General features: G+C 47.1%; 2 protein-coding genes and 1 long non-coding RNA gene across 9 annotated transcripts; all 3 read left to right on the top strand.

Annotated features, from left to right (window-relative positions):
* Positions 1-19,043: 19,043 nt before the first annotated feature.
* Positions 19,044-31,891, top strand: ENO1 (enolase 1). The gene is made up of 12 exons (XM_083876678.1): positions 19,044-19,162; positions 22,438-22,531; positions 23,778-23,873; positions 26,319-26,377; positions 26,917-26,986; positions 27,150-27,283; positions 27,401-27,623; positions 29,105-29,302; positions 29,503-29,704; positions 30,088-30,196; positions 30,579-30,637; positions 31,421-31,891. Exons 2-12 carry the CDS (start codon positions 22,447-22,449, stop codon positions 31,488-31,490), a joined length of 1,305 nt encoding a protein of 434 aa, XP_083732804.1. The 5' UTR covers positions 19,044-19,162; positions 22,438-22,446; the 3' UTR covers positions 31,491-31,891.
* An 11,440-nt stretch (positions 31,892-43,331) lies between these two features.
* Positions 43,332-212,292, top strand: RERE (arginine-glutamic acid dipeptide repeats). Of its 7 annotated transcripts, XM_083876820.1 has the most exons (23): positions 85,922-86,160; positions 86,584-87,964; positions 100,440-100,905; positions 112,165-112,235; positions 123,781-123,886; positions 127,241-127,337; positions 130,381-130,485; positions 139,318-139,366; positions 142,118-142,242; positions 143,569-143,668; positions 148,219-148,317; positions 169,776-169,856; positions 196,239-196,401; positions 198,915-199,007; positions 199,720-199,919; positions 201,657-201,818; positions 202,891-203,004; positions 203,638-205,037; positions 205,311-205,533; positions 206,111-206,834; positions 208,236-208,382; positions 208,556-208,736; positions 209,344-212,292. In XM_083876820.1, the coding sequence occupies exons 3-23, from the start codon at positions 100,587-100,589 to the stop codon at positions 209,375-209,377; spliced, it is 4,593 nt and encodes a 1,530-aa protein (XP_083732946.1). In that variant the 5' UTR covers positions 85,922-86,160; positions 86,584-87,964; positions 100,440-100,586; the 3' UTR covers positions 209,378-212,292. The 7 variants fall into 7 exon arrangements, with proteins under 7 accessions (XP_083732947.1, XP_083732945.1, XP_083732946.1 ...); XM_083876821.1 differs by lacking the exons at positions 85,922-86,160; positions 86,584-87,964 and adding an exon at positions 43,332-43,506; XM_083876819.1 differs by lacking the exons at positions 85,922-86,160; positions 86,584-87,964 and adding an exon at positions 85,788-85,889.
* Positions 212,293-214,122: 1,830 nt separating this feature from the next.
* On the top strand, positions 214,123-248,851 carry LOC310918044. Its single transcript, XR_014591585.1, has 4 exons — positions 214,123-214,186; positions 215,351-215,407; positions 241,325-241,392; positions 248,603-248,851. It is a non-coding gene; the product is annotated as an uncharacterized lncRNA (long non-coding RNA).
* The last annotated feature ends 2,845 nt before the right edge of the window (positions 248,852-251,696 follow it).

Below are 251,696 nucleotides of genomic sequence, written 5' to 3'. Positions count from 1 at the left end.
CACATATATATATATGTGGGATATATATATATATATGGGAGATATATATATGAGATTTACATATATATATGTGGGAGATTTATATATATGTATGGATAGACATTTATATATATATGTGGGAAATATATATATATGGGAGATATATATATATATGGGATATACATATATATATGGGAGATTTATATATATATATGGATATATATTTATATATGTATGTGGGAAATATATATATATGGGAGATAGATATAGATATAGATATAGATATAGATATAGATATATAAATACCACTTATGGGACATCTGGGAGATATATATATATGGATATACATTTTTATATATATGTGGGAGATATATATATATGGGAGATATAGATATATATATATGGAAGATACATATATATATAAATATATAGAGAAATAGATATATAAATGCCACTTATGGGGCAGTTTTCTGGGGCTGCCAAGTGCTATTTGCTGGTGTTGTGTGAAGCCCAAGGGAAGCAGCACAACCTCCCAAAGAGGTGCCAGACCCCATCTCCTGGCACAGCTGTACAAACCTGGCCCGGGCTGTGTCTGGGGGAGGTTTTAGCTCAGGCAGTGCCCCCTGTCCCCAGCCTGGGTGACACTTACCGTGTACAGGAAGGCCAGCACTGCCAGCCCCTGGGGCTTGTCTTTGGCTTCCTCAAAGCTGGAGTAGTTGGCAGAGTTGTAGTGGACAATGTGCAGCTGCAGAGAGAGGTGGGCTGGTTTAGCAGAAGTGATGAATGGCTGAAGGGACAGTCACCACCCCAATTCCTGCTCTTTGTGCCTCGTGCCAGGCCAAAGGGATTTTTGGTTTAACACCTTTCTGTGACTGTGGAGGAACAGCTCCACATCTGAAGGACAGAGTGTTCTTGTCATGGCTTTTCTTGGAGCCTTCTGTGCTCAGCTCAGCCCTCCCACTGCACCAACCAAAGCCCTGGTTCCCCCCCTGGCCCTGCAGGTTCTGTGGGATGCAGCTCCAATTCTGGAGGGTCCAGAGCCCCTCCCTGGAGCTCTGGTTCTGTGCCTGAAGGGTTTTGGTTTTCTGAAATTCCTTTCCCGGAGAATTTTTTGCAAACAGGAGAAATGTTTTTGTAAACTGTACTATATTATTAATTTCTTTTCCTAGGAGGGACTTCTCCTTGCTGTCCCTCTGCTTTGACCAATGTGAGTGAAGAGGTTTTGCCTTTGTGTCACCAATCAGATTGGTCTGTGTGAAATGGGATAAAAGGGAGACACAGCCCAAAAATAAAGAAGTCAAACACTGGTACAGTTACAAAAACATTTTGTCCCAAGAGGACACGAAAGAGCTACACACTCACCATCAGGTTGAAGTGAGGAAAAGAAGGGACAGTTTATTATGATTTGGTGTTTAAATAGGATTTGGAATTTGATCAAGAAGTGGGAGATGAGACCAGTGGTCAAACCAGCAGTCCATCACAGAGAGTGATGAGAAAACAACCTACTTATTTATATTATACGCCTGAGAATCTCCAGTAGAAAAACGCAAACAACAACATTCAACAGAAGGCTAAAAAATCGAGGACAACAAACACTCCTCCCGTTTGCAGGAGCAATCCCCTGGAAATTCAGAATTTCAGGAAAACCAAAACACCAAGGCAAGGCAGGGAAGCAGAACCCCAGCTCCCTGCAGCCCCTGGCTCACCGACCTCGGCGAAGTAGCGCATCCCGTCCATGGTGTGCTCTGAGCCACTGCTCTCCAGCTCCAGCCCTCCCCAGTGCAGGTGCATCTGCACGGCCGTGTAGAGACCTGGCAGCCCTCTGGAGATCTTCATGCTGGGGGGCAGGTCGATCTGAACTGGAAAAGGACAGGATTGGAGGTGGCAGTGGGATTGCAGCCTGGCCCGTCCCTGCGGTGCCCAAGTGTTGGCAAAGGTGGGACAGGAAGGATTTATGGATATGGTTGTATGGTAAGAAATGCTGGAGATGTAAAAGCTGTGAGTGAAATAGAAATGAAAGCTGAGCTTTGAGATGTGATCATGGCGGGCAGGAAAACGGCAATGAGCTGGAGATGGGTTGAAGGACAGGAAAACAAAAAGAGTCAGGAATGTTGCCCTTCCACCCTGCCAAAGGCATCAGGGAGAAAACAGATAAGAAAAGTGTCTTCAGAGTTTAGAATACAGGATGATGTGGTGATAGAGCAGTTCTCATGGGCTGCAGGCAAAGTCTGTAGGGTTTGTATCTGGCGCTGGTTGGTCACTGTAAATTAGAATATTCAACACAAAAGGAGATGGAATGGATTGGAACAAGGCGCTCACTCTCTTGCTCTTCCCCTTTTTCCCGCTCTTGCTCTTGCCTCTCTTCTCCATTCTTCCCTTTGCCCTCTTGCCCTCTCTTGCTTCTCCCCTCTCTTCCCCTCTCTCTCTTGCTCCTGCTTTTTCCACCCTCTTTCCCCCTACTCTTACCTCATTTCTACCCCTTAAATCTACCCTCTCTCTCTCTCCCTCTCTCTTTGGGGTTCCCTCCAGCCCAGGCTGGTGGCTGAAGGCAAAGCCCTTTTTACCCATCAGCCTTGCAATAAACCCCATGTTTTTAGAATATCTCAGCTCTGCAGAGTTCCTTGTCCCCACTGTCCACAGATGTTTCTACACCCAGACACGGTCACGACCCCAAAGTGGAAGGGAAAACTGTGAAAATTAAAATTTAAAACCTTTCACTGGGCTCAGGCTGGTGCAGCACAGCAGGCACAGACAGGACTGGGCACTGCCCAGCTGTGCTTGCCCTTCTCCCCCCCTGAGCAGCTCAGTTTGGCACTAATTAGGCACTAATGAAAGTTTTAATGCTCAGCACAGCACAACCTCTTCCTTCCCAAGGCACAAAAGGGGAATAGGAACCAACACAGTGCCTGGCCCTGTGTGTTAACACAGCTCCCAGTGAGGCCCAGCCATCCTGGGAATGCCCTGCAGGTTCAAAAAGGTTGTCATTGCTGAAGGATTTGTGGCCACAAACCTCTTTTCTTCTCCTTGCCAAGAAAAAGTCACAAACTCTTTGTCTTCCTGCTAATTCCCTGCCAGAAATCCTAGGTTATGTTAATAAATCCAGGAGTGAAAGTGGAGAATTGCCTCATCTAAATGAAAGCCCCCAGCATGTTATAAAAACTAGCAACTCTCCTTGCAAAACGCTGTACAACATAGTATTAATTAGTCATAGTTTGGGTTTCTGAGGAGTTTCTTTTGTTTGTGAGCTGTTTATAGACAGACCAAGATGAAAGCATGTTGCCTTTTAATATCCCAAAGGCTCTAGAGTGGGAGGGATGAAATAATCTACCTTTTTCACAAGTTCCCTGCTGACTGCCTTCCATAATGAGGGTTATTTACTTCAAGTGCTTCACCAGGGTTTCCACTTTGGACAAAACACAGCCGGGGAATTGTGCTGTGAGCCTGTAACAGGCCTAAGGCCCCTCTAAGATATTTTAGGCAAATATTTGCTGCGAGCACGAGGAAGGGAGTAGCCTGGTTTGGCTTCCACTCTTCAGCCATGTGCAGTGAGAGTGGGGAGAGTGGCTGCTCTGAGCTGGCACTGCCTCACCCCTGTTTGCCCTGGCTCTGCCAGGAGGTGGAGAATCAGCTGGGGAAGTGCAGAGTGAGGATACTGAGCCTTCCCAGCACTTCTGATCTGCAGATTGCCTGTCCTGGCTCTGCCAGGAGGTGGAGAATCAGCTGGGGCAGTGCAGGGTGAGTGAATCTGAGCCTTCCCAGCATTTCTGATCTGCAGATTTTTTGCCCTGGCTCTGCCAGGAGGTGGAGAATCAGCTGGGGAAGTGCAGGGTGAGTGTAGTTGAGCCTTCCCAACACTCCTGATCTGCAGATTGTTTGCCCTGGCTCTGCCAGGAGGTGGAGAATCAGCCAGGGCTGACCAGGGTTAGTGCATCTGACCCTTCCCAGCACTTCTGATCTGCACATTGCTTGCCCTGGCTCTGCCAGGGAGAATCAGTCAGGGCAGTGCAGGGTGAGTGTAGCTGAGCCTTCCCAAAACTCCTGATCTGCACATTGTCTTCCTCACTCTTCCAAGAGGTGGAGAATCAGCTGGGGAAGTGCAGGGTGAGTGTAGCTGAGCCTTCCCAGCACTCCTGATCTGCAGATTGCTTGCCCTGGCTCTGCCAGACAGTGGAGAATCAGCTGGGGAAGTGCAGGGTGAGTGTAGTTGAGCCTTCCCAGCACTCCTGCTCTGCAGATTGGCCCCTGTCCATCCCTGCCCTGCAGGGCCAGCCCAGCACAGCCAGCCCAGCTCAGCCCCTGAGGAGATCACTTAATGAGGGGCACACTCAAGGTCCCACTTAAATCTACTCCTGGGGAAGATGCACATGTAGGTGACATTTTAATTTTTCAGAGCTGTGCTGCCAGCTGCAGGAACAGCCCTCTTTAAAACAAAAAGAAAGATGTAAATACAAAAGGCTTTGTTAACCCAAAACTCTCTGTTAACCACAGCAAAAAAAAAAAAAAAAAAAAAAAGAAAAAAGAAAAAAAAAAAAAAAAAAAAAAAAAAAAGAAGGAAAAAAAAAAAAAAGGCATTTTCAGGTGGGATTTAGCCTGGTGCTAACACAGCTACAGAAAAAAAAAAAAAGAACCTGGTTTCCTGGGTGAGACATTTGGCTCTGAGAGACTGTAAGGAGAATCCTGCTGATAAATCCCGCTCCTGTCCCTTTCAGATGTGCTGAGTGTTTTCCCCGAGAGATTCTGCTGCCCTGTCCCATCTCACTGAAGCCAGTAGAAAAACCCAGCCTGACTCACAGGAGCTGTGAATAGGGGGCCACTCGTTTGTCTTTGTGCTTTAGGAAACTGCCCCACACCAGAAAATCATTGTTGGGAATTTAACAAAAGAACGGACAAACACACACACGCGGCCAGAAAAGCTAAACCTGCAAGAATTAATCTCTAGGCAGGCAGGGCAGTAGTGCTGACAGAGAGCTGAACGCTGAGTTTGTGTGGGCCCACACAAAAGGAGACACAATTTTCAGGAGCACAAAAAATCACAACAATCTTCCTCTGCTGGCACTTTGTCTCATCATTCCCTGCCCTCACACTGTATTTCTCTGTGTTGTAGGCAGGAAGAAAAAGCAGCTGGGCAGGACTCAAGAGCTTTTATGTTCCCAACACCTTCCCCAAACCACTCATCCTCTCTCCTCTACAACAGCCAGCAGAAAATTCTCTCCTTGCTCATCTGTAGTCCAAAGGCATTATCCCAACAGTGGCAGCTGATGAATTATTTAGGCCATGAATTACAGATTGCAGCTGGGGAATCTGGGATCTCCTCAATTACAAGCGTTGCCCTGAAACTGTGCAGCCAAAAACTGGGCTTTCAATGTGTGCTGTGGTTCAGTTTCCTTTCCTTGAGCCCCAAATTCCCAATCCTCTGGCTGGGAGGGAGGGAGGGATCCTCCAGTGCTGGACTGGGTGACCTACATCCAACCAAACCTGGCACGCAAAGGTTTCCATTCCTGTCACTTCTGATTAATGCACAGGCCAAAAGATGCATTTTTTCTGAATTCAGAGGAGTCAGTGAGCCCCAAACACCTCTCACTGCTGCAGCACATTAAAGGAAAGGGTCGATCTGGAATTCTCCAGCTGCATTTTACCCCCTTTTTCACGTCCAACAGAGAAAATACCTTGCAGAAACCCATCTGCCTTTTATTTGGTTAAATTTTTTGTATTTCTGGAGAGCTTTCCTGGGTGATGGAGGAAAAACAGCAAAACTAAGAGGGGCAGGATGAAGCCAGATGGCAAAACTGAGTTTAAAACCAGGGCATTTTCTGTGAATGCTTTTCCACAGCTGGAACAAAGGATGTTTTCCTGGCCTGAGCCTTACCAGAGTGGCCGTTGTTGGTCATCCTGAGCTGCCCCTGCAGGGGCCCGTCGTACCCGCTGAGCTCCAGCTGCAGCCTGGGGTTGTACCTCACTTTTCTCCTCTGGATGTCGATGGGGGATTGCTGCTGGCCTGCACAGTCCGGGAAATGCTGTCCCCAGTGCTCCTCATCCAGCTCTCCATCTCCTGGAGGGGGGACAGGGATGTGCTGTTATCCAGGTGGGAAATGCCAATCTAATCACTGAAACGCCAGGAGCTGAAGCCATAAAATGTTGTTTTGCCTTTTCCCAAAGTGAAAATACGCATTTATTGTGTCTGCAGGACAACTGTGCTGCAAAGGGAGAAACCTGCATTGCAGGGGATGGCTGGAGGCTGGACCTGCACAGAAACGGGGTTTTGCATGGAAATGGGGATTTAAATGGGGCCAGAGGTGGGGAATTGGCTTCTTAACCAGTGCCAGTGAATGGGATCAAGGCAAGAGGCAGGAAGGCTCAGCCTGGGATCAGGAACTGACAGCAATTAGCTGGTTTTAACTAGGGAGAGAGCAATGGCAATATTGCAGCTCTTCAAGCATATCCTTTGTTTTTAACTTAGCCCACTGAAGATCGTAAAAGGATTAATGTTTACTTTGGTGAGCTTTGCAAACAACCCCCTGACACAAATGCAATTTAAATTAAATTTAACAAAAAAAAAACAAAACAAAACAAAAAAAAAACAAAAACAAAAACAAAAAAAACCACCAAAAAAACCCCACAAAAAACCCACAAAAAACCACACAAAAAAACCAAAAAACACAAACAAACAAACAAACAAAAAACCCCCAAAAAACCAAAAAACCCAAAAAAACCCCACCCCAAAACAAAACAACCCCACCAAACAAAAAAATAAAAATAAAAAAATAAATAAATTTTAAAAACAAACAAACAAACAAACAAACAACCAAAACTAAATAAATACTCCTTAGAGCTCTGTACTGCCTGGGATATGACAATAAAACCAGAAGCAGGCAGTATTTAAAGCTTTTCCTTGCAGGATCACCCAAAGGGCAGCTTTTCTCCCAACACATTCTAAAGATTTCCCCCATTGTCTGAACCTCCTTGTGCTGCCAATTGTGTCCTGACCCTACAAAGGAGTAAAAAAGAGGTGACATTGAGGAGAATCACTGTCCAGACACGGAGGCATCAATAAAGTGGAATAAATGAGCTGCTCTGTGATGTCTCACTGAGGGAGGGAAAGGAGCCTCTCCAGCAGCAGCAGCCCCAAAACAGCCCAAGGATTTTACCTTGGTATGTCCAGGACAGCTGGTGGCAGTGGCTGAGGGGAGCCAGGAGCAGGGACAGCAGGAGGAGGAGAGATGCCATCGGCCTGTGGGACCTGCAGCCAAGGGGAGAGAGTGCCTTAAAACCCTCTGCAGACCCAGATGGGGAGAGGGTGCTTTAAAAACCCCCAGCAAATCCAAATGAGGAGAGAGTGCCTTAAAACCCTCTGCAGACCCAGATGGGGAGAGAGTGCCTTAAAACCCTCTGCAGACCCAGATGGGGAGAGGGTGCTTTAAAACCCCTCTGCAAACCCAAATGAGGAGAGAGTGTTTTAAAACCCCTCAGCAAACCCAAGTGATTTCCAAGAGGAGAGAGTGGTTTAAAACCCCTCTGCAGACCCAAATGAGGAGACAATGCTTAAAAACCCCTCTGCAAACCCAAATGCTGATTTCCAAGGAGGGAGAATGCTTTAAAAACCCTCAGCACACTCAAATGCTGATTTCCAATGGGGAACAATGCTTTAAAACCCCTCAGCAAACCCAAATGCTGATTTCCAAAGGGGGAGAATGCTTAAAAACCCCTCAGCAAACCCAAGTGCTGATTTCCAGGGAGAGAGGACTTTAAAAACCCCTCAGCAAACCCAAATGCTGATTTCCAAGAGGAACCCAAATACTGATTTCCAAGGGGGGAAAGTGCTTTAAAAACCCCTCTGCAAACCCAAATGCTGATTTCCAAAGGGGGAGAGTCCTTTAAAACCCCTCTGCAAACCCAAATAAGGAGAGAATGCTTTAAAACCCCTCAGCAAACCCAAATGCTGATTTCCAAGGGGAGAAAAAGTGCTTTAAAACCCCATAGCAAACCCAAATGCTGATTTCCTCCATCTCTGGCCATTCCAACCCCCCTCCTGCCCTCCCCACCCTCCCCAAGCCGTGACAGCAGCACAGATAATCTCTTTGGCCAGTCAGCTCCATTGTCCCCCTTTGGGGACAGGTTTCCCCCGATGGCCAGAGCTGATGCCCTCGGGTCTCTGTCTGACCCCTGCACAGCTCTGCCCCCTTTTCCTGTCCATTCATTCCTGATGAATGGGCTGAACTGAGCTTTGTAAGAAAAAAAAAAAAAAAAAAAAAAAAAACCACCAACAAAAAAAACCCCAAATCACTCAGACCTGCTTCCCTTCACACAGAGCAAGGAGTCAAAGGCAGGAGGCATTTACAGGGCTGGATTTCAGAAGTGCAGAGCATTCACAATCTTGCCAGAAATCAAAACTGCAGGCACTTAGCTCCTCTGAAAATCAGACTCCTGAAACTGGGTTTAAAAGCATTCCACACCCCTGAGCCTCAGCAGTCAAAGCATTTTGCTTTCAGCACTTTCCCTCATCACTGAAAAAAAAAAAAAAAAATCTAGTTTTGAATGGGAGAGATTTGCAACCTTTGAAAAAATCAGAGCTCTCAAAAACTATTTAGACTTGAAATATACAGGTACCATATAAGAGACTGAAACCCTGGATGGTTTTTCAAAAAACAGACAGGAATTTAAATAAAAACTAACAAGTGACAGGTGTCTAAATGCTCCTGTGGACTTCTGCATCTCTTCAGACACCTGATTGCCTTAAAAATGTGTCCCAGGCAAATTCTTGTCTATGGTCCAGTAAAAGTCATTTGGCAGAAGAGGGAACAGACTGTGGATTCTCTCTCTGCCTTTTTGTGTCCTGTCACCAGGCAAATGCCATTTCCCTTTGAAAAAACCTCCTCCTCCCCCAGGAATGACACAGCTGGCAGCCCTTTCTTCCCAGCCCTGGCCCCCAGCTCCTAAATTCATGGATTCAAAACAAAAAGAGAGCAGAAGTCTCCCCAGGAATGGAATTTTTTTACCTTGTCTGGAAAAGAAACAGAGATTCCAACCAAAGCAGCATAGCTGGGTTCAGGTGACAGGCAGCAATATCAGACACGAGGCGAGGAAGCTCAGATCAGTGAAATCATCTCAGCACTTCTGTCCCTGCCCCTGGTGATAAAATTGGTGATTATTTTCAGGAACGAGGTGGTTTTCAGCCACTCAGCCAGGTGGGAGCAGCTGAGTGAGGCTGGGGTGAGGGTCAGGCTGGGCTGCACAGGAGGCAAGACCCGGGGTGGCACTTTGGGGCACTTGGGGTGACAGTTTGAGTGGCAGTTTGGGTGACAGTTTGGGTGGCATTTTGGGTGACAGTTAGGAGCACTTTGGGTGGCAGTTTGGGGCACTTTGGATGGCACTTTGGATGGCAGTTTGGGCGGCACTTTGAGTGGCAGTTTGGGGGGCACTTTGGATGGCACTTTGGGGCACTTTGGATGGCAGTTTGGGTGGCACTTTGGGTGGCACTTTGGATGGCACTTTGAGTGGCACTTTGGGTGGCACTTTGAATGGCAGTTTGGATGGCACTTTGGATGGCAGTTTGGGTGGCACTTTGAGTGGCACTTTGAGTGGCAGTTTGGGTGGCACTTCGGGTGGCACTTTGGGTGGCACTTTGGATGGCACTTTGGGACACTTTGGGTGGCACTTTGGATGGCACTTTGGGCAGGACAGGCCCCAAGATGCTGCAGCACAGGCAGTCTGCTCATTCTGTGATTTTATGAATAATGACAGCAATTGAACAGTGAGAGGCACAGGTGAGCTACAGGTGCCTCAGGAGCTCAGCTTTCTGTGTGTGTGAAGAACACAAGCAGGAATTTTACCCAAAATCTTAATCTTTGCAGGTGAATTGTTAACACAAAAAGGCCTTTCTTGGGTTGCTGCTTTGTGCAGTGCACATTTAGTCTTTGGGAACTGCTGATTAATACTGAGCTGATTAACCAAACGTGTTTTTTCCCCCTCTCTCCTCTGAAGAAATCATTTATTCTGACGGTTGCACTGAACTGTGCAAGGACCAAACTAAGCAAACCTGCCCTGCGATGCACTCCTTAATCCTTGTGTATCCACTTGTGTAAATAAGGCTTTGAAATTAGCTGAGGGTGAGATTTTGGGGGTTTTATACCTCTTTGCACTGCAGGATTGCACACAGGAGGTCACCTCTCCTGTCACCTGTCCCTGAGTGCAGCAGGGGAGGAGACATGGCTGTCACACAGTCCCTTGCCTGGCTTTTAGTGATCAGCCAGCCCAGTCTGCACAAAGGATTTGAAATAAAGCCCATTCCAGAATGTACCAGTGCCAGGGAACTGGAGATGACAAGTGAATTAATTCTTAATGGAGCTTTTGCGACATTTGTGACATTTCACTCGACATCAGCAGGAGCTGTGGGTGCTCAGCACATCCCAAACCCACATCTCTATTAGCTGCAATTATTGTCTTTAAGGTCCCTCCTAACCCAAAGCATTCTGTGATTCTATGAAGACACAGCAATCCATAGAATGGATTTACTAAGGGCAGAAAACACAAATTTGTTTTGGGGTCAGGACAGAACAATAATTTTAATTAAGTCCTTTAAATGAATTTGGTTATTGAGCTTTCAACTTTGAGCTGAGTGTTATGGAAGTCTTCCTGTACAAAGTATTGCTCACTTCAGCCACTGGTCACTGGTTCTTGGAGCTTTTTCAATGTCTGTGGTATCAAACCTGGCTGGCCTGAGGCTTGCCTTGCTCAGCTCTTTTGGTACCTGGACGTAATTGCTGGAGAGAAGAATGGCATGAATTTGTTTTGGGGTCAGGACAGAACAATAATTTTAATTAAGTTCTTTAAATGCATTTGGTTATTGAGCTTTCAACTTTGAGCTGAGTGTTATGGAAGTCCTTCTGTACAAAGTATTGCCCATTTCAGCCACTGGTTAGTGGTTCTTGGAAGCTTTTTTAATGTCTGTGGTATCAAACCTGGCTGGCCTGAGGCTTGCCTTGCTCAGCTCTTTTGGCAGCTGGACATAACTGCTGGAGAATAGAATGGCCACAGTGCCTGGGAACTCCAGGTGACACAGCAGCACCTGTGCCTGAGGTGAGCTGGGGGCTCACAGGTGAAGAAACAGGACTCGTCTCTGCATTGAGATTTACAGTGAGAAAATCTGTGTCAGCTGTGAATATCCTTGCCATGATTTCTTCCCAGAGGCAGGGAACTTTCACACAGACCTCAGCCTTCCCCCTCCCTGCCCGGACTGCAGTAGGAAATAAGCCTTTTATCCCACATCGTTGGCTTCCATGCACTTCACTTTTATCTCTGCAGCTCCCCCTGACTCTTTGCCATCTTTTTTAAACCCTGCTTCTCCCGGGCTATTCTCTGTGTCCTCGCTGGCCCCAAAGCTCAGCTCCAGTCTGACATTCTGAGCATTGGTGGCCACATTAAAACCTTGATGTGGCATTGAAGTGGCTGGCTCAAACCCCAGCGCTCCTTTGACCCAGAATTTGAAAGGGTTAACTCGTCTGCCTCTGAACCAGCAGGAATTCCATCAGGGCTGGCAGGGAGAGCTGCACCACTGGCCAGCCCAGCAAACATTTGACCAGGAACAGGATGTTTGAAGTGAGATGGACACAGTGCCTTCAATCAGGCCCATCCAGGCTGTTCTGAGTCAGTGTAAAAACCTCTTCAAACAGAGCTCTCTCTCTCTCTGCTGAGGCTGTGCTGGGTGAGTGAAGGCATCCAGAGCCTACAGGAGTTTTATAAAAGGCAAAGATCAGCCAGTGCTGGCAGGCCCAGACCCATGAGGAAAGCTGACAATAGCTGTGCGGACTGAAACACGAGATTCTTTTATTCAACAATCCCTGTAATGTTTCTACATCTTATTTCCAAAACTGGCCCTCTTTTCTTTGATATTTTGCCCGTGCTCCTTTTTTATTTTTTTTTTCTTCCCTTTTTGCCCCCGGTTTTCAAGTACATACAGAGATCACAGAGGTAGGAAAGCACTGGAATTCATTTCTCCAGTTCACACAATCCCTTTAGACCTCCTTCATCTGATACAATATTTTGATGTATTTGACTAAATTTAATCACAGAATCACAGAATGGTTTGGAAGGGACCTTAAAGAATATCTCATCCAACCCTCTGCCACGGGCAGGGACACCTTCTTACCTTCTTCTGATATAAATTCAGACACCTTTATGATTCTGCCGAAGCTTTGTGGAAGAAAATGGGCTTTGAGGCAGTCAGAGACAGACACCAGAGATCTACACCAGTGCTCCTAAAGGCAGGATTTTCCCATTTGAAAGCAGAGAGGTTTCCTCTGTGAATTCCATTTCACGGTCTAACAGATCTCAGCATTAGCTACCTGCAGTTCATTGTCAACCTAAATTGTCTTTTGCTCAGTTTCAGCCAATTACTCTTAGTTATCGCTGTAACCCTTGGATTAGCTTAAAATAGTTTTCCCTTTTTAATGTTTCACATCACTTCTGGGGTGGTTATCACCTCGCTGCACCACGGGCAGGAGCAGCCTTTCACTGCCATTTCCCCAAGGTGGAGAAAAGGACAATGTGGTGCTATAAAAAGGAGAGAACACGGTCAAATAATCCCTCTTCATTTTCATTTCCAGGAAATGTCATTACAGCCCTTGTAATGTCTCTTTAGGGCTGCTCTGCAGACTTTGCTGAAAGGGGATTTCACGTTCTGGATCTCTGCTTGAGACTTTTGGGAGAGAGCAAAGCGTGAGGGCAGGATTAGGAAGGGACAGGATTAGGAAGGGGGAGGCCAAACTTGCCCTTGCATTGAGAGTGAGGAGCACTGGAACATGGTTTGAGTGTGGGGATTGAAAGAACTGTGTCCAGAGAGAGCCCTGGAAAGCTGTTTCCATCACCTCAGGGCTCTGTGCTGAGCACTGGATGGGACAGAGAAGGAATAACTCAGTGATGAGGCAGCCTGTTCCAATACCTGTTCAGGGTGTAATCAGTGCTTGGTACATACCTGCACTGCTCCCCTTAAAAATATTCAGTTTGCTCCTCATCTCCCAGTGTTAGGGCAGGCAGGGGAATATTAAGCTGCTCCCCTTAAAAATATTCAGTTTGCTCCTCATCTCCCAGTGTTAGGGCAGGCAGGGAAAGCACAACTGCTGCTCTGAAAAATCAACATTAGCAATACAGAAATAGAGGAGAAGACCCCCAAGCCCCTTAAAAAAAAATAAAAAACAAACAAACACAGTGCAGAGAACAAGTAAAGGCTCTGGAAAGTGCTGCTGCCCAGTGCTGGCTAAGCACTTTTCCTTTCTGCTTTCAGCTGCAATTGTGTGTTGAGCAGCTGTGACATCCAGTGGCCAAACACAATACGGTTGGGTCTGGTGCAGACCTCTTCATATGTTCTAACAATAACAGAGCCTTTCCACGGCACTTTTCATCTTCAAAAAAGCTGCATAAGCAGGAATCCATTAACCCCTGCAGAGCTCGGCAGGGGCAGGGCAATGCAGGGATCCCAAAAGCACCCAGAGGAAGGACAGCACTCTCCAAAGTCGTGGCCATCAACACTCCAGGCACGTGGAGAAGCTGCTGCAGGACCAGAGTGCAGGACCTTCAGCCCCAAGGCAAGGAGCAGTCCCTGGAGTGATAAGGGGGTCACAAAGGTGCAGCTCCTGATGGAGAGGACACACCTGAGGGATGGGAAGTGCTTGTTTTCCCAAGAGAAAAAAAAAAAAAAAAAAAAAAAAGTCCATGGTAAAAGAGGGGGGAAAGATGAGAGATCCCAGCAGGATCCTGCAGAGCTGCTTTGGAAGAGATCCTTTGTCACAGGATTCCTGGCCTGAGGAAAAAGCTTCTGCAGAGATTTTCTGAGAACATCAGAGGACTTTGCTGATAGAAGGTGGGAAGGCAGCACAGATGTGGATTTGGATTAATAAATGACGTGATGGAATTGAAGAAATGTGACTACAAGGAGATGCCACCTTAACCTTCCTTTCTAACCCACACAGCAGACCACGACAGAGATGCTGTTTTACATGGGTGTCTCTGGTGCCAACCCAGACATGCCCCTTCCTTTTGTGGATAAAAGCAAACTTCATTGAGATGATGCACTGAGATCCAAACTGGGGACAGATACACCCAGTTTCAGTGACCAAGGAACCAGTCCCTGCTTTCCCCAGGCCATCACTGTCCCAGGGTTTGCTTGCTCAGCTCTGCTGTGGTTTATTTTCTCTGCAGGCAAGGTCACTGCAGGGATTTCAGAAGGAGCAAAGTGCCCACAGTCCCTCCTGTGCAGCAGCTCATCATCACTGCCCTCTGAGGAGGTAAATGTGATGATGGGAGTTGAAAGCGTTTCCCATGAGAACGAGGTTGATCTTTAGGGCAGGAAGACAACATGAAGGAAATTTAAATCCTGCTGTCTGTGCTGTACCTGTTCTGTGACAGGAGAATCCTGCTTGATAACTCCTGTGCTTTACATAAGTATTTTGAACTTTTTAAGGAAACAAATGAGTTCTTATTGGACTACTCTATTTTTTTTCTTTCAGGTTATCATTCCAAAAAATAAAAAAAACCCCTAACCCTAAACATCAAATACAATTTCTAAATGGCTAATCAATTCCTAGCTTGCTTTCCCCTTTATATTTCAAAGAGAGGGGAAAAGCCCTGCTCATCAAGGAGCCTCAGACACCCTGTGAGAGGCAGTGCAGGACTTGCACTCTGGCCCCTGCAGAGAGGATTATTTCATGGTTTCAGCACGGTTGCAACCAGCAGCTACGGCCTTTGGAGCCACAATGCCTGGCAATTAATATCCAGCTGGTCCAGAAGCTTTCAGTCTCTGTACAAATCACAATATCAGTTCATCAGCTCCTGGGAAATGTACCCTGGTATCAGCACCCTGATTCGTGCTTTGGTTCCCTTCCAAATAACCTGGAAATGGATGTGGTAGTTGTAAAGGTAAATTAGCACTTAGAGTAGTAAAGAATATCCTGTGAGAACAAGATATTCTCACAGAGCCCCCAGGGAGGATCAGGGAGGCTGGTGATGGACCCACACCGCACACAGACTGTGCCCACACCAGCCAGAATGGAATAACCAGCCCTTCCCTGAAGCCCCAAGAGAAGACAGGATAGTGAAGACCTGGTGGAAGTTTAAGAGCATTAAGAAAGTCACCACGTCTGTCACCTCCAGCCATTTCATTATTCATGTGCCCAAAGGTGCAGGGCAAAGCTGTGAGACAAAGGCAGAAAACGGGATGAAAAGTGAGGGGGAAGGATGTAAAGTCAGAGGAGGTTCTGAATGCCTGGAAGAAAACACCTTAAACAATCATCCCACAATTTAACAGATTCCCAGAGAGAAAGAACATCAGTCAGACTCTGCCAGTACCTTTACAACAGATGTTACTTCAAACCACGAGGATCTGCAGGGTCAAGGAAGAGCAGAAATCTGAGTGATGGAGAGGATGTGATAGAGGCTTCCCTCTGGAGATCCCACCCGGGCTGGAGTGAGGTGCTGGGCTGGCTCCCTGAGGTGCACAGCTCCCAAAGGAACCTGCTCACAACAACAACAGGCTGGCACTTGCTGAGGTGTTGGACAGAGCAGGTGAGGGAGGTGCTCGAGGAGCCACCCAGACACATCTTCAGGTGTTCTGGGAGGCACTGGGGGGGAGAGGAGAAGTCCCTGAGCATGCAGGAAATGCTTTCAAGGTGCTCACGCCCTGGAATGTGCCCTGCACTGCTCTGGATGGTTATTAGCACTTGAATGCATCGAGAACAAGTCCTGATCTGTGGTGGTTCTGCTCCTGAGCTGCCTGAACCAGCGATTTCACACTCTGCAGAGCTCAGGAGCTCCTGCCCAGCTGTTCCAAACAGGGCAGGGAAAGGCTGGCCTGCTTGGCTTCTGTGCTCACCAGCGTGTCAAAAAAAATTGTATTTATCACACTTCCAATTTTACCTGGAAAGCACGAGGAATGTGAGGCCCTGCAGTAGAAGGATTTTGCTCCTGAGAGTCGTTCCCCATTTCTGGCTGGTGGATGCCTGTGAGCCAAGTCTGTGCCGGTGGTTTTTCCCCATCTGCTCCATCAGCAGTTCCTCTGCTGTGTGAGTGGTCCTGTGTGGGCTGTCGAATGGGAGCACTGGCTTTATGTGTCCCCAAAGTCTCTGTCCCCACTGTCCACTCCACTGGCCATACAGGCCCCTTCCAAACCCTGAAATATTTTACGAGTGTACTGAGTATTTGATAAATTGGTAACGAGCTCAGATTCCCAAAGGAACTCTCGCTTCCTAGAGCTCTCATAGCCTTGGGGATGCTCTTTGAAGGAAGACAAAAAGGAAAATCAGGCAGGATACACGACTGAGCACCAGCGCTTTTAACATCAGCCCCGAGTTTAATTTTAACACGTGTGGCACAGTGCAATTTTAAATCTGCTGATCCAGGAGAAAAAAAATTATCCCAACACCTGAGCAGTGCCAGGCTTGTGCTCAGGGATGCCTGACTGCTGCTGCCTGCAGTGTCCCCAGTGTCCCCAGCTGTGTCTCCTTGGGGACAAAGGGCCACCAGAGCAGAGATGGCTCCTCTTATGGTGTCCATGGCCAGGGGTGGGATGGGAAATCCAGGTCTCCCAGTCCTCGGCTCACTGCTCACTCTCCAACCCAAAAAATCTGCTCTGTGCTTCCTCTGTGCCCAAAAGGGAAGGACACTGAGGCAGGGGACAAGTCCTAAACTCCTCCTCACAAGTTCCGAGCTCTTTCTCACAAAGGAGGGGTTTAGGCTGGTCTCCCACAGCCAGTTCTGCTCCACTGCTTTGGTTTGGTTGAATGGGAATAGAGCTCAGTGCTCCAGGCAGGGGGTTTGCTTTAAACCCCACTTCTGCCCCCCACCAGGCTAATTATGACCTTTCAGAGCAGGTTTTGTCCCCAAAGAGCACCCTGCTGTACTTCAGCATCAGCCTTTCCTCGGCTACTACAATGTTTAATTTCCCTCAGCCTCAGGCTTTCTTGTGCTCCATTTTCTTTAGCTCATTATAAGAGTTGACACCTCTGTGTGATTTTCCTGCAAGGCAATAAAGGCACTTTTACGAAGTGCAAAGATAGGGAAGCATCTCTCAGCCAGCAGTTAACCAGCATTAAAAATCCAGCTTTACGGTTTCCAGCATCTGGAACGTGTTTTTACAGGGAATGTTCTCCTCTGGAATGTGTTTTTACAGGGAATGTTCCCCTCTCACACCAGGAAGGGTAAAGCTGCAAGGGACAGCCATAAGGGGGACAATGTGCAGTTTTGGGGAGGGCTGGCACTTCAAAGAATTATCTACCTGTGACAGTTTAATTCCAAGGGTTTTTCCTGCCCAGTGGTGCCTTATCCCAGTTGGGTACAACCCAGCAGGATTCTGATCTGTGGCTCTGCAGGCACAGGGATGTGCAGGGAAAGCACAAACCCCACACACAGTGGGGACATGGGGACACAGGGCACTGTCCCCAAGCAGCCTGGCTGGCACAGGGTTTCTCCCTGCTGGGGAGGCTGCTGTCCCAGCCTGGGGGGGCACAGGGCACTGTGGAATGCCTCAGTCCAGCAGACTTCCTTTGCTCTTTATTAGAGTTTAAGCTCGCCCCGAGGGGATGTTCTCAGGAAGGAGAGAAAAATGTGCCCAGAAGGTACATCAGGCACAGGCTGGCAGGGCAAGGCAGGAGCACAAACTTCAGTGATCTGTGAGCAATAAAACGGCTTTGTTGGTGCAGTCAGGGTGAGCTGGGCACTGCCACATCCTCACAGACTGAGCACAAAATGGTTTGGGTTGGTGGGACCTTAAAGCTCAGCCTGACCCCTGACATGGGCAGGGACACCTTCCACTATCCCAGGTGCACATCCACCTGGAAAAAATTGTGTTCCTCATTGGTATGAGGTGTCACAGCCCATAACGTCAGTGTTAGTGCTCCTTCTGCCCCAGGAAGTGATGGTTATTCTCTTCAAAATCAGAGTGAATATTTATTGTGTTTGTAATTAGCCTTTCCCTGGAACTATTACAAATGCACACACCTATTGCTGTCAGGGACATGAAAGAACCACACACTCACCATCAGGTTGAAGTGGGGAAAAGAAGGGGCAGTTTATTATGATTTAGGGTTTAAATAGGATTAGGAATTTGGTCAAGGATTGGTAAATGAGAGGAACACCTCTCTGACCCCAATGGTTGAATCAGAAGTCCATCACAGAGAAATATGAAAAACTACATTGTTTTGAGAGACTCCAGAAGAAATATGTAAAGAATCATCAGAAGGCTAAAGATCAGGGTGACACACACCCATTCCAGCCTTTCTCTTTCCAGGTTTATTTATTATTCCCATATCCCCTCAGTCTCCCAGCCCAGCTCCTGCTGTCTCTGCTCATCAGGGAGATGCTCCAGACCTCCCCGGACTCCTCTTGGGTCTTTCTTGTACTGAAGAGCCCAGAATTGGACACGGTGTCCTGATGGACACAATTGTGAGGGAAGGCTGAGGGAACTGGGATTGTTCTGCACAGAGAGAAGCTTTGGGAGAGCCTCACTGTGACCTTCCAGTGCCTGAAGGGAACTTAGAGATGGGGAGAGACTGGAGAGACTGTTTACAAGGGCAAAGGGGAATGGGCTCAGACTGAAGGAGGGCAGGTTTAGATCGCAAATCAGGAAGAAATTCCCTGTGAGGGTGGTGACGCTCTGTCACAGGATGCCCAGAGAACTTTGGATGGAGGATAACCCTGCAAGCGTCTAAGGACACAACAGAGGGGACTTTGAGCAAGCTGGGAAGGTTTGGGAGGTGTGTCTGCCCAGGGCCGGCTTTTGTAAGCGGCTGTTGTCCCTCCGGAGCCGGGCCGTTCCCTCACACCACGCCGGTCCCTCAGGCCTCCCTCAGGGCTCCCTCATGTCTCCCTCACGGCGCCCCCCGCGCTCCGCTCCCAATGGTCCCGCCCGCTCCCCCCCCCAGCCCTCCTTGGACCGCGCCGGCCCCGCCCCCTTCGCCGGGGATTTTCCACGAGGCCCCGGCCCGGCCGCACGTAGCGCACGCACGCGGGCCCGCCGCTGGCGCGAGGCGACGGCGGCCAATCGGAGCGCGGCGGGTGCCGGCACAGACCAATGGGCGCGGCCGGGGGGCGGGCCCTGAGCGCGAGGGCGGCTATAGGCGGGCGGGCGCCGGGCCGTTGGGTCTCAGTTAGAGCCGGGGCGGCGGAGAGAGCGGTGCGCTTGCGGAGCGAGGCAACAGCGGTGAGTGAGGCGGCCGTGCTGCCTCTGGCTCGGCCCTCCGTCCTCGGGGGCCGAGAGGCAGCGATTCCCTTCTCCGGATAGCCGAGAGGCCGCGGATTCCCTTCTCCGGGTAGCCGTCCCTGTGGGAAAGGGCCGCGCCGAGGCTCGGTGGTCCCCTCAGGGGGTGAAGGCCCGGCACCGGAGGGGAAGGGGGAACCTGCGGCGGTTTGAGCCCCGGCAATGTGCAAGGATAGGATTGAAAACCCGGGGGGGAATGGTTGGTCAAGGCAGGGCCAGAATCAGGGGGATATGGTGGGTCAAAGCGGGGGCAAAATCAGGGGGGATATGATGGGTCAAGGCATCCTCAAAGGCAGAGTTTAACCTCTTTCTTTCAATCATTAACAGTCTCTCTCGGATTGCGTGCGGCGATTTGGACCTTCCCCTCTTTAGCGGATGTCCTTCAGCTCCCCATCTCAAATATTTAACACTTACTGGCACCCCCGGCTGTACCCGAGCTCTCTTAGCGGGTAATTAAGCGCCGGTTGAGCCGAGGCAGGAGAAACACCTGGATGTGCGGGTGTGGATAAAGATTTATCCGCCCCTGAACCATCTTTACCTCGTGCTGGAGAGGCTCCTGGTCTCTCTCCTGCTCCGTTACTCGCCTTGCTGAGTCACAGGGTAGGGCCGTGGCAGGAAGTCGTGAATTTTGTCATCCAAACCCACGGGCTGAGCCATCTCACTAAACGCTAAAGGGAGAAAGCGGTCAGACGTGTCTGTGATCTGCTCTCCCTGCCAGGCATCCTTTAGAACCCGTCGGGTCATGTTGTGGAGGTGAATTAATACCCCCGTGGAGCGCAAAGGAGAGGGGTTGGAATGTGCACGTTTGTTCCAATTTCTAGGAGTGCTCTGGCAGGGGAATTAATACTCTGGGATCTGATAGAGTGCACTGAAAGGTCTCATCTTTTTTCGGAGCGCTGGTGGTATGAGAGTTGGGGTCATAAGGACCTTTTAAGTGTCAAGAGAGGCTTCCACTGATAAATGTGGCAGGCCTGTAATAGGACACTCATTAGGGCAGTTGTTTCTATGGCTAAACTTTAGCGTTGCTTTTTTAAATCTCCATTCAGGTGCTTGCAGTGCTCAGCCTTAACCCTGTATTGATTTTAAGAGAAGTGTGGCTGCAAAATAACTCACAGGGATGGGTTTTGGTGGTAGGGTTGGCTATAAAAAAAGAATCTTTGGGAATAATTTTCAGTTGGAGCAATCTCCAGTTGAGATTATTGCATTCCCTGTGCAAGGCACGGGGTCAGATGAGGAATAAATGGTGAATTTTTAGATTTGAGCTGGTAGTGAAGATCCTCAGAGCTGGCAGGGGGTTGTAACTTACTCCTGGAGTAAAGTACTCCTGTGCAGGCCAGGAGAGTGCAGTGTGTGGCTTCCCCTGAGGGGAGACAGTGACCTTGTCAGCAGATTATGCTGCAGGAAAAGCTTTAAGGCAGCGTGGTGCTCGTTAAAGAGCCCCGTGGTGTTTGCGTGTTTGGCAGGGGACAAAGGTCTGGGCAGGCAGTGCTGCTGTGACCTCTCCTCCCCTCAGTCAGCATTGCCATGGTTAAACCTGCCCACGGGCTGACCCTTGTCTTCTGGATGGGTTAACTGAGGCAGAATACATCGTGCTGAGCTAAACAGCTTCAGTTTTACCCTACAGCTCCAAGGGAAAAGTGTTTCTGCAACACAGGAGTGCCAAAGGAGCATCGAGAATTCCTGGGGTGAGGCAGTGCTGTGAAATGCCTCTTCCTGCAGAAAAGGGAGGGACTGGTGGTCCCTTTGTCAGGGATGCTGGAGCGGTGTCTGAGCTGGCAGACATTCCCAGTGGAGAATGCAGTTTGTATTCCTGAAGTGCCTGTTTGTGAAGGTCAGCAAACAGCTCTAGCATTGGGAGAGTTCCTGGGAGCTGCCCGTGCTTTCAAAGAATGGGACTGCTCAGGTTTTGTGGCAAAGCCAAGATTCTGAAAATGAAAGTAAGGTTTAGCAGGTGCCAGCCCGATAAACCCTGGAAGCCCTTTTTGGATAAGTGGCCATTCTTCCTCTTAGTGCATCTGCAGGGTGTGGGTGTGATTGATAAGCAGAGACTTGCAGGGATTTATTTCTAGCTGGTGTGTTCACTGATTGAAGCTAAGCAGTGGCAGCATGAAGGTCAGCTCGAAGAAGTTGTCTTGTTTGATATTTTAGTGGTGTCGTGTGTCAGTGTGGGGGTCTGGCTGAAATCTTAGACAACCTGCAGGGGCAGGACAGCTGGAAAGGGACATCTGAAAGCCAAGGGGGAAAAAGCAAAGGTTGCCTGTGCCTTTGACCTGTGGAGGGCAGAGTTTGCTGTGGGGGAGGAAGGAGTGAGTGCAGCTGCCCCCTCACAGGCTGTGAACCAGCAGCAGCATTTCTAAGGTCATGTTTTTTTAACTTTGCAGTAACTGTGGAAGGATTCGTGACCATTTCTGTAAACAGGGTTGCCACCCACTTTGGCTTGCCAAAAAAGCAGCTTCCAGATAGTTCTGTCTGTGAGGCTGAGCTGCCTTCAGTGCAGATGGGCTGGCTTTGGTGCCAGTCAGTGCCTTACAGGCATGTCTAGGACTTGGTTTTTAAAATGTAGCTGAGCTTACATAAGGATTCCCCTCCTGCACTTTTCTGAAGTGGATAAACGTGAGAAGGGAAAAAGGAAGTATTCAAAAGATTGGGGGAGATCTTTATTTTAAGAGGAAAAGCTATTCCTGTAAATGCTCAACAGGGTGTAACTATTAATGCAAGCTTTTAATGAGAGCTGTGACTGCTCCTCTTTCCTCACTGGTTCCGTTTGGCTCTGAGCAGCTGCTGTGCATACTAAGAGCTCTCTGTGCACACTGAGGGCTGCTGCACTCTGCTCTCTTATCAAAGACAACTCTTAACTGATAGCAGAGGGGTTGCTGGTTTGGGATCTCTTGGCTGCTCTCCTGTGGTGAGGTGACATTCCTTAAGATTTGTCATCTGTTCCTGCTGTTCTGTCTGGGGTCTCATGACACTGCAGTCATTTGGAGACATCAAAAGATTGTCCCTTGCACATAAGGAAGTGATTTTTTTTTTATATATATATAACAAAAGTCATGGCACTGGAGGAGCTGTGGCTGCCCCATCCCTGAGAATATTCCAAGCCAAGCTGGATGAGGCTTGTCCAGCAACCTGCTCTCCTGGCAGGGTGTGGGATGGCTTGAGTTTATGGTCCCTTCCAACCCCAAACCATTCAGTGAGTAATTCTAAACTCCTCTTTTCAGGTACTAAAGATGTCTATCACCAAGATCCACGCCCGTGAAATCTTTGACTCCCGTGGGAATCCCACTGTTGAGGTCGACCTCTACACCAACAAAGGTGAGTCCTCAGCTGCAGGTGTTCGTCCCTGGCAGTCAGAATTCTGCAGCCTGTCCTCTTCCAGCAGTGGAACTGTGCTGGCTTTTATCCTCCACACATAAAACTTGTTGGAACTTGCTGTGAGACCTGCAGGAAAAGCCTCTGCCTCATTCTGAGCTCCAGTTCCTGGCCTGGGCAGTGCAGGATTTTTGCTGCTTCTTACAGCCTAAACTGTGAGAGCTGTTCCAGACCTGCCCTCCTCCCCTTGGCCCAGCACAAACTGGGATAACACCTGGAAATTCTGAGTTAAGGCCTTTGTTCCTGTTCTCCAGCAGCTGCTCATGGCCCTGGTTGTCAGTGCTCCCCACACTCTGTATGATGAGTACATTTGAAATTTAATTCTTAATTTATTTCTGTAATGACTCATCTTCTGCTGCCCTGATGGATTTTGGGTAATGGTTTCTTCTCTGCCTGAGTACTCGGGCATGACTAAAGAACTTGTCTAATTGGGCTTTCACATGTAACATCTTATATTTTTTAATTATTGCAGGACTTTCCCTTGGTTTGTTAGTCCTTCATCCCACATCTGATAGGATCTGACAAAAGCATTGTGCAGACTCATACCAGCGTGGTTTGGTGCAGTGAGCAAACACAATGGCTGTAATACACTGACTAAAGAGCTGATCTTTCTGCCTCAAAAGATTAATGCAGCCATTTAATGAGGCTGCCCCCACTAAGCTCTTTGATTTAGTGGGATAAGGGAGGGACTGGAGTTGGCATCTTGAACCCCAGGCAGAGCAGGCTCCAGGTTTGCTCCAAATTCAGCATCTTTGGCTGAAGGAATGGCCTGTCTGGGTGGCTCTGCTGTTGTCAGGAGAGCTCAGAACTCCTGGTGATAAAACAGAGCTCCCAATTGTTCCTTTTATGCCCTATCCTAGGAGAATTTAAGGGCTTGCCTTGCCTGAGCTCAAAAGCAGATCCAGTGAACAAAGCTGGTTTTTTGGAAGGGGAATGGATGCCTTCCTTAACTCTTGAAATGCACAGGGGAAGAGGAGGAGTCAGTTGATACTGATGAATTGGTGGTGCTGTAAATGAGCAGAAAACCTTTGTAGGATCACTGTGTGTGTGTGAGCAGAGGTGTGGTTTAGAGTTTCCCTCTCCCAGCTCCAGGGCTGGGGGGTTGTTTTGTGTGTCTGAGTGTGCCAAGGTGTTGTTTTTGTGTATCTGAGTGTGCCAATGTGGTTTTTTTTCTCCCTGTTGTGCCCAGGTCTGTTCAGAGCTGCCGTTCCCAGCGGTGCCTCCACTGGAATCTACGAGGCTCTGGAGCTCCGTGACAATGACAAGACACGCTACATGGGCAAAGGTAAACCTGGGGCTGTCCCTGCACCTGCTGGGCTCCTGTCACACCCTCTGTGTCCTGCACAGGGCCTGGAGCTGAGCAGGGACACAGGGGAGCACAGGGGACAGGTGGGGTGACAACAGCTCCTGTCAGGTGTGAGCAGGGACAGGTGAGGTGACAGCAGCTCCTGTCAGGTGTGAGCAGGGACAGAGGGGACAGGTGAGGTGACAGCAGCCCCTGTCAGGTGTGAGCAGGGACAGAGGGGACAGGTGGGGTGACAGCAGCTCCTGTCAGGTGTGGGCTGGGAGCAGGGGGCAGGTGAGGTGACAGCAGTGCCTGTCAGGTGTGGGCTGTGAGCAGGGACACAGGGGACTGGTGAGGTGACAGCAGCTCCTGTCAGGTGTGATGCCTGTGCTGCAGGCCAGGGTTACCTGCCCAGGTGAGTGTGGGCACACCCAGCCAGGTGACAATGTCTCTGGTACAGTGTGTCCAGGTGTACTCTGTTACCCTGCTCCTCTGGCACTGTGTTGGTGCTTTCCCAGTGTTGTAAGGACATCTTTAGTGCCATCTCCAAAATCCCTGGTCATCCTGCATTTAGTCATAAGGTCTTTTCATAAACCAAATTTTCCCAGAACCCTTAAATCTGTCAGCTCTGACACTGCAGACTCCTTATATCCCAGCATGTTAAAACCTGAACCTTGTATGGTTTTATGGCAGCTGCTCTCCCCAGTGCAGCTCTGTCCTGGGAGGTGCCTCTATTTCAAACCCCACAACAGCCCCAGCCACTCTTTGTCTGCCATTACAGGTAGCCAGGATACTTCAGTCAGTGTTAGTGGTGTAATATTTGACTTGTCTGGGCACTGGTTGTGTGCTCTGAAAAGGAGCTGAACCCAGCAGTGACCAGGCTGGCTTGGGGACAAGTATGGGGGAGAATGAATAGCTGCAAACAAGATGTCATTGCCTAATAAACATCCCAGTGGTGCTTCTTGTGATTATTCTGAGGGATTGGACAGTCAAAGCTCCTTTTTAACTTGCTGCTCCAAAAGCATTGGTGAGGCCTTTGAAGTGTGAGCAATCATCTTGACTTTTGGCTGGAAGGGAGAATTATTTTCAAACTTTCCTGCCAGTCAGGTGAAAAGAAGCTGAAATATATATATATATTTTTTTTTTTTTTTTTGCCTATTGAGAGAGCAATTAAAGTGGAGAGCTACTGAATTGAACTTGGAGAGCCTTGTCTAGAAGATTCATGGCTGTTAATACCTTAACAGGGAATAAATGCCTGGATGACTGAATGTCCCAAAAACCTGGGGCTCTTTGGCTGTTTACCCAGGGCACTTTTTCTTGCAAAGAATAAATGTGTATTTACCTCACTGTGCTGAATGTGTGTGTGCTCAGACCTGTTAAATCTGATCCAGTGGGCAGTTCTTAATGGCATTTAATTAGACTGCAGTTAACAGGCTGTAGCTGAAGGGCTTTGTCAGCTGGGAAATAACAGGAGTTATGAAAAAATAATCATCAGTTGGGATGAGCTGCAGATAGCTGGTAGGCCTTTTGTAATGGAGGTCTGCATACTTGGACCATTTGAAAAAGCAATTAATATTGTTTGGGATGCAGTCAATTAGGATTCATCATTCTGAAGCTTGGATTTTTGGAAGTCTTTAAACACTGCACAGTAAATAAGGTGATGCTGTGGCAGTGTTACAGAATAATGCCAGGTACTGAAGTGCCTGAGCTGCTGTTGTGTAACTTCTGGGGAAACCTTTTCCCTGCCCTTACTCCTGGACTCTGTGAGTTGATGGGAGAGCCCATCCTAAAACCTTCTGTAAATGCTGGGGCCCCCAGTGGTGATGGCAGAGTTAGAGAGACCTGCTGGAAAGCCCAAACAGAGCCTTGCACAGCTTCCTCTGCTCTTTGAGCCTCTTGTCTGCAGTCCAGTGCTCAGTGCCAGACTGAGCTGCCTCTTTGTGTCCTCTCTGGACTCTTGTGGGGCTGCCTGTGAGTCCTGCTCCTGTTTGTGTCCTCTCTGGACTCTTGTGGGGCTGCCTGTGAGTCCTGCTCCTGTTTGTGTTCTCTCTGGACTCCTCTGGGGCTGTGCCTTGACTCTGGTGTCCCATTTCGCTTCTGTCAGGTGTCTCCAGAGCTGTAAAATATGTAAATGAGTTCCTGGCCACAGCACTGTGCACACAGGTAATGGATGTGCTCCCAGTGCAGCCCTGGCACTCGGATGGGTCTCCTGGCATGGCCTGGCAGACTAACCTGGCACTCCTGGACAGTTCCCAGCCACTGCATCCTTCATTCATGCACCTCCCAGTCCAGCCAGGGGCCTCTCAGTGTTCACACCTGGCCTCAAGCTCAGTTTGGACTGGGGTAGCATGAGGTGGTTTTCCTGGATGTCCCTGAGATTCCCCTACTAATCCCTGCATTATAACCCGTGTGTTGACCAGTGTCTGATCTGCTTGTTCCTTCCAGGTGTCTCAAAAGCTGTTGAGCACGTCAATAAAACGATTGCCCCTGCACTGATTAGCAAGGTAGGAGCAATCTGTGTTCTCTTAACATCTCCTGCAGCCAAGGCAGTGTCCAAACCCTCCTCTGGTGGTGTGAGGTGTCAGCCTGTGTGTTGGGAGTGCATGTGAGCAAACTGACTACAGCAAATGGTTTTACTTAATTTACTTAATGAGTGCATATCTAACACGTAATGAAACGTTCTCCGGGTGTTGTGGTGTGCACAAACAGCCCCTGGGAGCTGCAGTGGGGGATACAAGCTGATTTCTGCTTCAGAGAGGGGCTGGGTTTTATCCAAGCAGGGGAATTTGGGAGGGAATCTGAGGGGATCTAGCGAAATCTGCTTGAATGAGATTCCTTTGTGGGCACTAAGCCCTGCCTCTGGTCGGAGCTGGGTGATAATTGGTAGAGTGATGGTACATCCAGCTCTGTTGCAGAGCAGGAATTGATGTGCTCAGCTCTTGGTGGGTGTCCCTGAGCAGTGCTGGTGCCTGCCAGGGCTGTGGTGAGGGTTTGTGGACCTGTGTTTGGTGTGTCACACAATGTTTGTGTTGCTTCTCTGCAGAATGTGAACGTTGTGGAGCAAGAAAAGATTGACAAGCTGATGCTGGAAATGGATGGCACAGAGAACAAATGTGAGTGGGCTTTGTCTTGCTCTGGGGTGGAAAGATGAAGATGGGTCAATAGGATTCTATTTACCAGAACCCACAGCCAGTGTATGGCAATAATTCAAACCATGGGCTGGCATTGCTCTCTTTTTATAAGGACACTTCTTTAATCAATTTCTTCCTGTTTCAGCCAAATTTGGTGCTAATGCCATCCTGGGCGTGTCCCTGGCTGTGTGCAAAGCTGGTGCTGCTGAGAAGGGAGTCCCCCTGTACAGGCACATCGCTGACCTGGCTGGAAACCCAGAAGTCATTCTCCCTGTTCCTGTAAGTGCCTGGGTGGGGCAGGACAAGGCCTTGGTGCTCTTGGATCAAACTCTAAAGGATGTGAATGTAAAAGCTGTTACACGTTCCAAACCTGGTTTTTTTCCTGCTTCCTCCAAGGCTTTCAACGTGATCAACGGTGGCTCCCACGCCGGTAACAAACTGGCCATGCAGGAGTTCATGATCCTGCCCGTGGGGGCTGACAGCTTCAAGGATGCCATGCGTGTGGGGGCTGAGGTCTACCACAACCTCAAGAATGTCATCAAGGAGAAGTATGGCAAGGATGCCACCAACGTGGGGGATGAGGGTGGCTTTGCCCCCAACATCCTGGAAAACAAAGAAGGTGAGGATGGAGCTGATAGCTGGGGGATGAACTGATAGCCTGGCCAATATCAATGACAAGCAGGATCAAAGCTGTAGAACTTCCTGCTGTGTCTTTGCTCTGTTTGTTACTCTGACAGGCATCCTAAGATGCTCTGCTGATGTGCTCAGGTGTTGGACATCAGCTTCTGCTTTGTTTTTACTTCAGTGCCTCATCACTCTCATTCCTGCAGCAGCTTAAGGGAATCTTGTGCCCTTCCAGCTGAAAAGTGATGTGGGAACATCTGTGCACTGCAGGTGTTGCAGAAGTCAACAGGCAGAGATCAGGGGAGTTGTTTTCCTGCAGACAAAGAGGGAAAACAGTTTGTGCTCTGCCTGATCCTGTGTGGGAGGGCACAAAGGCTTGCCTGGGAAGCTGAGGCAGTTGCTGCTTCCATGGCCAAACAGTTCTGCTCAGAGCCTGTGGGAGAGGCAGTTTGTCTGTGGGAAGCAAAATATCTGTAGCTACAAAAACTGTACCAGAGGAGCTTTCTCTGCCTCTCCAGGAATGGAGCTGCTAATGAGGCAGTGGAACACCAGCTCAGCTCAGTTGCTTTTTACTTTACAGCTGTTTGTTTTATTACTGGGGAGGGGAGGAGTGAACTGCACTGCCTTTTTTGAAGATTCTGAGGTAGCACCAGCAAATGTGTCAAGTATTTGAGTGCCAGTGTCACATGCAGCTTTGCTGGGTCTCTGCCCTTGCAGACATCGCTGAGGATGACCTTGAATGACAATTACATTCCAAGGAGTTTTTGTGGCTGGCAGCAGCTGCTTTTGCAGTTTGTGCTACATTAGCATCTTACAAAACACAACCAAACCCACACACAAAAAAAGAACCCAAATAAAAAACTGACCCAACACCAAAGGAAAACACTTGATCTGAGCTTCCTGCTGCAAACAGCCTGGCTGATCCCAGCTGCTCTTCTGCAACTCAGGGCTGGTGGGGACTCTGCCAAACAGCAGCACAGTGGGCAGTGTCCAGAGATTTGAGTGGTTCTGTCCCCTCTGGTGCAGGTAAATGCCAGGAGGGGTCTCCTGTGCAGGGACAGGCTCTGTCTCCTTGCTGCCAGGGTTTGGCTTCCATGGCCAGCACCTGCTCTGGCGCTAAAAGGGATTAGAGTGCAGGCACTGCTTCCTGCCCACATGCATAAAGTTGAAAGAGGATGTGAAATCTGGTATTAAGCTTTCTGGGCTGACATGTAGCCCTGCCTGAAGAGATTAGGAATCCCATAATGGTGTCTCAAGGGTATTACAAGCTAAAAGCAGTATTAAAGTAATATCTTGTTCCAGTCAGTTCAGAAGTGGGAGAATTTAAGAACCTTTTCCTTTGGGTTTTCCAAAGGGGTAAGGGAGATTGTGTGTGCCAAGTCAGCGTGGTGCTGTGGGGGAATGAAGAGCTTTGGGGTTGGGATGGCTGGCAGAGCCCTGTCTGTTTGTTTAGAGCCCTGTCTGTCTGTGTTTCAGCCCTGGAGCTGCTGAAGACAGCCATAGCCAAGGCTGGCTACACTGACAAGGTGGTCATTGGCATGGATGTGGCGGCCTCCGAGTTCTTCCGCGACGGCAAATACGACCTGGACTTCAAATCCCCCGACGACCCCAGCAGATACATCTCCCCTGACCAGCTGGCTGACCTCTACAAGGGCTTTGTCAAGAACTACCCTGGTAAGCTGCTCTTCAGTGAGGAGCACAGCAGCAGTGGTGGGTGGGGGGTTGATTGCTGGAGGAGGGAGAGACTGAGAGCTGCCTTACTCAGTCTCTGGGGGTCTGACACTGCTCTGGGCAGTGGGTAGCACTTGTCTGCACTCCACTCATCCAAACAAGACCTTTGTGTGTCCTAAAGCCTCTGTGTGTCCCCTCTGCAGTGGTGTCCATTGAAGACCCCTTTGACCAGGATGACTGGCAAGCCTGGAAGAAGTTCACTGGCAGCGTCAACATCCAGGTGGTTGGTGATGATCTGACTGTGACCAACCCCAAGAGAATTGCCAAGGCTGTGGAAGAGAAGGCCTGCAACTGCCTCCTCCTCAAGGTCAACCAGATTGGCTCTGTGACAGAGTCCCTGCAGGCGTAAGTTCTGCCCTCTGGGCCAGGCCGGGGTGAGGCTGGGTTTAACTGGGGGAGATGAAGGTACTGAGCAGATTTAGGGGAAATCTGATGGGGTATCTGTGAAGGGGGAAAACAATTATGTTAATTTATTATTAATTGATTATAATTAACATGTTGTTAACTGATAGAAGACATTGACAGATAAACCTGTACCTTCATGGTCCTGCTGTCACATAAGTGCCCTGAACAGCTTTCCAGAGAGTGAGAATCTGTGACAGCAGCTCCTGATCACCTTGTGCTGTGGTCCTGCCCTGTACCAGTTCTGTGCTGGCCCCTGGCAGTGTCACAGGAGCACAGGCTGGGCACAGGGCACAGTGTGAGCTGCTTCTCTTCCTCTCTTGCAGCTGCAAGCTGGCCCAGTCCAATGGCTGGGGTGTGATGGTGAGCCACCGCTCTGGAGAGACAGAAGACACCTTCATTGCTGACCTGGTAGTGGGTCTCTGCACTGGCCAGGTTGGTACCTGCAGCTGCTGCATGAAGGGATGATTTATTTGGTGGTGAGGCCAAAGCCATGGTTTGTGCTCTGCACTGCCTCCAGGGGTGCAGATTTGCTCTGCCTGTTTACAGGGAGCTGATTTGTTAATTGAGTGTGACAAGGGAACACCTTATCTTGTGCAAACTCACCTTTAACCAGCAATGTCAAAGGTCTCAGCTCCAGTGGATGTACTGGGACTTCCTGGCCCTGCAGCTGATAGCAAATGGACAACCTCTATTGCTCCCAAGACCTGCAGTGTTTGCATGTGTAGTTGCTGAGCTTGCGATGATGCTCATTGCTCTGAACAAGTTTTGTGTTGGCACTTGGAGTTCTCCACTAACTCTGTGATTTCCCCCTCAGATCAAAACTGGTGCCCCGTGTCGATCCGAGCGTCTGGCCAAGTACAACCAGCTGCTGAGGTGAGCCTGGGGCTGGGAAAGGGCTTTAATTCTGCTGCTGTGGGGGCACAGCTTGGCCTTGGCCCCTCAGAAACACCTGCAGGACAGAGGTGTTTGTGGGGTGCAGGTGGCTGCAGGCTGAGGAGGAGCTGGGTGGGTGGGGTCCAGCACAGATCACACCAAGCATCCTGTGCTTGTCCATGAGGTGGTTCCCTCTGCAAACATCTCAAACATTTGGGCTGGGCTGTGTCAGGCTTGTGGCACTGTGCAGGGATTTGGTGGGAGTTGCCCTGTCCCTGTAGGACCTCCAGGAACAGGTGGGCCAGGTGTTTCAGAACCAGGTGGGCCAATTGTTCAATGCCACATGGACCAGATGTTTCAGAACACGAGGAAGAAATAATAACTATGAGGAAGAAAACAATCACAAGGCCCAGATGACTTCCTTGTGCCACACTTGAAGCGAGTGTGTGGTGAAATCTCAGGTTGAAGCACGAGGCACAGGCCAGGTATTCAGTACCACGTGGACCAGGTGTTTCAGAACCAGGTGGACCAAGTGTTTCAGGACCAGGTGGATCAGGTATTTCAGTGCCACATGGAGCAGGTTTTTCAGAACTAGGTGGGCCAATTGTTCAGTGCTACATGGACCAGGTGGACCAGGTATTTCAGGACCAGGTGGCTCAGGTGTTCAATGCCACACAGAGCAGGTGTCTCAGGAGCAGGTGTGCAGTGTGAGGCCCATGGCTGTGCTGGTGCAGGGGTTTCTCTGCTGGCTGCTGACACCCCCTGCTCTCTGTCCTTCATCAGAATTGAGGAGGAGCTGGGCAGCAAGGCTCGCTTTGCCGGGAGGAACTTCAGGAACCCTCGTGTCAACTAAGTGTGGAAGAGTCCCCCCTGTTGTGGTTCAGCCTTAGTCGTTGACTTTAGATCACAATTTACCTGTACTAGAAAGATAAGGGCAGCTGAAGGAAAAGACCAGTCTGCAGGTCCTCTTTTCTCCCCTCTAGCCCATCCCTTCACCCAGTGTTCTCACCAACTCTGGTCTGTTATTGTAATGCTCTGCTGCTTCTGTAGAACAGTCCCTGGGGGTGTTCTGTGTATTTAACACCCTCAGGGGTCATTGACATTGTGATTCTGGGCATAAACACTTTAGTTCCTTCTCTGCCTGTCTGATCTTCAACGTTTGGAGCTGTGTGATTTGCAGTGCAGCAAGAGGTACCTGCAGACAGAGACAGTAGTGTTTTTACATGTGATAAATAAAAGCATCAAACAACCCAACGACGTCTGTGCCTTGGAGTTCTTTGGAGGAGTCTGTGGAGCAGGGATTCCCACCTTTGCAGCATGGAGTCGTGGAATGGCACCTTAAGGCTGAACTTTCCCTTTTTCCTGGGGTTTTACAAGAGTTTTTGGGGTGTCTCTGTCCCCACTGTGGTTCTGTTACTGTGTGGGCACTGTCACAGGGAGCTGTGACCTCAGTCCCTTCCCAGACAGGAAAAAAACAATTACACATTATTAGCTGAGCGAGAGGATGTCTAAGGCACTTCTTGGTGCTAATGGCTGTTTTTTTCCTGCACCGGCAGATCTGTAAGAAGAGCATTAATTCCGCAGATCTCTGGATTAATTTACGTTAATTTCCCGTCCCGTTAATGAGGCGGCGCTGCCCTGGGGCCGGGCTCAGCACCGCCCCCCTGTGGCCGCGCCGGGCCTTGCACGGCGCTCCCGCAAATCCATTTTTTTGTCTCTTTTAAACGTTTTAAATCGTCACTGTGGAGATGTGACAGCCGGCCGCGCTCCGGGGCACCTGTCAGCGGCTTCCCTAAAGAATATCCTCAGTTCTAGTGTGGGAATAACAAGCAAACAACCTTCCCCGGGCACCTGTTTCCTTAGGAGATTTATCTCCTTTGTCAGGCTGCTCTTAAGAAGAGCCTTGCTATAAATACCAAATTTCCCAGCCCCAGCTCAGCGCTGTGCCGGGGTCTCCTCTCTCCCACATTTGTCCTTTTTCTGAGCTGGTTGCACTCTGTTGCAGATTTGGAGCCCACTGCACTTTTCACACTTAGCTGATCTCTGAATTGGACCTGTTAAATGAATAAACCAGCTAATTACACACAAATCCTATCAAGGGATTTTTTTTTTTTCCTCTCAAAGAGGCAGCTTCTAATATTGCAGGATGGTTTAGGAAGCTTTTTTTTTTTGTATTCAGGAGCAGGAGTAGGGCTGTTCCTCACCTGGCACTCAATAAGTGAAGTCCAAATGCTCAACCCCCTTACCTGGGCCTCTATTTCCACCTGGTGATTTTTCTTTTAATGAGGAGCTGGAAAATCAGGTCACTGGTTGCCATAAATCGACCAAACCCCGAAGGGCAAGTGGGGCTGTGATGAAATGAGTGACACGAGCAGGGCCTGGCACCTGGACTGCTGAGTTTGTGGGGGAAAAAGGGGCTGGAAAATCCTGCTCTGTTCACAGGAACAGCTCTGACAAAAGCCCCTTCCCCTCGTGCTGGTTAACAGTGCAAACCAGGAATTCATTACGCTTCACACCTTGTCAGAGCGAGGTGCAGAGAACAGTTACAGGTCAATTATTACCAGGTGTGTCAGTGCCTTAAAATAACCGGGGCATGGCAGGGCTGGAACATTGCACAGCCCAGAGCTGGACTCGGCTGCTCTTTAACCGTGTGTTCCTCTCTCACCGTGACTCAATCCCGCCCTGTCAGACGCTGCTCTCACCTGTCCCATCAAACCTTTTACAGAAAAAGCTTTTCAAGTGAAATCTCCCGGAGTATTTGGGCCAGATCAGCGAGGGGCTTCCAGCTGCAGCGGATTCAGGCTCTCCCTAATGAGGCCGCGGCGTTGAAAGGAGTCACTTGCAAAGGAAGAAAAGAGCCCCGAGTGGGGAAGTGCCGGAACGTGGGGCTGGGGTTTGGAGATAAGGATTTTAAGCGCGTTAGAGGAAAAGTGAATGATTGGTAACGCTGTGTGTGTTTGGAGCGAGGGGAATAAGTGAATAGGGAACAAGATTTGATTGCTGAAAATCAAGAGCTGAACCCGCAGCGCTGGGGAAGGGGGGAGCTGTGTCTGCTCCTTAATCAGGGCTCGGCTCCTGCTGCACAGCTCCTCACCTTTCTGTGCCGTCCCCACGGAGTTGGACTCGCCAGGCTGTGCTTTATAACAGAGAGCAAATGTGGCACAGCCAGTGGCTTTATTACTGCAATAATTTGCAGGGATGGCACTCCTCGGAGCAGAGGAGGCATCAGCTTAGCAAACACGAGCTGGGAGGCTGCTCTGAGAATTCCAGCCAGGCTTAAGAGCAGAGCTGTGCTGAGTGATGGGCTGAGGGGAGAGGCAGGTGGTGCTTCTGGGAGCTGTTCAGGTAACAGGATTTATAATGGGCTCACACAGAGGAGTGCGCTGGGAAAACTCTCCTAATGCTGTTTCTGGGTGTGTAGAGTTGGCTTTTCTGCCCAGCACTGATTTCCTCATGTTGGTTTTGAGGTCTTGTCCAGGTCTCCCTGTCCCGGTGAGTTTGCTCTGGACAGGAAGGGAATGTTGCCATCCCCCAGTGATCTTGAGAAACCAGATGATTCAAAGTTTGTCTTTCCTGCCAGACACAAGCCCCTGGTGGGAGTGAGGACATCACTCGTGACCTTCCCTCCGAGCAGCTGAGGCTGGGGCTGAGCTCTGCCAGGACACCGAGGGGACAGAGGGGACATGGGGGACATAGGGCTGAGCTCTGCCAGGACACCGAGGGGACAGGGGGGACACTGGGGCTGAGCTCTGCCAGGACACTGAAGGGACAGGGGGGACATGGGGGCTGAGCTTTGCCAGGACACTCAGGGGACAGGGGGACATGGGGCTGAGCTCTGCCAGGACACCGAGGGGACAGGGGGGACAAGGGGCTCAGAGCCAGCCCTGCCTGCCCCCAGCAGCTCTGGGGCTGTGGCCTCACCCTCCCTTGCACTGGGGGAGCTGTGCCAGGCACCAGCTCAGGCCCAGCACTTCCCTGGGGAGGCTTTTAGTGCCGTTCATTGGTGTTGCAGGGTGAGATGATTTCCCTGCAGATAGGAGCTGTGGGTGGGTGTGAGAATGCAGGAACTGGATTCTCTGAGCAAGAGGGAACGTGGCCTCTCCCTGCAGCTGCCTCCTGTCCCATTCCCTGTCCTTGTCCTTTTCTCTGTCCCTGTCCCATCCTGGGGAGCCCAGGTCTGCTCCTCTCTGCAGGGACACAGACCCAGAGGGAACCAGGTGCACTTTGCATGAACTTTGTGTCCAAGGATAGACACTCTGAGGCTGGAAGTGTGGAGAAGGAGAACAAGGAGAGGAAATAAAGCCAAACCAGCTGCAGAGCTCAGTTCTGTGAGGAAAACCTGGAGGTAAAAAAAGAAGAAGGAAAAAAAAAACCCACAAAAAAACAAGGAAGAGAACTGAGGAATGGAGGAAGAAAAGGGACTGAATAAAGAACTCAGATGATAAAAATGACAGATACAAAACAAACTATGAGGAAGAAAACAATCCCAAGGCCCAGATGACTTCCTTGTGCCACCCTTGAAGCGAGTGTGTGGTGAAATCTCAGGCTGAAGCACCAGGCACAGGGGCGGCTCTGTCTGGAAACACACAGGTTTAATCACCCGGGTGCCGGTTACAGGCTCCAGTTACAGGAGGAAGGAGGAATAAGGGCTAATCCTGCAAAAGGAGCCCTTGGCCACAGGCCAGGCAAGCTGAGAGCTGCAGGAGCATCCAGGGCCAGCCCCGGGTCAGTGTCCCCTGCTGATGGGACAATGTCACCAGGGGGACAGGGGCTGCTGTGATGGGCACGGGGTGTAGAGTTCCCTTGGAAAACCAGCCGGGAAAACTCCCAAGGAAGGGCAGATGTTTCCAGTCTGAGCCTGTCCCCAAACAGGAGAGGTGGTGTTTCCAGCAGGGCAGGCGGGTTCCTCTGGTGCTGAACAACCATGGGATGCTCCTGCCCACCTGGTAAAGGTGAGGGGTGTTAAGAAGGAGGCTGTGCAGAGGACAGAGCCGCAGGTTTGAGCCCTGCTCCTGCCCACCTGGTAAAGGTGAGGGGTGTTAAGAAGGAGGCTCTGCAAAGGACAGAGCCCCAGGTTTGAGCCCTGCTCAGCCCCAGAGCTCGGCTCTGTTGTGTCATTTCCCTGCTGCTCTCTTGTCTCTCACCTGTCCCCAGGGATGGGTGACACTTTCCAGGGCGGTGGGGAGGATTCCTCAGCCGATTTTGTTCGGCGCTTTGAAGATAACAAGTGCTGAGGGGGGGAAAAAAGAGATGGTGCTTGAAATGGAAATGTTCCCGTTGCTGTGGCTCTGTTCTCTCTCCCTTCAGAAAAGTCCATTCAGAGGTGCCATCAAAGGCAGCAGTGTTGCAACAGCAGAGGAAAAAAGAGCAGCTACAAGGGGGAGGTGGGAGCCAGGCACCTCCTCCTGGAGGAGCAATTTGCAGTGGGAAGGACAAAAACGCAAATCCGAAATCAATCCATCTCTCCCCTGAGTGCTCTGGTCATTTATAACGGCTCAAAGCAGCCAAGTCGGTCACTTAGGACGAGGAGGGGAAGCTTGTAAATCCATTTAGGGCTTCCTGCGGTGCAGGAGGAGTGGTGCATTTACTGTGGGGGTGCACACAGTGCCCGGCTGGGCTGTCCCAGGGGAGCAGGAGAGGCTCAGCAAAGCTTTGAACAAGGGGAAAGCACCAGGCCAGAGCTGGAACAGCCCCTCCTTGGGGCTCCTCTACATCAGATTCAACTGGTTCTACATCTGCTGCTATTGTGAGCACTCAGTCGATAATTGATCATGAGCAATCAATGGATATTAACTGTGAGGAAGGTAGAAACGAGCCAGACTTGTGCTTGTGCTTGTGGCTGGCAGAGAATTCCCTTCAGCAAAGTCCAGGAGTTTAGGAGACATTGAAATTGCCCCTCTTTGAGCTGAGATCCCTCTGGATCTGCACAAGGCACCTTGTCCATGTGGATCTGATGGGGAAAGGCTTTTCTGCTGGGAAGGAGATGGAAAAGCCTCGAGGTTTTGTGTGTGTGGCCACAGAGCTGGATGTGAAGGTGTTTGTGTGAGTGAATGTGCATGAACTCCGTGGCCAGTGGCTGCTCAGACACGAGGGTGGGAGGCTTGAGAGTGAAAAGGTACCAAAAAAAAAACCACAACAAAAAAAATCACCCCAAATCCTCTGGAGCTTGGATCCCTTTCCCATCTCCCTGCTTCAAAGGGCCGCTCTCGGTTTGTGATGTTGGCACAATCCAGCAGCTGTTTGGGCTTGAAAGCGAGTTATTCTATTTAATTTGTTTAGCAGGTTTTATCTGGTATGTAAATCCCAGGATGGGCTCCTGTGCCTGTCCCTGTAGGTGTAAGCAGAGCCGGGCATCAAGGGGTGATGCAATTAATCCCACTCATGAGGAAAGACTCATTAGTCATTTGCAGCTTCAGCACTGGTGCCTTTCAAGGTGCACAAATCTCTCGTTAGACACGTTTCATGTTCTGCAGATGCCATTTTGTCCCCTCTCCACATGCACTGGAACATGCCCAAGTTTACAGAAATGAGAGGAGTGATTGTTAGGGCTGAATTTTTTCTTTTTTTTTTTTTTTTTTTTTTTTTGTTCCCTTTCAATGGGATTTTTTTTCGCTTTGCACGGCGCACATCCTGGGCTTTGATAAATGAGTCTCACCAGACACTGTGGTAAGCCAACCTCTGCTAATATTCATTATGCAGAACCCACTAGGAAATGGTCTGAGTCAGGGAAATTGAAAACCTTTAAAAGATAAAAAGGTTTTAAATTTTTTTTTTTTAATTTAATGAGGAAACTAATTTATAACATTTTTACATTTCTGGGATGTTTTAAAATATTCAAAATATTAAACCCAGAAATTCCGTGGTTGTCTGTGCTGTGTGTTAGAAAGCTGAGAATGATCACACAGGAAATAGAGCTTTTCCCCAAAAAAATCCTGGGGTATTTGGGAGGTGTGTTTGGTTTGGTGGTGCACTGGGCAGGGTTAATGGTTGGACTGGGAGATGTCACAGGGCTTTTCCACCTTCACGATTCTGGATTCTGTGACCCTGGCATTCAAAACTCCCTAAAGACTGAGACAATTCAGAGATAAGACACTTTGTGATGGCAGGAAATGTGAGTGAGGATGTGCAGGGAGCCCCCGAGGTGGGGCTGGGTGTGAACGAGCCCCGGGACTCCCTGATCTCAATTTCCATCCCAGGGCAACCCCAGGAGCCTCTCCCTGTCCCTGATCTCCTTTTCTATCCCACAACAACCCCAGGAGCCTCTCCCTGATCTCTTTTTTCATCTCACAACAACCCCAGGAGCTTCTCCCTGATCTCAATTTCCATCCCACAACAACCCCAGGAGCTTCTCCCTCTCCCTGATCTCCTTTTCCATCCCAGGGCAACTTCCAGGAGCTTCTCCCTGTCCCTGATCTCCTTTTCTATCCCACAACAACCCCAGGAGCTTCTCCCTGATCTCCTTTTCCATCCCCTGGCAACCCCAGGAGCTTCTCCCTCTCCCTGATCTCCTTTTCTATCCCAGGGCAACCCCAGGAGTTTCTCCCTGTCCCAGAGGCCCCTGAGGACAGCAGGAGTGGCTGTGCCATGGTCACCTTCCAGCCCTGCCTGTCCTGCTGGGAACTTGTTCCTCCAGCCTGGGAGAAGTTGCATCACATCAGGGAAGAGCACAGGGCTCTGCTGAGCCCCTGGCGTTTGCTGCTCCCTCCAGTGTGTGTGTGAATATGCCCAGACTGATTTCAATCTCATTTCCATGACTCCTGCTTTCATTGCAACCCATAGGGCCACTCCTGGGCAGAGATCTCTGTGTCCAGGAGGAGTTCACACATATCCAGAGCTTTGGCCTCCAAGTGGGATGAGCCTTCCAAAAAAATTCTCTGGTAATACCTGTGGAAATGAGATTTTAAATTCCTGAGATTTCTACAGTAAACAAAACAAAGCAGAACCCCCCCCCCCCCCAAAGCAAACAGTTTTCAGCTAAAGGGCTGGCATTCAGATATGACAAAGGGAAAGAAAGAATATAATCCCTTTTTGTGAGTGGAGTTAGGTCATCTGTAAAAGCCTCTCAGAATATTATCTCCCCAGCTAATCGCTGTATTGACATTTGCCTGTTTCATTAGAGCTGAGTTTTTACTGCATTGCTGAGGTTACAACCTGACTCATCTGTCATGGTCAAGGACTGGTTTGGAATTTCATGACTGGAGAATTTAAAAAAAAACAAACAAACAAACAACAAAAAAACCCCCCCTCTCAATTATTTTAACTAGTTGGGCTGAAATGGTGTCCACAAAATTCTCAGTATTGGTGTGTTTTGACGTCATAGTTCCTAGTTAGAATTTTTTTCTCATAGATTTTTGTTTCAGTGTCCACAAAATTCTCAGTATTGGGTGAGTTTTGACTTCATAGTTCCTAGTCAGAGTTTTTTTTCTTGTAGATTTTTGTTGCAATCAGTTGGCAAAGTGTCAGTTATTAAAAAACAAAGCCAGGTTGAAGCAGATTTGTAAAGAGATAATTTTAAAAAGTTAAACACACCACATCCACTGCCATATGGACGACAGATAAAATAGGTGCAAGGGTTGGCAGAGGGAGGAAGAACCACCCAGTGGAATTTTGCCGCACTTTGGTTTTGTTCCCCTGAAATGAAGATGGAATGGTGACAGGTGAACCGTGGTGTGATTTTTCCATGACAACAACAACACAAAAACAGTAATAATTTGAAGTTCCTGATGTTTCCTTGCCTCGGTGGGTCTGGGGGGTTCAGAAGAGCTGAACTCTGTGAGTGAGAGCCCCAAAAGGACAGAGCAGCAGCAGGGGCAGGATGGGGAGCCAGGAGCATTCCTGGCCTGCAGCAGAGCCAGAACACTCAGCAGAAACTGCTGCTCAGACCTTCACAAACATCCAGGGGTGAGGAATGTGAGGATTAACATTCTGTGTGGATGCCCCGTGTGGAATTCGGGTGTCTCTGTGGATTTGGCCAATTAGGCTTTCCCTGTGTCAGCAGTTCCAGGGAGTGCTGGGAGACAGAGGCACAGAACAGCCAGAGATTCAGACTCTGCCTGCCCAGAGACCTGCCAGGGCCCCACGGGGACAATCTGCATGAACATCAAATATTTTACACACACAACACAGAACCTGCCCACCAGTGACCTCCCTCCACTCGGATGTGAACCACAAAAATCTGCAGTGACCACACAGAGGAACAAAAGTCTCTCTCAGCAGCATTTGGGTGTTCCTTGCTCTTCCTTGTGTTAACTTTAGCTGGGAGAAGATTATGGGACAAGCTCTGTGGCTTTGTTTATTATTGTCCACAGGGACAGCTGTGTCTTTGCCAAAAAAAAACCCCAACCAAACAAAAAAAAAGACAACCCCAAAAAAGCAGCAGCTTCAAGTGCTATTCCTGCAGCAATCCCCTGGCTGTGGACCAAACTGATAATTGGATCACTTGTTGGTGGTGTGAGGATGTGGCTTTGCCTGCAAGGACTGCCTGGGAATAATTTTGGGGGGGACACAGATGTTTATAATACAACAGAATCCCAGACTGGCTTGGATTGGAAGGATCTCAGAGCCCACCCAGTGCCACCTCTGCCATAGTAGGGACACCTTTCTCTGTCCCCAATGTCCAGCCTGGCCTTGGGCACTGCCAGGGATCCAGGAGAAGCCACAGCTGCTCTGAGCACCCTGTGCCAGGGGACAATTCCTGCCCAAAATCCCATCCAGCCCTGCCCTCTGGCACTGGGAGCCATTCCCTGTGTCCTGTCCCTCCAGCTCTTGTAAATCCTCTCTCTCTGTGTTTTTCCTGCAGCTCCTTCAGGTCCTGGAAGGCCACAATGAGGTCACCCCTGAGCTTTTCTTCTCCAGGGTGAACAACCCCAATTCTCTCAGCCTTTCCTTGTGCCCCATCCCTCTAATCAAGGTGGTGGCCTCCTGTGCACTGGGATACACACATTATACATGTATTTATGAGGCTATTCCCCCTCAAGAGTGCTTGGGTTTGTTTAACAGCAAAATCTGCCGTCAGAATGTTGTGAGTAAACGTTTCTAATCCTTGTGTGGTGAGGAAGGAGGAAGAGAAAGGGACAGAGGCTGCTGTGGAGAATTTCCCTGTCACAGAGAGAGTGACTGGGGAAAGCTGAAAGCAAACCTGCCTTCGTGGCAGTTCATGGAGATTTTAATGCAGACATCCAGAGGCCAAGGAACATGAAATTGTAATTAGTGCAGAAAATAGGAGAGATGGAATCAGGCTCTATCAAGGACAGGCTGAGTGTGGCTCTGAGATGGCTGTGTCAGACACTGAACTGATGTGCATTTCCAGACCCTTATCTAAATTAGTTATTAGAACACAATCAGCTCTGTGTCTCACCCTCTGGTGGTAACGTCCCCGAAGTTATGCTGGGGATAAATTTGTCCTGCATGTTCAGGGCAGAGAGCTGAAATCCTCTGATGTGCAGAGCTCAGATCTCCTTGTGTGTTCCCTTCTCTGCAGCGAGAACCAGTTCCCACTTCCCCCTGCTGAAGGCAATAACAGCCTCAAACTTATCTCTGCAGCACCACTGGAACCGACCACAGAGACAGTTTACAGAGACAGCAAACAGTTGGGGTTACACGAGTGTAATTGAGGGCAAAATCTGCCCTGACATACCCGAGTGCCTTTTCAGAAGGAAGATATAATTCCACATGAAAATGCTCAGATCCCCGGGAAGGATGTGTGACTTTCTTCCCAGCCATGTGATTTATTTTGCCGGCCTGTGGAGGAGAGGTGAGGTTAATGTTAAATAACAAGTTTTGCTCTATTTTCAGCTCTGATACCTTCACGTTATCTTGTCTAAATATGTGATAGCTCGGAGATGAAGAAGCTTAAAAAAAAAAAAAAATCTCCTAAGTGACCAAGTGTTTTATTAATTGCTACCCAGTAATTTGGAATTCTGCTGTTGTGTCAACTTCCTCGGTGCACAGAGCAGCAAGAAGCAGCATCAGCTGTTTATCCAGCAAAGCACTTAAGCATAATCTGAACATCCAGTGCAGGGCCAGTAACATCAGCTTAATGTGACTGATACAGAGTGTGAACCTTAAAGGGCTGATGGAGCTTCTGACAGAGCCATAAAACCCTGCACCTCGCCTGCCATTGAAGGGCCCTCAAATGTATTTACTGCGAGGCTGGTGACTGTTCACTAATCCGTGAGAGCGAGATGGCTCTGGGCAAACCCGGTATGTTGGGCATGGACAGGACACGGGGATGGGACACACCGGGGCTGCTGTGCCCTGGTACCGGCCCTGGGCACTGAGATCACCTTCACCGGGCACCGGGATCGCCTCACCGGGCACAGGGAACACCTTCACCGGGGCTGCTCCGGCCTCGGGCACGGGGATCGCCCTCACCGGGCCCCGGGATCGCCCTCACCGGGCCCTGGGATCGCCCTCACGGGGCTGCTCCAGCCTCGGGCACCGGGATCGCCCTCACCAGGCACCGGGATCGCCCTCACCGGGCCCTGGGATCGCCCTCACGGGGCTGCTCCAGCCTCGGGCACCGGGATCGCCCTCACCGGGCCCCGGGATCGCCCTCACCGGGCCCCGGGATTGCCCTCACCGGGCCCCGGGATCGCCCTCACCGGGCCCTGGGATCGCCCTCACCGGGCCCCGGGATCGCCCTCACGGGGCTGCTTTGCCCCGGCCTCGATCACCGGGATGGCCCTCACGGGGGATGCTTTGCCCCGGCACCGGCCCTGGGCACCGGGATGGCCCTCACTGGGTACCGGGATGGCCCTCGCCGGGGCTGCTCTGCCCTGGCACCGGCCTCAGGCAGAAGGAAGCGCTGCCGGGGCCGATTCCGACCTGCAGAACCAAAAGAAATGGAGGAAGGATGGCAAAGAAGGGGAGAAAGGGATGGGGGAGCAGAGCGAAGAGCTACTGAGGCCGATCCCGACCCACAGAACCAGAGGAAGCAATGGAGGAAGGGAAGAAAAGATGGGGGCAGAGGGAAGCGCTGCCGGGGCCGATCCCGACCTGCAAAAAACAGAAGAAATGGAGGAAGGAAGGGAAAGAAGGGAAGAAAGGGATGTGGGGCAGAGGGAAGCGCTGCCAGGGCCGATCCCGACCTGAAGAAGCAGATGAAATGGAGGAAGGAAGGGAAGAAAAGGCTGGGAGCAGAGGGAAGCGCTGCCGGGGCCGATCCCGACCAGCAGAAGCAGAAGCAATGGAGGAAGGAAGGGAAGAAAGGAAAGAAAGGGACAGGGGGGCAGAGGGAAGCGCTGCCGGGGCCGATCCCGACCCGCAGAAGGAGATTAAATGGAGGAAAGAAGGGAAGGAAGGCCAGGGACAGAACCCGACCAGCAGAAGCAATGGAGGAAGGAAGGAAAGGAAGGAAAGAAAGGCCGGGGGCAGAGGGAACGAAGCGCTGCCGGGGCCCGGCCCGCCCCTCTCCCTCACGGCCGTCCTTTGTGCCGGGCACCGCCCCCCCTCCTCCCTCCACGTTTAAATCCCCCCTCCATCCCGCGCGGCCATTGGCTGTCCCGCCGCGCCCGCGCCAGGCGCTGACCAATGGCGGGCGGCGATACTGGCGGGGCGCGCGGCCGGCGGCGTTGCTGGGCGCCCGCGGTGCGTGCGTGCGGCAGGGCAGGGGCGGGCGGGGGCTCCTCCTGCTCCGGCCGCTCCTCCTCCTCCTCCTCCTCCTCAGTCTCCGTCCCCTCCTTGTTCCCCGAGAAGAAGATGCCCCTGGGCTGCCGCTGCTGAGGCACCGCGCGGGGTCCTCACCGCCGCCGTTTCTCTGTCTCTCTGTCTCTTTTTCTCTCCTCCCTCCCCTCTCCGCCGCCGTTGCCGCCGCCGCTTTGTCCCGGCAGCGCCCCGGAGCCGCCGCGGATGGTGTAGAGCCCGCCGAGGTGGGTGAGCGGGGAGAGGCCTGGGCTGAACCCCCGGGGAGGGAAAACGCTGGGAGGGAGGAGGAGGAGGAGGGAAACCCTCCAGGGATTGATCCCAGTGCAGGCACAGCAAAAGCCTCACCAGAGTTCTCTGTTTGTATATAATGTGTGTTTTTGTGGCTTATTTGTTTGGTTTATCCGCCTTTTTTAAAATTATTTTTATTATAATTATTATTTATTTTCGTTGTTTGCTCGTCTGCTGCAGGGATAATGTGCTCGGGGAAAAGGAAAAAAAAAAAAAAGAAAAAAAAAGGCTTAAGTTGTTAAGCACCCAAATAAAAGGGGGGTTGTTGTGTGAGTTATATGTGATTTAAATGCGCGCACCCGGGAGAACGGCTTGGCTGGTTTAAAAGGCACGCTTTGGCTTTCATGTGTGTAAGGGGATGGAATCCTGAAATGAAGGTTTTATGCAAATTGATTTAATCATAACATTTTCGGTTGCACAGAAAAGGGGTGGGGTTTTCTCTTTCTTTTCTTCTTCTTCTTTTTTTTTTTTTTTTTCCCTTCTTTCGTTTGTTTTGTTTTGTTCCCATTTCTCTTTCTAAAAGCGTGAAAAGAAGACACCCAGAATCAGAATCAGGAAAGTAGTGGGAGGCAGACAACATTGGAGGCTTCATTGCTGAAACTGACTGCTCGAGAAAATTGCCGGGGAGAAAACAATATGATTCATTGTTGAGGTGTCTCTGCCCTTAGATTTATTTTTACAGGCTGCTCGCAGTTATTTTGGTTTGCTGAGTTCTTATGCCGAGTTTTTTTTGTTTTTTTTTTTCCTCGAAGCAGCAGCTTTCTTGGAGCTGGGGAGCTCTCAGAAGGATTTTATGCAGTTTTTTATGCAGTCAGCAGGCTGCTGTCTGATGGCTGTTTACTCCTGCCTTACATCGGCCAATTATTGAAATCAAAGGTGTTATTTTGTTTGTGCACCGGCGCGGCTGAATGGAGGAGCCTCATGCACTAGTTCACCCTGTTAGGATTCACTCAAAATGCCTTCTCAGAGCACATCCCAAGTGACAATCCAGGCGGTGTGCCTGTTGTGAGATGTGGGCTTTAACCAGATGAAAATGAACACCGTGTCAATACAAGGAGTTCTTGGTCTTGAAAGCCATATGTCAAAATTTTTAATAATGTGCAACGTACAGCATTTTTATTTTTATTGTTCTGGTATTGCCAGGCAAACATTTTGGGGTTTTCTTTTTTTTTTTTTTCTTTTTTTTTTTAATACCCATCTGCCTCAGAACTGAGAAATCCATGGTGGTTAAAGAGGCGTGGAAACCTTTCTATGATAATAAAAGCACTTCTGCTAAAGACATCTCCCGGTTTTGCTGCTCCGGTTTAGCCCAGGGATGGAGCAGGGGGGTGTTTTCCATCAGGGATGGAGCAGGGGGGTGTTTTCCACGCCCCAGGAGCGGGTTTGGGTGTTTGTGGCCGTGTCTGGAGCGAGGAGCAGGAGGTGGCTGCACACACAATGCCCGGCCTGGGAGCTCATTGTTCTTCCTGCGCTCGCCGCCTCCGGGACTCCTCTCCTCTCACAGCGCCTTTTTCCTCGGAGCAGGGACAGCACTGAGCCTCGCCAGCTTCTTTTTACCCCTTCCCCGCCTCCCCCAGCACGGCCTTTTGGTGCCTGGGAGGGGGAAAACACTGAATTTAGCGGCTGAAGGGCGCGCAAACATTGAGTGAATGGAGCCGGGAGCACTCGAGGTGAGGCTGGGAAGTGCACTCCATTGAACCCCAGAGCAACTTTCCTTCCTTCCTCCCTCCCTCCCCTCCTGCACGGACACCCCACCCGGCTGGGAATAATCCCTAAAGCCCCTGGGGTTTGTCCCAGAGCTGTGTGTGTGCCAGGGGAGATGCTGTCAGGGCAGAGGACACGTCACAGAAAAGCTTCAGGATGACAAAAGCAAGAGGAAGTGCAGGGCTTGACTTTGGTGTATACACGGTTTCCCTTCCTGGGGATTGTTTCAGGCTTTTGTTTTGATTTTTTTTCGAGCAGAATCTGTAAAAAAAACCCAGAGCAGCTGGAGAATTGGAGGATATCTGGAGCTGGAGGGGACCCTCAGGGTGACTGAGTGCAGCCCCTTCCTCCTCACAGGGTTCTGCTGGTGCTGAGGATGGAAAAGAGCAGCAAAAAGCTGAGATTTGGGGGTTTTTAGGCTGCTGAGGTATGGCAGAAATCTCAGCTGGCTCACTGGTGACATCAGCGAGCTGCTGGTGCTGAGGTGTGCAGAAGGGAGTGAAAAATAACGTGGTTGTTGAGCAGAAGTTGCCCAGTGTGCTGGAGCCTTTGGAAAACAGGAAACAAGTGGCTGTCACAGTTTAATCATGAGCTCTCTGAGTTTGGGTTTTGACTCTTTAGCTGACTTCAGTGTGTAATTGAGGTGGATGACTTCATTTTCCTTACCTGAACAGAATGTGGTGGTTGCCTCTGGCTTGAGGACACTTTTTGTGGGGTGTTTTTTGTCCCACTCCCAGCTTTGGTGTGGCCAGAGCCTGTGGTTATTGTGAGTCCAAAGAGGTGCAGGGAAAACACTTGTGCTGCCTCTCTGTGCCTTTGGGATTCCTGTGTCCTGTGAATTTGTCCTGCCTAGAGATTGAGAAGGGTGACTCTGATTATTCCTGTGTGAAACAGGGAGCATTTCCTGGGCAGAAAATGTGAGTTTGGACAGCCCTGCCCTCAGCAGTCATTCCTGGTGTCTCACCAAGCAGTGATTTCTCTGAATCCAGTGGTTTGTTTTACCTTGAAGGGTTTTTTTTCCATGCAGAGTCCTTCCTGTGGAGCTGTGGGTGAGGATTCAGGGCTGCCACAGCAAAAGGCCAGGAAGTGACAACATTTATGGGTTTAAAGAGATGTGGTGTGTGTGATTTTTGAAGCTGTGAACTGACAAAACTGTGCCAGGGCAGGGTCAGGTTGGATTTTGGGAAAGGTTCTTCACCCAGAGGGTGGAATTGTCACAACCCCGAGGCTGCCAGAGCTCCAGGGGGGTTTGGACACCACTCTGAGATGCAGGGATGGGATTTTAGCTCCAGGAGGGTTTGGACACCACTCCCAGGGATGCAGGGATGGGATTTTAGCTCCAGGAGAGTTTGGACACCACTCCCAGGGATGCAGGGATGGGATTTTAGCTCCAGGAGAGTTTGGACACCACTCCCAGGGATGCAGGGACGGGATTTTAGCTCCAGGAGGGTTTGGACACCACTCTCAGGGATGGGATTTTAGCTCCAGGAGGGTTTGGACACCACTCCCAGGGGTGCAGGGAGGGGATTTTAGCTGCAGGAATGTTTGGACACCACTCCCAGGGATGGGATTTTAGCTGCAGGAGGATTTTGGGTTGTCTGGACTCTGATCCTTGTGGGTCCCTTCCAGCTCAGGGAATTCTGTGATCCCGTAAACTGGTTACAGCTTAGGTGACAAAAAGGGCATTTTGATGTCGTGGTTTAATAACTGGCTTTTAAAAATAACACCCATCTGTAAATTTATTCTCACAGCCCCAAAACACATCTTCCTATGGAAGCCACGCCGGGCGGTTGTTTCACCCATAAAGAATTTATTTCACTTTCAGGACAGGGAGGGCACCCAGGTGTGCTGGGAGCACAGAGAATTCAGTAAATGTGTGTTATTGGAGGGGTCAGGGCCCTGCAGAAGGTGCCTGTCCCTCCCTGCAGGGCTTTTCACAGCCCCAGGGCAGCTCTGGAGCCTCAGTGCCAGGTTATCCACCCTGCTCTGGCTGTGTGAGCACAGTGCCCGGATTGTGCTTCACTTCTAGCTGGGAAAATAACGACAATTGGAAAACAATTAGTTATTATGTGATGCTGAAATGAGATGAGAGAGCAAAGACAGAAATTAGAAAGGGGGGGGTGGTTGGGGTTGGAGTTAACCATTAAAAATCCCAGACGAGGTCAAAACAAGCAATTGTTGAGTTTCTAATGAACTGGTGTTTGGGGTTTTTTAGGTGGTGTCCTGGCTAGACTGGCTGTTTTTAATGCTGGGATATTTTTCACTCTGGTTTTGCTATATTTTGCCCTTGTCTCAGTTGCACAAAGTCTAAACAAATCGTCCTGCTTGACTTAAAAGGATGCATCCTCTCTGATTTTAACTCAGAGCTTAAATTTAAATCAATAAGCCTAAAATACGATGTATTTTTAAGTGAAACCTATCTTTGAACCACAACAGAACAAACCCCCTATTGACTGGAGACCTGTTTATTTAATGTGATGTTTTTAAAATTATTTTTGAAGCTGCCTGTGATGAAGTTTAGTGCAGTGTGTTGTTGGAACAGGGAGGTGTGTGAGGCTGGCACTGAGGAAAGTGGCTCAGGGAGGTGAGTGTGATCAGAGAATGGTGTTTTTTTGGTTGTTTTTTTTTGGTTTTTTTTTTTTTTTTTGTTTTTTTTTTTTTTTTTTTTTGTTTTTTTTTTTTTTTTTTTTTTTTTTTTTTTTTTTTTTTGTTGTTTTTTTTTGGTTTTTTTTTTTTTTTTTTTTTTTTTTTGAGAATGGCTTTTCCAGCAAAAAGCTGCTGGGGAGGAAAAACCCGTGCCCACCTCCAGAGGTGTTGGGGAGAGAGCAGGATCCACAAGGCAGCTTTGTGCTCTGCTCTGCCTTTGCCAGCAGCGTTTTATACACAGGCTTTGCTCATGTTGGTGGCTGTGCCCAACTGCTCCTTTCAGAGAGGCTGATGGGGGAACAAAGGAGCAAAAACAAGATGTGAATGCTGCCCTGGCTCCTTTCTTGCCTTGGCAGCCCACGGGGGCGAGGGTTGGCTGCAGGGGACTGAAAAGCCCCGACAGATCGAAATATCAGCCCTCAATCCGTGTTGTGTGGTTTGTTTTTTAATGCAAATGTTTGTTAGTTCAGCCAGCACCCAGAATTGTACACTGACCTAGAGAGAAGTGAAACTAGAGAGAGGATGAAAACATCACTTTTCCCTCTGTGCCCAGCGGGGGGAATGATCACCTTGGGTTTGTTGTTGTTGTTTTCTTTTTTTTTTTCTGTGGAATTCTTAGAAATGTGCTGTGTTGAGGGGTTTCTCTGGATTCGAGACAGAAAAAAATAGTTCTTATTTGCATTTGGCATCTTAATTGTGTCAGAAGTGCAGTTCTGAAAATGTGGATCACCTTAGGTGTTGCATAAATTTGATGGATTAAAAAGTGAGTTTTGATGATTGAGTTACTAAAAAAATGGGCAATTCTCTGACTGTGTAAGTTTGTCTTTTGTTCTTCCTACAGATCACAAATGAGAGGCCAGTTCACATTATAAGATTCAGGATAAGTGGAAGAAAATGAGTGCTCGTTAATTTTGAGGTCTTAGTTAATCTACGTATTTAATCTACTTGTCTGTAATAATAAAAAAAAAGTTACCGTGGAGTTATTAATCCCTGATACTGAGAGTCAATTTTGGCCTGTTTCAAATCTGTAACAGGAATTTCTCTTTTATGATGATGGCTCTTCCGTGATCTTTCCTCCTACAGGCACTGAGGGCTGGAGTGTAAATTTATTTTCCTGATCAGCAGAACTAATGAAGGTTCTGTTTTAGTCCTGAAGTTTGCTCCCTCCATCCTTGTTGCCAGTGAAATCCTATTTTTTTTTTTTTTTCTTTTTTTTTCTCTCCACTGTCCTTCCTAACAGCTGAGTGGGCAATAACATGGCTGTGCCTACGGGCTCCTGGCTGCCAAGCAAAACCCCAAATGCTGCTTTCTGTCTGGCCGTGCCTTACTGGGGATGTAATTAATTAGAGAGTTTTTTCCTATCCATCTGCTGGGCTCGCACAAAACTTTCAGGAATGTTGGTTATTGCTGAGATGACTGTCGTGGCAGGCTGGTTGGAAATTCATTATGCACTCCCAGTTACTGGCATGAAATAAGAGAAGGGAGGGAATTGGGGAAAGGGGGGAAGTGAGGTGAATTAGGGGAGTTGGTTTTCTCTGAGGAAAGGGGAAAAAGGAAGTTGTGTCATCCAGTGGTAATAAATATTTCTGTCGGGGTGATGAGCAGCGTCTCATTTCTGTTGGTCCTTTTCATGTGGCCGAGTGGTTTGGGGTGGGAGCAGACGAGTCCTTGGGCGCTGGGCCCATCTTCCTGCACATTCTCCTGGTTTTCTGGAGCTCTGGGCTGGGAGCAGCCATCTCCTCCAACTGTTAGTAAAATACATCAGGGAAACATTCCTGTCCTGTATTAAAAACAAATAAAACCAGTAAAAGAGCAGAATTTCTTACCAGCGAGAAGTCACCGTTAAAACTTTCAGGAAAATCAGCTTTTCTTTGGTTTGATGTGACTCTGTGTGTGTGTTGATAATTTTTTTTCCCCCACAAATGTCAGTGTCAGACACGCAGCAGGTGTTCAGTGCCATGGGAGGTGCCAGTTTTCCTTCCCTCAAGGACAAGGGACATCCAGCAGCCCTTTGGAAATTGCTCTGGAGCCTTCAGTGACTCCTGGGATCTCTCCCTGCACTCAGAGCTTGGCTCAGCACATTTATTAGCACTGCCTGTTCCATAACCACCCATGTATTGCATCAACTGACACACATGGTCTCATTTCAGTTAATATCTTTAAAATTCTGACAAAAATTCAGCCAGAGAGGGCTTTTCTCTCTTGCTGCTGAGGTCACAGTGGTCTGGAGGGAGCTGGTAGGGCTGTACTGTGTTCTAAACCTGCAGTAATTATGTGATTGCATTGCAGGATGATCTAGACTGGAGTGTTTTGGTGTGGTGAAATAGAGAATCAAACCAAAATATGATGGTTTTCACCAAATCTTACTGTTTTGGCAACCGGTTTATTCCCTGGTTAAAAAAAAAAAAAAAAGGCAAATTCAGTTAGTAATTAAGTGTGCATTATAGGGTGTTAGGGGATCAGCAGCTTTGTGCTAAATATCAAATCTATTAAATATATGTGTTTAAGGATTATGAATCTTCTTAAACAAGTGCATGTATGGCAGCAGTGTGCTGGTGCCAGCACCCACAAGGGACAGGAATGTGTTTACATGAAAAGTGTCATGAATATGAAAGGAGAAAGTGCTGCAGATCATGGAATTCTAGTTTCCCTGAGAAATACCCAGTAAAAAAAGGTCTTTTCAGACAATTGGGACCTTCAGATGGGCTTTGATTGAAGGAAGAGCAGAGGTCCATCAGAATTTCCTGCTTTAGGTGAGTGAAGCACAATTCAGCAGTGGTTGTGTGTCTTGTGGTGGTGCCTGGCTAAGGAGGAATGCAGTGTCTCCCTTAAAGGTCTCCTAATGAGGTCGGTGCAGGAGATTTAAACACTTAATCCTCATTTCTACAAACTGGGAGTGAGATGCAGGAAATCTAATTTATGTCTCTAAGGTCATTCATTTTCATGAAACTTAATAGACCTGGCTCTGACTGCTCCTTAAAGCACTGAATTATGTTACTTGCCTTCCAACATGAACCCTTCAGATGAGAACCTTTACTCAATGATTCAACAAACCTATTTACCTGTACATTAAAGAGATTTCTGTGAGTTCAGTGCCCAGCTAGAAACTCCCCACTGGCTTTTACCCCCTTGATTTGCCTCTCCTGGCTGTGCTTGATCAGGAAAATTTTGCTTTTGGAGCAAAACTGAGGCAGAATCCAGGTTTTCTTCTGCTCTGCTGTAAGTCCTGGCTGCTGTTTGATGCTTCATCAGAGTTCTGAGCTGTTGGAGCTATAAAGGTGCACAGAGTCTGGTGGTCTGAAGGTTGTTTTTAATTGTATTAATTCATAGGGAGGTTCTGGGTTTATCAGTGACATGTTCCTGTATCTTTAGCAGGTCACTAGAAATGTGTGTGACTTTTAACATGTTTATTTCATTCCTCTGCTGGGTTTTTTTGGTCATTCTGCCCATTTCCCCACTGTAGACTTTGAGATTCTCCCTGTTCTGCTTTTTGGTGATTAATGTGAGTGTTTGAGGATGTTTCTTTTTCCCTCCCTGAGTCTCAGTCCCTGTCACAGCTCACCTTCCATGGCTGACTGTGTTAAACAGCCTGGAACCAGCAGATCTTCTTCTTCTTCTGCCTGGGAAAAAAAAAAAACAACAAACTCATTTGATTCTTATTTCCTGCTTGTCTTCCTGCTGAATAGCCTCAGCCCTTCATTGTTGGGTTTGATTGTGTAACTGCTCCTCTTTGGAGTGTGAGCAGTGGAAATGCTGCTGGTGTTCTCTGGGTCCGTCACTGCTCTCTGCAGCCCTGCCTCAATTAACACACTAATTAGTCATCAAATAACTCCTTCCACAGCTTTTGTCCCAAAGTACGAGATGTGGAGTGTAATTACTTTTGTGTGTGTTTAGTCAAGTCTTGGGAGTCCCCAGAAGTTCCACTCGCGCTTCTCCTCGTCTTGGATGTGCTTTGTAGCCCTGGTTTTGTCCCTGAGGGGTTTTGGTTTCCTGAAATTCTGAATTTTCTGTAAACAGGAGAGATGTTTTTGTAAACTGTACCTGTGTTTACATCCTTTTCCCTAGGAGCGTCTTCTCCTTGCTGTCCCTCTGCTCTGCCCAATGTGAGTGAAGAGGTTTTTTCTTTGTGTCCCCAATCAGATTGGTCTGTGTGAAATGGGATAAAAGGGATTAAATAGTATAAAATAGTATAAAAGTATAAACCAGTGTAGCCCTGGCTCCGTGTCCTGAGGTGTTTTGGTTTCCTGAAATTCTTTTCCCAGGGAATTTTCTGTAAACAAAAAACACATTTTTGTAAACTGTACCTGTGTTTTCATTCCTTTCCCTAGGAGGGATTTCTTCTCTATGTCCCTTTTCTCTGCCCAATGGGAGTGAAGAGGTTTTGCCTTTGTGTCCCCAATCAGATTGGTCTGTGTGAAATGGGATAAAAGGGAGACACAGCCCAAAGACAAAAAAATCACTTTCAGCCTCCTGAATATTGGAGTCTTTGTGTCATTGTGATGTAAAACAGAGTCAGTTCTTGGAGACATTGCAGGCTGGGAGGGATCCCTGATGTATTTCTTGTTCATGATGTTCTATTTGAACCTGTTTCCTGTATTGGATCCCACAGATATTGTAATTAGGTAAAATGTTTAACTTCTGGAGATGATAAAGGGTCAAGGTACAAGCAGACAATGAGAGACTGAGGAGATTCCAGATTATTAATTCCCAACAAGAATTTCGATGTCGATATCACAATATTTAGATCATGCTCCAGACACTTAAAAAACTCTGAAAACTCATTGCACGACCTTGAGCCAAGGAACTCATTGCAGTTTTGTTCTGCTTCCAGAGGAGGTGTGAGGGTACCTCCTTATCAGGGGCTTTTATAACTGTTGGGCAATAAGAAAGTGCCAATTTGCTGTGTCTGTTTACTCTGCTAATCTAAAAATGTGTTTGACTTAGTTAAACAGGACGTTTCCTTTTTGCAGTGATCCTGAAACAGGTAGTTAATGCATTAAAAAACACACACATATATATAATCTATTATATATATATTATGTGTATATATATAATATATTATATATTATGTATATAACATGTATAATATATATTATATATATATAATGGTTTATTTACATCAAAACATCACTGAGCTCTGTTCCATGTCACTACAGATCACCACGTTCTCACTGCACCTTTGACATTTGCTCTTCTTTTGCTTAAAAACCCAATTCTGATGGCAACTGTACGTTGTATTTATTATTTTGTGTCCCCGTGTATCTATTTGGTATTATTTGTCCACAGAAAAGCAGTTCAGGATCTTGCCATACCAGCAGCTTTAGAGAATATCTAATTCCTTAGTGTTGAATGGAAATTATTCTTATTGTTTTTCTTTAAATGCCTCTTCTGTTAGATGCCAAATTTGAGCTTATATTAATTTATTTTTTTCCTTTAAAAGTTTCAGAATAAATTTTCTGGTTTGTTCTTTCCTGTGGTTTTCAGAACTCTTTAATGGTGTAATTCTTTTCCTGGATCAGGTTTGCCTTTACAGTAAACTTTGCAGGGATAATCTTGCCCTTGGTTTAGGTATTTGTGCTTTCAGTGGAGCAGGAGGACGAGGCAGAGCAGCTCTGAGCATTCCTGGGGCTGAGTCCTGCTCCTGATGGGCTCCTGCAGGGAGAATTTCCCCATCAATACTGAAAATATTCCCTGAGGAACCTTCTCTCGACCTTCCTGCAGCTCCATGGAGCTGGGATTTCACTTCCAGGTGCACACAGGTGGAGTTCTGAACGCTCAATGAGGATGGGAAGAGGTGGAGTCACTCACTGGAGGCTGAGCAAAGCCAGGGGGACATTTCCTATGTTCATGTTTGGCTTTAATAAAAATACATTCTGTAGGATCCAGTTCAGTAGGAACATAATTTGCACCTCGTTTAAATGAGGTTCTTTAAATCAGCCTGTGGTGCAGGGGGTGTATGAGGAATCAGATCTGTGTTCTCCCTTCCCTGGGGAGAGAGAGGAAGGGAGGGCTCCAGGGAGGAGAATTAGGCAGAGGAGATGAATTCTTGCAGTGCAGGAAACACTGATCCCTCTGTGAGCTGGAGTTTCTGTTTGAAGTCCCAACCAGGCCTGGGTGTGTTTTGGAGCTGCTGTGGCCTTTCAGTCTGGGCTGTGATCAGACAAGAGGTGGTGGCTGCAGTGAGCTGGTGTCACAAATAAAACCAAAATATCCCTTAAAGTCTAAAATAAAACTTAAACAAACAATTATCAGGGAGCATGGCTGGGCCAGGAGAGTTTCCTTCTGTGCTGAGTGTATGAGTTTGCCTCATTTCTTGAATGTGGCTTATTTTTTTCCCCTTATTTTTGACTTGAATGTGACTTATTTTTAGTTTTTGGGGGGTTTTTTTGAGGTCCACTGCATTCAGTTCCCACATTATGTCAATACAGAAAGACACCAGCCTTAAAAAATACCTTAAAAGTACCTCTTGGCAGCAGCAAAACCCTTGTTTTCAATGCTCACGCCTCAAAAAACACTTGAAATTTTGAAAGGAGCAGATTTTCGAGCAGCATCACTTCAACATCCCTGGGAGTTTGCTGCCTGCTTAGTTCCCTGATGTTCACAGTGCTCAGGTCATCAGTTCCTGCTGCAGAAATAGGACTTTGGGGGCCACTCATCCATGGCAGGGTCTGACTGGTGCAGCTGGGGGGGAAAGGCTGCTGTTTGCAGGAGGCTGCAGATGTGAAATGTTTGTCAGGAGGAGCTGCTTGGTTGTTTGTTTTGTTTTTTGGGTATTTTTGGGGTTTTTTTTAGGGTTTTGTTGTGGGTTTTTTTGGTTATTTTGGTGTTTTTTGTTTTTTTTTTTTTTGTGGTTGTTTTTTGGGGGGATTTTTTTGGGGGTTTTTGTGGGGGGGTTTCGGGGGTTTTTTGCGTGTTATTTTGGTTTTTTGGGGGGGCTTCTTTGGGATTTATTTTTTGGGGTTTTTTTTTGATTTTTTTTTTTTTTTTTTTTTGGGGGAGGGGTTTGGGGGGATTGAGGGGTTGTTGTTGTTTTTTGGGATTTTATTTATTCATTTATTTTTTTTTTTAAGCCACTGGTATCAAAACAAACCCCGAGTTCTCTGGGGGCCAAACACTGCCTTAAATTGGAAACTTTCACATCAGTGAGAGAAACTGCTTGGACACGAAGGATGCACAGGGACTCTGACACTTGGGGCAGCCCTGGGTACTGAAATACATCAAATCATTTGGGAGGAGGGAGCTGCCAAATGCAGCATCTAAAGGGCTTTGCCTGGCACTTGTAAAAATCCTTCCTGTGAGCCCCAGCACCCTCCAGATCCTGCAGGAGCTGGAAATCCACGGGAATTACATTTGTCTGCTCCCATCAGTGGAGTGTGTTCCTGAAAGGACAAAGCCTTTGTTGCAGTCTGGCTTTTTTTTTATTTTTGATGATCCCCAGCTTGAGGAAACCCACATTTCTCTGTAGTGGTAACTCGTTCAGCTGTCTGAGATTTGATTCTCTCTTGTAGGAGGCAAAAAAAGATATATTTGCTGTGCCTTTAGTTCTCCAGTGAAGTGTCAGGGCTGAAACGCATTTAAAGGAATCTGTGTGAGATCACAAGGTTTAATTTTGCTTGCTTGTGCACTTTTTTTTTTCCCTCCAGCATGGGATTTCTTGCCATTTTCTGGGTGTGAAAAAGAGCCCTTTCACCATGGCACAGTCTCATCCAGAGGGGAAAATGGAACAACAAAAAAAGTGGAAAATTTAGAGGTTTGGGGAATGTGGTTCTCAAAGAGGATGTGACAGCTCACCTACACATCACTTCGTTCTCAGTAACAGGGAGAGTTCAGCAGAGATGAATTTGCTCATTCTGTGACTCTGTGGATCTGTAAAGCTCCAGTCCCTCAGCTGGTGCTTGGGGTGACAAAGTGATTCAGGTTCACAGGTCGGTGCCACTTCTGTGCCTGTGACAGTTCCGCTGTTGTCACCACATGGCAAAAGGAAATTTTGGTGTTTTATTCTTCCCAGGGCAGCGAGGAGCTGGACACACCCTGAGTGACCACTGAGTGACCATCAGTGGCCAGTGCTGGCCTGCCCAGGCTGGTTCTTGCTTTTCCACACGTGTTGAAGCAGTGACTGTGATCAGAACGAGCAGAAAAAGCTTTCTGGAGGCTCTGAGGCAGCTGAAAATATTCGTTCTCTGTGTGTTGGGAGAGTTCACAAAGTGAAATTTTGGTGTTTTATTATTCCCAGGGCAGTGAGGAGCTGGACACGCCCTGAGTGACCACTGAGTGACCACTGAGTGACCATCAGTGGCCTGCCCAGGCTGGTTCTTGCTTTTCCACACGTGTTGAGGCAGTGACTGTGATCAGAATGAGCAGAAAAAGCTTTCTGGAGGCTCTGAGGCAGCTGAAAATATTCCTGACTGGCTTTAGGAGAAGGGGAAAGAGCTGTAGATGATTATTAGGGGAGCTTGGGAGTGCAAAGTGTATTTATTGGAGAGAAGCCAGCTCTTAAACAGAACTGTAAAGACCCGTGCTCTGATCAGCTTTTGAAATGTGGAAAGAGCTCCCCGGCCTGAATTACAGGGCTCTGGTTAAATGATTACACGAGGTATGTTTAAAAATAGCAAATGTCTTTTATGTCCAGTCAAATAAGGTTCTTGGCAGTCAAATGAAATCTGTGTTGACTTCCATCTGACAGCCAAGTGACTCAAATTCTATGTTTCCTAAAGGAAAATGGCTTTTTTTTTTTTTTTATTTTTAGTTCCTGATTAATTCCATTGTAGCCCGTAACAAGACATAATCTTGTACTGGATTTTCTTTATGAAAAGTAGGATCCCTAACTCTGCGAGCGAGCTTTACTTCAGCTGTTTAACACGGGGAGGGGTTTAAATGCTGTGCTAAGGCAAGTCAGAATTTGTGAGGACTCTTTTTTTTTTTTATTTATTCATGGGAAATAGTCTGTTGAATGCTTCTCTAGCCTGTTCCTGTGCACTTCAGTTTGCCAGATTAACAGAGCTATTAATAATAACCACTCCTGCTCCTTCAGCCCTGAAAGAGTGTGGTAAGCATGGAGCTATATGTAGTTTGTATTTTTAATTAAACTTGTACCGGGATTATCTTGTATTACCAGCTACCTTCTAGAAGATTATGTTCATAAAAGGTTCATGAGTTGTTAAGTGGAAGAGATTAAAGTGATTGTTGGCGTGTTAGTGGAATTATTTGTTGCCTACGCAGCGTTTGTTCATAGCTTTAATTTGCCAGTAATGGCAGACGAGTAAAATGCGAGGATCTGACTTTTAAAATCTACACTGGCTGACAAAACCAGGCCGTATTTCAGAGTGATTGTCTTTTTTATTGTTATTCTTTGAACGTGATGTTTGCTCGTTTAGAAATATCGAGTGGAGGAATATTGTTTTCTGTGTTTTTTCAGCTCTCTGTTCTGGTGATGCTCTTTAATGGTGTGACCAAAAAATGTATTTTATTAAAAAAAAAATGGAAAACCGCTTAAAGCGTGGAGGGGATAAAGGAGCACAAAGAACTGATGAGCAGATGCTGGAGGAGATGGTTTCTATTATAGTGGACTTGTAAATCCTCGCTGTGTCGGTCATTTAATCAATATATAGGAGAGGTGTTGGAGGGATCCTGCGCTTAGGGCGATAATGCCTTTAAAACGCAGCCTTTAGGATGATTTTATACATCCAAATCTGTTCAGAATGAACTGTGAAATAGGTCGGGGCAGGGATGGGGAATACAGAGGGTGTCTCTGGCGTTATCAAAACCCTTTAGCCACTTGTGCTGTGCCTGAATGAGCCTCTTTGTGGTGCCGGATCCATCCCGGAGCAGGGAGCGCCTGGCCTCGCTGGGGGCAGGATGAACGGTCCTGTGTGCTGCCCCACAATGCTGCTACAGTGGGAATAAACATCTGCCACCCCTTCATAATGCATGGCAGGCAGCCTGGGCTGTGCTTTACACCCGGGGAGTTAAAACTAACAGGGCAAAGTGAGGTGGCGAGATTCCGCTGTGGAAATCTGAGTTATCGCTTTGAAAGGTGATCTGTGGGGTGATTTTTTGTGTTGTGTGCAGTGTGTTAATGAGTAAACTCAGTTTTAGTGCCTTCAGTGGTACTGCAGGAATGTGTTGCACCATTCTCTCTGGATGTGATGTAAAAAAAAAAAAAAAAAAATATATAAATATATATATATATATATATTTTCCCCTTTCCTTTTCAGCAAGGAGTTGTCCTGTACTTTTTGGGGTGAGTGTGGTGGGGACAGGAGCAGCAGCTCCAATCCCAGCTCCACACCAGCCCCAGCCCTGCCACAGGCTGGTGCCCAGCTCTCTCCAGAGTGGGATGCTCAAGATGAATAAGGATTCTGATGTTAATTGTCCTTCTGTTGCCAAAAATGTATTGTGTTACCAATATGTCCAATTGCTGTTGGTGCTGGGGTGAGGCACTGCCAGCCTGTGCCCCTGCCTGGTGTTGGGGACTGCTGAAAACTGAAAAGCTCTGAGCATTTCCAGGCTGCTCCTTGGAACTGGGAAAAACACAACTCCTGTCTGGAGCAACCTGCAAACCCAGATTTTCACGGCCAGGCTTGTGAGAAGTGCATCCCTGTGTTTGGAAATGTAACTCCTGGGTTTCTTAGTGCTCCTCCAGGCAGGCAGAATATTCAGAACTTGGTTCTTAGTGCTCCTCCAGGCAGGCAGAATATTCAGAACTTGGTTTTTTAGTGCTCCTCCAGCCAGGCAGAATATCCAGGGTAGTATCCAGTGTACAGCCCAGTCACCACATGGTGGCAATTTTTCTCAGGAAAGGAATCTGTGTGCACAGAAAGCCTGAACTTCCTTTGCTCAAACGTGAAGAATGCAAGTGTGCTTTAAGTTAGGATGTGCTCTCCATTGATGGCTCTGTTTTGCAGATGTGGTGAGTTTGAGAAGGTCTGTAGATCACAGGAGACTATTGAGAAATTAACATTAGCTCTGTCCTTGAATTTAGCATTTCGTGCATGTCTAGCTGGTAAAACGCTAAATGCCATTTTTTCAATTATAAAGGCTTAGCAAAGGGCTTAGAGATGATTTTCTGAGATTCTAAAATATGTACTATTTAATACATAATGCAAAAGGAAAAGCTGGTTTCTTAATGTAAGAACACGAAAATGGAACCAGCTGCAATGTTATGCCACCCTGATGCAGCTTTGATGCTGCACTTTTAGCAGTGGATTAAATATTGATGCCCCTTTTCTGCCCCCTTCACCTCCCAGTACACTTAAAGCTTTTGCAGTTGTTTTTTTAAGTGTTTATAGGAAGAGCTGGTCGAGTTTCTGTCGTTTTTTCCCACTAGATTTTTGTGAAGTATTAAGATTTTGTTTGTAGTTTAGGGGGAAAGGATGTATGAGCAATTCTCTTCTATAAATATATGAAAGTGTTGATGAGCAGGACTTTGTGAGCCCCACATTTATATGAGTAAGGAGGAGCACAATGTCCCTTGGCTGCAGCAAGATCAGACCCCAGATGAAGCAAACAGCACATGAAATTAAAGTATAAAATGGAAAAGAAACGTGTGATTATATCACAAATGAAAGACAGATGTGAGGAGCCCAGGGATTCCAGGGGCTGCTATGAAAACCACGCAGCAATCTGATGCTTGTTTGAGCTCTCAAGTGGGAGTTACATCCCCTGAAACTGCTCAGGATGCTGGGGAAAGTTCCTGCACTGCTGGGGATTAGGAAAATGAGGAGGTGAAGAGGAGATTTATTTATGAGGCTGTTGGAATATTCTACCAGCAGTGGGAACACTGAGTTCAGTGGGACAAGGAGCTGCCTGGCAGGGTGACAGCTCAGGGACAGTTCTCTCTGTGTCACTGGTGGCCTCTGAGGCTGAGCAGCTCCCTTGGACTGGGCTCGGTCCATCCCCAAACATCTCAACATCCATGAGCTAATTGTGGTTCTGACACAGATTCACTGGGGGATCTTTCCCTGCTGCCAGAGAAGGGAAATTTCCCCACAGTTAATAGAGTCATTTTAGTCAGCTAAAGGTGGCTGCAGCCTTGAAACTGGAGTTGGATCAGGATCCCTGAAAATGTTTCTTGGTCCTGCTGTAAGCTCTGTAAAACACTTGGTGTGCTGAATTCTTCTGTCTTTATTTAGTCCTTATTGTGGAGGAAATGAAGTCAGATGTTGCAGGACTGGTCTGTGCTGACCCAAATATCAACAAGATAAACCCTTTCATCCTTTTTTTCAGTTTCTTTACATTGCAGTGCCTTGCTTTATTTTTTTTTTTTTCCCTACCCAGGAAATGGAAATTGTGATTGCAGGATCACATCATTGACATTCCAGGGACGGGAGGCAAGTCGATATTCCCCTGCTCCTAATAAAACGTGGCAGCTTTGCAGTGACAGCCCAGGATCAGCCTGGAGACAACAGCGCTGCCAGAAATGATCCCTCTTGTCCTTGTTTTTCCTAAAGAACCGCGATAATTCCTGCAAGGCAGGTGGTTCCTCTCCACCTTCTCCTGGATATTCCTGCTGGAAGAGTTTGGAGCAGAGAGTTTGGGTGTTCCCAACAGCTCCTGCCTGCTGGGCTGTGTGAAGTGCATTTATCCCTGCTAAAAGCTCTGCTGGGATGGAGAAAGGTGGTGCTGTGAGGAGCCAGAGCTCCAGAGCTGCTGTGGGAGACAAGGCAAAGGCAATAAAAAGTGCAGCTCCACCGGCAGAATGTTCTGAAAAGCAGCGTGAGGAGAGAACAGTCATATTCTGTGACAGCACAATCAATAGGGCTCTGTGGAAACAAATGAGAGTTTTATCTCTCCAGGCTATTGTTGAGGGCAGACTGAGGCAAATGTCTAATGGGTTCATGCTTTTGAAATCATTCTGTAACTGTAAGGGAGAGGAACGTGCTTTTTAAAAAATGGAGTGAGCAATTATGAAAAGGAGGTTACTCTGCACTCCTGGAAATGGTGTTTTGTCGGGGTTGGGTGTTTGAGGCAGCAGCCAGAGCTCCCCCAGAATGGATTTGTGTGCTTAGAATGGATTTGTGTGTTTACACTCCTGTGTGGGTGGATTTGTGTGCCTGGAAAACCTGGAGGTCTGTCCTGGGGGGAGCTGAGCCCGTGTGGAGAGGGAGAATTCCTGCTTTCCCAGGGAAAACCTCTGCAATTACAACCTCAGAGAAACAGGATTATCTGCCAGCATCGCTGTCATCCCTGGATGTTGGCATTTATCTCCTCCCTGGGGGTGGCTCTGAGCAGGCTGTGATCCTCAGGGTGCTGCTCAGGCCCTGAACATGCTGTTCTGCAATCCAGAGCCCATTTCTGACTGCAGAGGTGTCCCTGAGTGTCTGTTTGGGAACAGGGACGGGAACAGGGATTACTCACACTGCCAGCACTGAGGGATGGGCTGTTCTCAGCCTTTCCTGCTCACAGCACATGAGAGGAACAAATCATTTGAGAATTCAACATTCACAAAGTGTTACCACAAGCTGCACTTGGATTTTGGGAAATCCTGATGGCTCCTGCCAGCTCAGGAAGTTCTTGGGTTGTGGGGTTTATGATACAAAACCTGGGGATGTGGGGATGCTCTGAGTTTGTTTTTGATAAAGTAACTGGATGATTTGGTGTTTTGGCACTTGAACTTGGGAAGGAGGAAATTCCAGTTGGAATTTCTTGTTTATACATCACATGTGCTGCAGCTCTTGCCTCTTCCTTACATATATATATAAAAAATATATATATTTGTACATAGCTGTGGTGCTGGTTATGCAAACAAGGAGAGATGAGCACTCTCACTGGATTTCCAGGGTTGTTTGAGCTTCAGCAATTTAGTCAAATTTAGTAATTTCATGTAAGATGGGCGATGCTCACTGTGGCCACTTGCCAGGTTTGAAACTTGTTTTGTTTTTAAAACACTTTTGGAGGGCCAAAAAAAGCCTTTGTTACATCCTCACTTCTGTTACTGGAGTGGGGACCAGGAAAGAAAAATGTTTTTCTTTTTTTTCCTTTTAAATGAAAGAATAGCCTGACTTTCAGAAATACTAAGCTGAAGTGATTTTTTTTTTTTTCTCCCCCTTTTACCTTGTCAAATTAACATGATTGCATGTTTCACTTTTTATGCTAAGGAGTTTCTGATCTTCAAAGACAATTTTCAAAAAGACATGCTGGTTCAGCCAAGGAGACTAATATTTTAGAAGGAATATTACCAGTAATAAAAAGACAGAGTTATGATAGTTTGCATTAATTTTAATAACTTTTTGTGCAGCTCTCGAGTCGAGATGTGAGAAATGAAAGGGAGGCAGTTCTTGCTTTGGCCCTGCAGTGCGTTTGTTCCTGAATTATCTCCTGCAGACACAGAAAATGCTGCAGGGAACCTGCTGGGGCTGCACAGGGTCACCTCAGGATCCCTGGGCACCATCCTCTGTTCCCCCTTTGAGATCTCTGCCCTTCAAATGGGACAACACAAAAATTCTTTCAGGTTTCAGGAGCAGATTTGGGTTATCAGAGGGTAAAATGATAACGTGGTGTGTGCTGCTTAAATTTTCAATATTGATAATTAGCTGTGCAAGTCAATTCCTTTAAAACACCGGGGTCAAAAAAGCACCAGTTCAATGTCCACACACTGTGTGTGTTTTCCAAGGAGATGTAAAATCAGAAAACACTTTCCCTGCGAGGTGTCAGTGGAATATCCAATGAGTTCCTGCGAAAAATGTCAAATCTCATTTGTCACGGGAACCATCAATAATGCACCAGATGTTTTGACTGCATTTGGTTTTGTATTAAATTAAACATAGGCAGGGGTGCATGAAGTTCATCATTAATGCTGCCAGAGCTGGGATGTGACAAGCTCTCTGTGTTCTGGGGGTTTGATGTTGCTGGGGGCTCTGTCTTTGGAGGTGTCTCCCTTGTATTAAAGAATTGCTCTAAAATTGCTTTATCTTCATTCAGCTGAGCTTACACTCGGGTTAAAACTGCTTTCAACCCATTTTTTTATTCTTTTTTTTTCTTCTTCCATCCTGTCAATCAGGTCTTACATTATTAGTTTAGTGAGTAATTACATTCACTGTTTGCATTTTACTCGCCGAGGTGGAGGCAAGGCTCTAAATGGTAATAATTAGATATAATTCCTGCTTTTTTCACAACAGAGGCAGTTTCCCCTGCCTGGGATCTTGTGTTTAATGGCACCTCTGCCTGGGGTGCAGCCCCCCCTGGGATGTGGCAGTGAGTTCTCAGCCCAGTGAGTGATACACTCATTTTTGCTGCTCAGAGTTGCTCTCTCAGCCCTGCCCTGGCTGCTGAGAGGGGAAAAAATCTGTCCTGAACACGAGGCCTGTGTGGGAGCAGAGGGTAATTAAGATGGCAAAGCTCAGAGATCCCCAACACCCCCTCCCTCTCTCCTTAGAAAATCAGCTACGTCATTGAAACAAGACTTGAAAAGCGTGCTCTGAAGCCAGAATAAACACCCTGAAATTTTTATCATAATGTTGCTTTTAAAAGTCCTAAATGTCCTCTATTTAAAATGAAATTCTTTTGTATTAACCTGCTTTCATATGCTAGCTTTCACCAGACTGCAGAATTGCCTGATTTGACTTTCTAATGTAACTGTAATGAATCTTCTGGGAAATGGAGCGATTGAGTGCATACACTGTGCAACTCCATTGTGAAATATTCTGTTAGATCTGCCACATTCCTGATTTTTATTTTATTTTTTTTTTTTTTTCCTGAAGGGTGGGGTGTCCCTGTCAGGTATTAAAATGGAAAGCAAATGGATTCTCTAGGGGGCTTGGGGAAGCTCAGGCACTCTGCTGGGTAATTTTTGCCTTGATTAAATATGTTTGCAGCATCACACACATAAATACAGTGGGTGATGGTGGCACAGTCAGATTCAATTCAAAGGCGTGCATTTGGAGAGAAAAGAATAAAGACGAAATTTATTGGCAGATACCCGTGTAATTCCTTTGAATACCTACAGGACAGATTATTTTAAAAAATGTATCAAAGTGCACACAAAACTCTACACAGGGAGTGTATTTTTTTTTTTTTTTGTGTTAAAATGCAGCCTTATCCTGCAGCTGTACTTGCACAGTGTCTGCCTTGTGAACAAAACGAGCCTTTGAGGAATATTGCATTTCTGATCTGTGAGAGGGAGGGGAGAATCCCAGTACCCAGAGCTCAGCCTGGCACCCAACAGCCATTCCTTTCAGGCTTTGATTTCAGGCCTGAAATACCCATTTTATTTGCACACTTTGCACTCCATTCCCAGGGAAGGCCATACCAAATTCTCTCATGTCTTGATACCTTTTAAAGTGGTAAATGTAGTCTTGGGGTTTTTAGTTCCTGTATCTTCAGGTTTTCTTTTTTTTTTTTTTTTTTTTTTTCCCATTTCTCCATAGATTTTTTTTTTTTTTTTTCAAGTTTACAAAATACTTGGGATTAACATTCAGCTTAAATCTGGTACTTGAGAAAAGGAAATTGTTGGGGCTTGTTGGCTGTGTCAGAGGTGAGGTGGAAATGACATTTTCCAGGTGGGTGGAATCACCAAAATCTGCCCAATTTTTCTGTGGTGGCTTTGGGAATGGGGTCATGAAACATCCTCCAGCAGGGAGGACAAGGAAATGTTGGCACTTGGAACTTAAGGCAGCAAAATAATGGAAGAAAATTGTCTTTAAGTGCCAAGTCCCAGCTGGGTGGCTGCTACAGCTCCTCCTGTAGTGCTGCTAAAATGGGAATTTCCCCCCTGAAATATTCACCTGCTCAGGGCTGACCTGTTCACTCTGAGCACTTCTGTACAATGCCCTTTTCCCTCAGAGTAATGGAAATTGCCGTGAATAAAACCAGACACGGTTTATATATATCTGTAGGGGAAAGAAAAAAAATCAATATTTTCTTTGGGATCTGATGTTGAGTCCACTTAAATCTGTTTAACTTCAAAATGCAGGTAGTATATTGTAAGATGAAGACAGATAAGTACAAGGCAGGTTCTCAAGGCTTGGAGAACGTAAAAAATTCTATATTTTCCCTGCAGATAACCTTTTTTTTCTGCTGTCAGCTGAGTCGGGCAGTTGAAATAAAAGCTGGAGTTGCAGAGGAAAGATGTTCTGTGGGCTTATCTCCAACTTGTGTCAGCGTTTTCTCCCTTGATTTCCTTCCACAGCAAATTTAATTCCTTAAACCCATTGTGGGAGGTGGTCCCTGTGTGTAAAAGGAGTTGTGGGTGTGTCAGTGTTTGGGGACAGGATTTGGGACAGGGGCACACCTGGGGCAGGTGTGTCACCTCTGTGTCCCCAAACCTTCTGTGTCCCTGTCTCTGTCTCTCTGCTGAAAAATCCCAGCTGTTGCCATTTTAAATTTTATTTTATTTTATTTTATTTTTGTGATCCCCCTGGATGAAATGGCTTTTATTGTTGGCTGCTCAGGTGTATCGGGACATAAATAAACCATGGGCAGTAATGGGCTGTGACAGCCCGGCCCCGGCAGCTGCGGGAGCCCCGGCCCCTCTCCCCGGGGTAATTGGCTTTGACGGCTCCTGCTCGCTGCAATAACACTGATCCACGAGCCTGTGTGAGCTGCATAATGCCTGCAGGATTTGGTGCCCATCAATATGTCCTCAGCTTGAAATTTTTTTTTATTTATTATTTTTTTTCCCATGGCGGTTTATTAAAAGGAATTCTTGCTGCATTTAACGGTGTGTTTGGTGTCTACACAGCCTCAGCTGATGAAAACACCATCCTGCCATTCCAAACACAGGATTTGGTACCCATCAATATATCCTCAGCTTGAATTTTTATTATTTATTATTTATTTATTTTTTCCCTGTGGCGGTTTATTAAAAGGAATTCTTGCTGCATTTAACGGTGTGTTTGGTGTCTACACAACCTCAGCTGATGCAAACACCATCCTGCCATTCCAAACACTCCTGATATAATAAAAAACCCCCCCCGCAATCCTTTTTTGCAGTTCCTGTAGGTCCATGGATGGTTTAGAACGATCCCCGATAATAAAACACGATAATCTGTTGGCGAGAGCTGCGACCGCTTTTGTTTGCAAAACTTAATTATCTGTGAGACAAACACAGAAATATGCAAAGGCAGAGCTCTGCGTGCTAAGTGAGGCCTGACAGTTTTGGTTCCAACCACAGCTGACTTGGTTGTTACCTTGGGTAATAACTCAGATTTCTTCTGTGGAAAAAAAAAAAAAAAAAAAAAAAATCAAAATCTTGTGTTTGCTGCCGTTAGGTCACACTGGATCTTATCTTATTCTGAGAAATGGAAATGGCAGCAAATCCAACTCGGTTGGATCTTAATCAGCTGCAACACCAAAGTTATTGGGTCCTTAACCAGAATTGGCACATAGAGCTGAAATTCATTAAAAAGTAGTTCTTAAAGCGGGATTAGTTTTTCTCAGTTACGATTACTGCTGGCTCATCACGGAGAGCAGAATTTCTGTGGGTGAATTTCTGTTCACTATCTCAACAGCAATCGTGACTCTTTGGGGAAGGAACTTTGGATAAATATCCCTGTAAACTTTGTTCCCTGACAAGCTCTTTTATTTTTTATTTTTTTTTTTTGGAACTTTAGCGTGCTGAATCTGCCATGGGGTTATGGTTTGTACCACAGTGCTGATGACTCTTGTGGGGAAACGGCAGATCACTCCTCCTGGGATAATCTGCAGCTTTATTTTTAGCAACAAAACCCTCTTGCTTTCCTTATGTCATTGTGGGGACGTCTGGCAAAGTCGGAGCTCCTTGTTTTCGTGGACTCAGCTGTGTCTTGATGCTGGAAATAAAAGTTATCTGTTTAATTATGTGCTGCAGAGAGGAGCTTGATGATTTTGATGATCAGTGCCTGGTTGGTTTCTGGGTTCCAGCTTTCTATGACAACAGAAAATGTTTCCTATTCAGCTCATACTTTGTTTTTTTATAATTTGTGTCTTGAAGCTTCAGGCAAAACCCTGAAGCAAAGTGTTCCTCACTCTGTGTTCCTTCTGCTGGTGTTTTGGAGGAAAAGGCACTGAAATTCTTCCCACTAGATGAGCTCAGAAATAAAACTTCAGAACGGGATTTCTCTTATTTTTGGTAGATTATCTCCTCCAAAAATGACAGTAATCACTTGGGTAGAAGCTTTTCAGAGGCAGAAAAACCCAGTTTCAGGAGCTCACTTCTGTATTCAGAAGTATTTAGAAAGCAGAATGTGGCAGGGTAATGTTTGAATCCCTTTTCAGCTTGTGTGCACTGTGAGCACCCATTTCTGAGTTCCATTTCTGAGTTCCAGGTAAACCTCAATTTGTGAACATGAGGATATTCCAAACCATTTTTGTAGTCTGGCATTTTTATCCACTCCATCCCAGGAACCAAATCCAGGGAATATCAGTTTGTCAAATATACCCAGCGAAGTCTTAGGAATTAAAAATAGCAAAATGCAATTACAGGCTAATTGATGAACGTAATTAGATGGAGATTTGACCACAACTAGGTTCTGCAGCATTAGCAATTTAATTACAAAATGCCTTGTGATTGTAAAACTAGTAAGAAATACTTTGCTGGTAGCTCTTTCACATCCTGTTTTTCACAAAATCAGCTTTAGGAGCCATCGTATGAACAAGTGAAATATTCAAATTTGCATCAGAGCCAATCTTGCTCTGGAAACTTTAAACACAATTTGAAAATGCTTATAAAATGTAAACTTCAGGGAAGTGATGTCAGTTCTCACAGCTTTGGATTGTTGCATACAGATTGGATTTTATCCATTTTATCCAGATTTTATCCAGATTTTATCCACCTTTTCCCAGCCAGGGAGTTCTCTGGGAGTTCCTTGGGAATGTTCAATCCAAACTTTGCCCAGGCTGTGTCTCTTCACTCAGCCCCTTCCCCTGTGGCTTTAGGTCTCCTCCTTTCAGCAGTGCCACTCTCAGTGCTCTTAGTTCAGGAGCTGACCCTGCCCAGGTAATTTTTTTAAAAGCTGTTTTAAGCTCATCTTTATTGGCTTAACTAAACCCCTTGGCTTTGGAGCTGGATTTGAGCACTGGTGTGGCTGAGGAGCTTTGTACAGGAGGAGGAGGAGGAGGATGGTGTGTGCTGGGGGCAGAGCACTCACTGCCCTCTGCTGCTCTGGCCTTTTATTGGTTTGATTTATTTCCAATGTTTTGGAAAGGCCTGGTGAAGCCCCTGTTGGCTCTCAGTGAGGTTTGGCACCCCAGAGATGGCCAAAGTGGGGGGTTTTGGCACCAAACTGCTGCTGCCTTGCACAGGGAGCCCTCCTGGGATGGTCCAGGGGTTGGGGACAGCAGGACACGGGAGGGGACAGCAGTTTTGGGTGCTTGCAGGTGGGACAGGACACAGGACAGGACAGCAGGACACAGGAGGGGACAGGAGAGCTGGCCCAGGTGCTCACAGGTGGCACAGGACACAGCAGGGGACAGGATGGGACAGGAGAGCTGTTTTAGGTGGCGCAGGACGCAAGAGGAGACAGCAGGACACAGGATGGGACAGGAGAGCTGTTTTGGGTACTCACAGGTGGGACAGGAGACTGGCCCAGGTGCTCACAGATGATTCAGGACACGGGAGGGGACAGGAGAGCTGTTTTGGGTGCTCACAGGTGGCACAGAACACAGGAGGGGACAGGAGACTGGCCCAGGTGCTCACAGATGATTCAGGACACAGGAGGGGACAGAAGGAGCTGTTTTGGTGCTCACAGGTGGGACAGGACACAGCAGGGGACAGGAGGGGACAGCAGTTTTGGGTGCTGTTTTGGGTTCTCACAGGTGGGACAGGACACAGGAGGGGGCAGCAGTTTTGGGTGCTCACAGATGGCACAGGACACAGGACAGCAGTTTTGGGTGCAGTTTTGGTGCTCACAGGTGGCACAGGACACAGGACAGCAGTTTGGGTGCTCACAGGTGGCACAGGTACACGACAGCAGTTTTGGGTGCTGTTTGGGTGCTCACAGGTGGCACAGGACACAGGACAGCAGTTTTGGTGCTCACAGATGGCACAGGTACACGACAGCAGTTTTGGGTGCTGTTTGGGTGCTCACAGGTGGCACAGGACACAGGACAGCAGTTGTTTGGGTGCTCACAGGTGGCACAGGACCCCAGAGGCAGCTGCTGCCCTGGCCAGGCCTGGCTCTGTTGCTGGAATGGGGTCAGGGAAGGGCACAGCCCTGCTGGGGCACCGGGAAAGCCACACAGTCTCACTCTGTGCCCCCCCAAAGAGGATTACACAGCCCTGATGGTTCACAGCCTGTCCTCTCATTCCTCTCCACAGCAGATTGATTTGTTTGTCAGGTGTGTGAATGACAAAACACAAAACTGGAGTTAACTTATTTTCCTAATAAAACATACACTTGATGTAACACTCGAGATGTGCTCCTCAAAATAACCTCATAATGATCTACAGGCTTGCCTTGCCTTAAGGAGATTAAGGAATTAATGTCAAATTACAGACATGACTGCAAATAGCGTTTGCTGTGTTCAGTGTGCAGGAGGGGTAAGACAGTTGAGAAACATGAAATATATTTTGGAATTCATTATTTTTTTCTTAGAGGAAGACTCAGAAGTATTAGGATAATTTAATGTGAGTGTTTGAGAGGGGAAAAAATGCCCTGGTCAGTGAGACTTTGATGTTTTGAGAGGGTTTGGCTGAGGATCCAGGTGTCAGTTGAGCTCTGTTTCAGGCAGTCCCTGTGTGTCACCCAAATTTCAGTGTCACACTCAAGACTGGAATTTGCAGGGAGTGAATTTTGGGGTGAGACAATAACAAAACACCTGAGAAGATTGTCCCTGTTACATAAAGCTAATGGAATTATGGCTGGATAAACACATTATTAATACAAGGGAGGGGAGGAAATGCCCAGGCTGCAGCTGTGGGAGGCAGAAATTGTTGCTGCTGAAAAAGCCACGGCAGAATTTCTGGGAATGGTTTGAAGTTCAGATGTAGCTGGTTAAAAATAACCCGTAATAAAGTTTGCGTTTTTCTGTAAATGGCTTAACCTTAATCTTTCTATTTTTGGTCAAGTGAAAGGGAAATGAGGACTGAAGAAATGCTCCTTAGCAAAAGATGTGAGAGCCACCGAGATTATTGATGTGTCAGTGGAATTGAGGTGATTTTTGTGATGCAGTTTGTTCGTGGTCAGAGTCAGGGCAGGGCTGGGTTTACAGAAAAATGGGTTTTTCCAAAACAGGGGCTGCACTATTGATCCTTTCTGAGTCTGTATTGAGGTCTGGAGCTATCAAAGGCTTTCAATAGATGCTGTTTTTAGCTCCTGTTCTCAATTATTTGTTGATTTTCTAAGGTAAATAAACTTGTAAGAAGGTTTGAGCTTTAAACTCCACTTTGCTTCTTGCACTGAGTGTTACAGAAATGCAGATTCTGGGAGCAGGAAATCTTGGGTGGCTGTAACACTTAATTTTGGCCTTAAAAGCTGTGATTGTGTTGTAGCAAATATCTCTGGGGAAGGCAGTTTGTGATGGAAGTGCTGTATCCTTTTTGTTATCCATCACTGTTTCCTCCTCTTCGTGCTGCCAAGAATTTTTCTGACCTTTTCCAGATCTTTATTTTCCTGGCAGTCGCTTTGTGTTGAAGAGACAAATTGTTTTCTCCCGCCTCTTTGGCTTTACGTCGAACTCGTTTAAATATATATTTTAAAAAAAATCACTTTTATTTAAAACCCCTCATTTTCCCCAGGATTTCCTTTAAGGGAATGTCTCAGAATCCCCTCAGATGGAGGATGAGTGTCCCTGTCAGGGCAGATGAGAAGGAAAATCGTAGATTTGCTGAAACACAGGACAATTTCTGCTCTGAGGTGTGGGAGTGAAGCTCCAGAATTGACTTTGTGTGTGTCCCCTGCCTCTTTGGGCTGGAACTTGTGGCCCTGAGAGTGAAGATGATGAAGGAAGGAGAGAGGAAGGAGAGAAGGAAAAACATTTCCCTTTTATTCCAGGATTGCCTGCACAGCTCCCGTTGTGTAACTTGTGCTGTGTCCTCCTGGCTCTGCCTAATTTGGGGGATAAAACCAAAAAAATATCATTAAATCCTTCAGGCTGCTTTTCTCTGGTCCCTCTCCTCCTGAAAGGCTGGGATTTGGAAGAAATGAACCCCTAATAATTGAATTAATCAATATTTCCTGATGAGAGCTCTGCACAGCTCCTTCCTTGTGTCGCTGAAATCTTTTCCCTGAACCTGCTTTAAGCACAAAGTTCACAATCAGGGAGTGAGAACTTGATACATTTACACTTACCCTCATTTGAGGCTGAAAAGAGTCTTTTAGTCACAGTTTGATAACTAAGTGGATTTTAATTAACTGAGAAATCCTATGCCTTAAAACCTTTCCCTTACAAATAATAATTAAAAACTCCAAGGATTGCTCCTGCAATCCACACCGGATCTGATATAAAAAAAAAAAATCTGGGAAACAGCAGCTTCTTTATTCACATTCACTTCAGTGAAAGGTGCATGTGGAAAACAAAGCTCAGTCTTTATTCAGGGTGAGGTGGTTAATTCTCCTCCAGGTGAGAAATAATGGCTTATTTTTAATGGCTTTGTGCTTTAATCAGAGGTGGTGTCTAATTTTGTTATCAGCACAGGGGTGGGGCTTCAGGGAGAGCAGAGATAAATTCACACCAGGTGTAAATTTAGAAAATATATTTATTCCCTGACGTGGGTAAAGCTCTGCTGAGTGTCCCGATGTCTAAAAGTAAAATATTGGTGATTTCAGAGCCCTGCAGGGAGCAGGGGACAGGAGTTGTGTCAGGGATGAGGATTTGGCTCTAGAGGGTGCTCTGAACCAAGGCAGCGTCTCCTTCCCCTCCTCAACAGCCACTCAGGATGTTCTGCTGAAAAAAAAAAAAAACCAATAAAAAAAATCCCTCTGCCTCCCTCCTCCCCAAACACACTTTAGTGAAAACCTGAATATTAGTTTGGCCTGGAGAGTTTTTCTGCAAGATGCTGTTTAATTATTCAGCTCTGGTGGGGGATTCCTGCACTGTGAGCTCTGACATCCTCACTGTGTTCTCCTGCTGATTTAAATAATTTGGATGTTTAACTATCTTTGGAGGTTTTTACAGAGCATAAATAAAAGGATGAATGGTTCAGCCTTGATGGCATTTTTTGCCTTTCTCGGACAGGAGGTGAATCACTGCATTTTTTTTTGCCTCGATGTATTAATAGAGAAAGAAGCAGTGTCTTGACCTGCTGTGATTTTTAATATCCCTTTTCTAGCAGCCAGTAATAACTGGTAGTAAAACATGTAATAATGGACAAATTCCAGCACAGTGAGATTTCACACGGGGTTTTTTGGTGTTTTTTAAATTTTTTTTTTTTCCTGTTGGCTGTAACTGTCCAGGTGCCACTTTCATCTTCTCTTTTCATTTCCCATTTTTGTGACCCTGCCCCAAAAACCTCCTCGAGAGGGAATTTCCTGTGCACTGAAAATCCTCCAGCAGGTGCTGATGGTGCTGAGGTCTTGAATTCAGGTAGATCTTTAATAGATTTTTTTTTCCTCTAAGCCTGGTAATTGTTTCCTTAATGCCAAAAAAAAAAAAAAAAAAAAAAAGTTTAAAGCTGGAGTTTTTAGTTTTTGGCCAGAGAATATTTCCATCTGCAAGTGCCATGTTCAAATCTCCTGTCTCTTTGCTGCTTTTTGGCAGAGCTGTTCCATTTATTTTCTACCTTAAAAGTAAACCCTGAGTTCCTGGCTCTTCTGGCACATTAAAAACTGGGGATTGTGATTATTTGGGCTCCCCTTTTTTTTTGTTCCACTGATGGTGGTACTTTGTCTTTTTCCTCTGGAAAAAAAAATATGTAACTGTTTCCCCCTGAATATGCAATTGGGTAATAGAAACCTCATATTTTTTACCTGTGACTGGAGTGGTTATGGGGACAGTAATTGTTTCAGCCTGATGGAGATTAAAACTTGTCTCCCATGTCAGTTATTAAACGTGGAAATGGCTGCAGGGCGTGGGATGAAATATTTGATTTACAGTGCATGGATTTGTTTGGTGTAAAAGCTTCATTTGAGAGGAGAAACAGCAGCCCCTGGACCATCTCTGGTTGTGATTTGATGGGAATTGTGAGCTGCAAGATGAATTATCTGCAATTCTTGATCCTCTCAGTGCTCCAGCTTCTTTATCAGCAGAGTTAACCAGGGCTGAACTGGCTGTAATTCATTCAAGGAGTTTTTCCTTTTCCTGAGTTAAAGGTTAAAGTTATTATAAGCCTGTTGTTGGCACTGCAGAGTGCTCTGGGTGTTTGCACATTATTGCCGGGGACATATTTTTCTATTTAACGTGGCGAGCAGTTGTTTAATTGGAAAAGCTGTTACTTCTCTTGATCCTGAGCGCAGTAAAAAAAAAAAAATCAATGTCTTCTCTGCAGTTCTGAACTAATAGGAATCAAACTCATTGAAGGATGAAAATGGTTTAATCAACAGCAGAGAGATGGCTTAAAGGTTATTTAAAAAAACAAAAGCAACCACAAAGAAAGCAATGAGGCCAGGCCAGGTGTGGAACTAATGAGGAAAACATTTCCCACCTTCAGCAGGGCTCAGGAAGGGAAGGAGGAAAGTTTCCATCTGCCCTGGGTGAGGGATATTCTCGGGAGCCATTTGATTTCAAAGGCTTTTCCTTTAAACAGCCACTTGTCTGTATCTCCAGCCTTTGTGTGAAGTGACAGAAATGAGGTCTAATGATGGCTTTCTTTGTAGTGCGAGCCATGAAAGGGACTTTTTGTCTTTTCATTCCAAGAACTGAGTCTGAGCCCATTGTCAGCCTTGTTCTTGACCTCATTTGTCCAGCCAGCTCTGCTTGTTTCAGATCCATTTCAAATGCACTTTCCTGGCTGGTTGTGGGACCCCAAAAGGGAGATTTCCCTGAGAAAGGAAAGGAAAGGACACTGTGTGTTTACCTGCATGTAAACACAACACAGATGTGCCACAGCAAATAAGTGATTTCAGGGTTTTCCTCCTGAAACCTGATGGCTGAAGGTAATAAAGAACAAAATTAATAACCTGGAGTGTGTTCTGTGGCTGCTCAATAACGATTCTACGGAACTGGAACAAAGTGTAACCTGGAAATTATGTTTTTACCTCTTGATGTGCCACCCCAGCACATTCAGAGCTAAAGAGCAGAGCTCATTTCAGGAGGAAGTTGCCAGGCTTTAACACAAATCTGAGGAATGGATTGTTAATGAGCTCATGATGTGACACGTACACTCATTTCTGATAAAACATCAGCCTGAGAATTGAGCAGTTGCTGTCACTCACCTCTCCCAACCCAGAGAGGGAGGGAGCAGCACCCAGGACTGGGAAAGTGCTCCTGGTTTGCTCTGGGAATGGCACTTTGGGGTCTGTCTGTGTCCCACCTTTGGGGTTTTGTGCCCCTTTCTGGGTCTGTGCCCCACCTCTGGGGTGTCTGTGTCTCCACTTTGGGTGTCTGAGTTCCCTCTGGGGTTCCTGTGTCCCCTTCTGGGTTTTTGTGCCCCTTCTGGGTCTGTGTCCCCCCTCTGAGTGTCTTGAGTCCCCTGTGGGGTTTTTGTGCCCCTTTTGGGTGTCTGTGTCCCACTTTTGGGTGTCTGTGTCCCACTTTTGGGTGTCTGTGTGTCCCCTTCTGGGTGTCTGTGTCCCACCTTTGAGTGTCTGTGTGTTCCCTCTTGGGTTTTTGTGCCCCTTCTGGGTGTCTGTGCCCCCTCCTTGGGTTTTTGTGCTCCTTTTGGGGTTTTTGTGTCCCCCTGGGTGTCTGTGTCCCCTCTTTGGGTTCCTGTGTCCCCTCTATGGGTTTTTGTGCCCCCTCTATGGGTTTTTGTGCCCCTCTGGGGTTTTTGTGCCCCCCTGGGTGTCTGTATCCCCTTCTAGATGTCTGTGTCCCACCTCTGGGTTTTTGTGCCCCCTCTATGGGTTTTTATGCTCCCTCTATGGGTTTTTGTGCCCTCTGGGGTTTTTTTGCCCCCTCTGTGGGTTTTCCTGTCCTCTGGGGTTTTTGTGCCCTGTTTTTTTGCCCCCCATGGTTCCTGGTCCCTTTCCACACCTGTTTTGTGGTCCCCAGTCCATGGCTCAGGTGAAGGGGGCACTGGGAGCTGGAGGAAGCCGGGCACAGTGAGGAATCCCCGGGAATTCCTGCTGAGCTTTGTGGGATTTCCCTCAGTGCTGCCAAGAGCAATGAAAACTCACTTTCCAGTTACCAGCTCCGGGCTCTTGGGTTGATTTTACAGCTGATTTTTGGGGTTTGTTTCCCTGCTTGGGAGGCTGACACTAGATGGCAACACAGCCTGGGCACAGCTGGGAACCCTTTTCCCTCTAAGGGGCCTTGGCTGTGTCTGTGTTGGATTTAAAGCTTTTGTGACATGGGGAATGTGCCTCACTGGGGGGAAAGGTGGGACAGGAAGGGCTGGTGGATGTGATTGTCTGGTGAGAAATGCTGGAGATGTAAAAGCTGTGAGTGCAATAGAAATGAAATCCAGCTCTGAGATGTGATCATGGCAGGCAGGAAGACGGGGATGAGCTGGAGATGGGTGGAAGGACAGAAAACAAAAGGCCCCAAGGGTGCAGCCCCTCTCCACCCTGCCAAGGCATCAGGGAAAAGGTGGATAAGAAAAGTCTCTTTAGAGTTTAGAATACAGGATGATGTGGTGATAGAGCAGTTCTCATGGGCTGCAGGCAAAGTCTGTAGGGTTTGTATCTGGCGCCGGTTGGTCACTGTAAATTAGAATATTCAACACAAAAGGAGATGGAATGGATTGGAACAAGGGCCTCACTCACTGAGCCCTGCACTCTTCTTACCTCTCTTAGCTCTCTTACCCTCCCTCTCTCTTTGGGGTTCCCTCCAGCCCAGGCTGTGGCTGAAGGCAAAGCCCTTTTTACCCACAACCCTTGCAATAAATCCCTGTATTTGTAGAATATCTCAGCTCTGCAGAGTTCCCTCTCCCTGCCCTCCACTGATGCTCCTGCACCTCCCATCCCCTGAAGCTCCATCCTCTGGCCCAGGAGTGTTTGTTATCCTGGGAATTCCATGCAGGAGGTGTTGGGACCTCCTTTAAATGGATTTTTGTTTTATGGGGTTGGCCCTCTGTGTGTCTCAGGGCTGGGTTTGGGATCTGCAGGAGTTATTTCATCCCAGGTTTAATTATTTAATCCTGGGACAGGCTCAGAGTGGCAGGGAATGGGATTCTTGTTTTACAGAATGTTTTACAGCTTCCTGCAAAGACTTCCAGGGAAATTCCACAGAATCCTCTCACACATCCTGACTGAAGGGATTGGAATTATTTGGCTGCCTAATCCTGGCAGGGGTGAAGCATCTGAAGGTTTTTTTTTTTTTGCTGTTTTATCTCCATATCACAAGAAGCTAAATAGGAACACCTGGGATGCTTTTTATGTCAAATTCTTTAACAGGCCACTGAAGGAACCGTGTAAAGGGAAAAAACTGATGTATTGCAGGTTTTAGCCCTGCTAAAAACACTGAATTTAAACATTCCAGTAGTAGCTGCAGCACACACAGAACCAACAGGAATGGAGTTAAAGACCATTGTGTGTTTTACTTGAGAATTTGAAGGGAGTTCAGAGTCAGAACACAAGCCAGGAGAATGGGATTTTTTAAGCCTTCAGTGCAATTCTGTTGTTTTATGTTCAACACTGACAGGAGAACGTGAATTGTGTTGACAAGCAGCGTGAAGCTGATTTATATTAAAATATACAGCAGGATCCTTTTGCTTTCTGAGTGTGTTTTTGCTAAGTTGGTGTAACTGTTTCCACCTCCTCATCTCCAGCCTGAGCAACGTCGTGAAGCTCATTTTGAAAAGCTTTTTTTTAATTTTTTTTTATTTTTTTTTATTTTTTTTTTTGCTGTTAATTGGTTGATAGCAGCTATCAAAAAAAATCTGCTGCTTCCTTTTCAGTTGACTCAGAGTTCCTGTGTAGGTGGCTGCAGGCTGAGTGCTGTGTGAAGCAGTAAATCCCTGTCTGCTGGAGAAAAAAAAAACAAATCAAAAACGAGTCCAGCAAGCTGCTAAAATAATAATGCCTCCTGTGGGAGTGGAGCTGTCTTGTTTGCTTACTCTTGGAAAGGAAGAGAAGGGGGATAAAGTGAGAATATTCACATTATTCCCTGTTTTGGGGGGGATTCTGGAGAGGTGGAGCAATGCCTGAATTAGTTCCATCCACTGAGTGTCTTGTCCTTTTTGTGACTTTGGGAAGTTCCTTCCTGCTGTAACTGAACTGGACTTGTGTGGTTTCAGACTGGTGATGTTGTTTTTTTTTTCAAGATTACAGTAGAAACTTCCTGTTTTTAGAGCTTATCTCCCTGTCTGGACGGGGGGAGAGAGGTTATTATAGGTAAGGTCACATCCTGTGCTTGTTGTCACTTGAAGAAAAAAAAAAATAAAAATCTATTGAATTTTCAGAGGCCTTTGAACGTGCGAGCGAATCACTGAATTATTTGAAATTACTGCTCCAAAACCTGCAGCCACAGAGTTCCCATCCCATCTGTGATCTCAATAAAAGGCTGGAAATCCATTGCAAATTTTACATCTCTGTTAGTTCAGTTTCTTTGCAGAGCAAATCCCCTGGTGAATGATCTGTCTGCAAGGGAAGATTGCAGGGGAAGCATTTGGGAGTCATTTCCTCCAGCAGCACCACGAGCACATTTTATGTCAGAGCACTTTAAACATTCCACAGGCTCTTGATGGAGGTATCAAGTTTTCCATTCCCAGAGTTGCTTTTTAGTTTTAAACTGGAGGGAAGAAGAGGCAAAACTCCTCATTGTTTTACAGCTGCTTTGATAGAGCTGAAAAAGATGCTTTTGCCTCCTTTGGCTCCACTCCTCCCACACACATTTAACTATTGAGAATTTTTGTTTCCTTTTTTATTTTTTTTTAATATTCATCTGAGAACAAAGAGCTTCTTGTTTGTTTTAATCCATTTGTTATATGTAAATTTTTCCTTTGAAATGACTTTTTTTTTGACAAATATTTGGATTTTTTTTTTCTTTTTTTTTTTTTTTTTTTTTCTGTGTAAGATAATACCCTCTGAAATGAGTTGTGTGCATTCCTTTGTGTTAAATTCAAGAAGCTGCTGAACAGGTTGGTGTCTTGCCGTGAGTACCACAAAACCTGGCACAGACACTGGATTTTGTTTTAATATTCTTGGCTTACAGTTTGCCATTCTGTAATCTGGAGTTTCCCAGGGCAGGGATTTTTTTACAAAAACACTTTTGAATTCTCAAGTGTTGGTCCCTACAGAGAAGAGGAAACAAACCAGAGGAGAAATACCAGAAAAAGAAAAATTATTTCTTTTTCCCCCCTCTTCTGTTTTCCCAGAAGAAACATCCTGTACTTGTGGCTGAATTTTGTCCTCTTTGAAGTGCAGCTCTTTTAGATTATTGCCCTAAAATTGGGGTTTAACCCTGCTGTGTCCCCTTTAAATTGGGTTTTAATCCTTTTTTATGCCTCAGGTTTGCTTCTCCTTGGCCACAGGGGTCTGGGCTCAGGGATTTCTGTCCCAGCAGAGTTGGGTGTTCAGGAGGATTTGGAGTCAGGTTTTCAGGAGGATTTGGGGTCTGGGATTTCTGTCCTAGCAGTTGGATGTTCAGGAGGGTTTGGGGTCTGGGATTTCTGTCCTGGCAGAGTTGGGTGTTCAGGAGGTTTTGGGGTCAGGGTTTCAGGAAGGTTTGGGGTTTCTATCCTGGCAGAGTTGGCTGTTCAGGAGGGTTTGAGGAGGGTTTAGGGTCAGGTTTTCAGGAGCATTTGGGGTCTGGGATTTCTGTCCCAGCAGAGTTGGGTGTTCAGGAGGGTTTGGGGTCGGGGTTTCTGTCCTGGCACAGTTGAGTGTTCAGGAGAGTTTGGGGTTTCTGTCCCAGCAGAGTTGGCTGTTCAGGAGGGTTTGGGGTCTGGAGTTTCTGTCCTGGCACAGTTCAGGAGGGGCCAGCAGGGAGCAGGGGCTGGGCTGGCACTGCTGGGAACACTCATTTTATTGTCTGGGCACCTGGGATTGAACTCTGACAGGGCTGAGCTCTTTCTTGTTGGGTCATGGTTGGTTGTTTGGGGTTTTTCTGGTATTTTTGGTTTGTTTGTTTTCCCCAACACTCCCTAAGGCAGGCCTTCCTGCAAACCCCTGCTTTTCTCATGTGTTGGGATGTGAATTGCCTTCATCTTCACAGCTCCCTGGGGGAGCCAGCGTTGCTGTTTCATCCCCACTGTGACAGAAATGCAGCATGAATCCAGGCTGCTGTGCAGGAGCAGCCCAGGGGATTTCTCCTGAGCACACACAGAGAGGGATTAAACACCCCCTGTATCCTTGGAGTCCCTGTCCCCATTCTCAGGGATTCTCTGCCTGTTCCAGTGGCATTTCTGGGCTGTGTCACAAAGGCTGAGAGAGATCAGAGGCAGCTTTTACTCCTAATTGTACTAACGAGCAGTGAGGACACAGGTGTTGGCAATGATCTGGATTCTATTTCTTTGAGAGTCTTTGTGTTTGTGCATTGCCTGAGATCCTTGATGTGCTCAGCTGGGTTTGCTCAGAGCTGTGACCCCCCAGGGTGGCACAGGGACAGTTGGTGGCAGTTGCTGGTGACAGTTACAGAAGGGCATTGCCTGCAATTCTTGAGCCCAGGGGTCGTTAGGAAGAGGCTGAAGTTCCTCAGAGTGTTCTGTGCTCACAGGGCTGATGTGCTGCTGGGGTTTAACAGCGACCTGGGAGGACTCAGGGCTTGGCCAGAGTCACCTGGAGTCTCCTGAGCACCAGGTAAGGCCAGGGAAGGAGTCACAGCTCTTGAGCCATAAAATGTGTGATAGTGTTGGTATTTGGGTTGGTGTTTGGTAATTGGGTTTAACAGGGGAAACCTCACCCCAACAAAGCAAAATCTTACCCAGCAGAAAAAGCCAAGCCTTTTAAAGTCTGTAAAAGCTACAGGTTCCTTTTGGGGGTTTGAGAGAGGCAAGGAAATGGCTCATCCCAATTGCAGCAATTACACTGTAAATTGAAATACTGTAAATGAAAATAACCCTTGGCACGGTGGTTTGTGAGAAGTGCTGTGTGTGTAAAGGTGGTGCAGCAGAAGGGACTGTGGTGCTGAGCTGTGCAGGGTCTGCAGCCTCCCCAGGCCGGGATTGCAGCCCCAAAGGTGCTGCAGCAGAAGGGACTGTGGTGCTGAGCTGTGTGCAGAGTCGGCAGCCTCCCCAGGCTGGGATTGCAGCCCCAAAGGTGGTGCAGCAGAGGGGACTGTGGTGTTGAGCTGCTCTGTGCAGGATCTGCAGCCTCCCCAGGCTGGGATTGCAGCCCCAAAGGTGGTGCAGCAGAGGGGACTGTGGTGCTGAGCTGTGCAGGGTCTGCAGCCTCCCCAGGCTGGGATTGCAGCCCCAAAGGTGGTGCAGCAGAGGGGACTGTGGTGCTGAGCTGTGCAAGGTCTGCAGCCTCCCCAGGCCGGGATTGCAGCCCCAAAAGGCCTTTGGGTTGTGTTTGGGCAGGACACCAAACCCCACAAAGTGCAGGGAGAGGTCTCTGGGCAGTGGTTCCATTCACAGAATTTCCACGCAAAGTCTCCTCTTTCCTCCTATTTCCCTGACCCACGTCGAAATAGATTTTTGCCTGGTCTTGATGGGCTTTATGAACACATAACTCGCATTTCCCCCCGTTTTTCAGCCATCCAGCTTTCAGGAGGGACGCAAACCCCCCTGCCTCGGGTTTCCTCTCTCAGCAGCGTGGAGAAACCCCCTGGTGTAACCGTGGAGCAGAGGTTGGGGCTGTGCAGCTCAGAGCAGGTTTCCTGTGGCTGCTCACAGCTCTGCAAGCACAGACACGACTTGAGAACATTCTGTGTGTAGCCAGCATTAACTGTCCTGTCAGGAGCCGGGTATCGGTTCCTCTCGCTGTCTGTGCCAAGAAAACAGCTCCTTATTTACACAGGAACAGCCTCACCTCTCACCTGAGCAAAGGTTTTGTGTTTAGATAGAGCCGGGCTGCTTTGATGTGCAGAGTGCAAATAATCAGAGTTACAGACACTGCTGGGAGCACAGCGAGGTGACCTTTCCTGCACGGATCTCTCTGCTCTGCTCACACATCTCCAGGTGGGCCCCCGGAAATTCTCCAGCTCATTTTTCAGTATAAGCTGCCTCTGTGTCAGGTTTTTGTTTTCCTGGAGGGTTTTTGGCTGGGGTTACAGTGCTGACAGAGACTGGGGAAGTTGTGATGAGCACTGATGACAAACACACACACACAAGGAAAACACTGTTGGGACAACATTAAGCTGTAAGTTTGTTCTCCATGAACTTACTCCCTTCTTCTTCCCCTCCTGCACAAGGGGAGAGCTTGATTTAAGTGGAACTCTGAAAACAGGGTTTAAAATCAGGTCCAGCTTAGCAGGGGGTTGGTGTTAAACTCCCTGCTTGCCTGAGCTGGGAAATTGTGTTGGATTGGCTTTTAGGAAACACTTGTCATGTCTCTGTGTGTTTTTAAGAGGAGTTTAAGGGTTCTTTGAGGCACCAGAGTTCTCCAACCTGCTTTAAAAACCGACTGCGTGGAGGAATCAGAGGGAGCTGCTCCAAGTGCTTGTGGCACCTCTTTGTCCTGCAAAAAAAACCACCTCAGTGCACCCATTTAATCTGTATAATCTCATTAAGGCTGTTTATGGTGAGTTTGTGTTCCAATTTGTGTTTGGGTACCTGGGAGAGCCGGAATTGCTCCTCTGGAGGTTTTTCCAGAGGGCGGGAATGTTTTGTGTGTGTGTGCACTTCTGTCAGAAGTGGGGAAATGCTGCTGATTGATAGGCCTTGTGTCTTGGAGGGATTACATCTCCATTTAATATTCCTCCAATTTGCGCGCCTGCGTTTAATATTCTTCCAATGGCGTCGGGCTGGTGCGAAGTTTATGAATTATTCGCGTTTGTTACGAGTCGCGTGTCTGGAAAAGCAGCACATTTTTCCAGCCCTTTGAAGATACGCTGTCTGTCACTTCTCAGTGCTCAATCTTTCATGAGCTGAAGTGCGTGGGTACAGGCTACAAAGTGTTACAGCATTCGGGGGAAGCGCTGAAAGCCCAAAGCTGTGAGTTAACAGGTGCTTTTTCCCAGATTTTTTTTTAAGCTGCGAGAATAGGAATTTGTGCAGGGCTGGATGTGCACAGCGTCAGGGATTACTGACAGCGAGTCAAAGCCTTATCTCTTCAGATTTCCAGCTTCTTGTTGTTTATTGCCACGACCTTAATGTTTCTTCAGCTAGGTGTTCTATTTAATTATGATGTTTATAGTAAACATCAGCTCCCTTGGCTGTGTGCTGGGGGCCCGTAGCACACGGAGTGCTTTGCTTGTAACTGCATCCCTTGTCTCAGTTCATTATCTCTTAATGGTACTCGACATGACAGGCTTGTTTTGATAAATGGAGCCTGCCAAGGAAAGCTGGGATGGATTTTGCAGGTGGTGGAGTCGAGCTTTGTTTCATTGTGCAGCACCAGATGCACACACCAGACCAAACCCTACAGAGTGCAGGGAAAGTCTCTGGGCAGTAATTCCACCCCTGCCCATTTCTCCTTTTTCCAGTGTATTTTCCTGACCCATGTCAAGTAGATTTTTGCAAGGGCTTTGTGAATATATAACTCACATTTCCCCCCCCTGTTTTTCAGCCATCCAGCTTTCAGGAGGGACACAAAAAAGAAATTCTGTTGTAAGTTCATAACTCTGTGGCTCGCAAAGGTGCATTTCATGACCAAGAAAAGATCTTTTATAGTCCATTTTCAAAAGACAAGATAAAAAAATTCCCTATTGCAAAATGGAGCTTGAGGCTGTTGTACTCTGTGCATGTTTTTTTTTTTAATTTTAGTCTCTGAAATGGGGGCAGATCTCCATATCTCCCAGGAAAGCCAATTAGTGCACGTTGAGTTGTCTGTGATGTCGGTGATTGAGTGGCTGTGGCTGTTGTGCTCACTGAAGGATCTCCAGAACGCTGTACACAAACAGATGGGATGGAGATGATTTCTCTGCCATCTCCCACACTGCTGAGTCGGGAACTTTGGTTTGTGTTGGATTTGCAAGACGGTGTCTGAGATTCAGGAATAGTCTCCAGTTCTGCTGCCGTGCTCAGACTGCCAGATGCTGAGCTCTGCTCTGTTTGAACAACTTCCATCCTAACGGGATACAAGGAAATCCACACATTTAAAAATCATCATTATTATTATTTTCTGAGCGCCTTTTTCCAGTGTATACTGACAGATTGACTGTATATCCTAACTGGATACAGAGAAATCCACACATTTAAAAACCATTATTATTATTTTCTGAGTGCATTTTCCCAGTGTATACTGACTGACTGACTGTATATCTTAATGGGCTACAAAGAAATCCATTTAAAATCATTATAATTATTATCTGAGTGCCTTTTTCCAGTGTATACTGACTGACTGACTGTATATCCTAACAGTCTACAAAGAAATCCACGCATTTAAAAACCATTATTATTATTATCGGAGTGCATTTTTCCACTGTATAGTGACTGACTGTATGTCCTAACGGGATACAAAGAAATTCACACGTTTAAAAATCATTATTATTATTATTATCTGAGTGCCTTTTTCCAGTGTATACTGACTGACTGACTGTATATCCTAACAGGCTACAAAGAAATCCATTTAAAAACCATCATTATTATTATCTAAGTGCATTTTCCCAGTGTATACTGACTTTAGGGATTGTGCCCCAGGTTGCCTGGCTCACCTTGCCCTAGAGGAATAAGATATTTTTGAACAAGGCTTATTTTTTCAAATGCTGAAACCCTGGCCTGAATTACCTCCCTGCTGGAGAGCTCTTTTGGAAGCCATTAGGAGTAAACACTGATTTAAACACACTCTGGAGCAGTCAGTTCCCTTGTAGGATGTTCCAGGTGCTGGGCCACATCTGATGAGAAAATTGAGGAGTGAGGATAAAGCCAACTGTGCTGACTCAAGGCCTGAAGTGCAGCTCTGGCAGGGTTGGAGTTCTCCCTCCTTGGTCCCAAAGCTTGTTTTTTTACACCAGCTCTGGCAAAGACAGGCTCTGCTGGACCATGAATATTGCAGGAGTGCAGCACCCTCAATTTGTATCGATCACAGTGACACAGTGAGGAATTAATCAACCTCTCCATTTTGGGTGAGTGGGTGGTTTTAGGGGAAGATGTTTCTAGAAAATGCAGAATAAATATCAAACTTAAATCTTTGTCTGCAGTATGAAAACTGGCGTGGATAAATAGAGGGAAGATGCAGAAATGCAAATAATCAGCAGCCTCTGGAAAGATGGAGTTGGCAGCAGCACTTGAGGGTGTTGCTCTAATTAACCGGGTCTGTGAACCTTAATGATTATAATTTTTTTTCCCTAATTTTTTATTTTTATTTTTTTTTTTAAACTTGGCTTTGTAAAACCAGCTCAGAGGTGGCGTAACTCCCATATTTATTTTATAGGTAAAATATTAGTGCACGGCTAGGAAATGGATTTGCTTGGCAGGGATAAAGTGTGCCTTGCCCCAAGGTAATGGATTATTACAGAGATGGCTTGTTTTGCATTCAGTCCTGCAGGGGAAACAGCAGAGCTCTGCTCGGGAATTAACTCAGGAATAACAACTGGAAGGTCACGGTTTGTGGGGTTGGGGAACAACACAAGACACTGGGAGATGAGTTATGGGGTTTGTGTGTGGAGATGTGCAAATATTCATTTCTTAGGGAATAGTAATTCTTTAGGAAATAGTAATTCCTTGGGAAATAGTAAGTAATTCCTTAGGAAATATCCATTCCTTAGGAAATATCCATCCTTTATATATATATATATATATATATATATATATATATATATAAAACCCCATTTAAATACAATTAAAATGAACACATCCCGCTAAGCACATGAATTTATGGGGTGGGGGACAAAAAGGAAGATTTCTAACAAAACAGCTCGTCAGTATACACTGGAAAAAGACACTCAATAATAATAATAATTTTTAAATGCATGGATTTCTTTGCATCCCGTTAGGATATACAGTCAGTCAGTATACACTGGAAAAAGGCACCCAGAAAATATTAATAATAATAATGATTTTTAAATGCGTGGATTTCTTTGTAGCCCGTTCGGATATACACTCAGTCAGTCACTATATACTGGAAAAAGGCACTCAGATAATAATAATAATAATAATAATAATAATAATAATAATTTTTAAATGAATTTCTTTGCATCCTGTTAGGATATACAGTCAGTCAGTCACTATACACTGGAAAAAGGCACTCAGATAATAATAATAATAATAATAATAATAATAATAATAATAATAATGACTTTTAAATGCGTGGATTTCTTTGTAGCCCGTTAGGATATACAGTCAGTCAGATGCTGATGGTGATACTGATGGTGATACTGATGGTGCTGATACTGATGATGATGATGGTAATGCTGATACTGATGATGATGATGATGATGCTGATACTGATGATGATGATGATGGTGCTGATGATGCTCGGGGTGGTCACCGCTCTCCTTCCTCCTGGTGCCGTTTGTCACTGACCGAGCCCCGCCGCCCATCACAGGGCTCCGGGGGGGAGGAGGAGGAGGAGGAGGAGGAGGCGGTACCGGGGCCGGTACCGGGGCTGGGCTGTCCCAGGGCAGGGGGCGGCGGGGCCGGTACCGGGGCTGGGCTGGGCTGTCCCAGAGCAGGGGGCGGCGGGGCCGGTACCGGGGCTGGGCTGGGCTGGGCTGTCCCAGGGCAGGGGGCGGCGGGGCCGGTACCGGGGCTGGGCTGGGCTGTCCCAGGGCAGGGGGCGGCGGGGCCGGTACCGGGGCTGGGCTGGGCTGGGCTGTCCCAGGGCAGGGGGCGGCGGGTCGGGGCCGCTCCGGCCGCAGCTGCTCCGCCGAGGGGCCTCCTTTTGTTTGTTCGGCAGCTGCGCCCGCCGGCCCCGCTTTTCCTCCCTCCGCGCCTGCCCTTCCTGGAGCCCTCCTCCTTTTCCTCCTCCTCTTTTTCCTCCTCCTCCTCCTCCTCCTCCTCCTCCTCCTCCCGCCGGAGCGGGGCCGGCTCCGGGTGAGTGTCCCCGCTCAGTGTCCCCAGTGTCCCCCCCGGGATTTTGGGGACTCTTTGCCGCCGTTACAAGTTGTATTTGCAGCAGGAATTGCTGCTCTCTCTGCTCTCTCTGCTCTCTCTGAGTTGACTGGTTGTTGTGACCTGCCCAGCGAGAAGTGTTTGGATGGAGGAAAGAAGGCTTGGCTTGGTTCTCTTTTCTGATTTTTGGGTTGTTCCAGGTTTTTTATATTTTTTTTATAATTTTTTATGATTTTTTTTTTTTCCTCTCTAGGCTTGTCTTGGTTCTCTTTTCCGCTTTTTGGATTGCTCCGGGTTTTTATATATTTTTTTTATTATTTTTATTTTTTTTTTTCCCTCTAGGCTTGGCTTGGTTCTCTTTTCTGATTTTTGGGTTGTTCCAGGTTTTTATATTTTTTTATAATTTTTTTTTTCTCTCTAGGCTTGGATTGGTTCTCTTTTCTGCTTTTTGGGTTGCTCCAGGTTTTTATTTTTTATTATTATTATTTTTTTTTCTCTCTAGGCTTGGCTTGGTTCTCTTTTCCGCTTTTTGGATTGCTCCGGGTTTTTATAATTTTTTTTTATTATTATTATTTTTATTAATTTTTTTTCTCTCTAGGCTTGGCTTGGTTCTCTTTTCCACTTTTTGGTTGTTCCAGGTTTTTATGTTTTTTTATATTTTTTTTTTTCTCTCTAGGCTTGGCTTGGTTCTCTTTTCTGCTTTTTGGGTTGTTCCAGATTTTTATTTTTTTTTATTATTATTATTTTACTTTTTTTTTTTCTCTCTAGGCTTGGCTTGGTTCTCTTTTCCGCTTTTGGGTTGCTCCAGGATTTTTTTATTATTATTTTTTTAAATTTTTTTTTAACTTTTTTTAATTTTTTCTTTTTTTCTCCATAAAAAGTTGACTCAGCTCGGTAGGTGAGGCGTGGGCATGTTGTTATTATTGCCCTGGGAAGTTCAGAACACTCTAAAAGCTGCAGGACTATATTTTCTGATTTGTTTTTTTTTTCTTTTTCCATAACAAACGCTTTACCTCCCTGTTCTAAATATAAACAATTCAGGCAACCGGGCTGCTGTGTTTAATTCCAGTTTTTTTAACAGCAAAGGGGATAAGGATTACATTTCCTTACCCTGGAATAAAGTCCTTTTTCATTGCTCTCCCTGCCCTGGAATGCCTTTGAACCTCTAATTGGGACAACGTGCGCTGCAACTTTGATTTTTTAAACTCTTTAATGGTGTTTTAAGACAGTGACAAGAGACCTGCTCGGCCACTTTGTTTCCCCAGGAAGAAACCAGCTCTGCTTTTTGTTTTTGCAATTTGATTTTTAATCCATGTGGCTTCGCCCTGCCCGGGGCATTGTGTGAGTGCCGGACCCTCCTGCCATATGGGGCTCTTTCATTGTGGACTGGAGAAATGAAGAGTGGAAATGGTGCTTGACAAGGCCACTTAAATCCTCTTTTTGTTGTTTTAAACTTCACATTAACGCCGGGCACGAAGCAGGATCCTAACCTGGAGAAGTGCACTTTGGGATGCTCCACAGATATTTATATATATATATATATATATATAATTTTTTTTTTTTTTTTTTTCTGGGAATTCTGTTTAAAGCGACTTGGATTTCCAACCCCACGGACGGGCAAAGCCGTTAATCTGCAGACAATTAGTTCCAGACATGCAAGAGACTCCACTTTTTATTTTTTTTTCTCAGTTTTTTTTTTTTTTTTTTTGTTGTTCTTGCAGGCACTGAGTGGCTTTTTTAAAATCCTTGTGCCCAGTGAGTATCACCCAGACAAGAGGCTTGAGATGCCTGATGCAGCATTTCTAAAAGCTTTTATTTGTTTTTTTTTTCCAACCCTGTAATTCGGTAACATTTAAACTATTTTATAAAGATCTCTGTGAGCAGCGAAAGGTGGGTTTTTAGTGCTCATTGTGCTCTGGAAAAACACTTCTCAAAATGTTATTTGATCTGGCAGCACCACAGAATTGACTTGGATTACACAATTTATTTTATTTTTTTTTTTTCATCCCCCCCCTGGTTTGCTGTTTGAAAGTGATGCATCAGCCAGTGTTGCTCCAGTGAGTATTTTTAAGACCTAAACTTTGTGTGTTTTGGCTTTAAACAGGATTCCAGAGAGAGAGAGAGGCAGCTCACAGTTTGTCTTGTTTTGTGGTCAGGATTTATGAATTGAGGCGAGGGCTGACGTAATCCACCCCAGCACTTCCTTTGTGTGTGTTTTACACTTTGATGGTGCTTTGTTTTGCTTAAAATAACCGGGATTGTTTTTCTTGAATCCTTTGCTATCTCTGTTTCTTTCTGCCTTGGCCTCCAGTGTGTGAGCAGACAACTTCTTCCAGTTGTGTGTGATTTTATTTATTTTTTTTATGTCCCTTTGAGGAAATGGTTCCTTCCTTTTTTTGTTCAGTGGATTGCTCGTGTGCTAAGCAGATGAGACTTTAATTTTAATTAACATAATGATGTGTACAGCTGTTCTGTCAGAGCGCATCGCCCTGGCTCTGCAATTTTACTACAGGTTGTAGAGAGTCCCTTGATGTGCCTCTCCAAGCCTGTTTTGCTTATTTTTATTTTGTGTAAAGGTGATAAAAAATGAGGCTTTGTCTCCTGTTGGGTGGTTAACAGCTCCCTGCCAGAGCCTGGGTTTGATTTTTTTTTGTGTGTGGGGAAGGAAATGAGCTGTTTATCACTGAATTAATCCTAAATTTCCTTGTCTTTAGGGTGCAGGGGGGTTTATGTTACTCATTTTTCTGCTTCAGAGTGGCCAGGAGTGATTTCTACATTGCTTATTCTTTAATTCTTTAATTTATATATATATATATATGTATGTATGTATGTATGTATGTGTATTATCTATTTATTTATTTATTTATAAATGATATATAATTTAATCAATATACAGATTTCCAGAGCCAGCTGTGAGTGTTGGGTCAGTGTGCTCACGTTAATTGTTCTGGGACTTCTCCAGGGGGTGTTGGGAGGTTCTGCTGATATTTGGAATATGTTGGATTGGAAGGCACACACTGATCAGCCTGAAAACAGTGCAGAGCAGCCTTTCTGTGACTTGTTGATATTTGTGGCTCACAGGGACTGCTGAGACAGGCAGGGTGCAGAAATAGGTGCAGAAATAGGAGCAGAAATATGTGCAGGGAGTTGAGGTTTGTGCTGTTTTCAAAGTTATTTCCAAGCGGAGGAAATCTGTGTCTTTGGGCTGAGCTCTGACAGAGTCAGGAGTGGGTTTTGTATCCAAAGGCCACGACTCAAACCAGGCAAAGTTTGCAATAAAATCCTATTTTTGTGCACCCCTCTGGGTTAGGAGGGGCTGGGGCTGCTGCAAGTCCCCAGGTGGTGTTTGTGTCACTCTGTGGCCTGAGTGTCCCCAGCCCCTGAGTGTCCCCAGCCCCTGAGTGTCCCCAGCCCCTGAGTGTCCCCGACCCCTGAGTGTCCCCGACCCCTGAGTGTCCCCGACCCCTGAGTGTCCCAAGCCCCTGAGTGTCCCCAGCCCTGAGTGTCCAAACCCTGAGTGGAGCTGGGCTTGGAGCTGCTGCTGGTCCCAGTCAAACAAATCCCAAATTGTGCAGTCAAACAAATCCCAAATTGTGCAGGGCACAGGAGCTGTTGTCTCTCAGGGTGTGATGAGCTCAGGGATTTGCTGAGCTCCTTGGTTGACACACAGGGAGGGAACTGGACAGGAGCAGCAGCATTTTCCAGGAGTTCTGGGCAGGAATTCAGCATGAATTGAGCAGGAATTCTGCAGGAATTCTGTGCAGCCTGTGCTGCTGGAGGCAGTGCTCAGCTCTGGGGGTGCCTCAGCCTGGGACAGGAGCAACAAACTTTATTGGTCATCAACATCAGCTTCATTCCTTTTTGTGAGCTGTAATGTTTGGGCCAAAATATCTATTCCTGCTTTAAAATAACTCTTATTTTCACTTGAATTTTGTGTATTGAAAGTGCCAGGCTCTGTAAGTGACACCTGAGAGCACTGAGTAGTTCTAGTTTGCATTTTAAAGGTAAATAAAATGAAAAGGGGTTTCTAAACCTGGGAGTGGGATCAGCCTGGGACAGGAGCAACAAACTTTATTGTTGATCAACAACATCAGCCTTATTTCTTTTTGTGACCTGTAGTTTTTGGGCCAAGATACCTATTCTTGCTTTAAAATAACTTTTATTTTTGCTTGAACTTTGTGTATTGAAAGTGCCAGACCCTGTAAGTGACACCCGAGAGCACTGAGTAGTTTTATTTTGCATTTTAAAGGTAAATAAAATGAAAAGGGGTTTCTAAACCTGGGGGTGCCTCAGCCTGGGACAGGAGCAACAAACTTTATTGTTGATCAACATCAGCTTCATTCCTTTTTGTGACCTGTAAAGTTTGGGCCAAGATACCTATTCCTGCTTTAAAATAACTTTTATTTTCGCTTGAACTTTGTACATTGAAAATACAACATATTGAAAGGCTCTGTAAGTGACACCTGAGAGCACTGAGTAGTTTTATTTTGCATTTTAAAGGTAAATAAAACAAGAAGGAGTTTCTAAACCACTGCAGTCCTGAAGAGCAGGACCTGCTGGATATAAACACTGGATAGAAACGTTCAGTGCAGTGGGCAGAGCTTTGTCTGGAATAATCCCCAGCCCCCGACAGGCAGATTAATGTGCAAATCTTTATTAATTTGCAGAAAACAAAACAAAAAAAAAATTTGCCCACACTCGTGTCAACTGGACCTTGCTTAGCCTTGCTCCTTGTTTTGCTGATTCTCTCCAGGATTTCAGAACACAGGACAAACTTCTCTATCACTAAAGGCTGGAAAAAAAAAAGGTTTTAATGATGTAAAACTACCAGATAAATAAAGAGGAGCCATAAAATCCACCCCATCAGAGGATTTCATGGAAAACAATGTCAGGCATCTCAAAATAAATCTGGTTTTTATACTTCAGCTTTCTTAGCAGAAGGGAAACTCTTTCCAGAAGAGTGGACAAAAATAGAGTTTATTCCAGAGTTTGCCCGGGGTGGTGCTTTGAGTTTGGTGACCTTTGGATGGGAAGTGAGAACAAACAGTGTTGAAAAATGTAAATGATTAAAACAAGCTGGGCCTTCCCAAGGAAACATTTGTGTCAGGTTTATCCAAGAAAAAAAGAGGGGCTTGGTGATTGGATAAATGTTTTACCAGTGGAATAATAGATGGTATTTGTGATGTGTAGATTTTCTCTTTTTATTTTTTTTTAATTTTTATTTTATTTTATTTTTTCTTTTTTTTCTTTATTTTATTTTTCTTTTTCTTTCTTTTTTTTCTTTTTTTTTCTTTTTTTTTTCTTTTTTTTTTTTAATAAAACTGATTTTTTTTTTAAATAAAACTGAATTTTTTTGCTGGTAGTCAGCGTGTTCCAGCAGCCTCAGGTGTTGTGTCCTCACTGTGGGAATTTCACTGCATTTTTCTCTTCTTGCCCCCAACAGGTTTTTCTTTAACCTGAACCTGGGAACTCTGTTAGTTGTGATTTTTTTTTTTTTTTGCTGCTGCTGAGAAGTTTCCTGGATTTGCTCAGGGAGTGTGGAAATGCCTGAGCCATGAGATGAGTCAATACAATTCAACCACTTAACGTTGGGGACTTTTATTTTATTTTTTTCTCTAAGTTTGACACAGTAACAAATCCCTACAGAATTTATTCTCCCAACCAGTCAAAACACTCTGTATTTGCTCCATTTCCTATTGAAATCCAACAAAGGAGCCAAAAAAATCAGATTTCCATTTCCTGGTAATAAAGCAATTCCTTCGAGATTAGAGCTGGGAATGGATTTTTTATATATATGTGGCAGTTCCTGCTTAATAATTGAATATTCTTCAGTGTCTTGTGTGAGAATATGTGAGCCAGAGCTCATTTTCCCTCTGTGTTTAACATCAGAATGGCTGAAAATTGGAATTCCAGCTTGGGTTTGTAGTTAAAATTGGTATTAAAGAGTTTAGAGCAGCTCAAGGTTATCAGATTATATAATTATATATATATTATATAATTATAATTATATAATTATATGTAATATATATTATATATAATATATATATATATACAATACATATAATATATAATATATATTATATATTTTTATATATATATAAATTTTTTTTTTAGAACTCTTGCTGTGGTTTTTTGCTTTGATGTGTTTGTTTTTTCTGGAGGTTTTGGTTTGATTTTTTTTAATTTTTTTTTTGCCCCCCTCTCCAAAAAAAGATTGTTATGGGAATTTGTTTTTTAAAACTCAGAGCAGCTTGTGTGGAGTTATCCCTGAATGGGAAGCAATGGAGAAATAAATAATAATAATAATGCACACAGCACTAGTGGGAAATAATGAAAAGTTTCTCACTGGGCTGAGAACTTGAGGAAATACTCTTCTAAGAGTTATTTTTCTTGTTCTTATCAATACTATTAGATCCTAAAATGTTCCATGTTACTTTTTATTTCATATTTTGGAAAAAAAAAACCAAACAAAAAAACCCCAACAACAACATAATAAAAATATAATAATAATAATAATAATAATATAAAAAACCCACCCAAAAAAACCCACAACACATAACTTTGAAACCAGTTTTGAAATGTCACTTCCAGCAAAGTTGATTCTGATCCAAAGGCCGGATCAGGGTATGAGAGGAGCAGTCAGGGAGTGATAAATGTGATTTTGCTGTGTGTGTTGTCTCGGGGGAGAGGCTGCAGGAACAGCCCTGGTCCCTCAAGTGCTCCTGCATTTAATGAGCTCCCAGTTGTTGCTCGGGCAACTGGCACCCGGTGAATTCTCCTGTGTGCTGTTGGCAAAGCAGCTCTTGAGTCAGGCCCTGATTGGGTTAGTGTTTGAGAAAACTCTGCCTTGACAGGGCATCCTTCTCCTCCTTTTCTCCCTCCTTTTCTCCTCTCCCTCCCTTTCTCTCTCCCTCCTTTTCTCCTCTCCCTCCTTTTCTTCTCTCCCTCCTTCTCTTCTTCCTCCTTCTCTTCTCCCTCCTTTTCTCTCCCTCCTTTTCTCTCCCTCCTTTTCTTCTCCCTCCTTTTTTTTCTCTCCCTCCTTTTTTTCTCTCCCTCCTTTTTTTTCTCTCCCTCCTTTTTTTCTCTCCCTCCTTTTTTTCTCTCCCTCCTTTTCTCTCTCCCTCCTTTTCTCTCCCTCCTTTTCTCTCCCTCCTTTTCTCTCCCTCCTTCTCTCCTTTTCTCCTCTCCCTCCTTTTCTCTCTCCCTCTTTCTCTCAGTGATGGAAACTTCAGAGTCAAAAGAGTCTTCAAAGCTGAGCTTTTTTTACAAGGAAAACTTGAGTGCCTCAGATCCCTAATAAATCATGTAATTTGTTTTGTTGTCTTTGGTTGCTTTGAGGGATCACAGGTTTGCATTTTGAGAGAACAAGGAGATGTGGTAACCTCAGTTTGTTATTGTGGGAATATAAAGACTTTGCTTGGTCAGGGATGGATCAAAGGCTGCTCTGAATGAACAGTTTATGGTGCTCTGGTGCCTTGTCCACTACAGACTGCAGCTTATTAAACATTTCATGTTGTTTCAGAGCTCTTAGTGGTGTTTAACCTTAAAGCTTCACCTTGAAAACAGAGCCAGGACTTTCCTATTGCTCCATTTTTGGGAAAATCACCTTCATTTGGGAGGTATTTTCAGTGTGCTACAGGCCTCGTGTGATCATCATTTGTCATTATGAAAGCTGAGACAGTTTTCCTTTTTTTTATTCAATTTTATTTTGTGTGTACAAACCCAAAATGCTGCCCCAGGACCAGGGTTCTGCTGGGCCCACAGCGTGGAGGAGGCCACCACATTTCATGTGGAGCTCAGTGATTATTTGCATTGGTTATTCTGTGTTTAATGGCTTTAAGGTTTTACTCCTGTGCAGCTTTACAAGCCCAGAGCCAAAGGCAGGGGTGCAGCCCCAGCAGACCCTGCCCCAGTCAGACTCTGCTGAGAGCTCTGCCAGCAGAAATGACATTAATGTCTCAAAGCGTGACCACAGCCAGGAGTTATTTCATGCAGTGTTAAAGTATTTCCTCTCCGTGTAGATTAGAAGCAGATTAATCACTCGGAGAATTTTTTAATTTTTTTTTTTCCCTTTTTCTCATGGAAGATGGTGAAGCCCCTTTTAGGTGGGGTCATCAGCAGAGTGATGGGGTCACTCCTGCAGCAGAGAATTTGCTGTTTGTTTGAATATAATTTTGTAGAATTGAAACACCTAATGTGTGAGAGCTGAGAGCTGCTCCTTTTAAAAAAAAATAGCGCTTAAAATCTACTCAGGATCTCAGTCGGTTGTTGCCCAGGAGCAGGGACAAGGCTGCAGAGGAGGTGGATTTATCAGTTGTCTTTGAAACTAATTTTTTATTTTATTTTAGAAGGAACTTCTCTGCCGTCTGGAAAAGTGAACCAGACTTGTGGGGAAAAAAAAAAAGAAAGTTTGTGGAGTGAGAAGCCATTGGATGGCCCCTGAGAAAAGTGGATTTTGTGGATTTTTTTGGGGAACTTTGCACTGTGTGTGGGTTCTTTGGGAAGTTCACTTTGGGCTCTGGGATGTGTGAGATGCAGCTCTGGGGTGAAAACACATTGGAAGTCAAAGGCTGACACTGACAGCTTTGGTTTCTCTCACTTAAGGTCATGCAGGAGCTCATATGATCCCCTGAAACACAGACCCTCTCTGCAAATACCTTTTAAAACATGTTTGGAACCTGTTTGGAAGGAGGAGCCCTGGCATGAGGCTGCTGCACACATAAACTGATTTTTAACCACTTACACCTTTATCTCACAACTTCCTCACCCAGAATCGTGTCTGTTTTTACTTCCCCAAATAATTTTCCTGCAGCAGCTTCATGGCAAAACCTGCTCGGTGCAGGCAGAGATTAAAGATCAAAGGTCACCCTTGCACTGAGGAGATTTTACTGCTTTAAATACCGGCTATTTATGAGTGTTTTCTGGGAGTGCAATAAAGGAAGCCAGGTGTAATTGAATCCATCTGGGTTGTTGAGCATTCTGAGCTGATGAGGAGCAGGGCTGCAGCCAGGCTCAGCTCTGTATTTCACACATGAATAAGCTCAGTTAATCTGCTGATTACACCAGGCTCTGCTCAGGCTCCCAGGGAAAAGGGGACTCTGACTCTGCTCTGTCATTAACCAGAATAAACCTCTCCTCAAGAGAGAAAATGAGACCAATGGCTGGAATTAAAGGCAGTTCCTCCAGGCAGGGATATCATCTGTCTTTGTGGTTATGAGTGGAGTGTTTTAAAACAGGGAAAAAAAAAAATATAATAATGTACTTTTAATATTCTTAATATCTCTTCTTGTTCATGTTGATAACCTCATACCACCTTCCACCCTTTGAGTGAAAGAGCAGGATTTCTTTCTCCCCCACTTTGTTTCCACAGTTTTATTTAGTCTTACAGATAATCTCTAAATCTCAGGGTGCTGCTTTCTTGAGAGAAAAATTGTTTTAATTATGGGCAGGTTTCCCTGGGAATGTGTGGTCAGGCAGCTCCTGGTGGGGAACCCACCCTGCAGTTACTTTTGATGCACAACTGTGTCTGGAGTTAAATAAAACACCTCATGTGGCTGCAGACCACAGGCTTTTGCCTTTCCTGCTCTCGAAGGGGTTTTCCAAAAATAACCCGGTCTGGTTCTCTTTTTTTTGGGTGATTTAAATGACTGTAGTTTGAGGCTTTTCTGGAGGATGAAAGGAGTGCAGGGGGACAGCTGAAAATCCAACATCCAATGGGGAAAAACATGCAGGGAGGGACAGTTTGGTGGGTATTTATATATCCAGAGATGGAGGCACCAAAATTAAATTTAGAGTGGAAACTGGAGTTAGTTGAGAGCTGGAGATGAGTTCCATTGCTCGTTCTATAAACACACATGAATGACTGTGGTCAGAATTCATTTTTATCCTAAAATAAGTGACCTGGAGGTAGCAAAGGGTGTGATGTGCTGCTGGTGACTGTGATAATCAGGAATCCCATAAAAGCACAGACATGGTTCATGTTCCGTGCAAGGATTCCTTCCTGTCCCCCTCAGCTTGGCTGTTATTATTGTGGGCCAGGAATTTCTCTTTATGCTCTGATTTCTCTGTGCTGGTATTTCCCAGATCTGGATTTACAGCCCTTTGGGATGTTTTTATTTCACCTATTTTAGTGACAATACTACAGACTTCTCCCTTTTTTTTATTTATTGTGGTTTGTTTTTTTTTTTCCCTCAGGAAATCCATATGCACATTTTCAGGGTTTACCCTTGTTGCTCCTCAAAGTCTGTTCAAAACAAACTGCTGTGTATAACAACGAGTTTTTCTTCAACTTTTTAATTTTTTAATTTTTTTTTCCTGTTTTAAATGTTGTTAACCAACCTCATCATGCAGATGTTTCCATGGCTCCAAATGACTTCAGGTTCCCCAGATAATTTTGTTCTTGTTTTAACAGCAGCTTCTGCAGGTCCCGTGGGCCTGTCCTCCCCGAACAGAGGAGTTATCCCACATTGTAAAGGGAGTTATCCCACATTATAAAGGGAGTTATCCCACATTATAAAGGGACTTATCCCACATTATAAAGGGAATTATCCCACATTAGATGGTCATTTTTAAAAATTCTGGGGAAGGAGGGCTGAGCATCCAGAGCAGCAGCCCCATGTCTGCTGTGAGTGTTTTCAGTCAGTGTTTCCTGCCTTCCTCACCAAACAATAATAAAATAAAAAGCCTGGCTAATTGATCTGCTAATTTTGGCAGCGCAGAAACTTCCTAAACTCTGTATTGATTTTGTGTTGCTGCTCTCGAACCAGTGAGGAGAGAAAACGTGGTTTATTTGGGGTGATGGCATTACTGTGTGTAAAACTGTCTGAGAGCAGGTGGAGTCACATCCCCGTTGTGGATGGGGGGCAGGAATTGCCCATCCATTTTTGGAGGAGGCAGGAGCTGATCTCTCCATTCCAGCTCTAATCCCCAGCCCCTCAGTCTGCTCTGTGCTCAAAGCTGACTCTTGGAGGGTTTCGCTCTCAGTCCTTTCTGACTGTCACAAATAGAAAGTTGTTGTGCTTGTCCTCCCTCTGCCCACTGGAATGACACAAAGGGAAATTTTACTTTGCTGCCTTGGCTCCTTACCACGCCAATCCTTAAAAATCCTCATTTTCTGATATTTCCTTGGCAGTTTCCTCTTGAAGAGGCACCAAATAACCTGTCACTTTTCTCTGGATAAACCCTGAGCTGTTTTTCCCATGTGAAATCTCACTTTGCCTCTCCTCCCCTGTTCTTTTTGAGTTGTTTAGCACTGGGGTTGTGTCAAAGAGAGGGATTTATGATTTTATCTGAGCTCTCAGCTTGAATATCTCAATCTGGACCCAGATTTCAGAGTGATGTCCCAGCCAGGGCTGTGTGAGCCTGGGTGGAACGAGGGGGGCTCAGAAATGTGAGATCTCCTGTTTGCTTTGCTCAGGTCAAGTCTGATAAACAGCAAAAAGGGACAAGGAAGGATCACACAGCCTGTGGTGGGAAACACCTGGAATTTTGTGTGTTTGGGCTGCAGTGGCAGTGACCTCCCAGCTCAGAGCAGAGCTGCCTCTCCCCCTGTCCTGGCTCTGCAGGGGATGAGAGACACAGAACAGCCCAAAGTGAACAAACACACTTTAGTTGTGTGCATTTAGAGGGTTTTACAAGAGCTGTAAAAATATAACTGCAGTGCCCAGTGCTGGTCACAGCACTCCAGGGATGTGTTTGTGTTACAGAAACTCCAGGGAAGGAGATAAGGGAGACAACTGATAAGAGGCACATAAATCACTGCAGAGACTCTTAAGAGCTTTTTAAGAGTTTGAGCAAATCTTTCTCCCAGGAGGGTCCCAGAGTATCCCAGAACAGGCAACGGGACCCCTTCAACACCCACTGGGCTCCAGCAGGGTTGGCACAGGACAGAGGAGGAAAATGAACATTTTTACTGTTACAGGGAAAAGGTTTAGTGTGTGTCTGTGTGGTACTGGCAGGGAGAGGGAGATCTGTGTTCTGGCTCTGTGTTTTGTTGGTTGGAAAATTCTGTAGGCAAACCCAGCAGGATCTGGATTTTGAAAGCCTTTAGTAAAATCTCACCCCAACACTGAAAAACTTCCTAAGAACAGTGGGGTAAAACTCTTGTTTTATTCCCTTTTAATTTTTTTCTTGCTTTTTTTCCCTTTTTTATTATTTTATTTTATATTTTATTTTATATTTTATATTTTATATTTTATATTTTATTTTATATTTTATTTTATATTTTATTTTATTTTATTTTATTTTATTTTATTTATTTTTTTCCTCCCCTCCTCTGCTGATCTCTCTGAATTTGGGATTTGCTGTTGTCAGGATCACAGTTCCTGGCACTGGGGGATGATGGCTGGACCCAGGGAGTGGGGAATATTCCAAGGGATATCCTGGATCAGCTCCCCATGGACTTGGTCCCTCTGAAATATCTGCAGCTCGTATTTTCCACAGGCAAACAGGAGATAGGGGAAGAATGTGGGGAGAAAGTTGATAGCTGATGTTCCCAGGCTCTCCTGAAAGCTGGAGGTTAAAGGTGTGTGTGGCTCCCCTGCAGTAAATGGGTTTTATCATGAGCAGTGTAGGAACTCCCCTCTTCTGGCAGCTGAGATTTCCTTTCCTTCATCTTTGACTTATTGGGGTTATTTTTTGCAAGTGATCTTGAAACTTTCCTTAAAACCTTCTAAATATATATATATAAAATATACATATATAATACATATATAAATATATATAATAAATATATAATTAATATATAAAATATATAAAATATAAAATATATAATATATATTTATATATAATAATTTATATATATATTTAATTTTATTTAATTTTTTTTTTTAATTTTTAAATTTTAAAAAATTAATTTTGCAGTATCCCTGCAGGCTGTAGCTCTGACCATTCCCTGGCAGGTTCATTTGGTGTTTTCCACTGCTCTTCCATCACATCCCCTGTGATTTACCCCAGCAATTCCTGCCAGGGCAGAGCAAACAGCATTTCCTACCTTCCTGCTGGGGAATGCTGAGACACCCCAGGCACAGCCTCAAAAAAACCCCTAAAACTTCATTTTCCCCCTTTAGAGCCTTGGCAGGGCCTTTTCCCTGTGGGGTCTCTATTGTAAATATCTGCTAATAATAGATATTCAATAGCAGATAAGTATCTAACAGCAGCAAACAGCTAACAATAATAAACAGCTAAAAATAATAAACATCATTTTGCAGCAGCAGGAGAAGGAATTATTTGTCTGTGGTGCTGCTGCAAGGAGGAGGAACAGGAATATTGGGATTCCTGTAGCACTGAAGGAATTTCCAGTGCACAGGATCAGGGACTCCTCAATTGACTTGTCAAAAATCAAAGCAGCTTTTTTCCTCCTCTGATGTGGTTTCAAAAGCTCAGTGCATGAACACTCAGTGTTCTCAGTGCCTGCCTTGCAGATATTCTACACCAGGGGCTAATTCTGAGTTAATTTTGCACCATCTTCCTGGAAATTTAGGAATTGGGTGTGGGCAGATTCAGGGGGGGGAAAAAAAAAGATAATTTATCCTCCTTTCACGAAAAATCCTGTTTTTCTACGTGGAAAAGCAGATTTTGTTGGTCTGGTTTGGTTTCAATGAATTAATTGCTGTAATCTGTGGATTACAGGTTGGCTCTATTTTTGGAGGAGCAGGGCAGGGGCAGGACTGGGTGACAGATTGCCCTGGGGGTGGCAGATGGCATCCCTGAGCTGCACCAGCTTTGTGGGGCAGGCTGTGGGAGGGCTGGGATGGAAATCAGTGCAGCCTTTGCTGGACTCTCATTTGCCTCCAGATAAAAGCGGGACACTCATTTTTCCTCTTTGCCTTTTTCCTTTTCTTAAATGTTTTATGGGTTTTGTTTTTGGCGCTGGTCATGCTCCAGGTGTGAAGGGATCTGACAGTGCTCACTGTCCTCACTGAGCTCTGCCCATCCAAGAAGTTATTTTGTGTCTGCACAAATTTATTTTCAGCAGTTGAAGTTTTTTTTTTTTGAGGATGGAGGTAACTTCAAAAATGTGCACAGACAAAAATGTTATTTTGTCTCTGCACAATTTTTTTTAATGGAGTTGAGGGTTTTTTTTTTTTTTGAGGATGGAGGTAACTTCAAACATTTACAGGCACTGAATTTACCATTCCTATGAAGTCTTCAAAACCTGCTTTCTATTTTACTGTTTGTGCTTTCCACAGTGAATCTCTTTAGGATGTGTGGGCTTGTTCTCTGCCCATCCAAGAAGTTATTTTGTGTCTGCACAAATTTTTTTTTAAGGAGTTGAAGGGTTTTTTTTTGAGGATGGAGGTAACTTCAAATGTTTACAGACACTGAAGTTACCATTTGTATTTTACTATTTGTATTTTTCAAATGTTTACAGACACTGAAGTTACCATTTGTATTTTACTGTTTGTGCTTTCCACACTGAATCTCTTTAGGATGTAGGGGCTTAATCATTTTTAATTTTTATCTCCAAAAACCCAAATAATTCGGCATTACTAACATCCCTCCCTCTTTTTCTCTCCCCCTCCCCTCCTCAAGACCCTTTTCCAAACGCCGGGCTCGTCGGAGCGGTGGAATTTTTCCTGGCTTTGAGTGAGGAAATTCAGAAGACTGAAGCCCAGGCTCACTGTCTACCTTTCACGGAGGCCCAGCCGTGAGAGGACAGAAGAAGGCACGTGGCGAATCATGACAGCGGACAAGGACAAGGACAAAGACAAGGACAGGGACAGGGACCGGGACAAGGAGCGGGACAAGAGGGACAAGGGCAGGGAGGGTGAGAACTCGCGGCCCCGGCGCAGCTGCACCTTGGAGGGAGGTGCCAAGAACTACGCCGAGAGCGAGCACAGCGAGGACGAGGACAATGACAACAACAGTGCCACCACCGAGGAGTCCACCAAGAAGAGCAAGAAGAAGCCGCCCAAGAAGAAGTCGCGCTACGAGAGGACGGACAACGGCGAGATCACGTCCTTCATCACCGAGGACGACGTGGTGTACAGGCCTGGAGGTGAGGGAACAGGGTTGGGTTGGGTGTGGAGGTTCTCTGGCTGCAGGCAGAATAGAGTGCTCTGGGGTTTGGAATTGTCCCTGTCCTGGGGTTGGAATTGTCCCTGTCTTGGAGGTTTGCCTGGGATACCTGGAGGTATCCCTGTCCAGGTGTGCTCTGGGTACTGGAATTATTATCTCTGTTCTGGGGGATGGTGGGGGATTGGAATTATCCCTGTCCTGGGGATTGGAATTGTCCCTGTGCTGGAGGATGGTGTGCTCTTGGGGTTGGAATTGTCCCTGTCCTGGGGACTGGAATTACCTCTGTCCTGGAGGACAGTGTGCTCCTGGGGTTGGAATTGTCCCTGTCCTGGGGAATGGTGTGCTCTGGGAAGTGGAATTATTATCCCTGTCCTGGAGGACAGTGGTGGATTGGGATTATTCCTGTCCTGGAGAATGGTGTGCTGTGGGGTTGGAATTATTATTCCTGTCCTGGAGGACAGTGGGGGATTGGGATTATTCCTGTCTTGGAGAATGGTGTGCTGTGGGGTTGGAATTATTATTCCTGTCCTGGAGGATGGTATGCTCTGGAAAATAGAATTATCCCTGTTCTGGAGGATGGTGTGCTCTGGGGCTGGAATTGTCCCTGTCCTGGGGATTGGAACTGTCCCTGTCCTGGAGGATGGTGTGCTCTGGGGCTGGAATTGTCCCTGTCCTGGGGATTGGAATTATCCCTGTCCTGGATGATGGTGTGCTCTGAGGACTGGAATTGTCCCTGTCCTGGAGGAGTGTGCTCCTGGGGTTGGAATTATTATTATCCCTGTTCTGGGGGACAGTGTGCTCTTGGACTGGAATTGTCCCTGTCCTGGGGGAGGCTGCAGCCTTTCCCTCGCAGACACCTGTGTGTGGGCCTGGGAAGCTTCTGGCTGTATTTTGTGTTATCTGACTTGTGGGAATGAACTTGGCTCCCTTTGGACAGGAGCCTCCTCTTTGCTTTCTACTGCACAAATTATCTGTGAATCACAGGGAATCCCTGGGAGTTTGGAGGATAAATTGGATAATGCATTAAATGCTTCACTCCCACTTTGGAGCAAGACCTGCTCTGAGCTGGGAGATGTGGAGACATCCTCAACCTTTCTGGGAGGATTTTCTGGAATCTCTGATTGCTTTATAGAGCTCAGTGAGCTTGGGGAATGTGGAGACATCCTCAACCTTTCTGGGAGGATTTTCTGGGATCTTTGATTGCTTTATAGAGCTCAGTGAGCTGGGAGGATGTGGAGACATCCTGGGAGGCCTTTTTGGGAATCTCTGATTGCTCTGTGAGCTGGAGGGATGTGGAGACATCCTCAACCTTTCTGGAATCTCTGATTGCTCTGTGAGCTGGGGGGATGTGGAGACATTTTCAACCTTTCTGGGAGGATTTTCTGGAATCTCTGACTGCTCTGTGGAGCTCTGCTCCTGTTCTCTATGAAATACAACCCCAATGACTGAGGCTCTGATATTCCACTGTTCCCAGCCCCCATTAATGGCTGTGGCTGTGCCCAGAGCCCTGTTGGGCTCAGGGATGTTTTGGGGTCAGCACCAGGAGCCCACAGTGTGCTCTGCATGTCCTGGATGTGCCTTTTAATGACTGTGCCAGGCTCACAGGAAGTTTTTAGGGTCTCACCTGAGGTTTTGAGGTCTGACCTGTTCCTCCTGCCAGGGAATATTTTCCTCAAACAGAAATGAGATCACCCAGCTCCCTTTTTTTTGAGTACAAACTTCCCTGTTTGCAGAACATTTAAAAAGTGCTGCTTGTAGTTTGCTCCCCCAGAGCTGTGGCTGTGTGTGGCACTTTGTTATTCCTGTGACACTCCAGAGATTATTCCAGACTGAAAACAGGGATCAGAGAGGGCAAATCCATCTCTTTTTCCTCGAGGTTCTGCACAGCTCAGCTGCAGGAACCTCCTGGGGTCAGATGTGAGTGTGTTGGAATTGCTGCACCCAGATTTTTTGGTGGCTTTGGGTGCTCAGGATGCTCGTGCTGTGTTTGGGGGGCACATCCAGGTGCTGCTTTCCTTTTCCTTTCCATCCTTCTCCTTCCCCAGGAGCCTTGAGCAGTGTGGTTTTCACTCAGCTCCTCCAGGATCAGTCAGAGCAGCTCCTCTCTTGAAATGCTTCAGCTGATTTCATCCATCACTGCAAAGGAGCTGTTCTTGTCCAATTCCAGCTGATTTCATCCATCACTGCAAAGGAGCTGTTCTTGTCCAATTCCAGCTGATTTCATCCATCACTGCAAAGGAGCTGTTTTTGCCACGGTGTCGGAGCTCGTGGCTCAGCAATATTTGGGGTTTTTTTGAGCCTGTGGAAGCACCAGCTCTGGTGCCAATCTGATTCTCAGTGTCAGAGGATGAAAAAATAATTCAGGATGTGTTGAGAGCAGCTGTTGTGTGGGCCCAGGAGGACAATGGGATGCTCTGCCTTTATTGCAGAAAGGGTTGGATTAAAACGAAGGTGGGAAATGAGTCTGTGGGTCTCAGTTTTACCCTGCAGTGGGATGGGGGAGTTTGTGCAGGGAAAGGAGCAAGGAAAGCCAATAGTGATTGTGATAATGGGGATATTTTGTGACTGTTCTGTCACTTATCCCCCTGCTTATTAAATATTACATTTTATTAGTGATAATAAGCATGAGAGATGCACCCTGGCATTGAAATTTTTCTGCTGTGTTGGTTCTTTGTCCTGGGAACTGCTGAGGGTGATGAGAACAAACCTGAGCTCAGCTCTGGAGGGACCTGAGCACCCCTGGAGCCTTCACTGAATATACCCATTTTTAATTCGATTTTAAAGGTAATTTCTGATCCGGAGTGAGGTTTTGAGTCCTCATCCCTGTGCTGGAGATGTTCTAAACCAAAGTTAGCATCCATTACAGGAGCAGCTCCTTCCATCCAGGGAGATTTATTTGTGGCTAAGGGTGAAAATTACATCAATTTTAAGAGGGATTAGAGAGTTTAAATTAATGAGACACAGCAAGGATTAGGGAGATGAAAATTAAAGGTGTGTGCAGAAGGGATAGCTGCCTCCAGCTCACATCTGCTGGGCTTTGAGGGAAGGAAATCCTCTGCAATCATTTGCTTCTTTCTCTCGAGTGCTCTCATCTGATGTGGAGGAAAGTTCAAGGTCTGCATTTCTTGGTTAAAATCTCATTTTGTGTTTACCCCATTGCTGTAGAGCACTTAATCCAGCACTTAATTCTGCTTTTTTTTTTTTTTTTTTTTTTTTTTTTTTCCTGTGCTGAGCTCAGCAGCTGCATTGGAGCAATAGCAAATAAACTGTAAATAAACAGATAATCAAGATCATTGAGGGGTTTTTTTCCAAGTGAAAGGTTTCCCTGCATTGTTACCATGTAAACACTGCTCTTATTAATTTGCATGGATAGAATGAATGTGTGCACAGCTTTAAATAATGTATTAAAAAGAATTGAGCAGGGCTTAGACAACACTGTGCAATTAATCTTCTCTGCTTTGCTGGGAATCACACAGGCCATTCCTAAAAGCTTGTTGGCCCAGTTCCCCATCTGTCCTCTCAGTTTCCACAACCCCGAATCTCATCTCTGGGGTTTTCCTTCATTTTAAAATTTATTTATTTATTTATATTTTAAAATATTTATTTATTTTTTATTATTTTTATTTTTTTTTAATTTTTAATTTATTTTATTTTATTTTTATTTTTTAATTTTTTTATTTTATTTTATTATTTTTCCCTCACAGTTCTCAACTTGCTGTTGTCAGGATCCCTGTTGGAGCAGCATTAATTTGTGTTGCACCGTGAATATTCACATTTTCTTTAGGCTTCCTTACCACAATGAGAGTTGTGTTAACACTGAGGTTTGTTATTTTTTTCACTTTGATTTTTTTCCTCTTAGATTTCAGTTAAGAATCACTTAATGCTGATTTTCCCTTCCATTCCCCATGCAGAGTGACACTGGTTTTTTTTGCCAAAAACCACCTCAGAAAGGGCTTTTCCTGAATTAAAGGCACAGAATTGGTGCTGCTGTGGTGACACTGAGTGGGCACAGAGGTGACAGTCACCTGGAGATGGGACAGGGTTGTTTTATTTGCCTACATAGAGACATTTAAAAGGATCTGCAGGAATTAAAATGTTCTATTTGTGCAGTGACTGTATAAACAGCACGTCAGCAGGAGGAAAGGCAATTTCTGGGAATCTCTGTTGAGATTGCACTGCAGGAAAATCACCAAAATCCCATGGGATTGCAGGAGAATTCCTGTGTGCTCTGGGGGGTTCAGGGGGCTCAGTGTAGGGAGGGAAGTTTGGCACAGGCTGGAGCAAAGGGGGAAGGAAGAGCTCAGGAGGGGCTTTTATTGAATTAAAGGCACAGAATTGGTGCTGCTGTGGTGACACTGAGTGGGCAGAGAGGTGGGCACAGGTTTGTTTGCTTTGCCTACATAGAGACATTTACATTTAAAAGGATGTGCAGGGATTAAAATGTTCTGTTTGTGCAGTGGTTGTATAAACAGCACATCAGCAGGAGGAAAGGCCATTTCTGGGAATCTCTGTTGAGATTGCACTGCAGGAAAATCACCAAAATCCCATGGGAATCCCATGGACAGCCCTGTGTGCTCTGGGGGGTTCAGGGGGTTCAGTGTAGGGAGGAAAGTTTGACACAGGCTGGAGCAAAGGGAGATCCTGCAGGAGAAAAAAAAAGAAATAAGTTTGAGTTGTAAAACTCTCTCTCATTGTCATCTCCCTGTGCTAAGGAAGCCTAAAGCAAATGTGAATATTCACCGTGCAACAAAAACAAATAACATTATTAACAACAATGCTGCTCTAACAGGGGTTCTGACAACAGCAAGGTGAGAACTGTGAGGGGGAAAAAAAAAAAAAGAAGAAAAAAAAAAAGAAAAAAAAAAAAAAAAAAAAAAAAAAAAAAAGAAAGAAAAAAAAGACATTTCCTGAGTTGACATTTCCCTGCAGCAGGGAAGGCACTGCTGAGTCCAGGGCAGTCTGACAGATGGAGCCTTAAGTGCAGATCAAGGCTGAGCTGGCAAATGGATTCCCCTGGCTTTGTTTGGTTCTGGATAAATCCCAGGGAGCAGCTCAGAGGGGCTGGGGGTGCCCAGGGCTGGCTCTGGGGATGTGGATTCACCATTGGTTTTCCGTCCTGGGCTCATCATCAGCCTTGGAAATGAAGGAGAAAAGTGCCACAGCAATGCTGAAATAAAATAAATTTTATTAAAATAAAGAAATAAATAAAATAAATACAGCTGCTGCTCTGATCTCAACTCTAGGAAGGATTTCTCAGAGATTTTATATTTAATTTTCCTCTTCAGGCCAGGTCTCTGAGCTGCAGTGATGGGGTGAGTGCTCTGTCTGCCCCAGGAGGATGAAATGATGGCTCAGCCAGTGGGGAAATGGGAATAACTGACATTTTTCTGACAAATAAATCCCATCCATGTGTTGATGAGGTTTTGGGGTTTGTTATATTTTAATTATCATCAGGACAGCAAAAGGAGAGGAGTTAAACAACCCCTTGGTGTTTGTGGTGGGTTTTGGGAGTGGCTGAGATTCCAGAGGGGCTGTTTAAAATAAATCAGGTGGGGCCTGGTGGTGGTTTGGGGCATTTTTTGGTGCTGTTTGTGTCTCCCCCATTGGCCATGAGGAGTTTTGGGAGGCAGGTGAAGGGGATTTATGAAATCTCCCTGAGAACAAATGTGGCACCTCCAGCAGAACTTTTCTCTGCCCTTAAAAAACCAGAAAAAAGCCTCTCAGAAATGCCCTGTGTGCAGCAAAACTCACCTGGTGCTAGAGGAGGAATTTCAGACTTAACTCCTTATGTAATTAATTTCTTTTTGTTCCCATCCCTCCTCCTTTTTCATGTATTTAATTGAAAAAAAACAACAACTCAGAGCCCCTTGCAGGAGGAGCCTCAGTGTCTTTACTGGCACTTTTGTGGCATTTTTGGTGTAAAAACCTGTTTGCTTTTGCAGCAGATCTGTTAAGGAGGGACTGTGCAGTGTCCTGGACATGCCTGAAAAAGTGCAGGAAAATAATTGGTGTGGGAAATGATGTGGCTTGTGGGGGAACCCTGAGCTGCAGAAGAGTTGCTTTTATGAAATCGGGGAACTGCAGAGCACAATTAGCTGTCATTAATTTTGTCGAATAGAAAATATGTTCCGTTTATTGTACAATCAGGAGCCAGGCTTGAACGGGTTTAAATAGATGAAATCTAAATTATACTGACAGTCCATTAAACAGCAGCAGCCAAAAAAAAAAAAAAAAGAAAAAAAAAAAAAAAAAAAAAATTAAAGGAAATGGATTCACTACGACACCAGTTTATAATAAAATCATTTGCCAAATAAGAAGTGCAGCCCAGGCACTGGGAATTCTCCTGCGAGCTCGAGATGAGCACAGTAAATTGGTTTGAAGCATTTATTGCAGAGCAGGGCTCGGAGCCTCCCCTGTTCCCTGACAAGGAGCCAGCAGTGCTGCCTGAAATCTGCTCAGCGGGAGGAGACACTGAAAGATCACACTGGCAATTTGTTTGTTGTCAGCCATCTGGGGGGGAAAAGAGAGAGGAGAGAGCTCAGCTCTCCCTTACCTGTCACTGGGAATTTTTGTTGGGATTTCAGAGCATTTGTGTTTGGCATTCCCAGGGCTCTCCTGGCTGTGTTTGTCACTGAGCCACGGGGCCAAACCTGCTGTGCTGCTGCTGCTGGGGGTTTGTCTCCCTTCCTGACCTTTGTTTGCAGAGGGTTTGGCAGTTTTCCTGCTCTTGGAATGGAGGCAAGTTCAGATTTCAGCCTTTAGGACTGGCTGAGCTCTGCAGGCAGCAGGTTGGGATCCTCTGGAAGGGTCACTGATGGTCTGAGTGCTGGTACTCAGCTCCCAAAATCCCACTGAGCTGTTTTTGGGATTGAACTGCAGCCACTGCCAGGACCTGGGTGTCCCTCTGCCCCTGGAGAGCAGCTCCTGGAGGAGGATCCAGGATTTCTTGGAGGAGGATCCAGGATTTCTTGGAGGAGGATCCAGGATTTCTTGGAGGAGGATCCAGGATTTCTTGGAGGAGGATCCAGGATTTCTTGGAGGAGGATCCAGGATTTCTTGGAGGAGAATCCAGGATTTCCTGGAGGAGAATCCAGGATTTCCTGGAGGAGAATCCAGGATTTCCTGGAGGAGAATCCAGGATTTCTTGGAGGAGAATCCAGGATTTCCTGCTCATCTTCCCCAGGGCTGGCACTGGGACCACTGAGCCCTTGAATCCCAGCGTGGAGCAGAGGAAATATCCCTTAATTCAGGAATTTAAACACCCCACAGCCTGAGCTGAGGGTTTTGACGTGTCTGTACAAAACATGCAAAAACTGAACTGGTAAAACCTGGTGGAGGAGGGATTTGAGGATAATTCCTTGACAAAAAGCCTTTCAAGGAATATTTTCCCTGTGGAAGTGTGTGCACAGAGCCTGTGCCTTTGTTCCCTGGGATGATGGAAGTGTTGACTCATTAGGTGAAACATGAAAGGATTCTAATCGTGGAGGTGGTTGTTACAAAAACAGAGTTTAAGCTGCTCAAGGTTCAGAAAATGGAGCTGGTTTGGGTTTGTGGTTTTATTATTATTTTGGGGTTTTTTTATTATTTTATTTTTATTTTTATTTTATTTAATTTTTAATTTTTTTATTTTTTAAATTTTTAAAAATTTTTTATTTTTATTTTTATTTTTAAATTTTTATTTTTATTTTTTAATTTTTTTTAATTTTTTAATTTTAATTTTTATTTTTACTTTTTATTTTTTAAATTATTTTTATTTTTATTTTTTAATTATTTTTATTTTTTAATATTTTTTTTAATTTTTATTTTTTTTCTAAGGGAATTTTTTTTTTTTTTAATGTCCACGCATGGAAGCTCTAATTTTAAAAGCAGCTTTTAGTGTGGGAATATTAATGGAACCCTGCAGAAGTAGGGCACATCTGGTGGATATCACAAGCCCAAAGGCAGAATGACTCTGTTCCATGTGTCAGGGAAATGCTTCATCTCCACTGGGACTTTCTGACACGGAATGGGGAATGAGCAATGCAGGGTATCCACTCAGCATTTCCTCACTCTTGTCCTCCAAAGATTATGGAAAAAAACCCTTTTATTTTTAATTTTTGCTTTATTTTTGTCTCCTAAACCAAGACATCTCGTTTCGCTTTATTCTTGTCCCTAAACCAAGACATCTTGTTAATTTTCTTTTTCCTTTTGGAGCTGGTTTGTCACTGCTGAACTCAGATTTAACAAATCAGGTGCGGAACTGTCCCAGGATGTTTCCTGGGGGGGAATTTGCATTTCCATTTCCCATTTCCCCTGTGCTCCCTCCCTCCCTCCATCCTGGCAGCTTTCCTGGTAAATAGGGAACGTGTGAGGGTGGCTGTCCTTCAGCAAAATAAATCAAATTACACTTGACTGGAGCTGTGTAAAGCCTGTGCAGCCAGAGAGAGCTGAAATTGTTCCAGGAGTGTGTGGTCAGTGGAAAAAAAGAAAAAAAAGCCACAGTGGCACATCCCAGCGTGCTGAGGGTGAGGAAAGGGCCACTCTGCAGCTTTTCAGTGCCATAAATCTGATCTGTGCAGCTTTGTTGCGTGTTAGAGAAATGATAATTCAGTTTTCCTTTCCTTGGGTCCCGGTGGAGGCTGTTTGGATTTCTGGCAAAGGAAGGAATTGCTCTTTATGGCCAGTTTTGAGAGGCTGATGTGAGTGAGTGTCTCTGGAAATATTCTCCTTTTCTGGGGAGGCATTTTGGAGTTTCTATCATCCCCAGCGTTGCTGTGCACCTGAATAAACTTGTTTTTCTGATCTGCCCGGCCTGTCTTGCTTTGGAGAGTCGTAACTGGATGTCATCAGTGTTTTAGGGGCTGGCAGGGAGCCAGCAGTGCCTCCCTCAAACACAGCCCAGAGGCAGTTTTTATCTGTCCCCAGGAGGTGCCACATCCCCTCACCGTGTGCCAGGCATTGCACAGGGTGCTGGGCTCTTTGCTCTGCGAAAATGAGGCTTTGCACAGCCCAGATACAAGGGGAAAAAAAAAATAAAAATCCTGCAGGTTGTGGTGTTTTTGTGTCTGAAATCTCACAACTTTTCCTACATGGTACCCCCAAAATCCCTGCAGATGGAGCAGGGTGGGGATGGATGGGGATGGGTGGGGATGGATGGTGCAGGATGGGGATGGTGGAGCAGGAGGGGGATTTATGTCTCAGGATGGTTGAGAAGGATGTGGATTTATAGCTCAGGATGGATGGTGCAAGATGGGGATGGATGGAGCAGGATGGTGGAGAAAGATGATGGGGATTTATGTCTCAGGATGGTTCAGGATGAGGATGGATGGCTCAGGATGATGGAGCAGGATGGGGATGGATGGTGCAGGATGTGGATTTATGGCTCAGGATGATGGAGCAGGATGGGGATGGTGGAGCAGGATGGAGGAGCAGGTTGGGAGTGGATGGCTCAGGATGTGGATTTATGGCTCAGGATGGGGATTTTTGGCTCAGGATGGAGGAGCAGGATGGGAATGGATGGCTCAGGATGGGGATTTATGGCTCAGGATGGAGGAGCAGGATCAGGATAGAAGGTTCAGGATGGTGGAGCAGGTTGAGGATGGATGGCTCAGGAGGGAGGAGCAGGATGATGGGGATTTATGGCTCAGGATGGGGATTAATGGTTCAGGACGGTGGAGCAGGATGTGGATTTATGGCTCAGGATGATGGAGCAGGAGGGGATGGATGGCTCAGGATGGTGGAGTAGGATGGAGTTGGATGGTTCAGGATGGTGGAGCAGGATGGGGATTTATGTCTCAGGATGGTGGAGTTGGATGGTTCAGGATGGTGGAGCAGGGTGGCTCAGGATGGTTCAGGATGGCTCAGGATGGTGGAGCAGGATAGAGATAGAAAGTTCAGGATGGATGGCTCAAGATGGGGATGGTGGAGCAGGATGTGGATTTGTGGCTCAGGATGGTGGAGCAGGATGGTTCAGGAGGGGGATGGATGGTTCAGGATGGAGATTTTTGGGTCAGTATGGGGATGGACGGTTCAGGATGTGGATTTATGGCTCAGGATGGTGGAGCAGGATCAGGATAGAAGGTTCAGGATGGTGGAGCAGGATGGGATGGATGGCTCAGGATGGAGATAGAAGGTTCAGGATGTGGAGCAGGGTGGGGATAGAAGGCTCAGGATGGAATGGATGGTTCAGGATGTGGATTTATGGCTCAGCTCATGGAGTGAGTGCCTGCAGCCTTGTAAAGTTCCATCATCAGCCAAGGAAACCTGGGATAACAGGGCTGTGGGAAAACCTGGATGTTGTGAACTTGCTGGAGCTCCCAAATGAGCTGGATCGAACCAAAACACGTCTTACAAAACCCTGAAATTCAAAAGATTTCCTGTAAAAATCCATAAAAGCTGATGGAAAATCCCTCATGGGACAGCGATGTTTATTGTCTCTCCTGTATTTTGAGCAGCAATTCCTTATCTCTGTGTGTGAGAGGGGACACCAGGACTGTCCTTTCAATATTTGCCTGGCTTTGGGCTTGTCCTCTCTGTGTTTTCAGCAGGCTGAGTGTGAGTTTGCTGAGTCCCAAGGTCAGGATCATTAATCAGGCACTTCTCTCTGCCCCATCCTGCCGTGTTTTCATTCCGAGGGCGTTGCTTTTGTTGTAGCTCTTGCCAAAAGACTGTTTTGAATACAAGGAGACCTTCTGTTCCAGCAGCCTTGGAGAGCCCAGTTGTCAAAAGCAAACAGAAATAATTACTGTGTTTCTGTCTTGTCAAATGTAATTGGAGAAAGCGCAGGCCTTCCCCGAGGTAAATCTAATTTAAGTTTTGCTGTGTTTCATCTGTGATTGGTTGCCTTGGTTTTCTTCACCATTAGAAGAGAAAATATGTTGGTGCTGGGTTCTTAATGGCACGAGAAATCTGATTACTTTCCTCTCTTATTTTGGTCTGGTTCACAGGCTGTGACCTGGTCATTGTTATTAACTCAATCCAGAAATTCTTTTCTTTTTTTTTTTTTTGTTTTCCTGGCAAAACGTCTTTCCAAATCAAAGTTAATTTTCCCGCAGTTAATTCCCTTATTTATCATCACAAATAGTCGCTATTTTTAGACCCCACTCTGAATAAATTACACCACGTACAAACGACACGGTGGTTTCTTTCAAAGTTGTGAATTTGAATTTATCCTGGTTTTTTATTTATTTTTTTAAATCCTGTTCTCTCTTGGAGGCACAGAAGTTAATGGCCATTATTGTAAAATCTTGTGTTTTCAAAGATTGCGTTTATATCGAAAGCCGGCGGCCGAACACGCCCTATTTCATCTGCAGCATTCAAGACTTCAAACTGGTAAGGAACATTTTCACATCTTCCTCCTTCCCCCAATCTCCAGAGTTGGGTGGGGATAATTCTTATCTTGGATTCCCTTTGCTGTGAGTGAATTTTGACCCTCTGAACCAAAAATTGGGTTTTGTTAAACCCCATTTGTGGCTTTGGTGCAGCCTCAGTTCACTGGGGGAGTTCAGGTTGTGAGCCCTGCCCTGTCCAGGTGAACTTTGAGTTGAGTGTTTTCAGGAAATTGTGGCTCAGGCAGTTAAATTTTTTTCCTGGGAAGTTAAATTTGGCTGATTTGTGCATCCTAAGCTGACCATGTTGCAGGGACACCACACCAAGGTGACCATTTAATCAGGAAAAATAGAAAATATCATTGAAGAACCTGTTAGCACTTCATGCTTGAGCAGTGAAAAGTCAGGGAGCTGAGCAGGAACAAATCAGAGCTGTTTTTGTTTCTGGCTCTGCCCTCCTGAGAGGTTCCTGCTGCTGCCTGGGCGCAGCTTTGGCACCTGGCAGAGCTTTGTGACAGGAGGTTTGGGGATTTCTGGGGATGTTTTACTGCTGCTCCTGCTTGTTATTGCTTTATTGAAGTGCTGAGTGCATGATAAACTCTCCTTATCAATGTATTGTCTGCACACATAGATCACCACAGGCTCTTGCCATCAGGATAAACCAATAAAACTTCTTTTCCCCCTTTTCCCCCCTTTTTTCCCCCTTTTTTCCCCCTTTTTTCCCCCTTTTTTCCCCCTTTTTTCCCCCTTTTTTCCCCCTTTTTTCCCCCTTTTTTTCCCCCTTTTTTCCCCCTTTTTTCCCCCTTTTTTCCCCCTTTTTTCCCCCTTTTTTCCCCCTTTTTTCCCCCTTTTTTCCCCCTTTTTTCCCCCTTTTTTCCCCCTTTTTTCCCCCTTTTTTCCCCCTTTTTTCCCCCTTTTTTCCCCCTTTTTTCCCCCCTTTTTCCCCCTTTTTCCCCCCTTTTCTCCCCCTTTTCTCCCCCTTTTCTCCCCCTTTTCTCCCCCTTTTCTCCCCCTTTTCTCCCCCTTTTCTCCCCCTTTTCTCCCCCTTTTCTCCCCCTTTTCTCCCCCTTTTCTCCCCCTTTTCTCCCCCTTTTCTCCCCCTTTTCTCCCCCTTTTCTCCCCCTTTTCTCCCCCTTTTCTCCCCCTTTTTCCTCTTCTTTTTCCCCCTTTTCCTTCTTCCCACTTGTGGGCTCATTCCCTCTTTCCTCCCCTTCTCCCTCCCCCTTTTTTTAGGGGTGTTTTTTAGGGATTTGTGGTGTTTTTAGGGATTTGTGGTGTTTTTTAGGGATTTTAGCGATCTGTGGTGTGCAGGTTCTGGCTCTTGGGTGGAATCACCCTGGGATGGTTCTGGGCACTCAGAGTTGCATTAATTGCTCAGGAAATGAACAAAACTCTCATCACTTGGGCTGGACCGAGCTCTTTTTGCAGGACTGTGGGAAGTGAATTGCAGCTTTAGTACCTTTAGATGTTTTTAAAGTGGTTTTTCTCTGCTGTTTTCAGCAGAGGACTTGGCACAAGGGCAATTCTGTTTAATTCCTGACATGGAAACGCTGTCTCAGTTCTGTGTTTGCTTTTGCCTGGCTCAGAGTTCTCCAATTTCTCCGTTAATTTAATTTTTTTTCTTACTGACATAGTGCATAAAGGGGAACCTTGTACAAATGACAAAACCAAAAAGCTCTTGATGCTGATTATACCAGCAAAAATAAATCCCCAGTGTGTGTGTGGCTGTTGATTTTCCTGGCGGGGGAAAAGGGAGGATGAGCAGTGGAAAAGGACACTTGATTTCTCTTCTAGTGTGAGATACCAACAGGAAAACAGCCTTGTTTTGCCTTCAGCTAAATATGTCAAGTGAAGCAAGAAAGTTAAAGTCAACAGCTTTGAAATGTCGCCTGCTAATTAAATACATTATCATGTTGCTTGTCACAAAATAAAAGTTTTTTTTTGGCTGAGTGTGTGAGCCAAACCTCGTGCTTCCCCTGGTTCTGGGTGTAATCTGGGCACAGGGGTTGATTGGGGGGTGTTTTACTGATAAAAACAGGAATAAAAAGTTGTATTTTTTTAAAAAATGAGAGGGAGTTCGATGTGATCCTCTCGTGTTTCATCCTGCAGGTGGGAGGTGCTGAGGTTGGGACTAAATTGCCTCTGAATTTCATTCAGGGTATTTAATTTGTGCTTCCAGTAAGATCTGAAATCACAACTGGATGATTTTCTATTTATTGCTGAACTAGAAACTGGGTTCTAAGAAGCCTGGCAGTCTGGTTTAGCATCCCAGCTCCCTCCACTGCTGCAGGGGCAGGTGTTAAATATGTTAAATACGTTAAATATCATTCCAGAGCAGCTTTGCACTCCGCTGTCCCAACGCTGTGAGTTTGCAGAAAGCAGCAGCTGTTTTCCCTGCGCCTCCTCTCAGGGTTCAGCAGCTCTGGCAGGTGAATGTGCTCTGTGCTGTGCATTGCTTTATCCTTCCATCACACCTTTTCTCTCGGCATTGAGATGAATCAGTGCTAATCTGTGAGAAAACACCCCTAAAAACTGATTTTAGCTGGTTTTTTTTTTTTTTTCCTTTTGCTCTGCTGCACCCTCAGGACCTGAACTCGTGGAGTTTGGTCTTTCCAGTCTGAAAAACTTCACGCAAAAAAAAAAATAAATAAAATTCCATCGATTGTGGTGAAATCTCATCCACAAATCTGTGCTCTGGAGGTGATTGAAACCAAGGGGGGCTGTTTGTTGCTGAAGACATTGGGAAGAACAAACAGCTGGGAGCACATCTGGAGCGTGCCTGCCACGGGAAATACTGAAATTGGAGCTAATACTGAGTTTGCAGTCATTTAATTTATCTTATTTATTTATTTATTATTTAAACTTTTTAAAAATTTTTTATTTAATTTAATTTATCTTGTGCTCCTCAGGAATAAAAAAAAAGCACTTGGAGCACACTTGGAGTGCTGCCGTTTACACCAGTTCAAGTTCAGGGAAATGGCTTTGGATCTTTTTTTTTTGTGTTTGTGCCAGTGCATGAATATTTTATTTTATTTCATTTTTTCCCAGGTACTGAGAGCTCAGGGGAAGCTCCAGGGTTTTTTTCAGGTCAGCTTTACCATGCAGACAAGTGAAATGTGGGCTGCAGGATTGATCTGAGCAGGTTTTTCTGAATTTTGTGTCCCAGGCAGGCAGAGCTCCTCACTGATGACATAATTTCTGACAATTCCTTTTGCTCAAAGACAAGTTCCTGCTCAGCTGTTTGAGGGACTAAATTCATGCAAGTGTTAAAAGTGACTTTCTGAGAAGGTTGTCTTTGGTAAAAGGGAGCTGATGTAAATCATTGAACGCTCTCAAACCAAGTTTTATACAAATTTTTAGTAATTTTTCTGATTTGTAAGGTCCTTCTGCCAGTTTCTCCTGCATTTCTGGGTGATGGGGGCACACAGAACCCTCCTGTTTGCAGTGACTCTGTAAAGAATTGGCTGTGCTGATTCCCTGAATTGCTTTTAGTCATTTTTTCTGTTTGTAAAGTCCCATTGCCAGTTTCTTCTGCATTTCTGGGTGATGGGGGCACATAGAATCCTCCTATTTGCAATGTCTCTGTAAAGAATTGCCTGTGCTGATTCCCCTGGGGAATTTGTTTTATACAAATTCCCTGAATTGATTTTTAGTCATTTTTCTATTTCGCAAGGCCCCCCCTGCCAGTTTCTCCTGCATTTCTGGGTGATGGCAACACACAGAACCCTCTTGTTTGTAGTGACTCTGTGAAGAATTGCCTGTGCTGATTCCCTGAAAGGTTTTTAGTAATTTTTTCTGGTTTTTAAGGTTCTCTCTGGCAGTTTCTTCTGCATTTCTGGGTGATGGGGCACACAGAACCCTCTGGTTTGCAGTGACTCTGTAAAGAATTTGCTGTGCTGGTTCCCCTGGGGTAAATCCCTGTGCCCAGAGCAGGGGAGAGGCAGCACCTCTCATTCCCAGAACTCACAGAATTCCCAGAATGAATTCCCATTGCAGGAGGACTCTGCAGTCCCAGCCTCGGGCTCTGGCACTGGTGGGTTCCCTCCAGTGCCTCCAGTAATAAAAGGAAATTAATTTGAGTTCTGCACGAGGAGCTGAGTTGTTTCTGCTGCTGGAGCTGGGAGTGAATTAACACCTTGACTCCTTTAATGGAATTTATTAGTGGCTTCATTTGGTGAGGGTGGAATGCTGGGGTGGTTCCGTGGCCCAAGACAAATGGTGGAGGTTTAAAAACCACATTTCTTTATTTATTTCTCCTTTTCACACTCAAGAAAAGTTTGGCTTTTTTTTTTTTTTTCTTTTTTTTTCCTTTTTTTTTCTTTTTTTTTTTAATTTTTTTTTATTTTATTTTATTTTATTTTATTTTTTATTTTATTTTTATATTATTATTACCATTATTTATCTATTTATTTATTTATTTAATGTTATTTTTTTATTTGTATCCCTCTCCCAACTTTATTTTATTTTATTTTTTTATTATTGTTATCATTATTTATTTGTTTGTTTATTCATTTATTTATTTTATATTACTTTTTTATTTGTATCCCTCTCCCAACTTTATTTTATTTTATTTTTTAATTTTTATATTACTATTATTTTTATTTTATTTTATTTTATTTTATTTTATTTTATTTTATTTTATTTTATTTTATATAATTTTTTTTTCTTTGTATCCCTTTCCCAACTTTTCCTTGCAGGCAAACACATCCCATTTTATCCTCAGTGTAGTTATTTCTGATTTCAGTGTTTCCAATATCTGCCTATTTCCAGATGAACGGAGAGCGTCTTTCCAATCTTTGGATTTCGATTGGATTGAGGCCTGTGGAGCTGGTTTGGGGGATGTTTATTTAGCACTGATTTACATAGAAATACAAAATAAAAACCCTCTGCAGCCCCAGTGCTGCTAATTCAGCCTTTGACACCAGGACAGCCCAGATCTCCATTAGGAATTCCCTGTGTGGTGAGGTACAACCACAAATCTGCAAAAAAACAGCCAAAGTGCATTTTATTTCCTTTTTTTTTACAATTTCCCAGCCCAAAGATACTTTAATTTGCTGTTGGCCAAAGATACTTTAATTTTTTCCCTGCTATAAAAACCCCCACAAGGTGATATTTTAGCAGTGACTGTTCAAACTCTGAATTTGCAGAACAAACTGGGCCCTGATTGTTTTATCCTCCCAGCTCTTGGTGTGTCTTTGTTCAAAGGTAAAAAAAAACCCCAAAACCTCAGTGAGATGGTAAAGAAAAACGTGGCCTTTTGATATTTAAAAGGTGAAAAATCTATTTAAACTGTGTGTGATGGTTTGGAATAGCCCCCAGTGCTTGTTTTAATAGAAATGATAAATAGTGTGGCTGGTGCTGCAATTAGATCTGAGCTATAAATGACATTTAATGGCAAATGTCAGGCTGGGATCTTCATTTCAGTGTTGCACTCCTTTGGTACGAGGCTGAAAAACACCTTAATGGGATTTAATTGCAGGAACATCCATTCAGTGATCACTTAAATGCATTTGTGATCCCATTAGGGGGAGGCTCAGGAGGGTCCCTGGTAATTCTGGGTCAGCAGTTCCCTCTGGAGCTGCTGCTGTGGGAAGGCAAAAATAAAATAAAATAAAATAAAAATAAAAATAAAATAAAATAATAAAATAAAATAAAATTAAAATAAAATTAAAATAAAATTAAAATAAAATAATAAAATAAAATAAAAAAATAAAAAAATAAAATAAAATAAAATAATAAAATAAAATAAAACAAAATAAAAATAAAATCTGCAATCACAGTGGGGCTGGGCCAGGCAGGGATGGTGTGAGCAGAAAATAGTGTTTATTGTTTTATTTCTCAGGGTTTTTAATTAAAGGCTCTTAATGACTCTGGGGGTGTTTGTGCAGTGACAGGAGAGATGTGGGGCCTCACCTGGGATTTGGGGAATTGAAATGTGGATTTGGGAATTGATGTGAAATGTGGATTTGTGAAATGTATATTTGTGAAATATATATTTGTGAATTTATTGTGCAGTAGGACTCCTCTGCCCAGCCCCAGGTGTGACACCAGCACCTTCACCTGCACAGTTTACCTGGAATTCCAAATAAATGTGGGTTATTGATTTGGGATGTGGGTGGGGAAATAAACCCAGGAAACCTGGATGGGAAAAAAGGAAATGGGAGCAGAAAGAGCCCACAAAGGGATTAAATGAGGCACTAAGCAATGACCCATAACCTTTGTGGAAGATCTTATCATAGTTTTATTTTAAGGCAATCAGGTTTTAAGCATAACTGCCTTTCTAAAAAGTTTATTTAAACACACCCTGGGATGTGACTCCACCACCTCCCTGAGCAGACAATTCCAGCATCACTCTTCCTGTAAAAAACTTCCTTTTTTATCACTCTTTTTTTTTAATCACTCTTTCTTAAAAAAACTTTTATTCCTAATAACCCACCAGGCTCAAGGCAGCCTTTTGATGCTATTAATTGCATTTCCTTTGCCTCTACCCCCCACCAGCCTTTTTTAGTGCTGATTATTTAATTTCCTTTGTCTCTGTCCCTTCTCCAGGTCTGCCCCAATTCCTGCCTCATTTACAGCCCCAATTCCTGGTTTTTCCTTTGTCCCTTCCCCAATTCCTGCCCCATTTCCAGCCCCAATTCCTGGTTTTTCTGGAGCTCAGGGCTGTGTTTTTTCAGCAAGTCTGGCAATTCTGGTGCCAAAAACACCCACACTGGGAGACAACAGATGGAACCTGCTGAGCATCAGCTCTGGGGATGAGGAAATGCCACCAGAGAGGGTTTTGGGGAAGGTTCTGTCTCAGATTTATGGTTTTCTCTTGATGTTGGGAAAGGTGGGACAGGAAGGGCTGGTGGATGTGATTGTCTGGTGAGAAATATTAGAGATGTAAAAGCTGTGAGTGAAATAGAAATGAAATCCAGCTCTGAGATGTGATCATGGCAGGGAGGAAGACGGGAATGAGCTGGAGATGGGTGGAAGGACAGAAAACAAAAGGCCCCAAGGGTGCAGCCCCTCTCCACCCTGCCAAGGCATCAGGGAAAAGGGGGATGAGAAAAGTCTCTTTAGAGTTTAGAATACAGGATGATGTGGTGATAGAGCAGTTCTCATGGGCTGCAGGCAAAGTCTGTAGGGTTTGTATCTGGCGCCGGTTGGTCACTGGAAATTAGAATATTCAACACAAATGAGATAGAATGGATTGGAACAAGGTGCTCTTCTCTTCTCTTCTCTTCTCTTCTCTTCTCTTCTCTTCTCTTCTCTTCTCTTCTCTTCTCTTCTCTTCTCTTCTCTTCTCTTCTCTTCTCTTCTCTTCTCTTCTCTTCTCTTCTCTTCTCTTCTCTTCTCTTCTCTTCTCTTCTCTTCTCTTCTCTTCTCTTCTCTTCTCTTCTCTTCTCTTCTCTTCTCTTCTCTTCTCTTCTCTTCTCTTCTCTTCTCTTCTCTTCTCTTCTCTTCTCTTCTCTTCCCTTCCCTTCCCTTCCCTTCCCTTCCCTTCCCTTCCCTTCCCTTCCCTTCCCTTCCCTTCCCTTCCCTTCCCTTCCCTTCCCTTCCCTTCCCTTCCCTTCCCTTCCCTTCCCTTCCCTTCCCTTCCCTTCCCTTCCCTTCCCTTCCCTTCCCTTCCCTTCCCTTCCCTTCCCTTCCCTTCCCTTCCCTTCCCTTCCCTTCCCTTCCCTTCCCTTCCCTTCCCTTCCCTTCCCTTCCCTTCCCTTCCCTTCCCTTCCCTTCCCTGTTCTGCCCCTCTCATCCTCTCTTGCCTCTCCCCTCTTTCCCCCACTCTCTTGCTCACTCTCTTCTCCCCACTCTCACCCCATTTCTACCCCTTAATTCTCTTCCCCTCTCTCTCCCTCTCTCTTTGGGGTTCCCTCCAGCCCAGGCTGGTGGCTGAAGGCAAAGCCCTCTTTACCCACAACCCTTGCAATAAACCCACATATTTTAGAATATCTCAGCTCTGCAGAGTTCCCTCTCCCTGCCCTCCACAGATATTCCTACAACAGAGGATTATTCACATTATTGCTTTTATTTCACATCTCTGTTTTTACTGAACGCTGACAATGCTGCCCTGCTTTGCGAGGAGTAATTATGTGTCTGAATGAAATAATCGAGCTGCAAAAAAATAACATTCATTTGTAGTAATAACCTGTGCGTTTCCAGGCTGCCTTTGCTTGGCTTAGAAACAGCAGATTGGTTTTTTTTTCTTAATTAATTAACAAACTGCCTACAAAAAATGATACCCTGAGAAGGTGAAATCACACCTGCTGCTGCAGAGAGGGGAGAGGAATAATCCTTGCTGATCTCTGCTCATTTCCAGACAGGTTCATTTGTGTCTTCTCTCTGATTTTTAGTTATTTTTTCCCCACACAGTGAATCCGAGTGTTTATTTTTATTTTTTCTCTTCTTTTGCTATTGGTAAATGTCAGAATTGACTGAGAAAAAAACAGGTCTAGAGCAGGAATTGAGGTTTCATGATGGGAAAACCCTTGGAAAGGGAAGATATTTTGCTCCTTGTCCCTCTTTTGTTGTTGTTTTTTCTGGAATTGCTGCAATTCCCTGTCTCCAGCATTTGGCACTTTGACTATTGGTAAATGTCAGAATTGACTGAGAAAAAAACAGTTCTAGAGCAGGAATTTGATGTTTCATGGTGGAAAAACCGTTGGAAAGGGAAGATGTTCTGCTCCTTCTCCCTGTTTTGCTGTTTGTTCCCCTGGAATTGCTGCAATTCCCTGACTCCAGCATTGCCCATCTGTCACCTCCAGCATTTGGCACACTGACTATTGGTAAATGTCACAATTGACTGAGAATAAAAACAGTTCTAGAGCAGGAATTGAGGTTTCATGGTGGGAAAAGAGAAGATGTTCTGCTCCTTCTCCCTGTTTTGTTATTGTTTTTTTCTGGAATTGCTGCAATTCTCCGACTCCAGGGTTTCCCATCTGTCACCTCCAGCATTTGCCACGTTGTTTTCCAAAGCCACTCATGATTTAAAGTGGCTCTAAATGAGGGCGAGGAGTGAAATGCAGATTAAACCCCCCTGGGAGGATGTGCAGGACATCTGTGGGGTTTGCAGGGTTTGGGTTCCTCACCGCCCTGGGGACAGAACTGGAATTTAAATATCTGCTCTGGGGAGTTCCAGGGAAAACAGGCACCTTGGAATAATCACAAACTCTCTGGAAATCAGGACATTCCTGCTTTTTTAAATAGAACTTGCAGCATTATTTTATTTTATTTTTTTCCCCTTCTATTTTAAACAGAAGTTGACCAGCTGCTTGTGAAGGGAGATGCTTTAATCCATTTACAGATCCCGTTTAATTCTCGTTCAACATCCAAACCTGATTTGTGCCGTTGAAAAGGAACAAAACCCAAAACAAAACCCAAAATGTCAGTGAGAACAAAACCCCCAAACGAGCAATTTTTGTGAGCGCTGCAGCAAAAGAACAATATTTTCATTAAAGGGGAGAAATGTGGTTTTTTTGGATCATTTTTGAGCTGACAGAAATCTAAACTTTTCATAAATGCAGATTTCTGCAAGCTTGGATTTGGTTTGTGAGTGTCTGCAGCTTTTCACATGTAAAAGGTGTAAAAAAAAGGGGAGTAAAATAAAAAAAATCACACTTTAGGGGGTGGGAGACCCTTCTTTTGTGTGCACAGGGTTTGAAAATAAAGAATTTTTGCCACAGAAGTTGATGCTTTGACACCTCTGAGCACAGTCTGCTTTAGAAGTGACACAAGTATTTAGAGAGTTTTGGCTGACAAAATAGCAAGTCTAGGAATTCCTGTGCCACGAGAGGATGGAAATGTGAAAAAGGGAGACTCTGACAGACGTTTTTTGTATTTTTAGCAGAAGATTGAAGCTTCAGGTTAAACCCCCCAGAGTTGTGTGTGGTGGGGAAAGCAAAGAGCTTTGTCAGGGTGCAGGTGTTGAATTAATTGGACAAAAATGGCCAAAAGTGGTAAAAAAAGATATTTAGGAAAGAGATCAGCTCATCCCCCATGAAATAAAACCCCAGAAAAACCCAGAACTCACAACCCAGCCCCGAGTTCATCATTTTCAGGGACTTTTCTGTGAACAGTCCTTTGCACATCTCACTGGAAATGATGTTTTTGTTGCTGCTCTGTCCATGTGTGTGAATGGTTTATGGAACAAAAAAAGTGGAGTTTTTGTCCCCTCAGCTGGGAAACACAAAGAGAATTTGCAGGGAAATGGGAGGTTGGTGTTTCCCATCATTGCTGCAGAGCTGCACTAATAGAATTTCTGAACCCTTAGAGAGAGGGTAACAGATTATTTACTTGGAACTTTTTTTTGTCTTCAGCATTCAGAGAGGCTGCTCACAAAAGCTGAGCTGCTCAGAGCATCATTTCAGTCTGCAACCCCAATTTTTGAACAGCAGGAGCAGAAATCAGACAGAGCCGCTTCTCACTCGTTGTCCTTTTGATTTTTATTTATTTTATTATTTTTTTTTGGCTTTGATTACAAACGTGTGATGTAAAAAAAAAAAAAAAAGGCAGGCCAGGTCTGGGGATTCTGGATTTGGGGGATGCTGGAGTGGCTCAGTTTTCCTGGCACAATGCTGCCACTGGCAGTGGTTTGTTGGTATTACACGGGCTCTGCTCAGGAAATAATAATATTTTTTTTACTATTTTTTCTCCCCCCCTCAGCAAGGTTTGAATATTGTTAATTCAGCAGAAAAAGCTCCAACAGTCCAGAGACAATGGAACCTCCCAGGCCAGTTAAATTCAGTGATGTTTGAGGAGAACCTTCAGAGGATTTCAGCCCAGAGTTAAAAAACAAGGCTGCAGTTGCCTCATGCCAAAAGAATGTTCCTTTTCCCTTCAGGCTTTTGTTTCTCCAAGTGTTTTGGAGCAGCAGGAGAATTGCAGAGCCAGGGGTTTGGAGATAAACTTGAGCGACTTGAGCTAAAAATGCTCTTTAAGTGGCGTTTCTGCTTCTCTTTCCTTCCAAGAAGGAACAAATTGGTGGGTGGAAAAAATGGAAAAAAAAAAAAAAAAAAAAAAAAAAAAAAAAAAAAAAAAAAAAAAAAAAAAAAAAGCATTTGGGGGGAAAGAGAGTTTTGTGTAAATTTTGCTGTGAGGTTGATGAGCAGCCAGAGCCTGTAATTACTGTGATTGAAGTGCAGGATCTTATTCTTTTGTGTAATAAAGAACGTCTATGATTATGTCTGGATCCATCTGTCCTTTGGAGGGAGAAAAAAAATCTATTATCTCTCGGTTTCCACTGCTAAAAATGCTTGTTACTGTGGGGTTTATTTTTTTTTTTTCATGTTTGGCCATAAATACTTCTTATTTGTTGAAATTATCAGGCTGCAGGAGGCCAAAAATCACAATTCCCTTCTGATCCCTGGGTTAATTAACAGGAGGGAGTGGATTGGGGATGGCTGGGCTGATCCAGGAGATTCTCCTGCCTTGAAATGAACCTGTCACCAGCACAGGCTGCAGAAATGCTTCTCCCCCTCTGGCTCTGACCCCTCAGGGGGGTTTTCTGGGAGGATTTGGGGGCTCTGGGCTGATTTCCCTGTCAGTAACACCCCGGGGTTGTTTTCCAGAGCAAGAGGGACCATCTGCTGATGAATGTGAAGTGGTACTACCGCCAGTCCGAGGTGCCCGACTCGGTGTACCAGCACCTGGTGCAGGACAGGCACAACGAGAACGGTGAGTGCCCTAATCCTGGCTTTGGTTCTAGTTCTGTCTGAGCCAGAACGGGGAGTGCCCTAATCCTGGGTTTAATTCCAGTTCTGACTGGGCCAGAACAGTGAGTGGGGTCTGTACAGCTTTAATTCCAGTTCTAAATGAGCCAGAACAGGGAGTGCCTAATCCTGGGTTTGGTTCCAGTTCTAACTGGGCCAGAATGGGGAGTACCTGAATCCTGGGTTTAATTCCAGTTCTAACTGGGCCAGAATGGGGAGTGCCCCAATCCTGGGTTTGTTTCCAGTTCTAACTGGGCCAGAGTGGGGAGTGGGCTCTGCACAGCTTTAGTTCCAGTTCTAACTGGGCCAGAACGGTGAGTGCCCCAATCCTGGCTTTGGTTCCAGTTCTAACTGAGCCAGAACAAGGAGTGGGGTCTGCAGGGCCAGCCCTGCCCTGCTCCTGCCCCAAATCCCAGTTCTAACTGGGCCAGAACGGTGAGTGGGGTCTGCAGAGCTTTAATTCCAATTCTAACTGAGCCAGAACAGGGAGTGCCCTAATCCCAGTTTTAGTCCCAGTTCTAACTGGGCCAGAATGGGGAGTGGACTCTGTACAGCTTTAATTCCAGTTTTAACTGGGCCAGAATGGGGAGTGGGGTCTGCAGAGCCAGCCCTGCCCTGCTCCTGCCCCAAATCCCAGTTCTAACAGAGCCAGAACGGTGAGTGGGCTCTGCACAGCTTTAGTTCCAGTTCTAACTGAGCCAGAACATTTCTGCCCAGGGTATGGAAGGTGTTAGAAAAGGGCTGTTGGTTTTTTACCTGCCTGGAGTCACTGCTGTGTGTCCTGGCCCTGTAATCAGGGACATTCCAGGTGTATTAGCACTAATAATTATTTATTAGTGGTAATGCCACAAGTGCTGGGCTTCTGACATTACCACTAATAAATAATTACTCATTATTTAATATTAATTATTAATTAATATTATTTTATGTACATATTATTATATCATAAATAAAACCAACAGCAGCAGCAGCAACAACAACAACAACAATAATAATAATTACTATTACTACTATTATTATTATTATTATTATTTCCTTGAGAGAGGATAGAAAATCAAAATAACCCCGTGTCCTTGGTGGGCCTCCTGAACACTGCACTGACAATAACTGAGCACCAAATTATCTGCAGAAATTGGGGCTCTCCTCTTTTTTATTTGTGATCCTGCTGCAATTCCATGAGAACTGATTCTTTCCCAGTCATTCTCCCACCCCTGAATATTCACTCTGATCAATATTGCAGCGAGGGATGGAACTCAAACACTCAGAGCTGATTTTCCCCCTTTTTCTCTTTGCAAAAACTCAGTGTGATCTTGGGTTCCCCATGAGCAGGAGAGACTTTGGTACCTCTCCCCGTGTCATTTATCTCCTCCCTCCAGGGAAAACGTAACATTTGCTTCTGTTCTTCCCAGGAAATTTCCTTGAGGCAACTGTTAAAAATTCTGGAGATGCTCCAAGGTGAACCGTGATGATAAAAGTTGATGATTGAAATTTTGGAACTTTGTTTTGCCTGGCAGAACAAAGTTGAGCCCACGTTTCCCCTTTTAAAGGACATTTTTTTGTGTTTGCTTTTAGCAAAAGCCCCACAAATTTTTAACATTTCTGGGATTAATTTATTTGAAACTTGTAACAAGGAGATTACAGGCACAATGTAAAAAAAGTGGTTTTGATGGCACAGTTGCTTTTTAAAATGCAGCTTCCTGTGTGTGAGGAGAAGAATTTTTTTTGTGTCTTCCTCAAAGGGATTAGAAAAGAAGTCATGGAAAAAAATTGTCTTCCAGTTCTTTGTTAACACTCAGAATTTTCTGTGTTTCAACACGAATATCAATATTTACCTCAAAGCCAGAGCACTACGGAGGATTTTGTTGAAGAATTTGACATTAAATATCCACAGGAAGCAATAACTTATCCTGAAAAAACAGAACAAATTAATTTCCTTGGTTCCTTTCACCCGGGAGTGACTGTTCCCAGTGGTCCAGATGTGTCACCCTTAAAAGCTTTTTTCCTTCAGAATTCCTGGGGGAATTGATGGATAAGAATAGATCTGATGTTCTTATTTTGCCTTGGGAAGGCTGAGCTGGAACAGAGACTGGACAGAGAATAAAGGAGATAATTATTGAAAAGTCTTAAAGGACACACCTTGGGCAGGACAAGAGCCTGGCCTGGGCTACACTCAAAGAGGACCCAAAATGGGCACAAAATGGACATAAAATGGGCACAAAATGGACAAATGGTCATGAATTCTCACACTTTTATAAGTTTTGGTCCATTTGCATTTTGGGGTTTAATTGTCCAATTCCAGCCCCAGGTGATGAGGTCCCATCCTTGTTGTTTTCTCCCTTGTTTGTGCTTTTGGGGCTGAAAACTTGTCCCAGTTGTCCTTGGTGCCCATCAGGAAAAGGATTTGCTGTGTGCAGAGCTGAGTGACACTGACTGTGAGCTCAGAGCTGCCCCCCTGGGCACCACAGAGCCTGAAACACAGCAAAGCTCAAACTCAGGGCATCACTCTCACATTAATTCTCCCATCCCACCCTCCACTGACCATGAGAGCAGTGTGCTTGTCACTGGGAGTGACCTGAGAAACATCCTGGGGCTGGGACCTGCCAGGGGCAGTGTCCAGGGGCAGAGCTGGCCCAGGGGAGTGTCAGAGCTGTGTGTGTGACCCCAGGGCTGTGTTTGTGACCCCAGGGCTGTGTGTGTGACCCCAGGGCTGTGTGTGTGGCCCCAGTGCAGTGTCAGGGCAGTGTTGGTGACCCCAGGGCAGTGTTGGTGACCCCAGGGCAGTGTCAGCACTGTGTGTGTGACTCCAGTGCAGTGTCAGGACTGTGTTGGTGACCCCAGGGCTGTTTTGATGACCCCAGTGCAGTGTCAGGACTGTGTTTGTGACCCCAGGGCTGTGTGTGTGGCCCCAGTGCAGTGTCAGGGCCGTGTTGGTGACCCCAGGGCAGTGTCAGGGCTGTGTTTTGATCCCAGTGCAGTGTCAGGGCCGTGTTGGTGACCCCAGGGCAGTGTCAGGGCTGTGTTGGTGACCCCAGTGCAGTGTCAGGGCTGTGTTTTGATCCCAGTGCAGTGTCAGGACTGTTTTGATGATCCCAGTGCAGTGTCAGGACTGTGTTTTCTCCCCTGTGCAGATTCAGGGCTGTGTTTGTGATCCCAGTGCAGTCTCAGGGCTGTGTGTGTGACCCCAGGACAGTCTCAGGACTGTGTTTTGATCCCAGTGCAGTGTCAGGACTGTGTGTGATCCCAGGACTGTGTTGGTGACCCCAGGGCTGTTTTGATGACCCCAGTGCAGTGTCAGGACTGTGTTTTCTCCCCTGTGCAGACTCAGGCCGGGAGCTGGTGATCACAGACCCGGTGATCAAGAACCGCGAGCTCTTCATCTCCGACTACGTGGACACGTATCACGCTGCTGCCCTCAGGTCAGCACGGCTGGGACACCTGGGGACAGCTGGGGGACACCTGGGGGACACCTGGGGGGACACCTGGGGGGACACCTGGGGACACCTGGGGGACACCTGGGGACACCTGGGGGCACCTGGGGGACACCTGGGGGACATCTGGGGGCACCTGGGGGACACCTGGGGGACATCTGGGGGCACCTGGGGGACATCCTGGGGGACACCTGGGGGACATCTGGGGGATACCTGGAGCTGGGGACAGCCTGGGGGACACCTGGGGGGACATCTGGGGGACAGCCTGGGGCTGGGAGGACAGCCCAGGGTGGGGACAGAGGTGCCTGGGGCTGTGGAGACAGCCTGGGGTGACAGAGGTGGCTGGAGGGGACAGTCTGGGTGGGACACAGAGGTGACAGGCTGGGGCAGTGGTTCCTGGGGTGGAGGGGACAGCCTGGATGGGACAGAGGTGTCTGGGGCTGGGGGACAGCTTGGGGACAGAGGTTTTTGGGGCTGTGGGGGGACAGCCTGGGGGGACAGAGGTTCCTGGGGCTGGTGACAGAGTCTCCTGAGGCTGAGGGACAGCCTGGGGGGCTCAGAGGTGTCTGGGGCTGGGGGACAGAGGTTCCTGAGCTGAATGGGACAGCCTGGGGGGCTCGGAGGTGTCTGGGGGTCACAGCTGTGTCCCCTCCCCTGCAGTGCTGCACTATTCTCTGCTGTACCCCTGCAGTCTCTCTCCCCTCTCCATCCCATCCCTCAGTGGTGCTCAGCACTCCTTGTTTGCCCCCACTGCCACTTCCTGCCTTCCCTCCTCCCTGACTGCCCTGCAGCCCTGGCTCTGCCTGCTTAAATCGCATTAAATCCCATTTTTTCTGAGCGCTTTCCACTCTCCCAGCTCAGCCCGGAGGGGAAGGAATGTCCCAGGTGTGTTCCCTGCCCTGGGGCTGCTGCTCCTGCACCCTCTGCAGCCTTTTTTTGGGCTGAGCTCAAGGCTCACTTGAGATGTTGAGCTGTTCTCACATCCCAGCAGCAAGGCACAATTTGTTAGCTGATTTTCAGCCTGCCAACCGTGCATGGATATTGTCAGGATGCAAATTGAATAATCTCCCTGATAATGGTGCTCAGATGGTGTTTCACCACAGCCATCTGGAGACTTTGTGTTTTTTTTTTTTTTTATTCAGAGTCACTTTTTGCTGAAGCCACTTGACTTCAAGACAAACTGGTTTCTGTTGTGGCAGGGGGAAAGCTTTGATTTTAATATTAAACCTTTTTTTTTTGTGAACTCAGAGCGTTCCAGCAGTGTGCCAGGAGCCCCTGGAATTCCTCAGTGCCTCTGCTGAGTCCCCTCCAGCTTTAAATCAGGATGTCCTGATGGAGCCAGGCAGGAAATCTGCTCAAACACAGAGAAAATTCAGCTCTTGTGGCTGCAGATTTTCCTGGGACTGTTCTCACTCCTTTTCTGCATCCTTTTAGTATATTTTTTTTTTAAATTTCATCTATTTATTTATTTATATTTTAAAAAATATTTTTGTGGGTTTTTTTGGGGTTTTTTTGGGGGGTTTTTTTTTGGCTTTTTTTTTTTTTTTCCTGTAAAGAAAAGATGCAAAGGGAAAGATAAAAATGGGAATATATACATGTGTGCCAAACAAAGTTGGAAAAAAATAACCTCAGAGTGCAGAAGATGAGCAGAAGGATAATTGCACTCAGTGTTCCTGCAGAGAGAACATGGGGGAGGCAGAATGTGTCGTGATGCATGAAAGGTTAACACCAAATTCTCATTTATTTTAATATTTATTACAATATTTCCCTGCCCTCTGCAAACAAATGGCTCTGAACACACCAAGAATTGATGACAAATTGTAGGGGGATAAAACCAGTGGTTGTAACTCCCAATATTCTGCTGTACCCAGTGGAGGAATTTAACTGGAGGGAGGTTACAGATCTCTGTGGGAGTGTGGAATAAACATGATGTGCTTTTTTACCCCTCTGGTAAATGCAGAACTCCTGGTCTGGAGTGCTGTGAGCAGAGATAATGCAGCTGAGCTGGAAAATGATAATTACCTGGCAGCTGAATGGCTGAAAGGAAGCTGAACCTCTTCCCCCAGAATATTTTTAAAATGCGAATTTAATGTGAAATATCAAAACAAATCCCTCTGCTCGTTTTCTGTCTCTCCAAATGACCAAACGTGGGAAGCACCATCAGCCTCCAGGGAGAAAAATCAGAGTTAGTGACAAGGCTGAGCCTCAGTGTTTGTGTGTGCTGGACCTTTGTGACCTGCCAGGACCTGCCAGGGGGGCTCAGGCTGAGCCTCAGTTTGTGTGTGGGGCCTCCCCTGCCCTGCTGGACCTTTGTGACCTGCCAGGACCTGCCAGGGGGGCTCTGCTGGACCTTTGTGACCTGCCAGGACCTGCCAGGGGGGCTCTGCTGGACCTTTGTGACCTGCCAGGACCTGCCAGGGGGGCTCAGCCTGAGCCTCAGTGTTTGTGTGTGGGGCCTCCCCTGCCCTGCTGGGCCTTTGTGACCTGCCAGGACCTGCCAGGAGGGCTCAGCCTGAGCCTCAGTGTTTGTGTGTGCTGGACCTTTGTGACCTGCCAGGACCTGCCAGGGGGGCTCTGCAGCCTCCTCTCCCAGGGGGGTTTTGTGCTAAAACAGCTCTGGATTTATTCATCCTCCATGGATTTATTGACCTATTGACTGCCTAGTGAGAGCTCCTGGGCCTGGGCAGGGCTCTGAGAGACTTCTGGAAGTGATTTCCCCTTTTTAGGAAGTGATTTCCCCTTTTTAGGAAGTGATTTCCCCTTTTCTGGAAGTGCTTTCTCCTTTTAGGAAGTGCTCTCTTCTTTTCTGGAAGTGCTTTCTCCTTTCTGGAGCTGCTTTTCCTTCCCTTGAAAGAACCTACACAGATTTTTGTTCAAACAGCCTCATATTTATAATTTTTTTTGTCATTTAAGAGATCAGGGATATCTGTGCCTTTCACCCAGATTGCAGAGACACTTAATTAAAGGAGCTTTTTTACTCTTTTTTACTCCAGCCACAATTTTAATGCCATTTTTCTCCTCTTCCTTTCAGAGGGAAATGCAACATCTCCCATTTCTCTGACATATTCGCTGCCAGGGAGTTCAAGGCACGAGTGGATTCATTTTTCTACATCCTGGGCTATAATCCAGAGACAAGGTAAGTGAAAAGTGGCTTTTAAATTCCATTTTCACCATGACCTGAGCTGGTGTTCACTCAAAGGTTTTGGGGGCTTTTGATCCTGAAAGTCTTTTCTAACTTTAATTCTGTGCAAATTACTCAAGGTGGAAATGCAGGTGGGGTGGGAGGGATGTAGGGGAGGAGCTGCACCTTTTTCTGAGTGTGTTTATTCAGAGGAAAAATAAGATTTAGAAAATTAAATTGTGCAGGGACTCTGCAGAATGTGGGATCCGAAAAATCCCCACCTGGGGTTGTTTGTGCAAAGGGGATTTTCTGTCTGGGGCATTCTGGGCTCAGCAGAAGATGCTCAGAAACTTTTGCAGGGCTCAGAGTTGTTGGGATCTATTTTAATGCCTTTATATGTTTGCAGAGAAGTTATTTTTGTGTTGTTTGTATTTGAAAATAACTTGAGAGAAAAAAAAACCCAAAATCATTCCCAGCATTGGGGGGGATGAGTAGGATGAGGGTTTTTTTTGTTGTTTGGAGGACACAGCTCAAGGAAAAGTTGTTTTATCCTTTTCTTTGCTGTTTGAAACTTGGGTTTACCTGGGGGAATATCAATGTTGATCATTTCTGTGCTCTGGAGTTGGTCAGTCTGGGGATAATTTGGGGATAATTTGGGGATCATTTCTGTGCTCCAGGCTGGGTTTTCTCTGGGCTCAGCAGAAGATGCTCAGAAACTTTTGCAGGGCTCAGCTTGGTTGGGATTTATTTTAGTGCCTTTATATGTTTGCAGAGAGGTTATTTTTGTCTTGTTTGTATTTGCAAAATAACTTGGGGGGAAAAAAACCCCAAAAATATCCCCAGCTTTGGGGGAATGTGTAAGACAAGGATTTTTTGTTGTTTGGAGGACACGGAGCTCGAGGAAAAAGTTGTTTTATCCTTTTCTGTGCTGTTTGAAACTTGGGTTTACCTTGAGAATATCAAACCTGGTCCTGGTGTTGATCATTTCTCTGCTCTGGAGTTGGTCAGTCTGGGGATAATTTGGGGATAATTTTGGTGCTCCAGGCTGGGTTTTCTCTGCACAGGGGGTGTCAGGAATTCTCACAGCCCTGAGAAAACTCTGATTTGTGGAATTAAACAAACCCTGAGCTGATCCAAAGGGCAGAGGCTGATGAGTGTTCTCACCTCAAGGCAGAGCTGGGAAAAGAAAAATACTCATTTTTATGTCAAGGACTTGAAAATAATGAATTTGGTGTCTGTTAGAGGAGGGACTGCTGTGACAGTGATTCCACTGACCATGGCAAAGCTCCAGCAGGGGCTCATTGCTGTATTAGAGGATCCCCAGCTGTATTTATTTATTTATTGACAGATCCTGGCTGCATTTATTAGTGGATCCCTGGTTGTAATAATTTATTTATTAGTGGGTCCCTGGCTGTATTTATTTATTAGTGGATCCCTGGTTGCAATAATTTATTTATTTATTAGTGGATCTCCAGCTGCATTTATAAATTTTCATATTTATTTATTTATTTATTTATCTATTTATATTAGTGGATCCCAGGCTGTATTTATTTATTTATTTATTAGTGGATCCCCAGCTGTATTTATGAATAGATCTTGGCTGCATTTATTAGCAGATCCCTGCCATATTTATTACCTGATCCCTGGCTCTGTTTGCAGATCCCTGGCTGTATTTATTTATTTATTAGCAGATCCTGGCTGTATTTATTAGCAGATCCCTGCTGTATTTATTGCTGGATCCCTGGCTCTATTCATGGATCCCCAGTTGTATTTATTGGCAGATCCCTGCTGTATTTATTTAGTTATTTATTCATATATTTATTTATTTATTAGCGGATCCCTGGCTGTATTTATTAGCAGATCCCTGCAGTATTTATTACTGGATCCCTGGCTCTATTCACGGATCCCCAGCTGTATTTACTGGCAGATCCCTGCTGTATAGATTTATTTATGTACAGATCCATGGCTGTATTTATTATTAGTGGATCCCTGCTGTATTTATGGATCCCTGGCTGTATTTACTCCTGGATCCCTGGCTGTATTTATTTATTTATTAGCAGATCCTCGGTTTTATTGATTGATTGATTGATTGATTGATCCCCGGCTGTATTTATTTATTTCTTGGCGGATCCCGGGCTGTATTTATATATTTATTAACGGATCCCCAGCTGTGTTTATTTATTTACAAAAATCCTTGACTGTATCCACTGACGGATCCCGGGCTGTATTTATTTATCCATTGGCAGATCCCCGGCTGTATTTACAGATCCCCGGCTGTATTTATTTATTTATTAGTGGATCCCCAGCTGTGTTTATTTATTAACGGATCCCCGGCTGTATTTATTTATTTCTTGGCGGATCCCGGGCTGTCCCCGGCCCGTTCCCAGCGCGGGCGGCGCTCGGAGAGAGGAGGAGGAGAAGGGAGGAAGAGGAGGAGGAGGAGGGAGGAGAAGGAGGAAGGCAGACGAGGAGGAGGAAGGCAAAGGAAGGCAGAGGAGGAGGAGAAGGCGGAGGGAGGAGGAGGAGGAAGGCAGAGGAAGAAGAGGAAGGCAGACGAGAAGGAGGAAGGCAGAGGAAGGCATTGGAGGAAGGACGAGAAGGCGGAGGGAGAGGAGGAGAAGGGAGGAGGAGGAGGCAGAGGCAGGAGGAAGGCAGAGGAGAAGGCGGGGAAGGCAGAGGAGGAGGAGGAAGGCGGAGGCAGAGGAGGAGGAGGAAGGCAGAGGAGGAAAGCAGAGAAGGAGGAAGGCATTGGAGGAAGGCGGGGAAGGAGGAGGAAGGCAGAGAAGGCGGAGGGAGGCAGAGGAGGAGGAAGAAGGCAGAGAAGGAAGGCGGGGAAGGCGCAGGGGGGTCACGGCGCATGCTCAGAGCGGGCCCGGTGAAGCCGCGCGCTCTCGGGGCGGGGGTCACGGCACAGGCTCAGTGCGGCCGCCAGGCCCGGCCCGCATGCGCCTCCATTTTGAGCCGGCACAGGGGAGACGGCAGGGCTCGGGCCGGGAGCGCAGCGCTCAGCCTTCCCCCCCGGCCCCGCACAGCCATGGATGATCCACTCGGCCCCTGCAGGTAGGATTGATCCTCTGGAACCGCTGCCACCGCGGGGTCTGTGCTGTCCGTCCTTCCCCCAGCGCTGCCGGGTGTTGTGAGAGCGCTGCCGGCGGGGCAGGCCCGGGGGGATTGGGCTGTTCCAGATGTGTGTGTGCGGTGTTCCAGATGTGCCCCTGCGGTGTTCCAGATGTGCCCCTGCGGTGTTCCAGATGTGCGGGGAGCCGGCAGGCTGGGACTGGCCCGGGGGATGTGACAGCGGGTCACAGTGCGGCTGCTGCTGCTGCTGCTGTGTGCTCTGAGTGTGGGGACAGTGGTCTGAGCATGGGGACAGTGTGTGCAACAGGATGGGGACACTGACAGCTCTGAGCCACTGTCTGCTCTGAGCATGGGGAACTGTCAGCTCTGAGCATGGGGACAGTGTCTGTGCTGAGTGTGGGGACAGTGTCTGCAACAGGATGGAGCCACTGTCAGTTTCAGGATGGAGCCACTGTGTGCTCTGAGCATGGGGACACTTTCTGGTCCAGGATGAAGCCTCTGTTTGCTCCAGGATGGGGCCACTGTCAGCTCTGAGCATGGGGACAGTGTCTGCTCCAGGATGGGGACACTGTCTGCTCTGAGCATGGAGCCCCTGTCAGCTCTGAGCCACTGTCAGCTCTGAGCATGGAGCTCCTGTGTGCTCTGAGCATGGGGACCTGTCTGCTCCAGGATGGGGACACTGTCAGCTCTGAGCATGGGGACACTGTTTGCTCCAGGATGGGGACATTGTCTGTTCCAGGATGGAGCCACTGTCAGCCCCTGTCAGCTCCAGCTCTGTTTGCTCCCAGGCTGGGTGTTCTGTGCTGATGGAGGGCACTGCTCACACTGACATTTAACCAGGAGCAGCTGTGGCAGTGCTGACCTGTCAGGGCCATGCAGGTAACACTGATACACCTGAACTGCAGCACTGCAGGGGAGCAGCCTGGGGACAGCTGTGCAGGCATCACCAGCCTGATGGGATAAAGTGCACAGTTTGGGCTCTGAGGTCCCTGTGGGACAGGCAGCAGTGTGTCACTGGAGTGTCACTGCAGTGTCACTGCAGGGGAGCAGCTCTGGGACAGCTGTGCAGACACTCACCAGCCTGATGGGATAAAGTGCACAGTTTGGGCTCTGAGCTCCCTGTGGGACAAGCAGCAGTGTCACTGCCGGGTGTAAATGGCTGTGAGGGGAGCTGGTGTTGTGTTCCCAGCCCCAGGTGTTGTGTTCTCTATCCCTGTGCCCAGCAGGGCTGTCCTGTCCTGTCCTGTCCTGTCCTGTCCCCTGGAGCTCAGGGCAGCTCCTTTGGGGCTCTGCAGTGTTTGGGTGGGAAATGGAAACAGGACTGTGTGTGCTGCTCACTCAAAAAAAAAAAAAAAAAAAGATTTTTCTTTCCATTTAAAGCCCATTCCTGGGAACAGTAGAAATGATGGAGCAGATGGTTTATCCTTGTGGATCCAGGGGCTTTGTGCCCTTTTAAAACCCAGGTGGGATGTTGAGCAGCCTGGCAGAGCTTCCCTCACCTTTTGGGCAAGGCAGGGAACACCTCGAGGTGTGAATATTCCCAGGAAATATTGGTGATGGGGTGATGGAAAGGCACAGAGAAATATTTCTCACTGTGACACCCCAGCCCTGCTCACAGTGTCACTCCCAGGCAGGGGCTGTGTCCCTGGGGCTGGGAGGGGACAGTGACCCCTCACTGGGCACAGAGTGACACACAGGGGGAGGAGCAGCTTCAGGCTCACAGAGCAGAGATTGGGATGAGAATTTGGGAAGGAATTGTTGCCTGGGAGGGTGGGCAGGGGCTGGGATGGAATTCCCTGGATCCCTGGTAGTGTCCCAGGCCAGGTTGGACACTGGGGACAGTGGGAGGTGTCCCTGGGGCAGGGAAAGGTGTCCCTGCCATGGCAGAGATGGCACTAGGTGGGATTTAAGGTCCCTCCCAACCCAAACCAGTCTGTGATTCCTGTCAGGAGCTGAGGAATGAGTGCTGAATAAACCTGCAGAATTCTGCCCCCATCACTGCCCTGTCCATGTCTGTATCCCACCCCAAGTGTCATCCCTGTAACCATTTCCTTTCGTACCTGCAGAGCATAAAAACCATCAGGAACACCTATTTCATGTGGATCACTGAAAAAAAGTCCTGCTAATGATGGCAGAGCTCAATTCCCCTGAGCTTCAGCCTGGCTGGATCACCTCCTGGCTTAGAGAGGAGTCTCCATGAGCTTTGGGCACATTCTTATTCCTAATAAAGGAACTCCCTGAATTCCTCCTGCTGCAGGAATGTGCCAGTGCTCTGCAGGAATACAGGGATATGGCAGCTTAGCACTGGTTTTAAATGTTCATTTCTCTAGAAGAGAAGAGCTTGGGCAGCCACTTCATGGCCAAGCAGCTCCTCAGGTCATGGTGGGGCACACTTGGCTTTAAAAATAAAAACAACATAAATAAAAACCCGACATCCCTGCTGTCTTCACCCAGGAGAAAAACCCCAAAACCTCAGAGCCCTGACCCATAAAAATCAGCCCAAAGTGGCAGCAGGGTCAGGCTGTGGTGTCCTGGTGCTGCTGCAGGGTCTGCCCCAGTTTATCCTGAGCTCCTACTCTTATTCCATTCCCCAGGGACAGTTTTGTCCTGTCTGGGAGCCCAGCAGAGTCCCCCAGCTCAGGCACTGCTGGGAGGTGTTTGCTGAGTTAATGCCACTCTAAAGAGCTGTTAGAAATTGCAGATACATCATGGGAAGTGTTTTAAACCAGCATCCCTCTAATTGAGCATTAGGGATCATCAGCTCAGTGTGTGCAGAGTCAGTGCCCGGGGTGGTTTTGTGGGTAGCACAGAGTCCTGTGTGTGATCTTGGGTTCTGCTTTCCTTTTGGGGTTTTTTTTTGTTGTGGGTTATTTATTTATTTTTTTTTTAAACTGGGTTATTCTCATGGAGCACCAAGGGCAGGGTGAGCACAGCAGGACAATCCCAGGCTGGGAGGAGCTGCAGAGTCACCTCCCTCAGCCCCTCAGGGTGAGGAACCTGCAGTTATTGCTCTGGCAATGGAAAGGGAGAGGTGAAAGGAGCAGCAGCAGCATTTCTGAGATCCCTGACCCTGCAGGGGCACCCAGCCCGTGTGTTTCCATCAGCAGCTCCTGGCAGAGCCTTTCCCTGGGTGTGCTGGGCAGGGATTCACATCAGGGACAGAGCAGGGCTGGGCACAAATCCCCAAGGGCTTTTTGCCTCTGCCTCCAGCCTCGGGGGAGTTTTACTGTGAATTCCCAGCCCTGGGTCCTGCCCAGCCCTGAGATTTCTGTAACAGAATCCTGAGCCCAGGCTCTCCCCAGAGCTGCTGTGCTGGGCCCTGTCCCAGGCCTTGGTGGCACTACTGTGACTTTGGTGGCACTGCTGTGGCCTTGGTGGCACTGCTGTGGCCATGGACAGAGCTGCCAGCTGTGCCAGCCTTGGGGAACTGCTGAGTGTGGGGACAGAAAGGCTGGGACAGAGAGTAAAGCTCGTTTTGGTGTTGGGAATTGTGTTGTACCACCCTTGGTGTAACTGCTGAGTGTGTGGACACCAAGGCAGACAGAGGGTGAAGCTCATTTCTGTTTTGGGAATTGTTCAGGCCCTTCTGTGCCAGCCTTTCCTCCCTCTGTCCCCTCCCCAGAGCTGGAGATGGGAGATGAGATCTGTGCCCAGTCCCTGCCTGCCCCTGCCCCTGTCCCTGCCCCTGTCCCTGCCCCTGTCCCTGCCCCTGCCCCTGCCCCTGCCCCTGTCCCTGTCCCTGTCTCTGTCCCTGTCCCTGTCCCTGCCCCTGTCCCTGCCCCTGCCCCTGTCCCTGTCCCTGCCCCTGCCCCTGTCCCTGCCCCTGCTCCTGTCCCTGTCCCTGTCCCTGTCCCTGTCCCTGTCCCTGTCTCTGTCCCTGCCCCTGTCCCTGCCCCTGTCCCTGCCCCTGCCCCTGTCCCTGTCCCTGTCCCTGTCCCTGTCCCTGTCCCTGTCTCTGTCCCTGTCCCTGTCCCTGCCCCTGTCCCTGCCCCTGTCTCTGTCCCTGCCCCTGCCCCTGTCCCTGCCCCTGTCCCTGTCCCTGCCCCTGTCCCTGTCCCTGTCCCTGCCCCTGCCCCTGTCTCTGTCCCTGCCCCTGCCCCTGTCCCTGCCCCTGCTCCTGTCCCTGTCCCTGTCCCTGTCCCTGTCTCTGTCCCTGTCCCTGTCCCTGCCCCTGTCCCTGCCCCTGTCTCTGTCCCTGTCCCTGTCCCTGTCCCTGCCCCTGTCCGTGCCCCTGTCCCTGCCCCTGTCCCTGTCCCTGTCCCTGCCCCTGTCCCTGCCCCTGTCCCTGCCCCTGCCCCTGTCCCTGCCCCTGCCCCTGTCCCTGCAGCCTGGGAGGGCAGAGCAGAGCCTGGGCTGGGCTGGGTGTTCTCCCTGCCCTCCTGGAGCTCTGTGGACACACATTTGTGCCTCAGGACCTGCCCTGCTCTGCCTTTTTGATATTCCAGCTCTGGCTCCCATCTCCTTTCTGACCAGCCCCTGTTTACTTTGCAGAACACAACGTTGCCATGACAACAGGTTACTTTTTTTTTTTTTTTTTTTCAAAGGGAACATCTTGTCATTATATTTAATCCACTGCAGCTGAGGAGGGCTGAAATATTAAGTTGTTGTTGCTATGGATACTGCTTTGTTACAGCAGTTTCTTTTGTGGCACATTTCATATCCACTGTTGGCTCCTTTTTTTTTTTATTTTTTTTCCCCTTTTCCCATGGAATAAACACAGGATGCCATTCCATTCTCATTGTAATTGCTCTCACCAATTTGATTTAGCTTCAAATCCACAGCGCATTTTTAGTTTCCATAGCAAGGATTTTTTTTTTTTCTTTCCATTTGAAACCCATTCCTGGGGATGTGGGAACAGTAGAAATGATGGAGCAGATGGTTTATCCTTGTGGATCCAGGGGCTTTGTGCCCTCTTAAAATCCAGGTGGGATGTTGAGCAGCCTGGCAGAGCTTCCCTCACCTTTTGGGCAGGGCAGGGAACACCTCGAGGTGTGAATATTCCCAGGAAATATTGGTGATGGAAAAACACACAGAGAAATATTTCTCCTTCATGAGGAGCGGCTGGAGAGCCCCACTGAGCTCCCACAGAAAGAGCTGGGGGCAGAAATCCCATCCCAAACTTGGCTTTTGACTTTGCAGTTACAGGATGTTCCAGCCTCAGTTTTTAAATGTCTTATTTGTCATTTTCATCCTGGTGCAGCTGAAGGAATTGGGAGTTGGGGAGTGTTTGGTTTTTCCTGTGTGAGCTGGAGCACAAACCCTGCCCAGGAACGTCCTTGCACTGCTGATGGGGATGTGCACGGCCCTAAAATGAATTTTGGGAGGAAAGGAAGACCATCAGCATCTTCTGTTGTCAAAATTCCCGTTTTCTCCTCAGAGAGGAGAATTCTGACACCTTGTAGTAACCTGGTGTTTAATGTGTAACTTTGTAAACAGAGAATTATTTCCTACTTCAGTCATTTCCTTGCAGAACCTGAGAATGAGAAAACAGTGTCAGCTTGTCTTGCAAAAATAAGGATTGGGAGGGAAACATTCTGAGGTGTTTTCATTGTTTTTTGGAGGATTTTGGGTGATTTTTGGATGAATTTATTTCCTGGGAGGGTGGAACTGTCCCAGCCCAGGTTACTCAACCCCCCTGAGCACTTCCCCTCTTATTTTCTAAATAATTTGTTATTTTTGCACTGGAAATGCAATGACAGAAAAGACCATGACCCTGAATTTCATTAATTTGCAATTCTTTCTCATTTCTGTTTTCTCTTTGTGCCTCAGGAGGCTGAACAGCACGCAAGGTGAGATCAGAGTGGGACCCAGCCACCAGGTAAGGGATTTGATTTGTGTTCAATACCCAGAAATGCTCTTTTCTCTTGATCTGTGCAGGTGTCAGTGATTTGAAAAATAAAAATTTTCTGTGTTGAGATGTGGTGAGGCTTTTTAGCATCATCTCCAGATGACTCACTGCTGTGAGTTCTGTAGCATTCCTCAGCTCAGTTACTGAGGTTTTATTTTCTGTGTCAGATGTTGATATGTTAATGATTTTTCAGTAGCAGAAGTGCTGTTGGGTTAATTCCTGACTCAGACCGAGGGAATGTGAGTAACTGCTGGAAGTTAAAGAAGTGCTTGAAGTGATTTGGGTTGTTAAAACAGAAATTGAGGAAGTGTGTTCACTCGTTGGGGAGCAGAATAAGGTTAAGACTCCAAATCTTCCTGCTATGTTAATTCTAATTTTGAGAGAAATCCTTCATAAGCATTGGAAATAATCTGTTTTTAAAGAGAATTAACACACAACTGGCTCTGGTTCATGGGGCCAGGTCTGTCCCTGGCAGCTCAGGCCTCTCCTTTTCCTGAGGAATTCACTTTGTCCTGTCCAAGTGCTGGAGTTTTGCATCCAACTGATGAATATTCATCCAAGCCCTCTTAAAAATCTCCTTTAAGGACTAGTGAAAGTAAATATTTATGGAACCTGATGTCACATTCTCGAGGATGTTTTGCCTTCAGAGGAAAAAAAAAAGTCCTTGGCAATTAAAGCTGTAGTGTTCAGTAGTCACAACAAGAGCTCTGCAAATGATACCTTCAAAACAGCTTTGATCTCAAATTGTCATCTAATATTTTGGCAGGCATTAGTCACCCTGCTCTAAGGTATAATTTCCACCTGCATTAATGGATGGGGGGAAGAAAAAGGGAGGAGGAAGAAGGTCCATTGGTTTAGAAAACTGTTAATTCTCTCTTGCTTCGTGTTTTAGACTTGAATTGTTCCCTCTCTCATCGTTGTTTGTGACAGATGTCATCATGAGCAGCAGAATTCAGAGCCTCAGGTGTCCCCAGGGGTTCCATGACAGGGCTCAGAGGTGTTGGGGTTCCCTCAGATCCCCCCCAGTCCTGCCTGTGAGCAGAGAAATGTTCTGTAGGATTGTAGAGCTCTGAGGATTCCCCTCCAGGGGAGCACAGGATCATCTTCTGGGACAGAAGGATGGGATTTTCCTCTCCAGGGGAGCACAGGGTCATCTTCTGGGACAGGAGCTCTGAGGATTCCCCTCCAGGGGAGCACAGGATCCTCTCCTGGGGGACAGGAGGGCAGGATTCCCCCCCAGGGGAGCACAGGATCCTTTTTTGGGGGACAGGAGAACAGGATTCCCCTCCAGGGGAGCACAGGATCCTCTCCTGGGGGACAGGAGGATGGGATTTTCCTCTCCAGGGGAGCACAGGATCCTCTCCTGGGACAGGAGCACAGGATTCCCCTCCCAGGGGAGCACAGGATCCTTTTTTGGGGGACAGGAACACAGGATTCCCCTCCCAGGGGAGCACAGGATCCTTTTTTGGGGGACAGGAACACAGGATTCCCCTCCAGGGGAGCACAGGATGCTCTCCTGGGGAGCCACAGGATCCTCTCCTGGGGGACAGGAGCACAGGATTCCCCTCCCAGGATAGAAACACAGGATTCCCCTCCAGGGGAGCACAGGATCATCTTCTGGGACAATTTCTGGCCACAAATAACATCCAGGAAGGTTTGGAGTCCCCATCCCTGGAGGTGGCACTCACTGCTCTGGGCTGGGGACAAGCTGGGCATGGATTTGATCATCCTGGAGCCTCGGTAATGAAGAAAAAGCTGCTCCTGGGAGGAATAAAGCACATTCCAAGGGTAGAGGAGGCTGAATTTTGCACCCGTGGGTGCTGCAGTGCCTCTCTCACAGAAATCCCTCAGCCCTTGCCACAAGAGAAGTTCAATGACAGAACCATTTTTTTTTTTTTTTCCCAGGCAAGAAAGTAAAATAAAGTACAGATTAAAGAGCAGAACATGAAAGAACTCTGAACCTGTGACTTGTAATTACTGGTTCTGTGTAAATGTTGCCTCTCAAATACGTTTAGCCTTGTAAGGATAGGAGGTAATTATAGGGCTTAAAAGCTGTTTCTGAAGAGGCTCTCAGCTATCTCATCTCAGAGCAGGAGATGACTAAAGATGCTAATTGAGTCTCTGGATGGAGTGTAATACTTATTTAGAGGCACTGTTGGTTTTGCTGAGCCATCTCCCTTTCAGGAAATGTCTTTGTGTTTGTCTTTAGAGTTCTGATGATTCGCCCAGCATTGAATTTTAAACTTTTAGTGTTAAATGTATGTGTGGGGTTTCTTCTTCTTCTTGATTTCAAATGGGACAGATGTGGTGACAGCATTCCTGCCTCCCTTCACCTGAGGCTGCTCTGGGAGGGTTCAGCAGCTGGGTCAGTGTCCCTGGGGCAAATGCAGCTGCTGTGTCCGAGGGGAATTGTCCACAAAACCACAAAAACCTTTGCTGTGCGCAGAGAGAGGCTCCACAGGCAGTGGCTGAGGTGGTGCCAGCCCTGAATGATCCTCAGGAAAATCACTGCCCTTCTGAGGAGGGAATTCTGGATGAAGGGAAAGGGTTGGGGTTGGTGTTTCAGCATCCTCAGAGTCCTGAAACTTGGACCAAACTCGTCTGAACATCTCCCACCTCCTGCTGCTGCAGAGAATGTCCATCCCTGTGTGTCCCCCTGGCCCAGAGGAGGAGCAGGAGCCCTGAGTGTGTGTGTGTGACCCTGTTTTCCCTGTTTTTCAGGCCAAGCTCCCAGAGCTGCAGCCCTTCCCTTCCCCGGACGGGGACACGGTGACACAGCACGAGGAGCTGGTGTGGATGCCGGGAGTCAACGACTGTGACCTGCTCATGTACCTCAGGGCAGCCAGGTGGGTCCTGCAGGAGCAGCACCATCACCCTGCTGTGCCCCTCGCCTGGGGAACCCTCCTTCTCTCTGTGGTGGTAAATTTATTTTCCCCCAAATTGATTCATAGAGGAGCCACTTAAATTTATTTCCCGAAAAAAAACCCATTTAAAAGTTTCCTCACAAGTTGATCCTAAACCAAGAGAGTGTTTTATCAGCTGAGATGTTGGGTTTGAGACAAGAAGGCTCAGATTTGGGCCAGCCCAGAAACCTCCTGTGGCTCTGGAGTTGAGGGCAGAGGCAGCAGGGGTGGGATGGGATGGGATGGGATCCATGGGATGGGATCCATGGGTTGGGATGGGATCCATGGGATGGGATCCATGGGATGGGATGGGATCCATGGGATGGGATGGGATCCATGGGATGGGATCCATGGGATCCTTGGGATGGGATCCATGGGATGGGATCCATGGGATGGGATGGGTTCCATGGGATGGGATCCATGGGATCCATGGGATGGGATCCATGGGATGGGATGGGATGGGATCCATGGGATGGGATCCATGGGATGGGATGGGATGGGATCCATGGGATGGGATCCATGGGTTGGGATGGGATCCATGGGATGGGATCCATGGGATCCATGGGATGGGATCCATGGGATGGGATGGGATGGGATCCATGGGATGGGATCCATGGGATGGGATCCATGGGATCCATGGGATGGGATGGGATGGGATCCATGGGATGGGATCCATGGGTTGGGATGGGATCCATGGGATGAGATCCATGGGATGGAATCCATGGGATGGGATCCATGAGATGGGATGGGATCCATGGGATGGGGGACAAGGGAGGAGCTGCTCTGGGTGGGACAGCACAGAATTCCCTACAGAGAATCCCCCTGGCAGCTCCACTTTGCATTTCAGCTCTCTCTCCCCTGGTGGGTTCAGCAGCCCCCACTGGTGGGTTTCACAGTAATCCAGAGTCTCAGTGAGTTACCTGGAGCTTGCAGGAATTCAGGGGAATCTGCAGTTTTCTGACACAATAAAGCCAAGATGACAGCACCAAGTTTTTGCTGTCTGTGCCGAGCCTCCTTTCCCCTGTCTGCAGGTTTCAGCTCCTGTAATCCTGATCAGGCTCTGCTCCTTTTGGCAGAGCAGACTTTGAGCTGATGAAAGCAAATGAGATTGGATTTTAATGCTGGATTAATTCCTTGTGCTGGGGTGACTCAGCTTTGCAGTTTCCTGGTACCTCCTTTGCTCCACCGCATTGCCAGGCCCTACAAATCACAATTTAATGTATAAATACACCATTTTTGAGGAATTTACCCCTTTTCCTGCCCTTCCAGGAGCATGGCAGCCTTTGCAGGGATGTGTGATGGGGGATCCACGGAGGATGGATGTGTGGCTGCCTCCAGGGATGACACCACCCTCAACGCCCTCAACACTGTAAGTGACACAAATGGGGAGGCAGAAACCCCCTGCCCCTCCTAAAACTGGGGTTTCAGCCAGGATTTGGTGTGCAAACAAGGATTTGGTGTGCAAACCACATTTTGGGATCCCATCTCTTAGTTAATCTTTCCTCTCAAATGCCGAGTGATTTTTCAAAGGATGAACTCATGGGTGGTGTCACCCCAAAGGTGACCCCAGTGAGTGTTTTTGGGGCCACCAGCTGGAATTGGGACTGGCTCAGCTGCCCCTGAGCTGGATCTTGGGGTTTTTACCCCGTCTGGGGTTTTATCTGGGGTTGAAATGCCTGAATTCTGCACAGGGAAAACATTCCTGGTGTTCCTTTCCCCTGGTGCCTCCCCACCCTGCCCTTGGCTGAGCTTTCCCTGACATCCTTCTCCAATTTCTGCTGAGGTCAATAATCATTAAAGAGGTTTTGGAATTGGAATTTCTCTCCCCTTATCTATAATAACGGCCTAATGCAGAAAATTCATTTAACTTCACTGCTTCTCTATCTGCTTTAATTACTCCCTTTAATGGCTTGGCAGCCCGAGGAATCTGCACTTGACTTGTGGAGTTCTGGCTCTTCTGAAATTAGATTAGTCCCAAAATATTTGGGTTTTGTTCTTCTGGTTCTTTTCTTTTTGTGTTTCTAGTGCATGTCTGTTTTAGAAATTGCTTTGAATTTTTCTAGAATAGAGTTTCCTTATAAATAATATTTCTGTCAGGGATATTTTAAGAAAATTTGATTTATTTCTGAGATTCCTTTGACTTTAAACAGTTCAGATGGGTCACCTGTTGTCCTGACAAAATGATACCTTTATTATCTTTCAGTTCATCACCTATTTAAAAAGAGATCAGATTTATTTGTGAGCCTCTTAACCTGCCCTAAGTTGTGTCTTTGTTTAGAAATTACCATATACAACCCAGGAGATGAATGTGAGAGAAAATGGTGTGCTATGATTTCTTATTATGGAAATCCAATAAACTTGAGGGCAGCAACTGCACATAAATCAGTCCTGACAAGCTCCTTTGCTGCTGTTTTATTTCTGTAATAACAGGTGCTGCAAAGCCCCCCCAGAATGATTTATTGTTAATTGTGTCAGATGGAAATGAAGATCATGGAAGGCCCAGTGTTACACACAGACATCACACACACGTGTATTTATATCTCAGCTCACTGAAATTATTATTAATTCAACATTCCAGGTGGATTCCAGCTTCTCTTCTTTTGTTTGATTATTGCCACATTTGTCACTTGTGACCCTTTAGGAAGGAAATAAAGTTTTCTTATGGAGTTTGGTGCCCTCCTAGTGCTGGTGTCAGTCTGGGAGGACACAGCAGCATAAAATGGTGAAAAAATATTCACATAAAAATGGTGAAAAAATATTATCCCAGAAAGTTCATCCTGCTCTGTGAGGGGGAAAGTGATGTCAGGGATAATCCAGGGAAAAAGTGATGTTGGGGATAGTCCAGGGAAAAGAGGATGTCAGGGATAGTCCAGGGAAGGATGGAACGAAGTGAATATATAATATATAATATATAACATATAACATATAACATATAATATGTAATATATAATATATTATATAATATATAACACATAATATATAATGTATAATATATAATCTACAATATATAGTGTACAATATACAATATATAGTATATAGTAAATAATATATAACATATAATATATAACACAATATATAACATAATATATAATATATAATGTATAACACATAATATATAATATATAATATTGAATACTGAATATTGAATATTGAAACCCTGCTGCTGGCAGTGCTGAAGAGGAAGAGCTGGGGAAAATCCTGGAGAAATTCTTTCTTCTTTTGCCTTCCAAACCCTGATTCAGCACCAGCTGTGTTATAAGATCCTCTCTGTGCCCACAGCAGTGCAAAGGCAGAAACTCAGGAACCCTTTTATCCTTCTGAGCTGCTCCCAGGCCAGAATTCATCCCTGCTTTGTGCTCAGCTCTGATTTATCTGCAGAAGGAAAAATTCATTCCCAGGGCTCAGCCCTGCCTGGATCCAGCAGAGCCCCTGAGGTCCAGACTCAGAATTTCTGAGCTTTACTTTGCGTTTTTTTGAGCCATTTATCCTCATAAGGAGAATAAAAAAAAAAATAAAAATAAATAGCATCACTTAAATGCTGCACATTGAGGGGAGCCCAAGCAATGACATGTTAATAATTCTCTTTTTACTAATAATATTGTTGTGCCTTCTCATGGCTCTGCAGCCTGGGAAACGTGTCATTATGAGTGACAAACACGACAAGTTAATCTCAGCGCAAGGAAATTCAGAAATTCACTCCCAACTAAGATGTCACCCAGACAAATTACTCCCCTTGTTTTAACTTGCCCCCTTTAGACCAGATTTTCTTGTTCATTAACTACAGACAAGGGTTGGAAAAGCATTTAAAAAAAAAAAAAATAAATTATTTAAATACATGTTAACATTTCTCTCTCCTGACTGGTTTTGCTGGTGGAGGATTTTAATGAGCTCTGCTGTGCCTTGCCCAGGCCTGTCCCAGGGCAGGAGAAAAGTCTGAAATTCTCAAATTCCCATTTCTCCTCACTCTCTCTCTTACAGGCAGGTAAAACAGGCAAAAAAAACCCTGCCAGGATTGCTGGTAATTTTTTTTGGGGGGGGAATAAGCAAAATATTCTTGTTTTTTGAAAGGTGTTTTTAAAGTTTTGGAGGTGATTGGGAAGTTTTTGTTCTGGTTCTGTGTGGAGTTCTGGCCATGGCTGGATTTATCACAAATATCAGGGTCTTTAATCTTCAGCAGCAGCTCTTTAGGTGGTTAAAATAGATTAGAATTGGGGGAAAATTGGGGGAAAGAGATGGAAGTTACAGGTGGTAACTTAACTTTTGAACTTTTTTTTTTTTTTTTTTTTTTTTTTTTTTTTTTTTTTTGGTTTGTTGGTTTTTTTGGTTTGGTTTGGTTTTTTTTTTAACTCTCCTGAGAGGTACAACAGCAATTTTTTCCTTGGAGAAAAAGTCTCTGGGATCCATCTCAACCTTCTTAATGGACTGCAATTATTTAATGCTGAGCCATCCCATGGCAGAACCAAAAAACTCTGAAATTCCAGTGCTGGATGTGCTGCAGCCCCATAAAAATGGATTTTACTGAAAAATCCCTTCTGCTTTAACCCAACCCAAACCAGGCTGGGGCTCAGTGATATATATATATATATATATATATATATACATGTATATATGTGTATATGTGTATATATATATATATATATATATGTATATATTTAATTTTTTTTTTTTTTAGTTTTTTTTGAACTCTCCTGAGATACAACAGCAATTTTTTTCCTTGGAGAAAAATTCTCTGGGATCCATCTCAGTGCTCTTAATGGGCTGCAATTATTTAATGCTGAGCCCTGAATTGAGCCTGACTGAGCTGGGCTTTTCCAGGCAGACCATAAAGGCTGGAATTGCCAAAGAAAACCCTTTACAGGAGCAGGAGCTGCCAGATGCAAAAAGGTCACAGGAAAAAAAAAAAAAAAAAGACATTTAAATGAAGTTATAAATTCCAATGGAAGAACAATATTTTGATGAGCAAAGGCAGGGATGTCAGAGCTGCAGGATGTAATTCATGGCTTCATTACAGGCTGGAGGGGCCTGACAGCTGAGCCTTGCCACAAGAGCAATTGATTTTATTTTTTTTTTTTTTGCAATTTATTTCGCAGCATCACCCAGACAGAATTGGCAGGAGGAACTGGAACCTTGTGGGGATTTGGGGTTTTGGGAGTAAAATCCCTTCTCTGAGACCTGCCTTTATTTAATAACAATATAAATGAGTTTTTTTGCCTTTTTGGGCATGGACACATCCAGAATTTTTTTGCTTTAATCCCATCCAGTGATGCAGAAGTTTCTGTTTGAAAATTCAAACAAAAAATTCTGTTTTGAGTTTCTGCTGAATTTTCTGTTTGTGGTGGTTCCCTTTGCTGCAGTTGTTTTCACAGGTGAAATCTCACAACCAAATTTGGGTGCAGAGTTAATGCTCAAAGTGGGGATTCTCTGCTGGCTGCTCCAATTTGTGTGAATATTAATTGTTATTTTATCATGGTTCCATCACACTGAGCCCTGTGAGCAGAAAGGAGCAGTGTCACTTTGCTTTAAACATTTACCTGGGCCAGGTTTAGGAAGGAAAGGAGGAATCTCTGCTCTAATTTGTGTGAATATTAATTATTATTTTATCATGGTTACATCACACTGAGCCCTGTGAGCAGTTTTTGGTTTAAACATTTACCTGGGCCAGGTTTAGGAAGGAAAAGGAGATCCCTCCTTGTGGTTTAATTCTGCTTTTTCTACTGATAAAAACCTCAATTATCCTTCAGGTTGTTTAAACTTCCACTTCACACATCAACAGTAAAAATAATTATGCAGAGAACATCTCAAACATCTCACGTGGCTCCCTGTAGTGGTTTTGTTTTTTGTTTTTTTTTTTTCTCCTCCAATATCAGATCTCTGCTAATTCCTTTGAATGATCTATTTGTCTTCTTTGTTGTTTTTCAGCTCCATGAAAGTAACTACGACGCTGGGAAAGCCCTGCAGCGCCTGGTGAAGAAACCTGTGCCAAAGCTCATTGAGAAGTGTTGGACTGAGGATGAAGTGGTAGGAAATGATTTATCTCCTCCAGCCTTTATGGTTCACCTTTGCTGCTCTTGTATTTTATTTTATTTTATTTTATTTTATTTTATTTTATTTTATTTTATTTTATTTTATTTTTTATTTTTTTTATATTTTATTTTATTTCATTTCATTTCATTTTTTATTATTTTATTTTATTTTGTTTTATCTTATTATATTTTATTTTATTATTATTTTATTTTATTTTTTATTTTATTATATATTATTATATTTTATTTATTATTATTTTTCCTAAAAATTTTTTTTTTTCCTTTTTATCTTTATGAGCAAGGAGAGGGTGTGTAAATAAAAACACACATGCACAGTGATAGAAATGAAAATAAAGGGGGGTATAAATGAAAAAAAAACCTGATCCAGTGTATGACAGAAGAAGACAGGAGAAGAGTTTGGTTGATTTTTTTTTTTTTTAAATTTTTTTTAAATTTTATTTATTATTTTTTTTCCTTAAAAAATATTTTTTTTCCTTTTTATCTTTATGAGCAAGGAGAGGGTGTGTAAATAAAAACACACATGCACAGTGATAGAAATGAAAATACAGGGGGGTATAAATGAAAAAAAACTGATCCAGTGCATGACAGAATTAGAAAAGTGTCTTGGTTGATTTTTTTCTTTTTTTTCTTTTTTTGCCTTGAGTGGGTCAATTTTTCAGCTGATTAATTGGCGAAGCATTTAAAGAAGTAAGGAAAAATAAAACCATCACCTTGTTAAGCTGCTGATAGAGCTGGCAGTGCTGTTAGAAAATAGAACCTGATTAATGGAGGAAAAACCTTCACCTTCTCTCAGTGGTTTTAATTCTTCAGGCCGTGGCTGGGGAGATTTCCTGGGCTGTGAATTCTCTGCAAGGTCCTGATTTAAATCCCCCTGCAGGGCTGGGCCAGCCCAGAGCCCCGTTTGGGGCTGGTCCAACCCCAACAGAGAACCTTTTGTGGCTGCCCTGGAGCCAGGGAGGGAGGGAGGGAGCAGGGCAGGGGCAGAGCCTGGACACCTCTCCTGGTCATTTCTGCACTTTCCTTATCCCAAAAGGAGTTTTGTGACTGGTCCAACAAACCTTGGAGTTCTCTGCCCTGAGTTTGGGTTGAGATTGGTGTGTTCTCTGCACACTCAGGGGTGAATTGTGCCACCTCCTCTCTTTTTTTCCCCTCCCTGTGTAGCTTTTTTCCCCCATCTCTTTATATTTTTTCCATCAGTTTCCCTGAGCTGGGACACCTCTCCTGATCATTTCTACACTTTCCTTATCCCAAAAATGAGCTTTGTGACTGCTCCAACAAACCTTGGATTTCTGTGCCCTGAGTTTGCTGAGTTTGGGTTGAGATTTTAGCAGCCTGTGCTCTCTGCTCACCCCAGGGGTGAATTGTGCCAGCTCCTCTCCTTCTTTCCCCTCCTGCGTAGCTTTTTTCCCCTTCTCCTCATTTTTCTCCATCAGCTTTCCTGAGCTGGGGCACCTCTCCTGATCATTTCTAGACTTTTCTTATCCCAAAAATGAGCTTTGTGGCTGCTCCAACAAACCTTGGAGTTCTCTGCCCTGAGTTTGCTCAGTTTGGGTTGAGATTTTAGCAGCCTGTGCTCTCTGCTCACCCCCAGGGGTGAATTGTGCCAACTCCTCTCTTTTTTCCCCTCCCTCTGTAGCTTTTTTCCCCCTCTCTTTATTTTTTTCCATCAGCTGTGAGCCCTGAGCTGCTGCACTCAGAGGTTTTGATGATCCACCCATGTTAAACGAGAGAAATTTGAGTCTTCCCTGATGGAAAAAAACAAAGTTTCTTGAGAAGTGAAGCATTACTGCAGCCCCTGCGAGCACAGAGCAATGATCACCCACTCCATAAATCATTGTCAGCCCCAGCTCATTTTATCATATTTGTTCTCCTTCTGCTCCATCCAAGTTTCCAGAAACATTTGGCAGCTCTCCAGGCTGGGCAGAGCCAAAAGATCAAACCGTGCTCTTATTTATAGACAGCAAACTCCACCTGCACAGCCTCAGAGCTCTGGGGGCAGCTCCAGCCTCAAAAGCTGCATTTTGGAGTTTTTTTTTTTGGGGAAAATTTCCTTATTTCAGGCCCTGGGAAAGTGAGGAGAGCTCTGCTGCACAGGAATTCTGCAGGGAAGTGTTGGGCAGAAAATATTCGGGTGTCAAAGCCAAATTGATGAAATTGTGGGGGCAGAATTAACTTTGTGTGTCCCCTTCAATGAGGGTGGGAAGGGATGGAGCCTCCAGGGATGTGGTGGGGGATAATTCCAGGGAGTTCTGAGGGAAATGGACACCCAGGTCCAATCTCTGCCTTTACTTGGGCTACACTTGTTAATTAATCTCTTCTTGCAGCCCAGCAAGTGTGGCTTAATTAAACGTAGTAAAGATTTAAATTTAAGTTTTGCAGTTGGAGAGATAAGCAGATCCCAGACCTGATGCAGAGCTTTGGTCAATTCACCTGAATAATAATAATAATAATAATAATAATAATAATAATAATAATACCCACATTAAATAATAATAATAATAACAACAACAATAATACAATAAAACAACAACAACAACAACAACAATAATAATAATAATAATAGTACCACCACATTTAAAACCTTTTTTTGTGGACTCTGAGCTGCCCAAAGACAAAACCATTAGAGCAGCTCCAGACTGTGATGTAGGAGCTGCTTGACAGTGTCAGATCTGACTAAAACAAAAATATTAGACTTGTTATTCCTCCTGCTGCTGATGTGGCTGCAGATGTTTAGATGGAATTAAACAGAGGATAAAATTGGCCACTGATTGAGTTAGGTGAGGGCTGTGTAAATATGAACACTGAGGTTTGTTGAACCTGTGGTTATTTTTAAAGCTTTTTTTTGGTCCTAATATGTAAATCCAGAGGCAGAGGGTGAGATCAGCCCTGAGCAGCTGTTTCCTGTTTGTGAAAAAGCTCCTTCCCCACCTGACAACATCCATTTCCAGCAGAGATTTCTCGGGTTTAATCTGGTTGTTTCTCACTTGAGATTCCAAAGCTGGTGGTTCGTGTGGGCACGAAGGGAGTGATTTTCCCTCTTGACCTCTGAAGGATTTGGGGTTTTCTGTTTGACTCTGTGTCTGTGCTGAGCTCGGGGCTCGGTGTGAGAATGATGTGGAGTGTCAAGGTCCTGGTTTTCTTGGTTTCTCACGTTGTTTATTAATTCTGATCTTACAATTCTCTGTGTCCCCCAAGGTGTTCACAGCAGCTCAGACATGAGGGGACTGCCCTGTGATGGGAGGTCACTCTGCCTTTATACAGATAATTATGTGTTTATTATTTACAATTCTGTGCCAATGTCTATCACCTGCACTAACAGGGTCATTTCTACTCTGCCCCAACCCACTGAAACTCCCCTGTGCCCACGTCACTGCAGACAATGGAGGCCAAGGGAGAAGGAGAAGAACCCAGGGCACCGCCCTAAAATCTCCACCTTGTCCCTTTGCCATCTGCATTCTAAAAACCCAAAACTACAAAATCTTCTGCACAGTGATAACTACACTACTCTCTGTAACACCTTTGTGACTTGCAGTTCTCTCTGTTGGATGTTTTTCACATGGACCAAAATCAAAGCCTGTGTCCTCCTGGGCTCTGTGCCAGGGAAACCCCCCTGGGCAGACCCCAGACCCCCCTGGGCAGACCCCAGACCCCCCTGGGCAGACCCCAGACCCCCCTGGGCAGACCCCAGACCCCCCTGGACTGACTCCAGACCCTCCTGGCAGACCTCAGACCCTCCTGCACAGATCCCAGACCCTCCTGCACAGACCCCAGACCCCCCTGGGCAGACCCCAGACCCTCTTTTTGGGGTCCCAGGCCTCTCTACCGAGGTCTGTGACTTCCCAGGGCGCCCAGAGGGATGCCCTGGACTCCAGCAGAGATTCTGATGGGCAGGGCTGGGTTTTCCCTCTGTAAAACTCACAAATTCCCTTCTGTGGGCAAGTGGCAGCAATTGGCACATTTAATTGCTGGCTGGGGCTGGTTCTGAGCACTCGGCAGCTCCTGCACTTTCCATGGAAAGCAGGATGGAGGAGGGGGAAAAAACCAGGAGCAAAGTTGTCTCGGTTTCATACAACTCCTGCCTCCTCCTGCAGGTTTAAATCTCCACTCAAGGCCAGGGCAGGGTGTCAGGGCAGGGAGTTGTGCTCTGGACCTCACAAAATGCCCCTTTCAGTCCTTGCCACGTGTGGGGTGTTGGGTGCAGGGAGGCAGGAGTCAGAAATTTGGGTGCAGGGAGGCAGAAATTTGGGTGCAGGGAGTCAGAAATCCCCCCTGGGGATGGGATGGTGCTGGTCTGTTGTTCTGCACTTGGAAATCCTTCAGAGATTGTTGTGGGAGTGGAGTTTGGGGCCATGAGAGTTAATAGTGTCTCTGTTTCCCCTCTTCTTGCCCTGAGGATGGGGCTGGTCCTCTCCACAGATCCCAAATCAGGAATTTGTTAAACTGAGCATCCCCATTCCCTGCTGGAACATCTCCCACTGAAAAATTGTCCTTGCAGAAATGTCCACTCCCAAACTGTCCTTGCAGAATTTCCACGTGTCTTGGGACAGAATCTTCTCTGCCAAAGTGGTTTTTGTGCCTTAAGTGATGTTGAGAATAGTTCTGAGCCTGCCCTTGCTCCAGGTGCAGGAATGAGCTCCCCTTTGGGGTCAAAGGGCTGTAATTTATACAGGGGACAGTGATCATTTCTGGGTTTTGGTAAAATGATACGGAAAGATTTTTTTGTTCTGGAAATGTGAAAGGAGAGGGGCTGGTTCTGACTTCTCCTCCCTCAAAAGCCTCAATTCCACCTCACATTTTTATTTCTCTCTAATTCACAACAAGCTTTTCTTTTCTTTTTTCTCTCTGTCTCTTTATCAAAAGTCCTGACAGAATCAATAGGGCCTTGCAGCAGAGAGAGAGAGAGAGAGAGAGAAAAATCCAAATCAGAACTGAAGGAACCTCCAGTTTATTAGGTTTTTAATTAAACATGATGAACACATTTTAAATACCACAAAGGCCTGGGGCTGAGCTGCATCTAATCGAAACAGATGAAGTCACCCGTCCACACTGGGGTAGTTATTAATTCTGTTTATTTATGCATGCTTGCTGCAGGCACAGGCTGCTGCAGGTTACTGCACAGGGATGTTCTCCTGCGTGGGGCTCTGCCCCTCCTCAGCATTCAGGTGTTGATTAGGAAGGGCTGGGGGGGTTTAATTGAAGCACCTTTGGAACTTGGGGTGCTGTCTTCCAAAATTAAGGGAGATCTGGGTGAAGCTGAACTGGAATTTTGTTGGGCAGTTCCTCCTTTTTTCCTCTCTCCACTTTGTCTTCCAAAGTTAAAGAAGATCTGGGTGAAGCAGAACTGGAATTTTATTGGGCAGTTCTTCCTTTTTCCCTCTCTCCACTTTGTCTTGCAAAGTTAAAGGAGATCTGAGTGAAGCTGAACTGGAATTTTGTTGGGCAGTTCCTCCCTTTTTCCTTCTCTCCACTTACTTTGTCTTTCAAAATTAAAGGAGATCTGGGTGAAGCAGAACTGGAACATCTTTTATTGGGTTTTTTCCTCCCTTTTTCCCTCTCTCCACTTTGTCTTCCAAAGTTTTAAAGGAGATCTGGGTGAAGGAGAACTGGAACATCCTTTATTGGGCAGTTCTTCCTTTTTCCTTCTCTCCACTTTGTCTTTAAAGGAGATCTGGGTGAAGCAGAACTGGAATTTTATTGGGCATTTTCCTCCTTTTCCCCTCTCCACTCTGTTCCATCCACGTGAAATCCTCTGCAGGGAGTTTCCAGGTGTTCCTTGGGAAGGTTCTTTCCCCGTGTGCAGAGCTGTCAGTGCCACCCCCTGCCACCCCTGATAAACTGCCTTTTAATCTTGAAATAATTCTGCCTTTTAAATATTTTACACCTCTCTCCATGTCAATCCATCAAGGTAAACAACCTCCACTCAAACAACCTCAATTTCTGTGCCGGGGGTGGTTAATCCTGCCTGCTGCTGAATCTTCATTGGCCCTGGACATCCATGTACAAATTCATAAATTTTAAAAATATCCACACCTGGTTTGGGCTTTTTAACACCTTTATCATAAAATAGGAGTGGAGAGATCCTTGTGCCAGGGAGGGCAAGACAGAGGAAACTTCTTTTTCCTGATAATGTTTGTGATCCAGCCTGGCAGGTCAAGGAATTATTTATGCAAAATCCACAGATTTATCATCCTCAAATGCCTCATCCACCCTTTTTTTTTTTTTTTTTTGAGTTTGTGTTATAAAAACATTGTTCTCCTTTGAAATCAGGGCTCTTCTGATAATGCTGGGAGACAGAGCTGCTTATTGGGGCAAAAAAATACCACGAATTTTATTTACTGTTTATGTGGCAGCTACAGAAAATGGAATTCAGAGCCAGATTGAAACAGAGAATGGGAAAAAAAAATAAAATCATAAAGGAGGGATTGGAAAAGCTGAGCAGCATTGCAGGGCTGATTCCTGGAGTGGGCTGGGAAGGTGAAAACAGCATTTACTGCTCAGTTTTATTGTTGTACCCACAAAAAATAAACATTGCAGCTTCCCAGTGGAGTGACAGTCCCACTAAATGAATATTTTTTTCTGAATTTAGTGATCCAGCCACGTGTGACAATCAGGAACAATCGAAATTTAGCTGAGCATTGAGATAAAAATCAGATTGCCACGGCCTTGTAGGACCTGTTTTTTAGGAATAAATAAGATTTTTAGCTTAAGGACGTGTGGGAAGGTCTTGTCTGTGTCTTATTCTAAGAACTCACAGTGGAAAAGAACCATCAGCCAAAAGTGGCCAGTGAAGGGTGAAATTATTCTGCTTGAGGGGGAAAAAAAAAAGTTGTTATTTAAAGGTTGCATAAAATTATAGTTACTGAGTAGCTGGCAGGCTCACAAAGTGCAGCTGGAAAAAAAAAACAAGGTTTATTACAGCTCAAAAAAAGGGGAATTTGGTTTAAACACGGGTTCCTAGATGAAAGATAACAATCTTTTTGTTTGTGATTAACTTGCATCAGTGTTTGATCCGAGAGGGATCAATATTGCACATCCAGCCCCGAGTTTATTGTCGAGTCCTTTTGGAAATAAGGCAGTGAATTAAAAATCAATTACACGTGCAGGAAAGTTTGTGTAGGGCAATCAATTCCGGCCTTTTTAGTTTGCCAAAAGATTCCATTGTTTAACCAGCTGTGAAAGGGAATGAATTTTAAAAGGCTCCAGTAAATGAGGGAGCCCGAAGGGGGCGGGGAGGGGGGAGAGATGGGGAAAAAATAAAATATAAATTATTTCAGCATTTCATGTTGAGCAGAGGCTCTTCAGGGATAAATCCATAAATCCTGTCAGTGACCTTGGCTGCAGAGTGGGGGATTTCTCTGCTTTCCCTCGTGTTGATCTTTGCCCAGCTTTGCCAGGGAAGCTGCAGCTTCCTCAACAATCTCATTTTGGGGTTTCTTGAGCTGCCTTCACCTGGAATATTTTTATTTATTGAGCATTTACCATGCTGCTGATCCCAAAAATCACCAGCACAGCCCCTGGTGGGAGCTCAGGAGATGTTTCTGTGTGGGACAGAAGAGAAAATTCCAAACTCCAGCCCATCCTGAGGTGCCTTGAGTGGGGTCCTGGTTCCATGAAGGATTTTGGTTTTCTGAAATTCTTTTTTCAGGGAATTTTCTGTAAACAGGAGAAATGTTTTTGTAGCTGTCCCTTTGTTATTCATCCCTTTCCCCAGGAGGGACTTCTCCTTGCTGTCCCTCTGCTCTGCCCAACGTGAGTGAAGAGGTTTTGCCTTTGTGTCCCCAATCAGATTGGTCTGTGTGAAATGGGATAAAAGGGAGACACAGCCCAGAAATAAAGGAGTCATTTTCAGCCTCTTGGGTCAGTCTGGTGTCCGTGTGTCTGTCCCAGCCCATGGGTCAGTCTGGTGTCCGTGGGTCTGTCCCAGCCCGTGGGTCAGTTTGGTGTCTGTGGGTCAGTCTGGTGTCCGTGGGTCAGTTTGGTGTCCATGGGTCAGTCTGGTGTCCGTGTGTCTGTCCCAGCCCATGGGTCAGTCTGGTGTCCGTGTGTCTGTCCCAGCCTGTGGGTCAGTTTGGTGTCCATGGGTTAGTTTGGTCTCTGTGGGTCAGTCTGGTGTCCGTGTGTCCCACCCTGTGGGTCAGTTTGGTGTCCCTGGGTCAGTTTGGTGTCCATGTGTCTGTCCCAGCCCATGGGTCAGTCTGGTGTCCGTGTGTCCCACCCTGTGGGTCAGTTTGGTGTCCGTGGGTCAGTCTGGTGTCCGTGTGTCTGTCCCAGCCCTGGACAGAGCAGAGCAGAGCCCTGAGCTGGGCACAGGAACAGCCCCAGCTCCTGGCCGGACCCTCTGGCAGGGACTCAGCCCCACCCTGACCTTTTATTCCGATTTTATCTGCCCAGGGCTGCGGGCTCTGGGTTAAATATAACCTCCCGCTGTATCCTGTGCTGCTCCAAAAGGAAACTGAGTCATGACATTCTGGAGAGCAGCTGGGGAGTGCAGGGATCATCACACTGGGGATTTTCTGAGCTCAAAGCTCTTGGCCTGGCAGGAGAACCCAGGGAGGGATTGGAACTCACCTCTGGTGGTGAAAGTGCAATTGGAATACAGTAATAAATAATGAAATTATTTGGTATTTTCTGGTTTTAGCGTATGATAGAAATCTGCAGTTTATTTCCAAGTGATTTTGGCTCACTCCAGGTTGATGTAGGTAGAAGTGTCTCCTTTTCAAATGCTTTTGTTGGAATTACACTTCATGCAGCTCACAGAGCCCTGAATGGATCACTTGACACGGCAAATGTCTGTTTTATTTTGGAGGAGTTGTTTGCTGTCTAAATGGCAATTTGCTGTTCCTAACAAGATTGCTTTACAAACACACACACAAAAAAAAAAACCACCCAACCCCTAAAACAAAGCCAGTGCAGACAGATGACAGCATTGTCTGCAACTTGACAAGATGATATTTGATTTTTGAATTTTTATTTTCCCCGGTAGTTTGGGTGCCTGTCTGAGTCTTGACTTTGATTTTTATTTTTTTTTTTTTTTGAACACAGAGGCTGTGACAGCCCCAAAACTTCCACTGGGTTCTCTGTGTCCTGCCCAACAGCTGAGCTGGGAATTATTTAGCATTGATCCAGTGGCCACTGCAGCAGCAAATGACAAAATGCTCTTCAAATGGGCGCAGTGACATAATTCCTATTGAAGAAATGTTGATTACTGTCACAATGTGGATTCTCTGTGTGCTTTAGCGCTCAGGGCTTATCTTTCTTTCACAACACAAGCACCACAAATGCCAAAACACACCTCATTTACAAGCGCTGTTTGCATGATAAATTTTATTTTTTCTAATCTATCCCCTTCTATCAACAGAACCGATTTATTTTTTTTTTTTTCTTTTAATCTTTCCCGACGACATAAAAAATGCATTTTAATGAAGCAAATTATCAAGCTTTGTCTCTCTCCGTGTTCCGAGCGGGGCGGCCACGTTCAATTAGGCTGAAAAATGATCATTTGTTCCATTACAGGCTGGAACAGAGCGAGTGCAAAGCCGCCATCCATCACCAGTTGCTCCAGCTTTATGTTGTTTAAATCACTTCCCATCCTTGTCAGGGGCTCGGAATCCTCCACGGGAGCCATTATTTAATTTAAGTTTGTAAAGGTGTCACTTGTTTGATAATAGGCTGCTCCTCTAGTAGATGAATGGGGAGTAAATATTCATAATTTTCTGCATCCATCCCGGATTCCCTAATGAGTTACAAGGGTAGCAGAGCTGATGGTGGTTGATCCAGGGGGGAAAACCCACATTTTGCAGGGGGAAAAGGCACTAAAAGGGTCTGGGGTAAAGGAAGGGGAGTTGTTGAGGTTTTTCTGGGCAGGGCTGAGAGCTGGATCCATCCCCCTGTGCGTCCCTTCCAGCTCAGGATGTTTCGGGATTGTGGGAATTCTGTTTGGGGTGGGAAAGGCACTAAAAGGCTCTCCAGGGTGTGAGGTAAAGGAAAGGGTGTTGCTGAGGTTGTTCTGGGCAGGGCTGAGAGCTGGATCCATCCCCCTGTGGGTCCCTTCCAGCTCGGGATGTTTTGGGATTGTGAGAATTCTGCTTGGGGTGGGAAAGGCACTAAAAGGGTCTGGGGTAAAGGAAGGGGAATTGTTGAGGTTGTGGGAATTCTCCTTGGGGTGGGAAAGGCACTAAAAGGGTCTGAGGTAAAGGAAAGGATGTTTTTGAGGTTCTGGACAGGGATGAGAGCTGGATCCATCCCCCTGTGGGTCCCTTCTGGCTCGGGATGTTTCGGGATTGTGGGAATTCTGCTTGGGTTTGGAGCCTGGCTCCTTGTTCCATCCCAATGTTATGGGTTCTGTATAATCTGCAAGAAAATTGAGATTTAGGGGTGGAAATGCCCCCCCCTGGGAGGACTTTGGGGTCCATCCCTGACCAGGAGATGTTTCCCCCTGGAGCTGTGGAGCTCCTGTGCTGTGCCAGCCCCTCTGTGCCCAGGGGGAGATTTGTCCTTTGCCTCCCCCTTGTCCTGAGCTGTCCCTGAGTGCTGCTCCTGCCCTGGAGGCTCAAAATCACCTCCAAAATAAATATCCAAACCCAGTGTAATCAGACATCAAAATAAGAAACATCCATTCACGTTGATATATTAAATTTTCAGGTAACGAAATATATATTATATTATATATATATATATATATATATATATAATTTAATACATATTCATTCCTGAGTATGAATAAGTATTAGAGAAGAATTTTTTGACTAAATAAAATGAGGAAGGTGTTTTGTGTGGAAAGAGTATTTTCCCCAGTACGTGGAGAAAATAGTTTGGTGGTTTCAGGTGTTTTTATATATGCAGATACTTCACAAAAAGGGTGAGGTTAAGGAATGAAACAGAGGTAGAAGAAAAAAAAATGATATATATTATATATGTATAAAAATATATATTATATAACATATATATTGTATATATAATATATTATATATAATATATTATATAATATATTATATATATTATATATTATATATATTATATATCATATATATTATATATATTATATAGCAAAAAAATATAAATCTTGTAAGGATCTTGAGGTACAGAAAAAAAAAAAAGGCACCATAGGATACAAATATATATGGAGATTTAATGAGATAAAATAATATCTCCATCTATATATTAAACCTTGTTCTATATTTCCAGTTCTGACAATGTGAGAGATATAATAAAAATACAGCAATTTAGACAAAAGTGCAGAATAATAAAAACTACAAACCCTCTGCTCCCTGCCCAGTGTTGTTTTTCTGTAACTTTGCAGCCTCGTGTTTGTTGTTTTGTGGCAGAACCTTTGTGGTTGTGTTTTTTATGTCTCTGGGTACCTCCTGTGCTGGTTCCATCATGGGTTTTCCCCATCCTTTTGTTCTCCCCTCCTTTCCCCAGCCCCCCTCGGTGCATCCCTCAGATTTATCTGGTTTTTATGCTGCTTTTATGGGGAGATGGATCAGCCTGGCCTTGTGCATTTAGAGCAGCTGATAAACGCCAGGGCAGCACATTCCCCTCCAGTGCTGCGGGATAACTCCAGCTCTCAAATCAAACATCCCATTTGCCACAAATTGGGGGAGGGCAGAGAGGGCACCTCTGCTTTATTGGGGTGGATATTTCATTTAGGGTGGATATTTCATTTAGGGGGAATATTTCATTTAGGGTGGATATTTCATTTAGGGTGAATATTTCATTTAGGGTGAATATTTCATTTAGGGTGGATATTTCATTTGTCTCTCAGCTCAGGGGAGGTGTTGTCCAGTTCTGTGTGGTTGGGGATTCCACCTCCCCCTGCCCCTCTCTCCTTTCAAGGTTTCCTTTTTTCACCTTTTTTACAGCTGCCTTTTTCTGCTCCTTCATTTTCAATCCTTTAATAATTTCTTTTCTTATTTCTGGTCCTTTTTTCACTCCTGGCCCCATTCTCCCCCTCCGTCCCTCAGCCTGGGGTTTGATTTTTGTCATCACCAGTATTTTTTCCCCCCAAGTTTTCATGCTCAGGTGTTCTCTTCACTGGCAAACCCACTCTGAGAGGAATTTAGGGACTTTCCAGAGGTTGCCTGGTGTCATTTTGGCAAGGGACAAACCCTGGAATTTGGATCTGAGTGCCTGAATTCCATCCTGGGCATTGCTGCAGTCCCAGCCTTTCTGTTAATGATTTACCTGGGAAGGCACCTGCAGAAATTCCTCCCTCTCCAGAGGGATCATTCCCATTTTGTCTCGTTATTCTTGGATTTGTTCATTGCTCCAAAGCTCTTGAAGCTTTGCTTTTATTTGTTTCCTTCTGCCATTTGCATGAAAATCCCTGTTTGATGGCAGAAACTGTCTCCAGAATAATTGACAATAATGGTTGAAATCCCAATGGAGCAACATTTCTGTAGCAGGGGAAATTCCACTGGAAAATGCTGTGTTTGAGCCTTGAAGGATCCCACAAGGTATTTCAGGTAGTCCTTGAAAAGGAGCATGTCCAGCTCTTTCTTGTTTTACTTCTTGTTCTTTGGTTTTTTGATGTACAAGAAAGCTTTTTGTATATTAGCATTTTAACAGCAGTTTAAAACACCAGCCAGAAACGAATCTCTTTGTGCACAGAAAAGGCAATCTGAAGTGTAATCAAAAAGCTTTTCTGTTGCCTCTTGTCAGCAGCGCCTTGTTTTGCTTTTCTGGGTCACAAAACGTGCCAGACCTTTGTTCTCTTTTAACTCTTAAAAGGCACCTTTAAAAAAATCATTTATGTAGAAAACACACTCTGAAATCATTTTAGCTTTTTTTCCAGGAGTGAGAAACTGCTGATTGCAGGAGGCAGAGGGTGTTGGATAAACAAAAAAACTCTTTTTTTTTGTCAGCCAGGGCACGCCCAGGACTTGTTGCTCATTTTGGAGGATCCTCCTGCCCTCAGCCCTCTGTGCAGGGCTTTGGGAAGGGATTGAGTCTTCTTTTAGTGGAGAAGAGGAAATTGCAAAGTGAGCAGCCTTCAAATGAGGGGTCATCTCCCCCTGCTGAAATGTGGGACCAGCAGTGATGGTACCAGGGCTGAAAATGCTCTGGAATGATCCAGGAATTGTTGTTCTCACAGTCCCAGCCAGAGCTGCAGGAAGGGAAAGTCAGGTTTCCTCTTCTCCTGATGGTGCTGATTTAATGCCCAGGCAGGGTTTGATCCCAGCCTCGGCTCGGGTGTCTGGTTTTATCTCCTTTAGGGGATCACATTGCTGCTGCCACACTGTGGGGTGGCTGTGGGATCTGTGGGATCACTCTGGGATCACTCTGGGATTGCTGTGGGATCACTGGGATGGCTGGGTGATCTGTGAAATTGCTGTGGGATCGCTGGTGATCTGTGGGATCACTATGGGATCACTGGGTGGTCTGTGGGATCATTGTGGGATCACTGTGGGATGGCTAGGTGATCTGTGGGTTCACTGGGTGATGTGTGGGGTTTCTGTGGGATCACTGGGTGATCTGTGGGATCACTATGGGATCCCTGAGTGGTCTGTGGGATCACTATGGGATCACTGTAGGATCATTGGGTGGTCTGCGGGATCATTGTGGGATCACTATGGGATCACTGGGTGATCTGTGGGATCACTGGGATTGCTATGGGATCACTGTGGGATCACTGGGTGATCCGTGGGATTACTGTGGGATCACTATGGGATTGCTGTAGGATCACTATGGCATCACTGGGTGATCTGTGGGATCACTATGGGATCACTGTGTGATGTGCAGGATCTCTGTGGGATCCCTGCCTCCCCACACCTCATCAGCAGCCAGGAACTCATCAGGGAGCTCGTTTTCCTCACAAACCCCTGTGGAGCTGGGTTTCAGCACAGTGTCCGAGCAGGGGGAGCACAGGGGGAGCAGAGCAGGCTGTGGGTGCAGCCCCTGGGCCATTTGTCAGCAGCTCTCAGACATCCATCTGTCCATCCTGCCTCCCTCCTGCCTCCCTCCTGCATCCCTCCTGCCTCCCTCCCTGCCTCCTTCCCATCCCTCCTGCCTCCCTCCTGCCTCCTTCCCATCCCTCCTGCCTCCTTCCCATCCCTCCTGCCTCCCTCCCTGCCTCCCTCCTGCCTCCTTCCCATCCCTCCTGCACAGGTTGCCTGGCAACCCCAGCCAGATCCTCCTGGAGCAGCTCAGGGATGATTTATCAGTGGGGTCGGGGATGATTTATCAGTGGGGTCGGGCAGGATCAGGGAACAGCCTGGGACTGGGGGCTTGGGAGATTTGGATCCACAATGTGCATTGACAGCATCCAGAGCCAAGAATCAGGGTGCAATTAGAGCAAACAGGAAGGCTCCTCATTCAGACAGAATTTATTTATTTTTTAATTATTATTATTATTTATTTATTTTGATTTTTGGGGTTTTTTTCCCCCATTGGGATTCCCCCCCATAGACACAGGTGGAGGTGCAGGATGGAGAGTCAAACCTTTTGCCTGAACTTGTAATCCTTCTCTTGATAAAAATAGCTCTGGTTAAAAAAAAAAAAAAAAAAAATCCTGATGGGGAAAATACAGCTGGGGTCAGCACAAAAGGTTAGCAACACCCTGACAGCTCCAGGCCCGGGGTGAAGGAAGAGCTGAAATTCTCCTGCAGCCCTGGAAATGTCTGAGAGCTGTTGTGTCACCTTCAATATCGTGTTGCCTTTCATGCAGACTCTTGCATTGATCCCTGGCATTAAACAGAGGAGGGGAAAGAGGAGTTTTGTTTTGTGGATTGGTATTTAGGCACGCCATGGTCACAGGGAGGACTCTCACCCCCTTGGAGCTTCACCTTAAATAAAATAAAATAAAATAAAATAAAATAAAATAAAATAAAATAAATGAGAGGAAACTGAGGCAGCCTTTGGGTTGAGCACCTCAGTTCAGAATTCAGCTCCTTCTGATGTTTTGGGGCCCTTTTCCCAGCCTGGCTGTGAGGAGGGATGGGGAGACAAGAACATTTGTGTGTGTCTGAGGAGGCAAAGAGGAGAGAAAGGGATGATGAATCCACTCTGACCTCCCGAATGGCAATATAAATAATACTTTATTGAGAATTCCAAATAAACGTGCTTGTAACCAGTAATCCCGCTCCGCATGCAATCTCATTTAGCCAACTGGGTATGCAAATGTGCTATTAATGTGTTTGCATCCAGTATAAATACACAAATCTAATCTGTTTATATATGTCATTTACACACAGCTGTGCTCACGCTCACTTAATACCAATATTTCCAGGCAGCCAGAGGTACCATGGGAGCTCCATTGTTCCCAACAAAAGCTGCTCCATGGAAAAGGGGGGGTTTTTATCATCCAGGATCTTTTGGCATTTCCCTGGGGGGAGGCTGGAAATGACTCTGTGCCTGCCCTGGGTACACTCAGAGCTCAAGGCAAAGCTTTGGGTTCAATCCCCCCACATTTTGGGGCAACCTCTCCCTTTTTTCAGTGTAATTTTTCAGGGTGACAAAGCCACGCAGTTTGGGAGGGAGAAAAACAAATTTTTGGGCACCTTGAAGGCTTTCAGCTGATTTATTTATTTCTTATCAGTTTGTTTAGAGAGGACAGTTGATCTCAGGGGCAGATAGGGGAGTGTAAGGTCTGAACTCAGCCCAGGGGATTTGAATTTCCAGTGGCAACATCCATAGAGTGGGATCTAATGGATGCCACCAAAATATTTGGGGTTTCTGTGGCTTTGAGTGAGAGAACCGGGTGAAAACATTTTATTTTCAAGTATCTCTAAATGTGCTGCAGGCTGAACAGAAGTTTTGCAGCTTGTGAGGATCAAGAAGTCAAGATGCTTTCATGTATTTAGTGTTTGTGTGCTGTTAATGATGAAAAGCCCATAAATTTTCCTACCATATTTATTATACAACTTTGACGTGCATATTAAATATGGAAGGTGGTGACAACTTCCATTGGGCCTTTCCAGACATTCACTAAACCTACTGCTCTCATAATAGCAAAATCTCCCTTTTTGTTTGCTTAGAATTAAGGAAAAAGGTTGAGAGAAGTTCTTGGACATAGGCTAAAGAGGTGATTTTATTTTATTTTATTTTATTATATTTTATTATATTTTATTTTATTTTATTTTATTTTATTTTTACTTTATTTTATTATTTTATTTTATTATTTTATTTTATTTACTTTATTATTTTATTTTATTTTATTTTATTTTATTTTATTTTTTAATTTTATGTTTTATTTTATTTTATTTTATTTTTTTATTAGAAAGATTGATAAATAAAACCCTTATTTCCTGCACTGAGAAAGATCAGAAGAGGCCCTGTGTGTTTTTAAGTGTTTTGCATTACACAAGGCTCTTCACTCATTAACCAGGTGGAAATCACAGGGAGGGGATGAAACAGCACATGGAATTTCTTAGAGAAAACACATTAAATCTAAACTCACTTGCAGCACCAGCTCAGAATAGACAACATTGGTAACACTGATGGATTTGCAGGTTCATCGGAGCCTTTCTGAAGGTTTTTAGTTGGAAACTTCCAGCTGGACACTGATTAAACAAGTTATTTGTTGTTATTTTTTGCAGTGTCTGTTCTGGGTGCTCCCAGCACCAGCTTTATTTGGGATTTTTGAGGCCGAGGAGCACAAGGGGAGGGAGCTGAGCACCCTGGGGTGTGCAGGGCTCAGCAATCCCCGCTGTAATCGGGGGATAAATGCAAAGCCTGGCACTGCCAGCCCCGTGACAAACGTGCCCAGCTGAGCCCTGTCAGGCCCAGCAGAATGGCCTTTGTGTATCTTGTCAGGAGATTTGTTTCCCGGGATAAAATATGGGACCTGTGAGTAACACACACACACACACACTAAGGCAAACATCAGCGTGCTCCTTCCTCCTTCTCTCTCTCTCTGTCTCTGGGGTTATTTATATCTGCCTGTGTGTACACGCAGGATGCTGCAGCATCTAATGCATTTCATCAAATTATCAAATGGTATTAGGAGGCCTCGTGCTGGGGCTGGTCAATAGCCATGGAAACCACTCCATAAAAACAGAGCCGTGCCTGTCAGCGCCCCACCAGCCCTGGGATTTCCTGAAGCTGCTTCACAGCACTCGTTACCCACAGTAGTTTTGTTTTTTTTTTATTTAAATAATTGTGGCACAGTTTGTCTTCGTGAACAATAACGCTGACAGAATCCTGTCATAAGCAATCTTTTTAAAGTTGAGCAGAAGCGGCGAGATCGAAGCGTTTGTGCTAAAAATCCGAATTACGCACTTGTAAAAATTAAAATATTGTGCTCCAGAGCCACTTCCACTTCTTATTCAGATTTATCCACAGGTCTGAGCCTTGTTTTTGCCCCAGCCCTGTGTCTGAGGTTATTTTAGCCTGGCAGCTGTCGCTCTCCTGTGAGCAGTGCAGCATCTCCTGCAGCAATGGACACACAACACACACAGGGGTGTGGAATTTGCTGTCTGTCATTTGTGCAGGGGGGAGAACAAATTCAATAATCAGTGCCAGGCAGTCTGCTCTGTGAGACACGGGGGAGCAACAGGTCACCTCTGATTTGGTGTGCAACTATTTCTGTTCTGTTGTATTTAAAGCCATTTTAAGGTCTCTGTTGGTGAAAAGGAGGAGCTGTTGTTGCTGCAGGGAGGATGGGGCATGATGCCTGAATTATTGGAGGATTAGAATAGGAAGGGGGATCTTAAAAAAAGTATTGTTAAACTTTAGAATTTCTGAAATTATTTTTGTTGTTATTTGTATATTAAGGAGTGTTTCCCTCACCTTTCCAAGAGGCACAAAAGCTCCTTTAGAGTTGGGTATCTCACAGTGCCCTCAGTGGCCCAGGGACAGTTCTGTTCATCAATAAAGGAGCAATAGGTCACCTCTGATTTGGTGTGCAACTATTTAGTTCTGTTGTATTTAAAGCCGTTTTAAGGTCTCTGTTGGTGAAAAGGAGGAGCTGTTGTTGCTGCAGGGAGGATGGGGCATGATGCCTGAATTAAGGGAAGACTAGAATGGGAAGGGGGATCTGAAAGTGGTTTTTAAAAAAAGTATTGTTAAACTTTAGAATTTCTGAAATTATTTATGTTGTTATTTGTACATTAAGAAGTGTCTCCCTCACCTTTCCAAGAGTCACAAAAGCTCCTTTAGAGTTGGGTATCTCACAGTGCCCTCAGTGGGCCAGGGACAGTTCTGTTCATCAATAAAGGATTGACTTTATTCCCACTTGGAAATTTGGAACAGCATTCCAAGACCCCTCTAATTCTGTTATTCAGATTTCTGCATTTCCAGTATTCCATTTCTGACATCCCATTGGGGTCAAAGGGAAACAGTTTGTCACAGGTTTTATTAATAGATTTGAATCACAACACAAACCAAATATAACATAGTTTGGTTTAAAAGGGATCTTAAAAAATAAATTAAATGGTTCCCTAAGAATTCCAAGTGCACCATAGTTGGCAAAATAATGAATAGGAAATTGGGTATTTTCATTTAGCAGGTTTCCATCCTTGGTGAATTCCTGCAGAGGGGAATTTCGCTGCTCCATGGGATGTTGGGAGTGGCTTTGGGCTGTGTTTGTCATTTCTGCTGCCACCTTCTCTTGCCCAGAGCACCAGCCAGAGGTTTGTGGTGCCAGGGGAGTGATCCACCCATGAGAATTCCTTGGGAAAATTCACCTGGTGTAAAAACGAGTGTATGAACTCATTAGGGACCAGCTCTACTCTGTGTGCACTCAGTAATATCCTGCTCTGCAGGTACTTGTGTGACTCCTGCCTGTTTTTGGGGGCTGATCAGGAAAATTTTGGGATCTCAGACACCCCTTAAACACTTAAACCCCAAGTGCTGCATTGGCTGGTTTGGAAGGAGGAGGTGGGAATGAGGAAATCACACACTGGAAAAGGGACTGTGATCTCTAAGCCTTTACAGGGAGTGGTTAATTTTTGTTGTCTCCCTGGCCCCAGGCACGTTCTTGGCAAACTCTGCAGTCTTGCTGGTTTTTGAGGGTCAGGGTTAGGCGAGGATAGATGGATCCCTGTGGGAGCAAACCTGAGCTGGAGGTTCCAGAGAGGCTCTTCCCTCTCGCCCAGGGTTGTGCTGGAGCTGCTCAGCACCATTTGAACACTGAATTTTACCTTTTTACCTCGTGCCCTTCCCAACCTGAAAAAGCTCTGATCACTGCCCACCTCCTTCCTGCAGATGTTTGCAAAAATTATGTGATCTAAAATATGTGAAGCCAACTTGAGGCTCGTTTCTGTTTAGGGAATTATAAAATCTCATCTCCTTTCCTTCCCTGGAATAGCAGGGCCCACGTACTCAGCATCCATGATCCTTTTTAGCAGAAATAAATAACAAATGGAATTTGTAATTTACTTGATGTTTATACCTGTCCACGATGTTTATAGGAAAGGAAAAGGCCTTCTATATTTTTTTTGCTTGTTCCTTTTTAGGGCATTATAAATTACCTTTTCCCTCATGCCCATCCCAGTGTAGAAAGGCTCTGATTGCTCTGCCCACCTCCTTCCTGCAGATGTTTGCAAAAATTATGTGATCCAAAATACGTGAAGCCAACTTGAGGCTCGTTTCTGTTTAGGGAATTATAAAATCTCATCTCCTTTTCTTCCCTGGAATAGCAGGGCCCACGTACTCAGCATCCATTATCTTTTTAGCAGACAGAATTTGTTTATTTACTTGATGTTTATACCTGTCCACGGTGTTTATAGGAAAGGAAAAGGCCTATTTTTTTTTTTTTTTTTTTTTTTTTTTTTTGCTTGTTTCTTTTTAGGGCATTATGAATTACCTTTTCCCTGGAATAGCAGGGCCCCTCATACTCAACATCCCCTGTCAGTTTTACAGGCAGAAATTTGTTATTTGCTTGTTGCAAATAACAACTGCACGGTGTCCATGTTGTTTATAGGAAAGGAAAAGGCCTTTTATTTTTTTTTCTTTGCTTCCTTTTATGAAATTAGGAATTCTCATTTCCCTCTCTTCCCTGGAATTAGTAGGGCCCCTCATACCCAACATCCCCTATCGCTTTCACAGGCAGAAATTTGTTATTTGCTTGTTGCTAATACCTGTCTATGGGTGTCTATAGGAAGGGAAAACCCCTTTTTATTCTGGTGTTGATAGGATAGGGAAAAAATCCTTCTCTAGAACATCCCTTCTAGAGAGAAAGGGACACTTTGTTTAGGCCTTAAACCTCCTGTGCGCGGTGGGGACGGGCCGGGCCCTGAGGGGGTCACGGGCACGGGATGAGGGGATGAGGGGATGGGGGGAGAGGACGAGGGCGAGCAGGGGAGAGAAGGGAGAGAATGAGAGAGGAGAGAAGGGAGAGAACAAGAAGGGAGAGAACGAACAGGAGAAGAGAGAAGGGAGAGGACGAGCAGGGGAGAAAAGGGAGAGAACGAGAGGAGAGAGAACAAGAGGAGAGAGAACGACAGAGAAGGGAGAGAACGAGAGGGGAGAGAAGGGAAAGAACGAGAGAACGAGAGGGGAGAGAACAAGAGGAGAGAGAAGGGAGAGAACGAGCAGGGGAGAAAAGGGAGAGAACGAGGGGAGAGAAGGGAGAGAACGAGAGGAGAAAAGGGAGAGAACGAGAGAGAAGGGAGAGAACGACAGAAAGGAGAGAACGAGACGAGAGAGAAGGGACAGAACGAGCAGAGGAGAAAAAGGAGAGAACAAGAAGGGAGAGAACGAGCAGGAGAGACGGGAAAAGAACGAGAGGAGAGAGAAGGAGCAGCAGTCCCGCCGGCCGGGGCCCGCCCGGCGCTGTGGGAGCTGCTGAGGGGCAGCGCCGGGAGCCGGGGCCGTGCCCGTGCCGAGTCTGCCGGTACTACCGGGGGCGGCACCGGGGCCCATCCCCGGCACCACCGGGGCGGAGGAGGAGGAGAAGGAGGAGAAGGAGGAGGCTGTGGCGGCAGCGGCAGCGGCGGGCCCCGGCAGGCTGAGGGCGGCCGGCGATCCAGGCCGCCTTTTGCGGCGCGCCCCGCGGAGCCGCCCGCCCGCCCAGCCCCGCCGCCATCACACGCCGGGCGCCGCCGCCTCTTCCTCCTCCGCTCCGCCCGGGCCCTGCGAGCCGCTCCGGGCTGGCCTCCGCTCCCTGCCCCGCCGGGAGCCCCACCGAGGATCCTGGGGCTGCCGAGGCTTTATTGAACCCCTCCTGCCCCGAGCCCCGAGCCCCCGGCCCGGCTGTGCAGTGCCCGGCCCGGCCCGGCCCGAGCTGCGGGAGCCGCTCCCGGGAACCGCGGCTCGGATCTTCTCTGGAAAAAAGGGACGCGAATGGGATTTTTCAGGGCTTTTTTTCCCCTATTCGGAGCCGTGTAGGTGCGTTTGTTTCTCCGGTAGAGCTGCGACAACCGTTTGGAGGAATTTTTAAATTTTTTAATTTTTTTTATTATTTTATTTTTTTCCCTGCTGCTGACACGCTGCTATTTTTTTTCCTTTTTTTTTTTTTTTTTTTTTTTTTTTAATTTTTATCTTTTATCACAGAAGCGGTTTATCAAGGGCTTGAGGCAGTACGGCAAGAACTTCTTCAGGATCCGAAAGGAGTTGCTTCCCAATAAGGAGACCGTGAGTACATTTGGACTTTATATAATTCCCTTTTCCTCTCGCTGGTTGATCTTGCGAAACTCTTCCCCCCCTTTTTTTTTTTTTTAACCCCAAAATTCTCAAATAAATCCAGAACCAGCCGAGGCAGCTGCTGATTTTTTAAAATTATTATTATATTTTTTTTATTATTATTATTTTTTTAGTGCAGTTTTTTTAGGTCTTGCGGAGGTATGAAAGCTGTTACATAAAAAATAATCGTCACGGCTGTGGACGGAGCCACCGAGCCCCGGGTGAAGTGTATTTATGGAGACCTAAAAATCTAATTTTAAATCCTGACATTATGACGGGATAATACATTTTTGTGTCACCCTCTTTGGGGGGGGGTAATTAAAGAAAACCTAAAAAACAAAACAGGATCTGATGGGATTGGGTTTAACTCTTTCCCTTTCCCTGAGATTGGTGTTTGGGGATGGATTTGTGATCTCTGAACTTCTCAGGATTATATATATATATATATATATATATATAAATATTTGACTGCCCACTCCTGCTTCTGTTCCTTAAACTGGAATAATAATGAGTAATGTAAATGACAAGGCTGTGGGATTAATTTATCTGCGTTTTTTTTTTTTTTCATCAGCAGAATAATTTCAGCTACGTTGCCTGCCAGTTTTCTGTTATTCCACCCCAAAATCCTGGCAGGGTGGAATAAAACCCTGTTTTGTCCTGCAGAGGGTTTGGGACACCTTGGGAACCTCTGTCAGGTTTTTATTTGTCCTAAAAGAGCTTCAATTCCTGTCCTGGAGGTGCCCTTTAACTGCAGGGAAAGTGGTTTCGTTTTTGTTCTGGGTTTAAAAAGGAGATAACTTTGTGAAAATCCAGCTGGATTATTTCCTAGCACTATATTAATGTGGAAAATACTGATTTAAAGCATCACACAGACTTTTGTAGGTGTGGAGTGTGGATGGAAGAGGAGAATTGCTGTGATAATATTTAAAAATCTCTCAGTTTCTGTAGGATGATGATTCTGTTCTCCTCCCCGAGAGACAAGTTGTTGTGAGAACACACAAATCTTTGGGGTGGGAAATAGTAACACCGTGTGAGTTAAAAAGGAAGGGGAGGAGGATGAGACAATAATTACAAGTTTGGCTCATTCTGGTGAGAAAGGAAACTCAAATTACTGCTGGAGTGTTGGTGGAGTGGAGGATTCTGTTGGATTGTTGGATTTTGAGGCCCTGAAATTGAAAGAAATGTGGATCTTACCTGACAAACCCAGCAAATCTCATTCCTTTCCTCTTTTCTCCAGAATAAATCCTGGAATGGATGTAGTTTTTTGCAGTGTTTGCTTTTAGAAATGAATTCTGCTGATGGCAAGAGTTTTGCTGAGGGGCAAAAGTCTTTCCTGTAAGTTGGAATTACAGCAGCTCTGGAGTGTGTTGTGATTTTATAAATTGAATTTTTTATTTTAAATGTGAAATCGTTGGGGTAGGAGGGGTTTGTGATGGAGAAAAACAGGGGGAAGGGAGGAAAAAAACCCTGAAAAATAAAGAGGTTGGGCAGGTGCCTGGCCCTGTTTGTGCTACTTAACTTCTTACATTGAGCTTAGGGTTTTGTAAAAGTTTTCCAAATGGTGTTAAACCTCACACAAAGTCTCTTTTTTCAAGTGTTATATTTTTGTTTCATTAACTCTAATTTTTTTTTTACTACAGAGAAGACTAAATATGAAGTCTGAGCTGTGGGAAGGATGGTGTTGATGGCTTTGGGCTCGGGGTTTTTTTTTTAGCCCCTGTGGTAACTGATCTACAAATAACCTTTGACCTACAGCGGGTTGTTTATAATCTCTGCTTCCTATTTTTGCCCACAGGCCTCACTTCTGCTTTCTTGAATTCCCAATCTTTTTTTTTCAGCCCAAATTTACAGCTGTTTTTGCTATGGGAAGGCATTGCAGGATAAAAGCTGCACTAAATATTCGACTGCCCACTTCTGCTTCTGTTCCTTAAAGTGGAATACTGAGTAATGTAAATGACAAGGCTGTGGGATTAATTTGTCTGCATTTTTTTTTTTTTCATCAGCAGAATAATTTCAGCTGCTTTGCCTGCCAGTTTTCTGTTGCAGTTTGAAGTCACCTTGTAGCAATTCCAGAAACACCAGAAAAAAGGCTTTAATTCTCCTGTTCAGCCTCCATATTTAACATCAGTGAAGCTCTAAAAAGTTGTTTTATGGGTATTAAAGCAACTTGCAGCTACTTAAAGATGTGTCAGGGGCATTTTTGCTCTTGGACATCTGATTTAATAAGAATTTTCCTTCCTGAAGGATGTGGGGAGGGGACCCAGGAGGTTTTTCCCTCTGCAAACCCCACTAAAAGTTACATCTCCTTATTATCATGATTTTTGTAACACATTCCTTTTCCTAGACCCTTCACTGGGGGAAAATTCTCCCTTAATTCCACCCTAAACCCTATGGCTGGAACATGGAAACATTGAAAGAAAAGCCCTGCAGCAGAAATCCAGAATTCTTGTAGAGCCCAGGCCTATTTTATATTAAATCAAGCTGAGGCTGCTGTGCAGAAAATCAGGATATAGAGGTGAACATGACATTGTATTTTTGTGCTTTGGGATGAGAATTAGGCCATCCTGTTCTGAGTTTTCACAAGTGTGTTAAGGAATGTCCTATTTGAGTTGTGCCTTGGCTTTTTTTCCCCCCTTCCATAGTTACTCTGCAATATCTTTGGAGAAAACCTTGTATTTATCAATTAACTAGTTTTAACATAGTTTTCCAGCAGTTTTTTGAATTATTTCTTCTAAGTGAAATAATTCCAGTCCTCAAAAACAAAAAAAAGCTTCATGAAAGGGAATGTTTATTCCATATCAAAGGTGTGTTTGGGTCTTCGCTCTGCTGGTTTATTTCGAATTTCCAGTTTATTTCCATGTTTATGTCCAGGAGGGGTTTGTGGGAGTAAAATAACTGCAGTGGATCAAGGCAGGTGCTGCTTTAATGTTGGATCAGTGTTAACCTGCTCATCCTCAGAGGAAAAGTGAGAGATTTTTAAATGAAACTCCTGAAACTTCCTTGGCTTTCCACTGAAATGCACCTTCTCCTCTATTTCCATGTAGTTTTCTTGTTTTTTATCTTATCCCCGGGGTGTTTTCCCCTTGGTTGCAGCTGATGAGGTGCCCTGCTCTCCTTTAGCAGCACTTCTCATTCCTCTTCATGGGGAAAAAGTAAATTGTGGAGGCTTTTCAGTGGCACGAGCAGTTTTCAATAATTACTTTCATTTAAATTCCCATGTTGTGAAGAATGAAAGGTGCACAGCTGGCAACAGTTTTCTTAACTATCTGGTTTGGCTTTAAATGTGGTTTTATTCCCTTCCCATCCACCCATTTTGGGGGATAATTTGCTAAAACTTGGTGCTAATACAGGATTTTCTGAGTATTTAACATTCTGCTCTGAATTCTTTAGATGATTACACCGAGCTACTTGAATTTGAGAGTTTTCAGAAGCACCAGCAATTTGTGATAGGCCTGAGATAAAGGTATTTAAATGCCTCCAAGGTTGGGGATTGCCTTTCTGTGCTCATGGAAACAGCTTTAACTCTGTGTTGGCTTTGGGAATAGAGGCAGGGAATGGTGCAGGGCAGTGCCAGGTCCTGGTGTCACCTTGCTGCCACCCAGAGCTGGCTCCTGTCCCCTCAGCCTGTCCTTGTGCTGCTCTCAGACATTGCTGGGAGAGCCTCAGGCTGCTCTTGCAGTTTGTTTGAGCTGTTTCCCAGTGGCTGAGCTCCCTGCAGCCTGATTTATTTTAGATTTTCAGATTTTTATTTTTTCAGATTTTTATTTTTTTTAGATTTTTATTTCCGTGTTTATGGTGGTGTCTGAGCAGGGGAGCTCCAGTCTGGTGCCCCCAGAAATGGGGATGTGTGTGACTGTCCCTTTCTCAGCCTCAGGAGTGACATCCTGTTGTCCTGCCACACTGTCACCATGACCTTTGCTGCAGCTAAATTGAGGTTTTGGAGCCACCTAGTCTATCTTGAGGATGGATCTGAGCACTTTGGGCCCTTCTGAGATCTCTGGGGATGTTCTGGGGCTCTCCAAAGGCTCCTGTGTTCTCCAGGGACAGTTCTGGAATTCTGGCATGGTCCTGTGCCCCCTCTCCTCCAGCTCCTCCCCAGCCCTGCAGGAAGCCCAGGAGGATGAACAGTGGATCTTTGTGCAGGCTCTGGGCTAATTTTGTGTTGAATTTCCCTGTCGAGCACACAGGTATCTGCGGTGTGTGTGATTGTTGGTTTGGCTGCTGAGCAAGGGATGACAGAGTGCAATCCAAAGATCTCGCCTCTGGCTGGATGCTCCTTTATTTAGCTCTTAAAGCACAGTGTAAACAGGAGTTATGAATATTGGCTGTTTCCTGACATTGAAGTACCTGCAGTGTGCTGGATTTATGCACACAAGAACTAAATATGCATCGTTTCTTTAGGAAAAAAAATGGTCTCTCTTCTGATAGTAAAATCTTCCTCTTCAAATTAAACGCTGCTGGGATTTACCTCAGAGACTAAATAAGCTGTGCTCTGTTAATGGTAGGAGGCAAAAGGAGTGCAGTGTGGAGCTTTCAGCATAAACTTCTGTTTAATTTTAGATCGGGGGTTTAGATAAACAATTTTATTCTTGCCTCATTAATGCTTAATCTTGTGTTACATAACACACAATATTGGCTTCCTGAGCAGCTCTTAAATATAGTGCAAATGTGTGGTGGCTGAAAGGTCAGTGCAGTCACCATCTGTGCAGGCTGGCAAGGTGGGCTGTCCCCTCTGAGGACACACACAGCCCTCCCCACGTCACTCCTGATGGCAGCCAGCAGCCCCAGCAATATCTGTGCACAATTCTCCTGATGGCAGCTGAAAAGGTAGAGGCTTCTCCCTCGACACAATTGTTCACACAGCCAGAGTGCCTTTGATCAAAGGAAGGGGGATAATTAGATGAATATCTCTTGGTCTGTTGGTATAAAGTGATTACTTAGCCCTACATTGGCTTTTTAATATTTGCATTTAGCGGTGAGGCCTGTTTGTAGCAGGAGCTGCCTTGTGGCTGTGGCGTGGGCTTTATCCCTGCTCTGCTCTCCCCAAGGAAATCTGCTTTATTTGAGGCCACATTCCCCTAATGATGGAATATTAATACACAGCAGTCAAGCCATATTATTTCCTGCCTTCAGAGAGGGGACAAGCCGTGGAAGCCTTTTCTGTCTGAAAGCTGAACCTTTTTCTTTAATAACTTGTCCTAGCCTGGATGCAGTCAGAGCTGAAATTTTCCATTAGAGTTTGAAGCGACTGCCAACATAAACAGCCACTGCTTCTTTTCATTTCATTTCATTTCATTTCATTTCATTTCATCCTGCTCACTGCTGCTGCTTCCAGAGCGTGGCCATTGCAGGCACAGGGCTTTGCTCTTCCTCACACGGGGGGCTTGTGGCCTTCACATTTCCCCAATGATTTCAGATGATGGGCTCAGACTTTTTTTTCCTTCAGTCACAGCAAATATCCCTCTGGGCTTCAGTCCAGTCAGAATGAGGGGCAGAGGCAGAGTTGCTTTTCCTGTGTAAGTGAAACCACAGAATCATTTGCATAACAAACTCTTCTGGAAGGGAACTGTGCTGCCCTTTTGTTTTTTTTTTTTTAATTATTATTATTTTTTCCTGTTTTTGTGAGCGTGGCTGTCTGAGCTGAGGGAGGAAGAGCACTGCATTAATGTTTGACTCAAGGTGAGGGCAGGGTGCTGAGGCAGCTCCGTGCTGCTCACCAGGAGCCAGGAAAGCCAAGGAATGTAATGAAATGCTGAGCTCAGATGGAGATATTCCTGAGTTTAAGTGGCTCTGAGCTGAAGGCTGTTTGCACAGGGATGTTCAGTGTGTGTGTGTTCGCTGGGATCTGGTTTGCTTTTCAAAGTTTAACTGTTAAACCCATTGCAAATGTCATAACTTTATTGGATCATAAACCAGGAGGTTTGGAAAGGTCTTTAAAGAGACGTAAAGGTTTAACTCACACACCCCGTGGTGTCTTTGTTCATCTCTAAAAGGGGCTCCAGGTGCTCACACAGTTCAGTCATTTGTGTTCCTTTAGATCCAGTTCCCTGAGTGTGTCCTGTGAATTCCCATGTCCTGGAGCTGCTTCCTGCCTGCTCTGAGCAGCCCTTTCACCTGGGCTGTGCCACGTCTGTGCCCCTTGATTAATGATTGATTAATGATTGATTAATGACCGGCTCCAGCTTCCAAAGACCAAAATACCCCTTCCCAAACCTGCCTGTCTCAATTCCAGCAAACAAAAACCAAAGGAAGGAAGTACCTAAAATCTGCTTTGTTCTCCTTGTTTTTGTTTTAAATCTCTTAAGCGTTCTCTTAAGAGAATAAGAGGATTAATTTTCAGTTGTATCGTTTTACTTTTGTGTTCCAAAGGTAATTTACGGCGTCATCAGCTCAAAAAATGAGCTGCTTATTTGACTTTCTTCCTAAGAAACCCTCAGAGATGGAGAGCATAAAAGCAGAAGGTGTGTTCACTGTGCCAGCTGGACTCTAGAATTGACTTCAGCATGGGCAATAAATCAGCTCTGCACTCCAGTGGCTTTTTTTTTTTTTTATTATTATTATTATTTTACATTACAAGATTGGATCTCATTGTTTATTTTTCTCTGAAGGTTTAGAGGTAGGTAGGAGTAAAATATTGTTGCAAGTAAAAGAGAGGCCATTAGGCAATTGCATTGAGTTCTGTCAGGGAGCCAGAAAGGACAATTTCTGCTTTGTGGGGAGAAGTCTGTAGTCAAAGATACAAGCCAAGATTATTTGGGTAATTGATACAGTATTGTCTGAGCCTTCCTCAGCAACTGAGAGAACACAATGCTGCTCCTCAGAGTTCTGTTCCACTGCATTTTCCTTACTTTCTGTTTGTAATTCACCATCCTAAGGAATTCTGGTTTGTTTATTTTCCTATTGTGAGTTCTCTTTTGCATCTGTGCTGAAGGGTATGTGTGACTCTGGTTAAAAATGCTTTTTTTTTGTTGTTCATCAACAGCTGTATATTTATTCTGTATTTTCATTCCCCTGCGAGAAAAACCAGCGGCTTTTCTTCTTCCCTGGCAGTTGTCAGATTGTATCAAACACTCAGACATCAACCCCGAGGTCCTGTGAATTGCAGGTACATAAAATAGGTGTCTGGTAAAGGATTTGTGCAGTTTATTTTCATGGCAAGACTCTTCTCCACGGCTGCCATGCATCAAACCTTTGCTGGTGTTTGTTCCCCATCCACTCAGTGACTTTAAAACCTGAAAATGGCTTTTCAGAAAGGCAAAAAAAAAAAAAAAAAAATAAACCAGGCATATAAAAGCAGCAGTGCTGTTTGTGGGACATCCCTGTCCCAGCTCAGTGCTAATGTTATAAAAATCTGGGTAACTCCTGGAAGAAATGAATGTGTATAATCCTGCCTGGGGACTGACTTTTGGAATGGCTTAGGAGAGAAATGCTCTCCAGGTAATCCTCAGTGTGTATTTACAGAGTGTGAGACAGAGATTACAGTTTCAAGAGCTGCTGCAGCAGTTTCCTTTGAATTTTCGAGTTGAAGGAGTAAATAAATACAAACAGCTTTGGACTCGTCGTGAGCCGTGTTCCAGAGGAGTCAGAGGAGTTTCTGCAGAGAAGAGTTTGGTCCCTTAAAATTCCTTAAAACACTCAGGGAATTGTGCCTGGCTTGTGTGGGGTTCACAGAGCAGCAAAGGATTGTGCACTGGGTAAAAAACCCTCTTTTGGCAGAGAATAAAATGTACTTTGAGTGTGCACAGAGCGTGGAATGAACCTTAATCTTCCACAGGAGATCACTGGGCTCAGTCTTCACCTCCTACCCCTGATAGGAAGAGCACCCAGTGCCTTCCCCTCTCCAAAACCAGCCCCCAAAACACATCAGTCACTCCTCCTAAAGATCCTGTAAAACTGTGCTGCTGGAGCTGGGAGAAAACACAATCACAACTCCAGGAGACAGATGCACTCATTTTGTCAGTTTTGTTTCCAAGCAGCTGTAAAAAAGAAGCAGTGCTTGATTACTGAGAGATTTTTTTTGTTGTTGTTGTTGCTTGTTTTTCTGGGTTTTTTTTCATGCCAAGGAAGACTCCCAGGGATTACAGAGATGGTGGAATAAAGTGAGAGTGTGGAGTTAGAATAGAGGCTGTGCCATAGGGGAGGTGAAGCAGTTTGTGGGTAGAAGTGGCTCTGTAAGCATAAAGAAACATTTTAACATCACACATTGAAATCTGCTGCATTCGCTTTTGCTTTGTTTTCCCTTTCCATTCTGGCTCTGAAGGAAAAACGCTTAGGAGTGTGATAGAATTCAGATTGTCAGGACATAAAGATGCTGGTGATTACTTCTAGGTGAGGCTGATGTCATTTTGGGTGAACTTGTGCTTTCTACCAGCACAGGGAGGGGAGGATTCCTGTTCTCAGGGTGCCAGGAGAGCTGTAAGTGTCACCAGAGCCCTGCACACCTGCACCACGGTGGATTTATGGATAAATGGGATATGGAGGGGTTCCTTTCCCTGCCAGGAGGAGCATTAATGTCCCCTGGTGTGTGGAAGAGCCATGAAATGCTCAGGCTTTGGGTTTCCTCCTCCTGCTGGTGAGGAATAAGGATCTTGCCAGGCTGGGAAGAAACACCCCATTTTTTGTGGTGTTTTCCCAGAATTTTTTGTGCCTTTTCCCCAGAATCAGGAGGGGCTGCACCCTGCAGGAATCCTCCTTCCCTTCCTGCCCCAGGCTGGTGGTGTCACAGCAAACCCCGAGTGATCAAAGCACATTGCACAGAAAACCTTCTGCTTCTTGCATCTCTTTTTTTGAAATCCCAGGATCTTTCAAGGTTAAGTTTGTCCATTGCCCTTTTCTTTGCAAACTTTTGTGAGTTTAGGAGCTGGGGAGGTGTAAGTGAAGGAGTAATTGCTGTTATTTAGGAAACAAAGTGTTACAAGAAGGATGACAAAATCCCAACTGCTGACGGTGGTGGTGGTTGGGAAATCCTTCCTGACTCTCTGGTCACCTGGGATGAGGAACATTGGCAGGGAAATATTGTTTGTTTTAGGCTGAACCAAACTCCTGTGCAGCAGGAAGAGATCTGGCACGGAAAAAAGGTGCTGTAAGTGCTTTTATTGCCATGGTGAAATAGTTTGTTCTTGGGTGGAGCAGCTGAGCTGATCCTCCCCTCCCCCAGAGCCTTGGTGGGTTCCCTTTTCCCTCTCAGTGCCCCCGACACAAACGGAGTTATTTTATTTTGTAGGGACTTCCAGAGCCTTCAAAGAGAGGAGAGCACATTCCAGGTTATAAACCAGCTCTGCTCCTGCAATCTGAGAACTCCTCCCTGGTGTTTAACCCTCAGCCTGCTTTGTGCCTCCTGTGTAAAGCACCAGGACAATCCCGCAGGAACTCTTGATTTATTTTGCTCACTCTGCCCCTTCTCTGTGGTTCACAAACCTCTAATGGGCCGTGAAGCTCCAAGATTTTCGGAGTTGAACAGTAGAAGTTTTAAGAACCTCCTCTTTTACATGAAAGACTTAACACTTTCCACATGCTGGGTTTTTTTGGATCAGGAAAAGCTGATCTCCTACAAATAGAGTTTGTAAAGCTGAGGCATCCTGGTTAATGCTGTTGTGAAATTGGGGAAGGAAAAAAAAATAAAATGTAATGAAAACTCTGGGCTTTGGGCCAGCAAGGAAGATCTGATACAGTGAACGTGTTTCTGTTGCCCTTTGTTACTGTTGAGTTTGATTAGCTTTGTTTCTGGTAAGTTTAATTACAGTTCTTTTTTATTTTTATGGCTAAGGAGGGGATCTTTGCCAAAGCTCAAGTCTTTCATTACCTCAGTCGCAATGAGAGGGAACTGGAGGAATAAATCATGCCACCTCCCCAACAAACAAGCCAAAGTAAAACCAAAAGAAACCCCACTAAGCTATAAACCCAGCCCTTTTCTCTCTCCTTGCCCTGTTCCTGCACTCTGCTACTTCCCATCTGTTATTTTCCCTTTCTGAAGTTGCTTTTAGGGTCGAGGGTGAATTTACTTTGTGCAGTGAGGGTTATTTCACTTGTGCTTCCCTGGAGCTTGTCTGGCTCCTCTGCAGTTTTCTGTCACACAGACAACACTTCCTACATGGATTCCTTCATTGCACTGCAGGAATGCAGCTGGGATGGAAATGCATCAGAAATTGGGAGAACAGAGTGGACAGAAATGGGAAGGATTTGGTTTGGACCCTGGTTTTGCTCTGCAGAACCTTGCCCGTTGAGATGGGATTAAAAATCTGTGCCATAAAGCTTGCACAGTAAAGGAGCACATGGAAAAACTCATTTCTCCTGATCCTCGTTGCTGAAGGAGCTCCAGAGTGAGGAACAGCTCTGGGTTGTGTAACTGGACCTTCACCTTGCTGTGGAGAAATGACAGGGACAAAGGCCTCCCTCCCCCAGAGCTGTGCTAAACCTGGATTGATTTAACAATTCCACCTCATGTTCTTACTCTCTCTGCCATTTGATGGGAGTTATATTTTTTTTTCCTTGTTGTTGTTGCCTGGCTTTAGAAAAACATTGCTTTTAGAGCTTCTGAAAAGAAATTATCTGCTCACTATGGGCATAAAACTCCCCTTCCTATCTGCCACCTATTCATTCTGTATTAAGGTTCATAATGGTTTTGTTTCAGGCAAATTTGCATGTCTTAAACTTGGAATACTTTAAAAATAATGCAAATTATTTTCAGCTAAAGGATGAAGCCTCGATGGGTTTGAGTGACCAGGGAGTTGTAACCTAGCACTGCCCAGGAGATAGTTGGAAATCCTGCATTTACTTTGAGAAGATTTTATTTAACAGGAGTTTAGGACAGGACATTGTGAGCTGCTCTTTGGAGTTGGGAATGACCCCACTTCTCTCCTGGCTGGTTTTTCCACGGAGCACAAAATTTAACAGAGCTGCTGTTTTAATTTAACAAATCCACCGTGTGTCAGTGCAAATCCCCCTCCCAATTCCCACCTCATCCAGTCACTCCTTCCCAGCCCTGGTCCCCTGTTTGCTGTCCTGAGTCAGAGCTCTGCCCTGCTGGCATTTACAGATTGCAGGTGCCCAGGTTTTCATTGCTGCAGCAATTCAGGAACACGTCACACATGCCTGTGAATCACCTCGGGATAGTCGGGCTTGGCTCTTCATGGCTGTGCCAAACCAGAGTTAAAGTCTCAGATTTCTTTGAGTTGCTCAAGTTCTGCTTTGACCTTTTCAAGGGAACTTAGGTAGCAAAGGTGTGGGGAGTGTTTAAAAGTGAGTTTGGCGTTTTGTTTGACTGTTTCAGTTGTCATTTCTGAGCTGGGATTGTGGATGGAGCCCTGCAGGCTGTGGATAAACAGCATTTCTGGTGCACTGCTCACTCTGGCTTTGCCATTCCACAAAGGTCATGTCAAAATGAGGGGAAAACCCCAAAACAAATCAGCAACAACAACAAAAAAAACCCCAACACAACCCAGACTAGCAGGGACATCATATTTTAGGAATTAGAACTCCTGATTTTTCAGATATTTCTGCTTCAATCTCTCTCCAGCATCCATCCTCTCTCCTTCAGTGGTGAGATGAGCCCATGGTGCAACTTAATTCCCAAATACTCCGTTCAGTCTCCAAACTGGAGTTGTGGATTTGCTGTGTTGGCACAGGACACTCCTGAGGAGGGGCAGCTTCTGCAGAGGGGATAATTCTGCAGGTGGAGCAGGGAAACAGTGAATGGACATTGCAGGATCTGCTTTGCCTGACCCTTAATGAGACCTGCAGGGTGTCCCCAGGTAGGGCAGGGCTGGGGACTCCAAGTCTTCAAGCTGGAGTTGTGAAGTTGGTGTGTTGGCACAGGACAGCTCCTGAGGAGGGGCAGCTTCAGGAGAGGGGATAATTCTAAATTGGCTCTTTGTAGGTGGAGCAGGGAAACAGTGAATGGACATTGCTGGATCTGCTTTGCCTGACCCTTAATGAGACCTGCAGGGTGTCCCCGGGTAGGGCAGGGCTGGGGACACCTGGGACAGGTCCCTGAGGTCATTCCTCCCCCTTGACTTCCCAAGGTCACCTTGATCTGCAGGAGAAAGAGAGAGGGGATTTCCACTTTGTGTCGTGAGCAGAGTTTGGAAAGGGCAGCAGGGAAGTGAGGAGTGAAGTCAGTGATCTGCTGCCAGCGCTTTGTTGCCTCTGTGCTGTTTTGCCCTGTCTCCACCATAATTAATGCTGACGAGCTTTGCTCCAAGGCTGCTGGCAGCTCCCCTCCCCTGCTCCCCAGGGATCTCTTGGGACGGGATTTCTGCCCTCAGAGATGCAGGGGAAACAACTTGCAGGTCCCTGCAGCTTTGGACAGACCCACCATGCACCCAGGAGAGAATTCCTGCAGTGGGGCTGTGCCCACCTGAGCCCCACTGAACCTGCTCTGGGCCCTCTCTGCCTCATGGGCTGCAGATTTTCCTAAACCTGCTGAGGAACCAGCCCACAGTAAAACCCCAGCAGTGAACCAAATGCAGGGCTGTGCTGGTGGGTTTGACAAGTGGAGTGGTTTCAATTAGGAGCCCCCTCTGCAGTAGCACTGGTGTGATGGATTAGGGGAGCACGAGGAGCACAAACCTGTCCTGCTGCTTCGGGGCTCTCCTGGGGGGGGAAACCTGCTGGGCTCAGCAAGGAGTGAGGGTTTGGAGTGTAAAACACACCAAAATAAATACAGCCTAGCTGCTTTAATTCAGTTGTGTGTGATAGTCACTTGCAGAGCTTTTTCCACTTTTAAAACTCGAATTTTCCTGGGTTCTGTGGGAACTTCTGCTTGTTTGAGCTCTGGTTATTGGGTGTTTGCCTGCTCAGGGTAACTTTCCTGTAAGGAAATAATTTGTATTAGTTGCAGGTTTGTTGGGGAGGTTTTTTATTTGGTTTTTATTTACAAGGGGTGTTTCTTTGTCTCTGCTCCCTGATCTCCTACTCTTTTTTTTTTAATGTTTTAGTATTTTTCTGGCTTCAAGTGTAGCTCCAACATGCCCATTTCACTGAGGTGTGAGGGTTTGCAGTGTTGTTCTGCTGTACTGCAAAGTCCCATTCCCTGGGACTGGGAAAGGCCTGGAATTCCCAGGCACTGCCTGTGCTGTCTGAGGGAATTTTTCAAGATCCTCTAAGGATCTTTACATGCCTGAGCTGCCTGTCAGGTGTTTGTGGAGCCTCTTGAGCGTGTTTGTGTATGAAAGATTCATGGGATGTTATGAAGAGGTGGCAGTGCTGCCGTGAGAAATAACACTGTGGAAAAATTCCACTCAGATCCCGAGGTTTTAGTGCATCATTTTCAGTGTTTTCCCCTTTTATTTTTCTCATCAGTACCATTGGGATGAACACACGTGTCTTGATTTGCAGCTTTTGTTTCATTCCCACCCAAAGGTGCCACTTTTTGTGCTGTTTGCTGTGTGGGAGTTGCTGACAGCATTGTATGGACACAGGGAATCCTGGTTTATCCCCACATCCGATGGGAATGGGCTGAATTCCAGATCTGTGAGGCCTGAGCAGTAGAAATAATTAGAGGAATTGCTTGTTTACCTTACAAACAACACCTGCAAGGACGGACCAAAACCAGATTCTGTGTCTTATCACAGTTACTGTGATGAGTTTAATGAGGGGGAAAAGCAGGAGAGTTGGAATTACTTCTGGAATGATACATGAGACACTCACAACATCCCCTGTGCTTGCACGTGGGCAGATCAAGCATAGTAAAGTGGGTTTTTTAAAGGAGAAAACAGCTTTTGTGGTGTGTCTTTCACATGGCACTGGGGTTTGTAATGTCTCAAATCCCTGTTTTTGCAGGATCTGTGCCTCGCTCGTGGCATCTGCTTGGGTTGTTGGATGTGTTTGGAATTAAACAGGAACTGGCATCTTGAGTCTGTGGGGTTTTTTATTCCTAAGGCTGTGAAATTCAGGTTTTTTTGGAGGGTAGAACCAGCTGAGGAAAAGCTTTGGAAGGATGAGTGGGGAGAGGCAGGAGCTGAAGGTTTGTCCCCGTGGCCTCCTGAGGCTGCTCCTGCAGGATTGATGTGATGGGGCAGCACAGACAAACCCCTCACAGGAGTTACAAGTGTTCATCTCTGCAGGAAACCTTCCTTGTGCCCTGCCTGTGGTTGTTTGCTGGGCTTGGCCTCGAGCCCAAGCTCTGTGTCAAATCCTGCTCTCCTTTCACAAATGGAAATCTTCCGCAGCCAGAAGGGAAAATCAGAATGTGTCCTTCCCCCCCAAATCCACTTTTATCACTCTGGTTTTCATACAGACACATTGCAGCCACTTTAGCACCCTGAACATCCATGTCAGGCTTGTTTCCAGCACTCAGCTGTGCCTCTGGGTCTCTGCATCTTTCTGAATTTATTTAGGATGTGATGTTTTGCTGTAGTCAATGAAATCCAGAATGAAATGAAACTTTGTGATAGATGAAAGCTGTCGTGCTTTGTCCAGAACCACAGGGTGGGGTGGTTTGTTTGCAGGGGAAGTAAACCTGTTTCAGAAAAAAAAAACAAAGTTTAAAGAGAAGAATGCAGTGGGGAATATTGGCTATCAGGGGATGAAGCAGAGCAGGATGTTTTCTGTGTGCAGTTTTTGTTTGCAGACAGTGCACGGCTTGGAGATTAATATTTCAACACTTTGAGAAACTCTGTGGCTGCAGCTTATCAGTTAATAACAGTTTGTCCTTCCAAGAGCCACACAAGTAGAAACATCAACCAGGCAGCTTTGCTATCTCCCAGAGGAGGAGGCCAACAAGAATTGATGTAACATCTCCTTTCCTGTTAAAGTTCCTTGTTCTAGGGCTTCTCTCTTGGTTTCTGACACCTCAGTGCTTGTGTTGAATTCAAGCTTTAATTAAGGTGATCATTCCTGTCCTGCTGGGCAGGGGCTCAGTGCTGTCACCTCCTGCCTGTCCCTGTCCCCTGGCACAGTGTGGCTGTCACAGGAGAGAATTCCTGAGCTCCCAGGGTGGGTGAGACCCTGCAGGGTTTGTGTGAGGAGTGGAGAGGAGGGTCAGAGGGGTCTGGGCTGAACTACAGGTCTGTTTATCAGAATTTAGGAGTCAGAGCCCCAAATCACTGCTGCCCTACCCCAAATCACTGCTGCCCTACCCCAAATCACTGCAGCCCTACCCCAAATCACTGCTGCCCTACCCCAAATCACTGCTGCCCTGCCCCAAATCACTGCTGCCCCACCCCAAATCACTGCTGCCCTACCCCAAATCACTGCTGCCCTACCCCAAATCACTGCAGCCCTACCCCAAATCACTGCTGCCCTACCCCAAATCACTGCTGCCCTACCCCAAATCACTGCTGCCCCACCCCAAATCACTGCTGCCCTACCCCAAATCACTGCTGCCCTACCCCAAATCACTGCTGCCCCACCCCAAATCACTGCTGCCCTACCCCAAATCACTGCTGCCCTACCCCAAATCACTGCTGCCCTACCCCAAATCACTGCCGCCTTTTTGCCTTTCCCCTGATTTAGGGCTCAAACCCACGTTCTGAGGAAGCAGCTCTGGGTTAATATTTGCTGGAGACACCAAGGCAGGGACAGAATTGGTGATTCCTTTCACTTCTGAGCTCACTGTAGAGGTATTATAGTGAGCTACAATGGATTGCTCTTCCTAATGCCGCTTTACAACTCTTAGCTTTGTCTTCTAGTTACATTTTGCTTGCTAAGGATTTTTTTCCTGACAGAAAGAATTTGAGGCTGGAGGGAAGCAACAATAACTGAGGGATAAGCAGCTTACGTGGCAGTTCTTTGTGGTTTGGGGCTGGGGGGGGTTGCTCCATGTCCTGTTTCAATATTCCTCTTTTTCTTATGTTGCTCTGATAAACAGGAAAACACTGAAAATACCCCTCAACCTTCCACACTTAATCTAGAAAATCTCCTGGTTTAGGGAGCTGTTCTTGGAGAGCAGTAAAAGGAAAACAGCTGTTCAGGGAGCAGCAGAGTCTGTTTAAAATCAGGGTTTAACGACAAGGACTGTGCTGAGAGTTGTGTTTGCTTTGTCCATAACTCAGAGCAGGAGCCCGTCCTCCCTCCCCCTCCGTGGCGTGGGTGAGGTTTCAGTGATAAGCTGCTGGTTTGTCTGAGTTCACTTGATACTTTCCAGGTGTAAAATAGGCAGATTCTTCCTCCATCTGGCCCGCTCAGATGTTGGACATCCTGTGCTCTGGTGATTTTTATTAAGAGGTCACATTCTGTCTTGTCTTCAGCACGGAATCACAGGGGGTTGATAATTTTCATCGTGGAATAACCAGGTGTGAGGACTTTTAAAATCCTCATTTCCAGTGGATTAAACCTTCCCACTCCTCATCAAAAGCGAGGATAATTTTACAGAGTGTCTTTTGTCTATAATTCTGAGTATTTTCTGCCTGCTGCTGTATTTGTAATAAACTCCAAGCCCAGCAGCTCCCCCGCGGGTCAGGAGGAAGCTGTGTCAGGGAGAGGGGAGTGTGTGTACATTTGACAAGCCAGGCTTTGTGTGATTCAGCACAGATGTGTCTGGAAAACCTAAAACATCTGGTGCAGTGGCAGTGTGGAATGCAGGCCAGTGCTCAGACACATCAGGAGTTCAAACAGTGCTGCTGGCACAGCTGGTGGCTGTCACCAGGACCTTCAATTCTGACTTCTGCATTTCAATAAAAGCAGTTACAGAATGTGTCATTGGAGAAACAAGTGGGTAATTCTTCCTCACCTCTCTTTGCCCTGTTGGAAATGGAAAGTCAGATCGAGATTTCATATTCTGTATTTGTTGTTTATTTGAGTGGGTTTGTTCCCTTGGTTTTGTGGTGTGTTGTCTTCTCAGAGTCCTGTACCTGGTAATATAAAACCTGCCAATACAATGGAACCTGGGGAGGCCAGGAGACAACTCCAGACAGAAACAAACAGAAGAGCAGCTCTGATTAACAGGCACAGAGTCCTTGGTGGCCCAAAAATGCTGTGGGATTTATGTGTGGCTGTTGCAGAGAGGCTGCAGCCCCCTGGGGGTGGGGACATTCCTCCAGCCCATCCAGGCTGCCCCAGCTGAGTGATGAGGGGTGTGCAGCCTGCTCTCCCCACACTGGGACCAGTGGGGGACTTAAACTGGGCTTTAACAGACAACTGGGAGCCCCTGTGCTCAGTGCCAGGGGCTGCTCAGGTGAGCAGGGCCAGGGATGAAACTGAAATCACTGCTGGAAATGCTCTTTTCACATCAGCAATGTCCTCCATCTCATCTAGGGGGGGAATTCCCTAAATTTTGAGATGCTGGAGGTGTAAATGTGGTGTTTTTATCATTGCCCATCCCCAATATTTCAGTGAGAGAAGCCCAGGGGGATTGTGAGCTCAGTGTTTGCCATCAGCCCTGCAGGGTCACCCCAGCCATGAGAGGATTGATCCCAAGTGACACTTCCCTGGGAACTAAACACAGTTTGCTTTTATTTGTAAAACTGGCACGATGAAATACCGAAAATATTTTTTAGGTAGTAAAAGTTTCTCAGTAATTACAAAGCCTAATTTCAGTTGTTGGGAAACAAATGAGCATCTGTACACCTTCCTGAGATGCAGGGGAGATTAAGTTCCCTGCTGAATAGCAGAATTAAATTTTTAATGCTTTGTTTAAACAGGAATTATGAGAGTAGACAATGCTCTGTCCTTGTGCTCGGAGTGTCCCTTTCTCATGCACATTCACAAATTGGCCTTTCACTTCAATTAATTAAAGCTGACATGCAAACCACAACAACAGGCAGATGAAATGACCAAAATCTGTCAATATATATATTTTTTTTTATTATTGGCTTGAGTAGCTGATCACACTGGGCCTGGTTCTCAGCCCCTGTGTAAAATCCAGGGAGCAGAGGAGCCATTCCCATTTCCTGGCAGCCATTACACGCTGCCAGCACAAAAAAAAAAACAACCCACTTCTTCTCTTAACAGTCCTTTCCGAGGCTCAAAAATGGATTTTTTTCCTCCCAGCCACTGTCATTCAATTATCACCTCAGGAAATGCACAGATATAACTGATGATCCCTTTCAAACATCCTGCGGTTTTCCACTCCTCCCATCCTTCATTTCCCTGCCTGCTCCAGTCATTAGATGTAACATTGCCCATGTATATTTTATAGGGTGACCCTGACGCCTGTCGCTTTGAGGATGTGCAGAGATAATAAGATTGTGCATGTAATGAAGGGCAGATAAATAGAAAAATGTTTACAGGCTCTGGAGTGCGGTGGTTGGAAGTGCTTTATGGTTTCATGGCTGGCTTCTCCCCTGACACACCCCCACAGGAACCTTGGATTTAGGGAGTGAAAATGGGATGTGTCTCAGGCTCTGGGGATGTGGCCAGCAGCAGGGAAATGGAATTTTGTTCCACCTGTAATACCCAATCAAGGAGCTTAATTACTGAGTCAGTACAAAAAGAGAGCTCAGTTCAAGGGATAATTGGCACCTGCATCGAGCAAATCCTGTTCTGGGCATTGTGCTGCTAAATTCTCATTGTTAACAGTATTGATGGGGAGGTGGAAGACACAATCCGGTGCAGACAATGCCCTGAGAGCTTTCCTCAATAACTGGCATTAATTTATCTGGTTATTTATCCTGCTCTCCTTTCTGTCCTGGTGTGTGTGAGTTCAGACATTGAGAACTCACCCTTAACAAGGGGCTGCTGCCTGGCCAGGACTTTGATGTGGGCTGTAAAATGGAACAGGAGCTCAAGAAAACATCACCTTGTGCCACCTTTGAGAGGCATTTCAGCTTCTCAGAGCCATGTTGAGCTTCATTCCCTGGCCCTGTGTGTGTGGGCTCAGGGGTGAGAACATCCCCCCCTGTGCTGCAGAATTGGGGAACATCCCAAAAGTGCTGCAGGACTGGGGAACATCCCAAAAGTGCTGCAGGACTGGGGAACATCCCCCCTGTGCTGCAGGATTGGGGAACATCCCCCCTGTGCTGCAGGATTGGGGAACATCCCCCCCTGTGCTGCAGGATTGGGGAACATCCCCCCTGTGCTGCAGGACTGGGGAACATCCCAAAAGTGCTGCAGGATTGGGGAACATCCCCCCCTGTGCTGCAGGATTGGGGAACATCCCCAAAGTGCTGCAGGATTGGGGAACATCCCAAAAGTGCTGCAGGATTGGGGAACATCCCCCCCTGTGCTGCAGGATTGGGGAGCATCCCAAAAGTGCTGCAGGATTGGGGAACATCCCCTCTGTGCTGCTGCAAGAGGCTGAGAGGTGTCTGCAACACCAGAGGGGAAAATTAAATTATTGGAGATGAAAGGGGTCGAGAAAATCAGCATTTCTAACCCCAGAAACAAGTTGCAAAGGGGAAGCTGAATAGAAAATAATGTGTATAAAGCTAAAAGGTCCCTGTTGTGACAACCCTGTGGTGGCTCCAGCCCCAAAGATGCCCCTGGATATTCCTGGTGACCCCTGGCAGTGCTGCCCAGGCCTGGAGAGCCACCACTGGCACTGCTAAAGACCGTAATAATAATTAATAATTGATGCAGCCAGCAGTGTGTGAGCTCCCGTGGGGATTGGGAACTCTGTTGATTAACAAAGAGGAGTCTCTGGAGGAAGAAGCCTTAATTACAAAAGCTTGCTTTCCCATTCTGGCCTGACAGAGAGGGGTGGTAGCTTTTAACTGGGGGCTCAGCCTTAAAACAATGCCCCAGTGTGCTTTGCATTTGTTCTGCAGAAGTGTTAAAGCTGCTACTTAAATCCCTAAAAAATGGAGGGGAAAAAGAATTGTTTGCATGGAGCCAACAGCGAGGGTAAGTTCCATAAAATGTTAATTATCTTATTTGCTGCCAGTTTTCACAGCCTTAATTACAAACAGTGGAAAAAGATGAACACATGAACTGCATGGAAATGGTGAGTTAGATGTGGCACAGAGAGAAAGTTTTTTAGGGGATAATTTTGATTTCTCTGTGGTTTGATAAAGCCATAGAGGCAGGAGTGAAACAGGGGGTGTAAGAAAGAGCAGCTTGTGTTGAGGGCAAAAGGAAAGTGAATGTTGAGCACCCCTGTGTTTAATAAGGATGGATAAGCCTGTCCAGTAGGCCTGGGTTGGAATTCTGGAGGAATTTCAGAGGCTGGCAGGGCTGGAGCTGCTCACAGAGTCGGAGGTTAATCGTCACAATTGTCCTTCCCACTCAGGATTGATCTCAGCCAATTTATAAATCTTCTGTCTCTTTGTCTCCCCCACACCATAAAAACCTCAAAAGGATGTGCTGGGACTTAATTTGTGAAACTTCATTGACTTTGTCATCAAATGGAAGATGCTGTACAGTGCTGGGATGTTACTGCAGATAATGTTAGTTTTGAAGGAGAGATTATTTACATCCAGCTCATGTATTCCTTTCCTTTTCTCCCTCTGACTTTGCAGTCCCTGCACTGACTCTCTCCTCTCATAGTGATTCCATTACTCACCCATTTTGTGGAAGAATTAGCAGGAGTTAAGAAGGGCAAACACATTTTCCTGGGGCAATTACAGCAGTGTGATCTGTGTGTTTAGGGTGACATGCACAGTGAAATTATTCCAGTCTCTTCACTGCTTGAGGAACTTGGGAGTGAAATCTTCAGGTTCTAAGTTGCACAGTTCTCTCAGAACCTGTGGCAGAATCTTCATTTTTAGGGGAGAGGAGCTCCCTCTTCCCCTGGTGAGTGGAGGACTGAGCAGGGTCCCAGCACTCATTTAACACAATTAGAAAGCACAAAGCTCTATCCGACTGCAGGTTTTTTTCCACAACAAAATGAAATCCAGAAGATGCAGATGGAGCCTCGGCTGGGTTCCCAGGAAATTCTGTGACTGTTCCTGTGCTGGGAGTAAATTTGACAGCATAAAACCCAAGGAGTCAGCCTGGGTTTGTTACACACCTGTCTCCTCTTTGGATTCCCACTTGCCCAGCCTGTTGGCCAGGAGTTTCAAATTTAAAAAAACATGAAACCAGAGAGTTTAACCTTGCTGTGTGCAGAGCAGGGAGACAGTGGGGGGCACGGCCAATCCCCCCAAACTGGAGGTGGAATTCTTATCAGGGGCTGAGACAGGGCTGTGCTGCCATCCAGGAGATAACAAATGGCCAGAGAAGCTGCAAGGTAAAGGCTGCACTTCTAAAACCTGCCAGAGAGCTGAGACCTGCAGGGGGGATTCCTCAGAGACCAGCCCACGATTTTTAATGGGCTTCTTCTTCTTTTTTTTTTTTTTTTTTTTTTTTTTTTTTTTTTTTTTTTTTTTTTTTTTTTTTTTCTGGTAGCATTAAATAAAATATTGCTTGATTTTTAAAAGCCTCTCTTAAAAACCTCAATAACGTGTTGGAATATGCAGGATTCCTGTGCACCCAAGGTGGACATTAATCAGTGCTACTGAACAAGCTGCTGAGACTTACTGCTTAATTAGAGCACGGGCAAACCTATTTGTCATGGCTGGCAGAGGCACGGAGCAAAAACGGCCAAGTTGAGCTCGTGGAGCTGCACAGCTGCTCCTCTGGGCCCTGCTGAGTGTTTTCAGTCCTTCAGCTTGCTCAGAGTTCCACCTTTTTCTCTCTCTACCGAGGTCTGTGACCTTCCAGGGTGCCCAGAGGGATGCCCTGGACTCTGACATTTTCAGTTTTGTCTCCCAGCAGTGCCTGGGTTGTTCTGTGAAGCTGCAGGAGCCAGAGTGACCCTGCTCAGCCCTGCTGGTGTGTCCCACCACAATCCAAACCCGTGTTCCTGGTCCTGCCCTGCAGCAAATGCTGAGCCCCAGCCTGTGCCAGGGCATCCAGTGCAGGAGGGAAGCACTGGAGACTGTTTTTTACTGCAGGACTTTAACAAGAGTATTAACTAAATTGAGTTGACTTAATAAAATCTTGAGGCATTCCAGAAAGATTGTGAATTCATTAAGGCCACAGCTGGACAATGTGTTCCTCTCTGCTCTGCCATGGCTGCTTACAGGAGTGCTGTCATTTACCTTTTCCCTTCCCCCATTTATTTTTTATTTTTTTTTTCCCCTTCTCCTCCTCCCTGGCAGAGCTGGGCTCTGGGGAAATTAAACAGCAATTATTGTGTTTGCTCACTGTGTTATACCCTAACAGATCCTCGAAGGGAAGTTGATGTGTGTGTGTGATTGGCTCTCACAGGAGCTGCTGCAGGGCTGGCAGAGCCTTCCTGTCCAGGGATGCACACCCAGCTTAATCCTTTGTTTACCCAGGGCAAGACTAAACACAGACACGGGCTCTGGGCTGGGGGTTTGGTATTAAACCTGCTGATAAGGAGGAGGCAGGACTTGCAGGTACAGGGGTGATGTGCTTGGGGGAAGGATTGAGCTGGGAGAACATCCAGGTGAGAGTGAAAACAGTGGGAGAGGAGCCCCAAGCAAGGACAGTCTCCTGTTCTAGTCCCCTGCTCACCTCTGGGGCCACTCCAGGTGTCAGCTCAGAATTTTGCAGGGAAATCTCCCCTCTGTGAGCTCCTGCAAGAGGGATCTGAGCCACGTCTTCCTCTGCAGAAATAATCTGCTGAAAGGAGATGAAGTGTGACTTTTTTATATGCACCTACAACGTGGGGTGAAATGGCCTTGGCAGGAGGAGGCAGGAGACTGGAGTCGTGAGCTGGGAATGTATTTCAGACCTGGTGAAAGCTGAATTGTTTTTTTTTACTGAAGAACACAGTCCCCTCTGCCTTGTGGAACTTGGGAATGTAGGTGTTCTCGGGGAAATGGGGTGCTAAAAGCCTGAATAATGCTTCTCATTTTGCTTTCTGCGTGTTTGGGACGGTTAATCAGATGTGAACATGGAACCATGGGGTTGTTGTGTGTGCAGGAAAAAGAGGTGGTGGTGAATCAAGTGGAGGTGAGGCTGCTGTGAACAGGAAGGGAAAGAAATCTTCTCCCCACATTGGTGGAAAAAAAACCAAACTGGGCCTTGGAGTTGGTTTGAGAGGGCATTTACACCATCTTCCGTGGATGTGGCACATCCCAGTCACCCTAATTAAGGAATAAATTATTCCTAATTAAGGAATAAATTATATCTCATCAGAGGGGTGTCATTTATATCTCATCAGAGGGGTGTCACTGCCCCCTAAGCTGAGCCAGTCCCACGGTGACAGGAGGGGATGCTCAGGCTGCTTTAACTCAGCTTTATTCTGTGTTGTAGCAATAAACAGCGTGCAGAGAGCACCCAGAGGAGCAGCACAGAGTGTCTGCAGGCTGGGCAGGGCAGGGCTGGCCCCAGAGCACGCTCTGCTAGCCACAAAAACAGCTTTGGAGCCACTGGGCCAGCCCAGCCCTGCCCTGCCCGGGCTGGAGCTCAGGGAATGTGGGATGTGCTGACTGCAGAGACCTTGTGGCGAGGTGAGCTGAGATCAGCGGCAACAAAACCATCATTACAGGCCATTCATGTCGCAGCCTTCATGCCTCTCTTGTTTTGCTTGCAAGCAAAACCAGCGGCTAATTTGCCAGGCAGCCTTTTGTCCCAGGGCCTTTGATCAATGCTGGCCTGTGTTAATGTTTCAGGAGGCTATTGATTTCTGCCAGCAGCTTTTGTTGCTGAATTTATGTGCCCTGGCTTTCAGCAGCAACGCACTGTGCATGTTTGATTAAAGCTATTTGACTCCTCGCAGTGAGGCTGGGAGTTGTTTTTTTTTGCTCTGTGTTCGGGGAACCAAAGCTTGCCTGACGTGGCCCTTTGTGCTGCAGCCTGTGCCACCCATGCAGCCTCCAGGATGCTGCCAGAGCCTTTCCAGCAGTGAATCCATCCCTCAGCAGACAGTGGAATATCCTGGGCAGAGCCTGAGGAGATCTTGCATGGAATTCTTCATGTTGCACTCTGTGTGTGCTCCCCCTCTGAGTTCTCTCTCTCTCTCAGAGTGCTGCACTTGTGCAGTCTGACCACAAATTGGAAATACAGAATATTTTTTAGTCCTTTAATCTGTCCAGATTTCATAACTGGGGTAAAACTGGTTGTTGAATAAATAGATTTTGACTCCATCTTTATCTGTGTGCAGTTGTGACTGCACTTCTGAGCCAGTCTCAGGGGGAAAAAAAGCATTATGGTCAAGAGGTTGGCTTTTCCTATAAATATCCACCATTTCTTTTATAAAGTTTGGTTTATGATCTGCATGTGTAAGTTGTTGAACTTCCCAGGGGAAGGAGTGGCTTTGCAATGTGCAAATGGAGCTCTAACAGGTTCCCATTCCCAGTTTTATGATGGGAGCAGAACAGATTGGTTTGTACTCTGCTGTTGCCGTGTGTCAGAGGAAACATTAATTCACTGACATAAACACAGGGGATTTACTGACTCACTCCGTGGTGCTGACACCTTCAGATCTGATACAAATGAATTTATAGGTAAAAAAAATGACTGGTTTAATTCACAAGAGACTTTTCTGCCTGTGCAGAGCATTGCAGAAACCTCCCTGCAGAGCTCCTGGCACAGGCACAGCCCCAAGTGGACAAACAGCTGCTCTGGGTGGACTTTGAGCCCGCTGAATGGGCTCAGGGAAATGGCATTTCTAAAGCAAACAAGTGCAGGGAACAGGCAGGAGCAGAGCAGGGTGCTGGGCTCACAGCTCCTGTTTGCTGTGCTCATCACCAGCCAGGCTCAGGTTCTCTGCAAAAAACACTGCAGAGTGTTAAAATTTTTTTAAAAATATTTTTAGTAGGGCTTTTGTCCTTCAGAATCAAGAATTGTAGTTTTTCCTACTTGCTCCTCCTCACCAAGCATCACTCTGAATATTTGTTATTTTAATCTATAATACATAAACAAAGTTCAGGTCCATGGTGAGGATCAGTTGCATCATCAGATTAAAATCTGTTCTGCCTGTTGCCAGAAATCACCGTTGTGGTCCTGTTCTTTCTTCTGGGGTTTCTATTTTTGAAATTAGGCGCTGGTAAAATTCTTAAGCGTCTTAAAATGTCTAGAACAACATCCTCCCTTTGTCTTTGGAGTGTTTCAGTGGTGCAGGTTTTGGTTGTGGCTGTAATTGCTTGTTTGGGGCCCTTGGGGAGGGTTTGGATTCAGGCAGGGCCGTTATTTGGAGTTAACTCCTGCTCTGCCCCGAGCAGGGGCTGCAGGATTTCCCCACGGGTTATTTGATCACATAAAACACAGTTCAAAGAAACCCCTTTTTGTGGGCAATTCAGGTATGTTTGTTCTGATGTTGATTTTTTTTTTTTTTTTCCGAAGGGGCTGGTTTAGAACTTCTCAGTTCTTCTCTTGAAACTTGAAAGCAACAACACCTTTTACCTTAGAGGCAGACAGAGTGGCCAGGAAATGATGGGGTTTCAAAGGAAGAGAAAAGAGATTAAAACCACATGCTGTTCTTTGGTTCAGCATTGCATCCGCAGCTTTGAGTGGCAGCTGCTGCACTTCCTGAACGTCAGCCAGATTCATTATGCTGTGAAATGATCACTCATTTCTCTAGGTGTGCTCTTTTAAACTGCTTAATTAATTTAGACGTGGGTATATATATTCAAATTAAAACACGGTTTAGCGTTGGTAGGGCTGTGTTACGGTTATAGAACTTGTTGTTGAACATGTTTTTACTCCAGCTCTGGGCTCCTTACACGTTCAGGTTGAAATGAGGAAAGAAGGGGCAGTTTATTATGATTTAGGGTTAAAATAGGATTATTTATTGACTTATTTTCCTCTTCTCTAAAAGCAAGTAAAAAATAATAAGGGGTTTTTTTTGTGCGTCTTACCTAAAAATAGTTCTTTTTCCTGCCTGAAACACATCATGATTCTACTGTAAAAATCCCAGTGTGCAAAAACAGAGAGCCAGGGTGTCACTGTGAAAGAACCACACACTCCACCATCAGGTTGAAGTGAGGAAAAGAAGGGGCAGTTTATTATGATTTAGGGTTTAAATAGGATTAGGAATGTGGTCAAGGATTGGTGGATGAGAGGAAAACACCTCTCTGACCCCAGTGGTGTCACTGTCAGGGACATGAAAGAGCCACACACTCACTGGTCAGGTTGAAGTGAGGAAAGAAGGGGCAGTTTATTATGATTTAGGGTTTAAATAAGATTTGGAATTTGGTCAAGGATTGGTGGATGAGAGGAAAACACCTCTCTGACCCCAGTGGTGTCGCTGTTAGGGACACGAAAGAACCACACACTCCACCATCAGGTTGAAGTGAGGAAAGAAGGGACAGTTTATTATTATTTAGAGTTTAAATAGGATTAGGAGTTTGGTCAGGGATTGGCAGATCAGAGGAACACCTCTCTGACCCCAATGGTCAATTCTCAAGTCCATCACCGAGAAATACAAAAACAATTTACATCGTTTTGAGAGACTCCAGAAGAAACACATCAACAATCACCATAAGGCTGAAGAATCAGGGCCACACCAGGTGAGGCAGAAAACTGACAAGTCAGGCCTAACATATGCTGTGTTTTGTGTGTTCTCAGGGGGAGCTGATCACCTTCTACTACTACTGGAAGAAGACCCCCGAGGCGGCGAGCTCGCGCGCGCACCGCCGGCACCGGCGCCAGGCCGTGTTCCGCAGGATCAAAACCCGCACCGCCTCCACCCCGGTCAACACCCCCTCCAGGCCCCCCTCCAGCGAGTTCTGTGAGTGCAGCTTTGTAGGAGCATCACTGGAGAGCAGGGAAAGGGAGTTCTGCGGAGTTGAGATGTTCTAGGAACGTGGGGTTTTGTTGTAAGGGTTGCAAAAAGTTCAGATGTTTAACCGCTGCCAGGATTAGGCAACCAAATAATTCCAGACAATCATATCCATAAATCCTTCCTGTCCCATCTTTCCCAGCACAGCAGGAGGGCTGGGCACCTGCCTCTGTGCACCTGCAGGCTGCAGCAGTGAGGGGACAGCAGGGAAATGGAGCTGGGGCAGTTCACTCTCTGTTCTTCCTGCGCCGCTCTGCTGGAGTGTGGAAGGGTGGCTTGGATCACCCAGTGCTTTGTGCAGTCCTTAGACATCCTGTGAGGATGGAAATGCTGCCCTGGGATTGGATTTCCCTACTCCTTTTCTTGGTGTTGTGTTGTGTTGTGTTTTCTCCAGGCTTATTGCAGTAATGGGAATTGGAAAACATGAAAGGAGAGGGAAGGGAAGGGAAGGGAAGGGAAGGGAAGGGAAGGGAAGGGAAAGGAAAGGAAAGGAAAGGAAAGGAAAGGAAAGGAAAGGAAAGGAAAGGAAAGGAAAGGAAAGGAAAGGAAAGGAAAGGAAAGGAAAGGAAAGGAAAGGAAAGGAAAGGAAAGGAAAGGAAAGGAAAGGAAAGGAAAGGAAAGGAAAGGAAAGGAAAGGAAAGGAAAGGAGAAAGGAAAGGAGAAAGGAAAGGAAAGGAAAAGAGAAAGGAAGGGAAAGGAAAAGAGAAAGGAAAGGAAAGGAAAAAGGAAATCCTCCATGCCTTTGAAAGGAAGTCCCTTCCATCCTCCTGGGTGACCCCTGCCTTCTGCTCAGAATGTGCTGCAGCCAGCACTGTCTTAGTCTTAAAAACATTGGTCTTGCCTGGAGCAGAAGTGTCTAAACCAAGAGCAATTCCCCAAAGCAGTGCCTGCATTGCACAGGGTCCATATGGGGATAGAAACCTTTGTCCATCTGGGAAAGGTTTGTTACCCTGTGAGGGTTAATCTGTCTAAACCCACGTGCCTCACAGAGAAAAGGGGCAGATGTAAAAATGAACGTGGGCAGGTGGAGGATGTGGTGAGCAGACAGGACACACAATTCCTGCCAGGGGAGAAGGGAGGGGGCAGGAAAGGGCTGGGAGCTTTTCCCTGCTGGACTGGTAGGATTTACTGCCAATCTCTGTGTGCACAAGGAGTGAGGGTCTGCACTCCAATCCCAGCTCACACATGAGAGGTTGTGGCTGGGAGGACCCATCCTTACAGATCCGACTGCAGGATGAGAATAAAAATTCATTTAGCAAAAGAAAGAGCAAGTGCTTGCCTGGGGTCAGCTCTGCAGTCAGGGTTTGAACACCTGCAAGTATTAATGTAGGAATTACAGCAGTGGTAGCTATTAAATGTAACCCCGTGTTAATTTGAAGGATAACGAGTTGCTGACAAATGCTGATGGCAAGTGCTGGAGAATCTGTAAGCTTTAATCCATAAACTGTAACCTGCATGTACAAAACATCCTCTTGTGGAGCCTTTAGAAAAAAAAAATACACTGTTCCTGCATCAAGGACTTTTCTTCTAATTAAAGATTTGAACAGAAGAAGCCAGAGGGTTTCCTGCTTGTGCCAAATTATGGCCCTGTTATGTTGTGAATTTATAGTGGTGGGGCTAGAAAAATGCAGTGCTCTCAGAAGGGAAATATTTACTTCTGAGGTGTTCAGAAGGTAAGATAAGAGTTTTTGTGATGTCTGCATATTTTCAGGGGTTTAGATGCTGCTTTTGAGCTCACAGATCTGTAATCAGCTAATTTGACACAAAGGAAAGGGACCCTTTGCATATCCTTTTCTTCTTCCAAACATGACATTTCTGCAGTGTGAGTTTGTCACAGGTTAAAACTCCGAGCCCTGCAGTAAGGACAGGAAAGCTGGTGTTAGTTATCCTTTAGTGCCTCTCATCCACAAGAATCACAAACATGTTTTTCAAACAGATCCATTGTGTGTAAGCATTGATTCCTCCACCCACAAACAACACCTCTTACTGCTGGGTAACAAAACAAAAACCAGAAAAGCCACTACAGGGCGTGTTCATGGAATCTTGTGGGTTTTAAATATAGAATATTTGATTTTAAATCTGACCAGATTCTAGAGATAAACCCCTTTTCTCTTGAAAATTGTGGGTTGGGTTTGGAACAAACCTCTTGAACTCAGCATGGATGGTATTTGAGTGACAACTTACCTGGAAATGTACCACGTGCTGAATCAGAAGTTCAGGAGTTTTATCCCCTGGCACATTCCTGGACTCTTCCTTTAACCTGCAGAGGGATGAGGTCTTTGCTCACTTTGATGATGGTTTTGCTCACTGTGAAAAATCAGAAATAACAACCACACAAAGCAGGGTGGGCTTTGGGGAGCCACGATCTATTTTACCTAATGCTTACTTCAGCCAAGTAGGAGGAAACACAAAATCCTGCTGAGTGTTTATTTTCCATTTTCCTCTTTCTTCCCCCCTCTCAGTGGACCTGAGCTCGGCCAGTGAAGATGACTTTGACAGCGAGGACAGCGAGCAGGAGCTGAAGGGCTACGCCTGCCGCCACTGCTTCACCACCAGTATGTCCCAGTCCCTGCTGCCTGCTCCCCTCTGCTGTGCCCTGGGAGGGCTGGCTGCAGCCAGCAGGAGCAGCTCCTGTGCTGCCACAGCAGTGTGGGGGTGAATCAGCTAAAATATGCAGCGTTCCTAACAGAGTTAATCAGGCTCTGCCATTGCCAGTGAACGCTGCGGTGACAAAGGAGAGAGCCCCGAGGTAGACAGGAATAAATCTGCATAATCCATAATCTATGTAATCAATTTGTGACATAATGAATCAGCGCTGGGCTGTGCCTGTCACACACAGAACCAAATCTCCTGTGCATCAGCCCCCTTTTCCTGTGGTTGTTCCTGGAGGTTCCCTGGTGTTGGGGCATTTGCAGATTGAAGTGGGAGCCCCAGAATGGGGAAGGAAATAAGAAGTTCAGAGCTCGCTTCTGTTGCAGAAACCACAGCTTTGTAGAGCAACAGCTGCTTGTTACCTCCCAGGTAGAGCAGATAAGAATTCTTTTCCGTGCCTCAAAGCTGTAGTTTCTTAACCAAACAACCACAGTTTGTAAATTAAAGATTAAAGATGCGCAGCGCACTGGGACGGGACAAACTTCTCCAACTTAGTTACCCACAGAAAAACAACTATTTTTATATCTGCACCATTTTTTAAACAACTCTCTTTATTTTTACTGGTGCTGGGGGTAGCTGTATGAGTTGCTGAGCTGTTTCTTTCCCTGCCCCAAGCCTCCAAGGACTGGCACCACGGCGGGCGGGAGAACATCCTGCTGTGCACCGACTGTCGGATCCACTTCAAGAAATACGGGGAGCTGCCGCCCATCGAGAAGCCCGTGGACCCCCCACCCTTTATGTTCAAGCCCGTGAAAGAGGAAGATGATGGCCTCAGTGGGAAGCATAGCATGAGGACACGGCGGAGTCGAGGCTCGGTGGGTTTTTTTTCACCCTCTTTTATGTAGAGGGTGCATTAAAAAGGAGGGCAGAGCCCTGAAATAGGTTTGGTTTGCCATGTGGGCTGTGCCTGTTTCAGCTGCAGGGGGAGCTTCACTCAGGGTGAGGCTTTCTCTGGAAAAAGGAGATGGAATATCCCTGCAGGCTGTGTTATTTCTCTGTAGTGACTGGCAGTGGGCTGTCAGGGTAAGGGGGCACTGACAGTGCATTACAGATGCTGTGCTAGTACATGTCCTTCCTTCCAGCTGCATCCTGTCACAGTCATGCCCTTGGGAGGAGTTTAGAAAAATGAGAATGCTGTTCATGTGGTCTCCTGGTGTTGCTGGAGCTGCAGAGAGCTCTGCTTTGCCTCTGTGCTCTGAGTTGTTTGTTGGGTGGGGCACCAGGAGCCTTCCTGGGAGTGTGGCACTTGTGAGGGCTCTTGGCAGCAGCTCTGGGTGATTTATTTATCTTGGAGTTGGGTGTAGCTGATAGAAAGCAGCAGATAGATTTCTTTCCTTGCCCTCCCCTCTGGATCTTTCTGCACAGGATGATGTGACCATTGATTTTAAATACCCTGTGAGGCTCCACTCTTGGGGAGTGTTGCCTCTGTTGCTTCTTTGGTAGCCAGTCCTCCAAAAACCTGCCAAAATGGCAGGGAAACAGCTTTAATTATTGAAATGTACTCTGCTGACCCCTTCCTGCACAGCAGGAGCACAATGCAGCTGGAGGTTTAGACCTTGGCCTTGACTGCCAACAGATGGAGCATTTTTAATGGAACATGGGGGTCCTGTCCTGCCTCGTGCACCCTTGTGTGTGTGCTGTGTGTTGGAACAGCTTCCTAAATGCCATTTCTAACAGACTCTGCTGATGAAATCATCAGCACTTACTGTCTGTGAGTAGACAGATTAAGGATTTGCCTCCTTTCACATTTGAGCCCAGCTGAGCTTTGAAGGAAGAAGTGTAAGGAGGTGAAATACTGTGGGTTTTCACTCCCAGGCTCTGCCAGGGGTGTGTTCTGCTGAGGCAGAGTGCTCTGGGAGGGTGGGCACTGCTGACCTGGCTGTGTTTTACCCCCAGAGGAGGCTGGGCATTGCTGACCTGAGTCTGTTTACCCCCAGAGGGTGGGCAGTGCTGACCTGGCTGTGTTTTACCCCTGATGTCACTCTGGGAGGCTGGGCAGCACTGACACAGCTGTGTTTTACCCCCAGATATCACTGACCTGGCTGTGTTTACCCCCAGAGGAGGCTGGGCAATGCTGACCTGGGGGTGTTATATGCTCTGTGAGGGTGGGCAATGCTGACCTGGCTGTGTTTTACCCCCAGAGGAGGCTGAGCAGCACTGACCTGGCTGTGTTTAACCCCCAGACCCCAGAGGTGGCTGGGCAGCACTGACCTGGCTCTGTTTACCCCCAGAGGATGCTGTGCAACACTGACCCAGCTGTGTTTTCCCCCCAAAGGAGCCTGAGCAGCACTGATCTGACTGTTTACCTCCAGAGGGGAGGCTGGGCAATACTGCCCTGGCTGTGTTTCCCCTCCAAAGGAGCCTGTGCAGCACTGACCCAGCTCTGTTTCCCCCCTAAAGGAGCCTGAGCAGCACTGACCTGGCTGTGTTTACCCCAGGGGATGCTGTGCAGCACTGACCCAGCTGTGTTTCCCCCCCGGATGTCACTGCCCTGGCTATGTTTTCCCCCAAAATGAGCCTGAGCAGCACTGACCTGACTGTTTTCCCCCCAGATGTCGACCCTACGCAGTGGCAGGAAGAAGCAGGCCGCCAGCCCCGATGGCCGCGCCTCCCCCATCGCCGAGGATGTTCGCTCCAGCGGCCGCAACTCGCCCAGCGCCGCCAGCACCTCCAGCAACGACAGCAAGGCTGACTCTGTGAAAAAATCCACCAAGGTAGCCCCCTTCCTTCCCTCTGGCCTCTCACAGAATCACTGCATGTGTAGGTTGGAAGAGACCTTTGTCGCCCCTGATTTTCTTGCTTTCAGTTGTTTGAACCTTTGCAGCACCGTTGTCACGCTGCTTCACATAAACAATATTGTATTCTTAGAATTGATCTGTGTGTTTTGCATTCTTGTTCTCTGAGAGAGAATTTGACTGATGGTCATAGTGACCATAGTGACCATAGGGATTTTTTTTTTTTTTTTGTAAGTAGTGCTTAATCTTTGTTTACAAAGGAGTGTGAGCATTTGGTAATTGAGTCTGCTCTGCTACAGTTTTTCTGGAGGTGTATTTGCTTGATTGTTCAGAGCAAGCTGACAAGTTGAGTCTGTTCAGATGAATTAAGTGCTTTTCCAAGAGAGTTCTAAAGAAACAAAGCCACATGAAGCAAGAAGAGGCTTACCATTAAGCAGTGTGAATTGAGAAGTAGCAAGTTAAAAATAAATATTACCTAAAAAAAAAAAAGTCGAAATGAGTATGGAGCAAGTTTTCACGTTATAAAACTGAAAACTTGGCAGAATTTGAAGTTAGGTGATTATGTGATGCACAGAGCTTTTCCAGACCATGGGAGAGAAGGTAGTAATCTCAGAATAGCTGTTCACTGTTGGCCCTGTGTTTGAGGGGTTCTAAAAATATTCCTCTCAAAATATCAAGGGTAGAGCAAGACTCTGATGTAGCAGGAGGAGGCTTATCCTGACTCCTGCAGAAATTGTGACTGCATCTTGCTCCAGTTCATAACTGGTTTTGTTCTCTGTTAGAAGAGTAACCTGGGCCACTTGATCTGCTCTGAGTTCCTGATGGACTTGGACGTGCCCAGCTCTGTTTAAAATATCCCTTCATGTGAGGAATGCTTTGTGCACTTCTCCTTTTTCCCGCTAGTTTGGTGTGCATTGGATTAAATACTGACTGTGTCAATTCCTGAGTTCTGCTGCTCCTTGTGTTAAATAGGGTGACACTGGCCTACACTCAACTCTCACTTTTGCATTTACCACCCTGGTAACTGTTGTGTTGTGGTTTTTTGTGGCAGAAGATCAAAGAGGAGGTGTCTTCTCCCCTCAAGAACTCCAAGAGGCAGCGGGAGAAGGCGGCGTCCGACACGGAGGAACCTGACAGGTCCAATGCCAAAAAATCCAAAACTCAAGTGAGTCCCACGGAGGAGAATTCCCTCTGAGGAGGATGGTTTGATGTGGGGAGGGGGTGCAAATCTGGTAACAAACCGAAAACATTAAATCAATATAAGCCACAGCAAATTGTAACTTAATCTGTGGCTGGAAAGTGACCAATGTTATAATGTGTTCCTTCTGCTGAAAACAGTGCAGTGATATGGGGTAGCTCCAGAGGTTTTTTCTTTGTTTTAGTATTAATATCAACCATGTAGAAGTACACTGGATTGTTCTCCACTCCTTTCCTCCATTTTTTAATTAAATTTAAATTTGGGGTTTTGTCTTCTGTGACAAGTTAAAAGACTGGAGTTACTGGAGTAAATCTTTTCCATTGCTGATCACCCTCACAGTGAAGAAGTGTTTTGCTGTGTTCAGCAGGACCCCTCCTGTATTTCACTTTGTTCCTGTTGCCCCTGGGCACTGTGGAAGGATCCTGTTCTGCTGTCTCTGCACTTCCCTTGGATATTTTGTGTTCTGTGCTGGTTTAGGCCCCGTGAGGTTCAAAGGGCACCTGTGTCTGCCCAGCACAGGTGACAGACCCTGTCCTGTGGCACAGGAATGTCCTGCTGTCCTTTTCCCGGGCACAGTGGTCACAGTTTCCTCTCACACAGGAGATCAGCAGGCCCAACTCCCCCTCGGAGGGCGAGGGCGAAGGCGAGAGCTCCGACAGCCGCAGCGTCAACGACGAGGGCAGCAGCGACCCCAAGGACATCGACCAGGACAACCGCAGCACGTCCCCCAGCATCCCCAGCCCGCAGGACAACGAGAGCGACTCGGATTCCTCTGCTCAGCAGCAAGTGCTGCAGGCACAGCCCCAAGTGCTGCAGGCCCCCAGCAGCGGCTCCTCCTCTGCCCAGGCTGCTGCTCCCACCCCTCCAGTGCCGGCCCCGCTGCCGGCGCTGCCTCCACCCGCCTCCACTGCTGCCCCAGCCCCAGCCCAGGTGTCCCCACCGGCCTCCCAGCCCTCGGGGCAGCCCCAGCCGCCCACCCCTCACTCGCACATCCAGCAGGCCCCCTCCCTGCACCCTCAGAGGCTCCCATCCCCACAGCACCCGCCCCTGCAGCCCCTGAGCTCCGTGTCGCAGAGCCAGCCCTCGGCAGCCCCGGCACAGCCCCACTCACAGCAGCAGCAGCAGCAGCAGCAGCCCACACTGCACAGCCAGGCCCAGCCCGCCCCTCACGGCCTGCAGGCTCAGCCTCTGCTGCCCCACGCCGGGCCTGCCCAGCCCTTCTCCCTGCCCGCCCAGTCGGCTCAGTCTCAGGTGCCCCTCCAGACACAAGCGCCGTCGTCGCACCCGCACTCGGGGCTGCCGGTGCCGCAGCCGCCCGTGGTGCTGCAGCAGGCGCAGCCTCCCCGCGAGCAGCCCCTGCCCCCAGCCCCCATGGCCATGCCCCACATCAAACCTCCCCCCACCACCCCCATCCCGCAGCTGCCCGCTGCTCCTGCCCACAAACACCCTCCGCATCTCTCGGGGCCGTCCCCGTTCTCCATGAACTCCAACTTGCCTCCGCCGCCCGCTCTGAAGCCTCTGAGCTCGCTGTCCACTCACCACCCTCCATCAGCACACCCTCCTCCCCTGCAGCTGATGCCTCAGAGCCAACCTCTGCAGTCCTCACAAGCCCAGCCTCCCGTTCTGACCCAGAGCCAGAGCCTTCCCCCTCCCGCCAGCCACCCGCCGTCTGGACTCCATCAGGTCTCCTCGCAGCCCCCCTTCTCTCAGCACCCCTTTGTGCCCGGGGGTCCCCCTTCCATCACGCCCCCCTCGTGTCCCTCCTCCACCTCCACGCCGCCCGCCGTGCCCGGGATCCCCCTGCAGAGCCCCATCCCCACATCGGCAGCCTCCAGCGGGACGGTGCCCGTGGTGACAGCCTGCACGCTGCCCCCCATCCAGATCAAGGAGGAGGTGCCTGATGAGGCCGAGGAGCCCGAGAGCCCCCCGCCTCCACCCCGCAGCCCGTCCCCAGAGCCCACCGTGGTGGATATCCCGAGCCACGCCAGCCAGTCAGCCAGGTATGGGGCTTCTGTCAGTGCTCTGCTTTCCCTGGTTTTATCCTCTGCTGTCTGTGGGCCACTGTGGTGCAGTTAATTTTTTCCTGGTTTTCTGGGATGCTCGTAGTGGTTTGGTCTAAGTGTAGAATGATGTTTTTTAGTTCGGACTTACAGCTCTCAAATCCCACAGTCTTGCACCTTTCCCAGGGCTGAGCTCTTTTGAATGTACAGCTCTCAAATCCCACACTCTGCCCCTTTCCCAGGGCTGAGCTCTTTCTCTTGTGTTCCTTTCAGGTTCTATAAGCACCTGGACCGTGGCTACAATTCATGCTCCAGAGCAGACCTGTACTTCATGCCTCTGGCAGGATCCAAACTGGCCAAGAAGAGAGAAGAGGCCATCGAAAAGGCCAAAAGGGAAGCGGAGCAGAAAGCCAGGGAAGAGAGGGAAAGAGAAAAGGAGAAAGAGAAGGAGAGAGAGAGGGAGCGTGAGCGTGAGAGAGAAGCGGAAAGAGCTGCGGTAGGTCCAGGCCTGGCTCGGAGCTGGGGAGGGGAATTGATGGCTGGATCTGACCTGGCTGGTGACTGCAGCATGCAGATCCCCAGGAGCACTTTAATCCTCTCAGAGGTCTCTGAGTGTGGAGCTGTGTGTATGGACTGAAATCCAGCCTGCTCTGAGCACCTCCCAACCGGCCTGGGACTGTCTTGTCCTTAAAGGAAATGGAGAGTTTCTCCCTCTGGTCTGCTTCTGTGGGACCCCAGGGCAGCTGGGGAGTGCTGACATTTACCTTGCAGTAGGAGAGCACTGTGCAGACACAATGAATTCCTGTGTGTCCCTTGCACTACAGTGCAGGCACACGAGTGCTGTCCCCGGCAGAGGGGCTGGAGACAGGAGGGAGGTGTGTGTGTGTGTGTGTGTGTGTTTGTCTGAGTTGCTCTGAGCTCTGCTCTAACCCAAGGCTCTCCCCCGTGTTGCCTGCAGCAGAAGGTGTCCAGCTCGTCCCACAAGGGCCATCTGGGGTGTGTGTGAGTGTGTGTTTGTCTGAGATGTTCTGAGCTCTGCACTAACCTGAGTCTCCCCCCTGTGTTCCCTGCAGCAGAAGGTGTCCAGCTCGTCCCACGAGGGCCGTCTCGGCGAGTCCCAGCTCAGCGGGCCGGCCCACATGAGGCCTTCCTTCGAGCCACCCCCCACCACCATCGCGGCCGTGCCGCCCTACATCGGGCCGGACACGCCGGCGCTACGGACGCTGAGCGAGTACGCGCGGCCCCACGTCATGTCCCCCACCAACCGCAACCACCCTTTCTTCGTGCCCCTCAACCCCACGGACCCGCTGCTGGCCTACCACATGCCCGGCCTCTACAACGTGGACCCCACCATCCGCGAGCGGGAGCTGCGGGAGCGCGAGATCCGCGAGCGGGAGATCCGCGAGCGGGAGCTGCGCGAGAGGATGAAGCCGGGCTTCGAGGTGAAGCCGCCGGAGCTGGACGCGCTGCACCCGGCCACCAACCCCATGGAGCATTTCGCCAGGCACGGGGCACTGACTATCCCACCCACGGCGGGGCCTCACCCTTTCGCCTCCTTCCACCCGGGGTTGAACCCTCTGGAGAGGGAGAGACTGGCGCTGGCGGGGCCGCAGCTGCGGCCGGAGATGAGTTACCCGGACAGGCTGGCGGCCGAGCGCATCCACGCCGAGCGCATGGCCTCGCTCACCAACGACCCCCTGGCGCGGCTGCAGATGTTCAACGTCACCCCCCACCACCACCAGCACTCACACATACACTCGCATCTACACCTACACCAGCAGGACCCCCTACACCAAGGTGAGCTGGGGGTTGTGTAGGGAATGGCTGGGAATGGGCCCAGTCTGACTCTGGAACCAAATAGCGAATTCCCACTCTCACCCTGGAGCTGAAATAGAAATTCCCACTCTGACCCTGGAACCAAATAGCAAATTCCCACTCTGACCCTGGAACTCAAATAGAAATTCCCACTCTGACCCTGGAACTCAAATAGAAATTCCCACTCTGACCCTGGAACTCAAATAGCAAATTCCCACTCTGACCCTGGAACTCAAACAGCAAATTCTCTGTGTTCCTGTCCACGTTGTGGTTCTGTGCTGAGTAAGGTTGTGATAACTCAAATGCAGTTACTTTTCGTGGGAGTGATGCAGGGTGGTAACATCAGAGTGATCTTCCTTCAGGCTCTCAATGTTTGCTGGTTGGTTGTGATTTGGTTTTTTAAAGTGCTGCTGGCCTAGAGCAGCACCTTACAGTTGTTACAGTTAATAGTCTCAGAAATGAATCTGTGCCTTGCCCATTTCTGAAGCAAGACACATGGTTACTGCTCTGGAGGTCTGGAGTCCTGGAGATGAGGCACTTTAGCAGAAATTTCCCCATTTTCTGGTGACAGCCTGGAGAGAACATGGCAAGCCAGGCACCAGGTGCTGCAGCTGCCAAGTGAGGGGGAAATCAGAGTACTTGAAATGCAGGTTCTTGTGTCCAGTTGCTAATGCAGTGTTTGTGCAAGCAAATGCAGCATTCTTTGCCCTCGAGCAGTGTCCATTAAATGTGTGGGATGCCCACTTTGGGAGCTGGAGGGAATGTGATGCAGAAGTCAGATTGAACAGCAAGGAAAGCAGCAAGATGAGGTGAGATTCTGGAGGGCTGGGGGGTTTGCAGGTAGGAGATGGTTTTATCAGCATTCCTGAAGCTGCTGAGGCTCCCTGCAGAAATCACAGGTGGGCTCAGTTGCAGGCAGGTTTGCAAACCCCCTGACAGCAGAGGAAATTTGATGTAGGGTCTGTACAAGGATTATCCTGTTGCCAGGTGAGGCAGTCACTGAGCACCTCTGTGCAGGTAAGTCTGGAGGCTCCCCAGGTACTTGTTCTGGACAAAACCACAGTTTGTACATTGTCCCTCCCAGCCCAGAGAGAGGCTGGTGCAGACACAGCCAAGCCAATTCACTGCCAGGTGTGTCTGTGTGTTTTGTGGGAGGTAATTTGGCTTTGTGCTCGGCCAGGTTCAAACACAGGGAGGGGCTTCTTGCTCCAGGTGTCTCCACTGGTTCTCAAGGCTGTTCTGACCCCTGTGTCTCCTTAGACTGGGGGTGAACGGGGGTAAAATGACCCCACATTTCTGCTGTGCAGCAGCTCAGGGAAGTGTTCTGGCTTGGTGTTCTTTCCCTGGCAGTTCCTCTGATGGACCCTTTCTCTCCTCTCTCAGGCTCAGCAGGACCTGTTCATCCACTGGTGGATCCTTTAGCAGCTGGACCCCACCTGGCACGTTTCCCCTACCCACCTGGGACCATCCCCAACCCATTGCTAGGGCAGCCACCTCACGAGCACGAAATGCTCCGACATCCAGTCTTTGGTGAGAGCATTTTATGGTCCTTTGCAGGGGTTGGCTTTGATCTGAAACCTTTTGTGGGCTTCAGCATTTCTCAGTGAGGGGGAACAGAGCCATGACTGGGGTGGTTGTGGTGGTTTGTCGGGATGAACAAGAAGCAAACAAAGAGTGTAAAAGTGTTCCCTGTTCCCCCCCAGGTACTCCCTACCCTCGGGATCTGCCTGGTGCCATTCCACCCCCCATGTCAGCAGCCCACCAGCTGCAGGCCATGCACGCGCAGTCGGCAGAGCTGCAGAGACTGGCCATGGAGCAGCAGTGGCTGCACGGGCACCCTCACATGCACGGCGGGCACCTACCCAGTCAGGAAGATTATTACAGGTGAGAGCCTGCACTGAAGGCTTTTGGGAATCCCATCATTTCTCCACATTCCTTCTTTTTTTTTTTTTCTCCTAATTTTCACCTCTTGGTGCATGCTGGGCCCTGGTGCAGTTGCAGGTGAAGTTGTGCTGAGTTTTCAAGAGGCTGTGTTCCAAACCCACAATTTTCAAGAGAAAAGGGGTTTATCTCTAGAATCTGGTCAGATTTAAAATCAAATATTCTATATTTAAAACCTACAAAATTCCATGAACACGTCCTGTAGTGGTTTGGGCAGATGGGAAGTGAGGTCCAAATTACAGACACAGGGTGGGAGTAGTTGTGTTTCCTATTGGAGAATCCTCTCTGATTGGGGTTTTTATTGGGATATTCAGTGCAATTGGTGCTTCCACATTTCTTGCTTTTCCTTGAGAACAGCAGAGGAGGGTGGGCAGAGCTTTATGGAGAGCAGGAGAGGAATTCTGCAGGGCTGCCACATGTGGGGTACCCTGAGCCAGGGCAGGGTACTCAGAGCTCTCCACCTGCAGCCCCAGAGCAGGAGGGCAGAGCTGTCCCTGTGTCTGACACCTCCTTTGTTGTGTTAAAAATCAGTTTTCTTCCTCTCTTGCAGCCGACTGAAAAAAGAAGGCGACAAACAATTGTAATAAATTATTTATTTGTAACGCTGGCTACGGAAACCCCAGTCCTTGGGAAGGAGTGGAACATTTTTACATACAAGAAGAGCTACAAAAGGAAAAAAAAGAATATCTTATAAAGATTTCTTTATATATTTAAAACAGAAGCAAACCACCCAACAAGTAGAGACTTATCAGCATAGTGTTCATTTGTAGAGAAGATTTCTCAAGACTGGTGTGGGTCTCCCTGCATGAAGAACGTATTCAGAAGCCTATTGGAAATACAGGACTGTGTGGAATATTCAGAGAACTTCCTGCAATCTTTTTTTTTTTTTTTTTTTTTCCTTTTCTTTTTTCCTTTTCTTTTCTTACTAGTTTGTTTTCAGTAGGTGCTAGAATCAGGTTCACAACACAAGTCACTGTGCGTGAAGGGACACTCAATGCATCTATAGGTAATGAAAAAAAAAAAACAAGGATTGCAAGTAGGTGACATAACAAGCTCTGAATCCAAGTGCTATAATAATAATAATAATAAAAAAAATCTACTTTTATTTTAATACATTGTAGGAAATCTTCATAATTTTAAAGAGAGCTCAGTTCTGCAGCATGGCTTTTTAAGTCTGTAAATAACTTTTTTTGGGTAGAGGGGAGAAAACAAAACAAAACAAACTCCAGAAACCTTTATCTTGATTTTCAGTAACATCACAAATTGTGAATTCCTACCTGGTATTGACAGAATACAGAGTTGATTTTTTAATAAAAAAATATATATATAATTATCCCTTTAATTAAAGGGAATGATGGGTATCAATAATTTCAAATGGGTAAAAGCTTGAAATTTGGTTTGATATCAACAATAAGCATTAAAGGGATTTGCAGGGATAATGTTGCAAATGACTGTTTCTGTTCTTGGTTTTTTGGTTGGTTTGGTTGTTTGGGGGTTTTTGTTCGTGTTCCATCTCTCTGTTCTGCAGCTGATTTTGTTGAGTTGGGTTTCTCAGCAGCTCAGATGTCCCTTGGACCCCGTTGGCTCTTTCAATGCCACCTTCAAGAGTTCATTTTCAGTGTGGCCATAAAACACTTCCTTCCCTGTGACCTTTTGAAACTTAATCTTAGCTCCATTGGGTTTATTAGACTTTGGGCAGAAAGTTCAGAGAAATAATCTCTTCTAAAAAAAAAAAAAAAAAATCTCTTTTTTATTAAAAAAGATGTTCCATGGCTCAGACTAGTGCAGCCAGAATTTTGTATGCACGTGCATACTTTGGGAGGACACACTTTTCCTGCCCTCCCTTTTGATAAGTTCTTAAAAAAAAAAAAAAAGTGAACTTGACAACTTGCTGTTCATTAAGTTGTGTTGCAAAAGACCAGTCTGGTTTTTTTTCTCTTTGACTGTTTTTTTAGGTTTGGGGTTTTAAAAGCTGTTTTAACACCAGTGTGGTGTTCCTCAGGAACTGAGGATGAGTGGGGTCCATGGACATTTCTGCCTCCCACAGTCCCTGCAGGGTCAAACTCCTATTGGCTGCTTCCCACCAGGCTGGGGAGAGGAGTGAGCATTAATGGACACAGCTCTGCTTGCAAAGCAGATTTTTAAAGGGTTTTTTTTTTTTTCCTCCCCCAGTTTTTCTTCTCCGGAGCAGAGGGTGACGCCACCAATGGACATCTGAACCTGCTGGTCATTTCTTTCTGCTGGTGCACAACTCCCCCCATTCTCTCTCTCTCTCTCTCCGCTCACGAGTGCTCTCTCTGCTGTTGTAGCCTGTTCAGTGTGATGGTTGTGTCCTAGAGCCACCCTGATAAAGTTGTAGTTAATCAGTGCACCTCCTGCTGCTCAGCCCAGAGCTGCTGGCAGAAAATTCACCACTTAAAAATGTCCACGAAGGCCAGGGGAGAGCAGGGGGGTTTTCAGCTGATTTTCCTTATTTTCTGTGCTCCACTGCAGATTTCTCAGTGCTGCTGTGTTTTCTGGGTGAAGGTGTTGGGGAGGTGGGGGAACTACAAGGTCAGTCCAGAATTGAGGGAGGTGAAATCCTTGTCCCGTGGCTGTGGGGCAGTGCTGGGGTGAAAAGGTTTCCTTAGGGAACAGGGGTTATTTTTGCTCATGGCTGAGCAGCCAGGAGGATGGGCCTGTTCAGCAGAGTTTAAAGCAAACCCCTCAGTTTGCTTTAAAAGTCTCATCAGGCACATTTCAGTTCAGTCTTTCCCCTCCTTTTGTTTCACCATGTGGAACTGGGAGTTTGGGAGAGTTCAGCCACTTCAGCCATTTCTTCTGATCATTCTCTTGCTGGTTTTTAGCCATAGTTCTTCAGGAAAAGCCAATTCCCTCTAGTGGTCTCTTCTCTGTATTCCTTATTTTTCAGCTAAAGTTGCAGTCTGTTCTAAAGCTGTTCATTGGTATTTTTTTCTTTTTCCCAGAAGAGTATTCTAATAATTTATGGGTGCTTTTTTTGTTTCACATCATTCAGCACAAATAAGCACTGAAGTCTTTCCATTTTAGCCCAGTGATTAACTACAACTTTACCTGCAGTGGCTTCTGAAGCCATCTTGGTGTTCAATGCCCTGTTTAAAAAAAAAAACCACAAAAAACCCAACAAAATACAACCCAGACCTTTCGATTTTCTTTCAAGAAATCTCTCTTTACTTTTCCTCTGTTCCAGAAAGTTTATTTTTTCAATTTTTGCTTTAGTGTTTTTTGAAACGTCTCTCTTGTTCTATGTCGTCATGGTTGAGCTTGTTTCACTGCACCGTTAAAGCAGAGTGTACATTCTGACTGCTACATTTATATATATCTTGAAGCTTAATGTATATATGAGTAGTTTGCCATGGGATAACACAGTGTAAACAGAGTAGAAACCCAGAAATCGTGACTTCTGTGTTCTCTCCATTTGAGTATTTTGTAATTTTTTTGAAATATTTGTGGACATAAATAAAAACCAAGCTACACTACAGCAGCCAGGTTTTGCCTGCAAGTGAAATGTGTCTCTTGATTGTTTTTAGTGGGAGAGGAGCTGCTTTCACCTGGGATAATGTGGGCTTGTCTGGTTCAAACCTGTCTTTTCTTGGCTTTATTTTTTTCCCTCTTTGAGATAATTTTGTTTTTAATACACAAACACCAACACCATGTCCAGTTCCAGTTCTGCATCCTTTGAATCTGCTGTTTAATTCTCACTGTAATAATACACTGGGTACACCCCAGTAACTGCATTTTTGGGAATTGTTTTTCCTCAGGGGATGTTATTTGTGCCAACTGATCCAGAGCTGGCACAGGGATGCTTTCCAAAGGGGTAATTGCAGAGAAGGAGGTGCACAATAATTTATTATCTTCTGAAAAGCTGAAATTTGCCTCCAAATTCCATCAAATTACCTTTGTGTCCATGTGGTGACTCAAAATGTGAATGTGACTGGTGAGGATCAGCATCTCCAAACCCAGGGAAATGCTGAGATGGCACAAAGAGCTTTGCAAAACAGATTATTTTTGGTCAGAAGGGAGGTGGGAAGGTTCCTTTCCTCCTCAGTGCTGTGTGATTTCTCAGAAATGGATTCTCTGAGTCCACTCAGGGTAATAATTCGCTGTTCTGGGCACAGGGAGAGAGAGGAATGTCCTGGTGCTGGGGCAGGCACACAAATGCCATCAGAGGCTGCTCTATTTACACCCCCTGGCATTTTATGAGGGGAAGGTCAGCTCTTATGTGCTGGAAATAGCTTCTCAAAGTGGTTTTTTTTCTCCCAGCCTGTGCTATTTATTCTGACATTTCTCTTTTAATGCCTTGTGCTCAGTGTAGAGCTCGAGTGGGGCTCGGGCTGCCCCGTCCTGCTAAATGGAGTCTGAGTTTGCAGGTGTAAAATGATGAATTCTGTGGGGACGGAGCTGAAGAGGACTTTGAGCTCTGGGTAAATCGAACAGTGCAGTTATTAAATTGTGGTTCTGTGTTAATGGGGTTGTGCAGTGGCAGGGTGAGAGCTGGAAACCATCGGGGCTCTGTGAGGGCAGGAGGATGGGTTTGGATCCTTCCCTGGCCGTGGATTCCCTTCAGATCCACTCCTATGGAATAGAAATCTCCATTTCCAGTGGAATTCCATGGAATGGGGTGGGTTGAAGGGATCTTCAACCTCATCCCAATCCCCACCGTGGGCAGAGGCCTCACTTTCCTCACCTGGATTAGCTCAGGGATTTAATCAGGGAGAGGCAGGGGCCGTGAGGGGCTCCAGAAAAGGCGGGAAAACCCAAATCCAGATATTTGAGGGATCCCAGGCCCCGTTCAGGAGGAGATGAAGGAAAGGCAGGGGCTGTGAGGGGCTTCAGAAAAGGCGGGAAAACCCAAATCCAGATTTTTGAGCGATCCCAGCCCCCTTTCATGAGGTGATGAAGGAAAGGCAGGAGCTGTGAGGGGCTCCAGAAAAGGCGGGAAAACCCAAATCCAGATTTTTGAGCGATCCCAGCCCCCGTTCAGGAGGAGATGAAGGGAAGGTAGGAGTTGAGAGGAGCTCCAGTGGCAGGTAACACCTCTCGAGTGGAGTTTATTGGGAGATTTTGGCACTTTTGGAGCTCCGAATTCGCTTTGGAGGAGCTGAGGGGACTCTGAGGGGGCTCTGAGGGGAGGGCGGGGCCCTGAGGGGGCGGAGCCAAACACAGGAGGGGCGGGGCAGCCCCTGAGGGGGCGGAGCCCAAACATGAGGGGCGGGACAGTAGATGAGGGGGCGGAGCCAAACACAGGCGGGGCGGGGCTGTCCCTGAGGGGGCGGAGCTAAGCACAGGAGGGGCGGGGCCAACACAGAAGGGCTGGGGCAGCCCCTGAGGGTTCCCGAAGGTTCTGGAAGGGCCCAGTCGAGTGAAGGCCTCAGGTGAGGGTTTTTTCGAGTGAAGGCCTCAGGTGAGGGTTTTTTCGAGTGAAGGCCTGAGGTCATCACCTGTTTTTTTGCCTTCTGAGCCAGAAAAAGGTGACAGGAGGGATCTGGGGGAAGCCAAAAAGAGCTTTAGGGCTCCTGCCCCTCAGTGCTCCTCCCTCCCGCCTCCCCTGGCACTGAAGAAAGTATAAACCAAAACCTGAACTAAAAATTATCATGAAGACACAGCCACAAAACATGGACACTCTAAAAAAATCAACCCCAAAAAAGAGACCATACAAAACAATTCCTAAAGTATAGAAACTGGTTTATGGAAAAATATGAATATTCATCAAAGTAATGCAATAGAAAATGTATTTAACAAATATCTTTGATATAGCAGAGTGTGGACTTGACTGAGTGCTAAGTCACCCAGCCTGGCTGTACTTTGCTTTTTTATCTCCTAATTGTCTTAATTTTTTATTAAACCTATTTCTTAAAATTTATTGAAAAAGTGAACCTTATTTTTCACAGTCCTTGGGGTGTTTCCTCACCCTCAGGGATCAGGAGCAGCATCTGAAGGAGGGAAGAGCCTTTTTGGGGGGGACTCTGCATGTCCCAGCCTTTGCTGTGCTGCTCCTGCCCCTCTTTAATTAAAGCTGATTTTTCTCCTGGTGTTGACTTTGCAAAACCAAACTGGAGCTAAAAGATAAAAGCAAAGCACAGATCCCATGTGGACAATTTAGCCAGGTTATTTTTTTTTTAAATTGTTCTTTGCAAATGCTGATCTCTGTAGAAGTGATAACTTTCACCCCTGCAAATTCAGCTACTCCTTCCTCCTTTCTCTCTAGAGAAATATCCAGTGAAGGAATCTGGTAAAAAAAATATATTTATCTGCATGAACTCTCAGAGGTTTTTATAAAATTGAGTTCTAGAAGGGTCACCTGTGGCACCTGGATGTTGGTGCAGAGCAGGTTCCTGACACAACATGAGCATTTGGGCCTCACAAATGAGAGAAATGAGTCTTCGCAGTAAATATTGATCTGACCATTTTCTGCTCAGATGAGTCATGGGAAAAGCCCTGGAAAAGACACCATAAAAGAGCATTTAACGAGTGGAGGGCACTTGGCAGGTCAGAGTCACACCCAGGACAGGATCTGATTGTTGTTTTACACATTTCAGGTTTTTTGAAGTCAGAGCCTGTAAATTCCAGGACGTTAAATCAAGCCCAGCCTCACGGTAAGAACAAATAACTTTGCTGATTTTAAATATTAACGCAGCAGTGTGTTTTCCCAAGCTACAGACTATTAGTCAGATCTGGAGGATGGAGATTCCTCTGGCCTTGCAGCTCGTTGGAATGAACCCCAATTACAAAGTCTGGGCAGTTATAAGGAATCTGTTATAAGAAATTGGAGCTTTCAGAGCACCCTCGGTGGGTTTTCCCTTCCTCTGAGTTGGATTGTTTTAGTGTCATCCAGCTGTCACTTCTATCCTTCCCTCTAGTTCATTCCTTCACAGCTTAGTGCTCTTTATGGAGTGGCAAATAAAATGGGCATCACTAGCAGTGTTTTGAATAAAATGGGCATGGGCAGCAGTGTTTTAAATAAAATGGGCATCAGTAGCAGTGTTTTGAATAAAATGGGCATCACTAACAGTGTTTTAAATAAAATGGGCATCACTAGCAGTGTTTTAAATAAAATGGGCATCACTAGCAGTGTTTTGAATAAAATGGACATGGGCAGCAGTGTCTGAAGAAGTACCAGAGGACCCTCAGGAGTAAAGGAAAACTGATGTCACCATTCTGCTTTCACATTCCTTTGCTGCAGACTCTGAGATTCCAAACTACAACATTTCTGCAGGTTGCAGAAACAAATCCTCTCTTTCCCTTCTGTGTTATTTAAAGCCAAAGAGCTCCTTGGCCTCACTGATTTCTCCCGGAGACAGTACCCGGGGCCAGGAGCTGTTGTGACAGAAATGCCTTCATCTAAATGTAAATGTAAATGTTGCTGCCCTGCCTCGGGCTGCCTTTGAGAGGCTTTTTTTTTTTTTTTTTGTGGGAAGCAGCTACAAAGTAATGGTCCCAATCAATTTATTCGTGTCAATAAAAGGCCTTTTATATGTTTATTTGAAATGTGTTGTTCGGGGCTGATAGGACTGAGTTTGTTGGCGTGTCAGAGTGGGAAATAGAGAAGGAGAAGGAAAAGGAATGTCCAGATTGGGTTGGGGTGGAGTAAAGGAGTTCAGCACAAAGTCCCTGACTAAAAAAGTGATTTTCTGAGTCACCCAAGTGCAGAAAAATCTGCTTGTACATCTCAGACAAAGTCAGCTTGACATTCTCTAACCCCACCCCTCCTGTCTGCAGGTAAGAGGGGCCACACCAAACTGCAAAACACAACTTTTATTACATATTTTGTATTCCACATTAAAGTCTGAATACTGTATGTGCATCTCCTGCCTGCACCACCCATGAGCGGGGCTTTCTGTGCCTGTATTTAATTCCCTTTTGACTTGAGCTTCGGTTTGAGCAGCCAGAGGCTGATGGGCCCGGGCAGGTGTTGATGGCAATCCCAACTGCTCTGCCCATGGAGTGGGTTGTGTAATCCTGTCTACAGCTTTTATTTCTCTCCAGTAGCAGTTTGGCATCGGTGACAAATGATTTAATGGCCCATTGAGAGATAAATCTGACCCCGGGGCTGGGAGATGCCTCTGCCAACCTGACCAGGTGTAGTTGGGTTCTGTCACCCCTCCCAGGGCTGCTGGTGCTCTGCCTTGGCTGCCCTGGGTACACAACAGGGGTAAAGCTGCTTACTGGCTCTAAATTACAGTTTTGTTCTTTCAAACAGACAGATTTCCACTATTTGTGCAATAGAGATGGAAGAGAACTTAGTAAAGGGTTTTGAGAGCCTTGAATCCCAATGGCTCCAGGATTTGTAACTGCAGTGCCACGATTTCAGTGTGATTTGAGCCTTGGCTGCTGGGGTTATCTACACCTGTTCTGTTCTGTTGTGCTGTGCAGCCTGGAGGAGGCAGTGAGAGAACTGTCCTAACCTTGACCCTAATGACCCTAACCCTAAATAATATTAATGACCCTAACCCTTAACTAACCCTAATGACCCCAACCCTAATGACCCTAACCCTAAGTAACCCTAATTTTAACTAACCTTAATGACCCTAATCTTGACCCTAATGACCCTAACCCTAACTAACCCTAATGACCCTAACCCTAACTAATCCTAATGACCCTAACTCTAAATAATCCTAATGACCCTAACCCTAACTGTCCCTAATGACCCTAACTGACCCTAATGACCCTAACCTTAACCCTAATGACCCTAACCCTAACTAACCCTAATGGCCCTAACTGCTGCTGGGTTCTGTTGTGTTTAGCTGGCTAAGGGAGGGCCTGGAGGTGAGATGTGTGTGATCCAAGAGCTCCTTAGTGCCAGGGTCACCCTGCTGCTCCCCGGGCCAGCACCGAGCCCAGCTGTGCTGAGCTGTGACATTTGTACAGATCTGGGCTCGTCCTGCTCCCATTATCACTTGTTCTGTAGTGGATCAGCTCTCCCTGTCACAAAGACATCTTTTATTGCTGGGGAATGTTAAACGGGCTCTGTGCTCAGAGCCCCGGTGTGGGATTCCTGGTTTTTAATCAGCAGTTTGACCAGTGCCAGTGCAGGGCTGCTGCAGATGCCCCAGGGGTTTCCCTCTCCTTTTTAATGAGCAGTTTAACCAGTGCCAGTGCAGGGCTGCTGCAGGAATCCCGGGGGTTTTCCCTCTTCTTTTTAATCAGCAGTTTAACCAGTGCCAGTGCAGGGCTGCTGCAGATGCCCCAGGGGGTTCTCCCCGTGCCAGAGGCAGCTCTGGGCACTGCAGGACACACACTCGGTGTCTGCCCGGGGTTTATTTACAGCAGTGCAAATAGGAGAACATGAGCTGTTGGCTGATGGCCCTGGCTGGGTTCCTGTGCTGGCCGGGCTGCAGGGGATGGATAGCACAGCTGCCTCCAGGAGGCCTCTGGATACTGAGGGCCAGCCCTGGGCACGGGCCTGGCCACTGGCCTGGGCACTGACCAGGGAGCACTGACCATGGGGCACTGACCAGGGAGCACAGACCATGGGGCACTGAGCATGGCACTGGCCTGGGCACTGACCAGGGAGCACTGACCATGGGGCACTGAGCATGGCACTGGCCTGGGCACTGACCAGGGAGCACTGACCATGGGGCACTGACCATGGCACTGGCCTGGGCACTGACCAGGGAGCACTGACCAGGGAGCACTGACCATGGCACTGACAATGGGGCACTGACCTCAGCACTGACCAGGGGGCACTGACCATGGCACTGGCCTGGGCACTGACCATGGCACTGACCATGGAGCACTGACCTGGGCGCTGTCATGGCACTGACCAGGGGGCACTGAGCATGGCACTGGCCTGGGCACTGACTGTACACACTGATCATGGGGTACTGACCTCAGCACTGACCTCAGCAGTGACCATGACACTGACCATGGCACTGACCATGGGACACTGACCATGAGGGGCTCCCTCCGATCCCCAGGGGTGGCCAGGCCGTTGTCGCTGTGCCCCGCAGGCTCCAGGTGCCATCGCAGGATTTGCCACGGGATGGCAGCAGAGTCTCAGGAAAAAGGAATTCAACCCTGGAGCGCCTGTGTGTGTCCTGCCTGGGGAACTCACAGAAGTTGAGACTGCCACAAACACAGAAATTTGGGCATCCCCATAACGGGGGGAGAGATCCGGGGCACCTGAAGGGCTGCGGTTTCCTTTGGGCTTTTTTTGCTTTGCAAATACAAATTCCTGTGCCCAAGCCTCCCATCTGCTTCCTCCTCTTTGCCCTCCTGGGTGGCACCTTTAGGCTTTACCTGGCCGTGCACAGTTTAAAATTCCGTTTTCCTTCTCTTTCTCCATATTCGGGGCTGGCAGAGCCAAACCTTGGAAGGGAGCAGCTCTATGAGTGTGTGCACTTTTCTATCCCGGGGGAATTGGGGCAGGGAATTCCTGTCGGGGCTGTGGCAGCCACTGCTGTCCCCTCCCTGTGTGACACCTCTGTCCCCTCCCTGTGTGACACCTCTGTCCCCTCCCTCCCTCCCTCGGAGCCTTCCATGGACACAGGGATATAAACACAAGGCAGCTGCACTGCGAGGGTTTGTTTCTTTTAGGTGCTCTCCACTTTTGAACTCAAAAAATACACACAGTAATATTGAATAAAAGCACCCCAGCTATGGGCAGCCCTGTTCGTCCACACCTGGACACAAATGGAAGTGGAATGGGCACCGGGCAGGTGTTAAAGCTCTCCCCGAGTTGCCATTAGATTGTATTCATATCTTCTTCTGGTTAAATGTTGTTTATTGCCTTGGAAATGAGCCTACTTTAATACCTTCTTGGTGTATCCATATATAAAACATCCACGGATGTGGCCTCCTTTGAGTTGCTTCACCTGTATTGACACGTAGGGATGGCCAAGATATTCTTGTCTTTTTTAATGGCTGGGAAATGGCTGCTGTTAATTCCGTGTAATGACTGAGTTCAGTGGGTGAAGTGCAGCTCTCTGTTCCCTTGTCTGAGCTCTCCTGCGCTGTAAATACTTTTTTCAGTGTGAAAGTCCTTCCTGCTGTTCCTGGTGTCCCCGGTCCAATGGCAGTATTGATTTCTTATATGCAGTGAACAAGATTTACTGCTGATTTTCTGGAGACGTTTCCTTGGCCCACACTCTATTCTTGCTTCCAGAACTGCCCTTTCCTTTCACTTTCCCTGCAAGGCCCCCAACCTTATTAACTCCCCCTTGTACATTCACAGCCTCACCTCAGCTCCACTTTGGTTCAAAGATGCAAAAAAGAGCACGAGCCATGAATTCCCCCGAGAGGGAAACCCAAAGTGTGCAGTTTCAGCTGGGTAAACTTCTTACCAGTTTTAAAGGCAGAGAGATGACTCAGATCACCAAGGTTCAACCCCGAGCCCAGTGATTTGGGAACAGAGCAGAGGGAGGGAAAGGGAACAATTCCCCTCAGGTCTCTTCCTTTGTATTGCTTTTTCCTTGTCAATACACAGCCTTGGCCAGGCTGTTGTTACCCAGGGAAATTCAGGAATAATTCTGCTGATTCCTGGACTTGCGGGTAAAATCCATCAGCTCAGTGCTGTGGTCTCTGGGCAGTCTGTGTGGACATGGAATTCTGACAGGGGATGGCAGAGCACATCCCTGTGCTCACAGTCCCTGGACACACACCCAGGCTAATTAACAACCAGCTCGTTAGAGTGAGGGTGCAATAAATAAAATATTAGCCAGAGTAGCTGGGTGAGCCCAGAGATACAAACAGGGCTGTGCAGGAGGGGTTTTTTAGAAAGGGGAGCCCAGAGTGAAGGCAAGGCTGTCAAAACCCCACACAATAATCCATTTGCTGCCTGCCCCACTGGAATTCCTGGGATTAGGCAGCCCTGGACTTGAGGGAAATCAATCCCATGCACATCCATGACTGTGCTTCTCTTTTCCCAATAGCGAGGGAGGATTGCAGCACATGGTGGGGAAAGGGACGTGAGGAGCTTCCCTAACTGTGCTGTGCTCCAGCATTTGTTTCACTCATTAAATGAGTCCTTTAAAGCCACTTGGTGGAGGCTGTTGATGGTTCAGTGTTTTTATTATGGGCAGGTTTATCTGCCACTGCTGGCTCAGCCTTTCTCGGGGCTTCAGCTCCTGAGAGTGGCCTGAAGTTGGCACTGAGGGTGGTGAAATGCTCTGAGATCTTCAGTGGAAAAGATTCCCAAAGGGCTCTCAATGTCATTTTGGGAAGGCGTGGTGAGAACAGTTTGCCCTTGTTGTCCTGAATGAGGGATGTGTTGGATTTTATCCTGGTCACCAGCAGCTTAGGTAAGGATGAGGCAATGTTCAGAGTCTCTAAACTGAAAAACCAAACTCCCTCAGTGCTTAAAAATGGGGTTTTGACCCATTCTTTTGTTCCTCCAGGTGTGTCAAGCAGGGAGCACCTTGTTCTGCCCCTCTGCTCCCGGGGTAGAACAAGGTCAGACAAGTCCTTCTAGGGCAAAAGAGCAGTTAAAAATCGTTTTGGTGCTTAACAGGGAGGCAGTGAAGCGACTAAAAAGCGGGTGTGATACGTTGAGATAATCTAATATAAGAAAGGACCCCGGAGGCAGGAGAAGCCGTGGTTAAAACCAGCAGCAGCCACTGGAAAGGCTTATCAGGAGCAGCAGGAAGTTGGAATAATCAATCCTGGAAGGAGCACAGTTCTTTGCTGCAGCAGGTAGAGCCAGGGAATATTTCACATCTTGGTACTATGACCTGGATTATCCAGAGTCCAGCAGCTGGATAAGACTTAACCCAGAAACAAAAAACCCAAACCAAAATAATATTTAAAAAACCAAAAAAAAATTAAAAAACAACCCTGACTCTTGTTAAAGGTCGTGTGCCACTTTTCACAAGAGGTCTCTGAATCCAAATGCTGGAAAGAAAAATACAACATTCTAGAGTTCTGCTGGTTAACTGAGGATTTTCATGTGTCCTGTTAAAATCCACCCACTGGTGACTCCTGGACTGAGAACCTAAAGCAGAGCATATAAAAACAAAACAAAACAAAACAAAACAAAACAAACAAACAAACAAAAACAAAAACAAAAACAAAACCCAAAAAAACCAAACCAAACACAACTCGTGTGATTTGCAGCTGGAATTCACTTAGGACTCTTGAAGATTTGTGATTTAGAGTCACAAAGATTTGTGTTAACTTTGCCTCCTTCCATCAGTGCCCAGTTTGGTGCCAGGATTCCCCCCTGGCTGCTGAGGGTTCTGCCCTGGAAATGTTTTCGGCAGCTCAGGCAGGTTCCTTTGCCTTGTCTCAGCCTTGTGAGAACAGAAATATTTCTGTGGGCACGGCCAAACAGTGAAATATTTGTGTGTGTCTGTGTTCACAAACATCAACACAGAGAGATCAGAAAAGTTGCCGAGTGAAGGAGCAGGGGGCAGAGGAGGGAGGGAGGGTCTGACTGTGCAGTGCAGGGCTGAGGGAGGATTTATCCAGAGGAGAAAAGAGAAGAGGAACCATCAGCTGTGGGGCATGAAAGCGGCAGCACAGGCAGCTCTGAGCCGGGCTCTGGCTGTGGCATGACGGATCTGGGACACAAGTTCAGCTTTAGCTCTGGCTGAGCCCGGGATAATGAGGGCACAGACAGCCGCGGCCGGGCTCATTAGCCATTCTGCTGCCCAATTAGGCTGGGAGCTAATTGCTCATTAATGAGACCGTACCTGCTGGGGCAGCTGGGCTTTCCCTGCAACTCGCGGCTGGAGCCGCAGCAGACGCTGGAGGCGGCGGGGAGGGGGGAACAGAAGCCAGGATTGAAGCCAAGGAGATGGAAAAGCTGCTCTGCCGCCGAGGAGGGGCTTTGCTGCTCTGCCGCCGCTCCCTGGGGACAGCGCTTGGATTCCTGTCAATTAGCCCCGAGCCCTTCAGCCTCCCTCTGCCTTGGCAGCCTGACAGCAGCGGCTTCACAGCCCGGAGCTTGGAGCTGGAGGGTGATTCTGCCCTGTGCCTCTCCTGAGCATCCCTGCAGAGCTCCTGAAGGGAGGGAGGAAGGAGCTGGAGGGTGATTCTGCCCTGTGCCTCTCTCTGAGCATCCCTGCAGAGCTCCTGAAGGGAGGAAGGAGCTGGAGGGTGATTCTGCCCTGTGCCTCTCTCTGAGCATCCCTGCAGAGCTCCTGAAGGGAGGAAGGAGCTGGAGGGTGATTCTGCCCTGTGCCTCTCCTGAGCATCCCTGCAGAGCTCCTGAAGGGAGGGAGGAAGGAGCTGGAGGGTGATTCTGCCCTGTGCCTCTCCTGAGCATCCCTACAGAGCTCCTGAAGGGAGGAAGGTGCTGGCCTGACCCGGCAGGGACAGCCCAGGGCCGGCAGTGGGATGCTGGAGGCAGCAAAGTGCAGCTCTCCAGGCAAATCCAGCTCTGCAGGACCTGCTCGGGTCAGCAGCTTCCAGAACAGGATGTGCCCCAGAGAGTCCCAATTACAGATCTGCCCCAGAGAGTCCCAAATCATAAATGTGCCCCAGAGAGTCCCAATCACAGCTCTGCCCCAGGGAGTCTCAAATCACAGATCTGCCCCAGAGAGTCCCAAATCATAAATGTGCCCAGAGAGTCCCAAATCACAGCTCTGCCCCAGGGAGTCTCAAATCACAGATGTGCCCAGAGAGTCAGAGATTGTGTTGAGGATGAAATTTTGTGTGTGTGCCAAGTGACCCACAGCACAGGTGGGTCTGTCAGGCACTGTGAGCACACCTGAGTCCCCTCAGCAAAACTTTTATTCCCAACTGCCCCGAGCTGTGCTGGGGGCCAAGCTAAACATCCTGTTTTAGTCTGGAGACTCCTGTCTCAAAGGGAAGCAGGGAACCACTGGCTGGGGCCGCACACTCCTGTGGCTTTTGGAGCAGACCCACAGGGCTTTTCTGTGAGGAGGTGGCTGCAGGAGGAGGGAAGGAATGCATTTCTCATTATGTGCTGCAGCCTCTCCGCTCTGGCAGCCTGAGAAGAGAAATTCTCTCTCCCTCCCCAGGCCCTCTGCCCCCTGCAGCTCGCTGATTATTTTTGGCTGAGGTGGAAAGCACAACCCCAGCATTTTTCCCTACAGGGAGTGACCCAGGCAGGAGGGAGGTGAAGCCGGGGCTGTTCCCTTTGTGCTCTCTCAATCAATAGCCACACTTTGGCTTGTCTGGAGCTCTTTTCCTCTGAGCACACCAAAGAGCTTTAAGAGCTGTTCTTGTCCCCACAGGTCACCCTGACCTCAGCTGAGCAGGAGGGGGGAAACTGAGGCACAGCTCCCTGAAATCACACCGGGGCTGGGACTTTCCATCGATTTTCTCTGGGCTTTTATCCTCAGGCTCTTCTCGTGCTGCTGAGGGCCCTCATTCCCTGCTCTGCCTCCATGGTGCTGTGGTTCCTGCACGGCGCTGTTGGTAATTCCTGTGGCTGCAGCTTTTCAATGGGAAGGTTCCTCTGGGTTGTGCCTTCAATAAAATAACGCTTGAAATTAATAAAATTCTCCTGCTCCGCGCAGGCAAAAGGGTTTGGCTTTTGAGGAACAGCTGTGCCTATGTGGGAGTCAGTCTGACTAACAGGACACGCCCAGGAGATGCTTTTGGAAAGCTGAATGGGGAAGAAAATTGTATGGGAGGGGGGTCAGGGCACCCCAGTGAGGCTGTGAGGGGTGTCCCCTCCCAGCCACAGCACCTGTGGGCAAGGGGAGAGCCTGGTTTGGCTTTCCCAGGTCCTCCCTGTGCTCTCCCCCCACCACAAAGCAAAGCCCCTGTGCTGGGGCAGCCTGCCCTGCTTTAATGGAAAGCACATGGGGAGCACAGTGAGGCACGGCCACAGCTGCTGGGAGTGATTCACTGGGGACACAAACAGGAATGGGAATGCTGGCTGCTCCCTGGGCAGAGCTGTCCCTGCTCCAGGCCCTTCCAGGGGGTGACTGCAGCTCCAGCAGTGACTCATTTGCTCCAGCCTTGGCAGAAAAGCTGTGCACGAGGCCCTGTGAATGTTTTGGGCCATGAAACCTCCCAGAACTCTTCTTCCCTCTCTCCCCTGCCCCTTCTGAGTGTGGCTTGTTCTGCTCTGAGGGCAGAGACCCTCCCTGGCTGATCTGTGGGGCTGGGGAGGGGAGGCTGCACCGAGGTCTCCAGCCAGAAATAAACTGTGTTTTAACACTCTCGAGCCAGCAGCAACGGGAACTGCACTGGAAAGGCAGGAATAGAGTCCTGGCTGGGGATCACTGAGTGTGTGCAGCTGAAGGGACAGGGGAGATGGCAGCTCTCACTCTTGGGGGTTTGTCTGCTGTTTGTTCACACCCATTCCTGGCCCTTCCAGGACCAGTGCACGGCCTGTGGATGGTACAGGCCGTCTGTGATTGGGTTTTGCCTGTCCTTACTGCTTGTCTGACAGATTTAGTGCCTGTTCCAAAGTCTGAAGCAGCAAAGTCCAGGACAGCAAGGCTGGAGGGTCTCAGGGCACTGAGAGTCCTGGCTTAATATGGAGGGCAGCCTGATTTTCCTCATCCTGCCACACCAGATCCCAAACCCCAGGGCTGAGAGCTGCCCCAGATCCCAAATCCCAAACCCTAGGGCTGGGAGCTGCACCAGATCCCAAACCCCAGGGCTGAGAGCTGCCCCAGATCCCAAATCCCAAACCCCAGGGCTGGAAGCTGCACCAGATCCCAAACCCCAGAGCTGGAAGCTGCACCAGATCCCAAACCCCAGAGCTGGAAGCTGCACCAGATCCCAAACCCCAGGGCTGGAAGCTGCACCAGATCCCAAACCCCAGGGCTGGAATCTGCCTGTCCCCTTGCAGATCTGCTCCCTGCTGTGCCCAGGCTGCTCTGCACTGTCCCTCTCCCTGTGCCAGCAGTGGGAATTGCTGGAGCACAAGAGACAGGCTGAGGTGCCACAGCTCCTGCACCAGCAGCACAGAGAGGAGGAGCTCAGGAGCCTCCCTGACCTCTCCGGAGGCTCGGCAATAAAACAGATTTGGAAAGCCCCCCCGGCTCCAGCCGCTTTTGGAAGCAGCAGGGCTCTGTTTTAGGAAAGGAGGGAGTTTAGGGAGGGACAGTGGCACCTGCTCCCCCCGGGGCTCTGCGGGGCCAAGTGTCCCCGCAGGAATCTCAGCTGTGCCAGGGGGAGCCTGGCAGGCGCCACCGCGGCCCCGGAGTGGGGACAGGCTCTGAAATTGGACCCTCTGTCCCCTCTGCTCCCTCAGAGTGTCCCAGCTGCCCCAGCAGACAGAGCTGTGTCCCGGCAGGAATTGCTGGGATGGTCACTGAGGTCCCCACATTGTATCTGCCACTCCTCCTGCCCTGGCAGTGCCCCTGGGATGGGGCAGGGGGGATGTTGTCACTGGGGCTGGCACGGTGTGTCCTTCCCTAAACCCTCCACATTCCTTCTGGGGCCTGGGGGCTGCCTGGGCACCACACCCAGAGTGTCCCAAATCACAAATGTGCCCCAGGGAGTCCCAATCACAGATCTGCCCCAGAGAGTCGAAATCACAATTGTGCCCCAGAAAGTCCCAAATCACAGCTCTGCCCCAGAGAGTCCCAAATCACAGGTCTGCCCCACTGGAAGGTGACAGGGCAGCTCCATCAGGGCAGCATTTGCAGCCTCCTGAGTTCTGGGGGGATTTAACTCTCAAAGATGATCCCAACATACCCTGGGATGGAGCTTGGCTGAGCCCCAAGGGCTGGGGCTGCCAAAAGAAGGGAGCAGTGCTGGGCCAGCCCTGCAGGAACAGCTCCCTGCTCTGAGCCAGGAGGAAAGGAAGGGAGGCAAAGCAGAGGGGAGAAGGGGAGGGGACCCTGCAGCACAGCCTCACCTCCAGCTGGCGCTCAGCAAGCACAGGAGGATGAGAAGTGCACAGTCCTGTCCTGCCCAGCACTGAGGGAAAAGAGTTCCCAGGGATTTTTCTCCTGAAAAACAACAGACAGGGGCTGCTCTTGGTGATGAGGTGATGAGGCTCAGCAGTGTGGCTGTGGCCAGATAACACATGAGGAAACCCTGGATAAACTTGTGTCGCTGTTCAGCTGCCAGAGACCTCAGTCCTGACCTGTAACGTCTTCTGGTGCTCCAGGCTCTGACAAACATCATGTGCCTCATTCCTGTGCTCCCAGGCTGATCTGCTGCCTGATCTGCTGATCTGCTGCCTGATCTGCTCCCTGAGCCAGAGCCAGCTCACCCTGAGCTGTGCTTTCTGCTGTCCCACCCTGGGCTCCTCCCTTCTGTCCTGACAGATCCTGTATTTCATTGGGAACCCATTCATGTCCGTAATTCCAGCCTGTCCTCTGTCTCAGCCCAGCTCCTGCAGTTCTGTCCCTGTGCTGTTCTCAGCCCAGGGCAGCACCTCAAACAGCTGCAGAGGGGAGGCAGCCCCAGGGTGTCTTTGGACCCTCAGAGAGGAGGTGACAGGCTGGGGGAGGCACCTCTGGGTACCAAAACAGGGCAAGTTTGAAGCTGAGGGGAGCCCAGCCATGTGTGGGATGCTGGGCTTGATTTGTGGGGTTGTAGGGTTACACAAGCAGGAGACACCCTGATCCTCTCTAGAACCAAACCCCACTCTGACACTTCCTGCTATTTACCCTGTGATCCAGGTGCTGTTATTCACTTCCATCCTGGCATCCTTTGCAGGGCAGTTTCATGTCCTCTGGCTGTTGTCTCACCTGAACATCCTCTCCCTGTTGCTCCAGCCTGTCTGGGCTTGCCTTTCCCTTTGCCAAATTCCTTGGCTGGACTGTGCCAGCCTGCTGGGCTGCTCCGAGGATGGGCTTTGTCTCTTTGGCTTCACTTTATTCTATTTCCAGTCCTAAAAGCGAGGCAGGGATTAGGGAAGGAGAAGGTGGCTATTTTAGATGTTGCTGGTCCCAAGCCAGCGAGCTGGGAAGGCAGAGGATGTGTGTGGGGTGTGTGGGGTGTGTGTAGGATGTGTTTGGGGTGTGTGTGGGGTGTGTGGGGGGTGTGTGGGGTGTGTGTGGGGTGTGTGGGGGGTGTGTGGGGTGTGTGGGGGGTGTGTGTGGGGTGTGTGTGGGATGTGTGGTGTGTGTGGTGTGTGTGGGATGTGTGTGGGGTGTGTGTGGGGTGTGTGGGATGTGTGTGGGGTGTGTGGGATATGTGTAGGATGTGTGTGGGGTGTGTGGGGGGTGTGTGTGGGGTGTGTGTGGGATGTGTGGGGTGTGTGTGGGGTGTGTGGGGTGTGTGTGGGGTGTGTGGGATGTGTGTGGGGTGTGTGTGGGGTGTGTGGGATGTGTGTGGGGTGTGTAGGATGTGTGTGGGGTGTGTGTGGGATGTGTGGGGTGTGTGTGGGGTGTGTGTGGGGTGTGTGTGGGGTGTGTGGGGTGTGTGTGGGGTGTGTGTGGGATGTGTGGGGTGTGTGTGGGGTGTGTGGGGTGTGTGTGGGGTGTGTGGGATGTGTGTGGGGTGTGTGTGGGGTGTGTGGGATGTGTGTGGGGTGTGTAGGATGTGTGTGGGGTGTGTGTGGGATGTGTGGGGTGTGTGTGGGGTGTGTGTGGGATGTGTGGGGTGTGTGGGGTGTGTGGGATGTGTGTGGGGTGTGTGGGATATGTGTAGGATGTGTGTGGGGTGTGTGTGGGGTGTGTGTGGGGTGTGTAGGATGTGTGTGGGGTGTGTGTGGGATGTGTGGGGTGTGTGGGGGGTGTGTGGTGTGTGTGAGATGTGTGTAGGATGTGTGGGGTGTGTGTGGGGTGTGTGGTGTGTGTGGGGTGTGTGGGATGTGTGTGGGGTGTGTGTGGGGTGTGTGTGGGGTGTGTGGGATGTGTGTGGGGTGTGTGGGATGTGTGTAGGATGTGTGTAGGATGTGTGTGGGGTGTGTGTGAGGAAGCTGAGCTTTGCCAGCCCCGAAATCCCCTCCTGTTTCTGTAGGCACGAACGCAAACCCCAAACCAGAAGTGGCTTCGGTTTTCGACCTCGTAAAATAAAAACAAGGAGGGCTGAGCTGCTGCCAAAGCCAACCCCAACCTCCCGAGCTCTGCTCCCTGCTCCTGCCACCCCTGCTGGCTCTCCTGGCAGGCAGAGGCTGCAGGAAGCAGGAGGCTGCTCCTTCCCAGATGGGCTTTAGGCACATTCCTGCAGCAGCCGGGCCTGGGGGCGTCCCGGAGCCTCCCAAAGCTCCACTGAGTTATCTCAGCTTCCTCTGGAACTTTATTGTGCAAACCTTCCCTGGAACAGGCTCTGGAGCCACCACGGTTGGGGCTCTGCAGCCCAGTGAAAAAGCAGGAGCTTCCCCAGGCAGGGAGCAGAGCTGCTGGGTTTGTTGGAAGGAAGAGCAGGCAGATGGTGACAGGCAAAGGGAGGGGAAGGGGAATTTGGGAGGGAGCAGCTCCATATTCCAGTTTCCATTTGGAAAACTGGAGCTCAGAGCTGCTGAGGATGGGGAAAAAAGGGAGCAGGGGTTTGGGAAGGGAGGGCAGGCAGGGAGATGTGGCCGTGGCAGAACATACTGGGATAAAATTCAATATACGCACTTGTATCTTCAAATAAAAATCTAGGGCTGATAGTGTGGGCTTGAAGAGAAGTTTCCTGATGCTCTAGGGGGGACACATCAGAGTTTAAGGCATGAATTTGCTCCCAGCTCTTGCATCTTCTGGCAGGATTTGCACCAGAATTGGCCCAGACTGTGGTTTTATCAGTGCTGCACCAGGAAAATGCTCACTGCCTTTGAAGCCACCCACCCCTAAACTGAGTTTAGGGAGCAAATTCTTATGGATGAGAGGCATGAATGTGACCCTGGGTCTGCTTCAGAAATGTATTTTGGTGTTTTCTGCTCTAGAAATTGCATTGTAGGGTTTATAGGGGGGTGTGAGACCCGTTTTTTCCCTCTCTGGCTTTAGCCCTTGGTGTTTGTCTTTGAGGAGGATGGAATTTCCTACTGGGCACGTAAACAGCATGTTGGAGCTGAAGTCCAGCCCTGCATGTAAAGTGATGGGAACGAATCAGTTTGGGATGTTTGTTGTCTACACACAATTCCCCTTTTCAAAGGGGCTGCGAGTTTGGGGAGGTCTTAGCCCTGCACGACGGGGAAGATCAGCCATAAATAAATCTGTGACACAGCTACTGGGGACAGGCAGGAATGGCCCTGAGCTTCCTGCAGGCTGCAGCAAGTGAGGCTTTCAAACAAAATCAGGGGAAAGGGGGAACAAGCCTCCCAAAATATGGAACACCTCGTAAAGCTGGGGAGGTAGGAAACAATCTGAGCAGCCCCAGCCAAGGTTCAAACTCTCAGGAGGAAAACTGTACAGTACATAAAGCCCAGGGAATCAGCTCAGGATGCCAACTAATGAGCTTTTTAATTAGCTGCAATTGCAGGCAAGGTTTAAAACCCGAAGAAGTAAGTAAATTAAAGATTTAAAAGACTGAACAGAATCGATGAGGGGTCAGCACTTAAAATATTAAAATGCCAAAGCCGTTGACTTTACAGGAAGTTTACAGTGCTGCAGCAGAGCCCCTTTGAGGGAGCATCAAGCTCTGGGGTTCTGCTCCAGAGCCCTGGGGCTGTACCCTGCCTTCTGCAGGGATCCAAAAATCACCCTGCATGGGCAGCCTGCAGTCTCCACTGCAGCTGCAGGGGATTTTCTGCAGCTCCTCTGGGCTTGTCCCCAGGTGTTTCCCCCCAGCCACATCCCCCGGGGCCAGGGGGCCATGGCCAGGGGCTGTGCACTCACCCTGCCCTGCTCTGTGTGCACATTGCAGCACTGACTCGTCTCACAGTGTCAAACCAAAGGGAAACGGGGCATTGCTGGCTCCAAACTGCCCCTTTTTGCCACTTTTCTCTGTGTCACCTCCGTGCCAGGAGCAGTTCCAAGTCACCAGGATTGTCCCTTTCTTTGCAATAGTAGAAGCTGCTGTTCATTAATGCTGCTGGCTGCCCTCAGGGGTGGAAAATGCTCAACAATCTCAGTGCCACCAGCAGCAGGCAAGGCCAGGCTCCTTGTGTGAGTGCCACTGTCACTGTCACCCAGGCAGGGATCACCTCAGTGTCTGGGGCAGGAGGTGAGTGTGGCTGTGCTTTGTTAATGCTGCTGTGTGAGGGTCTCAAACAGCTTTCCAAGCACCAGCTGATAAAGCCTGAGCTTGCACTTCCAGGAGGAGAAATCTTCCTGTCCTGGGGGGAGCCTGAGGCACAAAGAGGTGGGGTGAGAGCAGCAGAGAACTCTGCACTCAGTCCAGCATTGCAGAGCCTGAACAAGGCAGGTGCTGTGTGGGGTGGAGAAAGGTTTTGATCCGTTTCTATCAGCTGTGGTTTCATTTTGCAGTGTTCTCCTTTTCTGCCTGCTCTGCCTGCCCATCCTTGAGCCTGCCCTGAGCTGAACTGCCCCTGGACCAACGTTCCCCTCTGGGTCAGACCATGCTTTGGACTTGATAAACCCACGGGGACTCGGGGCAGAATCTGAACCCAGACTGGAAAACTCCTCCTTCTTTTCCCTTTTTTTTGTTTCTTTTATATTTAGTCAAGACAGTAACGTGCTAATTCAAAGCTGTTCCAGCTTGGGTGTGCACAGGGGCCAAGTGTGTTTGTTCAAATAAAGATTTACTGAGACCTGTGCGAAACAGGGGAGGAGAGGAAGCAGAGAGGTGAGAGAGGCAGAGAAGAATCCAGCCCCCAGTGGCCTTGAGAGCAATCTGCCAGCGAGGGCTGTCTCCACGCTGATGGATTTGCTGTCACCTCTGCCTGGCACGAGGTGACAGATCTCTGGGTGGGATGGAGCCAGAACCAATAGCCATCCATCACTGCAGGACAGGCAGCAGGCACAGGGGAAGGAGGCAAACCTGGCAAAACATCTCCACCCTCCTTCCCTGACACTGCTGGGCCAATTCTGCAAGGCTCACAGTGAGGGGTGGAGGGGTTTGAACTCCTTTGGCACCTTGAAAACCTCCTGTGCAGGAGATTTCTCTGTGTGTGTGTGAGGTTAAACACCAGCACAGGGCACAAACTGCAGTCTGGGATTGAGGAGATGCTCCTCTGTGCCTTTGGGGTGACAAAAGATAATCTGGATTTCTCACCTCGCACCAGTTCCCGTGGTGGTGCAGGGTGAGAAATCCAGATTATGCTCAAATCCTGGTCAGTCTGAGGCAGCTCTGTGTGTGATGGGAGGAATGGCAAACCCTGCAGGTCCTTTCCTGCTTCCTGGGGCTTCTCCCTGATGAAATCAGGGTCATTTCCAGGTTTCCTTCCTCTCCTGTCCTGTGCTTTTCCCAGTCCTGGGTCGTGTGGAATAAACAGCAGTGAGGTTTGGAGTGTGGATTTTGCTTTTTGGAGAAAATCCAGATACTTCTCTATATGGCTGATAAATGAGAGAACAGGCCAGAAATGTGGGAATATTCCTACATGATGCTGAACAACCCCCTAAAGCCAAAAGGAGTCAGGCACTTCCTTCATTTCCATGTTCTCCTAAATACTGCTAAGCATGTTTCTCAGTCCTTTGTAATCTAAAGAAACTGGGTAAATCTGGCCCCAAAGTGGAGTATTTATTTCTAAATTACTCTTACAAAGAGCTAAAAGGGAAAAAAAAACCCAACAAAAAAATAAAAATAAAAAAAAATATAATAATAATAATAATAATAAACCCACAGCACAGGAATGTTCCTTTAAACTGAATTAGCATGCACAGAGCCCGGGCTGCTGCTGAAGCTTTGCTGCTCCCAGGCCTCAGACTCTGCATCTGGATTTTCATTTCCAATAGGCTAATGTGCTCTGACACTGCACCCCTCTGGGAAGCTACTGACAGGCACTGTCAATATTTCCTTCCCCCTAAAAAAAATAAAACAAACCCCAAACCAATGCAGCCTCCAAAGTGTTGCTTTCCAGCATCAAATTATGGATTGTGCAGTTTCCACCTGGAGAGAAGGTTCCCAGTTCAGCCCCTGCATTTCTTGCATCCCTGGAATCCATTTCTTTGATTGTCTTTTCCTTCTGCTCTTCAGGAAAAAAAATAAAAAAGAAAAGGAATGTTGACATTCCCTGTCATTTCTGGCAGCTGCTGGACTGGGTTATCCTCATGTCTGTGCCAGGCTGTTGTTGCTGTCAGCTGGAAGTGCTCCAAGATTCAGGAGTCAGGCACCCAAATCCTGGAGGTTGGCATCAAAGTCAGGAAAATCAACCACAGGCTTTCGGAGGAATGTTTCCTTCCACTTGGTTTGTGTCGTTCTGCTGTTTTACTCCTTCACTTTGACATTCTAACAGCTCTGCTTTCAAATTTTTCTATAAACTCAGAGGCCAGGAACTCTTCCTTGAGAGTGAGGAAGGTGCAGGACAAAAGCACTTGGCTCCAGGAGTGCAGGCTTTGAGAAACCCACTAAACATCCAAAGGCTTGGGTTATAAATCAGGAGTGCTGACAGCAGCTGGGGTGTGTTTTCCCTCAGGGCAGGTGGAATTCACACTGTTCTTTTCCATCTGGACAACTCTGTCCATTGAAAGGGAATGAGGGAGGATCCAAAGGACACATCCCACCCTTGGCTGGTGGCATTGCTGCAGCTGGTTCCTTGGTTGGTTGTTGGAATTTTGGAATATTCTTTGGAATTTTGGGATATTCTTTGGCATTTTGGAATATTCCTTGGAATTTTGGAACATTCCTTGGGATTCCCTGAGCTCCCCTAACCCCAGGCAGAGGAGCCAGCCCCAGCCCCAGCCCCAGCCCTGAGCAGCCTCACTTGTTTAGGTTTGGGTGTGCAAGGGTTGAATTCGGTCCTGTGAGCGAGGCCAGGGTGAATTTCTGGAGCTCGAATGGTTTTCATACAGAATGTGAAGCAGTTCAGCAGGGAGCTGCTTCCCCTGGGGCAGCCTCACTGGATGGGCACTGCTGGGTTAATAAACTGCCTTTTAAAGGGACACAGGCCTCCTAATCCTTCTTGCTGTTCATTTAGGTGTCCTTTTGGCTTAAGAAAACACTTATTGTAAGTGCATTTCTTCTCACGTTTCCTTATTAGCAACTCCAGTTTCCTGTTTGAAACTCTAATGACACAGATTATATTTCATATTTCATATTAAGGGGACAGTTGTCTTTCTCAAGGATGCTGAGAGAGTTTTGTTCTTATTGTCTGGGCTGTCCTGATTTCATTGTACCTCCCTGGAATCCCAACTTCTTGTTGCAGTGTCCAGAGTGGCTCAATAATTAACGGGGTGAATTCTAAAACACCTCCCCTTTCTTCATTCCTTTTTCTTTTAGATCCTTGTGAGGGAAAGGGAAGGGAAGGGAAGGGAAGGGAAGGGAAGGGAAGGGAAGGGAAGGGAAGGGAAGGGAAGGGAAGGGAAGGGAAGGGAAGGGAAGGGAAGGGAAGGGAAGGGATAAAAAAACCCAGTCCTGTAGTTACTGCATCTTCACGTTGTGCCCCTTGAATCAATTCTGCAACACCCCAGCATTTTCTCTGACAATTTTAATTCCTATTAGCTGGGAGAAGTGAATACCCTGTGCCTGCACCAACCACAGCAAGAGCTGGGAGCACAAACCCTGCAGATTTCCCTTGGAGAAGAGCAGGAATTTCTGATGGAGGCAGCTCTGGGTGCCCCTGGAATGTCTGCAGAGCCCAGCAGGGATCTCCCTCCTCCCCCTGAAGGAGATAATCCCGACCTGGGAAAGGGACAGGGAGCTCCACCCGGGGTAATGAGCTCATTACCTGGGACTAGGGTTAATTAACCCATGGCTCTGCTGCCTCTGGGCTCCCTGCGAGCCCTGGGAGGTGTGGATGGAGCTGGGCTCTGATATTTCCATTCAAATGTGCTCTGCCGTCCCCCCTTCATGTACCAGGACCTCGGGAACGTTGAATTAATTAACTTTCACCGTGATTTCATGGCTGTTTAATGATCTCTTTGTTCTGGGTGGAGAACTGAGGCACGGAGCAATTAGGGACCCTGCCAAGGTCACCCAGGAATTCTCTGGGGGAGCTGGAGGTGGGATCCAGCATTGCAGTGGCTTCTCTTTGGAAGGGTTGGGGGAAGCTGAAAATAAGGATGAGCTGCTGCACCTTGTTTGGGGTCTGTGGGATGATCAGCTCTCCAGAACTGAGGGAGGTTCACCCAGAGGCTTTTGGATAAACCCTGGCTGTGGCTCTGTTCAAATGCAGCAATGAGATTAAAGATGAAGTTTCAGCCCAGAGCTCATCCCCAGGCAGGACAGAAAATAGAACCCAGCGAGGTCTCGGGGTTTTTCCCCAGCCTGGAGATGCTCTGTTGGCCAGAATGTCATTTCTGATTTTATTTGTGCCTTTCTCTGGTCCTGTCTCATTAACCCCCTGTCCCGTGTGGCTGCTCAGGCTGCACAGAGCTCTGCCCTGCAGCCACCCTGCCTGCTGGGGGAATTATTCTGCCTCTCTGAGCTCCAATCCCCAATATGTGCATCGTGCTCTTCTCTCCGGCCTCTCCCCCAGCCTTCCCTTCTTCTTGTTTACATTTTAACTGTTTGGTGGCTTCTCCTCTCTCCCAGAGTCCCAGTCTCTGCTCCGCTCACATCAAACATTCCTCTCTCCTGCTCTGAGGATGGAGGTGGAGCAGAGGCAGCAGATCTGGCTGTGACGAGCTGAGGTTTATCCTCCAAGGTGAACCTTTGGGAGCTGCTCCTTGCAGTGGTGCCTCCCCACAGCCCCCAGCTCCTCCTGGCCCAGGCTGGCTGCTGCTGCCAGGGCTTTGGTAATGCCTTTTCTCTGCCTCCCAGCAGCTTTGGGAACATCTTCATCTCATCTTCCAGGTGCTCTGTAGGTGTGACCCCGTGCAGGGTCCACAGCTGCACCCCAGGAAAGGAGAGAAACCTGCAGAGGGACCCCAGAGCTGTTATTTTGGGCTGGAATATGCCTTTTTGGAGGGTGTTTCCAACAGGACAATTGTGCAGCTCTGCCTCCTGCTCAGGAGTGTCCATGAGAGCCCCTGCAGGGCAAGGAACAGGCACAGAGCTGCTCCAGGGGACAGCGTGGGGACAAAGCAATCCCAGCCCTTCTGTCTGAGGGCTCTGCCACCCTTCCAACCCTTCCCCTTCCACCCTTCCAACCCAGCTCCTTCCAGGCCTCCCATGGCAGTGAAAGCCTCATTCCCTGGCTCTCCCCACTCTCTGTCAGGAGGAGGGACAAGCCTGGGTTATCACCTGCTTGTGGCCTCATCTATCACCTCGAACTGTGGCTCTGGATGAAATTACTCATCCAAACCTAATGTTAAATTTAATCAGGTCTGGAGCAGAGAGGATTAATGGGCTGTGCAGCACAGGCACACGCCTGGCACGGCGGCTGTGACCTGGGTGAGGCTGGAGACGCTCTTTGGAAATGATGGAGCCAATCAGCAGATGGGGAAAGGCTGCAGGAATCCAGGGGGTGGCACTCAGGGCTGTCCCTGCTGCCAAAGGGACACTCAGGTGGCACTCAGGACTCTCCTAGGACAGAGTGGCACTCAGGGGACACTCAGGGGACACTCAGGGCTGTCCCTGCAGTCCAGGGACACTCAGGTGGCACTCAGGACTCTCCCAGGACAAGGTGGCACTCAGGAGACACTCAGGGGACACTCAGGGCTGTCCCTGCTGCCCAGGGACACTCAGGAGACACTCAGGACTCTCCCAGGACAGGGTGGCACTCAGGGGCACTCAGAGCTGTCCCTGCAGTCCAGGGGACAGGGTGGCACTCAGGTGACAAACCTTGGTGCAATTCTCTTTTCTGTGCCCCATCCACCATCCGTGTTCATCCCTCCTGCCTCAGGCAGAAGGAAGGTGAATAATTGAACAGTGTGAACGCTCCAAGGCAGTTTCCAGAGCCTGATGAGCAGTTTCTGCCCCTTTTGGGAAAGCTGTGACCAAGTGACAGAAGGAATCCCGGCACTCTGAGAGGAGAGTGGCAGAGGGGGAGCCCCCCGAGGGAGCCCAGCAGCCTGGGGCAGTGAGGTGGGGAAGGGAAGGAGCTCAGGGAGGTGTTTTCAGGTCGCTGCTGACTCTGGGGACTCCTGCCCCGCTCTGTTTTCCACTCACAGCCTCAACAGTCTCGGTTTCAATCACAGATTTCCCCAGCCCTCCCCGGGGAGGAGGCTCAGCCAGGGCTGGGGCACCCCCAGCTGCCACCCACACAGGAGTCCTCTGTGCCTTTCTCAGTATTTCCCTCCCTCACAGGCATCCTCTGTTCAGAGAAACCCCCTGTCCCCTCCCACGCTCTCAGGGCACCATCTGCTCCTGCTTTGCACCATGACGTGTTTCCTCTGGCCTTTATTGGCTTTTTTTTTTAGCCAAACCTGAGAGATGCAGAGAAACAAATACCCTGTTTGCTCTGGGGATGGAGCACCCACCCCCTCAGACACGCTGACTTTATTTCTTGGGGAGGTTTCGTGTGGTGGCTCAGGGGAAAGGTCGAGTTTTCATTTTGGTTTTGTTTTTTCCACCCTGTGAAGTTCATAAAGGGCTCCTCACAGCATCTGCTGAGGTGGTGAAAGGCTTCAGGAGCCTGCTGGCTTTGATAACCATTATCAGTGATAAGGCAGCGTGAGCTGAGGGTGTCAGTGGGAGGGAGGGCAGGGGGACACAGAGCCACTGTCACCCCCTGCCTCAGTGTCCCCATGGCACCAGCAGGGCCAGGCCTGTCCCCAGGGCAAGGGCTTTGTACTCCAGGGGTGCTGAATGTCTGTGGTGCTACACCCTGAAGTGCTCAGCAGGGACAGCCCTGAGTGTCCCTGGGCAGCAGGGGCAGCCCTGAGTGTCCCCTGAGTGTCCCTGGACAGCAGCAGGGACAGCCCTGAGTGCCACCTGAGTGCCACCCTGTCCTGAGTGACCCATGAGTGCCACCCTGTCCCCTGAGCAGCAGGGACAGCCCTGAGTGTCCCCCGAGTGCCACCCTGTCCCTTGGACAGCCCTGAGTGTCCCCTGAGTGCCCTGAGTGTCCCCTAGACAGCAGGGACAGCCCTGAGTGTCCCCTGAGTGTCCCTGGGCAGCAGGGACAGCCCTGAGTGTCCCCAGAGTGTCACCCTGTCCCCTGGACAACAGCAGGGACAGCCCTGAGTGTCCCCTGAGTGTCCCCTGAGTGTCACCCTGTCCCCAGGCAGGGGCTGTGGCTGCAGGGAGGGGGACATGAATTGTGCATTTCCCACCCACGGAGCCTTTCAGGAGCAGAGCTGGCTGACAGGAGGGAGGCTTGGGCACATCTGCCTCACCAACCAGAACCACCAGGGGAGGGGAGAGGAAAAAAGCCCCGAGACACATCAAAATCCGCCTGTTTTGTTTTTTTTTTTTCCTCCAGCAGAGCTGTGGGTGTCAGCACTGCCCCCCAGGCAGGGACTCCCAGCTCATTAGAGTGTCTGTGGAGCAGAGCTGCTGGCCCCAAGGCGTGCAGGGATGTTTTCAACAAAATAAAATGCAGATTTTTTGGTGATTTTTTTTTTTTTCCTTGTAAGTAGTTGTGTTATCTTCTGCTTCCCTCCCCAGCTGCCAGCCCAGCAGGCAGAGCAGCTCCATCCCCTGAGTGCTCAGATCTGTGCACTGGGGGGTGGCAGGAGCTCTGGGGGGAGTGGGACACTGAGATGATGAACAGCAGCACTGCCAGCAGCATCTCAGAGTGAGCTTCTCCTCTGGCTGCTTCTTGTTTCTCCTCCTTTGTAGGTATTTTGGAGATGGGTTTGAATTTCTCCTCCCTTGTAGGTATTTTGGAGATGGGTTTGAATTACCCAGCCTGGGCCCCACACCGAGGCCAACTGTTGTAGGAGCATCTTTAGGTGGCAGGGAGAGGGAACTCTGCAGAGCTGAGATATTATAAAATACGTGGGTTTATTGCAAGGGTTGTGGGTAAAAAGGGCTTTCTTTGCCTTCAGCCACCAGCCTGGGCTGGAGGGAACCCCAAAGAGAGAGGGAGAGAGAGAGAGAGGGTGAGACCTAAGAAGAAGGGAGGAGAGAGCAAAGGGGCAGGGGGAAGAGAGGAGAGGTATAATGTAGTAACATCCGAGGACAGCAGGGAGAGGGAACTCTGCAGACCTGAGAATATGTGGGTTTATTGCAAGAGTTGTGGGTAAAAAGGGCTTTCTTTGCCTTCAGCCACCAGCCTGGGCTGGAGGGAAGTCCCATGAGAGAGGGAGGAAGAGCAAGAGGATAAGAGATAAGAAGAGGGGAGCAAGAGAGGTGGCAGAGGGAAGAGAGCAGGGATAAGAGAACTAGAGAGCTAAAGAGAGTAGGGGGAAAAGAGAGCTCAGAGCAGGGGGGAGAGAGCAAGCAAGAGCCAGAGAGAGTGAGATCTTTGTTACAATCCATTCTATCTCCTTTTGTGATGAATATTCTAATTTACAGTGACCAACCAATACAAGACACAAAATCCTATAGAATCTCCATACAGCCTATAAGAACTACTACATGACCACACTGTGTTATATTTTAAACTCTAAAAACTCCTCTTTAGACTTTTCTCTTTTGCTACATTGACCTGTGGATCCCTCAGCCAGCAGAAGGGTGTTGTTCAATTAAAAGGGATTTTGTGTGGGTTCAGGGGGAAAAAGGGAAAAGAGAAAAGGGAAAGGGGAAAAGGAAAAAGGGAAAAGGAAAAAGAAGGGGATTTGTGTGGGTTCAGGGGAAAAAAGGGAAAAGAGAAGAGGGAAAAGGAGAAAAAAAAAAGGGATTTAGTGTGGGTTCAGCAGGGACACAGCTCCTGGCTGACTCTGAACACTCTGAAATGAGTCTGGAGTTGGGAATCACCCCGGCCCCGGGGTGGGGCAGGGCAGGGCAGGGCAGGGGAGCTGGGGAGGGAAGTTCTGATGAAATCCCTGCATGGAAACGATCCCATCCAAACACAGCTGCAGCTGCTCCCACCCTGTCACTGCCAAGGCCTGTGTCAAGAGCCCCCAGAAATGGGAGATGTCGCCACCAGTGAAGTTCAAAACCAGCCCTGAACTCTGCTGAGAGCACCGAGGGGACTCCCCCACCCTCCTGTCCCTCCTTTTCTAATCGCTGGTGCCTTTCTTGGTTTGTTTCTTTTAGTTTTGTACCTCTGTGTTTTGTTTTGTGTCTTTGGGGCTTTCTCAGGGGCAGAGAAGGACTGGTGGGAAAAGGATCAGCTCTGGATGGCTCTGCTGGAGGATGGAGAGCTGTAGGAGCATCCGAGGAGGGCAGGGAGAGGGAACTCTGCAGAGATGAGCTCTGAGATGTGATCATGGCAGGGAGGAAGACGGGGATGAGCTGGAGATGGGTGGAAGGACAGAAAACAAAAGGGCCCAAGGGTGCAGCCCCTCTCCACCCTGCCAAGGCATCAGGGAAAAGGGGGATAAGAAAAGTCTCTTTAGAGTTTAGAATACAGGATGATGTGGTGATAGAGCAGTTCTCATGGGCTGCAGGCAAAGTCTGTAGGGTTTGTATCTGGCGCCGGTTGGTCACTGTAAATTAGAATATTCAACACAAAAGGAGATGGAATGGATTGGAACAAGGGCCTCACTCTCTTCTACCTCTTCTACCTCTCTCCTACCCCTCTTAGCTTTTCACCTCCCTTATCTCATACTCCTCTCTCTCTCTCCCTCTCTCTTTGGGGTTCCCTCCAGCCCAGGCTGGTGGCTGAAGGCAAAGCCTTTTTTACCCACCACCCTGTAATAAACCCCCGTGTTTGTAGAATATCTCAGCTCTGCAGAGTTCCCTCTCCCTGCCATCCTACAGTGGGGAAAGGCTCAGCTCAGCTAAACCCTCCCTGATCTCGGTGCTGAAGGCAGGAGGGTTCACTCTGTGGATGCCCTGACTCTGTGATCCTCCTGTTCCATCACTCCCTCCCACCTGCCAAGGACATTTAATGCACAAACCTCTTTTCTGTGGCCAGGTAGGCTTGGGTGAAGCCTGAGGAATTCCAGCTATCGCTGTTCCTCCTGCTGCAACCCTTCCCAGCATCCAGCAAGGGGAGCTGAGAACCTGCTCCCTTCCCTCTGCCATCCCAGCAGCTCAGGCTGTGCCCAGGTGACGGGGCAGCTGCAGGACCAGCCCCTGGGGCTCTGCAGCCTCTGAAACCACTCCGAGTGCATTTAGCAGTTTAAAATTATGATATTTCATGTTTCTGTTCACTGGGGAAAGCCTCCAGCTTCTGATTCCTCCACCAAACACCTGCCAGGTGCTCTGGTGGCAGCTCCCTGTGGGATCTGGACTTTCTATTCAGTGGGGAAAACCTCCAGCTCCTGATTCCTCCACCAAACCCTGCCAGGTGCTCTGGTGGCAGCTCCCTGTGGGATCTGGGCACTCAGACCCAGCTCCAGAGCAGGCTCTCAATGCACAACATCAAATCTCTCACGCAGGGAGAGCTCTGGGTGGGAGCCTGCACTCCCTGCCTGATGCGCTGAGCAGCTGGGGCAGGGCCCTGCCTCACAGCCACGCTTCAGGCTTGTGCTTAATGAAAATTTGGGACCTTCTGGAGGGTTCTGAGGGGCCAGTTCTGCTCCTCAGACTGTCTTGTCCATTCTAGCTCAGGTTTTGTGCTCCTCTGCCAAGGTTTGGATGGAGAACAAGATCTCTGTCAGGGAAGGGAATGGTGTCCCCCGAGTTTCTGGCTCTCTGCAGGGTCTCAAAGCCACCTAAGCGGCCTCAGTGGGGCTGAGAGGGGAGGCAGATGCTGATAAGTTCTTATCTGAAGGTTTATAACCACTGGTTTCAGTGTGGAGAAATAGAGTTTTGTTCTTTTCTCCTGTCAGGGAAAGGAGAGATGCTGTTGATGCGAGCTCTGCACACTGAGGAATTCCTGAAGAGCAGCCTTGAGAATGTGAGTAATGAATTACTTCTAAAATCCTTTGGAAAATAACACTGGGAATTTTTGTGAGCAGCCCCACAGCTTCCATCCTCCCTGGCTCTGGATGCCCTTTGGACAGGGAAGTCAAAGCACCACTTTTAACTTCTTGTGTTTGGTGTGTTCTGCCATTCAGCCTGGCGAGTTCAGTTTGCCTCCCATCTTTTCCATCCATTTGAATCCCTCCCCACTGGGATCAGCCTTTGATATCCATATATTCATATATATCCATATATTCCTGCACACAGCATTCCCACACGGGCAAAGACCTCTGAGATCTTTGCAGAAATGAAAATTCAAATGGCTTGAAGTCAGCTGCAGGCCTTGGGAAGTGCCGGGATGGCAGAGCTCCCATTCCCTCTGGAAGGTGAGGAGCAGCAGGAATGGGATGAGCACAGGAGCTGCACAAAGTGACAGGCAGGGAATGACCCCCAGGACCCCCTGGCAGGGCTGGGCTGGGCTGGTGGCAGCAGCTCTGCTGTCCCTGGGGGCCCCCTGCCCATCACACACACACTGAGCTGCAGGGCAGCCTGGAAAGAATCCATCCATTCATCCATTCCTGCCAAACCCCGAGGGCAATGCCCCAAATCTGCTCCTCCCCTTCCTTTCCTTGCCTTCGTGCTTTGATTTAAAAAATATATATATTTTTTTTTTTTAAAAAAAAAGAAGCTTTCCTGCCTCCCAAATGCTCAGTGAGGTTGGCCTGTGCGAGCCTTTGCTGGCCAGATCCCGTGGCTGTGGTGCTGGGAGTGCACAGTGTGGGCAGAGAGGGGACAGAGCTGCTGCCATAAGGCTTTTTCTTCCCCACTTCTTGCCAACATAATCAAAATAACTCACTTGCACCTAATAAAATAAAACGCAGAATCCAAAAGCCTTCCTTCCCTCCAGCAGTTTGTCTGGATCCCATTCCTTGGAGCTGAGCTGAGGGTGCCAGAGGGGGCTTTATTTTGGTTTTGTTGTTAACTTCTACTCAGAGTGAAAAATACCAACAGTGGGTCAGGAGGTGCAGCTCCTTTCTGCCCCAGATGGAAGTCGAGAGCTGCTAAAGCTGCTCCTTTATGGGGGCCAAAGTTAATCTCAGTGTTTTTCCTTTTCTTGCTTCTCTTCTCTCTCTTTCTCCCTTTTATTTCTGTTTAATTTAGTCTCTGCTTACCGAGGGCAGGTGGGGTTTATTCCTTCCTTCTCTGCTCTAAATACATTTGTGTGCTTTTCCAGTCAGTCTCTTCCCTTTGCTCCATTTCCATTTTCCCAACTGTAAAACCTTTAAAGGTGGAGGTGCCAGGAATGGCCAGAGATGAGGGATCCAAAGGTGCTCAGAAATAAAAGAAAGCAAACAGAGAGGGAATTCCCCGAGATGTAGTGGCAACCCTGATTATTCATTAACTCTTTTGCATCTCCTGCATATGTAAATTTTGACTGTTAATTGTGGTCAATTAAAACGCAAAATTAATGGCTTTTTATGGGCTGGAAGGTCTGGACTGCCGAATGATCAACTGAGAGTTTGTCTAAAGGAATTCACAGAGAGGTCCTGATTTTTGACATCCCTTTGAGGGGAAAAGCAGTGAAATAGCCTGGGGCATCTCCATGTCAGGCCTCTCCTTCTCCAGGGTGTGAAAAAAAGGGAATTTGGGTGTTGCAGGGGCAAATGCAGCCCTGGGGTGAACCCAGCTGTGCCCACCCCGGGGTGGGATGTGACACTGGGGACAAAGTGTCACCCTGCAAACACCCAAAGCCTGTCCAGGACCCCCAGGCAGGACCTGCAGGGGACAAAGGTGAGTTGGATCCTCCCCAGCCCTTCCAGGAAACCTCCTCTGCCCCAAGAGCAGAGAGGGAGAGGCAGGAATGAGGATGTGACTCAGTGAGGACACTCTGCTGGGTTTCCAGCTCAGAACCTCCTCTGGGGGTTGTGTTCATGGCCAGGGCTGGGGATTTCACTGCTGGGTGGATTTAATAGCACCTCACAAATCAGGAGATCCCACAGCCATGGAAATGATGGAAATGACGGAAATGACAGAAGTGACCTGTGCCTCACATCTGGCTGGGGACAGACACGGGGGTTCTGTCCTTCCAGCACATCCCTGGCTCCACTGGGGGCTGTGTTTGTGCTCTCCAAGGCACGAGTTGTCCACCTTTATTATTGCTTAAATCGTGTCCTAGGCACTGCTGTTTCCAGTCCAGTCAGGACTTACAGATTAAATATATATATATATATATATATATATATATATATTTTATTTATATATATATATATGCTTGTGTGTGTGTGCATTATATATATTGATATTGATATTAATATATAAAAATATATCTACATATATTTATATGTATTTATATCAAATATATATTATATATTTATATAAGTATATATATAAACAGATATTTACGTTTATATCATTTATATACTTTATATATATTTATTATATATAATATTTATATATTACATATAATATATACTCTATTAATTTTATATATTTATATATTTACTATATAATATATATTATATATAATGCATTATATATTATATTATATTATATTATATTATATTATATTATATTATATTATATTATATTATATTTATCATATATATATTATATATTATTTCTATATTTTATATATTTATATATCTATTTATATGTATTTATTTTTATTTATATATTTATATATATTTGTATATATAAAGCCCACTCAGATTGATAGACAGAGGTAAGAAATCAAGGGCCATGATTCTCTATGACACGAAGGTAAAGGAACTGGCTCCCTGTGCCTGCCCCGCAACCCCCAATTACTCCAAGAGGCAGCTGCAAAATAAGTGGGCAAATGAAGAGCACTGATCAGTCACAAAACCCGGCTCTTTTTAGATCATTGCTGGATGAAACATCCTTGAGCGAAACAGAGTTCTCAGCCAAACCTGTAATTTTCAAGTAATCACTGAGTTTTGAGTGTTGTCGTGTTAGCACCAGCAGCCACCAGCCTTGGGGAGGAGGCAGCACAGAGGGTCTGTTAATGGGCAATCAGAAATATTTTCATCAATGGCGTGGTTAAAAGGCTCACTCAGCCCTCCTGAATCCCCATCAGCATCAGGGAAAGGAGGGGAAAAGCCTGATCATAAAAAAATCAGAGACACAATGTGAGAGTTGTAATGCAGTAATTTGCAGGTTGGGATGGAAAAACATCAATGCTCAGTTCTGCCTATTGAGCCATTGTTTGTGAGTTGTTATTAAAAATATAATTGCTCAGCTCAGGTGCTGGTGGCAGGAGATTCCCCTGTGAGAAATCTGCCTCCAGCACAACTCAATTCTCCTCACTGGGGTTTGACCGAGGACAAATCAAGTTGTTTATGTCTGGGAAGGGATTTGGTGGAAACAGCCCATTCCAAAGGGCCTGGTGTAGGAACAGCCATGGAGGGCAGGGAGAGGGAACTCTGCAGAGCTGAGATATTCTGGAAAAATGTGGTTTTATTGCAGGGGTTGTGGGTAAAAAGGGCTTTGCCTTCAGCCACCAGCCTGGGCTGGAGGGAACCCCAAAGAGAGAGGGAGAGAGAACAAGAGGATAAGAGCTGAGAGAGAAGGGAGCAAGAGAGAGAGGGGTGGCAGGGTCAGAGAGCCAGAGAGAATAAGAGTAGGGGGAAGAGAGTTCTTGATCAGTTTTTCAGGAATAACACTGCTGAGATATCAACAAATCACCCCAAAATACTGGGCAGGGGTGAATTCCCTTGTTGCCTTTTTCGGTGGTGTGTAACCATCAGGGAGGGGTGATGCTGGCTTGGGAGAAAAGGAAAAAAGGGAAAAGGGAAAAGGAAAAAAGGAGAAGAGGGATGGATCCTGCTGTCCCTGGAGCTGCTGGTGGGGAGAAAAGAAGAAAAGGAGAATAGGAGGAAAGGAGGAAAGGGAAGGCTCCTGCTGTCCCTGGAGCTGCTGGTTGGGAGGAGAAAAGGAGAAAAAGAGAAAAGGAGAAAAGGGAAAAAGGAGAAAAGGGAAAAGGGATGGCTCCTACTGTCCCTGGAGCTCCTGGTTGGGAGAAAAGGAGAAAAGGAGAAAAAGAGAAAAGGAGAAAAGGGAAAAAGGAGAAAAGGGAAAAGGGATGGCTCCTACTGTCCCTGGAGCTGCTGGCTGGGAGCAAAGGAGAAAAGGAGAAAAAGAGAAAAGGAGAAAATGAGAAGAGGAGAAAAGGAGAAAAGGGAAGGCTCCTGCTGTCCCTGGAGCTGCTGGTGGGGAGAAAAGGAGAAAAGGAGAAAAGAAGAAAAGGGAAAAGGAGAAAAGGGAGGGCTCCTGCTGTCCTGGAGCTGCTGGTGGGGAGGAAAGGAGAAAAGGAGAAAAGAAGAAAAGGGAAAAGGGAAAAGGGAAGGCTCCTGCTGTCCTGGAGCTGCTGGCTGGGCTCTGGCAGGACACAGGGCACACACACTGACTGTGGAACAGGGACTCTGGCTGATGCCACACAGCCACTTAATGCACCAGCTAAAACCTACTTTTATACCCTGAAGAGATTAGTGTCTGTCATTTGGGCTTTTACTTTGGAGTCTAATAGCTGGAGATTTAATCCCTTATTCAGAGCAGTAATTACTGCTCACATAAATGGGTCTGGTGGAGTCAGTGAGCTGAGCTCCCCGAGGAGAGGGACAGCCACTTTTACCAATCCAATCCCCACAGTCTTGTGCAATGCCTGCAGTGCTTGGTGCCTGTAGGAATGGTGGGAATTTATCTCACTTTTTTTCCATGGAAAAGTGTGGAAACATTTGGGGTTTGGGCGCTGAGGAGGGACCTGGCCGTTCTATGTGGGATTTTTCCACTCCCCTGGGCAGTGGAAAATCCCAGGACATGGTTCTCCCTGGGATTTATGTTGTGCCTGTTCTGGAGCTGGGTCTGAGTGCCCAGATCCCACAGGGAGCTGCCACCAGAGCACCTGGCAGGTGTTTGGTGAAGGAACCAGGAGCTGAAGGTTTTCCCCACTGAATAGAAAGTCCAGATCCCACAGGGATTTGCCACCAGAGCACCTGGCAGGGTTTGGTGGAGGAACCAGGAGCTGAAGGTTTTCTCCACTGAATAGAAAGTCCAGATCCCACAGGGAGCTGCCACCAGAGCACCTGGCAGGGTTTGGTGGAGGAATCAGGAGCTGGAGGTTTTCCCATTGAACAGAAACATGAAATAGCATCATTTTTAACTGCTAAACACATTTGGTGTGGTTTCAGAGACCTGAACCAAAGCAGCTTTGTAGGAATTCCTGAGGGGTTGTTCCCCTGCTGCCTCCACCAGCTGGAGCTGGGTCTGAGGGCTGTTGTTGGCTGTTGTTACCAAAGAAATCAATTCAGTAAAAAAAGAATAAAACTCCCCCAATGTGGACCTGAGGGATGTTATTTCTCTGCAGCCCCACTGCAGCCAGATCAGAACCTCAGCACCCTGAGCTCTTCCTCTGCTCTGACCCCCAAATCCTTGGCCTTGGCTTCTCATTTCTGGGTTTAGTTCTGTTTGTTACCACTTGAGACAACAACTGGTCTGATTCTGCTCACAGAACGGAGCCGTGCCAGTGTTGGTAATTTTGGGAGATCATTTGGCAGCCTGTGCCCAACCCCTGGAGGGTTTCCCTTTCAGAAACACGAAAATGAGGAGAAAAGATTTGGTCCAGAGATGCAGTTCCCAAACTGTTCATTGCATGACCTCGGGCAGCTCATTTAATTTCTCTGTGCCACAGTTTATCTCTCAGAGAAAACAGGGGGAAGCTACAAACACCTATTTATCTCTTGCAATAGGCTGGCAAATCTAATAAACTCTGGCAATAAGCTCCTGATCCTGTAAAATACCAGAGAATGGCAGAAAGAACAGCATTATTTACAAATTCATGTTTCCTTTCCCAGGTAACTGGCACTGCTGGTTGGGATTTAAGCTGCTGCTCAGTAGTTTACTGGAGCAGAGTTTGGCACTGGGAGTCCAGTGTGGAGCTTTTCTTTATTCCTTTAGGCATTTTCAGTCTTTTAGGGGACAAACCCCAGCCAGGTGAGCCCAGTCAGGTAGAGCAGAGAAGGACCTGGGTTGTGGTTTGATGTGAAAACTGGTCCATGAATAAAATAAATCCCAGCCTCAGGTGGAGCTGGAGCAGGGGAAGAAAGCAGCACTGGAAAAGGAGCCTTGGTTTAGGGAGATGGATGGAAATTAATCATTTCCCAATTTCTGTTACCTGTGTCTGTACCTGGGGGTGTTAGCAGGGCGGGTCTCTAAAGGTCACAGAGCTTTAGGGAGGAAATTAACATAAATGACAAAGAAAGTATTAAATTCCTTAATTACAGAGTGAAAATACATGTAAAAAAAAAAAAAAAGAAATAATATATATTTATAGACAAACTGGAGGAGCAGAACCCTGTCAGCTGCACTGGGGGCACACACAGGGACACACCTGGCTCAAATGGATGATGAGAGCAGATCCCAAATTCCTTCTCAAGGTCCCCCAGCCCTTATGGGGTTCCAGGGGCACAGGAGAAACAGGGAAATTGTGCTATATGGAGGGGGGAATTTAATTCAGGCTTTAAAACACCTAAAAGGAGATTAATACTTAAAAAAAATAATAATATTAGAATCTCCTGTCCACAGGAAAACGCTGTGCAGGAGAAGAGAGCCTGGGAACCGAGAGCAAACTGGAACCCAGTGAATTAGGCTTAACTACAGCAAAAACAGCACTTGTGGAAACGAGGCCCCCGAGGGCCCATAACGCAGCAGTAAAACCTTCCAGGAGGGAAGTCAGGCAGGGCCATAAACCTGGGGAGGCAGGAGAGGGGAGCCGGGAGCTGAGGCATAAACCAGGAGAGATTAAAGGCTGACAGATGCAGGAATCCTCCCCAGACTGAGCATCCTCACTGCTCTGGCCTGGGGACAGGTTTGTCCCTGTGCCACTGCCACAACGTCCCCCAGACACCACTGAGGGGGGCAGAGCAGTGAGCAATGGATGGGAAATAAAATAAGGAAATATAATCAAATCAACATCGAGTGGATTTGATTTAGGAGGACACCAATGAATAGGGAAGGGGAGGAAAGTGGCAGGGTGAGAGTTGCTGTTGGGTAGGACTGTGGCTTGAGTGAGATATAGTGCCAGCCCTAAATTATCATCATCATTATTTTTTTTTTTTTTTTTTTTTTTTTTTTTTTTTTTTTGGCTGGGCTGTGCTGTGACATCAATACCAATTTACACTCCGGGTGAGTAGCACTTACTACCTTCTTGTCTTCATAAATTGTGCATTGTCCTTATTTATTTGCCTCCCTTCCTCCCCTTCCTGCATTTGCCTCTCTCCTCCTTTGGAGGCCTGATGGGGCTGGAGCATCCTTGCTGTGCCCTTGAAGAGGGTGACATTTAACCCCAGAGAATTCCCAGGGGTGGGAATTCTCATCTTCTTTCCCTCCCTGGGAGGGGATGGGGTGCACAGAATGTTGGCACAGCTCTTGGCAGAGCTGCTGGAGCAGCAGAATTCTCTGTTTTCCAGCCTGGAAGCTGAGCTGTGTTGGGTGCTCCTCATCTTTGGGTAAAGGAGGGTGGGAGAGCAACAAGGGGCAGGGAATGTTCATTGGGGGTTTGTGCCAAACCTGGGGGTTTCACACTCAAAAACCCGAGTCCTGCACCTTCCCCTCTCCTGCCTTTGTGAGTGGCTCAGTGGTGAAATGAATGAGGCAAAGTCCATTTGGAAGTGGAGCTGTGCCAACTTCCTTTCCCAGTTTCATTTGGAGCTCTGATGGAAATTAAACTGGAAAAAGCCTCGTTTGAAATGTGAATATTTTGGGTTTTTTCAGTCACTTAAAATCACACCTTAAATTGGTCTGGTATCCCTCAACATATGGGATAACTCCTAATCTGCCCAGGAACTGAATTTGCCTGTCAGAGGGGCAGATGGTGGAGCTGGAATTCTCAGAATTACCTGTTTGGGATGTGGCAGGACAGAGCTGGTACCAGCTGGGTTATTTTCAGGTGTTTTGTGAACCTCAGGGTGGTAACACCCCCCATTCCCCTGGGAGGGCTTTCCCTCTGTGGGAACACCCCTGGTGCAGATAAAGCTGCAGAGAATTCAAAACTCAGGGCAGAAAACTCGAGGGAGGGAGTGAATTTGGGAGGCCACATTCATTTGGGAGTGCCCGAGGCAAATGTATGTTATTTTATTTCCTTTGGGAAGTGCCAGGGCCAGGGCCAGGACAGAGATTTCTTCAAGAAACAATTCCAGATTTCATCCCCCAAACCCAGACCCATTAACTGCAGCTCACAGCCACATCCTGCACCTGCTGCAGTGTCTGTTATTAGATACAGGAATTACCAGGGTTTCCTCCTGATCCCTCTGTGATCACTTCACACTCGGATGTTTTGCAGCCGAGTTGGAAATTTGATTTATTTTGAGGAGCTGCTTTGCTGAAAAGAAAGATTCAGGTAAAACCCAAAAAAATCTTGGTGCTGCTTCCTGCAGCAGAGATAGATTGGAGGAGAAAAAAAACCCTGACCTTATTTAGGAGTAGTAGATTTAATAATCCCTGATGGAATTACTGATGAGGAACCTACACATTGATCCCTTTCCTGTAAAGGCTTTTTCCCCCCTCATTTCTGTCCCTGTGCAGCCCCAGCTGTGGGGAACCCCACACAACCCTTATGGGGCCCTGGGTTGGAATCTTAACCCCACACAGCTGCAATGGGAAGGAGATCCGCGCAAAGAACTTTTTTATTTTTGGCTTTTTTTTTCCTGCTTTTCTGTGCAGGGGCAGGGAAGGAGCTGTGGAGCTCCTCTCACACCCCGGCTGTGCTGGCTGGGCCAGAACAGAGCCTTGTCCCAGGCCAGAGCCCTCCCTCCCCAGCCTCCCCACAGCAGCAGAGGTTTGCAACTGCAGCTTTTCCTACAGTTGTAATAATGCAAATTAATTGTCAGGATGCAAAGGGAAAAAAAAAAAAAGAAAAAAAAAGAAAAAAAAAAGAAAAAAGCTGAACCGCCTGCCAAAGCAACAGAGCAGCTCCTTCATTTCCATTTTCTGCCTGCACTAAAGTGGAGGACGAATTAAAAATCCTTGGCCCGGTTCTCCGGCCTGGAACAATTTTTCCTGAGGGTGGGTTCGGTACCGGTGGGCTTTGCCCGGTTCTCCATCCCAGGATGGTCTAACTGGGGTTCGGTACTGGTGATGTTTTCCCGGTTCTCCATCCTGGGATGGTCTCCCCGAGGTTTGGGTTTTGCCCGGTTCTCCTGCCCAGGATGGTCTCCCCGAGGTTTGGGTTTTGCCCGGTTCTCCATCCTGGGATGGTCTCACAGAGTGCAGGTTTGGTACCGGTGGGGCTTTGCCCGGTTCTCCAGCCCGGGTTGGTCTTGCCGGGGTTTGGTACCGGTGATGTTTGCCCGGTTCTCCCACCCGGTCCGGTGTCACTGCGGTTTGGTACGGCAGGGTTTGCCCCATTCTCCATCCCAGGCCGGTCTCACCAAGTGTGGGTTTGGTACTGGTGGGGTTTCCCCAGTTCTCCATCCCTCGGGCTGGTGTCGATGAGGTTCAGACTTTTCCCGGTTCTCCATCCCGGTCCAGTCTCACCAGGGTTCGGTACCGGTGGAGCTTTTCCCGGTTCTCCAGCCCGGGATGGTCTCACCGGGGTTTGGGTTTTCCTGGTTCTGCAGCCTGGGCCAGTCTCACCGGGGTTCGGTACCGGGAAGCTTTTCCCGGTCCTCCATCCCAGGATGGTCTCACTGGGGTTCAGTATCGCAGGGTTTTCCCGGTTCTCTATCCCGGTCCAGTCTCACCGGGGTTCGGTACCGGCGGCTTTGCCCTGTTCTCCAGCCCGGGCCGTTCCCGGTGCCGTTCCCGCAGCCCTGTGTCCGTGCGGGGCTCGGGGCCGGGCCGGTTCCTGTCGGGGCCGTGTTTTCCCATCGTGCGGCCCCTCGGGGCTCCCCCGGGGCCGGCGGGGGCGGCGCGGGCGGGGCGGCAGCGCCGGGCCCGCCGCGTTAATTGAGCCGTGGCGGCGGCTCCGCTCCCCCGCCGGGGCCGCTCCGACCGCGGCGGCGGCGGCAGCGCCCGGGGGGACCGAGCGGCGCCAGCCCGGGCCGGCCCCCGGCAGAGCCCCCGGGGCTGAGCCAGCCCGCCCCGTCCGCATCCCGCCGGGAGGGCGCGGGGCCGGCTCCGGGCCGGCTCCGGGGTGGTTTCGGGCCGGCTCTGGGGCGGCTCTGGGGCGGCTTCGGGCCGGCTCTGGGGCGGCTCTGGGGCGGCTTCGGGATGCTGACCCAGTTTTGGAATGCTGTCCCGGTGCTGGAATGCTGCCCCAGCTCTGGGAGGGCTCCTGGATGCTGCCCC

This window comes from Zosterops lateralis, assembly GCF_965231275.1.
Source record: "Zosterops lateralis genome assembly, chromosome: 22".
Classification (NCBI taxonomy): domain Eukaryota; kingdom Metazoa; phylum Chordata; class Aves; order Passeriformes; family Zosteropidae; genus Zosterops; species Zosterops lateralis.
Note: the sequence above shows the minus strand (reverse complement) of the source record. Positions and strands in the feature narration are given on the sequence as shown.

Excerpts from the sequence above, each read along its gene's own strand:
- RERE (XM_083876821.1), top strand. The coding sequence starts at position 100,587 with ATGACAGCGGACAAGGACAAGGACAAAGACAAGGACAGGGACAGGGAC. Across the intron at positions 123,887-127,240 it reads GGACAGGCACAACGAGAACG|ACTCAGGCCGGGAGCTGGTG; the intron begins GTGAGTGCCCTA and ends TCCCCTGTGCAG. Across the intron at positions 142,243-143,568 it reads ATGTACCTCAGGGCAGCCAG|GAGCATGGCAGCCTTTGCAG; the intron begins GTGGGTCCTGCA and ends CTGCCCTTCCAG.
- ENO1 (XM_083876678.1), top strand. The coding sequence starts at position 22,447 with ATGTCTATCACCAAGATCCACGCCCGTGAAATCTTTGACTCCCGTGGG. Across the intron at positions 27,284-27,400 it reads AAGTCATTCTCCCTGTTCCT|GCTTTCAACGTGATCAACGG; the intron begins GTAAGTGCCTGG and ends GCTTCCTCCAAG. Across the intron at positions 27,624-29,104 it reads CATCCTGGAAAACAAAGAAG|CCCTGGAGCTGCTGAAGACA; the intron begins GTGAGGATGGAG and ends TCTGTGTTTCAG.